The 225,537-nt window shown below is 39.8% G+C and overlaps 5 protein-coding genes and 1 long non-coding RNA gene across 24 annotated transcripts in view; 2 read left to right on the top strand and 4 right to left on the bottom strand.

Moving 5' to 3' along the window:
- Positions 1-4,032: 4,032 nt before the first annotated feature.
- LOC114560794 (uncharacterized) lies at positions 4,033-5,362 on the bottom strand. 2 transcript variants are annotated; one of them, XR_003693240.1, is made up of 5 exons: positions 5,117-5,362; positions 4,811-4,875; positions 4,607-4,701; positions 4,395-4,513; positions 4,033-4,278 (listed from the first exon to the last, which is right to left on the bottom strand). It is a non-coding gene; the product is annotated as an uncharacterized LOC114560794 (long non-coding RNA). The 2 variants fall into 2 exon arrangements; XR_003693239.1 differs by having other exon boundaries at positions 4,611-4,701.
- Positions 5,363-53,972: 48,610 nt separating this feature from the next.
- LOC114559881 (homeodomain-interacting protein kinase 3-like) lies at positions 53,973-105,687 on the bottom strand. 3 transcript variants are annotated; one of them, XM_028584875.1, is made up of 18 exons: positions 105,333-105,687; positions 100,597-101,612; positions 99,933-100,124; positions 99,660-99,841; positions 83,062-83,185; positions 71,750-71,869; positions 71,021-71,107; positions 70,575-70,759; positions 70,206-70,371; positions 68,183-68,306; positions 66,351-66,445; positions 66,032-66,186; positions 64,097-64,255; positions 63,649-64,017; positions 63,171-63,332; positions 62,786-63,060; positions 60,086-60,243; positions 53,973-58,578 (listed from the first exon to the last, which is right to left on the bottom strand). In XM_028584875.1, the coding sequence occupies exons 2-18, from the start codon at positions 101,608-101,610 to the stop codon at positions 58,021-58,023; spliced, it is 4,125 nt and encodes a 1,374-aa protein (XP_028440676.1). In that variant the 5' UTR covers positions 101,611-101,612; positions 105,333-105,687; the 3' UTR covers positions 53,973-58,020. The 3 variants fall into 3 exon arrangements, with proteins under 3 accessions (XP_028440676.1, XP_028440677.1, XP_028440678.1); XM_028584876.1 differs by having other exon boundaries at positions 64,097-64,237; XM_028584877.1 differs by having other exon boundaries at positions 64,097-64,234.
- A 4,685-nt stretch (positions 105,688-110,372) lies between these two features.
- On the bottom strand, positions 110,373-118,113 carry tcp11l1 (t-complex 11, testis-specific-like 1). Of its 3 annotated transcripts, none has more exons than XM_028585393.1 (10): positions 117,762-118,113; positions 117,234-117,380; positions 115,599-115,731; positions 115,377-115,497; positions 114,967-115,187; positions 114,526-114,662; positions 113,647-113,825; positions 113,319-113,500; positions 111,601-111,773; positions 110,373-111,470 (listed from the first exon to the last, which is right to left on the bottom strand). In XM_028585393.1, exons 2-10 carry the CDS (start codon positions 117,370-117,372, stop codon positions 111,247-111,249), a joined length of 1,509 nt encoding a protein of 502 aa, XP_028441194.1. In that variant the 5' UTR covers positions 117,373-117,380; positions 117,762-118,113; the 3' UTR covers positions 110,373-111,246. The 3 variants fall into 3 exon arrangements, with proteins under 3 accessions (XP_028441194.1, XP_028441195.1, XP_028441196.1); XM_028585394.1 differs by having other exon boundaries at positions 118,008-118,113; XM_028585395.1 differs by lacking the exons at positions 110,373-111,470; positions 111,601-111,773 and adding an exon at positions 112,573-112,895.
- Positions 118,114-120,573: 2,460 nt separating this feature from the next.
- Positions 120,574-135,509, bottom strand: LOC114559834 (DEP domain-containing protein 7-like). Of its 3 annotated transcripts, none has more exons than XM_028584796.1 (12): positions 135,349-135,509; positions 134,519-134,704; positions 134,184-134,325; positions 133,982-134,077; positions 132,578-132,762; positions 130,867-131,065; positions 130,361-130,512; positions 129,891-130,082; positions 128,667-128,809; positions 128,326-128,451; positions 126,961-127,036; positions 120,574-121,041 (listed from the first exon to the last, which is right to left on the bottom strand). In XM_028584796.1, the coding sequence occupies exons 2-12, from the start codon at positions 134,598-134,600 to the stop codon at positions 120,830-120,832; spliced, it is 1,605 nt and encodes a 534-aa protein (XP_028440597.1). In that variant the 5' UTR covers positions 134,601-134,704; positions 135,349-135,509; the 3' UTR covers positions 120,574-120,829. The 3 variants fall into 3 exon arrangements, with proteins under 3 accessions (XP_028440597.1, XP_028440595.1, XP_028440598.1); XM_028584794.1 differs by lacking the exon at positions 135,349-135,509 and adding an exon at positions 135,048-135,292; XM_028584797.1 differs by lacking the exon at positions 135,349-135,509 and adding an exon at positions 134,879-134,990.
- ccdc73 (coiled-coil domain containing 73) lies at positions 135,110-167,802 on the top strand. 9 transcript variants are annotated; one of them, XM_028584787.1, is made up of 23 exons: positions 135,110-135,231; positions 135,713-135,762; positions 138,326-138,408; positions 138,796-138,936; positions 141,977-142,048; positions 142,238-142,309; positions 142,413-142,448; positions 142,631-142,705; positions 145,474-145,512; positions 151,844-151,979; positions 153,339-153,418; positions 156,124-156,246; positions 156,351-156,410; positions 157,624-157,728; positions 159,072-159,185; positions 159,382-159,522; positions 160,336-160,555; positions 160,703-162,189; positions 163,216-163,356; positions 164,762-164,861; positions 165,047-165,183; positions 166,635-166,720; positions 167,258-167,802. In XM_028584787.1, the coding sequence occupies exons 3-23, from the start codon at positions 138,364-138,366 to the stop codon at positions 167,433-167,435; spliced, it is 3,588 nt and encodes a 1,195-aa protein (XP_028440588.1). In that variant the 5' UTR covers positions 135,110-135,231; positions 135,713-135,762; positions 138,326-138,363; the 3' UTR covers positions 167,436-167,802. The 9 variants fall into 9 exon arrangements, with proteins under 9 accessions (XP_028440588.1, XP_028440587.1, XP_028440590.1 ...); XM_028584786.1 differs by lacking the exons at positions 135,110-135,231; positions 135,713-135,762 and adding an exon at positions 135,942-136,107; XM_028584789.1 differs by lacking the exons at positions 135,110-135,231; positions 135,713-135,762 and adding an exon at positions 136,565-136,653 and having other exon boundaries at positions 142,631-142,642.
- A 36,494-nt stretch (positions 167,803-204,296) lies between these two features.
- Positions 204,297-225,537, top strand: part of wt1a (WT1 transcription factor a) — a 24,850-nt gene continuing 3,609 nt past the window's right edge. Inside the window, exons 1-5 of one of the 4 annotated variants that reach the window (XM_028585549.1) lie at positions 204,297-205,264; positions 209,881-210,003; positions 211,927-212,029; positions 217,856-217,939; positions 223,351-223,450. In XM_028585549.1, coding sequence (XP_028441350.1) covers positions 204,799-205,264; positions 209,881-210,003; positions 211,927-212,029; positions 217,856-217,939; positions 223,351-223,450 — 876 coding nt within the window. In that variant the 5' untranslated portion in view covers positions 204,297-204,798. The remainder of the gene's footprint in view (positions 205,265-209,880; positions 210,004-211,926; positions 212,030-217,855; positions 217,940-223,350; positions 223,451-225,537) is intronic. The other 3 variants (XM_028585548.1, XM_028585551.1, XM_028585550.1) reach the window with 3 other exon arrangements.

Raw genomic sequence — 225,537 nt, 5'->3', positions numbered from 1 at the left:
GCTGATCAGATGTCTTGTTTTAAAATGAACTAATACGGTAATTTAGTCAGTGTTCCTGATATCTGATATAGTTAATCTACCAGATAAGCATGTATATCAAGGCTGTGGATCTTATATTGCCAGAATGACACCTGTAAGCATAAGAATAGTAGGAAATTATATTACAAAAAGTTTATCAGAAAGATTAAAAGAGCAAAAAGAAATGGAAAAACCGACATGCTATTAACACATAAATGCACCCCAAGAGAAGCTCGACAAAATACAAACCTCAGTTCATATGATTTAGGTCTATTCAAGGTAACAGTATTGGTTGTCAAAATAAATACAGGTGTCAAACAGCTAGTGGTAGATTAGCATTACATTGCATTCCAGAAATGTCAGGAAGTTGGCAAGTAATAATAATATTGCCTTGTAGGCTGCTTGAAACTGCCAGGTGCCTAACAGGAAGCAAACTAATACAGGACAGTCTGTTGGGATATCTATTATTGCTTGGATCGTATCTAGCTGCCTGGCAGACTGCCCCTGTGCTGCTTTGCTTCTTATTAGGCATCTGGCATTATCTGGCATTATTTAGGCTGCCTGGCTACCTACTCGTGTTTGGCTCCCGGGGAGACTTAAACATGTCGTTCTGCTGCCTATTAGACTGATTATATTGTTCAGAAACCTGTAGTTAGTTACCTAGCTGAAGGGACCCACTGTCATGGTGCAGTGTATTTATCAGCAGTGGTTGGCTCACTGTAGAGAGAGATATGCCAGTGATCACTGACTGTGTTGGAGGTGGCTGTCTGACAGATAACACAGAGGGAACAACAACCTATTGGGTTATATTTGTTCTGTTCCTGCTTCTCCTAAAGGCTGATCTCACATTTAATTCCTTGTTCATATCTACAATGATTACCATGAATTGCAGTAATTTTGTCTTACCATGTTTTTCCAAGATATTACGTTGTATCAGATAATTATTCTTCCTTGTTATTTATAAATAGAAATAGAAACATATGGAAAACGTATGATTATGTTTGAAATTATCTAAAACAGAAATTAAGAAAAATCTACTATTGCCTTTAATGTAATTGGTCTGCTAAATTAACAATCTTTGTTACTTCTTAATGGATGGTAATTGTATGAGTTACTGATGTCATTTATACTACTTCATTTTAATTTAGTTGTAGCTCTACAGTCAGCAGAGGAGGCAGGTGTGCAAAACATCCTGAGTTTAAGGTCTTAAGCAACATCAGATTCTCTTCATACCACAAAGGTTGTATTAGTTTTTATTGTTTTACATCTGTATTACATTATGTAGTATTATTATTTCTATTAAAATTACTTTTTCACATGCTCTCATAAAATGCTGCTCCATCCCAAAGTCCAATGCTGAATTTTTGTCCCAGTACATTCCAGATACTATGTTTTGGCTAGGCATCAATGACTATGTTTACAAGCTGTCGGGTTATGGTCGGAAACATTCGGAATAACCCATTTACATGCGTGAGCAGAGAGAGTTACTCCTGTATACATGGAATTTGTAATCAATTGGCAATATCCCGATGTAAACGGCGACGCACGGTTAGCGTCTGGACGTACGGACAACCTTAAGACGCAATAACTTTTCAGTCACCTTCTTATAAATCTCACTATCTTGGTACTTTCTGCCGTCAAGAAAAGACGTTATATTCATGGTTTTCACCACACTAATAAAGAAATTGGTTTCCTCCTCACTCCAAAAGTGTGGTGCTGTGCTGCGTCTCGCCATGTTTACCTCTACTTCTTGTTTACTTCCGGTATACTGCGCGCAGGTTTTCTGCATTGACATATATATAACTATATTATTATAGTATATAATTATTATAATAACTACGTTTTCTGGCGCATACAAGAAGTTCCTCTACTCAAAAGACCAAGATTCCTTGCGAATAGAACATGCGCAGAACACAAATCTATGTTCCTTTTGATGGGGATATGCCGATACGCGTTTACATGACCAAAATTTCGGGTTAGAAAAGGGGTAACCCAGGGATAATTTTCAGGTTTTTAAAAACCGGAATATGAGTATATTCGTGTTTTTGCCGGTGTTTACATGGCCGTGCGCGACCAGGTTATTGCTAATATTCCGGTTTTGAACGGGTTATTGGCTGCATGTAAACGTAGTCAGTAGCTTGGGCGCAATGCACCCTGGCACATGTAGGCACTGCCGGTATGACTCCGCAAGCAGGATAACTCAGCTTTCTCGGTCAATATAGCATGCACTGAGGAATGTATTGCTTCAATTGACTACATTTACCATCAACACTGATTGGACATGATTGCGTAGGCACCCACACTCTGCAGAGCCTGACCTGAGAGCTTCTGTAAGTGGGAAACAACAAAGACACACACACAAGTAGGTGAAAAATCAGTAAGGCAATAAGTATGCAGTCATGCAATAATTAAGACAAATAATAAATGCAGGCAGAAGGCAGCATTGCGCCTCATCTGTGCTGCTCTGCCCCAGGGTCCCCTGTGACTGGCTGACACAGTCACGTGACATCTCTGGGGCACTTCGTAGGTCAGCCAGTCTAGCATAAACAGAACTACGGAGACATCCTGGGCTGCTGCGACGAGCACGTACAGAGACCTTAATTGACTCATGCACTCCCAACACAAACACAAGTCAGCAGACATTTATTCTGAGTTGTAGAAGAAAACTCAGTAACACTTTACAATAAGGTACACAAAAAAGTAGGTAGTTAATGAATGAGGAACAAATGAGAAATGAATGAGTAATGAATGGTTAGTTATGAGTAGTTACTGATTGACTGTGATTCAAGCACTATGATTAGTTGCTGTTAAACAGACTGGTAGTTACTATTAAATGAATGAGTAACGAATGGTTAGTTAATGAGTAGTTACTGATTGACTGTGATTCAAGCACTAATGATTAGTTACTATTAAACAGAGTGGTAGTTACTGTTAAATGAATGAGTAACGAATGGTTAGCTAATGAGTAGTTACTGATTGACTTTGATTCAAGCACTAATGATTAGTTACTGTTAACAGACTGGTAGTAAATGAATGAGTAACAAATGGTTAGTTAATGAGCATTTCTAAAACTCAAGTTCAGCAAAGCTGGCTGCTGTCTGAAATGAAATTGCAGAAGATCACCGCCATACTATGTCATGTACCCAGATGTTTAAAAAAAATAGCTTTTATGTATAGTAACTTACTTTAGCTTAGCTTGCTACATTTATTTGGGGGCTACGTTAGTATTTGACAGGTTCTACGCAAAATACTCACTGCATGAAAAGTGAGATTTCCGTCCCCGTAAACGCCTGTAAACGCCTGGAAATCCCCTGGAAATCCCCTTAATTTTCGGATGTGGGGACGGGGTAACGTTAAAGCGTAGTTAGCATGCTAACGTTAGCTAACTAACACCGGCTGCCTGGCTTGCTGGTTCCGCCGTGCTTCATGCTGTATCGCTTGCAGAGAATGAGCTGAACAGTGGGCTGGGTCTAACGTCAGTGGTCCGCTCACCCGCTGCTGCTGGGTCTAACGTCAGTTAATGTATTTGTTTCAAATCGGTAAAGTAAAATCTGTAACATAAACGGAATGAGTGGCACATAACGTATATAATGCTTCATTCACACATTGCTATCGCCACGAGTGACATCTGTTTTCAACTTGTTTTCTGTGAACGATGTGCTGCTTCGCTTACAGAGAATGAGCGGGCTGGGTCTAACGTTAGCGGCCCGCCGACCCGCTGCCCGGGATTGTGGGGTAAAATCTCTTCTCTTCTCTTAACACTCAATTCTGTAACATAGACGAAATGAGTGGCACATAACGTGAAGTAACATGGCATTTTGTTTTGTTTGAGTTTTAACTTGTCCAGTGGGGCAAGTAAATTTCTGTTCCTCTTGCCCTACAAAAAATCCACTTGTTCCGGACAAGCGGACAAGCCTTAATGTCGAGCCCTGGTTATCCTAATTAAAATTATTTGCCAGGAACATGCTGTTTATTCAAAGATAGAGCTTTATTGACACAAAACACAAACGCAATCAGAAAAAAACTGTGTACAAAGCATCGGAGACACACAGCACACACAACAAATATCCCACGCTCACGAGAAGCAGCACCGTCCACATCTAACCCGCTGCCGCCTCGGAGTTGTAGGTAACCGGCAGTGTTCTGTCTGAATTCAGTCCATTTTGCAGACGTCTATGGGTGCCTTGTCCTGTATGTCTATGGTGGTGCACTTCCAAATGCCCACCTCACCTGCAGGCAGCACTGTTTCGCTTCCAGCAGCTGTAAAATCAATCAATAAAGACAATCAGTACTGCGTGATATACTGCTTATGGACACAACACATCTATGAATGCACCTGAAAAATATTCACATTAACCAAACGGATCTAATCTTACCCTCTTTTCTTCTCGACCGACTCCGACTGAACTCTTCACAGCTTCTGCCCGCGATGCCACATCTGGTTGTTTCTACCTGTAGCTCCTGCGTGCTGTCTCGTAATATGTCTTACGGGCAGCTGGAAAACAATTAAATGAGAGTGGTATGAATAAAAAAACATAAGTCACAGTAAAATTAAACAAGGAAAGATGAAAAAGTAAAAATTATTTACACACAATGGCGTCATTATCAGCGTCAAGTAAATCTGGACTTGCAGACAGCTCTGGGCAAATATAGGTCACAGCCTCGTTATGAGGCGAGGTTAGTCTGAAAAAAAAAAAGTACGGTTAAGATCGGTATCTATTAACGTATCTATGTCCTTATACAGAATAATTAATGAAGTTCATTCAATGAAAGCATATTCTTTAAATCTTACCCTTGCTCCGGTTCATGGTGCCTGCTACAGTTTGTCTCAGAGTTGTGAAGATGGCGTACTGCTTCCTGTAAATTACAAGACCAAAAAATACACTTTTATAAAGCAACTCACCCGCTCAGCTCTGTAATGAATGGCGCTGAAAGCAGCCAGACACACAGCTCTGTGCTGCTCGCGTTTAAACTTGCAGGTTTAAAACATTACTGCCAAGTCTAAGTAGCCTGTTTAACATCCAAAGACAGTCATTGTACGATCAAGAGCTAAACAGTACAGACTAGCTCGCCGTTTCATTAATAATCATATACTTACGTTGTATTTTCCTTTTCTGTGAGCGCATCTTTGGAGCCCCGGAAGTGATATGGAGGAGAGAAAAAACCCACTCCCAACGTCTTGAACATCTCCTGTGTGTTTCCAAGTGAAGTTTGACAGAGTGTACAGACAACTCTTTTACCATTTGGCCTGAAATATGCCCATATTTCGGAAGTTTTTGCTCTAACTCTCGGACTCATAGCCCGAGTCCCGCCGCTATTTTTCAAATGGAAGCAGTGAAGGTAGTGGGCGGGGCAGAGTGATAGAGAAGACAAAGAGGGGCAGATTAACCAGCAGGGCGCGAACAGCGCACACACTGGTGTGGAGGTGAATTACAGTGAGATTTAATGGAATACTGGGAAAGCTTAATAACAATAGGACAATTGAAGTCTAGATTATGAAGCCATTTCAGCAGAGCCAACAGCTTCATATGCCATGGACATGTGAATATGGCGCTGAATTTGCCAGTATTTTAAGAAGACAAATGGTTGGGACCTTGTCATGCAATGACAAAGCTGATATGCTTTATGTGAAGCACAGTGTTTTGGTGTCAGCAGAAAGACAGTTATTAAAAAAAACTGTACAGTTGTGCCTCTGTCTCCATTCCACCAGACAATGTTGGATGAGCAAGACAAAAGAAAGGTCACTGTAGTTATGCCACCATGCTCAGTGGTTGAGCTATATGAGCATGGAATGCACATTTTACCTTTGTGGCAAAGCCTGATTAAAACTAATTGTTGCAATAAATTATTTTATACATCTTTTTTACATAACATTAGTCATTACTAATGACATACACAGTAATTAATCTAGCATACTTTCATTAAATAAATCAATTCAAGGTAAAATTAAAGAGTCTACAAGGCTATACTGAGTCTGATCTATTTTAAGAGATTTTCTTAAAATTAAGTTAATACCTTTTAGAAAAATGTCACCTGGGGTAAAACTCCCCCTGCTGCTACCCTGATTTGCATTTGTATAGCTCACAGCATTTTCATTTACACGTTAAAGCCTCCCCTAGAATTAGAGGGAGGGGGGGTCATGGGGGGACAACTGCCAAGCCAGTTTTCAGTGTTGCCTGTAAATTTCCGTATACAGCCATAAACCTGAAGTTCCACGACAATCTACAGTGCCGCATACTGACAAAAATCCCACTTTTCATGCAGTGACTGCTGAGCTCAGAGGAAGGAGTGGCGGTAACGGCGCCTATATGGCAACATTTTGGATTTTAAGCCGATGAAAGAGGTGAGCTGAAAAAGACAGGTAATATGTAAACACTGCAGGAAAAAGGTCATGGTTTTGAGGGGCATTACCGCCAGCAAGGGAACTTTTAATACAACTGAAGGTGGTTCACAGAGTGCTCCTGCGCAAAGTGAGACTGGCTGAAATATACCCAGATTCCAAATTGAATTGTGACTGCTGTGGTAAGGCAAGGCAAGGCAAGGCAGTTATATTTGTATAGGACATTTCAGCAACAGGGCAATTCAAAGTGCTTTACATATAACATTAAAGAGCAGTTAGAAATGATCAAAGAAAAAAAAAAAGTGACTTGGTGTTTTCGTTACCCATTACAAGATTGTTCTACGTTCTAAGTTCTACGTTTTACTATGATATAGCCGTCACTACAAAGCTTAGTTTAATCTCGGTAAACCTTGCTAAATCCGGGACAGTTCACAGTCTGTCTCTTGATAAGTTCACAGAAATATCTGACAAGTTCACAGACGTTGTCCTTCTTATTGATCTAGTTCACAGACTAAATCTGACCAGTTCACAGACGTGGTCCTTGTATGGATAATCTGTTGTCACACTCGCGTTGGAGAAATTCTCAGAAATATGACCGTTATCTATTCAAAAATACCACTAGATAAAAGACAAGAATAAAATTGACAGTACAGTATAAGAACTGATAGATAAAATATGTGAATAAAAGTTACAGTGCAGTGCTTCCACACACATACAAACTTTGAAAAAAATCCATCCATGCTGTTTTGAGTAAGATACGGTTTCTGAATGTGTCCTGCCTTCAGTCTCCTAGTGAGCTGTTCAAAATCGGCTCGGACTGTGACGTCACAGTCCGAAATGAGCTGGCTAACCACAACCGTTAGCTCGCAGCGTTAGCGTTAGCATGCTAACGCTAATGCTAACGCTAGCATCCTACGTCGTTCTCAATAGCAAAGCACTGCTGCAACACACACAAGTTCACCATAATCTACAAAAGAACTACTTACATGTGCGCCCTCATTTAGAAGTGTGCCAGCTAATCCTGCCTTGTAACTGACCAAAGTTGGAGAAACAGGCATTCTTTTACTGTCTCTAGAGTTAGCTAGCTGACATGATCTACATCTGAGCTACTGCGCTTGTGCGAGTGCAATCAAAGATAGTACAGAAGAAGAAGATGAAAAGAGGTCTCACTCTGTAGCTAAAACAGAAACCAGGTGAAAAGAGGATCTGCAGCAGTGAGAGAGAGAGCTGTGCAGTACAACAAAAATATGCTGTTTTTTGAAAATTAAACCATGTAAACCTATTCTGGTACAACCTTAAAATACAGTTATGAACCTGAAAATTAGCATAATATGGGCGCTTTAAAGAACTGAGAGATAAAATACGCAAATAAAAGTTACAGTGCAGTATAACAAATTAAACATTAAAGAGCAGTTATCAAGTGTCATACAGTCATCAATGCAACTTCAGTATAACAAATGAATAGTTATTTAAAGAAAGGCAACATCAAAAAGATAGGTCTTTAGCTTTGATTTAAAAGAACTGAGAGTTGCTGCAGTTATCTGGGAGTTTGTTCCAGATATGTGGAGCATAAAAACTGAATGCTATTTCCCCCTATTTAGTTCTGACTCTGGGGACAACAAGCAGTCCTGTCCCAGACGACCTGAGAGGTCTGGGTGGGTCATAGTGTAGTAGCAGATTAGAAATGTATTTTGGCCCTAAACCGTTTAGTGATTTATAAACCAGCAAAAGTATTTTGAAATCAATTCTTTTAGGCACTGGAAGCCAGTGTAAACACTTCAGTACTGGAGTGATGTGATCCACTTTCTTGGTCTTAGTGAGGACTCAGCTGCAGCATTCTGAATCAGCTGCAGCTGTCTGATTGATGTTTTAGGGAGACCTGTAAATACACCATTGCAGTAGTCAAATCTACTGAAGATAAAAGCATGGACAAGTTTTTCCAAATCCTGCTGAGACATAAGTCCTTTAACCCTTGATATATTTTGAAGGTAGTAATAGGCTGACTTTGTAATTGTCTTAATGTGGCTGTTAAAATTCAGATCTGAGTCCATGACTACACCAAGATTTCTGGCTTTGTCCATTGTTTTTAACATTGTCGTTTGAAGCTGAGTGCTGACTTTTAATCGTTCCTCTTTTGCTCCAAAAACAACCACCTCAGTTTTTTCGTCATTTAATTTAAGAAAATTCTGGCACATCCAGTCGTTAATTTGTTCAATGCACTTAGACACTTGTTGTATTGGACTATAGTCCCCTGGCGATAAGGTTATATAAATTTGTGTGTCATCCGCATAACTATGGTAAATTATTTTATTGTTTTCCATAATCTGACCCAGTGGAAGCATGTAGATGTTAAATTGGAGAGGCCCCAGAACTGAGCCTTGGGGAACTCCGCACGTCATATTTGTATGCTCAGATGTATAATTCCCTATAGACACAAAGTAGTCCCTATTCTTTAAATATGACTCAAACCACTTTAGTACTGAGCCAGAGATGCCAACCCAGTTTTCCAATCAGTCTAGTAATATGTCATGGTCGACCGTATCAAATGCAGCACTGAGATCAAGTAATACCAAGACTGAAATTTTGCCACTATCTGTGTTTAAGTGGATGTCATTAAAGACGTTAACAAGGGCTCAGTGCTGTGATGTGGTCAAAAACCCAACTGGAAGGCATCAAAACTGTTGTTTAATGACAAGAAAAGGTTGAGTTGTTGAGAAACCGTTTTTTCAATGATTTTACTTAAAAATGGAAGGCTTGATATTGGCCTATAGTTGCTCATTAGTGACATGTCTAGATTGTTCTTTTTTAAGAGTGGCTTGATGACTGCAGTTTTCAGGGCCTGTGGGAAGATACCTGAAAGAAGAGATGTGTTTACAATCTGTAGAAGATCTGTAGCCAAACAACAGGCCCATTGGTAGAATATCAAGGCAACAGGAGGAGGTTTTCAGATGTTGTATAATGTCCTCCAGGTTTTTACGGTTAATCATATGGAATTGGGTCATATTGGAATTTGTTTTGCCTGGACACTGTGACAACACATACTCTGTACTCGATATGGAAGTACTCACTGTTTGTCTAATTTTCTGAATTTTGTCTTTGAAGAAAGTGGCAAAATCATTGCAGGCCTTGGTGGATAAAAATTCAGATGCTACTGGTACTGGAGGGTTTGTTAACCTATCAACAGTAGCAAACAAAGCACGTGAATTATTATTGTTTTTGGCAATAATGTCCGAGAAGAAGGACCGCCTAGCATTCCTGAGGTCCGCCACCTGCGTTCCGCTTTTCGATACTCTCTCTTTTTTCTTTCTTATCTCTTTTTCTGTTCTTACCAGTATGACATTTCTCCATGGAGATCTTTTCTTACCAGAGACAGCTTTGACTTTAGTGGGAGCAATGGCATCAATAACATTTTACAATTGAAATTGTCTACAAGCTCAGTGACTGAGACCCCAGTGAGGGCGGGTGTGGAGGAGAAAAGCTGACTGAACGCACTTGTTTTTTCAGTGATATATCGATTTCTGATTACCTTTGTTTGGACACTTTTGTGCATAGAGATATTGCCATTAAAGAAAACACAGGAATGATCAGAGAGAGCAGCATCAGTCACCACAACCTTGGAAATGTTCAAACCCTTTGAGATAATCAAGTCCAGAGTGTGCCCCTTGTTGTGTGTGGGCTCTGTCACATGCTGAGTCAGTCCATAGTTCTCAAAAATACAAAACAGTTCTTTGGTCCCTCTATCCTGGGGGTTATCAACATGAATGTTAATATCAACAGCAATAACTACACAATCAAAGTTAATACAGATTATAGACAGCAGTTCAGTAAAGTCGCCAAAGAAGGATGCACAGTATTTAGGTGGTCTGTAGAGATTTAGAAATATAGGTCGAGGGGAGGACCTTAGCTGAAGAGCCACATATTCAAAAGAAGCAAAGTTTCCATAAGATATTTGGGTACATTGGAATGAATCATTAAACAAATGGAGACTCCTTTCTTATTCACTCTGTGGTCACTCATAAAACAGAAGTTAGGGGGAGTTGACTCTATAAGAACAGCAGCACTGTTATTATGGTCTAACCAGGTTTCAGTTAAAAACATAAAATCAAGATTGTGCTTAATAATAAAATCATGGATTAAAAATGATTTACTTGCCAAAGACCTGACATTTAGTAAGGCTAGTGTTATTGTGTTAAAATAATTTTGCGACATTTGCCACAGATGCGGACGTTTTCTGTCAGGAGTTGGATATGGAGGATGACGCAACATTCACACAGGCCGCTCCGCACCGGGGCCTGTTGCCAACGACGGAGCCAGAGGACAATTAAAGAGTAAAAGAGTAAGAGGGACTTCGCGTTTGGTGCTGGGGCCGGCGGTGGGGCCGAGGCTGGCGGACCCAACGGCTGTGGACTAGCGGTATCTGGGCTACCGTGCTAAATTTGTCTCAAGCTTTGGAGCCAAGCTTTAAAGGAACATTTAACCAGACTGAAAGAACATGTTAAATGCTGACTATTCAGCTTATAATCTATGTTTGTTACTCCAACCAGTTAGTGTGTTTTTCACATAGCTTATTTCAGGATTTGATTGCTGGTTGAGACCTAGTTCTAGGGTTTTTGTAACCCCGTTCATGTTTAACATAAAAGTTCACCAGACCTGTTTCAACGTAACTGTGACTTTAGACAGGAGGGGCAATTGTGGGCTAGAGTTTAGCGAGCTGCGTTTGATGTGGCCACATAGCTTACAGATAAGGAACGGGGTCTGTGGTTTCAGAGGGTTAGGGGATTTATTTTATTTTTTTATGTTTTTACCACACTTTGCTCAGATCTAATCCCTTTGCTACAAACTTATCAGCGAATTCCGGTAGGGTACACAAGACATTGTGTATGATATGCGCTGATAACCACATTCCATTGTGATATGTTAGCAGAAAGATCTAGGAGGTGGCAATTTAATAATTCCCTTCTCCAGAACGCAGTTTTTGATGCAGAATTTAGAACCAAACTGGCTGAGTTTATATCAATCAATATTGACTCAGTTTCTGACCCTGAATTTATTCGGCAGGCAACTAAAGGATTTATTAGAGATTTCAAATATTCCTTTGCGGTCAACTTGAAGAGGAAAAGAGAGGCAAGGACTGCGGAGTTGGAAAAACACTGTAAGTCTTTAGAACAGTCTCTTAAGACTTGCTTTTCTAAATCTACACATACTCTTTTAATCACAAGTCGAATAGAGCTAGATGATCTGCTAAGAAGGAGAGCTGAATTCATAATGCACAAAATTATTATTTTAATGGCTGAAAACTAAGCAAATTGCTTGCTCTAACAACAGCAGAGAGCAGAAGCCAGCAGGTTTATTTACATAAACTTCTGGTGTACTTACAAACTTTACAATCCATTGTTTTATGAGTGCATAACCTATTTGTACAACTGTAGACGTTTGGTATCATTTCGGGCATTATTAGTGGGGTAATGTTAAGAGATACTTCGGATCCATTAGCCCCTGCGCTAAGCTATTCAGCTGATAACGCTACTCTACGCTAACTCTCCCAATGTTCGACCCAGGTGAAAAAAAGCTTCTGGGGGGGTGTTTGGCTCGAGGTCATGGTGCAAAGGACCCTAGGGTAAATTACTCCGAACCATCACTTTAATTGTAAGTCGCTTTGGATAAAGGTGTCAGCTAAATGACATGTAATGATAGTGTGGTCCTTGCTAGTGAGTTCATACATTTTTGAACATTTGAACATATTTAAACTCAAATTGAATTGTAGAAAGGGAGACTATATATACATGACTGTATGACCTAGAAAACTGGTCAATTTAATTTTTGAAGAAAAAGATCTAATGTGAGAAAATTGGTGAATGCCACAAGTTCTCTTAAATCACTCGTTCATATGTGGCATGTAAGAAGAAATATGTTTGTCCAAGTAGTTCCTGCATGAAGCCCATTGTATTCACTGCAAAAAACAGGTCATCACTCAATGAAGAAAAATAATTTTCATAAACATCACTACTCTACACACTTAATTTGTCTTTCCAGCTCAAATTGTGGAAGATGTTCAACTACTGCAGCTCAGTGATTGCAGAGCAGTGGGCCAGTAAAATACTGAGAAGCCTGATTTAGATTCAGGATGAAAGATTTCACCTTTTTTCACCAAACCAATAAGTAATGTTAGCCTCAATAATGCTAAAAAATAAAAGAATTTTTTTTATTTATTGGCTGTAATGGTTTTAAACACAATAAAAAATCTTCAATGCCAGACACAGCTTTTCCTATGAGTTCATAAACTCTTTCTAAGAATACACCAAAAAAGAAACAGATGAAATCCTGCATTTTAATACTGCACTTTAAACAATTAAGGATTATGGCTTTGCTAACCTTCCTGTCTTTTTTTAACAAGATGCATCTAGTGAAATAGCCCGACACAGACATACATGCACGCACGCATGCACACATGCATGCACACGCACAGACACACAGACACACAGACACACACACACACACACACACACACACACACACACACACACACACAAAATTGTACATCAGTGGACTCCGGAGCCTTTAGCTCATGTGGAGCAATACACAAGGGGACAAAACTATTGCATCATCTGCCTAAATCCATTTTCTCTAGCAGACACACACACACACACAAACATACACACATGAAGATGAACCATGGACAAGCACGCACACACACAGAAACCCAGATATCCAATGCATGCAACCAAACTCACAAACAAGCATAGCCGAGATATGCAGGGACAAAAACATGGCAAATAGAGGACCACTCACACAGGAGCACAGACAGACTTACAGAAGAAAAGTCACAGAACAGGAAATGCATCCAAACCCTAAGAAACACATGCACACATACGCCAGCTCAGATCCCATCTCTCGCTTAATTTCTGAAAGCCAATCTGCTGCTGCTACTTCCGTGACAGCAACTCTTTGATGACAGATGACGATAGATTGCTGTGAAAGTGTTTGTGTGTGTGTGTATGTGTGTGTGTGTGTGTGTGTGTGTGTGTGTGTGTGTACAGATGATGTGTGGTTACTTTAAGGTAAATTGATGGATGTTGCTGAGGCCTTGTTTGTTTATCTGATGGTTTCAAAAAGTTTGTCCTTTTCAGCCTTCACCTTGTCTAAGCTACATTACAACTACAACACTGAAAGATTCGTAGATTTTTAAGGAGATCAAACCACCACAAGTCAACATGACAAATAACAGAACACATGTGTGAGAGAGGAGGTATTATTTGTTAAAGTGTTAATGAATCTGCAGCCCGGGAAGCCCGTATGAAAATACAGAGAAAGGTATGAGACACACATTTGGATCTAGCCAATGATTTCGCAGCGGAAATGTGGAATACGTGAAACCAATTCCTACTGTGTACCATTACATCTGTCAGGCAACCTGGCAATGCAGACATAATTAATCACAACCCCAGCAGGCATAGATTTGGATTTAAAAAATGTAAGCAACTATAACTTAAACAACCAAAGTAAACAGGGCATAATTAAAGCAGAACGCAGGAGCTGCGTGACAAAGGCTGAGAAATGTAAGTTGCTGCAGTGGGGAGATCTTTGATGAATAGGCTGTGAGGAAAGCAAAGCATTATTGACATAAAAAAAAGAAAATGGAGCAGTTTTTGAAGCATAACAGAAAAGTGGTTACCGCTGACTAAGGAGGAAAGTGGAGCACCTGGGAGCATCATGGGTTAAGGGCTGCTGTGCATCGTCAAAATTGAATTTTCCTGCACCAGGACCAATCCCTGAAGCTCAATAAAGAAACTGTAGGACTGTCAAACTGGACAAACGTCAGAAAACCTTAGGGGATTTATAACCCATGTGTCAACAACATAAACATGTACACAGTTTAATTTAAAATATAAGAAAAAATGTTTCTAAAGTTTCATCAGTGACTTAATATCTTTTTGCTGCACTAGTCACGCGAATGTCTCCAACAGAATGTGAACCTATCCAGGCTGCATTATTGATTGTCAGAGTATTGCTTGCTGCTGCACGCTTGCATTATGTATAGTGTTGTATTGAGGGAGAGGAGTTTGTAGATTTTTCATACTTTTTAGTTCCCAAAGGAAAAGAAGCCAAGTTTTGATGGGATTACAAGTTGGTGATGTCAAGTTTACTTCTTGTTTTGCGTCTTTTTTTTCAAGATATTGTAAACGAAATTGTGAAACTTTGTATCACATTTGCTGGTGGTTTGAAGCCATTAAAGGTCAACAATGAATAAAATGACAATGTTTAGTACTATGTTAAAGGGGTCACCCATAATCACAAACTCAACAGATAATTATCACCAGACTCTGCAGTTCCCATTAGCTCTACAGCGCATATAGGCATCTTTCAGCTCATTGTTTTGGTTTTTTGACCATCAACTTTATGTTTGTGATTGGTTTAGAGAACAACAACAAATAAGCCAGCCATTTTTTTCCCCCTATACCCAAATGTTACCTCATGCAGTCAGACCTTTCTCCAGCACTGTGGATGTATGTTTGGAAGACATACAGAAGACAGACTAACAGAAACATGAATCCAAATGAATGCTAATGTTACTCTGTACCTACTGGATGTGTAAATAGGCAACTGGTTCGGTTGCTGACAAATTTAAATCAAAAGTTGAGAATAAGTCAATGTTGTGTTTACAGCTCTTTTTCACTGCCCCGGAGTGGCCAAGGAAATCTGCAAATGCCGGTTTAACAAGACATTACTGGAAAGATTTTCAAAGTTGGGAACCATCCCTGCCTATGTGACAGCCCACAGTGTTGCCCTGTTTGCTGGGTATGGTCACTGGTGGGAAATCTTCTCCACTTACACAAAGTGACAAGTCCAATCTGTCTACTGAACAGCAGAGAAAACTACTTTATTCAGACAAAACTTTATCGTTCCCTTTGGTATACATTGTTTACATCCCATATGTAGACAGCTTTACAGCAGCATATGCACAGTTTTGTAAGTCAGAAAAGGATGAATAAAGTAATATTCATATGATGTGAATGTAGCAAAAGCATCACACACCCCTTATGTTGGTGAATGTGAACATACTCAATGCAATGCAACTGACTGACCTTACAGGATTTCTGGGTATTGGGAGTTACAATTTGTCAAAAGGTTATTGCAGTAGAAGCAGATGTTGTTGTTTCTTAAAGAGGATCTCAAGTCAAATTCTTGAATAGTGTAAGTCCGAATTGACAGTTGACAGTTCTGACATATTCAGTTCAGGGAAACAGCGGGCAATGATTCCTAATACCGCGTACAGGTCAGTGGACACCCCAAAATACCTCTTAGTGGCTTTTAGTGGTGTTCTGTATCGTCACAAAGTGCAGTTTGTTTTATTTTTAGATATCAATTTTCAACTCTGGTTAAATGGAGTATACTAAGTAGGTCTGGTTTTGGAGCTGGGATTTGCCACTAGGGGGAAATTCAATGTAGTTTTAGCAAATCCGTACAGCAATATCAGAGACACACAGTAATTAAATAGTTTTAGAGCCTCAGTTTAACATCACCAACGGAAGAGACTCAAGGTTGCATTAAAATGTTTTGCCTGTAAAATTTGCTGGTGATTTCAGACAGATACTGAATTCTGAAATCCATTGAAATGCATTGGTTTTTATGTGAAGTTTTTGCAAAGGTGTAAATAGAAAGTTACTCAATTTTAAAGCTCACGTTGCGCAATAGACCTTTCTGCTATCTCTGCCAACTATTTTGCAAGGGCACCATTGCTGCACCCAGGGCTTAGCGCCACCAAGGATTATTGTGATTGGTTCAAACAAACAAGCCTAAGCGTTTTTCCCCCAATCCTAGAATAGATAAGTGGTGTTACCAGAGCTTACTCCAACACTGACACAGTGTTGTGGAGATATGTCTAGCAATGCAAGACTACTTATTTACACATTCAACAGAGACACAGCAACATTTGCATTAATTAGGACTTGTGTTTCTGTCTGCCTGATGAATTTAAGCCACAATACCCACTCTCCTTTTATCTCTGTTTTGGTCTCCACCAACCCCTGAGTGAAATATCTGTCTTTCTAACTTCTAAATGCTGCACTTTCTTCACTTGCTAGTCATTAACTTTGACGATCAGAGTTTTGTTGCTGAGCAGGTAGTAAAATCAATCAATCAATCAATCAATCAATCAATCAATCAATCAATCAATCAATCAATCAATCAATTTTATTTGTCCCAATCATATGTTTTGTACAGTAGCATAAAATGGAACTTCTCAAGAACTTCAAAACTATATGTTCATGTAAATAAACTTAGTTACTTTCCAACTCTGAAAACTGAAGTCTGAAATAAGTAATACAACTATAATTGAATAAAATCAGTATGGTGTTACATACGCATTATGTATGCACCCGGCGCCACGAGGGGGCAAAAGGGGCTTTTGTACAGTTTGGACAGTTGTATTTTCTGCCCCCTTGTTTCAACATCATACATCCATAAAACGTACTAACACAACACAATTACTAAAAGGCTAAGTTCTACATCGCATGGGGGCCTTCAACTACTAACAACAATGTAATCCCATCTGCAACGATATCTGACACAGAGAGCGAGCGCTCCAGTCGTCCTCTCACTTCATTAATAAGTCTATGACTTTGCACCTTAAAAAAACGCTCAGACCACCGTCGGTGGCCTAGCAACGCGTATTGTTTACATGTCTTTTGACAAGGCCGCTGCATTATCAGAAACTTGAGCAAGCTAGATTTGGACATAAGTGATGGAGAATATGATCGGGGAGAGATAAATGACCCGTCATTTTCATCTGATGACGAGGAGCGTGCAGCTCTCCCATAGCATCACAGCGCAGCCGCCCTCAGACCCTGATGTGACAGGTGCCTCAGTTACAGTCAAGCGATAGCCTACACATCCTAGTTAGACGTAACTCGTGTAAAATTAGCAGTTTCTAACATTAGCTTAACGTTACTGCACTAGCTAAACTTATTAGAAATATTTTATTCTTACATGTCAGCTCAAAGCCTGGGTAAATTAATTAATTTCAGCCTACTTTAAGAAAAATAAATTGCCCACTCGCAACTTTTACCTGCCTCCTTAGTCATTTTACCCTGCGTTGGGCCTGATTATGTACATGGTGTTACTAACATTACAATACATGCAGTCAGATGATAGCAGATTGTATTCTTAATAGGGATGCACTGATTGTGAAATTCTGTGTTGACAATGATGTTTAAAATAACAATTTGGCCGATACCGATGTTTTGTTGTTTTTCCCACTTTTGTGACAGAGAAACAAAGAAATCTTCATAGCAAAAAAATAGGCTAACTGAACTGTTTTAAAGTAATTTATCCCTTCATTACACTTTCTTTCAATGAGCACAAATTAAATCATACAAATTAATGAAGCAAACTTTAATATATCCTTCTTTTACAAGAAAAATAACTGCTTCAAAAGCCCTTTAAGCCTGCTATACAACTATTTTTACCTACTTAATGACAATAATCTATCAGTACTTACGTAATGGTCGATATCTCTGCATTGCTTCAAGCTAGTGTTGTTCTGATTGTTTAGCATGAAGGCTAACATCTTGGCATTTCCAAAGAGGGCTGTGTGATCATAGGCCTTCCAGAAGCTTGGTAATCCAGCCTGGAACTGCAGTGTCTTTTCAGAGACTTTGCACAACACAGAACAAACTAGGCAATCTCAACAAAATTATTTCTGGAATTCCATTCCTACCGTGTGAGGGAAGTTCAAAGCTCTAATATGCACATGAATTCCTATTAACTCAAGTGCACTCTCAAAAAAAAACATCACACACTTGTGTCGTCACATAAGTGAACTCTCACTTGCACACTCAGACTCGCACACGCTTATGCAAAAGCATAATCATAGTAGATTGTTATGGCACTTTAACTGATGATTTTTTAACATTGTGAACCTGCGTGTGTGAAAATCTGTATACTGTAGTGTGTGTAGCAGTATTGATTTTCCAGTAAAACACATGCCAAAACTGCTGCAGGATGCACCATGTGACAATGCAAAAACCAATACGTGAGCTGAGTGAATTTGATTGGCCCTGAGGACATGATGTGTGCTTGCCCTTACTGTGTCCCCTGTGGTGGCACACTACTCTTAGTGAGTGTGTGTGTGTGTGTGTGTGTGTGTGTGCATTAGTGTGTGTTTTATAAGACACATATGGTGTGGGCACAGAGTGCCATTTCATTACTGACTGTAGAGATCACAGACATTAATCTGATTAAGCGTGGTCGTCGTTATCCTTAACCTGATTTATACAGTATCAGTAACTGCCTCTACCCAGTGATGATGTTAAGATGATAAAGATGGTAATGTTGATGAAACTTAAGTCTCTGCAGTTCTTTAAAATAGTAAAGAGAATAAAGTCTTAACTAATTAGTCTCTGCCCGTTATGTAAGCGTCTGAACTATAGAATCACGCTCATTTACGCACAGAGCAGAGTGAGTACAACATCTACACCGACAGTTTGTGCCAGTTAAGGAGACATCACAGACTTTTCTAAAAAATAAAGTGATTTTACGGCAGAAGTCACCAACAGCATTTTACTTCAATCTTAAAATATAAGAAATACAAACCACAGAGACTGTTCTCCACTGTTTTGACCTTTCATCTTAAGGTTCTGAGTGCTTACACTCAGGCCCCTGTTTTATAATGCTTCTGCAGCAAACTACCTTTGATGTTCACAGTGATTTTCATACAGCCATCTGAACCAACGGGTACAGTGGTTTTTCAACATTTCCTTCTCACAAACTCAGAATCTAATATGGGCTGTTGAGTGCAGAGGCAGTTTACAGCTTCCTAACACATAAACTAGGTCTTGAACAGCATGTCTGATTATGCACAGTTATGAATATTTTATGTAGATTTTTTTTCTTTGGGCTGGTAAGTAGACAGCGAGTGTGTGGGAAGGTCAGAACCACATGGGTTGACTTTGTTTTACCCAGGGGGAATAATTACCTTACTCATTGAAAGCAATTGTTCAGTTTACACAGCAATGCAACTTCGGTCAAGCAGACGGGCATAATGAGGAAAATACTGTCATGTGGAAATAGATTTACTTAATTGCTGCTGACTGTCAGACTGAATTTAACTGCAATTGAAATGTATGTAATTCAAGCACAATATCTTGTATGAATATTACTGTTTATCTGCCATCCAAATATGTTGTGGCCAGAATTTAGCTGTTATTTGCATGCACTGAGTGAGCAGGATAATAGCCAAAATCCTGGCTGAGGTCAAATTCAGGATAAGCTGTTTAAATGCATCTTCACATTCCTATCACAGATGAGCAAAGAGAATATTTCAAACATCACCATGGAAACAAAAGAGACACACTACAACATGAGCTTATCTAGTGAAAAAATTAAGGTCATTTTAGGCTTGTATCACCATGCAGCTGTTATATCATCATACTCAGATGGCTCTTATGAGCTTTTATTTCTTATTTGGTGATGAAATATAGCGTTGGCATTTACCAGTCAGCATAGGCAGTATTAAGCAAGCATGTTGTGGGGTATTTTGTCATTATGAATAATCATTTCGGGATTGGGAAGATTTGAGTAAGAGAAGAGAGAGGAATCTGTAGAGATGAAGCAGGTCTGGATAACTCTAGGAAAGGAGACCAGGTTTTAGTGGTTTATTGGTGTTAATTGGTTTAAATTGTGGTCACTGATAACTTTTTGTCATGATGGTCCACAGATACTACCTGCAAAGTTTCAAGAAGATTGAAATCACGGCCTAGGAGGAGTTCGAAAGAATATAAAACACATGAAAAATATATGAATTAAAAATGGCTACTTTCCGGTTGGGCGGAGCTAATGAAGGTAAATTGGAAATATGTCTGCAATGATTAGAGCAATATGTGTAGTAAATCTGGTGAATATCAGAGCAACTATGTCCAAGTTAAGGCCGTCCACGCATTAGGGAGCGCTATGGAGCCCGATTACAGGTATGGGCCAAATTGCTGTACAATCTCGCAAATCTCCCAGGTGTAGGTATATGGGCGCCAATTTTTGTGAGTTTTCGTATATACTGAGTCCGTCAAAAATGCGCCCAAGGGCTAAAACCAATTAGGGGCAATATAGAGCAACCATACCACTCCCAAGCCTAAATGTGATCTCAGAACAAAAAATTTACTATTCTTCACATGGCGGCCCACGTTTGAGAGTTTTCATGCATCCTAAAGTCCTCAAACAAGTCAAATTAAAATTTTCGCACAAAAACAAAGATTGCCGACTTCCTGTCGGAAGGAAACATTTTCAAAAAAAATGCTCCATGGACTTCAAGATGAGACCTATGTTCCCTCAAAATTTGGTATATTAACTTCTCATTTTTTTCCGAATCATGGAGATCATCAGGGGGCACTGTGGAGCCGCCTGGCAACGCCAGAGCCCAACCACTACTGAACTTTGTAGTTTTCGCCAGGTCTGACATGTGTGCAAATTTTTGTGAGTTTTCCATCGTGCTAAGCCCCTCAAAAATGTGAGTTATGCATCGGAATAATAATAATCTGTATAAAAACAATAGATTCCTCGCACTTCGTGCTAGGCACCATTGGGCCTTGCACTTTTGTGCTCAGGCCCTAATAATCTCTCCAAAAACAATAGGTTCTTTGCACTTTCAGCCCCAACGGGGCCTTGCACTTTCGTGCTTGGGTCCTAAAAATGGTGGTCGCCTAACAGAGAGATGGATGGGGAGAATATTGAGAATATTGAAAATAGTTGTAATAGTTTTTAAATATGTAATAGTAACTTTTTGGGTTGAAATTAGTTTAGTTTTAGTAGTAAGGGAGAAGTGAGATTTTTAATACTGTCAGTAAGCTTACACAGGTTGTTGATACCTCCCCCAGTTCTGTTTTCACTGCGGATAATTTTATGACGTTCTTTATATCAAAGATTAACCAGATCAAAGAAAAAATCGTCTGCCCATTGGCCGCATCTCATACAGAGGAAGAGGGTGCTATGTTCCCCCACTTTAGCATTCTCTCACAGTTCAATATCATCACCCCTGAAGCATTAATGAATATAGTCTCTGCTTTAAAGCCTACAATATGCCAACTGAACCCAATACAATCCAGTCTCCTTAAAGGTCCAGTGGCATGAAAATGTCACTTTATTAGGTTTTTTAACATTAATATGAGTTCCCCTAGCCTGCCTATGGTCCCCCAGTGGCTAGAAATGGGTTTTACTTTCATGTGATGATGGCCAAGCATCATTTCTACTACTCCTCGATCTGAGCACAGCTTTCGACACAATAGACCACACTTTACTTCTCGACCGGCTTGAGAAACATGTTGGGATAAAAGGGACAGTACTTTCTTGGTTTACTTCTTACTTATCCAGTACATCTCAGTGTGTCATTTTTAATAAATCCACTTCTGAACTGTGGGAAGTAGGCTGTGGTATACCACAAGTGTCAGCACTGGGCCCTATGTTGTTCTCCATCTATATGCTCCCTCTTGGTTCCATCAGCAGCAGCTTTGATGTTCAGTTTCATTGTTATGCAGATGACACACAATTATGTTCCTCTTCTACAAAATAACCATTCACAGATTCTTAAATTACAGACATGCCTGGCAGAAATTCAAAATTGGATGGGCAAGAATTTCCTGCTGCTTAATGCAGACAAAACAGAGCTGCTCATAGTGAGGCCAGCCAAAAGTAGCACCCCTGCGGAGAAACAAATTTAAAATTTTAACGAGTGTCACCTTTGACCAGAATCTAACTTTCCAACTACATATAAAGGCTATCACTAGGACCGCCTTTTACCATCTAGGCAACATTTCTAGAATAAGACCAATGCTATCAATGCATGATGCAGAAATACTAATTCATGCATTTGTCTCATTACTGCAACTCACTGTTCTCAGCTCTCCCTGCCTGTATGACCAAAAGTCTCCAGCTTGTACAAAATACGACAGCCCGAATTTTGACTAAGACAAAAAAATTTAGCCACATTACACCAGTTCTGGCTGCTCTACATTGGTTACCTGCGCAAGCCAGGGCTGATTTTAGAGTTCTTCTTTTGACTTACAAAGCCCTAAAAGGACTTGCACCTACCTACCTAAGTACTTACACCATATATCCCAGCACGCCCCCTTCGTTCTATGGATGCTGGTCTCCTGATCATCCCAAATATAAAAAAAGATCAGCTGGTCACCGGGCCTTTGCCTTTCATGCACCCTTCGTTCTATGGATGCTGGTCTCCTGATCATCCCAAATATAAAAAAAGATCAGCTGGTCACCGGACCTTTGCCTTTCATGCACCCTCCCTCAAGAATGGTCTTTTTTGTGGATTAAAATGTTATACGCCCAACCCACTTCTTCCATTATAACAAATCAAGAAAGGTCAACTCCATTTCCATTACAGGGCTGCCCCCTCAGCCCTCTCCTCTTTGCGATTGGGATTGAACCCCTTGCTATTAGTATCAAGCAACACAGCTCTCTCAAACCCATTTATCTAGGAGATGTGGACCACCACCTATCTTTATATTAAGTGATTTTAATATCCATGTGGACGTTGACAATGATAGCCTTAGTACTGCTTTCAACTCATTACTGGATTCAATCGGTTTCAGTCAGAGTGTGCACAAGGCGACGCACTGTTTTAACAACACCCTCGACCTTGTGCTGGTATATGGTATTGAAATTGAGGATTTAATAATATTTCCGCAGAATTCTGTATTATCAGATCATTCTTTAATTTCTTTCGAATTCTTACGACCTGACTATACGAAATTAGATAAAAGCTTCTACACTAGATGCCTATCTGACAGTGCTATAGCTAAATTTAAGGAAGATATTCCAACAGCATTTGACTCTATGTCATGCCATATGTCTTTATGTTAACCTCAGTCCCTCTCAAATTGATACATTTGTAGACGGTGCTACAACTTGCCTACGGAAGACCTTAGACTCTGTTGCTCCCCTTAAAAAGAAGATGATGAAGCAAAGGAAACTAGCACCTTGGTATAACTCCCAAACTCGCAAATTAAAACAAATCTTGCGAAACCTCGAAAGTAAGTGACGTTCCACCAAAGTGGAAGAATCCTGTTTGGATTGGCAAGAAAGTCTCAAAACCTATAGGAAGGCCCTAAGAAAGGCCAGATCAGACTATTACTCATCACTAATAGAAGAAAATAAGAACAACCCAAGGTTTCTTTTCAGCACGTAGCCAGGCTGACAGATCACAGATCACAGCTCTACTGAGCCATCTATTCCTCTAGTTCTGAGTAATGATGACTTCATGAGCTTCTTTAATGATAAAATTATAACAATTAGAGATAAAATTCATCACCTTTTGCCCTCAACTTCTAACAGTTCACCTTTAAATGCAGGACCGCTAGAAAGAACGACTAGTCCCGACATATACTTAGACTGCTTTTATCCTATGGACCTTCAACAATTAATGTTAAAGATATCCTCAGCTAAGCCATCTACCTGTCTCTTAGACCCGATCCCAACGAGACTACTCAAAGAAGTGTTACCTGTGGTTAACACTTCATTACTAGATATGATCAATATGTCCTTATTAACAGGTTATGTACCGCAGTCATTTAAAATAGCTGTGATAAAACCTCTTCTGAAAAAACCCACCCTCGATCCTGAGGTCTTAGCAAACTATAGACCTATATCTAACCTTCCCTTTCTATCCAAGATCCTTGAGAAGGTGGTTGCTAATCAGTTATGTGATTTTCTACATAGCAATAGTTTATTTGATGACTTTCAATCAGGATTTAGAAAGCATCATAGCACAGAGACGGCACTGGTGAAAATTACTAACGACCTTCTAACTGCTGCAGACAAAGGACTTGTCTCCATTCTTGTTTTACTAGATCTTAGCTGCATTTGACACTATTGACCATACAATCCTGTTGCAGAGATTGCAACACTTAGTTGGCATTAAAGGAATTGCTCTAAGCTGGTTTAAGTCCTATTTCTCTGACACATCTCAATTTGTTAATGTTAATGATAAATCCTCCAAGTACGCTAAAGTTAGCCACAGCGTTCCACAAGGCTCAGTGCTTGGACCAATTCTTTTCTCCTTATATATGCTTCCTCTTGGTAATATTATTAGGAAACACTCAATTAACTTTCACTGTTATGCGGATGACACCCAATTATACTTGTCAATCAAACCAGACGAAACTAGTCAGCTAGCTAAACTTCAAGAGTGCATTAAAGATATAAAATCCTGGATGACCTATAATTTTCTGATGTTAAACTCTAACAAAACTGAAGTTATTGTGCTGGGCCCTAAACACCTCTGAACCTCATTATCTAAAGCCATAGCTACTCTGGATGGTATTGCCCTGGCCTCCAGCACTACTGTCAGAAATCTAGGGGTTATTTTTGATCAGGATATATCCTTTAACGCCCATCTAAAACAAACCTCAAGAACAGCCTTTTTTCATCTTCGTAACATTGCCAAAATTAGGAATATCCTGTCTCAAAACAATGCTGAAAAACTAGTCCATGCATTTGTTACTTCCAGGCTGGACTATTGTAATTCCCTACTGTCAGGTTGCTCAAATAAGTCCCTTAAGACTCTCCAGCTGATCCAGAATGCTGCAGCGCGTGTTCTCACAAGAACTAAGAAAAGAGATCATATTTCTCTTGTATTAGCTTCTCTGCATTGGCTTCCTGTAAAATACAGAATTGAATTTAAAATCCTTCTCTTGACCTACAAAGCTCTAAATGGTCAAGCACCATCATATCTAGAAGAGCTCCTAATACCTTATTGTACCACTATAGCACTGCGCTCCCAGAATATAGAGTTACATGTGGTACCTAGAGTCTCTAAAAGTAGAATGGGAGCAATAGCCTTTAGTTATCAGGCTCCTCTCCTATGGAACCAGCTTCCAGTCTGGGTTCGGGGGGGCAGAAACTGTGAAACCTCATTCAAGAATTAACTTAAAACTCTCCTATTTGATAAAGCTTATAGTTAGGGAGTGAGGAGTTGCAGTGTCCACCTAACTGGCCCACCTGCTTTTCTTCATAATTGTTAGATTAATAATATATAACAAAAGTAGAGGGAGGCAGGCCAGCACAGCCCGATCCGGCAGGGGAGAGTTCAAAGCCTGAACAGGCTGCCTCTCCTTATGACCTGTCTCTCTTAGTTACGCTGTTATAGTTTTAGACTGCCGGGGGACTTCCTTCCTTCCTTTGACACACTGAGCTGCTCTCTCCTCTCCCTTTCTTTTACCATTTGCGTGCATCCCGTCCCAGAAATGCTTGTTACTAATCCTAGCATCTGGGGAGTTTACTCCCCGGAGTCCTTATGTTTTTTCACCCAGCGTATTTCCTTGGAGAACGTTGGCACCAAGATCCTGGTTCCTCCCTGCTGAGCTCAGCGGTGCCCTGCAATGTCATGCTGCGTCCTGCTGAACCCTGCTGCTTCCTGCTACGTCCATCCATGCACGCTACATCCTGTAATGCCCTGCAGCGCCCTGATATGACATGAACTACTACGACTACCATTTGAAGTCACTGTTCCATTATTAATTTGACTATTATCGCCACTGTTCATCATATCCCCAACCGGCCCGTCAGACACCGCCTACCAAGAGCCTGGGTCTGTCCGAGGTTTCTTCCCAAGAGGGAGTTTTTCCTCGCCACTGTCGCACTGCTTGCTCTTGAGGGAATTACTGTAATTGTTGGAATTGTAGGGGCTTTTAAATTATAGAGTGTGGTCTAGACCTACTCTATCTGTAAAGTGTCTTGAGATAACTCTTGTTATGATTTGATACTATAAATAAAATTGAATTGAATTGAATTGAATATGCAGATGATGTTGTAATCTTTATGTCACAGCCCAAAGAGTCTATCCCCATTCTGTTAGACCTCATGAAGTCATTTAGTGAAGTTTCTGGGTACACAATCAACTGGCAAAAAAGCGAATTCCTGCCTATTGGGGATAACCATGAAGCAGAATTCCTGCATTAACTCCCATTTAAAGTTGCAGACAAGCTGAAGTACCTTGGAGTAACTCTACCAAAAGATCCTAAATTAATTTTTAAACTGAATTTTCACAAACAGGTGGAAAGACTAAAGGGAGATATTGGCAAGTGGCACACGCTCCCTCTTTCTATGGTGGGTTGTATAAATCCTATTAAGATGGTCTCACGGGCAAGATTCGTATACCTTTTTCAAAACCCAGAGAGAAGGGAGGATTAGGGCTACCACGCTTTCAACATTATTACTGGGCAGCAAATCTCAGAGCTCTTGCCTATTGGCAGGAAGGCTACAGCCTAGAGGTTTTAACAAACACCCCTGCGTGGGTGGCCATTGAAAAGAAAGATGTCGTAGACAGTTCCCTTCCAGCTCTTCTTTTCTCAGCACATGGAACGTTTGTTAAGACAAAAGTGAATAATCAAATAGTTCTTAATTGTTTGAAAATATGGCAGCAAATTAAGAGATACTGCAAGCTGCCTAGAACCTCTATCTATGCTCCATTGTGTCATAATCACGCATTTCCCCCTTCACTCTCGGATGCAACTTTTAATAGTTGGAGGCTAAAAGGTATATTAGTTTTAAAAGATCTGTACATTGATAAACATTTTGCCTCATTTATTCAGCTAAAAGACAAGTTTTCCCTTCCATCAACACACTTCTTTAGATACCTGCAAGTTAGGAACTATGTCCACCAAAACCTGCCTGATTTTGAATCCCTCCCTGAGGTAAGCAGGATTTGTAGTCTTATGCTTGGCCCACCGGATTCAAAACACTTGAATCAGATTTTGTCACGATATTTTCGGAACAGGAGAACTATGCCACTCACTCTTTGAAGAAAGAGGAAAGAGGAAGAAAGAAGAGGAACTGGTCGATGATAATGTTTGGGAGGAGAGTCTCAGTAGAATCCAATATTGTTCAATCAATGTCAGACATCACTTAATCCAGTTTAAGGTCATGCATAGACTCCATTACTCAAAGATTAAACTACACAGAATATATCCCCTCTATGTGATTGATGTAAGTCTGCTGACGGTTCCTTAACCCACCTCTTCTGGACATGTCCAAAATTGTATGTCTTCTGGTGTGGAGTATTCCAGTGGTTTTCGGAAATGTACAACTGTGTGTTCAAGCCTGAGCCAGAGGTGGCACTGTTTGGCTACTCCCTGTCTCTATTGACTCATAGCTCCTCCGTACAGCACACCATTATGTATGGTATGTTAATTGCAAAGAGACTGATTTTAAGGCTCTGGAGGTCCGAAGCAGTGCCACTCTTCAAGACGTGGCTAACAGAACTCACCTCTGTATTACATATGGAGAAAGTCCAATATGGCACGACAGACAATCTTAAGAAATTCTACAAGATTTGGCAGCCATTCTTAGATCATCTTGCCCAATTTGATGGAGACCATGAACAGTTGTGAGATTCACAATATGCCACTCGCCTCTTCCTTGATAAACTCAGTTTTTATTTTTATTGCAGAGTATCGGTGATGTAACAGTACATTTCATTGTTTATACGCCCAAGGTTTTTTGTTTTTATTTACTTCCCTTTTATTTACTCCTTTTTTCTTTATATTGGCATGTTATTCTACTCATAATCTTTGCCGTTTTGTATTATACTACTTTGAAAACACTTAATAAACATATTGACCAAAAAAAAAAAAAGAATGGTCTTCAATCCAACGTTATGGAGGCAGGCTAGTGGACATTTTTAAATCCAGATTTAAAACATTTCTTTTTTCAAACCATTATTGACATGTTTTAAATCCATAACCTCTGAACCTTTGTTTTATTATTTATTTTGTTATGCATTATCCTTTGTTGTTTTATTTCATGTTTTAACAATCTTGCTCCAATTATATTCCTTTTTGTGTTGTTGATTTTATATTTAATAGTTAACTTTGTCTTTTATATGTGCTAAATTGTTGTTGTGAAGTGTTCTGAGACCATGGTCCATGGTGATATTTCACTATAAATAACAATAAATTTAATTGAATTTAAAGTTATGGAAATCGATTTGCTCTATTATGGTCTCTTTAAACTGTATGTATTGGTAGTGACAGCGGTGGGGTAAGTTTTATTTTGTTTAAAAAGTTCATAGGTCATGAAAGAGCTGCCACTGAAAAGGGGCCTCAGGCTAGTTACTCTTTTCTGTTTCCATTCAGGGAAGTTGATGGTTTCCTTATTGATTTTAAACATAGGGTTATGCCAGATAGTGTTGTATTTGAAGCAGCTGTGGTTTTGACTGATTTATCTATGAATGCAATATTTTGAATGGGAAGATCCTTACAGATGGTCTGTTCAATATCAAGCTAGGCAGAATTGGAGTTGTTTGTCCGGTGTCAGATGAACGAAAGCTGTTGAGAGAGGACGTAGTAGAAGAAATTTGGTGCATCGACCACGCCGTATTGTTTGGCTTTTGGGAGTGTAGTTATTTAGATTCTGGGCCTATTACCTTTCCAGTAGAATACATTGACTGTTGAATTTATCCAGGTATTCTTTGATGCTATATAGTAATGTAAAATTGAGTTTGAATATGTCAGTTGGGTTTGTTGAAACATGGATTCCAAGGTCTTTAATTCATTGATTGTTTGAAAATATTGTAGGTCCCCAACCTCAGCATCCCAGCTGGAATGGCTTAGATGCAGAATCTCTGACTTAGCCTAGTTAATAGAGTAGCCAGAAATCAGATTGCGGACTAATGGGAGGGAAGTTGAGGAATTTGTTAGATATAATAAGATGCCATCAGCATATAGACTGTTATGGTGAGAATTGGTTTTAATGTCTGAAATGCTGTCATTCTGTCGTATGGCTGAGGCGAGTGGTTCTATGTAAAGGGCAAAAAGTAATAGTGATAATGGGCATCCTTGTTTAGTACCTCTGTTTAGGTTGAATGATCTAGATATTTGTCCTTTGGTGACTACAGATGCTGAAGGTGGGATATAGAATCTTAATCTAATTGATGAAGTAGGAGCCAAAGCTGAAATAGTTTAATAATGAGAAAAATTAAGTCAATCAAAAGGCCAGTTTACCATGTCATGTCTTTTCAGCATCTAATGCTGAAAAGGAATGGTGGCAGGATGTTTAACCTCTGTATCGGTTTTGGTTTTATATAGATTAATTATGTTGAATAATCTTTGCATTTTTTCTGAGGAATGTCTCCCTTTGTTGAAGCCAGTTTGATCCGTTTGTATCTTTTGAGCCACACCCTTAACCCACAATTGTGCCACGGATCAGCAGATCAGACTGTGATTGGGCTGGGCAGCCTCCAGGTGTGAAAAGTGTAACTGTGTGAGTGTGATCAGGGCATTCCTGAAAAAAAAGGTTGACTTTCAGTGAAACCTCCCTGAGTAAAAACAAAAATAAAGTAAAGCTGCAAGCAGCGTTGGACGGGCCCTCGCACCTCTGCGATCATCGGGGTTACTGGTGGACGCCGCTCCTTGTGACCGTGCATTTGCGCGGCACTCAGACACTGCAAATCGTCACCAATGAAAAAGGAACTCCCTGCTAAGTTCAATGATACCTCACACAAGACTATACGTGATACAGTTCATTAGCTGTGAAAGGGGGCGTGGCTAAAGCATTGAGGGTGGGCCAAACCATGACCAATGAAAACGGAACTCTCTGTTGAGTTCAATGATACCTCACACAATAGTGTACAAGAAACGGGTCAATAGTTATTAAAGGGGGCGTGGCTTAAGCATATGGGGCAGGGCAAATCGTCACCAATGCAAAGGGAACTCCCTGCTGAGTTCAATGATACCTCACACAAGACTATACGTGATACAGTTCATTAGCTGTGAAAGGGGCCGTGGCTTAAACATAGGGGGCGGGCCAAACCATGACCAATGACAATCGAACTCTCTGCTATGACCAAAAGTCAATATTGGCCTGTATATGTCCTCAGGCCTGGACTCTTGTTGATTGTGGAAAATTTCAAGCAGATATGACAATGTACACTGTCTCGTTCATCGCTAAACACTCAAAATGGCCACCACGCCACGCCCACACCGTTGGACGAAAAGATTTTCTTTTAATAACTTTTCATCTAAGGTCTTTAGATGACACAGACCGAATTTGAAGTCCATCAGATGAAATCTCTAGGAGTTCGTTAAAGTATAGCACCTTGACTTTTAGGCCTACTTCCTGTTGCCACTAGGGGGCGCTAGGACTTTGAGTAAATATCGGTTAAGTTGTCAGGGTTGGACTCTTATGAATACTTTTTTCGAGACAAGTGGACAATGTACACTTGAGTTACACCCACTTCCTGTTTCGATGGCGAAACGCACAAAATGGCCGCCCCGCCACGACTATGACCAAAAGTTTTTCTTTTAATAACTTTTCATCTTTAACATCTTAAGATGGCACAGACCAAATTTGAAGTTGATCAGATGAAATCTCTAGGAGGAGTTAAAGTACGACATGTGGAAATTGCCAAAATCGCACTAATTTCAAACTTTCAATTCAAAATGGTGGACTTCCTGTTGGGTTTAGGGTATGGCTCCCAATTAGCTTTGTTGTACGTCTTGACATGCTACATATGTGTAGCAAGTTTCGTTAGTCTACATTAAACGTACTGCAGGGGCTACATTTTTTTAACATTGTAGGGGGCGCTAGCGAGCCATTTTTTTGTGCCTATTGCCGAAACCCTTAAAATACATACATTTTCACCAGACTTGATGCGACTGCCAATTTTGGTGAGTTTTTGAGTATGTTAAGCCCCTCAAAAAGGTGATTCATTTGCCGGATAAAGAATAATCATTTGTCGCTGTCAGCGCTCAGGCCCTAAATATTGAATGTAATCAGAGGTTTTGCAGAATAGTCCAATATCAACATTCTGTCTGTTTGTGTTAAACCAACAGTTTATCTAGTTTATCTAAACCACTTTATTTGGAGGTAAAACTGAAAGTGCAGCACACCCAAAATGTCAATAATAATCCCACAGGAAAAATGTGACAACTATGCAACAAGTCCTCCAACAGTTAAAAATGAACCAATACAAACTGACTTATTGTTAGCAATGTCTCCCTGTTCTTAGATCTTAGCCATAAACTTGGTGAGTGCTGAATATTTATTACTGATAGGAACGATGGCCAAACTACAAAAATAAGACCCATCTTTTTGTAAAGCCATTTTTCCACTGGGGCTTAGGCAACTGCTGCAGTGAATCAAGCTTACTGCTGAGTAGAATGCTTAGAGAGAAGAAAATGCAGCGGTTACACACACAACTGTGACTTCAAGGCCACATGATAGATCAAATACACAAATGGAAAGGTACACACACACAAACACACACAGCAGTGAGTGAATGATGGAGTGAAGGAGGGAAGTGAGCAGCTGCAGTGATACATGGTGAGTTGAAGGAGAGGAGGCCAAGCAGCTATAAATCCTCTCTCCCAGTCAACCCTTAAGAAGCAAGGGCTGATTACATTTTCTCTCCCCCTTCTATTTTTTAGATGCTACAGTAGATATGAGTCCCTGGTGCTTGCCTGTTGGCCTGTTTGGAGAATGAAACAACCTCCTGTGTGAGGAACTTATCATCTAGCTTCATAAAAAAAAATGCCTCAACCCTACAAGTTTCATCAACTTGATTTTTCTCACAAAATGCTCACAATGCTCACCCTTTGTGGATTACTGCACTACGGGGCTCCGCAGCCGGCTGCCGGCATAACTATAATATATTTACAGTTTGAATTTCGTCACGGCACTTATATCACAGCTACCCCAAGGTCTTACAAAGCTAACAAAAGCTAACAGTCCGATTTGAATTTAAGGCATTTTTATGAAGGTGAGGGGTCTTGTTAGAAAGAGCAGCTAGTTAGCTAGCTATATGTTCCATTGAATACAATGGGAAAATATTATGGCTAACTAGCTACACTTTCGGCATAACTATAGTATATTTAGGGGTCCAAGCCCGAGCGAGCATGGGAACCGCATGTTGCAAGGCAACGCGGTTCACATCTCCAGCGGAGCTGTGGAACCCAATTGTTTTTCTTGATTCTTCTTCTTCTTCTTCTTCTTCTTCTTCTTCTTCTTCTTCTTCTTCTTCTTCGCCTAAAACTCCGACTGCAGCCTAAACCGTACATGGTGGGGGGTTGCCATTTTCAGGACTGGTGCGAAACCCTGCAAGGACCTCAGGCACAAAAAGTTACCCATTTCCACCACTAGGTGGCGCTATAGCAGAAAAAACGTGTTTGGCCCTATAACTCCCACACTGTACTTCCGACAGTCAAAAACCATACATCTACGTGTTCACTGGATCCAACTGAATCACGTGATATAGGCCACGCCCATTTCCGCCTAGACTTTTATGCGTGAAAAATCGCGATTTATCAAAAACCTACTTTTTTGAACTCCTCCTAGACCGTGCGACCAATCTGCACGAAACTTGGACTGTAGCATCTCCAGACTGACCTGACTAAAAGCTATGGAAAGAACTGTTATACGATAAAAAATTGCGCATATAACGCACAAACTAATTTGTGTAGCTAACTGTGAAAACACCAACTTTGCCATATCTCGGCCAAAATGAAAGCAATCAATGCCAACCTTTAGATTCTTCTTTGCCATGACCCTCTGGAGGTCCCCCACGCGTTTTAGGAAAATTGGTCACTAGGGGGCGCTACAAGTACAAGTTTATATCTCATGAACGGCTTATCCAATTTATAAAAAATTTGATGGGTACCATCTCGGGCCAATCCTGAGGCCAACTCTAAAGTAGGGTACTGAGGCGTCAAAGTGGGCGTGGCCTATGGGACCCAAAGGGACCCAAGTCTAGATTCACCACTTACACTAATGTGAACAACTTTAAATTTACAGGGTAGATGGACAATGGGCCATGGATCACACCTACCAAGAATTACACATGTGGACCACTAGGTGGTGCTATAATGGTTTTTTGTCATTAACTCCCACAATACGCATCGCACATTAGAAATTCTTACATCCACGTGTTCCTTGAATCAAGCTGAATTACCTGATATAGGCCACGCCCATATCCGCGCAAACGTTTTTTCGCAATATCGCGCAATGTGCAAAACCAACTTTTTCGAACTCGTCCTAGGCCGTGCAACCGATCTGCACAAAACCTGGTAGTTAGCATCTCCAGATGGACCTGACAAAAAGTTATGGAAAGAATTTTGCTACATTAAAGTATGCCAATTTGACAACCAAACAAATTTTCTTAGCTAGCTACTACACGTATCATATCATATCTCGGTTAAATTTAATGTTATCAGCAAATAACTTGAGATCCTTGTTCAACATTCCACTACGATGCTCTGTACCAAATGTGGCGATGATCGGCCTTTAGGGGGCGCTATAAGCAACGTGCATTTGTTTCACCCAATAACTCAATGCATTTAAATGGGAAATTTGCAATTACAATATCTCTGCCACAGTAAGAGCAATCAACACAAAACTTGTGATGCTAGTTTGCCATGCCGCTCTGAGGCTCTGTACCAAATTTGGCGAAGATCGGCCATTAGAGGGCGCTATAGTAAACATATACCAGTTTGGGCCTTTTAATCCCTTCTGAGGTCGAACATGTTGTACGCAATGCCAAATGGCGCTTCTTAATAATAACTTTATAACTTCATAATTATAAATAGTCGATGCGTAGGGTCTTTTGGAGCTAAAAGTTAACAGTTGCCCCTTTCTGCTTGTGTTTTCTTTGTCTTCCTAGCCCTTACAGAAGGTTTTGCATCCAGCCTAGAAGTCCAGAGTTTTTCGGATCTTTGTGAAATTAATCCATACTGTTACATCCAAGATTGATACACTGTGTGTAAGAAATGTTAATAGTTTGTCCATTATGAGTTATAATGTTCAATATGTTTATTTTTGCACTGGATGACCAAATTTGGCAAAGATCGGCCATTAGTGGGCACTATAATCAACATATAAGTGTTTTGCCCTGTTAATCAACGTTAATGGAATATTTGCAATGGGAATGTATCACAGACCTTGCAGCTCACACTTCTCAATATTTACTGATGTTTACCTCCTACCGTTACGTTTTGTTACGCGCGCTCCCCTGGTTTTCTACAATAAACAAACTTCTTAACCCACCTGACAAAGTTTCTACAACCTTCAGAGTGGACAAATGTAACTCTTTTCTCCCACTTTTTCAATCCAAAATCAACTCCATTCATAGGTGCCGATACTGTGCAATTAAACATTGCAGTTGGTGCTAAGTGTAGAGTCTATCATAGTGTGATTGGTTATGTTGGTGTCATTTATTCTTAATTTCCACAAAGCTAAACGCGGTTACGTGCCAGTTAATATTTTCATCTCCAATCCTATCTGTATTTGTGAGAAATGGCGCTGTCCTGAGTTGAAAGCCTACTTTACAACTAAATTATTGAGTTAATAGGCATGTGTGTTCGTGGCGGCCGCTGTCCATTTTCTAAGGTTTTGAAATGCAAACAACTTTTGACTACTTAAACGACGTGCACCTGTGAGCACCCACGGAGGAAAACATCAATCGGCGCCTGTGACACAATTTACAACAACCTGACCACCTCCCCTGCTCTTCCAACCACCACACCTGCCTCCCCCCCTTCACCCTCTCAGTCACTGTCTCATTTCTCTCTGCTGTCCCCTGTGGTCATGGGGGTTAAGAGGTTTGTTTATAGTAGAGAATTGTTAAAGGTAGTCTGTATATGCATGGAGATGAACTGTTAACCATTACATTTGCCATGGCAGAGTACCGCAGACCTTGTGCATCAAACCTCTCGATATTCACCAACGTTTGCCCCCCCCTACGTAATGCTTCAGGTCGCACATTAGCTTCCCTGGTCATCAGGGGCGACTGGCGTCGGAGGCGACTGGCATCGGAGGCTTGGGCCCCGTCATAACTGCTTGCAGTTCTAGTTACAGTTTGAATTTCATGACGCCACTTATATAACATCTACCCCAATGTCTTATAAAGCTAACTGTTGTGTCCGATTTCAAATTAAGGCATTTTTGTGAACGCCGGGGGTCTTGTTAGGAGGAGCAGCTAGCTAGCTATGTGTCCCATTGAATACAGTGGGAAACGATTGCGGCTAGCTAGATACACTTTCGGCATAACTATAGTATATTTACAGTTTGAATTTCATCACGGTATGTATATTACAGGTTCCCCAAGGTCTTACAAAGCTTAGCTAACACTTGTCCGATTTCGGATTTAATGCATTTTTGTGAATTTCAGAGGTCTCGTTAGGAGGAGGCTAGCTAGCTCTCATTGATGGAGTCCAGCTCACCGCGGGCTCTATCAATGAGACTCGCGGACAAGAGGCGTTTATTTCCCCAATCATTTGTTTAAATAACTCAACACACATATCTATTATAAGATTGCAGTAAGAGATTGCGGGCGTAACAAGCTTGCTGACCGTGCTCTCAGTCACACACACCGGGCATTTAGCAGGAAGAGGGGAGGGAGAACAGCGAGCTGCAGGCCCTGGAGCTCTGTCAGGGCAGCGGCGTTTGGCGAGTCCAGTCAGCGATGTAGCAACCCAGGCAGCACCAGCCGCTGAACTCCGACACACAGTCGGACAGAATTTGCAATTAGCCATCCACTTTCGTAAAACAGCCCATATTTGAGCTTTACATAGTTGACAAAGTTTCAGAAGTGAATTTTGTAATGGAATAGCAGAGATCTGCGCGACCTAGATTCAGAAGACTACCTGATCTCAGGTCAGTTGTGTAGCCTATGTAAATGTTGGGGCATGACCGTTCTCTTAATACATCCATGGGCATGACAAAGGTACAGGTCTTGGTTACGTAAGCTTCCAGCTTTGTTGAGATTCGCCCGTTTTCAGCGGCAGTTTCAAAATATGAGATTTTCATAATAAAGGGGTGTTGATGGGATTTTGAGCTTCTATCGAAGTCCTATTTACCCACCGAACTGTCGTTATTCAACTATGACAAGGTAAAAATTGGTTTTGTATTCTATCACCCCTTTAATCAGAACAGGTGAAAGTGTTTGAAATGTAACAATTTTGTAACTTTGTGTGGGAATAGCAGGTGCAGAAAGACAACATTCCCACACACAGACAACTACCTATGTTGGGACCAAGCAGCTGGTTAAACCTGATTTAACCAAAAAGGCCTCAGATTGAGCTGACCGGAGAGACAAAGGAACACGTGGCCAAGACAAAGGAATCTTGGCCTGTATGTAAAACCCAAAGCCTGGTTAATTCACACCTCTATGCGAAAGTCCCAGCCAGAAGGGACAAGCCTCACAGCTGGCAGGAAGTCAAAGAACTACAAGATTGTAGTCTTCACACTTTCAAGAGTTTTGAGTCTTCCTATTGGTTCAGCGGGACCATAAACACAGCATGAGGTCTCAAACTATAAATAGTCTGTTAACCCCAAGATCCCGGCTTTTCCACGGTAATTCATTTTACTGACAGGAGGCGCAGTGGTCCGGACTAGCTTAACCAGCGTCACCTCGTTGGTCAAGATTGAGCTGGGACATTTTATATCTTTCTGATATACAAAGGGGATCCGAGGAATACTGACCCAGTATTTCCTCATATCTGCAGCGGGTTTAATCAGCCCGGATTCAAGGAAAAAGGACGAACGTTCCCGTTTCCTGGCTTGTCAACTTTGACCGCGTGTCGTCCACTGCTCTGGACGGAACCGGTCGTTAACCTCTGGCGAGAGATTAACTGACAAACAACACACACACAGTAAGGAGGCTTTTACACAGTTCTGGGCAGAACTAGTGTGTTTGGTTTGTTTCATTAATGATTGAAGGTTATCGCTACCATTGTTGCCATTAATGTGATCTGATTGTAATCATGTACTGGTCCATATGTGGTTATTAATCTGTTTCTGTGAATGTATCATTGATCACGATACTGTTGATATGTGTGTTGAGTAGCTTAAACTGTAATCGCTACCTGCTATTACTCTGGTCACAGAGTTTAAGTACTGTCTGCGAGATAATCGTGGAAAATCAGCTGTTAGCCACTGGAGTGGTTATAATGACCGAAGTTTCCCTCAGTAAGACAAAAGTCTCAGAGTCTGTCCTAACTACACGTGTGGTCCAGACCTGAGTGGCTGAGGGGGGCTGGTCATTATCGATAACTAAGATCAGAGTGTTTCTTTCTTTACCCTTTCTTCTTTTACTAACACACACACACACACACACACACACACACACACACACACACACACACACAAGCTAGCCACGTAGCTCCCAAGCTAACGCTGCTAGCTTAACCACGTGGAGGCGGCATGACGTTTGTACAGAGCTAATACATGACCTAGCATACGGTTTGAGCGTGCGCGTTGCCTAGCAACCCACTCGGCCTCTTCAACCCCTCCTCGTGCACCCAGCACCACTACAGCCCTCTTGAGGCTAAATAGTTTTGTGCAGCTCACAGGAGTAGCCATTTTGGTAGTTGTTTTTGTGTTAGAACTACATTTCGACACCGCCCCCTCCACTTTCACACACACACACACACACACACACACACACACACACACACACACACAGACACAGACATGTCCATGACACATGCTGCTTTGTTTTTGCTTTGTTTTGGTTGTGATATTGTAAAAGGTATAAGTTTATAATTGAAGGATTATTGATTAGCTACTGATAATTGTGACGTTAATAAATCTTATTATACTTAAATAGCAGTTGCTTGTGATTATTTGGGTACTTAATTTAATAATTGCTGGCTGAAGAGGTCCGTGCTCGAAATCACCCCTTCCTTTGTTTCCTTTTAAAGGATTACCACAGAAATGAGACTGTTCCACAGTTTGATTATTGGTCCCTGACTTGCAGGGTGGTGCCCCGTTTTGATTGTTTGTCGATTTGATAAAGTTATTAATAACCATATTCATAACTTTATTAATATTGATAAAACATCTTTGATAATTTGCCAATGATCAAATCTGTACCCTACGAGTATCCTACACCTACAATCAGACACGCCCACATACAGACGCACAGACACACACAGAGACGCACAGACACATAGACACACACACAATGTGTCTTGTTTGTGTTAATTTTGTGTTTAATTCCAAAAGCTTTAATTGAAGCACAAACAAAACTCACATGCAACAGTTTCCTTATCAACAGGCAAAGGGAAAGTCTAAAAACAGGCAATAATCAAACTCAATGGGAATTAGGAACACAAGAAACAAAGGTAACTAGGAAAACCGCTCAAAAGCTTTTCACGGAGGAAGCAGATGATCTTGCACTGAGGTGAGTGACAAATGGGCTTATATACAAAAAGACAGGGGTGACAACAAGAGACAGGTGCAAAACATTAGGACAGGGAAAGGTAATCACACAGGCGGGAAAGCAGACAAAGACCAGGAAGTGAACAGACCTGAAACGAGACAAGACGGTGAGTATCAAAATAAAACAGGAAATGGAAAACCAAACAGAAAAACATGAAATGAACTAAAAACATAAACTTGACATGGGTGCAGGACGTGGCAAAAATTGGAGTGTAATAGGTGAAAGGCCACATTGTATGAAAAACTAAATCCAGAAGAAGGATCAACTCTTTCCTTACCTTCTTTCTGTTGCATACGACTGGAGTATTAGTTTTTAGTTTATTTGAATAAATACAGCAATTGCAGATCTAATGATGATAATGCTAATGATGGTGATGATGACGATGGTGCAGTTATTGAGTGAGGAAGTTCAGTCAAGAAGTCAGCTTCTTTCACTCCCTCTTTCTCACGCTGTCAGTCAGGTGACATTTCCTGTGTCTTCACTTCATATTAAGCCAATCAGGAAATAGAACTTCTTCCGTGCTTGTCTGACTTCTTTCTTTCAGCACTGTCAATCAGTCTCTGCACGTTAACCCTGACCTCTCTAGAGGGAAATTTCCAATTCCAGGGTTGGGATCGGGGGAGATCATTTGTTGCCTGTATTTGCCACCTTATGAAAATCATTTCAATCGCCGAAAAACCGCTGATTGTAGCGCACCCCTCTCTCTCTTCACATGTTTGTTACTTCTGTATACCTTCTCTTTAGTACATAGCCTACCTAAAGGGATTGAATGAATTGACCCCTTAAAGCGCCCATATTATGCTCATTTTCAGGTTCATAACTGTATTTTAAGGTTGTACCAGAATAAGTTTACATGGTTTAATTTTCAAAAAACACCATCTTTTTGTTGTACTGCACAGCTCTCTCTCACTGCTGCAGATCCTCTTTTCACATGGTTTCTGTTTTAGCTACAGAGTGAGACCTCCTTTCTTCTTCTTCTTCTGTACTATCTTTGATTGCACTAGCACATGCGCAGTAGCCATTGACATATATATAATGGACCAATAGACCACGTTGCTCTGGACGGAGACCAGTGAAGGCTATTAGAAGCACTTTTCCGGTGATGTCTTGCTTTACTGCGCAGCCTCCAACTGACCGAGACAACGTAAATGTGACGTGAGCAACGTGTCTGAAAGTTGTAAGTCTTCTGGTAGCTGTGCCAAGAGAAATCTCAATCATTCCCAGTCTTACAGAGACGGAGAGTGTAGGTATATGTAAGGAGATAACATAAGCACAGGCTAATTATTGCTAACTAACATGCTAGTTAACATTAGTAATTAAAACTAAACAGCTAATGTAAGTCGAAACTGCCTGCGAGCTTCTCCTGTACTATACGGTAATTCCTCTACTGTGCGACAGTAAGTCACTTGGTTATGACACAATCGTTAGCCTATTTTTACAAAAACGTCTGCTACGGAGCCATAACGTGAGGTACAAGGTAATGGAGCCTTTTATACATTGTTGTGTTTCTTTAGAAATAAACAACGGACACACACAAGTTCACCATAGTGAACTTGTGTTTGTTGTAGCAGTGCTTTGCTATTGAGAACGACGTAGCATGCTAGCGTTAGCATGCTAGCGTTAGCGTTAACGCTAACGCTACGAGCAAACCGTTGTGGTTAGCCAGCTCGTTTCGGATTGTGACGTCATAATCCGGGCCGATTTTGAACAGCTCACCAGGAGACTGAAGGAAGGACACATTCAGAAACCGTATCTCACTCAAAACAGCATGGATGGATTTTTTTCTAAGTTTGGATGTGTGTGGAAGCACCAGAGACACAAAATAACACCCCAAATCCCAGAAAAAGTGTTTTTTTCATAATATGGGCACTTTAAGGAATATCAATTTTTTTCTTTTCCTTTGTTACACACAATGCAAATGTTCACTGGTCAACATACAGAGTAATTAAAATACGTTACTTTTCTTCCCTTACACAAACATCTGGGGGGGGGGGATGCACACAGATGTCTCTAGTTTACTGCAAGAAGCTAATTACCTGCACACTTCTGCATGTACAAATCCATGCTGTAATTGCCCTATAGACACATTAAGACGTACACACTGCATTGCATGATACTAAACAGACTCCATATTGTGTACCTTGTGCACACATGAATGCACTTTGAACATGAGGAGTGTTCTCATATACATCAAAGTGCTTCTTACATGAAAATAATTAACCTTCCTAAAACACACCACCAAAGAAACATACACCCTCTCATAGCCCCCACAGATTACAAGAAATACAAAGTGTGGCTAATTTGGATTATAAAAATCTATTTATTCAAGAGAGCTTCTGCCTTCCCGTATGATTTGTAACAGAGCCCTGCTATGCATAATGTATTTAATGTACAAGCTGAGGAAATATTTATGATCTGCATATGAAACCTCTCTCCCCCTCTCTGAGGTGTATAACAGCTCAGATAATGTGAGATATGTTTAGCCAGGTTAGTTTGGTCACAGTCACAAAAACAATGTGAGCCAGAGCTGTAACTAAAACAGAGTTGTGTCAATTGCATCATTAAAGTTTGTCTTCCTTGTATAATAAAGCTGCTTCCCTGTGTTTCTGACTGTCAACATTGAGAGGAACGACAATGCTACCAGTAGAGATGTTCAACATGACAGCAGTCGTCATTACACATTCTACCTGCAGTGCATAAGAGTCTCTGAGGTACAGATGCGTCATAAACGACCTAAAAAGAGGACGTACAACACTATGAGAAAAAGGAGGCATTTGGTAAAAGATTTGCATTTTGTTATGAAATGTTCCTTTCTTGCAGCACATTATTATTTAATAAAATCTCCACTGCCTTCCAGTGTCAGAATGTTCTCATGGTTCTGGTTTAAATCTGTGTGGGATGTGATAGCCAAACCTCCAACATCTTGTCAGGGTGAAATGCTCCAGCAGTGCATAATCAAAGAGGCACAAAGAAGTACAGAATGGAGTGCAACTGAGCAGATTGATGCAAAATGAGCCACTGCTGATTTAAAGGAACACGCCGATTTATTGGGAATTTAGCTTACTCACCGTAACCCCCAGAGTTAGACAAGTCGATACATACCCTTCTCATCTCCGTGTGTGCTGTAATGCTGTCTGACGGCTCCAGCGGCATCAGGCCAGCACAGAACATGCAGGTGAATGGTTCCAGTAATCCTACTGCTCCGAATAAGTGACAAAATAACATGTTTTTATTTACATGTTGTGATTTGTGGAGTGACAGCGTGTACAAAAAACAACGTAACATGAGACACAACCGTCTTCTAACCGTAAACAAACGGAACGGGAACTATATTCTCAGGTGGAAGAATATAGTACTTGGGCGGAGTGATATGCTTGCAGCAAGCCTGTTTGACAATATAGTTCCCAGTTTGTTTACTGTTAGAAGATGGCTGTGTCTTATGTTACGTTGTTTTTTGTACACGCTGTGACTCTACAAATCACAACATGTAAATAGGAACATGTTGGCGTTATTTTGTCACTTTTGTCACAATTCGGAGCAGTAGGCTAGTTGGAACCAGTTACCTGCAGGATCTGTGCTAGGCTAAGCTAATGCTGGAACCGTCAGACAGCGTTACAGCACGCACAGAGATGAGAAGGGTATGTATGGACTTGTCTTACTCTGGGGGTTACGGTGAATAAGCTAAAGTCCCAGTAAGTTGGCGTGTTCCTTTAACACTGACAATATGTGTGGGGATGATGCTGTGCTTGCCCCCCTTCTGCCCATGGGACCACATGCAGGATATTTTGCCTAGGATCAATTCCAGCTAGAATCCTTCTCTTAGATGGACTGCTACACCTCTGATCATCTGAGCTCCTCAGATTAAGGAAAAAAATAGGGCAGTATAGTGACGCAAGGACAGATGATGTCTGAGCATGAGCAGCTGGCATAAATTAAAGCAGCAACATGAAACGTTTATACTTCAGTGCATTTACATGCGGTTTAAAAAGTTGATTATATTTAGGTTAAGGCAATACCCCAATTTCTCAAACGCCATGTAAACACCTTACCCCGGTTAAAATCGGAGTTCTTATAACCCGGTTAACAGAGGTAGAGAACTCCTTCAGTAACAGGGTTATTCCGGTTATTCCTTAAGCATCTGCGCGTGCTTCAACTGCCCCTCCCCACTCTCCTAGAGTGGTTATTGAACCGGACATAATTTGAGTTGTAGTCATTGCTATGACACCATACAACAAAACAACGTTACCTGAATCAGTGCGCCATCGGTAGCAAAAAGCCTGCGGTCCGTATGTTTTTTAGCTAACGAAGTTAGCTTGCTAATTTCACCCGACACAGGTTACAGATAACATTATAATGAGCCGAACAAGTTGTCGGTCATCTGGCGGGAACACTATTGTCCTACGCTGTGAGGAAACAGTAAGTTGTTAAATTTTACTAATTTAGTGATCAGTCTGTGTAATTTTGACACGTTTTTATGGATCCCTACAAAGCAGGCCCATTAGTTGGGGTTAGGCATTCAACTTGAGTGGTTAAGGTTAGGATAGCCGATTGGTCTGGGGATAGGACCTGAACAAATCGGGTTACGTTACCTAGTATAAGCATGGACGCCTGGCCAATAAGCGAATGCTATTGAAGGGTGGGTCTTGCCTAGAAGTTGCGTGGGTTCCATAATAACACAATTTTGACATAGGTCAACTGGAAGAAAAAACCCTGTGCGTTGGCAGAGCGCCACCTATTGTACCGGAGATAGAGTTACTCCTGCCATTTGCCCCATTCTTCCCCGCTCATGTATACGGGGAGAACTGGCATGTCCCGGTTATTCACTTAACCAAACCCAGTTATTCACTTAACCGGGGTAAGACCATACCCCGGTTACTGCTGTGCATAAACGCACTGCTTGAGGCAGTCATAGTATTGATAGTGCTGTTCTCCTTACTCAGGTTTCTGCTCCAACTCTTGTCACTCATCTTGATGAAATGTCTACCAACATCTAGTGTGATGATGAGTTAACCATCAACTGTAAAGCCTCAATAGGTGCTGCAGCCAAAAGCAATCCTGACACTAATAGTGTTTTGAAACATTTCGCTTCTCTCTACTTCTTTCTTCTGTAGTTATTGCTATATGTTCACTGCTCTGTGGCCGAAGCCAGCCGGCCATATAGCTGCTTCTACAACAAATGGTTCATGCAACCAAACATCCCAGCCAAGCCAAGTCCATGCAAATATGTGAATTTATGTGATTATGGAATAACTATTAATGCATACTATACCAGCCCTGGAAAATACTTGCTTTTAATTGACTGTAATGTGTCTATTATGCAAGGTTCAAACTACACAATATACGTATATATACTTTTAAGATTTTTGGGGGGGCTTTTGTGGCCTTTATAAAACAGCTTGAAAAGAGGAAAGGGCAGAGAGAGGGGGGACAACATGCAGCAAAGGGCCTGAACCCGCAGCTGCTGCCAAGGACCCAGCCCACATGGGGCGCACACTCCACTGGGCGAGCTACACCATAATTTTGTCTGTTACAATGCTCACTCTATCAGATTAGGCGTTTATAGAGTCATAAATCCTTGAATCAACAATTCTTCTGTGCAGGTGCATTGGAAAATATCACAGACCCCCTAGGACCGAACCGTTTCCTTAAGAGATGGTGATACTGTAGCAAGAGCAGAGTGAAGGATTTTCCTTTTTTCAATTCTGTAAATATTAAACAGCGGACAGATATATTGTTTAATTTTTTAACAAAGCCAAGTCATTTCCTTAAACAGCTTTCATTTTTAGCAAACATCTGTCAAACAACACTATATAGTGCTTTTTTGGGGGACTATTTTCCACAACAGATTAATACACTTTTGATGCACTTGTGGCAGCAGGGCAATGTGTGTATGTAAATAAACTACAGTGGGGGCGCCTCTGACCTGCAGCCCTTTGCTGCATGTCATTCCTCCTTTCTCTCCCCTTTCACATCTTCAGCTGTCCTGCATTATCAAGGCCTAAAGTGCCCCAAAAAATCTTTAAATAAAAATAAAATACAGTGTGTGTGTGTGTGTGTGTGTGTGTGTGTGTGTGTGTGTGTGTGTGTGTGTGTTCATGTTAATAAAGGAACAGTGTGACTCAACACTTGAGCTATACATCAGGCTTTGACAACACAAATACTGCCCATGGGAGTAAGATCAGTTCATTGATGGTTTTTGTCTTGTCATGGAATTTGTTAATAGTAATACAAATACAGGCTATCACCAGCCTTATTCTCCAATCATAATCATAGACTGCCTTGAATTAAAAAAAAAAGATTACTTTTAGGTTGTCTTTGTTTTGTTTAATAGTTAAGTGACTGTTTTGTTGCATATTATTGCTTATACAATATATGGATCGTAAGTGTTGCCATGCCTGTACCATACTTGGGGAAGCACTGTGCTTTATTTTCCAATGTTAGGTGACATAACCTTCCTAATACATCTTAAGATACTGTACATGCTTTGACAAAAAATAAATTCAGCAGAAATAAACTGTGGCTTCAACAACCTTTCAAATTGAATTTTGGAAATGTTATTTACTTCAGCGCTGAAGAGGACACAGTGGAGCATGCTGCCATTCATTCAATATGTCTAGGTTTCTAAACCGTAGACGATCGTGTCTGAGTGAGAATCCTTATGAAGCCAAGTAGCTGACATCAAATGAAGCAGGTTGTAGCACAGCAAGTGTTCTCATCTGTCGACATCTGACAGTCTCTATGCATTAAACAGGAGTTTGGTGCTTTGTGCACCATGAACCTTGTGAAATTCGCTGCAATTATGAGTCAAATACTAAAAATTGACATATGCAGGAAAATACACAGTAAAGGCATTCTCCTTTCACATTTAGTAAATCTCTGCAAAGATAGATATTTATAGATGTTATCCTTTACATGATCTAATGCAAAAGCAGATTCGGAATGAGTCATTGTGACACAATGCTGTTTCCAAAGCAGCTTTAACAGCGTAAAAGCTCTGCATATCCAGATCTCATCAAGTTCACTGTGTGTGACTGTACTGATATGAAGCAGCAACATGCAATATAACACCCTCTTAATGCCAATCTTTACTTTGAGCTGAAATTGTATTGACCCTGTAATCACAATTTAATTCACCATCAGTAAGTCTGAATCTGACTGATTGCCCGCTTTCTTTCTTTATTGCTTTCTTTCTTACTTACTTTCTTTCTCTCTGTATAGGCAGGTAAGAAACTGTTTCTGGGCAGGCACTCAACTTTTAATCAGTTTCACAGAGCGCAGATTCTCAGAGTTCTGATCCTTAGCGCGCTCAGAAACCTCAGGAGACAGAAAGGAGCCAGGACATGCTGCAACTAATCAGCAAAATCGATCTCTTTAATTGATGGCAGCAGATAAATGATGATCAGCAAAGGATTTATCTGTGACTTTGTGGCCTGCCATTCAATTCCACACTGTTCCGGCCAGGTTATTTGACTCTGTGGGTGAGTCTGATTCCTTTTCAGCACCTTTTTGGCAACTAAAATGTTCACTTCCATTTATCAGGGTTGCGGCAGAAATCTCACATACCTCAAAAGGCAAATTAAACTCAAACTATTTGCATGGCAACATACCATTAGAAATAAGTGCATACATTTGCTTTTGATTAACATTTTGGTGAAATGACCCTTTGACATTGTTGCCCATGATTAAAAATAGTAGCTAGACTGGTTGCCAGTGTCTTTTGTGAAATATCATTCATAGAGGCGCTAAGATGAAATGCGAACCCCAAGTTGACAAATGGGTTTGGACATTTATTTTCATACTTATTTTTTTATCAGATAATTCTTGACTTAGATCAGAATTTTGTGCTTGTTTCACGTACAGTATTTCCTTATAATGTAAGTTCTTTAATTTGTATGCTGTTTTTAGTAATTATATCATTAGACTATCTAGATAGATATAAACACAAAAGCTGTGAGAGATGGCTCTCTTTATTACAGATTCATGGAAGGAAAGATATGAAAAGAAAAGACAATCTACCATCTTGCCACTTGCTCCTGTTCATTTTGAACAAATTAGTTACTGGCTGCCGCCCAATCATTTAATCTTCCTTTATTGCCCAGAGTCCTCTGGACACCTCTGGTACATCTAAATTATGTGTTTACCTCCAAATGTGTGTAATAAATGTCAAGTATAGAAAGTGGTGACAAATGATGTTTAATTCTAAGAAAACGACAGTCCGATGGGGTAAGTGACTCAGAGATGACCAGAAAGCCAGATATTTAGCAGCTGGGAGGATTTAAGGTCAGTTCAAACCCACAAATCAGTGCTTTAGAGAATGGTTTATCTGCACTGGTGTGTCATCTGACGCTGATTATTGGGCAACAGACTCTAACCTGGCACTTACTCAGATGTTATTTCAATCTCTGACTGACAAACACAGACACACAGTGAGAAAAGTACTAGCTGCAGATCTGTTCCCATGGTAACATGGACCAATAGATCTCAGCTATTGACTGAGGATGAAGATCCTTGTAGACCTATTTAAGAAAACACACACACACACACACACACACACACACACAGGCTAGGCATCAGCCTCCAAAACATCCTTTTTTGTTATAAATGGAGATGGAGAATACAAAAAAAGGTTTTCTCTCTGAAATACCTGAAACAGCTGAATGCTCGAGAAACCAGGTAAGAGAGAGAAAGTCAAATCTCCCCAAGCCATGCTATGGAAAAGCTCGCTCTGGCACAGCAGTATGATATAAAAGAGGATATGTTGTGTGTGAGTGGGCGATTTGCTTAGATTTAACTGGGGAGGCTGGGCAGATAAACTGTCTTTTTCCAAATCATTTGGCAATCTTCTCCATATTCTGTATTTCTGCTTTTATTCTCAAATCTGTGCTTAACAAGGGAGCATGCATTTAATACATTCATGCTTATCATAGGGGCACAGTCTTTCCTTATTACCCTCAAATAACACCCTGAATAGTGTTGGCATGTGTTATTAGGTTTAGCCAGTATTTCGTTGTTTTCCAATTTGAGAGTTAATGAGAAAGGTTGCTGAGGTGGCACTGAGGGAGTCTTCTTCAGACTTTCTAACTCTCAGTGTAAGTTAGCCAGTCAATCACTTATATAATTATCAAAATATAAAATAGCAGCAAGCCAACAAAGCAGCCAGTAAAACGTTCAACAATTTAATCAGAGCTGTGATTTGAATCAAAAACAGAAAAGGACCATTTGTTCTGCTTTCGTCCCAAATTACACAATTTAGGAAAATGAGAGTGATAAGTTTCTTATTTTATAAAGTATTGAGTATCCTGGGTGTTTGTACATGAGGTGTTTAGGCAGGATAGATTATTGTGAGGCACCAAAATATATTTGCCTAAGAAGGTATTATTTGTTGTCCATAAAATGTAAAAGAAATGTAATGTTGATTAGTGTACTTAAAAACAAAAGAAGAAAGCTTATATCCTATATTTTTCTTTACTTTTCAGTTTGGGTGGGGGTTGACATTGCTTTTTTGTATTTGTGGATAACTTGTATTGTGACATCTATGATACGTATATGTAATGTAATATTTTTGTGTTGTTGTGGTTTTATTGGATCATTATAATTGAGAAAAGCCAATAGATATATTTTTTTAACTTCTGCAGCACCATGTCTAACACTGAAAACCTTCCACAGTTGTCTGTGAAATGTGGCATGAGTGAAACACAGTCATTATTCCTGGAAAGAGACAAGACATTTGACATTTAAGTTTTTCAAATGTCATCTTCAGTGCTGCCAGCACCAACATTAAAATTCCATTTAGCTCCAATGTGAGTTGGCATTAGAAGTGTGAGAGGCCAACATCTCCAAACCTCTGCAAATAAAACTAAAAACTAAATCTAAACTTGCAAACTATCTACATTGCTAGTTACCAATAGCCTATGGTTAAGTGAAAAAATGTTGTTATTGTTATTTTTTTTGAATAAATCCTTTAATAGCCAGTTGCATCTTTGGACCTGGCTTAATTGGATTCCAAATGAATCTTGGACGCATTTACATCTCCATTTTGTGCAGGTCTACTTCTTGTAAAGGATGCTTTATTACTTTGAGTGTATACTTATGTCAGTTGTATATAGGCCTACTTGACTATCCTTGATGTTAAATTGTTTTCAAGAACGTGTCAAAAATCTAATCAATCTTTAAGAATTCTAAACTTGACTATGTGCAGTCATGTCATGGCCTCCAAAGTTTAACCAAGGCAAAATTAAACGCAAATGACAAACAGTGACGCCTCGAGGTTGGTTGTGGTTGAGGTTATGCAGCCAGAAAGCTCAGTTGAGCACCGTCCAGTGCTTCAAAAAACATAAAATATGTTCCTTTAATGATATATCTTAGGGAATCAAATACTACAAAAATAATAATCAAAAGAGGGTTGTCAAAAGAGGGATCAAAAGATAAATTGAATTTTGTAGTCAATATTATATAAAAATTATTATAAACCCCTGTCTGTTTACTGAAGTACAATAATGTCCTGTCCTCTGTAGGCCTACTCAAAGCAATATGACTGAAATATGTAAACGTCTTTGCTGCTATTTTTATGTTTTCCTCGGATGGCTGTGGAGACAGGAGATCATACATTATTAATCTGTGCCACTATGAAACGTCCCCTATGGATGGTGTTCGAGAGTGACGACCTCGGGCCTCAATGCTCCATGAATGAATTAAAAGTTCCCTCCTCGATGCAAAAAACGGCGGCGGCGGCGCAGCGCTGCGGTCCAGCTGTGTGCTCCGGTTGCGTGTTTGGAGACGTGACTTCGGTTAGGGCCTGTGTGCTACTACACTGATTATTTAAATACAACATATACATATATAAAGTGCAGTCAGAACAGCAATCCCCTCAGAGAACATCCCCAGACGCGTCAAAAAGGACAGCCATATGGCCTACAACACAGCTGTTGTTTTATCACGTATCAACAGAGGTGAAATCTTCCACACACTGATATTCTCCTAAACTGGCAAATCGAGAACTGCATAAGGCTAATAATATGGTAAATCAAGCGAGCTTGAGACTGGAATGGGAGTATGAACATCCAGCGCCATTCAGGCTGCTGGACTTGTGGTGTAAAAATGGATTATTTGTATGATTACAAGGAATAAAGGAACAATCTTACAGGTTGGATAATAAACACAGCATCAGTGGCTCACCGTCAGCGGCCAAGGAGCTCTGCAGCATCAGCATCAGCACCGCGCCGATGGTCACAAACCACCGAGCCAGCATCCCAAACAGCGCTCGCGTCTTCTTCCCGTTACTTGGCGAACAGACGGCCACCATCCCCGCATTCAGGATCCATGCCCTCGGAGAGGAAGATTGGAGGTCTCCTTTATTTTTTACCCCTCCAACCCCGGGGTCACTGCTGCCGCTGTTGGAGAGGAGCACATGTTTTGGAGCCATTGGTCAACCAATTAATCCTGAATGGAAAACAAACGGCGCTGCTGTGGCGAAAGGCATCCGATAAACCTGCCCCTGGTGCGGACAAGCAGGGCTCCGCTCTCCATGAGCCTGCTGGAGGCTGTGTGGATTAATAAAGGAAACAAAGAGATTTTTCTTTTTCGTTTGCGCGTCTCACTGTGTCTGTGTATACGCGCGCTGTGTGTGAGGTCGGTTGTCCCTACTGCGACCGCAAAAAGCGCTGTCCAAATCTCTGCTGGCAGCTGCATCAATACGAAGATACAATACCGGAAAACAGCCTATGCTGTCTTCAAAGTAAAAGCGTTCAATTTCTCTGGAAGTGCATTTGGCATAGGGGCACTTCAACTGTTCTGTTCAGTAGCCTAAATTATATCAGCTTAACAGTTGTAGGCTATATAGTCTTCCGTAGTTCTGGGCAGTTTTTAGTTTGAGAAGATCGTGATTAGGATTATATGGCTTTGAGACGCATTTCTTAAAATTACAAACTTGGGGCATGGAGTTTGAAAGAGGTAGGAGTTTTCTAGGCAGGTATGCTCAAGCACAAAACAACGCTATAAAGCTGCTGCCTGCATCAAGGGAAAATTATCTAATAGCTATCTGATTATTTGTTGTCCAAGACCCATGGTTCCTACTCAATGTTTTATAATGTTAATGAGCATGATTTTATGCCCCTATGCCAAAGACTTGGCTGAAGGCGAATCAACTATGTGATCATTGATCTTTTTATAACATGGAATGTATATTTGTATTTTGATCTATGTGTGAGTACTGCTTGTTACATGTTGTTTGTTGTTAGGTTTTTATCTGTTTTGATAGTATTGTTTATATTGTCTATATTGTCGTTTAAAAAAAAATACAAATACAAAAATGATCAGTTTACCTGCCTAAACATCCTGCCAATGTGTTCATCTTATAAACTAAAGCATACAATCCAGATTTGCTTGTAAAATACAATAAATAGAATATTGTCGTCCGTCCGTATAATAATTGTTGGCATGTTTTTATACATCATGTTTTAACATGTGGCACACTGAATCCTTATTGTAGCCTATCTGTGGATGGCTAACTTAGTGACTACCTTACCTATAGGCCACTTAGCATATCATTAATGTATTTTTTTCACTGGTAGGCTGATTTATATTTGCTAATAATATTTTGGATTCATGTTAAGATGTTTACATTATAAATAATAAAAATTTGGTAGCCCCGCTGCAATATCTCTGAGGAGACCCCCTGTTGAAGATCCCTGGGCTAGATTACTAACTTTGAACTGAAGAAATGTTTGTAGCCTACCTTAACTTAAAAAAAAAGTGTTAGTAAAAAGGCAATAGGCCTAATTCGTTTGTGGCAAGATAAAAAATAAATAAATTGTATGGTAAACTGCCTAACTTCCTGTCTTGTTTCTGCTAGTTTTGGCTAGCTTGACGCAGCTTCTAGTAGGTAGAAACAGACTGCGTGTTTGGTGTAATTATGGTTAAAATGACAGCAACTGACTGGTCATAACGGTCCGACTAAAACTCCACGTCTTAAACGCAGATGAGAGAAGAGACAACTACAGCCTGCCATTAAGCACGATGAATCATTAAAGCACCAAAAATCAAGACAGTGACGCCACCGCTGCTATGCTGTAAGATGTTTTGGCAGATGTGAGTTCAGCAGGAGGCAGGCGACCCCTGGTGGGAGCTGAGGGCACAATACTGCCTGTCACATAAGTACAGAAGGCAGCTACAACTGGGAAATACACTCATCAGTAGACCTGTTCCCATTGAGTCCAATTTACTGTCAAAGAAATAATGGTGAAATCATTATTTTGCCGCTGAAACACCCTAGAGCCCTAACCCTGTAACCACTGGTAATGTCATCATCAAAATGCATTAGCCTAACCGGTAACACTTTACAATATGGTACACAAAAATGTGAGTTGTTACTAAGGAATGAGTGAAGAATTAATTAAGCTGACAATTAATGAGTCGCTTAATGAGTCATTCCTGAATAACTGTGAGTCAAGGATTAGAAATAGTGCCCTACATAACTAGAGAACTAGTCTCACATTGCCAAACCTATCTCCACAGCGCTATGGAGTAAGGTCTGGCTACACCAAACATACATTCTGGGATAGGAAAAAAAAACATCATTAACATTCATCACTAGCAATAGTCTCTAATCGGTCCCAATACGTCATAGTTAGATAGTAAATGCCGTAAACAAATTCTTCGTAATTCTTTACAATCATTCACTGACGGAACCAAGCAGGCCTGCCTTACTGCACAATCCAAATTTTTGTCAAAACCATTTTCAGCATACTGCTTGCTTGGTAACTCAAAGTTTGTTGTTGTTTCCCATTGCAAAGGGACTTGAGAACGGCAACACAGAAAGCAGAAGGTGAGGGACAAAGCCTGACACGTGCCGAATGTCGGGCTTTATCCTGGAAATGTACTTCCGTTGATCCACTAGGTGAACTACGGGTGTGGAGGGTGCTGCAGCACCCTCTAGCGAAAGGACAAACTACTACAACCATAATTTAAAAAAAAAAATTTATCAAATTCAAAAAATTGATTATTAATATAAACCTAATCCCTGTCATTACAATTAAATGTTATACGAATTAATCTGAATCTGAATCTGCTGATTTTGCCAAGAGCGTGGCGCACCGCGCGTCTCTGACGCTCATTCATGAGTGAAGATAGTTGTGGAAACTTTACCGGCTGGTCAACAGTAGGCTACAGAAGTTAGCTAGCCATGGCACAAAAGTGCATTTTAGATTTCTTTATAAATCAACCACAGGCTAAAAAGCCTAAAAGACCGGAGGCAGACAACTCAGCAACTGTAACTGAAAGAAGTAGCAGCAGCACCTCTACACCTGTCGCTCCCAGAGTGACCCTGCTAGCAACAGACGACGAGGGAGCTAATCTTGTAAACCAAGCTAGCAGCACCAGCAGCAGATTGGCTTGCTTCACTTTGATTTGATTTAATATAATTCAGTGATGTGTTTTATACCCTTGTCTTTTGTGGCTCTGTTTTTGATCTTGTAGTAGGCATATTCTGTACCATTGTCGTAGTTTTGTTATATCCTGTATCACCCGTTCCTAGTTTGTTCTGTCTTGGATTTTGGACTTAATCTTATTTTGTTTTTTACGCTTGTGGAGCGTGTACCTGTGTTCCAGTTTTATTACCAAAGCTTTAGTACTGTTTTGACCCCACAAATAGCCTTTGTTTCAATAAATATAATAATATATTTTGTCTTCATCTTGACAGTATGGGTATGAAATAAATTTAACTTGGTTGAATAGTGATAACGGTCTATTGTTTTCCGGTGTTTCGGGATCAGTAGCCTATAGCAGGCTAATTATTGTCTTGGATAGGCTATTTATAATGAATTGAATCTCTATACAGTTCAATAAATTGTGATGATGCAGTTTGGTGTGTGGTGGTTGACTTGCTGTACTGCCCAGTCTCCCGGTAATGTCTCCATAGTTGGCTGACACACTTGAAGACGCATCAAACTGACGAGCTACCCCCCAAACCCCTTTACTCAGTTGAACTGCTGACAACCTGTCTGGTCCAAATGCCGTCTGACACCGCCAACGACCATCAGGAGACATCCAGCAATCACTATAGAGAAAACATCACCCTGCCCATAGACAGGATAATTAGCTAATGAAAGTAACACAAATTCCTCACATACTGAACACAGCCACTTCTATCGACATTGTTTTCACTTCAGATCATTCAAACATGAACTTTTCTGTAGCTAAAAGAAGCTAGCTTTTATGCTAGACCAGGTATGCCATTCTAAAAGTATGTTCCTTTAATTAATTATTTTTTTTAAGTGTATTACTGTATTTTACACAATTATCACTTCATAGTTCTTCTATTCTTTGGATACACTTAAAAATAAACATTGAAAGCTCACCTTACCAATACCTGTACATGACATGTATATCAATAAAGACAACAACGACTGAAGCAAAAGATCTTTTTTAATTCAAAGTGAATCTTGACATAGTACACCATCAATTCATAATTTGACACTCACCAATAAGAGTCACCAAGAAGGAACCCGCTTTTTGTGACAAGGTACATAAGGCTTCATCACATTGAAACTCACTGAGAACTAGAGGGGGGGAAAAGAAAACGACCGCAAACTGGTAAGACACACATTACATCCAAACAATAATCATTTCCCCAGTCCTCATATTGTTGTATATTGCACAGTGCAGGTGCTACATGTCAAAACTAGTGTAGCATATAAGAATACAATAAAATCAAAAAAATAAAAACCATAAAGCCACACAGATCTACAAACATATTTAGAACAGTAACAGTTTCAATCTAGCAATTATGTCTACATATTTGTGTCTAACTACAATTGTCAACCCGATAATTAGATAGTCGTGGTACAAAATCTACCTAAAACATTTCTTAGGAATCTGATTTTGCACAATTTATTTCTCAGCCCAGTACCCAAATGAGATGCTCAGACCCAGGTTTGTGGAGTTGGCGGTTTTGTCATGTGAGGGCCCAAAAAAAGCAGGCCTTAATTTCTGAAAACAGATTCCAACCTAAAATCTAGATGCACTGGACCGAATCCTTGTTTATTGCCATATCCCCAAAATGTCCCCAATGTTTTAGTATTTAAACAGTTCTAAGGCCTGCGTTGTTACTTAAGGCTGCTGGACTCTGTGTGCTTGTTGAGCTTTAGATCTGGGACTGTGTGACTGACCCTCTGCTGACTTTGATGATGCAACTGTCAAGGCTGCATGGTGGCGGGATTATCTATCATAAGCAATCAACCCAAAGTGGTGGGGGATTATGGCGTGGGACATCACTGAGGTGGGACATGTGTTCATCTCATCACAGGTGCTAAGCTGACAGAAATAATAAAGCCATATGGGAATCACCGAGAGGCTGTACACCACAGGGTTAAAAGAAAAAACGGAACATTTTCCTTGAAATAAAGATTACTGTGCAATGACACACACACATATTAATTATAATTCTAGGCTGTACTGCAAGTGCATCCTCTCATTTGTTTAAGCATCGTCAACACAGTAGCATATTAGACGAGCACACAAAATACACCCATTGCTTAAGCAACATAGCAAAAATATTACAATGTTACACATTGAGTAGCACCATGACAACATACATTTGCTCAGTTTCATGTCATAACAAACTTTTCTTGTTTTTACAAGATAATTTTCCAATATAACAAGATATTGTTTAGATTATATGACATTTTCTCATCTTTACTAGATACCAAATTACTCATTAACACTTTATCTTGTTATATCCCAAAACGTTCTATTTTAATAAAACCAACCATCTTGGTTCAACATTATAGGATCTTGTAAAAATTAGTTAAGTTTATGTTATAATAACAAGAAACTGAGCGTTTTTTTTTGTTATTGTGGCAACAATACACTGACGTAGGTGGAGATGAGACAACTTTGGACCTAAAATTTGATTTTGATTGATGGATAAAGCATTTTGAAAGAACCTCTGACTAAAACACATGGTGATATCAACCTATGGTATTAGCTGCATAAGAACTATCAACATCCCAACACAAGATAAGAGAATACGCTGTGCAGCCATTAGAAATGCAACAAATAACTCATTTGCAGATGTCTCGAGTTCCACAAATACATTCATGGTGTGATAATAAAGCTTTGCATTTGTGTATATTCAGGCCCTAGGTTTTTTCAGTACTGCAAGGTGTTCTTGGTGAGCTCAATGAAACATTCCCTGACTTGTACTTTCTTAGGATTATGTAAAAAAGAGATTGTTTCCAGACCTTTGTCAAACAAACAACTTTGGGGTTTTGTGATGTGAAAATAGGAGCTGATCCCCTTAGAAGGATCTAGTCTACAAATTTCTGACTGCTGTGATGTGTCATCTGTCAGCCACTTGTTTGAAGAAAGGCACTAGTTGTACAGTATGCAGAGTTGCAAATACAGTCCAAAAACGGAAATAAAAGCCATATCATCAGAAGAAAACAAGAAAAACTCTTAATACATCAACAACAAACCAGTTACAGAATCAAACAGTGAACCCAGCCTACGTTTGGAATACTGATGCTAAATGCACACGCACAAAAAAAAAAACACACCAAAAAGCAACAGAATAAAAAAAAAAGAAAACTCATAACTTCCATTACAGCAGTTTACAATCACTTCAAAACAACAAAGCCAATATACAGAGGCACTAGCATATAGGAATATCATTCAATATACTATATAAAAAAAAAAAAAAAAAACACTTCTAATGTATCTAGTCATCAGAACTACAATACAAAAGAACAAAAGAGAGAATGCAGGCTAGAATGAGATTATTCCTCTAAATTCACAGCTACGAAGTGGCAGATAATAGGTACATAGCAGCTTATTATCTATACATTCCAAATACAATTTGCCAAATATAGCTCAGAAAAATAAAACCTCAACCTCATCCTGATTTTTAAAATAGAGATCTCACAATATATTCCAATGATGATAACTGCAACAGTATGCTGGAGGTGAAAGGAGAAATAGTATTGACCATGCTTCAGAAATGATTGATGAACAGTCTTTGGTGCTGATTACAGGAACATACCAGTTGATATGACAGGTAAAGACGCAGCTCTACTACACACTGGAAATCAAAAACACAAAACCAAAAAAAAAAATAATAATCAAGGCTATGCATCCACCCTGAAGGAATGTATTAAAACTGACAACAGGCTTCAATACATGGACAAAAAGTTTTGTTTCACACTAATATTTAAAACAATTACCAATACACCGTTAACACTCAATAGCCCAGCAATGATACTGTAAGTTGATAGGTTATTTCAAACACTGAGAAGCATTTAAAAGTAAAAACATGAAACAATCTTTTTTTGTCTATACCACTCCCAAAAATTAAAACATAAATGCATTAATACAAGTCTAGCCTAAATGCTAAATAATAAAAACACAGCAACCCAGAGGCTATCTAGATTGTATTGCAGTTACAGTAAACAGTGACAATACTGTTGTGAATTAAGTACTATAGTGAATAGAAATCGATTATCAAATCACTCTGTATGTACATAAAAAGCTCATTCAGTCAAAGCCCTAAATGTGCAGCCTCTAGCTAAAGTAAATACATACTCTGAGTTAGAAAGCAAACTGAAGTCCAACATTTGCTAATATTAAAAACATAACCACAAGCATTATTTATCCAATAAGCCCATCATATTCAGAGTCTAAAAGGTTAAGTGCTGCAAGCCCATTTAAATTTCCAACCTATAATCTCCTGAAGTAATGTCATAGACTCTGGTTTTAAGGCACTAGGCGATGGCAGCAGTGAAGTCTGCCTCAAACAAAGACAGGAGCATTCAATCTAGGTTAATAAAGACTGGGATGGCTTAACAACCAGATCTGACCAGCTAGCACATGCTACAAGATAACAAAGATAAAGGGTAGGGAAGGCTGAGCGCATTGACAGCAACAACAATTGATTTCCACTCTCCAATTAGATCATACTCTCTGAAACAACTCTCTCAAAAAACAGGAGGTAATGTGCAAAGAACACATTCTTAATTAAAATATCCTTATCATCATACTTTGTGAATTCATTCCCTCCTGTGACACTATCTTATAAAGCTATGCAGATTTTATCAATCACCGTTTCCTCCGTTGACTGACATGATTTCTCAGGAGGTCTTTTCAGAGCTGAAGTTGCTCTGACAATCAAACACGACTTGACTTTTGACGATAACCTCCAGATTACAGAGGCTGTGAATTTCTTTATCCACGCAACACCATAAAACATTATCTTCAGCATTGTTAATTTTGTTTTTCTTTCTCAATCCCCTATGATACATTGTTATCCATTCTCCTCGTTAACCATATTTTCCTCTTCCTCATCATGACAAGTGTCCGTTTTGTGCTCTGCTGCTAGCTCTTCCTGCCCAGGTTGCAGCCCCAGTCCATTTCCCGAAGCCCTTCCTCACCAGAAGGTACTGCTGCGGCCATGTTCTGCTCCTCAGATATACGAGAACTGGGGGTGATGGCTGATCTTGGTGGGGCTCAGAGGGAAGCCTGTGTAGGTGGCCGGGGAGGTCATGTAAGGGTGAGGAGGAGGGAAGGGAGGCTTGTACTGGTGGGGGTGGTGGGCGTAGCCGGGCTGGTGATGCGGATGGATGGTCGGGGAAGGGAGGAGCCTGTGTGGTTGGGGAACGGGATGTCCAGGGTGGTGGGTGCTGATGCCTAGGGTCACCTGGTGAACTATAGCGCCACCTTGGGGGTGGGAGAGACTGTAGCTGTGCTGGAGGAGAGGGGGTGGAGGAGGGCGAGAGGGCAGGATGGGGTGGGGGTGATGTGCGGCGGTGAGGGGGGCACTGGGAGGGTAGGACAGCAGGGTGTGTGTGGGCAGGCCTTGGGTATGTGTGTGAGGGGCGGCCGAAGTGTGGGTGGGGCTGCTGTGCGACAGGTGTGTGAAGGTGTGTGTGTGGACAGTGGGGGGGATGTAGGCGTGCGGTCGCAGCGGCCCATAGTTGCCGTTCCACTCTTTGTTGCTGTGGTTTGAACCGTACGGCTGCACCTGAGAAAGAGAATAGACCAGCTCAATGAGAATCTGTTAACCATTTAGCGAGTTAGATGAGAGGCTTGATATCACTCTTGTCTATCCATTCAGTATGAAGCTGGAGCAAGCAGCTGGCAAGCTAAGCACAAAGACAGGACAGACAAGAGGAAAGAGCTAACCTGACTTATTTACACAAAAGTGTAAAAACAACACTTAGTTTTATGGAGTATATGCGCTGGACTACGTCTTTGCCAGGAACAGAAACTTCTTGGAGTTTTCCTGGCACATAACTGTTTTTAAAACAACAACTTGTTTAAACACTGGTTTTTATTCAGATGTGTGTCTAAGCTAATGCCAGTGAGATTTAAAGGGTGCAGCAGGTAGGTGGATTTTGTCACCTCTGGACAGAGCCGTTTTCCCCTTAACTGACTACTGGCTCTAGATTCATATTTAGTACAGTGGTATCAACTAAGGCATGGATACCCGACCCGAGGCCGACGGGTCCCGACGGTACCCGACGGGCCGGGCCGGGTTCAGACAGATATTTAGAAATTATTAAATTAATTATTATTCGGTCACATCAGCGCGATAAGGAATTTGTTGTGAAATGGTGCTGCGGAGGTAATGAGTCTCCCCTGGTTTTCTGATCTCGGTCGGAAACGAAGCGATCAGGAGAGGTTAACACATTGAACATTTTAACAGCTTATTAACGTGCGCTTGTTGCCCCGTATGCGCTGATGCACTCATCTGTTGACATTTCCGAATGCCTTCCTACAGTTGCTTAATAAAAAAGGGCTTTCCACACAAATAAACATAGCCTACATGTGTCATTAGTATGAGAGGAAAAAAGATGAGATTTTAACTGTGTCGGGCTCAGGTCGGGCTCGGACACAGCTCTGTCGGACTTGGGCTAGGCTCAGACAGAAAAATTCGGCCCGATCCGGACTCTAGTATCAACAGTGTTTCCTATATGTTGATTTTGTAGTGGCGGCCCGCAATGGCAAAATTTCTGCCGCCATGGTATCAGAAATATGGCAGACGCACAATGTAGTCACGGATGCCTTTTAAATTATCCTGCCGACATAATGTTGGCTGTCGCTCACATTGCAATTTAATTGGGGGGTTGTTCGGACAGACCTGCCCCCACTGCTAAAAAACACTGATCAATCTTCTCATCTCACTCTTGGCAGGAAAGTGAATATCCCAAAAATGATGAGCAGTTCCTTTACAGTCCCTGCCTGGTGTTTTTTTTAAATTTTTCATACAAGCAGAAAAGACAAACCACACAAGTCTACAACATATCAAGGCATTTTAATCAAGCCCTTGAAGGAGACTAGAACTAGTTGATTGTATCAGACCAGCTATAAAATTACCCAAATGTACTGCTGCTCTGACAAACAATGCCCTAGAGCTCTGCTGCAAAGCACACACAACCCCATTAATATTCACCAATCGATTTCAAAGTGTTTAGCTCCTTCATAATCCCCCATATATAAAAAAGTAAAAGGAAAAGAACTGAACTGACCTGTCCATAGCCCAGAGGGTGCTGGTGCTGGTGCTGCCCAGTCACTTTTTGCTGCCGGGACAGGAGGGGGGCGGATGGGAGGAGGGGGAAGGAGGAGGGAGTGCTCTGATGTCCTACGAAGCTGCAGCGGCCTTTGGAACGGGACCAGGACTCTGAGACTGGAGCAGAGAGAAGACATGAGTGAGTCAGGCAAGGACATATATACTGCAAAAATAAATGGCAAGTTTGCCTGCAAGACTAAAGACAGTGAAGAAGACCAAAAACTACAAAGACTTCAAACAACAAACAAGCATGCACACCAGAGAGAAAATAGATTCAGATACTTTTGTTCACTGTGTTCTTTCAAGCCATGCATACCAGTTTGGAACTTAAGTCCTACTTTTGTATGTGCAAATCATTATTGACTACTTAAAGTACCCATATTATGAAAGAAATCAATTTTTCTGGAATTTGGGGTGTTATTTTGTGTCTCTGGTGCTTCCACACGCATACAAAGCCGAAATGAGCTGGCTAACCGCAACTGTTAGCATGCCACAACACACACAAGTTCACCATAACCTACAAAAGAACTACTTCCATGTGCGCCCTCGTTTAGAAGAAGTCTCCCAGCTAATCCTGCCTTGTAACTGACTGAAGTTGGAGAAACAACCTTTCTTTTACGGTCTATGGAGCTAGCTAGCTGACATGATCTACATCTGAGCTACTACGCATGTGCGAGTGCAATCAAAGGTAGTGCAGAAGAAGAGCAGCATATAATGTGACTTGGCACACTACCAAAAACTACATATTTGTAGAAACTTGAGAAATGCAAATATGAATTTCAAAAAAAAATAAAATAAAAGAAAAAAATAATGAATACTAGAATTTAGCAAATTGTTCTCCTGAGTGCTGACAATCAATGTAGTGGCACCAATCTACAGCTAGATTAAACATTTCTGATGGGTCTGTGCAATACACAGTAAAAAGATTTTCACAAACTAAATCCAAATCATGAAGCCAACTGAACAAAAACAGCCTGTTTATTTCATGTACTGTCAAATGATAACCGGAAAAGCTCAGGCTTAGTTGTTGAGATAACACTTCCACAAATTCAACAACATCTGACACGAATCAGACATTACCTAAACTTTCCTCATGGAGTCCTGTTTAAGGATTTATCAATATTTAAACTCTACAGCTATAATCCGAGAAGATTTCTGTTGCTATTAAACAATCATCAGTGTCTTTCACTTTCTAACAGTTGGGCATCTTCCAATTCAACACAGCATCATAAAAGCCAAAAACAATACAATCCATAAAGTTGGGGAAAGAGAGTGAAACAGAGATTTTTGGCACTCAGAAAAGGCACCTGAGGAGCAAAGTTGCTTCTAGGACTCTGATCCTATCAGTTTTAAATTCACTCCACCATTTATAAAAGAAAATAACATCTGGCGAAAGAAAAGGTGAAGCTGATCTCAGATCAGTGTCTTAAGGGCAACTTTTGCAGCATGGCAAGAACCAGCAGAGAAAGCATAGGCTCTGACTCAACACCAAATTAAATGCATCCACCTTTCCCTTCGGTCCGAGGAACCAACAAACCTCGGACTGGACATGTGGACACGGACATGTTCACAAAGCATTTCTGCTGTACTCTGGTTGAAGTAAACTCTCCCTCTTCTTCTTCTATATAAAACTTCTGTATCACTGATGCAGGTGTTGTCAATTAAGGATGGATTTGTTTTAAATACTTAAACTGCAGTTAAAATATTCGTTTGGTGACAGTTACTTAAGGGATTAACAGGAAAGAAATCAAAATAATTTAATTCAACGCTCAAAATCAACCATCAGCCAAGGTTACCGCTCAGATGAGAAGAGCTTTCATCATTTTACTCTTTCTGGACAGCATCCAAACAAAACTTGGTTTGCCTTGGGACATCTGGTTCACTGAAGCTTAAACTAGATGTTGACAAATTTCAAACGATGCACACATGTACACACAGGGTTCAAAATTAACTTTTTCATCTACTATCCGCCAAATGAATAGTGAATGGTCACATTTTAGCAGCCACTCAATAGATTACCTTTGTTTTTTTTGGCTGGTGAGTGAAGCAAATCTACCAGCCAATTGTATCTTTTACCAGCATTTGGCTGGTAGGTGGTGCTAATTTTGAACCCTGTGTACACATATTTAAAAGACACTGTTTTTAACCCTTTCTAACTGCATGTTTAATAGGTGAGGCACAAACACACCAGCTCATTATTCTTGGAAACTTTCCTTAAAGAAAACTACTACTTTGATGGAGGGAAAGCCATAAAAGTAACTCTCGGGCAATGATAGCATTGCCTGCTTTGGATGCATCTTTGAGGTATTGGTACAATGTGGCCAGTTCTCTGTTGGTGTCTCTTGATCACCTGTTAAAGCCTCTATGACCCACTAGGGGGCGGTAAGCCCCTACTGCTTCCATATGACCTGCAAAGCACACACCGCCAAAGCACAGGTGACAGACTACATGACAGGTGGCAAGATGAGGACACATGTTGCTACACAAACAACATTTTCATGAGAGCATTCATTTCTTAGCTTGTAATGACAAAAATTGGTTAAAACCTAAAAATAGACAACACTCCTTTTCTTCTCACCTATAAAATCCATCATACAGTACATAAACATACAAACAGGAATATTTGTTTCCTGTTGTAAAGGTAAATATTTCCACTGACCTGTTCTCTGAACACGCTCCTCTGTCCCTTGACTGTTGTTGTTCTGCACTCTCATTGGTGGAACCACCATTGTCCTGACGCCACAGGGACTCCTGCCCTGCACTGCAGGGTAAGGCATTGGCGCTACGATGGCAGCCAAAGGTGAGCGCTTGTTGTGGTTACTGTTGTCGAGGTAACGGTAAGGACTGTTGCCACGTGGGGAGGTTGATGTGTCAGACGTGGGAGAGCCTTCCACTGTGTCACAGCCACTCTCGTGGCCATCATCTTCAGACATGCTGATCACAGAGGAAAATTAACATTAAGATGACTGGAAGTTAGGAGTGCATTTCTCTTTGTAGAACATTACGTTCTTAGTTATTTGGAGATGAGGACACACTTCCAATACCTGTTGGGTCTCTTGCATGGTGAAACCGAGGGGCTGGACTGAAGGGAGTTGGAGGCAAAAGAACTGGTGCTGAGGCTGCTGTCAGGGCTGCTGAGGGAACACACTCTCTCCATAGACACACTGGTGTTTCTGCATGCTTCACACACACACTCCTCTTTACACCTACGGAGATCAAAATTAAGGTTATCATTTCTAAAGCTCATGATAGTAGAATTAACTCCCTCATGGATCACTGACGTTTTAGATTTATAATTTGAATTCCAGATTTTTCTTAGAGCAGACACTGCCTGTTACAGAGGCTCATTTGGCTACTGAAAACAAATATGGGGGGGTTGGTGGGGGTCTGACTTTTTTACTACCACTCTGTGCTATATCCGGTGAAGACAAATGTTAAAGCCAATAGAAAGACATAGCGAAGATAAGTGTTAATGAGGTTGATTTTGTTAATCCCATTTTCATTGTCTGTGATGTTACTCACTCGCTCAGACGGCACCGCTGAGGGTCTTCATCCTCTTCGTCCTCTCCGTCAGTCAGTTCACTGCGGATGCTTATCACACTGGGGGCAGGGCTTGGCGTGTCACCCATCAGAACTGCCACATCCCGCTGTTGTTGACTGGACAGGTCCAGCTGGCTGTTACCATTTGGCACCACCTCTTTAAAGCAGCTCACTTCCTTCTCTGCATAATTTTCCTCTTCATCTGTGATTTGAACTCCCGGTTGCCTAGTTTCTACCAGAGGTACCCCCCTCTGAGGCTGCTCTCTTCGTGCCAGTGCCTGTCCAACAACATTGGCCATCTTGGGGGTCCGACATGCTGACATATGGATGTTGCTGGGGTGGGACAAGTTCCTTTAAACAAAGGAATTGATATATTAGATATCAATAAAATGGAAAAGCAGTTTAACTTTACTAGACAGCAGAATCTCACCTGTTATGACTGTATCTGTTCCTTTTATTGGCTGGCTGTGGCCACACAACATGAGCTATGCCAATGTTGATTGGCTGATGGGCAGAGAGGGCTGGCATCTGATTAGTCAGGAGAGGCTGTTGCATCATTGTGTAGTGGCTGCTGTGGGGACACAATTTCCTATTAAAAAGGTATGAAATGAAAAAACTAAAAAGAGGTGCAAGAGAAACACAACTTTATAAGATGTGCTACGTTGATGTCATTAGGGGTGCACTAATCTAACGATTAATTTTTCGATTAATCTAACGATACATTTTTCAATTAGCGATTATTTTCCCACTGCTCAATTATTAACAATTTACACAAAACTAATTTCAACAAGGTTCAAATATCTATTTATTAAAATTGTTAAACACTGCACTGTTCCAAGTAAAATTAATTTTTAGTGCAACCTGAAGCCAGATGTAGGCTATCAATTGGCACATCTGGGTGATGGCGTCGGATATGCGTTAGCTTGTTAGATGTATTTCCACTCACATACCCAACAACTGCTGAACAACGGCGACACACAGTCCTTATCTTATCCACCACTCTCTTGCCTGTAGCTTACTAATGGAACTGACCCGAAGACCAACGTTTTCGAGGCGGGGACGGCGTGAGACGAGAAGGCATGACACGGGACGGAGACTCCAGACTGCAGCCATAGAGTCTCGAAGTTTTGCCAAACTTGCGATCTTAAAGAGGCTGGCGGGGAACTCTTGTGGGTCACCACCACTGACCATACTCGTCCTTTCGTGCTGCTATCTCTGACTCACTCACTGGACCGTCGACCTGACAAAAAACTGCATGTATGCGGAGGAGCTCGGCTAGCTTCAGAGCTAAGGCGGGGCTACAGATAAGGTGTCCCTAGAACCCTGCGTATCTAACAGTAGTTCTGCATTACATTAGTTCCGCATTACATTCATTAATTTGCACGCAAGTTTTATTTATTTTATTTAGTGACGCGTCCCAGCCCTACACAATTCGATTCAATATCGATTTTTAGGCTCAAGATTTGATTAAAAATCAATTTTTGATTCAAAAATGATTCTCGATTCAAAAAACGATTCACAGTATAAAATAAAACTGTTAAATAAAAAGAGCTTTTCGTTCAGAGTTCAGCAGGAGTTTAGAGCATTGAAAGAGAGTGCGTTGGTTGACTGGCACGTTAGGTACTTTAGGTTGTTGTTTGTCCGCGTCTTTAATGTTAATCTCTGGGTGATGGTGTATCATGTGAGTTCCCAAGTTTGTGGTGTTTCCAAAATACTTAACTTTTGCTTTGCAAAGCCTGCATATAGCATGATTCCTATCAAGTTCCGTCTACCCCTCGAGGTTATAAAAGCCGAAATGAACTCTCGCCTTCAATGAGGATAGAGCAGGTTGAATAATTCTTTCTGTGTTTGCGCCGACTAAATTACTTCTGCTGCACTCGTTCTTCTTATTGATTAAGAGTGCCCAGGCGTCAGTGTGAATTCGACGCAGCGCCATCTATGGGAATGGTGAACTAAACTAATTTTAGGACTATAGTATACACGCCATTACAAAAATTTATAGATTTTTGGAATTCTATGAATCGATTTTGAATCAGTAGAGCTTGAATCGCGATACGAATGTGAATCAATTTTTTTGCACACCCCTAGTTGTCATGCACATTTGCAAATGGAAAAACCCTGTTAGAATCCTGGTTAAGCATATACACATGGACAAGGAATTGTGTTTCGTTACACAATTTTTTTTTCTAGCTGGGTTAACCATTTTTTGGTTTACATTACATTTAAGAAATCATTACAACACAAGCCAACAGTATTCCGGTTAATTTAGTGCATGCACAAACACTGAATGCAACATAAAAGATTTTGAAGATTTAGTGGAGGTCTGAAAACAAAGAATTCCCCAGACTAAGTTTGGGTGACTTACCCCCAGTCGCTGATTCTCTGTGGGCCGGCTGTGGTGTCATTGGTAAGGGAGGATGGGGGTGGTGGAGGGGGATGAGAGGGAGGAGGACCCACTGGTGTCATCTGCTGCCAGGCTGCTGGGACGAGGAGCTGCTGCCCCCGGCTGGACCAGGCTTGCTACAGGGGAGAATAGGAATATCAGGGGTATTATACAATCATCTGTGGATCCCCATAGCTGTGACCAGTATTAAGTCCCCCATACCTACGCTGATGTTGGGGGTCGGAGGTTGACTTGGAGACACAAGCTACACACCTATTTAGAATCCATGTTTGGGTCTTACCTGAGCAATTACACCAGGTCTCACTGGTAAGGGCTGTATGGGAGGAGCCTGAGTTACCATGGGAACAGAATACCCTGCCGGTTGGTTAAGGTTACCTTTAAAAAAAGAAAAGAAAAAAAAAGGAGCATAAAACAAACCATTTGTCATTCATGCAGTTCAAAAAGGCTGTGGCTAAATTTATTAGCAAAAGTCAATTTGAAAAGTCAATGTTCATAAATTTACGGATTATTTATTTTTGACAATATGCAAGTATTTGAGTGCCGTAAACGTATAATATGTAATTTTCTGCAGCTAGGGGTCTCTCAATCTAAACAATGTAGTTAAACACAGCCTTTTGATAACATCGTGAAGTTGCGTGGGATTATGGGAGTTGTAGTTTTCAGTGTTAAACACCATTGCCGATTAAAATGTATCTGTTCACTGATGAGGGAGAATATTCCTGGCACAACACCGGTAACCGAGACGTAGCTTTACGGATGGCCGGTGTTTGGATTGTTATAATGATAGTGGCTGGCTGCTAGCTGGCTTGGTGGTAATTGTGGATGCATCCCCAGGGCTGTTGTCAGCTCTCATCCTGACTGAAGTCTCTTAGCACCGGGAAGTGAAGCAGACAGACCAGGGTGTGCTAGCTGGCTAAATTAGCATTAGATTAGTCGGCAAACTTGATCGTGGGTTAGCCCAGTGCTGTAAACCGTGGTCAAAACAATCATATTCAAAGTAACTTTATGAGCGTGTTGAACGATGTTGTAACCTTATAACGTTACCCACCAAGCATTAGCTAATTTCAATGTAGCACATTGTAGTAACCCTAAACTGGATCTATCGATATTAAAATACATCAATAAATTAGGTCTCTGCTATATTACTGTGTGGCAAAGTGTCAGGTTATCAATTAAAAAAATGATGCTGTGTGGCAGAAAAAAGCAGTATTACGGCTACTGAGTAGAATTTGTTGTGACATTGTATGATTTACAATTACTCTTGAACGTATCTGATGTATCCCGTGTTTTGATGAAAGTTAGAGTAACTATAGGGGTCAAAGGATATATGATGCCATTGACAGACATCCCATGTCATTGAAATAAAATTACAGATTTCTCTGAATTAAACATTGTTGGAAACAATTGGGATAATGTAAGTACACAAGTCAACAAAATATTTAACATAGGTAGAGTCATTTTTAGACATTTTAATGCAGAAATATTAAATGTTGTACCTTTAACCTTGACAGTAAGTATTATGGCCAATGAGTCACCATTGAATGTTCAAAATGTTTGTAAATGTGAGTAGATGTTGATTGAAAAAACAATATATATAAATAAAAGAGACATAAAATATATATAATAAGAGACATAAAATATATTTAAAAATATATTGTTGCATGTACATCCCTAATGCAAGTTGTGTTGCGTCTACTACAAGATAATGGAAGTAAATTCATGTGTTTTATTTTTATGGCTTAGTACACATACGCTTTACAACATATGCTTTAAAAGAAGCAAGTTGTCACACAGTGAGAACAAATAAAATCATGTATCGAAATAAAAAATGTTAAGTCATTGATAATTGTTTTATCATCGCATCGTAGGCCTCGGAATCGGAAATGAATTATGAGGTGCCTAGAGATTCCCACACCTAATCTTGGTGAAGCTATGGCACCACCTCATTTACAGTTTGGCACTTTTTATTGGAAAAGATTGAGTAAATGTCTTTAAAACCCTTCTTATAACACTGGAACGCATTTTAAATATCCAATCTGTGAAGAAATAATTACTTAAATTACAAAAAAAAAGTGTTATGTAAAAATTATAAGCAGCATGCAGTCTGCATACCTTGCATGGTGGGAGGACAAAGAAGAAGGGCAGGTGGGAAGGGGTCAGTGCACCCAAACTGACCATTCCCAGTTGTTAGAGCTATTCCAGGATGCAACACCGAGGGAGCGGACTGGTTTATAGCCTGCATTAGAAAAGAGTACAAGGAGGCATTGGCAGATAAGACAGTGGAATTAATCAAACAGAGACCAAGTGGCAGGCAGAAGAGAATATAGCGAAGAAAGAGAAAATGTGAAAAGAATAGTCAGAATATAGATTTAGAGGAAATTAGGTGAATGAAACAAAATGAAAGTACAGACACGGTAAGAAGATTAGCGATAATTCTTGAGCACAACCATTAACCATGTCACATCAGTGAGAAATACGAAGACCGATATTCTGAGATTATATGTTACAGTACCTTCTTCCCTGAAGAGGGCAACATTAGGTCATCAGCACCTGAGCCGTATATTAGAGAGAGTTTGGCCAACTAGGGAATTGAATGTTCTGAGCTATCCCGTTATGCAAGTGGTTCCGAGGTGGTCACGTGTTTCATGGACTCCATGTTGTATACCAACATTCATCTGATTCCCATTGACATAGTGCAGGGAATAGTGGAATAATGTAATAAATTATTTTAAAAATGACATAAATCACTAAAAAAATGCCCTACTGTTGCGCGTTTGGCTGCAATGAAAGACAGGGAAGCGGCAAAAGATTTCACAAGTTCCCCCGTAAACCAAAAAGGCAAAAAGTAAGGGAGCTGAAGGTGAAAAGAGCAAACTGGAGGGCAAGTGACTACTCATTGTGTGAGGTAAATGTCAATTTCTCTCTTCAACTTATGATAATAAATTACATAGGACAAATATAGTAATACCATCGTTAATGTCTACCATGCTGTCAAAAAAGTTCTAACACTGCTTTAGAAATTAATGAAGTTTGAAGTTATCCAAGCCTTATGCTAGAGTTTTTCGCTAGCACTCCATTTACCTAAATGCTTAGAAATGCTTGTCATCTTGCCATAGTCATGACTTGAATTTAAGCTAGTGTGACTTCAATTGTCATCTGTAACTCAGATGTAATCTACTGTGACCACACAGGCATGTCATTTATGTTGATTTAGATCACCAAATATTATTAATACATAACTTTGCCTCGGTTACTACTAAGTTATTATTGCTAGCGTGATAACGTTATGGTCCTGTCCTACTGCGATTTACAGCTGACCAAAACACACTTTTTACCCGTATGCTGTCGGTTGCATTATCATTGTCTTATTGTGTATTTTATATTTTGTCAAAAGACAACTTTGTTAAGAGTTCAGTTGCTAGTCATGACGTTTTTGGATGTACAGGAATCGTGTTTGTAGCGCAAGTAAGTTACTGAATGCCCTTCTGTATTTGGCCTGTCTTGCTCCCCTGATGTGGTCACTCACTACAATGGACATTTTTTTAGAGGCCCATTTATGATATAGAAGATAAATATACACTGGAATATTTCCGTAAGGGCCTTTTACATATTGATAAAATATACATTGATAATAACATGTATATGCCTGTTTATGGTGAAAATTAGCAATTTATTTCAAGATAGCATAATCACTCTGTAGACTCATCTGACGATGGTATCCAATATGGCACCCTTGATTTGAGTTGGCCAAACTCTCTCTAATATATGGCTCTGATCAGCACAGAAATATTACCAAAGATTGGAAATACTTATAGGGGTTTCTATTTATTATTTATTTATGTTCTCTGTCCTGACAAAAATGGGGTGTGACAATGTGTAGTGGCATAATTTTCAAATGACATAATCTAGCCAATGCTATGCTGAATGATTTAAGGATTTTAGAAGCTAAATGGCATTGCTACTGTAGTAGTTTAAAAAGACCTTACTGTGGTGTCTGTAAATCAAGATCTGTGTCACACGGATATAAATGATTACTGTTGTAATTAAAAATACAATACAGGAGGTAAACATGCCCTGGTCCAGAAAGACAGAAAAAGTACTAGTAGCAAACATTCACACTGCTACAGTATCTCACCTGAGTGTGGACTGGTATGTTGCTGTAGCCTAGAGGGAGGCCAGAGGAGGCAGTGGGGGCTACAGGGGGTCTTGAGAAATGAATGGTGTTTTGATTTATAGCGTCAAAGACTGCATTGGTGGGCCGACTGTGGCACATGTCCATGATACGGAAAGATGACTGCACACTGGAGAGAACAAGAGGAGATGTAGTGGGGTGACGAGGAAAGTTTTATGACTGGAGTTCAAATTACGATCAGCAATAATGTATTGATGCCATCCCTTTGTACATGGCTAGTTCATACAGGAATGAAAAAAGAAACAATAAAACAAACAAGAGCATGCACGTGAACACATTTTGTATCAGTTGTGTCAGTTGCAGCAGCCTTACTGGTTACTGTGTGGGTAGTCCAGCAGATGAGTCATAGTGAGGAAGGGGTGATTGAGGACACTGGAGGGAACAGTCCTGTCCCCAGCATCGATCAGCAGCATGCTCTTGAGCAGAGATACAAACTCCCTCCGGTCAGCCTTCTCTGCTTGCATGTCACTGTTATCAGGACTCAGCACCAAGTTCACCTGATAGATGGAAGCAGTTAGGCACACAGAGAGAAAACACTGCATATGAGAACCACACAGGGCAACAGTTAAAGTCACAATTAATTTAAAACCCAGGAGTACCTTAACTAATAAGCTCATATATTGTTTTACTGCTGTGATCACACTGCTGCGTATCCAAATTTGAACCTGAAATTGTCCGTGATCTTGTCCCTCTTATGTTGGATTTGTTCAAAAGGGTTTAAATTTGATTTGAAAGTAATTTGGTCTGGTTAGACTCACGTGTGCTATGTCATCCAGACAGCTGAAAATGTACTTTCTGGCCTCTTTGGATTTAAGTCCCGTCTCTTTCTCATGCTCTTCTGTTGTCTGGAGGAGGAACAGAGTTATTAAGACAATGAAAAATCTCAAGAATGTAGGTGCAGTATTTAAAGATATTTGTATAGACATGTTTTTGCATATCTGTGTATTCAAAGCTACCACTTGATTTGTCATATTTAAATGATAAGGAACAAAAGGTCAACGTATTACATTAAATATACACGGGCAATGGGAGCAAACCATGTGTTTCCATGTAAATCTGTGTGGTCATTGGGTTTTGCTGGGAAGTACGCTGACAGATAAACATTAGGCCCACATTCATATAAAATGTATTTACAGTCAGCTCTGCAGGTAGTCTAAGCCGTTTCACATTTCCTAGAGCTTTCCTCAGGACCTGCTGGCTTTGTCTTGTTTCGAAAAGCTTATGCATTTGTTTTCATTGGTAATGTACTGTCACTTCATACTTTTTTCCCCTTGCTGCAAGGACTTTCACTTAAATTTCAAATGAATCTCCTGCCTTTTTAATTTCAAGTCTCACCTTCCCAGTTAATCTGTGTGTCTGTATGTCCCCACCACCACCAAAGGAATCACTGACTGTAAATGATGTGTGGTTGACAGGAGGATGTGTAGTGTGTGTGTGGTTACAGGTCTATAACATGTCTATAGCATGTGCGATTTGTGTGCAGGTACCTTAAGTCTCCAGGAGGCGTAGGGAGAGTTGGACTCTTTGGAGAAGAAACGAGAGGTCTTGGTCCCCTTGTTGAGCAGCTGCTCGGCAGGCAGGCCCTGAGTCTGAGAGATGTACCGGATCTGACAGAGAGAGAGAGAAAGAAAGAGAGAAAAGAAAAGAAAGAAACCAGAAGGAACAGGCAGAGAAAAAGAGAGAGATAAATTAATAGGAAAAGTAAAAGAAAAATTCAAGTATATTCAAAAATAGACAATGTTTACATCACACCAACTTGGCAAAATAAGATAATCAACTTGAATCAATTTTTATTTGTTTTACTCAGCTACTGGAAATACAGCCTTTACTTCAGCTGATGAATTCCAACCATATATGTACAAGTCTGAACCTTATGTCAACAGCTTATTACTGTGGAGGTAAAGTTAGGAGCCTTATTTACTATTTGACTTACTAATCAACTCATACCATAAAGGAGATAAAGAAAATAAATCAGGGCTCCAGACTAACTTTTTGCCTTGGTTGCACTGGTGCGCCTAACTTTTTTATTTAGGTGCACCCAAATTTTACCTTGCATCGCAGTTAACGCTGAATGGCAATACACGATATATAGCTCTGTATTTTTTTACAAAGTGGGCTAAATGTTCAATTTTAAGTCAAAGCCACTTGTCTCGGACTCGCCAAATATTCTAGTTGGTCTTGACCAAGTCCAGCACTATATGTAACAGGGATGCACCAAAATGAAAATTCTTGGCCGAAACCGAAAACCGAAAAAAGAGGAAACCAAGACCGAAAACCCAAACACCAAAAGAAATTATGCCAATTATTAGTACCATTGCATTTATGGCTATGACTGTGTACTAACTTTACTAAAATCAAGGCATTGCAATTGTATGAATTAATATTAAAGTTTAATTAAAAAAATATCTAGCAGAAATATGGCTACAATCTGATAGTCACATACAGTATATAGTAGCCTAAGAACAGAATAGCTTACCTATTGTTATTATTATTATTATTATTTGAGGCACTTTCTTGCAGGATTTCACTGAATATATCCAACAACGAGGGTGCATGCCCCTCATCTGGTGCAGAGAGACAAGTCTTTTTTTCTGCGCTCTGATCTCCTGCACTGGGCGCTGGCCCGTGCGCGCTCCATCTCCGTCTCCACGCGGGTTCAGAGGATCCGAATAGATCTCACTAAAACGTGTGCTGACAGACTCTAAGAGCGTACTTTTCATTGTTTTCACTCCGTGGTCCGTCTCAACCTCTTTGCTTAGGAGACACTTTGCAGGTGGAACGGGTACTGACACACGTGCAGGTCGCGGCTTCCGTTTGCATCATCACAACATTTTCGTCCGTATTGTTTCGATGATAAAAGTATTTCGGCCGAAAACCGAAAATGCCCTGTTGGGCCATTTTTGGCCGAAATTTCCGGTGGCCGAATATTCGGTGCATCCCTAATATGTAACTTTCTCGTTCAAAACAAAACCATTGATTTAGCGTGCTCGTTTAGAAAAATAGGTATTAGTTTAATTACAAATCTATCTAGAATAGGCATTGACATTGGTCGCAGTCAGTGTAACTCAGCTTATCAGTTAAATTTTCTAAAGCACAAACGGACATTTGGAAAAACAGAAAAATGGTTTCCAATATCCAATTTTTCATTTTTTTTTTCCACCTTGACAAATAAAAGTAAATTTGATCTTTAAACTGTTTTTCCAATTTTCAGTTTTTATTCAGAGGATCAGAAATTTTGAAAATTACAAAATTGCATGGTCATGGACTTGTCTTGGACTCGACAAAGGTGGACTTGACTACAGCCCTGCCTGCAGAGAAGCCGCCCCACACTAAACTCCAATATCAGCCTACATTAGTGTCATGTTTTACATGCAAAACATTTTAATGCCTTTGTTCATCATATGTGATGTAAAAAAGAAAAAACACATCAGATGTCCACACAGTCAGTAGCCTGGCTGACACCAGACACACTCTCAGTTGTAACTGAGAGTGGGTCTAGGAAAGTTTCATTGACAGTTCATTTCCAAAGGGGCATCACCAACGGACGGCGCTCAAATGCCTCTGAGCGCATTGGATAGTCCAACCACTCAGACCAACGTTCCGGGTGACGCTGCGCTTCGGTAGCCGTCATGTTGAATGTAAACAAAAAGCTGCTCGCCATCGCTGCGCTATCATCGTCGCGTAAAGCCCGCCTCAATGGTTGTGATTGGTGTAAAGCCCGCCTCAGCGGTTGTGATTGGTGCCTCAATTTTGGGGACATTGGAAATGGGTTTGAATGGGCTCTTCGCCAGACTGACTTGCAGAATAAATCTCAAATTTGCCGGAAGTTCGTCTGGGTTTACCCAGGCTACACAGTCAGAGAAATAAAGAGTGTGCATCCTGGTCATAGTTTAAATATAAAATCCTAGTGCAGCACGGAGCATCTCTCCTGCCGGACTGTTGACAGCGCTGTCAGCCAAACACTCAGTAACACTGAACAGCAATAGAGGAGGTTGTACCAGCATCTGGTTTGAAAGTAGTTTAGCCAACTCCATTGACAGTCCCAGTACTTTAGCTGAAAGCATCAGCAAACACACACGTCGTGCTGCCCTGCCTCGTCTGTTCAGCGTCGCACTGTACTCCGTTTTCCTCACCCTTGTCTACCTCCATCACAGTCATTTTGAGAGACAAGGTTTGTAAAGTTTACAGTCTGCCATGTCGTTATCCTGCATTGCTCTGTACAATGACGCAAAAAAAAAAAATATATTATTCAACTGAGTCGACTCCAGGCTTTTTCTTTTGGGGCAGTTACCCCTTCCCTCACACTCCCAATTAGGGATGTCACGATAGCATGAATTAAGTAGTCCATACCAATACCAGTGAAATTCCATGATTCTCAATACCCAATTCAATACCACGGTAAAAAACAAAAACAAGACAACAAATCCCATCTACTCCTTTATAACGTGTATTTCAGGATAAGGATAAAAAGTGTCAGTTTTTTTCAAACTTTTATTTATCAGTTTGAACTTTGAGGGGGAGGGGAAAGGAGTGTGATTTACATGTAATCTGGAGAGAACATCTGTCTTCTGAAGCCACAGCCTGGTTTCTCCAAAGCCTGGCATCACATCACAGCTAGCATACGCTGTCATGTCTTCCATGAGTTCACCTGGAACTCCCAAACAGCAAATATTTTAAGTCGGTTTTTCTCTGCCGTTTTTTCACATAGAACTGAGATTATGCAGAGGTCCGCTGTGACAACCACTAACATAAGATAATTTCAACTATCATAGCTAATGTTAGGCTCTATGTGAAAAACAACGGCAGAGGGAAACAGACTTACTTGCGGTTTGTGAGTTTCAGCTAAACTTGTGAAAGCAGTTACCGTAGACGAACATTACGGTAAAGCCTTTAGCGGCAGACTAGAGCACTTGTAGCGTATATGCTGCCCCTGTCAGGTTCGGGAAGAATTAAAAAAAACGGCATTTTGGCATCGACTTGGTACCAAAGTATTGGATCTAATGACATCCCTACTCATAACCTGACACAGACATTATATTCTATTGCAAAAAATAAATAAATAAAAGAGTTAGTTGTATTTAACTTAAATAAATAATAATAAATATGATACAACTGAATCATGCAAATTCCTTCCATGTTTTAACTGGTTTTTCAAACATGGCTCTGATGTAACTACATGACCTGTGCGTGACTAAGTTAGATTGCCCCACTGCCCATAAAAAATTAGTTGTTAATCGGTTTCTTTTGTTTTGCCATTTTGTTTGTTTTTCAGATCAAGAAAGATTTAAAATCCTTAAAAAATGTGTGGTTTCCAGCACTGTTTGATTTGCAAGTTATAGATTTATACTTTAAATGGTTCATTTTACAGGAGTTTATCAGATATCTGCGGTCTTGATTATGCCTCTCAAAATTCCATGATACTCCAGAAATACCATGGCCAATGGAAATCCCAGAGTGATACATTTTACAGCCTGTATGTGTGTGCATGAATGCACGTGCACGTGTCTACGGCCCAAAACAAACACACTGACCAGAACCTGCTGATGGTGCAATGAACACTCACCACAGTGTGTGTGTGTGTGTGTGTGTGTGTGTGTGTGTGTGTGTGTGTGTGTGTGTGTGTGTGTGTGTGTGTGTGTGTGCGCGCGCATGCATGTCTACCATCAGGCTTATGCTTATAAATACATTTTGCTGTGTAGAGTGGAACTGCAGTGAGCCTTGGCATAGCACAGCATACTTTCAGGACCTCAATATGCACGTGTGAGTGTGTGTCCTGGCATAGCCCAGTGGTACAACAGAGCTGTCAGTGCTCAGCGAAGCTCTATCAGCCACTATCTCCGACTAATGATTGTCCAAACTGCTAAATGCTGCTGAAGGCACAAGTGACAGTTCACCAAAAAAAACAATGTGGACCTGTCATGAAGTTTGATTTCATCATCAAATGCTTATATGACGGTGTCATGAATAATATCCTTGACCTCAAGTAAAGTGGAACCATTTGGACTTGTCATTAAGATGCCTCAAACGTTATCAGACCAGTTTGACGACAGTGAATGCAGTACCGAGGTGATTTCATGAATTTAGTAATTTCTAACTGTAGTTAGCTGCGGTTAGCTTGGTTAGCTGTAACGTTACAGCTGTCCAATTAGCTAGCTGACTGGGCCCTGCTAAGAGCTAAACCCGAAAAGAAAACCATCTCGGTAACGTTAGTGTAGTCCCTGTAGTAAACTGGCCTCCTCAGTAAGTCTCGGAGGCTGTTTTTAGTCCCGGTCTGGCGACACCGACTCAGTTTAATTGCTAGCATGGCGGAATGAATTGAATCTGTTTGAATCGGGCCGAAGCTGCCTATTGGCTATTGTATACGCTAATCAATATCTGTGACGCGACAAGTTCCTCCCTACTTGTTGCCTTCGTTGGTTTGATTGGTTAGGTTTAGGCATTAGGAGTGAGATTGGTTAGGATAAGAATACCAGGGTTGGCCAATCAGAGGCAGAGTAGGGAGGGGCACGTCTTCACTATTAAATTTGCTCGGCATTAGCCGTTAATGGAGCTTTTTGTGTCGGTGACCACGGCTAGATGGATGGGACCAAACACAGAAGAGACCAGTTTTACGACTGAGAATATACTACAGAGAGGGTTTTCTTTCCGGGTTTGGCTCTTAGCAGCCCTGGGCCGAGTCAGCTAATTTAACAGCTGTATAGCTAACTGAATTCACTAGGTAGCTAATGGCAGCTAACTACAGTTAGCGGTTACTTTAGTAAGCTGCTGTAAGTTTTACCAACAAGAAACGTTTATCGGTGTTTTAAGCCCCCAACGTCTCCTTCCAGGCAGTACTGCCTGGAAGCACTAGAATTAGGCAATGGTTATGGTTAGGTGCCCTGAAGTCAACGGTCGCAGCGTTGCCAGGAAGGAGACGTTGGGGGATTAAAGTGATGGTTCGGAGTAATTTCACCCTAGGGTCCTTTGCACATTGGGAGAGTTAGCCTAGAGTAGCGTTATCAGCTGAATAGCTGAGCGCAGGGGCTAATGGACCCACGTTTTTATCTCGTAAATGACCCCACTAATAATGCCCAAAATGATACCAAACGTCTACAGTAGTAAAAATAGGTTATGTACTCATAAAACTATGGATTGGAAAGTTTGTAAGTACACCAGAAGTTTATGTAAATAACACTTGCCTGCTGGCTTCTGCTCTCTGCTGTTGTTGTTGCTGCTGTAAGACGAGTGCTTAGGGCCGTCTACAAATTACAACACCGAAAAGAAATGCAACAAAAATATTTTTTAATTTAACTTTTTTTTTTAAAGTGCTGTAGTATAACTAGCAGGAGACAAGTAATAACTGAGGTAAGTTTGGAGACATTACCTTATTTAACCATTAAATTAATAAATATTTTTGTTGTATCTCTTTTCGGTGTAGTAATTTGTAGACGGCCCTAAGCACTCGTCTAACTGCAGGTAGCAGCAGCAGCAGCAACAGAGAGCAGAAGAGAGCTAATCTCAGTCGAATCTTTGCAGAGGCATTATGAAACGAGGATGCCTCCGACGCCCCGCTGCAGGATTGGAGACGTTGTATTCCCCCGACACGCTGTATTAACGTTACTGTTTAAAATGCTTTCCAGGTTAGTGGGGATGCATACCGCTCAAAACCATCATTAAAAACGTAGTAATCTTCCCTCAGCGTTTAGTTTTGTTGCTAAACTGTGTGTAAAATGAGCGGTGACATTAAAGCATCGGTTTCAGGTAACCGCACCCTAGGGTACTGTCTATTTGCTGGATTGTCTATTTGACAGAAATGGTATTGTTCATATTTATGCACAATGACAAAGCAAACTTGCTAAAAAAGGAACGTTACTGCTGATGTTCAAACAACCCTTGAATTGATGTACAAGTGATTGCAATAGGCCTGTGTGTGTGTTTTGAGAAATATCTTTATACTGCAAGCCTATATTTAATTTATTTTTATTTGTTATTTATATATTATTTTATTGCCATTACCTGTTTTCATACAGAAGTTTAGTTTGCTAAATATATTGGATGTGAAAAGAAGGAAATGGTTCTTCCATAAAACTGCACTTTAGATGTTTGTGAATTTCCCACACCAGGAGTAATTTATATAGTTCTATTATATAGAGATTGATTATCTGTGGAGCTGGGCAATATATCGATATTATATCGATATCGTGATAGGAGACTAGATATCGTCTTAGATTTTGGATATCGTAATATCGTGATAGGACGTGTTGTCTTTTCCTGGTTTTAAAGGCTGCATTACAGTAAAGTTATGTCATTTTATGAACTTACCAGACTGTTGTAACTGTGCTATTATTTGCCTTTACCCACTTAGTCATTATATCCACATTACTGATGATTATTTATCAAAAATCTCATTGTGTAAATATTTTGTGAAAGCACCAATAGTCAACACTACAATATCGTTGCGGTATCGATCGAGGTATTTGGTAAAAAATATCGTGATATTTGATTTTCTCCATTTCGCCCAGCCCTAATTATTTGTTCAAAAAATTTTTATATGTTCTATGCAAAATGTAAAATGTTCTATTAAAGAAAAGATAGAAAATAAATATTTGTGTGTGCTGTAAAGTGGCTAGAAAAAATTTAATCGGAATTAGCTAAAATCAGTTATCGGCAGGTCAAACTCAACGAAAAATCGGAATCGGCCTAGAAAATTGTAATCGGTGCATCTCTAAATTAAATGCATACAAAAACACATTTTAAGTGATACATTACCAAGACATGCATATAAATATATCCAAGACACATGAACATGTATGCACCTGCTGAATTAAGCACTGTTGTGTATTAATGTCAATGTCATTGATATATACGTATATTAGTCCCCGCCACATAATTCGACGATCAGTTGACGATAGGCAAGACATGACAATTCTGATTCAACTATGTAAATTCTTAGCCGTGGGGGAATGGCTAAACGGTGCACGCCGTTTGTTTAACGTAACTAGAAAGTTCATGTGTTTTTGTGGGTGACAAGATAATATATATCGCAGTTAGTCTCAAAGAAAACTAAAACTGCGCTGCCTAGATGGAAACAATTCGGATTTCAAGCCGGCGACACCGGTCCGGTGTTTGGCTGGATTTCAAACCGGTTTAAAAATTTCTACACCGGCCCAAGCCTATTCTGATGGTCTGAAACCGCAACATTCGTTCACTGACATGGATGTCACAGTACACCATCACAGCTCATCTCTGCATGCTGTAGTCTGTTTACATTTAACCGTCTGCTCATTTTTCATTCTCTGATTGGTTGTAGGTAGGGGTGGGCGATATATATTGTTTATGATAATATTGTCATTGCTGTGTTAATGATGTGCAAATTGATATTATCGAGTATTTAAATTACTTAGAAAAAAAACACTTCAAAACAGGCATTGGAATGCTACACATTCACTCATGTCAACAAAGATGGCGGCGCGCTATTGTGCAGCGGCTACTAGCTCTCCTGTTGGTGTATATTTATACAAGTACAGCCACACTGAACTAATCAATATAGGACTAAGATACAACACAGCCGTTACGAGAGCCTTCCAGGCGGCTCATAACATCATGGAGGACATAGCCAGACCGGGCGCTGCGTGAGTTACTGTCCGCATCTAGCACGCCGAGCTAGCTACCGGCAGGATGAGAACATAACTCCGGCAAGACCAGAGGCGGAGGACTGCATTTTTGTGCAGAATGAATGGAGTACCAACCGCAGGATCGTTGTCCAGCACGGCTCACCTGACCTGGAGCCCTGTCAGTAATATACAGGCCGTCGTCTACATAGCCCCCGATGCTAAGGTTAGCACAAGTTTGGCCCACTGCTTACCATAGTGAACAAACTACAGCGCGATCACCTGGAGGGGATACATATTATAGCAGGGGACTTTTACAAGGTGTCCTTAAAGTCTGTACTCCCCAGCTTTTTCCAGCATGCAGCTTGTGCTACTAGAGGGAAGAACACACTAGACCATGTATACTCTAACATAGCATACAGAACTGCGCCTCTACCTCACCTGGGCCAGTCAGGTCACATCCAACTATTTCTGATCCCAGCATAAATCCCAGTCAGAAGGACTATACAGCCAAGTAGAAGGACTATCAAAACGTGGCCTGACACTGCCCTATCTCATCTCCAGGACTGCTTCCAATAAGGACATGGTTGTGTGCAATATGTTACAGAACAGAGCTCTTTATTATTATGATTTACTCTTGCTTGTATGCTGCACAATTTACATTACAGCAGAGGTGTAGAACTGAATGTTTACTCAGAGTTCAATGTTCCTACACTAGTTCAATTAGTATTAGTATAGTATTCATATTTTGTCTTTAACTTGTTTTTACTTCAATACTTACATTTTAAAGAAAATAAATAAGAATTGTTTTAAGTCAACATTGTGCCCATTATTATAATCAGTAATTAAGTAACTCAGATTAAAGGATATCGTCTAATTATTGTTATTGTCAAAATCTGCAAAAATATCAATATTATTTTTTTGTCCATATCGCCCACCCCTAATTACAATAAATATTTAGTACAGTAACTTGGTTCATGTTTAAATCAATAATGTCTGATATCTTTATGTACTAGTAATTCTATACAATAATAGGTCAAATGCAGCAAGTCAAAAGACCAACTGGACCTTCTTTGCCAGTTTGCACACATTTCTTTGAAGGATTTCAAAAATATCGTCTGAATATCGATATCGAAAAAAAATATTGAGATATTCATTTTTGTCAATATCTCCCACCCCTAGTTGTAGGTCTATCCAATTGTGTCCAAAGGGATTTTGGCCGTTAATAAACCCTGAAACCGAAAATGAACTGAAAGGTTCTAACTTGCATTTGGATTTGGTCAGGCGATGTCAGGCTAAGGCACTATGCAAGTACATCTTCTTTCAAACATTTGGTTTAGCAAAGAAGCTGAAACAAGTTAGAGCTTGGGAGAACTTTGTAGATGTTCATAAAAGGCCACATATAATTTTCTCCCAACATAATAAATACCAAGACATGACAATACCAGGAAGTTCAAGTTTTTCTTTTTCCAATTTTCTAAACTCATACACTGTAAACATGATGGGTTTAATTCTAGTCTTCACAGAGTTGCAAACACAGGGTAATCCTGTACTGCTCTGTGAATGTGGTTTGGGCCTTTTCCCATGCTCCCTCTCCCTCACTGAGGGACTCCATTCAAAGTCCCAGTGGTGTAGTTGAGACCACATAACCCTGTGGGAAGATCATCACATATTGCCAAGAACAATTTTCAGATTTTCTTAGCTCAGATATGTATTAGGTGGATTTCATGATGGATTTGTTAGACTTTACTCATACAATGAAAGAGATCAAGGAGCAACAACAAACACAGGTATAACTAGATAATGAAAATAGATTTACGTTTACATTTTGACTACTGGGAAAGAATGATACACATTTACAGTTTTTTTCGATTGCTAAACGACAGTGGGCACAACTGGAGTCACATGTGCAAAACTAACTACAGTCTGCACAGCAGCAGTTCATGTGGACCAAACTCTAGTTCGTTTTTCATTGCTTGAACACAGTTTTCAAAACTCTACACACTTATCCCATGACTTTAACCACAACGTGCACAACACTGTGGATTTATAGCACTTTGTTCAAATGCTAACACACTGCTGTCAAAACGGTTAACCACACATTCAAAACAGAATAGATTTCAGTCTGGTGCCTATCAAACACTGCTGATTGCAGTTTTAGCCGAAAGCCTAAGCAGGTGTCTTGATTAAGACTAGTTAGTGAACATATATGGTATTTATATAGAGAAAGCTCAGAAAAACTTTTTTGTATACAAACACCAAATAAGAATGAAACAATTATACACTGTACTGTTTGAGAGAAACAGGTAAAAGAGCAAAGATACCAATATGTCCAGGTAGGATGTCTGAGGTTATATACACAGCTATAAAAAAAGTGAAAAACACTATATCTTTACTTTAGTAAAACTGCGTTCTTACCGTTTTTCAGAAAGTAATGGAGGTGAAAGCAATAGAAACACCACATTCATTTGTATTTAGAGATGATGCAGACATCCAATGTGATGAAGAAAACTTGCCACATGATGCTGGAGAGAGGCAGGATTAGTCACACTATTCTTAGGTACTGTTACGTATGTACTTTTAGTTTTTTCCCCCCAGTAATTCCATAAATTACTGGAGACAATTTTATTGAAGAAAACTGCTGATTTTCATTCCTTCTTGTTTACCTTATGTAAAAATTGGTATGCTATACAATCTATATTTTTTCCTTAAATAAACTGTTGAGTAGTGTCAAGTCACTCAAATTGTTCAAACTGTAAAGATGAAAAAGTTTGTAATTTCTGTATTGGTGTTTGATGCTAGTGTTTTTACCCTCAGTGTGTTCTGAGTGACAGTGTGCGTTATCTCAGTGAGGATTGTTCGTAGTGTTTGGCTGCACTGAGCCTGTTTTGAGACGTGTGTTAAGAGTTGTGTTGCTTGGAATGAGTTTTGCAGGTGATGTGAACTGTTTAGCTCAGGTGACTGTTGGTAGTGCAGACTTTAGTTAGAGTTTTGCACATGTGACTCCAGTTGTGCCCACTGTCGTTTAGCAATCGAAAAAAACTAATATATATTCCATAATTATATTTCATTCTGTTTATTTTGTCTACTTGACTCCCTCATCCTCGGTGGGAGAGAGGGATGTCTTTATTTCTCCTTACACCCTTTAAGTATGTGTGTTTATGCAATACAGTAGTTAGTAGTTCTTGCGAGTGTGTGAAAAATGTTACCTGGTCGTACTCCAGCGCTCCAGGGTAGAGGGGCCAGCCCAGAAAGAGCTCGGCTATCACACATCCCAGTGACCACATGTCAATGGCCTCGCAAAATGGTAGGCCCAAAATGATCTCTGGAGCCCTACAGAGAGAAAAGAGAGGCAGAATAAGTTACTCTGTCAGAGCCCGGAGGACAACATGTCCATGGATTTATAACCATGGCAAGTAGGGATGGGTATCGAGAACTGGTACTAAACTGGTACCGGTTCCAGACTGGTCAGTACCGTAGTATCAATAACCTCCTGAACAAACAATCCTGCCACCAGTTTTTGTAACTTCGCTGGGTGTCCGTCAGGTCTAAGTATCTGGGAATGATTTTTAAACTAAAATGTGTTGGGCTACACAAGTAGCAAACTTCTTTGAGGAATAACTCAGTTCATATGTGGTTATAATGTAAGCCAGTGAGAGAGAAAAAGAGAGACAGCGTGTGACGGTGATAGAACAGCTGGAACACACTGGGCGCGTATAGCAGCTATTTTTATTTTGGCGGCCATGTTATCCAATCTGTCCGGTCACACACATTACAATTACCACAGTTTTCCCCACTCATCCTGTTTCTTTCTATTGTGGGTGGGGAGAGAGAGAGATCGCTTTGTGACGGTATGAATGGTCAGGCGCACCATCAGGCATGTATTTACACTACGCAACACTTACATGCCCGGTGTGTTCCAGTTGTAAGGCCGCATTCAGACTGCCTGTGTGTGTGTGTGTGTGTGTGTGTGTGTGTGTGTGTGTGTGTGTGTGTGTGTGTGTGTGTGTGTGTGTGTGTGTGTGTGTGTGTGTGTGTGTGTGTGTGTGAGAGAGACGACAGTTAATCTTAAGCAGTGGTCTATAGCTGTGAACCTCTGCATATTTATTGCAGCAGCTGGACAAGGAGGTTACTCTTGTATCGACTTTTGACTACCGTAATTCCTCAAATAAAAACCGGGGCCTTTATTTACCTGAACTGCAGAAGGTACCAGGCTTTTATATGAAGCAGGCTTTTGTTAGAGGAGGGCCAATTCCATCTGTTTGATAAGTATAATTGTTTTAAATGAAAAGCCATAGCGTTCCAGTGGACAGAGATCATAATTTTTTTAAGAAACATTGGCAAAAATATCACCATAAACAACAACAGCCAGAAGGGCAACAAAGCAATTTGGGTCAGAATTAATGAAACACCACTATTGTGTCAGTTTGAACCCTGTAAATGTACCAGGTATTTATTTCAAATACAGGTACTACGGTATTGCTGGTAGATTACAATAAGAGCATACAGTAGTTTAGTAAAACACATTGCTGGTTTGCAGCACACCAGTATCTGATTAACGTTACAGACAGTAGCTATTTGTTTCTAGCTCCAGGCTAACTTTTTTCCTCCCACCTCCAGCTAGCCGTGCTCTGCTCTTGTCGGCTAATCTTGTCAACTCATCCTTCCGTTTCTTCCAGTATCGGATTCTCCTGGGGTCAATGTCAAAATGTCTCGCAGTTTTTTCACCTGAGTTTTCCTCCGCATACTTTAAAACTCTTTTCGTTTTGTTGTTGAAAATTCTGTCACTAGCACCAGAGCCCGTCATTCTCTGCTAGCACTAAATGAGACCCGTGTTACATTCAATGAGCTACACACGTTACTAAGAACTACACTTGGCTGAGTAACACATACAGCCTCATTGACTAAAATACCAGTAGTACAATAATACTTTACATGAGTACCATAATCCAAAAAAACAAAGTGTGGAAAAAAGCATGAATATATTGTTGAATCTGTTAAATTAAATTGGTAGAAATGCACATTATGACGAAGTTGAATTTTATTTTTACTTATTATATGAAAGGCACTTTCCACACTAATTTTTCTCCGGCCTTTATTTGTCCGTGTTGACCAAGCCCCCGGCCACTATCAGAGGCCTGGCTTTTAATTGCCTACTGGTTTGACTCGCAGTCAACTTTTGACAACAGGGCAGACTAGTGAACATCCGAACACTAAGCGTACTGTTTGGAAATGAACCGCTCTGCTTTGCTATTATTGAAGCTGCCTGCAAAAATCCTAGTTTCATACAATCTATGGTGTAAACCCAGCATAAAGCACAGCGAGACAAAATTTATGTTGTATTTTCAAAGTGTGCAGCGACCATAGGTGGCGACCTGTGACGACTGCCACGCAGTAATTTCCAACCAATCACATAATTCGTTATGCCCCGGCTGGTAGTGACCCGGTTCGTGCAGAATTCACATACAACCCTTGTCCTACCCTGATCCAAATTACCTCGCGACTAGGGTCGGGAAGCTGAGTAGACGGAGGAGGGTTAAAGTGATGGTTCGGCGTAATTTCACGCTAGGGTCCTTTGCACCATGACCTCGAGCCAAACAACCCCCCAGAAGCTTTTTTCACCTGGGTCGAACATTGGGAGAGTTAGCGTTATCAGCTGAATAGCTTAGCGCAGGGGCTAATGGATCCACGTTTGTGTCTCGTAAGTTACCCCACTAATAATGCCCAAAATGATACAAAATTTCTACACTAGTACAAATAGGTTATGCATAAAACAATGGATTGGAAAGTTTGTAAGTACACCAGAAGTTTATGTAAATAACACTTGCCTGTTGGCTTCTACGCTCTACTGTTGCTGCTGCTACCGAGCAGTAAGAGTGCTTAGGGACGTCTACAAATTACAACGTTAACTAAAGTTAACGTATTTCAGGAGTGTTTTTTTAAAGCTAATGCAGTGTTAACATTGTCGCATGTAGCTGTATACTAATGCCAGATATCTGTAACCTTGGCAGCCAATGTTGGTCATTTCTCCCCAATTTCAGGTCACATTACTGCTGGAACATGTCCGGTTGTGTAGTATTTGGTTTAGAAGCCTTTATTGGTGATTTTTCACAGTAGAAGGTCCTGCTATATACTCCGTTTCAGTCAGTCTCAGGCTCCGGAGTTAAACAACACAGCGCAGAATCAGACACTTGCGGAGATTCCAGAAAACACAATCAGAGCAGACTGGGATTTTTTGGAAGGAGGCCTTAAAGAGAAAGGTGCTCCAACAGAGCGCCTCATACAAAGGCTGAATACAGGTGCAGCAGCGATGGGCAGTATGAGAAAAATAAAGTGTTTTTTGAACATTAAAGCATGTAAACATAAAATACTAGTATAATAATAGGTCCACTTTAATTTGGGCTGCCCTTAAGGTGGACCAGTTTAGTGTTTCCACTAGATTTTTTTTTCAGCAGTGGCAACGTCAAAAAGTACGGGCTTATCTGCTAACGTTAGCTACCGACCGTTACCTTGAAACAATCCAGCAAGTAGACAGTACCGTAGGGTGATCTAACATCACCGCTCATTTTACACGCAGTTTAACAACAAAATGCTGAGTGAACATTACTAGCTACGTTTTTCATGTTGGTTTTGAGCTGTATGCACCCCCACTAACCTGGAAAACTGTAACATGAATACAGCGTGTCGGAGGAATACAGCGTCTCCTGCAGCAGAGAGTCAAAGGCAGAGGGGCCGTCACCGCAGCGATTGCTAACGTTAGCTTCTTGTGTCATCTGGGGTCTGATAAACCGTAAATTCATCAAATTCAGTGTCCACAATGCTATTTTCCAATAAACCGTAGCGGTCATATGTCACGGGACCTGCGTGAGTGCGGATTTCATGTTGCGGCTTTCATCGCTGTTTGTCACTTTGCAAGACTTTTACAAGATTGAGTGACAAGTGTACTCGCCCTATTGTTTATTTAGTTGCCATAAATTTGCGAGTGATGACATCCTGTCGCTGTTCCAGTTGCTCACCCTAAGGGGAGAGAGAGCGGATGATAGCTCACTTGAGTTCAGTAGAGCACACGGCTCTGCAGAGTCGTGTAATTACGACTTTATGACTTTTCATAAATAGCTGAAGGAGCGACGGCGCGCGGTGTACATAGCGGAAAACCTGTTGTGCGCCTGCCCTATTTCTGATACCGTGGCGGCAGACATTTTACCGTGGAGGGCCGCGGTACCCTATTCTACCTATTAAATTATATTTAAAGGCAACTGCGTTCAGTTAAGCTTAAGAATACCACAAAGCATGGCAAATAACTGTCTATGCAAGAAATGACAGACTCATCAACAATTATTCAGGGATCACAAAGTGAACGTTATACCAATGATGTACATGCAGTGTTACTGCAACAAAGAACTAAATCTCTTGCAACAAAAAGACTTTGGTACTTAAACAATTCAAATGGGACTAGTAATCTTGCAGCAGTAGTTGCAGTAGCTGGACACAACAGCTGAGCTCAGTGCTGCAAATAGTAACCACTTTTGTGACGACCACAGGGGAAATGACTGTTGCCAAGCAACAACCAGAAGCAAGATCATAATGTAACCGTATTACAGGCGAGCCCCCAGGAAGAGCACCATGTCTAAAAGCCACCATGGGCTTAGCGGATAGGGTTGGTACTGCACCCCATGGCCCAGAAAGACTTTTCACATAGACATTGCATGGCCAAAGAAACGTCTATTATTCAGCGGATAATTTGTTTCGGGGTATATCGACCTTCCAGTCCGAACACTGAAAGGGTCCTTGTTTAAAACGTCACGTTTTTAACATTCACTAGAAGCGAATCCAGAATTATTAAATTTGGCATGATGAACGTGCATAATGGACGCAAGCAGAGCCGCGGGACTGCGCCTGCCCGCTCACATGACTGTTCTCCCGAGCTCATGTAGCTAGCTGTAATAATGGATATAGCTAATGGTTGTAATTCACCATGTGTTCTATTAATCCGTCCATGGTATTATTTTATGAAGTTATGATACATCCAAGGGATTTATGTATGCTGTAAAGCCTGTTACGTGATTGTAACGTCATTAGCGTTTCCCAAACTTGCGGGGCTATCGGCTAGCTAGCTAGTTGCTAACAACGGGGGTAGCTAGCATGGCTGTATTAGGATCTATACATAGCTAGCTATATGCCTACATAACGTTACTACAGACATAGTGATTACATCGCCTTGGTTCTCTCTTATGATACAACCGAGGACTGTATGCTGTAAAGCTTGTAACGTGGATGAAGGATGAAGCCATGGATGAGCTTTGTTCACAAAACTGCAGGCTAATTGCTAGCGCTAGTTAGTAGCTAGCTAGCTAGTAGCACAACATAATTATTAAATCTCCTTGGTTGTCTAGCTAAATACATCTATTGTTTATTTAGCTAAGCATGTAAATGAACGGGAACAACGAAAACACAATGTTTAACGTTTGTGAATATTTTAGACAATGAAAACGACGAGTTCATGAGTTCGCCACTTGTAAGAGACACGAGAGAGATGCTCATGAACGAGCATGTTGCTACCGTTTGCTAAGACAATACAAATTGTTGCTAGTGCCCGTGTCCATCATGACGTCATGGGCCAACAATGCACAAGATCCAAGCTCCATGTTTGCTTTATGCGCTTTTGAGCACTCTCATTGGAACGTACAGGGCTTCCCGCCGAACACTGTATCCAGTTCTCTTACTACATCCATGATTACAGGGTGATAAATGGAGCCATTGTTCAACATTCTGTGTGAATGACTGTGAGTATGTGTGTGTTTCTATGGCCCCGTTTTCACCTGGTTTTAAAATCTGTGATCCGTGATCTGATTACAAGTGGACAGCTCAGGTGGGAATGCACCCAGGACGCATTGAGAACGGATTAAGATTCAATCACTCAGACCCCACTGGGAGTTGGTTTAGGCCACATGTGACCACATTCTTTTAGCACAGTGTAAGCGTATGTGACCTAGGCCAAATTAAGGACCGCCTAGTCAACTGAGTGGAACTACGTACTGAAACCACTGAGAATGAATTGTGTGTTTCGGATGTTATTCTCATACTGACGATGACACCTTGCAATGCTACTACTATTATTACTAGCCATACAGTACTTCTATAATTTTACGGTTACTATAATTGCCACTGCTCATCATGTAATTCATGTAATTTGGGGCAGTGGTGGCCTAAAGGTTAGAGACGCGAGCTTGTGAGCGGGAAGTCGTCGGTTCAATCCCCAGACCGACAGTATAAAATCTGGGTGGGGAAAGTTGAAGAACAGCGCTTGTCCCTCCCTCATTACCACCACTGAGGTGCCCTTGAGCAAGGCACCTAACCCCAACCGCTCCAGTGGAGCTGCTCAGTGGCAAGAAGATCAGACTGTGGTTGTACTGGGCAGCTTCCAGGTATGAATGTGGAACTGTGTGAATGTGATCAGGGCGCTCCTGCAAAAGAGAGGCTGAACCTTCCCTGAATAGGTAAAAAAATAAAATAAATTCCATTTTACCCACTGCTATAATTATTATGAGTCATATTTCTGTATATCTCCCACCCCAACCAGTCGAAGCAGAAGGCCACCCACCAAGACCCAGGGTCTGCCTGTTAAAGAAAGTTTTCCCTTGCCGCTGTCGCACCAAATGCTTGCCCTTGGGGAGGAATTGTTGGGTCTCTGTAAATTACTCTATAGTGTGGTCTAGACCTACTCTATTTGTAAAGTGTCTTGAGATAACTTCTGTTGTAATTTTATTATTTTAAGAGACTTTTATTATTTTATTATACATAAAATGTTACTGAATTTGGCTTGGAGACACATTCTACTGCCAGGTGGGAACATGCGTAGTGAGAGCTGTCCACTTGTGATCGGATCACAAGATAAGATTTTAATACTAGGTGGAAATGCGGCCTGTGTGTGCATGTATGCATGTGCAATGTTTCCTCTATGTTGATTTTGTAGTGACGGCCCACCATGGCAAAATTTCTACCACCACGGTATCAGAAATAGGGCTGTACAAAAAAAATTAGTCACGGTTGCCTTTTAAGTTATCCTGCCGTTCTACTTGATCCTTGAAAAGGTTAAAAGTTTATTGATTCTGAACGCGTCTGGCCTGTCTATCTATATTGCACCAAATACGACACTGCACTCCCTTGTGAAGTCCTTTGGATGAAAGGTTCTCAAAATAATCAAAATGCAAACAAACAGACAGACAGACACATAGAGATTCCTGTCTTTATTAGAGATAATAATATGTTCAGCACCCTCTCTACGAAGCTTCGAATATTCGATGCTCATTACTACCGAAGCTTCAAAGCTCAAAAAATGGTATTCGGACCAGCCCTAGGAAACACTGATGTGTGTAAATACATATATACATGCACACAGGTCATGTCCATCACATTTACAGCACAGCCCATGCTTTCTGCCTGTAATGGAGACTTGATAACTAGGACTGTAACTGTAGCTGGTTTGGGAATAGGTGACCACTGTGTTGCATCGGTAAGAATGCAGTTGAAGGCCCTGATGCTCTTCAATAGATTTATTGGCAGCCAATATATGATTGTCTGTGTCTTTGCGAGTGTGGTTCTACAATACACACAAACAAATAAAAAAGGGGAATATCAGCATTCAAGTAAAACAACTGTGCTGACAGGATGCAATTAGTAAGGCTAATAAATGGTAATTAGTATAACTTTCACTTTAAGTAGCTATAGCTACTTATATCAAAATAATATACCAAATAACACACATCAGCTCCTTATTAAACAGCATTCTTACTGCTGGGATCTCAGTAACAGCAACCCAAACATAGTTCTCTAATACGCAACCATTGTAAACACTGCGATAATAATTATACAGTGTCATGTGAGTACACACATGAGCACAATAGTAGTGTAACACTAATAATACCAAGCATTAGCATGCACTGCATTTCAACTGAGTATCCCAGAACAGACAACATTCATATAAACATAAGGCACCGAAATACACATATGTAAACATTTATACCAGTGTACTCACATGTCTCTGAATGCACGCATGCATGACACAGACAACTATACACTTCAGAAATATCTACGATGTGCTTCTCCCAGCCACTCTCACTACTAACTTAAAAACGAAACTTATCAGCCAGCGCATACAGGTGTCTTCTCTGTGACCCCAAAACAAAAGGTGCTGATTGGTTGATCCCCATTACCACCAACAAAAATAACAAGTCCTTCTTTACACTGCCCAGGAAGTCCAGTTATGTAACCAAAAAGAGCATTGAAGGACACTGCCTCAAACATTTACAGAACAGTCCTGCATAGTGGGGACTGAGAAACTGATTGTGGTGTTCCTAGTTTTAAGTGCTACGATAAACAAAGTGAAGACAAGAAGGTCAGACCACAAAAGAAATTTGCGTGGACACAAAGACTGGCCTTAAAAAGGACAAAGGGCAGTTTAAATACATTTAAACACTTTATCAAAAGGAAAATAATATAAAGAAAATGATAATATGAATTCACACTAGATTCACAATTCACAAAGTGCAAGAGAAAAAATAATAGAATAGCATAGGTGGACACACTGGCAATGCAAAATAATCATGAGCGTTGCAAGATGCAGATTCCTGTAATGGCAATCAGCTGAGAATCCCGCCTACACTGAAGATGTACGATCCGTAGTGCTAAACAAAACAGAGAAAAGCACCTGGTACCAAAAGTGAGTTGAGTGGAGGCAAACCATTTTGTGGAAATGAGGCTCAAGTGTGTTAAATCGCCTGATAAAGACACCAGGCTGCTACAGTATAACACAGACCTGTGCTGCACACTTCACTCTGTTTCTGCACACATTAGACTGCTCGGTTATAACTGGACTCAGCCAGACGTTTCTCTGTTCTTGGCTGAGATGGACAGCATAGCGCAGCAGTGTTTCAGTTAAAGTTTACACTCATTGTATACATTAGCGGACATTTTTGACAGAACAATAGGGTGAATTTCAGCTTGCATGCATGTCTTATTTTTCTGTTTAGCATTGTTGCAACAGAGTAGCTAATATTGGTAGTTGTAGCAACAAGTTAGTGGGCTGACAAGTCACGGTAAAGACTGTCACAGTAATCTGATTAGGGATTATATTATTTTACAATATTATTACACAGTATTGAAGAAGAAAAAAAAATGAATATCCAAATCACAAAATTTAAAAAATATTTTGTCCCTAAAAATCAAATAATCGTGGTGAATAACCGTGATCTCAATATTGCTCTAAATAAACGTGATTATTATTTTGGCAATAAATCGATCAGCCATATAACCCACAGTTAATCCACGGAAAAAACTAATCCATGATGATCACAAATGAAACACATCCCACTGCATTACTAATGGCGTGGGACAGCAGATCAAGTTACACATGAGTGAACACGCATGTGGAGCAAAACAGAGCAATACAGACTGGAAGCAAAGATTGCCTGAAATAAACCAATAGAATACTAAACACAAGTGGCATGCGATTACTTTCTATTACATTTTTTAAATAATAAAAAAAATGAATTGATCAATAAATTAATGAGTAAAGTAGAAGCCACAAGACCATTACCCTAAGAAAACTTCATCAGTTTATCTATGGCAATTTATGACAAACCTTATATTAAAAAGGGGGGAACAGACCCAATACAAAATGTTTACACTATCTCGCCAACATAAAATTCCCCTAAAACAAAAATATTTGTTTACAAAATTAAATGATTGTTAAAAAGGAAAGAACAGAGAGAAAAAGGGGTTGGAAAACAGTGTTTCCTCATGTGAAACTGTTGCTCTGGACAACATTAATTTCACTTTTTTATACCCACTGGTTTATACCACAGTAAGCTGACTGGATACGTGCACAAGCATCCACACACAAAGCAGGAAAGGTAGTGGTATTTAAAAAAGAAAAACTAAATGGACAAAACTACATGACGCATACCGTAGGAAAAAAAAAAAAAAAAAAAAAAAAGAACCTACAGGTAAGGAACAGGGAATTTAGAAACAAATCACCACTTACTGTGACTATATACTGTACGTGTCCCAGCAGGTATGGGGTCTACAGTCATGATACATGGCTTCCCTATTGACTATCAGAACACACTACGACAGACGACATTAATCCACAAACACTACTGCATGTGTTTTTCACTGTTTTACTTCCCCAAACCAGTTAAGAGTCCCCAGTTGTGTCAAACCCAGCTCTGTCCCTTCTTCTAGCCTTTTTTAAACTGTGGAGTGAAACTGACAGTGTGAGCCAGTCAGCAAAACTCATCTCAATGTATAGATACTTATTAGAGAGAAGGACCCGGGCTATGTGTATAACATGTACTTTTGCAATGTGACTAGGTGCTAGTGTAAAACAACACCTCTGCAACAAAGAAATCACAGCTAGATGAAGGAAGCCTAGCACAACCTGCCCAAATCTGTAAGCATGCTAAGATGATAGCATTCTTTCCTTCCACCTGATCTGCTTAGCTGAATTATTCACATAGCCCAATGCTCCATTTTCATTGTGGAAGCTGGTTTTACGTCACCAGCCCCCGCAGGACAGAACAGTCACCTCACCAGGCCCTGCTGTGTCATGCTACCATGGCAACGACACATTTGAGCATGACAAGCATTGAAGAGCTTCTGTGAGAGACTTATATCTACAGAGTTCTGCTTATATATATATATATATATATATATATATATATATATATATATATATATATATATATATATATATATATATATATATATATATATATATATATATATATATATATATATCACCTGTTTGCTGTAGGTGAATAAAAACATCCAGGTCCCATTATAGCAGAAGTCTAGTTTCTGATTGCATTGCTGTGGACTAACAAGGTCTATTCAGGGCCAAGGACAAGGTTGATGGAGAAAATGTGGAATGGATATTTATAAAAATCTATAGAAGAATACAATTTTTTACAGGACAAATCCCGACTGACTTGAATAAGCATTCACTGGAGCAACACTTTAAAAAAAAAAATGCAAACACTACAATTACTGGACATGCTACCACCACAGCTATAGGCTACATCCGTACACAACCACAAATCCAATGATGCAAAAAACATTTATAAAAAAAAAATTACAGCCTGAAATCTTGGCAGGAAAAGTGTAGCAATTAAAACGATGTCTCACATCTGTAAACCACCAACAAGATGAGGTGAGTTTTATTTGTAAGTAGGTTGATTGTTATTTAAAATTCCACATTTAGACTCTCTGATATAGAAACTATTGAAACATCTGAGTGTGACATATGTACACCCTTTATTAGTATTCATAATCAAAACAACGTAAGTGACATGTCATCAATGTAATATGCTAATGATTAAAAGGTCCAATCTGCTCATTTGTTTTTAGCTTTAGGCAATTTTGAGTCTCTCATTTGATTTTCATTTAAAATATGGACATGTTTTATGTTATGTTCAAGGTGCCAATGCGGTTAAACACACCTTTACCAGCATCAGAAAATACAACTTGAATTCTTATGTTGTCTAGTGTTGGTCTGTACATTTAGAACGTCCTCAATTTTACGGTCTCTTGGGGTTTTCTTTAAAAACTGACTTTGCATCAAAGCCACACTGCTGGCAATGATACTAACTATGGTTCTGGAAAGTCCAGGGAAAGCCCGAGAGCTGTAAAAAAACACCTCCTATCGACTGTGGTGAGGCCATCATTTCTAACAGCTTTACTATGGTAACAATACAGTACAGCCATTATGCAATATGAGCACTAGAGATGAGGAGACACTGTGTCCTGCAAACCACTCTCCTGATAACCTGATGTACAAACAAAACAAACACACACACACACACACACACACACACACACACACACACACACACACACACACACACACACACACACACACACACACACACACACACACACACACACACACACACACACACACACACACACACACACACACACACACACACACACACACACACACACACACACACACACCTCAAAGTAAACTGCATTACCAGCTGGCGTCATGGCTAAACCGACTCACACACACTCAAACAGAGTGGAAGGGAAGTAAGATGGGAAGCAAATAAAGAGAAAGGCAAAGTAATGGAAGTGCTGGTGTACTATTAAAACCAAAAAGTTACAGTGTCTGTATGTGCTCTTAAAACCTCTCAAGGATCACTGTCCCGTCAACGGGACACTTTGTGACTGGGATGTCACTGTAACCTCGATAAAACTTCCATTCATTAGCGTTTTTATAACTTTAAAGCATTAAATCTTCAAAATATACAGCCATGCGACACACAAATTGAAAGCTTAGCCTCTAATGATTAATCTAAGCCCACATACAAAGCATAAGATGATTTATAGCAGTTACACAACTGTTACAAAGTAACAGAAAATAAAACAATTCAGCCGTAATCTGCGCAGCTGCTCTTTAGAGCCGAGAGTGCATGCATACCTGTTTTCTTTGTCCTTTCAGCAACAAAGTGGTATTTTGACCAAAACTTGATTTTCATAAATCCTCAAGAGTCCAAGGAAATGTAATATCCAAGCTTTATATTCCAAAACAATGTGTTCGCCTCACAATGTTGAAGTTTCTAGGCTAATCACAACGGAAAAACACGAAACAGTTTTTCATTTCCGCACTTGTTATCACCGCTAGCTTCTCTCCCCAGCTTGTTAAATGCTCAAAGTCATCGTATTCCCTAGCTTCCAAGCTTTCCATTGGTAGCTCATATTAGCCAATCCGTTCAGGTTTGCCTCTGATATGGCCAATGAAACCGGACAAGTCGATGACACCATGTCAGGGACCACGTTGAGGCAATCGACATTTGCTCGGACCAGTTAGAATTAAATGCTACAAGACCCGTCTAGCTTTTTAGCGAATGAGCAGACAATTCGAATGATACCAAATATGGGCATGACATTTTAACCCTGTGTTGGAAGGAGCTCTGTCAAAGCAAAAACTGGGCCTATCACTAGAATATCACAGCCTATGGAATTTGTAATGACTTATTTCTATATATTTATGTATATAGTTATTTCAAGTATGTGTGTGTGATTGATGTGGGTGCGTTTGTGTATTTGAGAAGTGTTTTATTATGTGCTTTATTGGCTTTTTTGTTTGCACTTTTCAAATTGAAATAAGAAAAACAGACAGACATTTCTGTAGAAAGAAATTCATATAAAATCAATTTTTGAGTCTTTTGGCTTCTTTTTTCTATAGTAAGCTGAGACATGTGGCTATGGCATGGGTGTATCTGTATCTTACCAGATGTGTTTACAGTATTTTATTTTAATCATTTTACAGATTAAATGACTTGGACAGAAATAAAAAACCTCTATTCTAGCCTCTGTAACTCTGTGCCAGTAAGGCCTAGAACAGTGAACGTCAACTGGCGGCCCGCGGGCCACATCCGGCCCGCCAAAGCTTTTAGTCTGGCCCGCAGAATAATCATGAATTCACAAGATGTAAAGAGGAAAAAAATACGTTCTGTTATTTATCATTTCAAGCATTTAGAGCAAAAACCCAGCCCCCTGTATTTGCATCTCTATTCACCTGCCGGGATTCTGTACAGCGATGCCCGAGCTCCACACACACAGCTGAGCCGAGATGTGTGTGCGTTAAAACACACACGCAGCTGAGCCGAGATGTGTGTGCGTTAAAACACGCAGCACCTGATTGGGAACGATACAGAGAGTTACCAACGGCCGCTGGGGCAGATGAACTCACGCTAGTCTCTTTTCTGTAAATAGGCTACAATTAAACCTGTGTGAGTAAAAAGTCAATACTTATCAATGCACTCACCTGTGTAGACCGGCGTAAACATGTAGAAAACGATATTTAAATCTGTTCTGTCTGCTCAGTCCACCGCGCTGTTTTACGCAAATACATCTCTACTCTGCAAATAGTGAATTTTTACAATCAAGCTAAAACAAAAGCTGTCGGTTTTTAGTCTAACTGTTTAGCTTAGTTTTCCGGGAATCTGTACATTTGGACAAATTCTTGTGAACCTCACTGCTGGCTGAACAAAACAAACTCTCCGCTGGAGCGGTAAATCTATGGAGGTATTTTAAGTGGCTGCTTAATATGCACGTGAATGACTCAATCGTTATGTAGTTAAAGAGCCAGTCAGTTATCATTATGGAGTTTCCATGTTTTTTGGAGTTTGCTCACACTAATACATGTAAAAAAAAAATAGCATTAATTCAGTAAGAAAGTGAACATTTCGAACAAGAATAGGCGTATTAGGTATAAATTCATTTTATTTGAAAGTCCGGCCCCCGGAGTGTCTGCTTAGAAAAATTCTGGCCCTTGAAAAAATGTAGTTGATGACCCCTGGCCTAGAATCACCCTGACACTTGTAACAAAAAATGTAGTGTTTCCTTTCCAGTGATGTCAGACACACCCCAGAGTGTCAAAGTATATGGGAGCTGTACCACTTTTAATTTGGGTATGACGTTAAGACCAAAAAGCATGAAATTTCAGCCGTTTCTTAACAGGTTAAAATAATATCACATTGCCAGACCTATCCCCACAGCTCTGTGCAGTAAGGTCTGGCCACTTCACACATTCATTCTTGGCATTGTGTGCATTTCTTAAAACAAATCACAATCGTCTTGGGCGGCGCAAAGCTCTGTACGCAGTGACGGTGGCTCTGCAAAATAGCCTCAGGAAGGAACTTGTTTTGGTAGAACATTTGAACATTGGGAGGCACGCTCTGGAGTTAAAATGGCTAATTCCCTGCAACAGAAAATAAAGGCTAAAATATTTAATAAGGTATGTCGACTGTGTAATAAGAATTTTACTCAAAGAAAAGATAAACATAATTTAACAGTCGGTGCCCTAGAGGTGAAGCCTGCCTATAGTTTAGCTCTGGCGAAGCTCACTGGACTCCAACAGACGAGTTACTAGCGTGGCTATGGCTCTTGCAGATATTTATTAAACCAATATCAAACGGAATGTTTCTGGTAATCCATATACGATGGAGAACTGGCCAGCAGCAATTTTTTGTTTGTGTCTTTATCTTGCCCGCCGTAAGCTGCAGCTAACCCCCTTGTCTGGAGAGATTTTAAAAAGTCCTCCATTATGTCGATACCATTTCGCTGTGTAACGTTACCCTCGCTAGCTCACTCCAGACACTAGCCCATGCTTGGAAAATATAACTTTTTCCGTAACCAGTTGGCAAACATACTAGCATCTCCCTGTTAGATAGTTATTGCCGTAAACATATTCTTTGGAAATCTTTACAATAATTCCACAAAAGAACCAAGCAGGCCTGCCTTATTTTCTTTAAAACTTGCCATTTTCAGCATGTAGCTTGCTAGCTCAGAGGTTATGGTTGTTGTTTCCCAAAGCAAACAGAGTTTGAGAATGGCAACACAAAAAGAGCGGAAGGGGTAACAAAAAGTAATCAAAAGAATAAATTTAAACAGTTGCACACTGCTGGTGGCCAGAGAAAAATAAGGCCGGATGTTACACTACACAAGGTTCAGGTAAAGTTAACAATCTTGATTCGCCAATTTTTCATCCTCAGAGAACATTTTTGATCACATCTGAGTTTAGTTATTGTGTAGCATGTTAGGGTACATTGTGTAACCTACATACAAGTATCCAGCCTTGGCAGCTGTTGCATAGAGCACACATATGTGCACACCCAGACACACACAGGAATGTCGGAATGTTTTTTCCTGGATCTAAATCTATTTTTTTTTTTTTACATACCACATTCTTCCCTAGCCTTCTGTGTCCTGAGTGACCTCCCTAAAAGTCAGTGCCAGCCCATTTTAACTGCACTATAATCTAAGTGTTGCAGATGCCACTCAAAGACAAAACACACACAAGCACACATGAATGCACACTCATACACACTTAACCAGGTCAACTGCAGAGCCTTTGTTATGCAACAACTATAGCTCCACTCTCCTCCTCGTCTCTGAGAGGGGGGCCTAGAAAGTTGTTTGCTTTTGCTTAACACTGGCATTTTGGTGCTCTGAAGCTCTTCATTTTACATTTGGTCTAAAGGAGTTTGCTTCAGGACAAGAAGTCCACACTTTTGTGTCCTGATATACACCACTAGCAGAACTTACAGTTGAAACCACTGAGAAAATGTTGTGCTCCTTATAAAGCAATAAAATCAGGACTGCATAGAGTGTAATGATGGGTGTGTACAGTGCATTAGCTGCAGAAGTACCTAGTATCTTAACAGCATTTGTCATAAATTCTGTCAAACTTCAAGCTAGCAAGCCCCACGCTGAAAATGGAAATTTTTGAAGAAAATTTGGATCGTGCAATAAGGCAGGCCAGCTTGGTTCTTTTGGTAAAGGATTGTATAGATTTACAAATAATATGTTTCTGGCATTTACTATATGACTGGGACTTTTGGAACCGATTTGTGGGGGATGGCGATACACTGGTGGAAATTATGTTTAACCATGTATCCAGGTAATTTAAATAGCTCACGTTACTCTATTGTGTGAGCAGTTAATTTAATATAGTATGTGGCGTTTTCTTCTGTTGCGGGGTGCAAATGTTCCACCAAAACAAATTCCTATTAGCGGCAGGTTAACGCTACCTGCTGCCAAGTTAAGCGCTAACTAGCGTCACTTACAGTGATGCATGAAGTGGTATCGGGTGCGGTTGTATCGGAGGAGTTTTATGAGTACAAGAACGAGTACATGAGCACAGTTTTGGACCGGATACCCAATAGTCAATAACAATTAGTTCTTGAAATTAGTGAATGATGAATTATACAGAGATTTGACTGAATGTGGAATTCCGCACCTGTAGTATCTGGACTGCAGGTAAGTGGAGCAGACAGCCTTGGAGACATGGCTGGCTGAGCCAAAGTCAATGACTTTGACTCTGTATGGCTGCCTGGAGGGGTCCACCAGCATGATGTTCTCTGGCTTCAGGTCAGCATGGATCAAACCCAGACACTTCAGCTTCTTTAAGGCCTTTGCCACCTGCAAAGATTTACATAAAACACGTATTATGAGTAAGTTCGGCACTTATGGCGATTATATCTGTGGTTGTCTGCAACTGTTGTCACTTTACCTGCTGCAGAATGGGCCTGATGATTTTGAGTGGCAGGGGACTAAACTTGTTCTGTTTAAGGAAGTCATAGAGGTTTTGCTCCAGCATCTCAAACACCAAGCAGGTGTGGCTGCGGTGCTGAAAGCACTCCAGAGCACGCACCACATTGTGCTCATCTGCATTTTCGCTGCTCAACCTGGCTAGGATCTCCACCTGGGGGTTCAGGAAGTAGAAAGAAAATAACACAGGTTACACTACAGTCTGACTGAACAGTAAATGACAGTAAAGACTTACACAAAGCTGAAATTGAAACACTGCGCTGCAACATGTGTCTTTCAATTTAATTAAAGGCATTCATTTTTAAGGATTCTGTTACTCTACAGTATTGAAGAAAAAAAAGAATATCTGAATCCCAAAATTAAAATCAAATATCTACCAAATGAATGAATACCCGAATAGTCCAGACTTACTTATTTTGATGCAAAGATTTGTACATTATCAGGAACGTAGCACAACATGGAAGTGAAAGCAGTGTTCCGTTTTGTTTTGTGTGAAAGTGCAATAAAAAAAAAGAAAATGTGTCCGTAAAATCAATTAATAATTGTTGTCAATAATCCTAATCACAATATTGATGAAAATAATCGGGATTATCATTTTGGCCATAAGCAGCCCTACAGATTCTTACCTCAATCTGTCCCTGACGTGCATAGGATGGGTGGTTCTTCAGTATTTTGACAGCCACCACTTCATTCGTTCCCCTCTTCCAGCACTTCACCACCTGACCAAAGGTGCCACGACCCAGAAACTCCAAGACCTCATAGCTGTTCTTCAAGGAGCACAGAACCTCGTGCTGGACTAACTGATAGTCACCATCTGCTGATCCAGTTCTGGTCACCGTAGCTCCTGCCACTGCCTCAGTACTGCCATTAGGCCTGTTTTCGGTCCCATCCAACCTAATTCCCATGTCATTCACTGCCTCAACCTTGCTGTGTTGAGTGGGCAGTGTCCCTCCTCCCCCTACTCGGACAGTGTCTGCATTGTTCCCGGTGCTGATTTGCAACATGGCCACAGGGGGAGGAAGTGAAGGTAGAGCAGATACCTCCTCCACTATCTGCATGGTTCCAACGCAGTTGTTCTCCTGTGGCTGTTCTCCACCTTCACCTGCCTTCTGTTCACATCTCTGTGTGGAACCTGTGTTTGTAAGGCAGATGTATCGTCCTCTTGCTTGTACTCTTCGGTTTCTGCCCTCCTCCTCTGCTCTGATGCAGGCCCTGCTCAGTAGCCCGCAGTCCAAACCTCCTCTTGATGAAGTTCCACCACTGTCTCTACGAAGCCTTGCTTCCTGTGGGCCTCTGGTCTGGCAAAGAGACTCCTGGATCCTAGCTGATCCTTCTCCTTGTCTCTGTAATTCTGCAGTCTGCAATGTCAACTCCTCCCTCTCTCCAAGCTGTAGTCCCCTGTGCAGTTTTCCTGAATCAGCACCGGTTGAGGATGGGATAACGTTGTTGGGATAGGCGATGCCGTAGTTGACTCCAATCACATAGGTCTTGGACGTGGGTCGGTGCTGAAAGGCTCTGCTGGTGTTCTTACTGTGGTGAGCTTCGTCTTTATGTCTGCTGTTACCACTGCTGCTGGTTCCTAAGGCACTTGTTTGAGCTGAGTGCAGGTGTGATGGGTAGACCAAGACTTGTGAGGCCATACCTAAAGAACAAAGATGAATAAAACACAGGCTACATGTATCAATAGTCAAGGGTGAAGCAAAGTTGACACAATTTGGTTTTTAGGCCTTAATGCAACTCCAGTCTTTGTGTGCACTGCAGTCTCCACGTTGTAACACCCTTCACTTTACCGAGTATTAACAGATGAAGCCACTGTGTCTTAAGAAGCGTGTTGTTTAACTGTTCACTGTTAACTTACTTTACAAAGTCTTTGCTATCTCTTTTTCCTCACACAGCCGCTACGCTAAGTCCGACACCGCTCACCAGCGGTCACTCTCCTCTCCTGACTCATCAATCACACACTGACGTCACTCATCAGCACCTGCTGTTCTCGCTCTCACTAATGCCTGATTTATGGCTCCAAATTGCGCATCGTTTGTTTTTCTTTTTATGCTTGTTTGTTGAGAAGTTGAGAAATACACATTTCAAAATGTTAGTATTTTGTGCATTTTCCTTGATAATCAATCAAGTAGACTCATGATACCATTATATCGCAATTGCACTATTGTAAATCGCAATATGACTTTTTTTCAAATCGTAAAGCCCTAGTTGTATTCACCTGACACGCTGTGTTTACTTACTGTTTAAAACGTTTCCCAGGTTAGTGGTGATGCATATTGCTCAAAACCAAGATGAACAAACATTGTGTTCCCTCAGCATTTTGTTTTGTTGCTAAACTGTATGTAAAATTAGCAGTGACATTAAATTACCATTTTCATGTGTCATTATACTTAAGTACCGTCTATGTGCTTTTCCTTAGCAGTGGTTAGTCGGCAAATAAGCCCACTTACGAGAATGTTATTGTTCAGACTTTAGCACACTGTTTCAGCATAATCTGTTCACACACTGTTGTCACATCATAGGAAAACACATTGCTACTGCCAGATGAGTGACAACTTTGTTTGGCTCATTTTCTGTAACTAGTGTCGCATGAAAGCATGGCGGATAGAATTAGCAAGCTAGCTAACAAGCCAGTCGTTTGCAGCAGACTGCTTGATTCCTCCGCATCCCCATCGCAGGGAGATTTCTTTGCCGAGAAAACGGATGACATCCCGGGAGATGGACTATCGGATGTCCGCTGTCATCCCAAAAGGAAAACAAGATCTGTACTGCTGCTGGCTGATTCGGTCAAACGCTGTTTTGTTGTATGTGTCAGGGCAACGGTTTGTATATCCGGTTTCCTTTTTTGAAACACAAATAGATTTCCTCTCACGCAGGCACAAAACATACGTGGTAGTTCTCCGTTGGCTGTAGTCTTTGCAGTGTTTTCAAGTGCAACTTTTCGGCCAAGCCATGTGGAAACGTGAGCTGACGCCAGAGTCGGGCTTCGTCGCCACTAGTTCTTTGCTGTCTGCTTGGTGTGTCAGCACATTTCTGTATTAGGGTTTTGTTACATGATTATTAAACATGCTGAGATAGCCTACACCAACTTTTAAATATTTAAGTGAGACACTGTTCAAATTCACTGTACAAAAACTCCATTATCAAGTTAACTTGTTAAGTGCAATGTAGCACAATCGCTATTACCTTTTTCCTCAGCAGGATTACTCTAAATAAAGCAATCATAAAAGCAGCTAAAGTGAATACACATCTAAGCCATCATATCACCCTTACTGGAAAGAGGAACTGGCCTACTGTAAAGGGAGAAGGGGGAAGCCCGTTGCATCGCTGGCCTGTCCCTGCAATCTACACTGGAGGGTCAGTTTCACACAAAGTAGAACTGCAAAGTAAGCAGTACCCGAGGGGGAAATGATACATCACGAAGCATGATGGGTGTTCTGTAACTCAGTGACATTTTATAAATACACATATGAAATGAAATGACCCCTATCTGACATCCGGGTTTACACTGACTCTACAACAACCCACGTGCATACATCAATATCGTTCAGATGTCTTACAAACACAGTCAAATCATTATCTGCAATGGACAAATGAAAAGAGAATTACCCCTTTATTTAGCCATTGCAGTGGGGCACTGCAACTAAATAGTGACCAAAAAAGTCAGATCTGTGAATTTAAATAAAAATGGCTTTGGCAAATATTTGATGTATGATGCATTTAATGCCATATGTGCTATAAATGTTGCCTACTATTAGTACACTATCTTTCAATTTCAAGGAACATTCCTCTCCTTGCAGCAAGTCATAACACCATTATAATAGGCAGAAAACATGCAGAGGCCAAGCCTCTCAACCACACTTCCTGAATATTTCTGACTGGGCTTACATTCTCAGGTGATTCCAGTTTTAAGGCTACCACACGCAGGCACGCACACACACACTTAGTTTTACAAGACAGGCCTGCTGAGAGCCAGTGGCCTTCCTAACTACTAAAGGCGTCACACACAGGCTCAAACAGGCTGAGGGGTGTGCCTTAACGTTGGCATGAAAATACAACACACCTCTTTCTCATAACTTGTAGAGCTGTAGAGTTTTACCTAATATATTGTTGTGCTGTCAGAGATTAAAAACCACGGTTGTGACCAAACCTTTCTTTTAACAGGGAAAAACTCAGCATATGGACTTCACTCAAGTTAGAACAATATAACCAGTACTTTGAGTGCAAACCTTAGCTGACTACTATTGTACTTATTGGTGAATAAATATAAGGAGGTTTTCTATAAATTTGAGGTTGGAAATAAAATCCCTGCAACCAACAAAGTTTTCCAGAAAGATAGCAATGTCATTTGCCATTACTAAGTAGAGATCAATGTTTAATTGGTAGAAAAACACTTTCGTCATTCACCGCCCACAGCTGCAAAAATTGATAACTTGCATGCATCTGACAAAAGTTACAGGCAATAAAGCAACAGAACCACCACTATATAACTGGTGTGGTGCAAATATTTTACCCTGCCTATGCTTGACAAGGTGGCATACCCATCAGTCATTGAGGGATAGTGGCATCGACACAGCTGTGATACCTTCTGCTCTTTCCTCTCCCTGCCAACCTAGGTAGCCTGATATCCCACAGAGCGAAATGATCCAAGCCTGAAATGGAGAGCCATGACACAAGTGCGTTCCTGCGTGTGTGCGCGCCTGCGTGTGTGCGTGCTGTTTTTCACAGTTGAAAAATAATGCCAGCTGTGTACGAAATTTGTTACTGATCAATCTAGGAGACGGTTGACATATGGGAGGGGTGGTGTGTGTGTGTTTGGGGGAAGGGCAACACCAGCCAGCCTAGACACCTGTTGAAACTTATATTGTAAGTGGCAGGCAGCTAAATAATGTGTGTTATGCTATGTGGGATAGGTGATATAGCTAACTAACTTAAATGTAGCTTTAATAACCAAACAGACCTATTTATAACGTTACTGTAAGGCAAGTGTTGCGAATTATTTATAACATTAACGTTACCTAATACACCAAGTCTATTTCCGTATATTTTCAAGGTAACGTTAACAGTAATGTCTCGCAAAATACATCGCTAAAGTTACTCGAAATCAATACTAAAACAAGTGCATTCTCTTAACTGACCCCTGAATAACTAACTACTATTCTTCGTTAGCTCCAACTATTTAGCTTTCGCTGCTTGTATGCCAAGGGCAACAAACTGAAGTTGGCTAGCTTAACGTTACCAGTTAGCAAACACGCTAGCTATGAGCGAAGTGTTTTCAATGTTAAAATTATAAAACAGACAAACATAACCGTAAAACTGAAAACATATTTGGCAACCAGTTTAGTCAGATAAGTTGACATACCTTCAGTAAGACCTATACATCGTATCACCCAGAGCGTCAAGGGACATGCTAGCAACAAGGACCAGCACCACAGTCAAATGCTGCAACGATGCTGCTGCTGCCATCTTGTTCAACGACGAGGAGACCGAGCGACTTTTCACACATTTGAACCTTGTAATAACGCAAATAACTGGCTATTAAGGAAGCCAGCTATGACCCATGGTTTCGACAGCCGTATTAGGTTTTGCCAAGGGTTGCTCTTGTCTCTATTCAAGACAAGGAATGTGTGTTTTTAAACTTTTGCATGTTAATACACCGCGTCCCCGACAGAGACAGCTGCTGCCTGCTAGCTGTTGCTTCGGTTCGGTAGCAGCTTGTTGCTTCTCCGCATGTGTGGAATGCTGGGGGGTAGAGAGAGAGAGAGAGAGAGAGACACACACACACACACACACACACACACACACACACACACACACACACACACACACACACACACACACACACACACACACACACACACACACAATATACTGTATATATAATTCATATAAATCAATTATTTAGTGTATAAAAAATGTATGAATCAATCTTAATGTTGTGTTAATGTTCATGTTCATATTACCGTTTATTGTGTGCTTTCCGAATATTTGGACAAATTGTATGATGCTTTGGCAATTATTGAAACTTTCATGCCAAAAAAGCTATTTGAATTTGAGAGAGTCTATGTATAAATGACAACTGAGTAAAAACATTGTATTTCCTAGAATTAATAGTTGTGTTTATTTAATCACAAACTATATTTTATGATTCATATTATTTTACTGAGTTCTTTTAAAATCTGCCTACATATATCCAATTGACTTTATATCATCCTGTCATACACATGGCAGGATTTTCAACCAAGCAAAGTGGGCAGCTGACTTTGATTATTGCAAATTCATAAGGGAATTTGCATGAAAGACAATATCAACTGAGGGTCCTGCATTATTACCTAATGTTGTGGCTGTGTCTCTAAGAGGGGTAGTTTTTTAGGTTTATATTATGTGTGTTGTGTTGTTGACGTTACTTAATGGGAACTTAGGAGGTAACAGGGTACATAGAATGTTGGGTGAGAGTCAATAGGAGCCCATCAGCAATCTTATCTAGAAAGACACATTAGATAGATATAGTCCTGCCATTACCCTTGAAACAGGCACTGGTCTTAGAACTACAGTTAGTATCTGGGTCTTGCCATGCTGCCCACCTACTGGGTCAAATGCAGGGAATGCCTTTCCCCAATGATAGGTAAAGCACCGCTAAACAAAATTTAACAAATGTGCACAAATCCTATTGATTCAGAAAAACGTGCAAGAGCATTGTTTAGACTAGGACACCAGGGAATGCAAAGCTGAACAGGGCCAGTTTTGCATTTCAATGAGGTTTCACAAAAGATCATTAAAATGTCACAATGTTGTTGCACTTTTTATATTGTTCCAATTGTAATATGGTACTTGTTGCACAAATATTCAAACACATACAGGAAATCAGACACTTTACTGACAATGGTCGGTCATAGCAATTTAAAAATGTGAAGTTATGGAGTCAATGTAACAATTTACTTTTTGCTGCAGGGCTGCTATGCATTTATTGTATATTCTGCTCGGCTATACCAGAATATACTATAATCTAGTATATTTATGATAAAACAGTTAACTGGAGTTCTGGCTTCACCTAGTGTCTCATATGTAAACTACATCTCTGATGTCACACAAACAAAAACATAAACCAACATATAGGATTAAAGAAATGACTCAGCTATGTGGGACAAACAATGCTTTATTGGCATGTTGGATGACCATCAAAAGACAAATATCATTGTAATTGATGTGACCAGTCAATGAACATGTGTTATTCGTTTGGGGAATAGGCAATGTAATTCTGCCTGGAGGAGTGAAGAAACATTGAATGAATGTGTAAAATATTATGCAAAGCAAAGGTTTGTCAAACATAAATATTCTTAACATCTAATCAAGTTGATAAAGATGTTAAGAATATTTATTTGCATTTCTGATGGTTTATAATTTAAATTATAAACCATCAGAAAAGTTATAAATAAGTGAACATTTATACTACTATACTAAGTAACAGTTAAAGAGAGCAACTGTTCAAGTTGTCCATAACACCTGTCTGGTTCTCGAGTACACATCAATTTATCCTGGTCATTTTCCTTTCTTCTTACATACGGTAAATGTTAAACATATTTGTGCACATACAGTGGATACAAAAAGTCTACATACTCTTTATTTTTATATTACCATGCGGCCTGAGTTAAAAATATGTACTAAGTTATTCACAGATCCTTGTTATAAGAGGACCCCGTTTGTTGCCTGTTAATTTTAAGAATGGATTTTTTAAATGTTTTAATTAATTTTTGTATTTAGATACTGCATGGTCTAGCCCCCTGCTGCATATCAGAGCCAGTATGGAGATTCAAATTCTCAAGTAGGCTGTCAAACCACTTTGACATGAATAGAGTGTTCAAAAAAGGTTCTTATCCAGTTTTAATTTAGGCTGGTATAGACTGAAGATGCTTCCTTTGAGCATCTATTTACGCACAGTTACAATTACAAATCCAATGTACCTTATGTTTTCATTTTTAGTAGACTGCAAAAAATGCATACCCAAATTTTTACTGTTACTCTAACCAAGTTAATCTGATAAGCCTGCTTAAGAATTATTTGATATCAAGTCTTTGTATCCCCTGTATTTCATTACAATTGTAGTGTAAAAGACAGCATGCTACCACCTGTTGTCTTGTTCATTGTCCACGATCAATTAAACTGTGTCAGTAGCAGAGTTTGAAAAACTGCAATGTCCTGAAAGCTGTTACTGAATAATTGGCCAGGGTTTGTATTTATCAAATGTTTAAGTGTAGGGAATTAGTCACAGGCGAGTCTAACTTTGCCAGACTTTCCTCCACAGCGCTGCGGAGGAGGGTCTGGCTAGTCCAAACAGCATTCTGGGATGGCAGATAAACGTGCTGTGGTTTATTGGCATTTCTTTAAACCAATCACAATAGTCATGGGTGGTGCTAAGCACTGACCAGAGCCACGGTGCCGCTGCAAAATAGCCTCGGGAAGGAACTTGTTTTGGTGGAACGTGTACGTTCAAAAGTTGTTGTAGTCGTGCGAGAGAAAACTCAGATTGGACAGATAGTACAGCCAGCTAGCTTGATTTACCCTTCAGAGATCTGAGGAGCGGTTAACCATAGTCCTCATAAATCAACAGGAGTTCAAATTCCAACACAAAGACAGCGGAAAGGTACCGGACATCCGGCCGAAAAGAGTGAAATCCGGCGGAATTATTGTATTGTTTTAGTATTGGTTTTAAAACCAGGGTTCCCACACATTTTTATGGTCAAAATTTCAAAACTTTTCCATGACTTTACAAGCACAGATAATGAAATGTCCATGATAATTCACAACGTATTACCCAAACAGAACTGTATTGTATACTTTACTCCAAATGTCAATTACTGTATGAAAAGAAACAGCAGCCTTCATCAATCTAAACACTAACCTAACCTCTAACCCCAGTTAATTATGTTCATATTTTGAATGCATTTGTTTATAAACTCATTTATGGATGTTAGTCTGAAAAACTATGCAGAAAAAAGTATGTAGCCTACATACTACATTATATTTCATGGCTCTCTAATGACCGACACAAATTGTATCGTCATTAGAGAGCCGTGACATATCAAATGTACACTTGTTTGACGCTATTCAAACATATCCGATTCAAACTGTAGCCAAACATATTTTCAGCTAGTTGGCATACATGGAGGGAGAAACAGAATGCGGGAAAAAATGTAAGAAAGGTGATACGTGATGGTAAAAAAACCCATCAACAGCTAGAGAAAATAAATTTGCCGGTATTTTACGTTAAGTAAAAGGTTATCCACAGAACATTTTTAACAATAATTTAATTAAACACAATTGAATTCCATGACTTTTCTAAAATGTTCAAGGAATTTACTAGTTCCATGACTTTTCCTGGCCTGGAAAATTAGATTTTTAAATTCCATGACTTTTCCAGGTTTTCATGACCGTGGGAAGCCTGTCAAACACAGTTATTGTATTGTCTTGGATACCAAGCTATTTCAATGGATACCCAGCCCTGCTAGTAATACTGAACAAAACTTAAGCAAGACGGCTGGATGGTTATGAGGCCTAAGATTTTATCATATAAGCAATGAGGGGTGGGAAACAAAATGGAAAATCGTATGTATCGTGATTTTTTTGCAACGATTTTTTTAATCAATTATTTTCCCCAGAATCCATATTTTTCATAATTTTTTTCCCCAACGATTCCCCTAAATATTTTCTGTTTATACACCGACTAAATCATATCTGTTTCTAACAAAACAGCCGGAAGCAGAAAAGGCAAAAAATACATGTTAAGTACTTCTTTATAAATTAAACATCACATCACATGTCAGACTGACTGACATGTGATGTGCATTCTTTTTAGAAAACAAAAAAGGAGAAGAAAATTGCAATACTCAAAACTATCGAATCACACTACTTCTAGAATTGCAATACATTAAAATCGCAATACAAGTCGAACCAGCACCCCTGTATCATGACGTAGAGCTGTCAGTCTTCCTCTATAACACCATTCAAATTTCATTTGTTATTTTTTTTTTAAATATTCAAATAATATTTGAATATTTAATGCTGTTAGAAATATGTACTACACTCTACTACTCTACACTACTACTCAGGTTTATGCATTGTCAAAGCATGTGGTTGTTGTTACACGTTCTGTCCACTAGAGGGACAACCAACATCAGCCTGGACTTGAAGGGGATCTATGTCATGGCGCATTGCATTTTTGGCACGCCACTCTGTTTACATTATTTTCCACCACGCACACAGCAACAAACACAAATCAACAGAGAACTCTGTAATGAAACATTATCTAACAATTGTATTGAAGCTCTGTTGTAAAGGCTAACATTGCTCGGTTAGCACAATGACATCATGTTAGAATGCACAGCCTAAGCGATTTGTCATAAACTAAGTAACAATAGTGTTAGCCACAATGCTAACGGCATTGATAACTAAGCCAAACAGTGCTGCCACTACTATTTTAGTGATTTAAAAGCAACCTGTGTCTTGCAGATTTTCACGTTACTGAGAATACAGCTGTTAGAACGTAATATAAGTCAAAGCTAACTCTGACAGCTGTAGGGAAGCTAACAATAACTTTAGCTGTGTCCATGAACCTCCCAGCTAAGCTCCTATAACTTGCGACGCAGTTAGGAAACCAGAACGAGCTAATTATTGATAACGTAAGCATTTTGGCTTGATAGATGTCGATTTTAAAGTCAAGTTTAAACTATTTCCCACCCATCTTCCGATTTCCAGCCGCAGCCTGTCAATCCCCCCTGTACAAACGTTACTCGGTACGTAACGTTAGCTCACAATGCCTTGTGTTTCTCACTCCCGTAACTTATTGTTCATTAGACGTGACATGAGAAGAGGGAGATTAGCTAACGTTAGCCAACCGATTTATATATAAAAAAAATAAAATAAAAAATCACATTCGAATAGTAATTTCAGCATTCGAATAGTATTGATTTTTTTACTATTCGAATTATATTCGACTTTCGGAATTTGTTCCAACAGCCCTAATCATGACAGAATTGAATCTTGACAAAAGCATGTCGTCCCAGCCTTACAAGCAACACTGTGATTTAATGCAACTGATTTGGTAGCCAGCGTTTTCTGATTATGTTGGTTTAAAGGTGCATGCTCTTGGGAATTGGTTTTGCCCGCTGAATACAGATCAGCTTCCTCAACTCGTTGCTCTAAATCTTAACCGTTACTAGTGAGGGGAAATTGCAAAACTACAGACCACTCTCCACATCACTCTTACTTAATTTCAGTGTTTACGTTTCTGTGCTGGGACTTTCCTCTATGGTCAGTATTTTATGAAGAATCTTTTGGTAGAAAGGGGAGAAGACCAGCTTGTTGAAGTTGATGAGGCGACTGAAGCGAACAGCAAGCTCCTTCAGCTCCCTGCTCACTGGAGCCAGACCTCCTGGGAGAGGAGGAGGGGTCTTATGTTGACTGGACTCCAGCGAAGCCAGGAGATAGTTCTGAACCCGAGACTCTGAGAGGAGGGGAAAAAAGAGAAGAGTTCTCTCACTGCCAAATAAAGGTGTACATAAAAGACACAGTCGACCACACCTGTCAGCTGTGCTCCTACCCCTGAGGATCATCATACGTGTCACTCTTCTTACCCATCAGTTTGCGGATTGTGTTGTCTGGCTGGATGGTAGCAGAGATTTGTCCCCTCAGAGTGCTCTTTCGGTCGGCTGACAATGGAGAGTAGCCATGTTGGCTTAGACACTGACTCAGCTCAACACACAATTTCTCTCCTATGGTCGCTAATGCCTCCTGTTCACTAAAAGACCTTGGGACAGGCAATAGAGAAGCATTTAAGTAAAGCAACATAACTTGTAAAACTGGTGCTAGCATTAAAAAGATGCAGGTAAGGACAAAATACTTGCTGATCTTTGTAATAGAATGTATTCTACTATAAATCACTAAAAAAGATATACTAAAAACTATAAATCTAACCCTAAATCCCTTTTGAAGCCTTCTCCACAAAAGTGCTTGTTTTTCCACTTACAGGCTCAGATTAATATTCTAAGTGTCTGAAAACACTAATATTCTAAGGAGGTCAACCTTTCTGTTAAAGAGTAAGATCATTTTTTTAAAACATAAAAACATCCTGAAATCGCGTTTGCTAAACCCACCAGACTCCATGTAAATAAACAGGAATTTTAGCATCGTAAAATACACTTCATTCAAAGTCGACAGAAACAAAATAAAAATCTGAAAAGTCGTTTTGGGTTGTCTTTCCACTTTTCCGACCATCACAACTCTAGTTTTGGTTGAAATAAAACACATAGTTTACCAATTTACATGTGAATATATGTTGGCTCTATACTCGCTAAAAGTACTGCTTTTTTAAATTGAGTCTGGTAGGTTCAGCGCTAGTGACTTCAGAGCTGTTTCTGGTTAAACAAAAAAGGTCTCAAAGAGGTTTTAAAGGTCTATCTCTAAAGTGATCCTTTCGATGTTGTTAGACACATAGAATATTAATCTGAGCCTGTCAGTGGCAAAATAAGCACTTTTGTGAAGGTAAATACAAGCTGGACAACTGTGCTATTAACTTTCATTGTAGCTTGTTTCACCACTGCCGACTTCAACGACCTTGCTTAATACTGGACCAATGTCAAAGATTGTTGTTCCCATCAGTCAATTAGACACAAAAAGATAGGAAAATAGGTTGAGGTCCAGGTTGAAAAAACGGTAGTTACCCTTTAAGCAGCTAAATTCTCATTTTTACTGAAGTATGTTCACCAGCTAGTCACTTACTTTGTTTGTAAGTGGCTAGAAACAAGCATGATAAAAGCAGATTCGGCAGGCCACAAAACCAAAACCTCTGTAGAGTTGAAGGGTACTGGTGGGTGATAATTCAACACAACTGGACCCAACAGGATTATCCTGAGTTACCGGGTCGTGATTTCTGAAAAACAGACATTGCTGTTGAGTTTTTCAAATGTAGTTTTTTGGCAATTTCAGCACCATAAGCCCAGTGCCATCTAGTTCCATTATATTGGAGAGACGGCAGACATCGCTACGGCCAATATCTCTACGGCCGATATCTCCAACACTTGGCAACTTACTCCAAAACAATCTAGATTGACAAATAGCACGACAGGTAAGAGGAAAAATATGTATTTTTAATTTTAGGGTGAACTGTCCCTTTAATATAAAAATATTGATCACTGCGGCTTTAAAGAACATTAGATCTTAGGTGTAGACAACATCTGCTTCACCAAAATAAAGTGGTCTGAAACATAAAGATGGTGCTACCCCTCACCAACTAGAAAAGTTGTCCAGTGTAGCTTAATTAACTATGTGTGACAATTAAAGCACTGGCACTCACGGTGTGTGCATATCTGCAAGCAGGACATTAACAGTGCTTTTAAGAGTCTCCATCAGCCCTGGCAGGCCTGAGATAGCCTCCCCTGTTGTAGTGTAGATGATGAGGAGCACAGAGGAGAGCAGGACTAATTGCTCAGCCTCATGATGCATCTCCTGAAACCGAACTTGATCCATCAACACTGTCTAGAGAGACGAGATGAATACGGTTTATTGTGGCAGAAACACAAGAGATGAAACATAAAAAAAATCACAAGGGGCAGAATGTATTATAAAAGATTAACAACTTACAGAGAGAGACAATGGCAGGCTTCAGGATTGACTGTATTTACCTCTGGGAAGGGGTCTGAGGTGTGGTCCCACCTCAGCAGGCGTAGATAGGCATGATTATGGACATTAACGGGGAGGAGTAAGGGAGGGTCAGATGTGGCAGCACTAGATCCATCCGCCGCGGCCTCTCTCAGGCATCTCACTGTGTCCTCAAGCCACTTCTCAGTGTAGTCTAAGGCATCTAAAGATCAGATTATTTAATTTTTTCAGCTTTACTGGATACAGTGGATCCTTGTCTTCCCAATCACTTGGCATGCCAAAACAAAATATCCATTCACCTACCTGCTTTGTGAAGTAGGCCAAATTCATAACACTAATAGCAACTTCTTCAAGTAAGACGTTCATTTATTATTTCAGTAGTCAACTTAAGATATTTCAGTTTCTGCTTATTTTGCCATTTCATGTCCAAATATAAATAAATAAAATCTTACTGTACTTCCTTACATAAATCAAACATGTCAACACAGAAATGTGTGATGCTTAATTAGAGGAGAGAGTAGTCAGAGGAAGTGAATGACTTTGCTTTACCCTGTGCAGGTTTTGTGGCACATTAAAGCATTCAACTGTCACTAAATTTCACTTGAATTTCATGAACAACATCCCATTTTGTTTCAGGGTGGGCCATTGGCTAGCTGCATCACTGCAATGCTACAAAGAAAGAAAACATGGTGACATGGAGACATGGTTCTATTTTCCAGATGCAAGCTCCAACGCAAGTCAAAGCGGCTGAAGATGTACGAGACATGTGATCTGCAATGTGTTTCAGCTGCAAATGTCTTCTTGTAGGTTTGTATCTACCTATACACGGCAGTCCAATAAGTAATTGTTTTGCATTAAAAAACTTATAATATGACTCATTTAATGGAAGAGAGATTCCTTACTGGGGTGTTTCTCCAGAAACTCTTGGAACTTGCTCCTCTCAAACTCAACCGATTGTTGCATCAGATGAGGTCTGATGCTGGTCAGGGCAAAGTTAGCCATGTCCACCTTCATCAGGTCCAGCACAGAGAATATAGCCCTAGACAGAGGATGACAGTGGAAGACAGAGACATAAATGATATTTCATGTAATGATATCCTCTTATAATGTACCGTTTGAAAATCCAGGTCCAACTGGGCTGGGGTTGAACTTGTTATTCACTTTCATTAAGTCTGCATTAGGTTTAGGGACCTGCTAGCTCATCTCTTATCATCCTCGATAAGAAGAGCACTCCAGAACAAGCTCTGCACTGTTGACTGGAATGAAATTTCACAGTTTAAAAATAAACTAAGACATGGAACACACATAACTAATAATAGTCTCTCTCTTGTCCCTTGGCTTACTTGAGCAGAGGCACAATATCGGTGATCTGCTTCAGCTTATCGATGTCCTCATCTCTGCAGGGGGCGCACAACGAGCCCATCATCCCAACAATGAAGTGGGACAGCTGACTGATGTCAAGTGCTCCATTCTCAGCCTGTTGCTGGATTAGAGGCAGATCCAGAACCTCATCGATACGGGAGCGCAGACGACCATGGCCAGGCAGCAAGAAAGATAGCAGTGTCTGGGAGAGCAGGGAAATACATGATGATTTAAGGCAGGCAGGAAAAGATTTAGGTAATTAAGGGATAGATATTGTAGTTTGGTGTGGCATATTCACTGATGGTAAAGGCGTGCCGCCATGACATTCAAGTTTTGGAGTCATCCGGGCCGGTTTATTTCCTGAATAAAATTTTTTTTTAAAACCTCTCACCTCTTTGATCTCAGCCAGCAGTTTAATGGAATGTTCATACGTTGGCGGATTCTCCTTCAACTGAGCCTCCAAACAATCCCAGAATGCTTTGTGCACAATCTCCTTCACTTTGCGTTCCAAACTGTACAGGGCCACAGGACTGTTACTTCTACAGCAAGAAATAACACATCCAAAAACAGAAAGGCTCAAAATGACAGTTACTGTATCTGATTAAACTCTTACCTCCCTTCAGGAAGCTCTGCAGGTTTGACTTGAAAAGCATCGTTGACCATTATTTCATGAGCCAAAGCCATGTTGGTGACTCCTTTAGCTGTCTCCATCAACTCCTCCACAGAGACAAACCTGGAGGGGCTGGCTGTGAGGGAAATCCATCTTTATGTGACTTATTCCAACAAAATTACACATTAAAGTGTATTTTCCTCCAAAAGAAAGAAACCAGAACTTTTATATTGTTGTGGCAAAAACCTGAGCTATTGAACTGATTTGCAAACAGAATGCATTATCTCTTACTTTCAAGTGGATTTAGTCTGAATGTAGTAAAAGCAAGGCACACACCAACTACAAAATATGTTAATCCCTTCCATTGATCCTGCTGTCAGTGTATTCACAAAGCCCTCTGTTTGGCATACCCCTTATAGCAGAGTTTATAATCTTGCACCTCATGGATAATCAAATTTCCTATAATAATAATAATAATAATCACAAATTGTGAGCATGAACAAGAAGTCACAAATTCTAATCTGTCAAGTGTAGCACTAACCAAATGCAAAATTTGGAAAACATGATAAGAGCCACAGTGGGAACTATCAGATAATGTAGCATTTTTTTTAAATCAGAAAAACATGTATATGGCACTGCTACCAAACACTTTTGAGTTATATTTGTCTGGTTTCTGGCTTTTATATATAATAATAACTTTTGTATCGATATGCTGTTTTCCAGTGGTCAGCAACTTTTGGCAGATGTGCCACCATCTGACTGTAATGTCTGAACATACTAGACCTTGTGGACAGGAATGTACCTTTCAGAGGCCATGTATTGTGTTTGCTTTCTCTTCCAGACATATTACAGTAAATGCCAAACTTCCCGTCTAGTCCACTAAATGTGGTGTGTCTAGGTATAACAATAAAGGGACCACTCTAGAAACGATGCTATTGAAAGTAATAATCTCTCTTTGTAACAACCCAGTGACAGAGAATGTTGCGTGTCAGAAAAAAACAGCTCCACAGCACCGATGTGCAAGATGACAAAATCTGCATTTTCACCTGTGTAGTAAAATTTAGCAGCCTCACAATCATTGCAAACTGCTTTGCTAATAGCAATATGATAGTTGTACATATTGCTACACCACACCTGTCAGGTTAGAGTGGGACATGCTGAAGTGATGACAATAACATTGATTCCTCCCCTCTGTACAAAAGGAGGGTTGTTTTTCTTTCCCGTCTAAGTCCACATTTGTGCTATACTAATGTGTGTGGGTATTTCAGGGCTGTGTGTAGTGATTTCTAACAGTATACACTGTAATTTCCCCAATGGGGATCAATAAAAAGTATAAATTAAAGTAATTAATAAAAAACTGAGAAGAGACTGAAGAACTGAGCTGGGTAGTTACAGTATGTGATAGGGAGCAGATTGGATCCCAAATGTTTGCACCGCATGTCCATGTCTATATACACTGAGGCCACTTGCAACAGTAGCTTGGATGTCCTGGACTACAGCTGTTCAACATAAATTCTATTCTGTTTATCCATGATGCTGGTCTCTTTTCTAATGGCTTTATAAGCATACTCACACATGTACACAATACATTTCTTTATCTAACTTTCTCTTGGGAGTGTTTCTTCCCCTACTACTCACCTTGAGGAGTGTTTCCCCTGTGTGGGCTCGGAGTATTTGCTCGGACCCTCTTCCTCACGGTCTCCTCAGAAGCATCCTGTGTCCTCTCCTCCTTCGAGTCGTCTCCTCCACTCTCGAGGTGGTCTCCCTCTTTTGGCATGTTAAGGTCTACAAGATAACAGATAACGTGAAGTTGCAATCAGAAGTTATTTCAAATGCTGTAAAATGCTTAAAGTCAGTAAAATGATTGCAGTATTTGCGACAACAGTTGTGTTAGTGATTTTTCTAGCTAGCCATGCAGTGTTGCTACATCAATGAACGGCATTAGTAATTTGCTGGGATTTCATGTTAAAGTCCAAAAACAAAAAGATGAGATGCAGGTTTGTTGTGAACTATTGGATGATGACATCACCTCGACTGGAAAGGGGAGGGGGAGAGGATTCAGTGTGCCAGTGCGACGCTAAGCTGACTCAGGTAGTGAACACGACAGAGGTAAACAGAACACAGCCTCATGTGTATGTAAGCGTATGTGCGGTTAACGTTACTAACCTTGTAAGTTAGTCGGGAGTCCCGAGGAAAGAGATGGGTTAACGTTAGCTGTGATGCTAAATGTATCTACCGTTAGCTGTAACAACACCAATAATAACAACAAAGCCTTATGACGCAGCTAACGTTATTCCTTTATAACGCAAAAATGGTCACTGTCACAGATTTATTCACTACTTCACCACTGCCAGACACCGTTTTCAACAGAAGAAAGGCCTTGTTTCGTAATAAAAACGCTAGTTTACTGACATCACAGCCTTCCTCTAATGGGTCGCCGCCTCAGATGCTAGATTGCACCAGATACACGTGTCGACGTCAACACGGGCATACTGCGCACTACGCAGGCGCTAACACTTGGGCTGACCTGCGGTGGCCAATCATGTAACCGGTGATTTTGTCTACCGGCGATAATTTGTGTCAGTCTGTTTTGAGGCGGATTACAGTCATTGGACCGCATTTCATTGGACCCGTACAAAAAATAGTAGGCTACAATCCCTGCTTGCCTGAAAGTAAAAAACAAAACTACTATGAGAATAAATGAAGCACATAACTGCCCAGGAGTGTCTGTAACATCTGAAAGTTCCTGAAAATGTCAAGATCTGTAAACGATATGACGGAAAACAGAAATATAAAGTCTGCTTGTGCTACATTGAGGGGTTTAATAACATAACAGGATGTCACACAAATGGGCCATGTGACGCTCCCACCGCCGACCGCACAACCCAGCGGCGAATCGCCTGTCCGTCTGACTGATCTAGTGTGAGCCATGATTCAACGGTGTGAATTTATACATCCAGCGCCGGCCCGAGCCTTTTGAGGTGCCTAAGCAGAATTTGATTTGGGGGCCCCCTCCCACCACGCGAAGTCACCTGTGCTTGACAATTATTGACACAAATGTCACGTTATAATGTTACATTATAAATGAATACAGTGAGGTTATGTATTAATACAGTGCCGGATTATGAACTATTGTCCCCCTGGGCACAGATGTATAAGGACCCTCCCCCCCTACTCTATTTGTGCAAAAGTGGGTGAAAACCGTGAGGGGGGGGTCTGGTGGTGCTACCCTAGAAAATTTTAATTTGGTAGATGTGATTTCCTGTATTCTGGTGCATTTTTGGGATGGTCAGCTGGAGAAGGGCAATACCTACATTTGTTCAGATTCATAGCCTTTTGCTTTTTGACTTAATAAGGTAGTGACTTCACACAACTACTTGGGCTTCAGGGCCAAACAACACATTCTATCCCACAGGACTTTATGTTCGAGTAAAATATTACATCTATTTATCCTTATAGGGATGCATATTTAGATTTTTTTTTCCTGACCGAAAGCCCGCCCGCGTTAACCGCTTATTAACCATTAAAAATCAGCCGACTAAGTCCAAGTCCAGCCGTCTGAGAGTTAGCAGCCACAATGTTGCGTACATTGTTGTTGACACATGCAGCAACTTTCCCAGTCCCCAAGTCTCCACCACATCAATTAGTTTAGCTGCATGGTTGTCAGCTGTGGGTTTGCCAGACATACACTGTGTTAGTAGGAAGTAGGGCTGGGCAATATGGCCTCAAAAAAATCCCTGATTTTTTCACAAAAAATCTGATTCATGATTTAAATCAATTCTTCCCCCCTTACTTAAAATCAATCTGCAGATGACAAATAAATGACAAGACCACACACACACACACACACACACACACACACAGGGCATGTATACCATTATAATTATTCATGAGAGCAGAAGCCAAAAGGCAAGTGTTATTTAAATAAACTCCTGGTGTACTTAAAAAACTTTCCAATCCATCGTTTTATGAGTACATAACCTATTTGTACTATTGTAGAAGTTTGGTATCATTTTGGGCATTATTAGTGGGGTCATTTACGAGATACACAGTTGGATCCATTAGCGCCTGCACTAAGCTATTCAGCTGATCACGCTAACTCGTCCAATGTTCGACCTAGCTGAAAAAAACTTCTGGAGGGTTGTTTGGCTCGAGGTCAAGGTGCAAAGGACCCTAGGGTGAAATTACTCTGAACTATCACTTTAAAATTGTCTCACAATGCCAGACCATAACAATGTGAAAAGCTAGCGTACAGAGCAATGTTGATGTGGGATTTCAAAACGGTCAATTTACGTGGCAAGTCAACAACACATTAATGCAGGGTAAAGTTAGCCCATTTTATTATATTAGAACTAAACCCAATTTACTCTAAATATAGCTATGTAAGGACATGAAATGAATAACGAGTAATAAGTTAGATGTATTATCTACACTAATGATACACTGAAAATTGCCAGACCCAGAGATATAAAACAATAGATGTGACATGAAGTCATAACTAATGAGATAACTGTCCGCCATCTTACCTGAAATTGTGTTGAGAAGATCTAAATGTCCAATTCCCCAAATTAAATTTGGTTGTGAAGTGAGGTAGATTAATCAAATAACAATTTTCGCAACATATCTTGCAAGAAGACACTTTTTTCATCACCATTCAGTCCATCAAATCAATTCATATTTTTCAAAATTTGCTACACAAATTAATTAAATAAAATACACAAATATATCAGGAAACTGATAATTGAATTTACTTTTTTGTTGTAGCATATAGATTTAGTTGCTTTTGTTTGAAATTCTACAATTTTTTTTAAATTAGTTTTACAAATGATAGGATATCTCTTTTCTATTCTGTTCCATTTGTTTTGTTAACCCTCACACCCATAAAAGAAGAAAAAACATGTTCAAGCTTAACCACAGGAATATACTATTTATGTTCTAAACATTTTATTTTTTTAAAGAAACAAGGCCAAACACTAAACACATATCATCTGTTTATTTATGTTCTTCTTCAATAAAGCAAATACACACATACAAGCTCAATCATATGCTGGAGGTATCTTTAAAATCTCCACTAAGATTTATTGTCAGTCACAAATATGTCTTAAGTCAGTTACCTTGAGTCTGAAAGAAACAATTTACCAAAAATGTAAAAAGCAAAAAGTAGCTACTGTTGAAACTGACTGTAAAAGAGAGAGAAAAAGAGAGATATAGACTGTGTCATAGTCTTCACAAAACTACAGCACATTAACAGCAGATTCACCAAAGTACTGGATAAATATCTCTGGGTGGGCTTGATAAAACTGTCCAAGTAGGCGCTTTTTCTCCTTGGCAGATCTTTTGGTGTCCAGGTGGATGCTGTTTAACATAATCCACAGTTCCTGGTTGGTGGTCGTCTTTGTAGAGTCAGCGCAAGTCCTGCTGGAGACACGCTGACAGAACGTAAAGCCTGAAGGACAGAAAAAAAAAAAAACTACTTTTAAAAAGGTAGGGAACTCAGAGTTAAAATTAACTGTTTGCCACAATCATGAACATTGCATTAAGGCCCAAACGGAATCTGCTTTTGTTATTATTGTTTTACAGTTTTCAGCAGTGATCCAGAATTAAAAACTGTTTTTCTGCTTGTGGTGTAGATGTGTTAACATTCTGAGTTTAATTTTATTTATTTTTTAATCTGCAGAAAATTCTGCGTCTGCAGATTCAGTGTGGCCCTGGATATTAGTTGTGCCCACTCAGGGGTAACACAACATTGACACATGATTGCTAAGGGTGTTAAGTATGGCCACTTACAAATCCAGCAGAAATGGAGCAACACTAGCATTCAATTTAAGTTTCCACCCACTTAACAAATGTATGGTCAATATTCACTTTGCTTTCAGCTCTGTTTTGTGTCCACCATCCTCTGAGGGGAATATGTAGCTCTATACCTGCTAAATACTCCACTCTGTAAAGCAGCTAGTTGCTAACCTTGTCTGCAGTTTGGTGTTGGGCAGGTTTATCAAAACGTATTTGAGATTGATAAGAGGCCGTAAGAGTAAACAAAAACTAGCTTAAAAATTAAACAATCAGCTAAAAGAGACTAAGACACTCCACAGAGCTGAGGAGAACTGTAGGGTCCAGTGTTAATTCTCTGTGGGTTCATCACGTGACCCCTTTCACATTTTATCTGTTGTAATATGAAAACATTGGTTAGTGTAGGTTTTAAGCAAGGCTGTGTAACATTTAATATAACTAGTACAGAGCCTGTTGAAAATGTGCCTGTTTGGAACGGGCTGATTGCTTGGCCTGTGGTATTGCTGCTTGTAGAATTCATCAAAACCAAATTGTACCCCAAAATTACTTACAGAAGGATCCCAAACCAATTCATATGCAACTCCCCTGTATACCCTACTACTAACTTACTGATTTACCTGACAGAGAACGTTTCAGAATGCAGTCACAAAATATCACAATGACAATGTGGAGTAATCAAACATTAGCCTCATGGCAGTGTGCTACCCACCTGGCCCGTCATGAGAGCTAATCGGCACATATCTGTGTTCATCAACCACCAGAACCGGACTGTGTGTGTGTGTGTGTGTGTGTGTGTGTGTGTGTGTGTGTGTGTGTGTGTGTGTGTGTGTGTGTGTGAGTGTGTGTGTGTGTGTGTGTGTGTGTGTGAGAGAGAGAGAGAGAGAGAGAGAGAGAGAGGGTCTTCTGTCGTATGATTGTTAACGAATTTAACATTTCAGCAGAGGTGTTCATTTCCATACAGGTTTACCGGCTTGACGGTTAACAGTGAAGTAGGGGATTTGATTCGCGGGGGTATTTTGGCGACGGAAATGTTATTAGTTAGCAGTGTACTTAATTAACTCGGGGTGAGTCTGATGAAAAGTGCTGTGTCTGCCCAGTTCAGCTCTGAGTTTTTCTCGCATTGCACAGTGCTGTGAAGAAATAATCTCCAAGATTACTTTATATTCTGCCTCTGGTTAGAAGTGGTGAATGTAGGCTACAGCTCACAGCAACTTAATACGATATAGTGTCTGGCTTTTGTTTGATATTTAGTGTTGGCAAATAGCTTTTTGTTTCCTCTTAGTTAGGGTGACCAGATTTCCCGGAACTAAAACCGTGACACTTTGCGCTTTTTAACGTGAACACGTGCCAGCCCAGGTCAGACAAAGACACAGACAGTAACTTCATTATTTTGATTGTAGGCTCCTCATCTAATAAGTGTTTTTTCCTGTAAAATTAACAAAATTGCAGCAACTGCCTTTTTCAGTTTAGTGTGAGATTTATGTTGAGATTTTTTCAAAAAATTTTTTTGAAGTATTAGTTATTCCAATAACACCAAAACAATTAAAATTATTATTATTTTGAGCATTAAACACTTAATTTCCTGCATTCTGGTGAATTTTTATGCACCTATTTCTACCTTTTTCTGAATCAATTTATGCTGCAAATATCTTTTCGTGAAGAGAAACATAAAAACATAATGGAATATATTGCAGTAAGGCTCTCAGGCATTCTGTATTGCTTTCATCTATTTATTCTCCTGTAGATCGACTTTTCTAATTATATCTGAGTCTGCACACATGTAGCCTAAGCATAATTTACTTCTCCCTCCTGTTTTCTGTCTTTTGTTGGGGAAGTGACCTCCTTAAATGTGCATATGACAATTATTCACCTCAATGATACATTAATTCATTTAAATTTATTAATAAACCCCTGGACAGTAATATTTCAGATGTTTGAGCAAGATTTCTGCTCATGTTCAAAACTTTGTGCACATTCAAAATATATCTGTTTTCTCTGATCTCAGACCTTCTGACAGACACAGAGCCCCGTTTGGGTCTCTGGTCTCTGAATGTGACAAAGAATTTAGCTAGAGAAGTGGCTGTACGCTGCTACACATTAGGGGTGGGAATCACCAGAGGCCTCACAATACAATATCATCACGATACTTATGTCACAATACTATATTATTGCGATTTTAAACATATTTCAATATTCTACCATATATTGCAATGTATTACCTTTTTTCCAACTTCAAATTTTTCCCAATTTCAAATGATGTCTCAAAAAGGAAAATGTTGTCAACATCTGTTTTATCAAAAAATATACTTTTCTTGTTTGTTCATCTCACTTAAACTTTATTGCTGCAAAATGGGATTGTCAAGCAGACAGACTGACCAACACATATCATAAAAGATTGATACTTGGCGTCTGTGTATCGATACAGTATTGCCAAGAAAAATATTGCGATACTATACTGTATCGATTTTTTCCCCCCACCCCTACTACACATCGAAGGTGGAAAACAGAAACTACTGCTGTAGAAATACACACAAACGCGACACATCTGCCGCAGCATGCCCACAGCTGAGCGCATCCATAAACCTGAACCTGCCCAGCATTTTACAGAGAGTGGACACTAAGCGACGCACAGGTCTGCTTCAGAACTCTGTGCATTTGAGTTTGAACCGTATATAAACGTCACAGGAACTTCAACCTAAATCATTAGTATTGCACTTCTAAACTTTGTGTTGATGGCATCAATGAATTTGACTGATTTGGCTAAGATTCCTCCGAAAACTTCACCCGGCTTTCACGGCTTCACGACCTCACGTAGAGACGGTTGATTGATAGCAACAAATACAGCATGGTCGGACCCCACACGTAGCTGCCCGTTCTATTCGCCTCGGAAAAATAAACTGGACAAAGTTACATTCGGGGCTACACTCAAAACATTCAGGGCTGAAGCCCCGGCAAAATTGGCTGACGCCGCTCCTGGTGTTAACCGGGACATTTTAGCATCCCGACAGGCTTTTGTCGGGACTTGGGACAAGCAATTCAAAATCAGAACTTTCCCGGTCAAACCGGGACGGCTGGTCACCCTACTCTTAGTGAAAAAATAGACACGGAAAAGCATAGCGCCTTTTTTCGCCAACCTTATTCCACACAACAGCCGCGATGTTCCTTTCAAGCTATCCGCTCGTGCTCCAGGAAAGTTAAGAAAAGTTAGTTTGGTATATCCATGTAGCTAACGTGGGAAGCAGGAAAAGAGTCAAAGGCGGTAAATTGAATTTAATTAATAAGCAATACAATGCACCTTTCCTTAAGGTGATACTTCACCGATTAGCATTAAGTTTGTATCAGTATAAACCCGGTAGTATTTTCGAATGACCGTGCTTCCCTCCCTCATGTCCCCCTGAGAAGATAGATCTCTGTAGGCCTATTGTGGGTCGGGAAAAAAAAAAACTGACGCAAAAATCGTCATTTTACATTGGGGATACATTGGTACAGATTGGGGAATTTTTTTTACAGACGGAATACTCAACACACCACGCAAGTTTTGCCTGCTATGCAGCCTGTGGTGAAGCTTGATGCCGCTAGCCAGGGAAGGGGACATTGAAAGCAGTGTGCGAGAAAGCGGAAACGCGGAATGAGGGCAGGAGTTCGAGCTAGGTGGAAAGCTAACGCTAGCCAGCCACCTGTCCCATCCATCCTGCTTGCATATGTCCGCTCATTAGACAACAAACTGGACTACATCCAACTTCAATGGAACTCCCAACGCCAGTTCAGAGACTGCTATGTTTTTGTGAAAAAAATCATACATATATTTCTTGATGCTGCACTTTGATATGGCTCTTTGTAGCATTACATATTTAAAATGTACTTGCACTTACTACTTGCTGTCTGGAGTTTGCACCTTCAGGGTTGAATGCATTTAACTGTAAGTCACTTTGGATAAAAGCATCAGCTAAATGACATGTAATGTAATATAATGAAACATGGCTGAACAACAGTGACTCCGTTATTCAGCTACCAGGCCTGCTAGCCTTCGGAGCAGATAGAGATGCTGCTCTTTCGCCAGACTCGTAGTGGTGGGCTAACACGGTGTTAACACGGACTGGTGCAGAAATGCGGTGCTTGTATCCAACTACTGCTCACCGCTGGTGAATTTGTGACTGTTAAATGCTGACCATTCTACATTTCCACGCAAATTCACGGCTGTGTTTATACTCCGTGTATACATCCCACCAAGCGCTAATGCTACCAATGAGTTAGCTGAACTTTACGAAGCTATCAGTGAGCTCCAAAGCGCACATCCGGATGGACTATTTATTGTTGCTGGTGATTTTAACCATGCAAATCTCAAGAAAATTCTTATATTCTACCTTCACCTCACGGTGAACCTAACTTATAACAATCAGTGCTCTGTTACAAGTCTACTTATGCCCTGTCTTTTGTTGTCTGTCCTGTCTTAAATGCTCTACTTTAAGTAGTAATTGCACTTGGCTAGTGCACTTTATGTATAGTCTATAATGTGTGTGCACTAAATGTAACCTGTCTTGTATTTTGTTTTTATAAAATGTTGTTTTTATATATTTTAAATGTGTAACACCACTTGAGCCACGGTGAAACGTTGTTTTGTTTCACTTTATGCAGTGTATATGGTTGAAATGACAATAAAACCCACTTGACTTGACTGCACTCTGTTACCGGTTGGCTAGGGAAGCGAAGCAAGTGCATTCTGGGAGTTGCTGTCTTTCATCCACATACATTTTCTGGCTTTTCTCATTCTAGAAGGCACCAACTTCTAAAATTATTTCACATTTCTACTACATATATGACCCAATTTAAATACATATTCATCTTTCCAGCAGTGAAATATCCCTTTTATTCAGCATAGGGATGTTACTGTTATAACAGTACTGGGTCTGGTATGACAAGTAGCTCATGGTGGTTAATGATAGCTAAAGTTAGCAGACTTTAGATACGCTGCTGTGAAACCGAACACGTTGGCTGACTTGTTTTAAGTGTTACACTATATTTTACCATTTACTTTATCTTGTAATTGTGTTCAACAAGTCACATAAAAGCAGTTTGTTTTAGTCAGGACATGGGTTAAGGAAGCAATCTTAAATATCCTGTATTTAGGAAGTGGACACTTTATCAGTTAGCTGCTTAAAAATGTGTCATCAGATTGTGGTTGATTGGCAATATATGAAAGTGTAAAATATTGTGACATAATTTTGATATTCTTCCATTTTCTATGAATAATAGTCCAATAGTTTGATTTTTAAAAATGTGATAAATTAATAGTAACTTTTAACTTGAGGCAGCAGTGACAGTCTACAGCTTACAGCAGAGCCTTTTAAGGATCCACCTGACGTAGAAAAATATTAAAAATATTCAACAAACAATGTTATGCCAAGAAGAACATTGCTTGCAGAAGTAATATGTGCTCCTGTGCTTCAATGATTATAGACATTTGGAAATGTAAGAAAAAGTAAGAGGTCATGACAGATACAAATGAAACAGTGTCCCCCCCACCCTCCCGAGTGTTTTCTGTTACTAGATACATGGTGGTATTGCAGCCATTTACCAGTCACATCGGGCTGCTTCCCCTGTACAAGACTGGCCAGCTTGTCACTCACTCCTTTGTGCAGAGCCCCTGGTATCTGGAACAAAGAAAATAAAATCTTGGTGGCAAATTATTTACTGTCAAAAAATGGTTTGGGGATACAATTACACTTGAGAAATTTAAATTTAAGTTTCCACACAAATGTCTGAGAAAGCATTTTCTAGGGCTGTCCTGAATATCACTTTTTAGGCTTCAAAGCTAGTGGGATTACTATTTCTAATTTCATGGGCTATTTAAAATTTTTGGGGTAATGCATATATAATAATAATAATAATAATAATAATAATAATAATAATAATAATAATAAATCAAATACTGATTTGGTTGATTACCATGGCAATGATCAAAGCTTTGAAGCATTAGGGGCAGCCCAAGCATTTTCGAAACTATTTTGCAACTCAATTCGAGAAATGTGTTCACGCAACTCAACAATGAGTTACAGCAGCACTGAGTGTTAAGCTCCAACAAATACTTTAAAGTCAGCCTCAAACCAATAAAGCAAATCCTGGGTTGACATTTTGATAACAAATTGTCAGGGCCATACTCTGGTTTACAGTTTGAGTTCAAGATGTCAGATTTTCATTAGCCTATATTTAATGAGAAACAACACGTGAGGTTTGGTCTTTATTTTATGTGGTAGGCGTACATTACTCAGCCCGTGAAAACAGTTATATAATGTCATCTGTGCCTCTGGAGCTTTGTCAAGTCTGAGAAACCTCAGCTCAGCTTTAGGCTCGGGGCTACACATTTTTAACAGGCTTTGTTACACATTGTGGGCGTGGAGTTTAAAAAACATGCAAGGAGTGCCTAGGAAAACTTATATTGAGTTGCATTATGGGAGCTTGACCCATTTTAGGCATTAAAAAGTTAGGACATCACAACCTTTGCTGCTTAAATTTGGACTATTCTTTTTTTAGGCATGCTAGCGGTGTGACTCTAGGGATGGCAATGTTGGGGCTGCTGGTCGACTCGGCTTAATACTTGGTCCAGACTGAAATCTCAAAGCTATTGAATTACTATAACATTATACCTGCTGAACATCAGCGTGTTAGCATTGTCAGTGTGAGCATGTTAGCGTGCTGATGTTAACATTTAGCTCAAAGCACCACTGTACAGAGACGCTAGCATAGCTGTAGACTCTTAGGTGACCAAAACCACTTCCCTGTTCCCTCATTCATTAAAATCACTGACAGATGTAGAGTCACAACTGTAGTTTTTGTATCTAAATGTGATGCATTGCATTGTGGGATTGTTAGCAGAATGTAGTGTAAATGCAACGGACACTACTTTTTATTCCATTGTGGGAATATTCGGACATTCCCTTACCTTAAAAATGTCCTTTATGTTGCTGAGTATGAAGACCACCATCAGGTCCTCTTTCTCTTTTGAAAGAGCCCTGCTGTAGAGTATTGCCCTCGAGAAAGACCTCTTCACTGCCTGTCTGTTCTCCATCTACACAATGGGTACAACTTTAATGTCAAATTACAGAAAAAAACAGGTTGCACAGTTTTGGAAACAAGCCCTCTATTTTACATGCTTCTTACTTCTCTACCTAAAGACAGGTGAAAAAGTGGTGCCACGGTGATGACTTTCAACTTTCAGACATTATTTTCTTGGACATTTTAATAATGCATAATCCAACACATGATTTAGTCTCCAACTCTTACCCCCCTGTCCAGTTGTATCCCTTGCGGGTCAGCTGCCAGAGCCATGAATGTAAGCAGCTTGCGCAGCTCATCTCTGCAGCCAGAAGGCAGCAACTTCAGACACAACTGCAGAGCTTCAAGAGCTATGCCCATTTTAGCATTCCCTGGGAAGGCAAGAGACGCACACAAATTTAATATAAAAGGGTTAATGCCCGATACCAGAACCGTCCAACGCGCAGCCAGAGTTCCTTAATTCCTGATAATGGACACCTGGAAGGGCATTAACCAGCTCATACCATGGTCAATTACACACACAAAATTTAAGACCATTAATTTATATTTTCATGCGTTTATCAATCAAAATATAAAGTTATTTCAAATAAGTACTGTAATTTGTTTCCTTGGTAACACCTGAGGCTTTGACTAATATCGGGAAAATTCATTCCAATCCCATGAGCTTCTTATGCAATGTAAATTGTGTTCACTGCTCCAGTAAATAGGACAGATCTTAGATCTCACCTGGCAATGGATTTCTAGTCCGCTCAGCTCATAAACTCTTTGGCTCAGCTATGAGCCCCGACATTAGCCAACTAACAAGCTAGCAAGCTATCTTGCAAGCTAAGTCAATACGGTTGAAAATCAGTCAATATAATTTGACAATAAGATTTAACAACAAGACAAGCTAGCTATCCATGTTAATGTTGCCAAATCAATATCAAGACTTTTACAACAAATTATCAACATGTGTACTGTCAGCCAAAGCCTGAAGTAGCATGCTGAACAGCGACTGGGATGAAAGATGATCGCTGTGAAACAGTAAAAGTAAGTTCAGAGAGGCAGTGCAACTTATTTCTTGCAGCTTGTGTGTCAGCACCATTCTGTGGTGTTCAGAGGACGAGGCACTGTTATTTCCACACTCAGTGTTGGAAATAACATGTTTACATTTTTATTTTTCATTTAATGTAGCAAATTAATTTAGAATGGTAAACAGTCAGTTTCGCTGGAACTCCTTTACTAGGTGTCCAACATCACTTTTTTATGGACACCCTGCAGAATCAGAATCGAGTATTCACCCAGACCATGGTGTAATGAAGTTAAAATGGAATGGGGGCAACTTGGGTAGGGAAACAGGCTTGGTTGTGACCCCTAGTTTGTTTTTGCTAGGACAGTGTTAATCTAAATATGTGGCAAAATCAACTTTTCTGGTGAGAAAATAGTTTCTAAAGTCACAATCCTAGTTGTTACCCAGCAGGTCAGTGATGGCTGTGTAGATGTCAGTCATGTGCTGGGGCAGCAGTGGAAGTCTGTCTGCGTGGCTGTAATGTTTCACCAGGGTCACATACAGCAGCAGCTTACATTGGGCCAAACCCCTCTGGGAGAGAGGAGGCTGCTCATCACGGTTGTTGACTGGGGTGGACACATACCTCAGAGACTGCACTGAAGCCAGAAATACAGAAATTAAAATGTATATTGTAATATTATTAACATTGGCAGTTGCATGCTTCCAACACAAACCTGACACAGAGTATTAAACCTAACAAACATTTCTTTAGAGCTGACACGAATAGATTGTAGAAAAGCATATAGATATTGTATTTCTAAAATTGAGGACACCAAACACAATCAGGTAGTGGCACTAGCCTTTGTGAGACGCCAGTTTCTTGTCTTGCTCTTGAAGACCAACCCCCCATTGTGATACCCATCCAAGCACTTGCCTCGATCTTGTGAACTGCTACCAGCTGGCACTTGCTCACAGCTGTCCTGATCTTGCGGGAAACAGTGCGGCAGCTCCCTGCTCAACTCCACCACTGGCTGATCAGGAAGGAAGTCCAGACAGTCCAGAGCTGCACAGATCCACTCATCCTCCCTGAGGGATAATCAACAAAGATTTGTTCATTAAATTAAAAGATACCTTTATATTTATATACACTATATATTTGGAAAATATAGACTGGAAATGGTGAAACCACTAATGTGGATCTGTCTTATATTGTGTGAAAGAAGTGATAACATGGGATGCAGGCATACGTTTTTAATCCAATACTTTGGATAACAATAACATTTGCATTAATAGCAATCGCCTGAGGAACCAGTAACAGATGTATGGAAAATATAAATATGCAGCACAGTATTGCAGCTTAGATCGCTAGTGTTAAGTAAGCAGCAAATAATTACAGTATTACAATATATAATTACAATACAATAATTACAATATACATACTGAGAGTCCCTGAAGGCCCTGATGATCTGCCTGTCCAGGTGGTTGCTGCCGTAGATCAGGTCTGGGTTACTGTGAGCCAGCAGGTTAATTGTAGGAGGGGATGGGGTCTGGCTGCATTGAAGCACCCCTTCCAGCAGGGGGAGCTCCACCAGGTTTAACAGCCTGAGCAGAGTCTGCTCCTGCCATACCTTGTTTACCACTGGGGAGTGGAGCAAGACAACAAATACTATTAATCATACTGTACTGTTGTATGGTTTTCTATTCCAAGGGAAACAGGCCTTTTTAAAAATAAAACTAGAACCTGATGACCTGAAAACATAATGCCTTCGGCCATGGCTGTCTCTGGCACTGAGGCATAAAAATAAATCTCCCCTAGTATATTAATTTTCTGTCTTTCCTCTCCTCACTTTTTAGTCTTTGATTTAAAAGGTGCATAACACACTCACACAACTGTATCAGCTAAAAATGTAAATTAAGGAAAAGAGTAATGTCTGGAAAAGGATGACAACACCTAGTAATGGGATGTGGTCAGTACTTTTGAATTGATCCGAAGGGGAAAATAAAATATAAAATGTGGTAATAAGTTGGTGTCAAAAATGCTTTGTAGGCATTAAGATGACTATCAATCAATAGGGTTCCATTTTAAAGGTCCCATGACATGGTGCTCCTCGGATGCTTTTATATAGGCCTTAGTGGTCCCCTTAAAGAAGTCTCTTTCCCGTAATTCAGCCTTGGTGCAGAATTACAGCCACTAGAGCCAGTCCCACAATGAGCTTTCCTTAGGATGTGCCATTTCTGTGTCTGTAGCTATTGAGGAGGAGAGAGGGGGGGCAAGGTGGAGGTTGGGGGTGAGGCCTTGACCAACTGCCACTTTGCTCGTTTGAAAGCCATGATGTCTCGCTTTCTCATGGGCAGGCCAAATTCTCTGGGCGGGCAAAGCAGAGAAAGGGGCGGTAACCTTGCTCCTTATGACTTCATAAGGAGCAAGATTCCAGATCAGCCCATCTGAGATTTCATTTTCTCAAAGGCAGAGCAGGATACCCAGGGCTCGGTTTACACCTATCACCATTTCTAGCCACTGGGGGACCATAGGCAGGCTGGGGGAACTCATACTAATGTTAAAAAACCTCAAAGTGAAATGTTCATGCCATGGGACCTTTAAGGGGAACTGGCACTCACGACCAAAACTATATAATGACATGTACTTTGGTAAAACTCAGATCTGCTTCTTAAAATTCAATGGAACTCAACCCTGGTGGTAACCTAATATACCCTTAACACTGCAGGCATTTGGACTTGTCATAGTAGGAAAAACACAGGTGAAATTAACAATAATTCAGTTCCACTGTCCACTGAGTCCCAGTAAATTATTCCAGTAAGCCAGCATGCAATACCAGGGGCTCCATAAGTGGAATGCAACCATCATCAATGCTATTAAATGCACATGTGCTTTTCCTACTATGATTATGTCAAAACTTCTGCTGTGAAAAAGGTCTATTTGAAAGAGCTATTTCTTTCATTTTTTCTCTTTGGTGTCCTACTAAGGGGGGTTTCTTGCCTTTCAATCAGTGTATGCTGAGAGAGGCTCAAAGCCCTGTGACCATGAGTAAGTTTGTAACAGAAAAAAATTTAAAGTAATTAATTTATGCTTTAACAGAGGAAAAGATGCACAACAGGAAGAAATACACACATGCTGACATTAGTGTCTTACATGATTGTGGTAAAACAGTGTCAGTCTGCACTCTGCTGGGACTCACACTGTCCACCAGAGGCTCCAGTGACAGGCTGGCAGTGGCAGGAGTGTCCAGTTGGTTGGCTTTTATGGATGCCTGAGTACATTTGACAGGGTTTGACATCTGAACATGTGAGCCAGTGGGACATGTCTGCTCTTCCTGCCTGGAATGCAAAACAGAGACAGCTGAGAGCTTATGCTGGTGACATGACAAAAAATTGGGACTTCTTGTAGAGATTTTGCCATATATTTATACAGTGGCAGCTCTCCCTTTAATATATCTGCTTGTATTAGACATTGTGGACAATGTTCCAAATCAATGACTGTTTAATGGCAACATTAGATTTACAGGGTTTTGCATCAATGTGATGAAGTACTTGTATTGGTCAGGTATTCAATTTACTTGACAAAAAAGAACTGATAAATTGCCTTTTAAAAATCAAAACAAATCTGGAGGTGTGGAGTTAGAAAGAAGTGAGCTAATCAGACATCCGTACCCACTCCTCATCTCTTGCTTGAAGCTATTGGCTTGAGCTACATTAGCTGTTACTAGCATAACACACACACACACATCTCCAGCTAATCTGTTGGTGATTGTGTTGCACTGTGGGTAATGTGGGTGCCGGATTTTGACAAGGAAGAAGAATGCAAAGACTAAAAAAAATGATGTCTCAAGTTCTGCTGCACAGATTTTGTTCCCTTTGAAACTGTCCATCATTGAATCGGACAATATTATAGTGCAATGCTAAATCGGTGAAGTACACTTTTAAATGTTTTTTAATAGACTTTCCAGAAAATGTAAATCACGGTATATACTTTTGATATAAAATGCTGTATACCATGATCAAAGACTGTATTCATATTCCCCAAATAAAGTTCAATCTTCGGTGAGTGATGATGCTTAATTCATTCAATTCATTTTGCAAGTACATCCATCTTAACATGTCTACAGTAACAGATGAGCATAAGACTTCTGGCTTAAACCGGAGAGTTTACTCCTCTGTGGCGGTCAATCCTTTCTCACTATAAATGCATTTAAATAGGAGGAAATGCTCTTGGAAACTGACAAGATACAATAGTGTAATTTCACCACACACCATTTGGTGAATGATGTCATAAGACTTATTTAAAAAAAAAAAACCTGGACAGGTTTGGGTTCATGATCCTACATCAATATAGCCTACACCCTTGACATTATGCAGTTTACTGAGCAGTTTACGGAGTACACAGACAATTTATGTGTGACTTTGCAGAGACTGTATGAGATAGGTTTAACTATATGGTTATTGTGGAGGCTGTAGTTAGTGGTGGTGTTGTATTGAACTGCATTATATTATGTTTTTTTAATGTAAACTTTTGACTCATAAAATGATTTAGACGTACCTGTCTGAAGGAGCACTGCAGAAGAGTCTTTGGATCCCTTTCACAAGCGAACCTCTTTCCAACTCCTCGACCGAAGGAGAACACACACCTACAAACCTGTGTGTAAAAAAGGCACCATGTTAACACGTTCACAGCCATTGTGAATAGACATTTTAACTGCCGAAAAAACAGGTAGCTTGATGAGTATGTTTGTGTGTATAACCTGTAAAGAGCACTCTTGCTGTCCTGAAACACATCTTGCTTCTTGTCTTTGCCAAACACTTTGGTACCCACTGCCTCAAACACATTACAGTCCAACAGAGCCTGGCACACACACACCACTTTGTCCCGTGACACATTGGCACCTTACATTTTAACCAAGCAGAAAGGGGAAATGGCAATTTGTTGAATGTCTTTTCGTTCATAAATAAAAAGAAGAAATGATGAGATGGCTTGAGTCAAATGGAACCCTTAAATGGAAAATCCACGCAAATAGCTGATGTAAAACTTAAGAACAGAATGCTACCATATATAAAATCCACACACACGCGCACACACCCTCCAAGACTTTGACACAGCTGATGTGTTCTGCCACCACGTCAACAGCCTCTGAGCCAAAGAAACAGTCGTTGTGAGACATAAGGTGGACTCGTCGACGTTTCACTGTCACAGAAGACCTGAGGTGGGAGATGAGGCCACTCCAAATTAAGGGAGACTGGACTGGTTTACTGGCCACTCCATGAGCTAAAAGAAAGAAAAAAAATCAAGAGTCATATTTTACACATGACCTCTGCAGGGTTGGGTAGGCTAGAGACAAATAGGAGGGTGTATAAAACAATCTGAGAGATGACAAAGCATGGACAAGAGGAAAGTCTTGTGGATGAATATGAATGACAGACAGTCGAACTAACTACTTACTGGTGTTGCTTGTTAATAAGTGAGGATCAACCAACAACTTCAGTACATTTTAGTGCGTTTAGTTTATCGTAGTTGGCCAAGATAAAATAAACTAATCAGACACATGAACAGGCCTCCATGATCTGCAGAAGGCAAAACACCTCGTTGAAATGCGGTTTGATTAACTTACCTTGAAGAGGCACACACAGTTTTTCTGCAAGGTTTAACGCCGCGGCTCTTTCTTTTATTGAAGCCATGTATACAAATGACGAAAAGACGTTGAATAAGCACTTCGTTTCTTTAGTTGATAAAAGGCGGGTGGACACGCAAGAGAAAGCAACCAGTGGAACAAACCACGTCCAGAAGCTCCTTCAGTAGGCTATGTACAAGTTTAATATTTAACCGCTAGATGGCACAAATGGCTAAGTCACACTGTGAAAGCCATTTGTGCCACCTGACACAGGAGTTTAATGGATCTATTTGTAGCATACCTCCAAAGATTCTCCAGGTCCACTATGTTGACATTATGTGTTCATATTACACGTTGAAACAACAAATCCTAGGAATACAGATTATTAATGAATAGGAAATGGGCACAGATCTGACTCTACAATCCAAAGCCTATTTGTAGTGTCCATAGGCTTGCCAGCTCTGTGCTGTGGCTACAAAGAACGAGAAAAGGACAAACATTTAACATTAACATTTTTTTTACATAATTTAAATCAGTTAATTCATTTGTGAATTGTAACTATTAGTCGGCTACAATAATATATGGAGATATTTGAATGTGTATTCATATCTTTTGTGTGTTTGGACTATTTCAACCATTTAATTTGTGTTCTGAACAATTTTCAGTGTCCTCTATGCCAACAGCAAACCATCAAAGATAGTCTACTCAGTGGCAGGTGAGCTTTTTTTGATCGAATGGCCTCATTTCGCCGTCACTTGCTCCAATAGCATTCACACACTGCTATTGGCCAGGCGTCCATGCTTACGCAAGGTAACGTAACCCGATTTGTACAAGTCCTATCTATGGTCCTATCCATATGCTGCTGCTGCGTTCATGTCCCCCTCGGAATAACAGGCACCGCCCCCCTGGTTACGTTGTTTTTCAGACTGGCAGCGTACACATCGGTTCACACATGGTCGGGATCGTTGGGATGCGTGTTCTTCTTCTGTTATATTGGCGTTTGGCATAACAACTTTTTGCATTACTGCTACCAACGGTTGGCCGTAGCCTAGAGCATCAGGTGTGTGAAAACATGTAGGCCACAATAACAAAAGATTCTCTGCTGTTTTCTTATGCGAGCATCAAACAGCACATCGCCAGGTGTTTGTTTGTGTTATCTGCAGGACAACCAACGGGAAAAGACACGGATAATGTGTGTGTTTTTTTTTTATACATAGGCCTATTTATGAATAATTTTAAACATATTATGTCTGTGTATGTTTCTTGGTAGAGGCATTTGTCCACAATAAACAGTTTATTATCATTGAAATATGTCCAGTGAACCAAAGTCGCCTCCATCAAACGTCAGTTGTCAACAACGTGTCACCAACTGGGGAACTCGGTTAGCAAAATCCAGACCGAGTTTCCCACCCCTGATTCCCACAGGACGTTACGTGAATGGTGACGTTTTCACTCGGAAAAACGTTTTTCCGATGTCCATGAACGCACGGAATGGTCCTATCCCCTGACCAATCGGCTATCCTAACCTTAACCACTCGACCACTCGAGGTCGAGCTGCTTCGTAGGCGTGGCCATAGTAGAATTCATAAATACGCAACCACCAAAGGTAATGTAGCAGCATCATCAAACCACAATTTTACCTGACTAATTCACTTTAAACAACAAACGTTTTAATTCATAGTGACATTAACATATTTGTAACAATATTATCTTAAAATTGAATGGACACACTAATGTTAACTTATTTTTTTGGTTTACGTTAGCAATATGGAGGCTCATGCTAGCTAACATATTGTTATAGTTAGCAAGCATTAAGTTAGCTTTTGGTGTTATGTTAGGCTAACGTTTTGGCTAATTTTAAAGTCTGTGGTAATTCCAATAGAACGCTGCATTGTAATGAATTTTTCTTTAATTTCAGTCATAATTTGGTTGATATAAGTCAAAGTAAAAAAGCCTTACACTACCCAAATCTATTTGGAATATAATACATTCTGACTAAAAAGGGGGTTAGCTTAGGGGTTATCATTAGCGAAATTTGTTAATTGGCACTTGGAAACAATAAAGAGTAACTTTCACTGTCTCACTCCTTTTAAAAGAAAAAGTTAGCATTTTCACTGTCTCTCTTTAAATAAAAATATAGCATTTTTACTGTCTCGCTCATTTTAAAGAATATTTTGGCATAAATAGCTTGCTATTTTGCCTTTAGTTGCAATATAGCCAGGGAATGGAGCAGTATAATCTTTATTGATAAATTGTCAAAAACCTGGTAACATTACTGTCATTTAAACTCAAGCATGCTAGCTGTTAGCTGTAATGTGAATACTACAATCGCATGGGTGTGGTTTAACTTTCTTTTCTTCAGTGAATTACAGAGCAGTAGCTAACATAAGTCACCACAAGCTAATACAGACATCATGTTGCTTGATAGAAATGTTCCCATTTAATGGAGGCAGTTCTTTTAATTTGTCTTTTCATGGCTTAGAGATGGTGGTTAATACCTGCTCAACTGAATCACAGGAAAAGCAAATAAAGACATTGTTGTCTATTCCCCCACTCCCATTCACATACACATTCACAGTATGCACATAAGACACACAAACACTATCGCTTTGACACACTAACACACGTTTGCACATCCCCTCCCTCCTCAACCTGGGGTCACACTGTCATTTTATGATAGTAGCCAATTCTAGCAGGGATCATTTAATTCTCCAACATGATTGATACCAGTACAGGTTAAATGGGAGAAAAAGGTCTGTTCTATTAAGAGATCAGTGGCTAGTGGAGACCTCCCACTTAAATAGTAATATTTTCCCTTAAGTGTGTTTGCGTGTGTGTGTCACTCAGTTTCTTGGTTATGTTGAGGGGACAGAGACAGTTTCAGAGAACCATCCACCGGTCAAATTAAATAACCTAGATAATTTAAAAAGCATTGACAGTGCAATTGGTCCATTCAGTGTTATTGCCTTGACCCCTATTAGTGTCAATGGGCTGGTTCATTTGAACCTAGATGGCTTATCAAGGTGTTATCTTCTCACTGCAATGGAAGTGGTGTAAAACAAAGACAGAAAAAAACATAATGGTCCTTTCAAAGCCATTAGCTTAGATTGTAGTGATTGAGAAACATTACGAGGCTTTAATGTGCTAGCATGTTATTTCTAATAAAATCACTTAGCAGTAAAAATTGCAGATGAGGAAGTAATTATAAGCATAAGGGTGGAAAAGCGGAGTGTTACTGCTTATTAGACAGCCAATTCTTTTTTTTTTTTGATTAACAGGCAGTAGAGGGGACCTTGGCCTGCCCTGAAACAACTCGATGGATCTCAGTGCTGACTCCGGGACACTCCCCTCCCACACAACTGTAAGTTACTACTTCTGACAGTAGAGGACAAAGCAAAGCAAATTCATGAACTGATTTGTTTGTTTATTTATTTTGGTTATATTTCAACTAAAAACATTGGCTTTAAATAATTCCTGGGTATTGTATCCGTCTCAGTTTTATTCTCAGAAACAAATCATGGAATATTTTCTATATGTTTCCTGACATTAAGCTGCAGGACACCTGCAGTACTTATACTGCCAATGAATCATGAATCACTCATTCAAGTTGTTTAACTGTTAGCTCTTTGTTGAACATGCACTGTCTTTGTCCTATAGCCTCATCATATAGCCTAATTGTGTATCTTAGAATTGCCTATTAATAAGTATTTGAATAGGTAAATTATAAGCATACATTTTTCTTATGTAGGTAGGAGGACCTGTGTTGGAGCAGGAGCTGTCTCTGCCTAACGCTCGATGTCAAGCAGAAAGTGGAGGCACCATCTTACTACAGTTGTTGGAATTTAAAACCCATCTACTTGAGGCTGTAGAGGAGCTGCATATTCAGAGGGTATAGTAGCAATTGTAACATTTGTCATATGTATGTGGCTTTTCATGTTGATGCAGTATTGACAAAAGATCTCTTTTGGTTAAGATTTCCAGTACTATTACTATTGTAAGGGCACAGCGGTCAAAGCTTTTGATATTTGTAGAACCAGCAGGTGTTGGGCTTTTTTACGCATGGTCTTTTGATGTCACAATCTAAAGCAGTGATTGAACCCTTGTAGCTTTTAATCCCTTGAAACAATGCAGTGTATATGTGTGGCCCATTATCACAGGTTGCATATTTCCACTGGTTGTAGAGTTCAGCAAAAACAGATTTTTCCCTTGTTTTATTTTAAACCTCAGTAAATCTAAGAAAGTACAATTTACTCATATTTCACAAGAAAAAGTTAGGTTAGAGGAATGTATGTATAAATTAAACGTAATGATTTTGTAGCAGGAATATGTTTTCTTGTATCTTTTCTCTTCTTTAGCATTTTGTTAATCATCTTACAACCACTAAAATCTATCTTGCAACCCTTTGTCAGAGTTCCGACCCCAGGTTGGGATCCACTGATCTATAGAAAATACTGTATATATACTACCGTATATTTACTTATATTGTTCAAGCAGTTACTGAAACTGAGCTATGGTGTATATAAAAAGTACGCTGTAAAAAATCATATAGGAATTGAGTAAAATCCACTAATGTTTTCTCATCAACTTCAATGAAAATTATGTAAGTTTTATTAATTTAAAGTTAATCCAACTTAAATTTTCTTAAAGTCTTTTGACTTAAAATGATGAGTTGAATGTATAGAACAGATGGGTTATGTACATCTAATTCAGAGTGTACAGTCAACTCATTGAATTAAGTTTCTAAAGAAACATGATCAGCACGTGACCATTCTTTGTATAGCTTGAAGAACACATATGGAAACTTGCTGTGTGTCTTTAATACATGTCAAATTAAGTCATCAGTGTTTATTTCCTTAATAATGAAAAATGCGACATAAAGAAGGTTAGTATCAGATTCCGTCCCTACCCCCTTACGTACGTTTAATAAGGCCAGCAGCAGCCGTCTCGCTTATCGCCTTTGTGCTAACTGGTACAAAGTGGCTCCAACAGGAGCAGCTGCAGTTGTTCTTAGTGCCAAATGAAGAATTGACTTTTCACACTGAGAAAATGTCAATAGAAAGCAAATCATACTGTAACATTTTAACTTCATTACAGTAGTTGTCTTAAGTTAACTTAACTCAGTTGGTTTTACATTACCAAAACTCATAAGATGACTTCAAACCAATTATTCAACCTAAGTTCAGTTAACACATTTTTAAGGCAGCTTTAAATGATTTATAGTGTAGCTCTAAAAGAAATGTCAAATTATGTCTTCCTCTGCATCACATCACTATTTACTGAGTAGAACTTAGACACTAATGGCTCTGTGTTTGGTTAAAGAGCAGTGTGATTTCATAGTAGTAGGGGAGTTGGTATTAAAGTGTCCTAGAGAAAACCAGCTGCCCCTTTCAGCTATCTGGATAAGAGGCACATTGCGTCGAGATGGGGTCACATAAGCCGTTAGACCCCTGACCAATACGTGGAAAGTAAATTTGTTTGTAAAAGTAACACAAATAAATAATAATGCAATCTACCCTCCAGCAAGTGCTTTCAACCTGACAACACATTGTGAGTGTGCTTAAAGGTTAGGCCAGCAAAAATGGGATGTTGGTCATTTGTTGCCATTTAGTTTTTATTGTTATAGTCATGTTAACTGGGACACGAGCATAAGATGGTATATCAGTCTGATCCTCCTCAGGCACTGCTGTTATCAAAGTAGCACTTTGTAGTTGTGGCGTTTATGGGGTGGAGAGGTTAAGAAGCGAGAGGATGTCATGATGGTGCCGGACATTCCTGAGCAGGTCAAATTCCATGGGTTTGTTTTCTTTTCTTTTTTAAATACAGTACAACCCACTGCTTTAGTTGGAGAGAATGTGCTATACTTAACCCTAAATGGAAAAGGGCTACATGTATGAAACAATGTTGTCAAAGGGGAGTACATATGACATTTAGTGTGAGATAAGAAGCTTTTTACAAAAGTCATAATAAATACTAATCATTCTAATTGAAATATAAATGAAAACATTGCCTTACATTGACTTATCACAATAACACGTATAGGCTACTTGAAAACTTTAGGATAAGCTTTGTCCAACTTCTTCCAACTAGACTATTAAATAAACTATAACTTTTTCATGCCCAGATACTTGTTCTTTTTAATGCCCAGTAAAAAGCATCTATTCAGTAAAGAGACAGCAATAAAACAGTAAAGAGATGAACACAATAAGCTAAATCAAATATTATGAGATATTGTTTAGACAAATACAAATGAAAAGGTTTTATTGCCCTCAGCCCTAAGTTGATCTGCAGTTGCCTACTTTGATTTACATGGACTACTAGGCTTAAACACACACACACACACACACACACACACACACACACACACAAAAATAAGGATTCCTCAGTGGAAAAATAACAGCTTCATCTCCTTTTTTTAAGTGCAGTGCCACGCTGGTAGCATAGTTTAATTGGAACTTATAAAATAAACTCAGTGAGTTAACCAGCTCCCACATGCACATAAAAAGTCCCATGGATGTAGAGAGGAATTGACTTTTACCTGCCTTCTCCCAGGGAAGAGGGAGGATAAGGATGACTTTCCACAAATATCACCTCCCCTCTAATGTTCCTCTTTCTGCTATGTGTGCTTCTATAAAAGATACGGAGGAATGAACCAGGAAAACATACTGCAGTTTGCAGTTTGGGCTCAACTCCAGAGAGTTATCTGCACACAGAATTGAAGAGATAACAGATTTTTAGCCAATGCCCTGCCTTCTAAGATCGCATTGTACCAGCCATCACCCCATCTAAATGTACGGTCTTATTTCATTAAGCAGGTGTCACCAGGTTGTCTGTGTGTCTAATTGTGAATTACTTCTTACTCAGTATGTGTGATTGTTCCTTGGATGGTTGAGTATCAGCTCTTATGTAAATGATGCCTTTCCATGTTACAGGATGCAGAGACACGCTTTGAGGATCAGATCAGTAAACTGGCATTGGAGAAACAGGAGCTGGACTGGGAGAAGGTACAGCTGGGCCTAGCAGGCATTACATCAACATCTTTAATATCTTTATGTTGGTACTTAGAAAGGTGGACATTCACAAAAGATCATACACACCCATATTCTTATTTTAAAATAATTAATTTTGATATTTTATACTTCATTAATCATCATCAATTGTTTTGACTGATTAAATATTTTCCTGTTTGACAGGAATCCCTACAACATCAAATTGAAACAGTGGCAAACCAGCACACAGAGTCACTCATCAGTGTTAAAAAGCAGGTATGTTTTTACTGTTTGGTTAAAGTTTTTATATACTGTATCTAAAAAAAGACTTAACAATTCATTAAAACCTTCTGAAGATTTCCTTTTTTTTTTCCTCAAGCTTCAGGCAAAAATAAGAAACATTGAGGAGGAGAAGGTATGAAGGGCTTATTCCTAAAAACGCCAACAAGATACTCAGAGCATTTTATTCAATTAATGTTTTTAGTGCAGTAGTAAATTCACTCATCTCAGTTGCATAATCTTGGCCCTTGGAGTGAATTCTTTCGTGCTGTGATTTGGTGCTTTTTTGACACTCACAATAATAATTTTACATTTCAGGGGAAATACCAGGTCAGTGCTGAGTTAAAGGATAAGGAGATTAACAACCTGAAAGAAGAGCTGAAGATGCTTCAAGTACGGAGATGTGCAACATTCACAGCCTCTTCCCTCTGTCTCTATTTCTCACACACACACACACACACACACACACACACACACACACACACACACACACACACACACACACACACACACACACACACACACACCAGCACTCCCAGTCAATTGCCCCCTTTTTTCTTTCTGTCTTTTGATCTTTCTTTAAAATCAGAAAAATTTATTTATTTTTACCAATAAACTGTTTAGAGAGATAAGTAAATAACGAAAGCTCATGCCCAACCACAGTCAAAGGCTTAGGGCGTTAGGCATAGGCCTGACTCAGTCTGGCTCCCAGAGTGTTTGTCTTCAGGCTTGACACCACAGAGCTGATATACAGCCATCCCCACGGTCTACTGCACTTTAACAACCCAGCCATATTACAGAGACAATAGAGACTGTTTTTGATATTCTATCTGGGAGACCCTGAATGTGTTGTTTGGCTAAAGTGAGGCCCAGTTGTGTTAATTCTTGTGACATGGTCTGGTGGGTTCCTTTTAATTTAACACATTTTCACATCAGTGGCAGTTTGGATTGAAGTGATTTAATTGCCATACCTTGACAATCTGCTAAATTACAAATTTGAGCTCCAGTGGAACAGTATAGTTCAATTAACCCTTAATAAATCTAAATAATAACCCTCTACTGCTCAGTAAGCAAGCATCTCATTGCCTTTTCTTTGTAGGTAGTGTTCTCTGTTTGTTCTCCAGTTTACAGTACAATACACTTTTATAACACCTCACACAGTTAACTGTTTAAGGATGCTCAGGATTAGCAATGACAATAAAGCAAAGTGTACCATAACTACCGCCAGCAGATGGATGGGCTTACACTCTTTCAGCAGGTAGGCTAACTCAGCAGTGAGCACCAAGCAGTTTCTATATAAACAATAAAAAATAATGGAGCTTATACAAACAGGTCTTTCATAACTGCTCACAAAAAACTATTATTGGTAGCCACAGGCTGCTCTAAACAAACACCAGTCTCACTGTCATCAATGAGTCCAGTCATGACAGTAAAAAAGCTCAGCTATGGTGAGAAATTTTGAAACAGTGCGTCAGAGTTAAGTACAGTATCCCTGCTGATCACACAGTACAGTAGGGCGGGACAAGGCTGTTGTGTCACGCCTCAGCAGTCGGCATCCGGCCACATTTCTAAATAAAAGCATAGGGCCTCTACTAATAAATATCATATATATATATATATATATATATATATATATATATATATATATATATATATAAAAAAAAAATCTGATTTTATGCAAGCAAATCTATTAGAAACAATGCATCCAAAATTGTATCAGGTGCACACTTTTTTAATTGATGCACTTGCATCATGCACGCTTATCTTGTCACACCAATGCAAATTGGTGAATCTTACCATTCCTATAAGTCTCAAAATCAAACAAATGACAAAGGGAAAACTGCCCACAACTACAATAATAAAAAATGCAAATATAATCTTTATATAAAATGCAGGTATAGACCCTCTTGATTTACCATATTTCAGCATTTATTAATAATTAACCATATTTTTTGGAAGGTTATTGATTAATCCTTGTAGACATGAAGTGTGTTTTGGAACAGTCATATTACCCTCTAAAATTAGCATAAATTGCTGCTGTCTCAAATAATTGGTTGTCTTTGTAAGCAGGCTGGCAGATGTAGACAGTGTAGAATTGTAATAATAGTAGTAATAATAATGAGGGACAACCCTGATTTAATTGCATCCAGAGGCATTTTAGTCTACACCATTGATAACACCCCTTGGAGGTTCTAGACTAATACACATTTGCAAATTAGTGTGGGGATGCCACGCTGACAAAACAATTTTACCTTAAGGTTAGCTGTTTTAAAATATTTTATTACTATTAATCGCATGATTGTCCATAGTTAACTCGCGATTGATCATAAATGAATCGCACATTTTTGTTTTTAATGCTCTTATCAGCGTGGGTGCGGACAAATATACTTGCCTTATGCAAATGTTTAGTATTATTGCAACAATCCAAAACCTGACAAATACTGTTGAATATTCACCAGAATAACCTCAAAGTTACTGCTCAAAAAATATGCTGAAAGCATAATATGGCAACAACACATGGGCACATATGACATTTAGTGTGGCCTGCTTTTGGTGAGGGGGAGGAGGGTTTCCTGCATCAGCCGTATGCTTGGCCAGCAAATGGTATTTGAGACTCAACGTACTCCGGTGGTAACTCAATTCACATCGACAGTACATGCAAATAACTTAAGACTTGTCGGAGAACCATCTTGAAGGGCTTTGAAACTGAACACTGGAAGCTCAAAAGACCCTTTTCTTTATCCATTCTGCTCAAGGAGGTTTGTTTCTGCTAACCATGCACAATGTTACTGCTACTGCATCGCTTCCTGATTTCCCAAACTACGGAGCGGACATTCAAAGTTCATTCTTGACCTTGGAAACAGCAGTCAACAAATACATATTTATTAGAAGGATAACCCCATGAGATTAATCATTTCCTTTTTTGAGGGGGTCCTTGAATCAATCTTTCCTCAAGGTCTATTCTGTAGCACTGCTGTGTGTGTGTGTGTGTGTGTGTGTGTGTGTGTGTTATAAATATGTGGCATCTTTATTTATTGTGTACACAAATGTTGGGTAAATGTGTGTCTTGTAACCGATTTTTTGTTTTTTTAAGCTTCACTCAAATTAAGCCACAATGCTTTGCTCATCAGAGTTGATTTTATTTTACTTATGTTTCACAGTTACTGAAGTACAACTTAGAGAAGAAATCAAGTGAGCTGGTAAGTAAGGATTTTCTACTTTCTATACAAATTGTTGACAGAGGATGGGAGTGAGAAAAAATAAAAGAGGGAATGGTGCTAAGGAGGGATAGGTTTAGAGGGAAGAGCTTATCAGAAGTAACGGATAGGGAGTGTGTGACACTTTAAACTGCCAGCACAGCAGAGAAAATATCTCTATTAAAATGTTTTATAACTGGGCCTCGCTCGGTTTAACCTTCTTCACATAACAGTGGCTCAGTAGAGTGAGAGGGAGTCAAAGTGAGCTGGTGTATTGGAGAGAGGGATAGGAGGGAGTGAGAATGAGAGCAAAAGAAGGGATTGAGTGGGAAAACGAAAGTGAAGTAAAGAATCTGCTCCGCTTAATACAGACAATCAAACTATAATGGCAGTTTGAAGAGCGATAAAGCGCTCTGAGGCGTGTATTGAGTTGATTCCTTTATCCCACAAAAAACACAATCCCTTGACATCAGTTTCCCCTGTAACAGTATGCTATATCTATCAAAATGTGCCACTGCCATTAGCCTCCTCTTGTTTTGTGCCTGCCTTTTAAGCTGAGCAACCTACATGGAGCATGCTTCTTTTTTAAAGGCTAAGTCCTTTCCTTAAGGAAAACTTTCACATTTTGGGGAAAGCATCTATTTGCTTTTTTTTTTTTGCTGGGATTTAGATGAGAAGATCAATACTACTCTGATGTCTGTGCGCTGACTACAGACCAGCCAGCAGCCAATTAGTTTGCTTGACAGAAAGACTGAAAGCAGTGGGAAACAGCTAGCCTGACTCTGTCCAAAGTTACAACAAATCAGCCCACCAGAACCTTTTAAAGCTCACTAATTTCCATTTTATATCTCGTTTTTTAATTCATACAAAAACAAAAGTGTGAAAATGACAAGTTTGGATTTTACAGGATGTTTTTTGCCAGACAATTGCTTGGTGGTAATTTACTGGAGCCTTGACATCACTTTAGTAGGTGGATTCTTTTGGACCTTTGGGCAAAGCCAGGCTACAGGGTTTCCGTGGGGTCTTAAAAAGTCTTCAATTTCAAAATCAAAATTTAAGCCCTTAAAAAGTCATACATTTTCTGAAATATTGTGTCTAGGTCTTCAATTAATTTTAAACCGGTCTTAATTTCTCTAAGTCAATGTAACGCTACCTCTAATGCTCATTGGAATGCTCTCGCAGCGCTTAAGAATTTTTTTTTTTTCGCCCTAGCGAGATCGACAAGTGGCTGATGGTCAGCCACTCCGGTACATAGCTCATTACAGCGGCATGTGCCAGTGGCTGATGGCATATACCACTGTGACAGCGGCATAAACCGATCCACTGGTGGCACTGGCAAACTCAATTATTTTTAAAGATTTGGGTTATTCTCAGTCACTCACTAAACTGATCTAGGTTGTGCAAGTCACTTGAGTCAGTATTGCTAAATCGCCAAGAAAACTCCGTCCTACTCGCCACCTCATGCAGCTGCTCACTGTCACGATCGTCGGGGAAAGGTGGACCCAAACACAGAGAGTGCAGGTAAAGGTAGGTTGAGCAGAGGATTTATTTCTCAACAATGTCCAAAAAACAAAACAGGATATCCAAAAGCTAGGAATGCAGGCCGAAACAAAAACAACAATGACCTGACACAAGACAAGGGAAACACATGTTTCCCAATATGTGTTCTTCTATTGACTTGTGTTCTTGTGTCCCTGTGAAACGTCATCTCATGTTGCCAAAGTACTGTCCCAATACACAAGTTTGCATTTCGCCAAGAACAGTTAAAATTCCCGGATGTATTCTTGACACGCCCATCTACCGAGGATACATTGGTTGGTAACTTGTATGAACTTCGCAGCACCTGTATCCCAACATTCATTTCGGCATTCAATGATGGTTGGATTTCCAGTACATAGACAGCCCAAAAACGGGAAAATTTTAACAATTTTTGCCATCTTATTCATCACTAAATTCACTTCTGAGAACATTTTAGGCGAGAAATGAACGGTTTATATTTCGAATATAGGCAGTCTTGCGAAAATCTTTGCCGAATTGACAATTTGCTCCAAAGTTTTCGGAGCTCCATAAAATGACGCGGCCCCAGCTTGCGCCTGCCGGGGCCGCTTGCTCGGCGCTCGGACAGTCACACTCGGAGATCCCGCTGTAAGACGGAGGTCTTTTAGACCGGTCCCATAAATAAGAGGCTTTTATTTCGCCGTTTCGGATCGTTTGTGTAAATATCACAACACATGTGGTTAACTGTCTTTTCGGAGTTAAACTCAACAAACGCACACACACACACACACACACACACACACACACACACACACACACACACACACACACACACACACACACACACACACACACACACACAGAGACAGCGCAGCAGGCAGAGGAAAGATATACCATAGATAGACTGTATATTATTAGTCTATGAGATACACCCGTTTCTTTTCGGGAGACTTGTTTAAATTATGCCATATGCTATAGCCTACATTATATTTTGTAGTTAGTTCATATTTTTGGTGTATTTGTTTTCTGATTTATTAGAAGTTTAATTTCAGTCTTTATGATAAATGACATAAAGTACATAAAGTGGTAACTTGCTATGACATGTTATGTAGACTAAAGGGGAGACACCAACCTTTATAATTTGAATTTCTAATTTCCATCTCCCTGGGCAATAGAAATGATAATTCCACATAACACTAACAGGAATACATAGGACACACCAGTGCATATGCCTATTTATTTGTTTAATTTAAACTGACTTAAACTTTTATGCTAATAATAGTAGGGATCGCGTTCCACTCTTTTGAATAAGTAAAGGGTGTTTGAGCTAAACCATAAACAATAAAATTAAAGCTCAATTAGTTTTATTTTTCAATATTATTGCAATAGTTGTAGCATTATGAGGTTTTCTTGTCCGGAGATTGTTTTAATACAAAGTGGTTATATTGTTGTGGTTTTTATTTCTAGCTGGTATTTTGGAGCCTTGCAGGTAGCCTCAGCGCTGGGAGTGTTGAGCAATAACAGGAAGAACGCATCGTCTCAAACTGTTAACAGCGTTTTCTGTGCTTGTGAACTTGCGAGTTAATTCTTCCAAGAACAACCAGCAAGAACGTTCTCCCCAAGAACACAAGTCCGTAGTTTGCATTCTTGGTATTGAGAAACGCCCAGAGACTAAATACACAGGATAACGAGGACTAACAAGGGACAGTTGGCCACAAGGCTGGGAAACAGGTGAAACACATTAGAGTAATCACAAGGGAGGGAAAACACAGGAAGTAAAAGACAAGACAAGACAGAAACCCAGACCGTCAAACTAAAACAGGAAACAGAACATACAGAACGTACAACCCTGACACTCACAGGAGAGCACACACTTAGTGTGGCCTAAGCAATATATAGGCTTTCAATGTAGACGTAGAAACAGGAACAATTGTTTTTTAAATTGATCGACCTAATTTTGATGTGCTACATCTATACACCAAACCTATAAACATGTTATTTTAGAAGTGAAAGAATGGCTTTTGTTGTGGATTTGCTTTTCACCCTGACTCTAACTAAACTCACTCGTCTGCTATAGATCCACTCACGACAACGTAGCCGGCTGATTCGCGCGATTCATGAGGTCCATGGTCTACAGAGCTTGCAATTTTTTCTGCTCGACCTAATTGCATTTTAATATACTACATTTATACACTAAACCTACACTAGGCCTAGGCTACGTGCAGAACATTGTATGTTATTTCAGAAGGGAAAGATTGGCTTTTGTTGTGGATTTGCTTTTCACTCTGACTTGAGGAGAGACTTCATTTGCTCTACAGATCCACTCATGACAACGTAGCCGGCTGATTCGCGCGACTCGTGAGTCATGACTAGGGAGTCCCATGGTCTGCGAGCTTGCAATGTTTCCGGCTCTGAGTCTGCGGGTCGGGAAGTTCCTGTAACCTGTCTCGGACTGTCCCTGCTCACTCAGTCGCTTGAATTGACTTGTGGAGTTGTGGTTGCCTACAAAATTGTAAGTTATAAAGCTTTTGGCAGCTAAGATGGCTAGGACTAGTAGTAGCTAATATTGCAAGAGGTTTTTGTGTGGCGCTGTTATCATTTTAGATTGAATTGTAGTAGGACTCAACTGATCCGAGTTAATGATACTAGAGACTTGGGACTCATGAGTTAATTTAAAGACACGGGTAAAAGATCCGAGTGAGTCACGACTAAAACAGGTTTACTCACTACACTGACCTGTGCCGGTTGTGTTCCACCGGCACACCATTTGATGGCATGTAAACGTGGTAATGTTAGGCAACTGTCAGTGACAAACTGTTAAGTAATTTAATATATGCTTGCAGTTGTTCCCAAAGTATTAGAGCTAACATGAGCTAACATGGCTATACATGTTAGCCTCACTACCGTAGTGGCTAACTATTTATGTTACCGTTACTCACAAAAGTGGCCTTATGGTGAATAATAAATAATGTTATGTATACCTGGATAATGTTCCGTAATGTGGAGTTTTGTATGATGGAAATGTGTGATCACGTTCTACTATTTGACATACCAAAGGTAGGCATAGAGATACAAATATAAATATAATTATACAGTCTTATCTGGCGGTATAGGCACAAGCCAAACGACAGCCATCAGCCAGTTCTGTAGAGTATGTGGTGGCTCCAGTCCCAGCAGTACCTCCACACTGCCTAGGCGAGAAGGGCAGCTCCGCAACTCCAATAAGCGACCTCCATGTTGCTTTTGGATCAGAGCCAACAGAGCGGAGATGCTCTGGGTTGGGTACCGAAACCCGGTACTGATATGTATCTACCGGGCCGAACATCAATGCGGATTTCGGTGCCACTAAAATACCTGCACTGCTCCCTGGTGCTTTAAAACGGACATCTGAGGCAACAGAAGCATCACTGCATGTAATGCTAGTTAACATTACACTTCGCAGCAGGTAACGTTAGCCTAACGTTAGCCAGTAGCTACTTAAATACAGTTAAATACTAAGCTAAACATTAAAGTGTGGCAATTTTTCACTGGAAATGATTCCAACACTGGAACATCCAACAGCGTGCAGTTAAATACTCACATAACACATAACTTAATGGTATGTTCAGTTACAGTTGGTAAGTTAGTGGTGCATTCACTGTTATTGTAAAATACCCTTTTGTCATTGTTCTTTTTTTGTCATATAACTGCAATTGACTAGTAAAATAAGTTTAGTTATAAGTCATTGTTATTACATTCTTAATAAAAAAAAAGTTATTTGACCATATGGCCTTAGCAATACATAAGCCGTGCTCTTCTTTATCCTAGTATCAATTCAGGCACGTTAAGGCATCAACACCATTTTATAAGTTTAATTGTTTTAGAACCGGTATAAGAAAAAACCCAAACAATACCCAACCCTCCTCTGGGTCCTCCACGGGGTGACTAGTCTTATAATGCGAATGAGGAACTCAGAGAATTGTTTCCCGACTCTGACATCTGCCGTTTTTTTGTTTTTTTGTTTTGTTTTTAATGTTGTTATATAGGTCTTAATTCATAATTCATTCATAATTGTTGTAAAAATGTCTTAAAAAGTCTTAATTTGACTTGGTGAAACCTGTAGAAACCCATTAGCTAGCTTTTCTCCTCTGCTTTTAGTCTTTATAGGCCATGCTAACCAGCTGCTGGTCATAGCTTCAAATTTAAAGGAACACACCGACTTATTGGGACTTTAGCTTATTAACCGTATCCCCCAGAGTTAGATAAGTCCATACATACCCTTCTCATCTCCGTGCGTGTCGTAACTCTGTCTGACGCACCCACCGCTAGCCTAGCTTAGCACAGATCCTGGAGGTAATTGCTCCCAATAAGTGACAAAATAACGCCAACATTTTCCTATTTACATGTTGTGATTTGTATAGTCACAGCGTGTATAAATAACAAGGTCACATGAGACACAGCCATCTTTTAACCGTATACATACTGGGAACTATTCTCAGAAGGTGAAGCACTGCTAATGTTAATAGGACAATGTTGGCTTTATTTTGTCACTTATTGGGAGCAGTAGGCTAGATGGAGCTGGTTACCTCCAGGATCTGTGCTAAACTAGACTAGCGGTGGGTGCGTCAGACAGTTACGACACGTGCGGAGATGAGAAGGGTATGTATGGACTTATCTAACACTGGGGGATAAGGTGAATAAGCTAAAGTCCCAATAAGTCGGCGTTCCTTTTTAAAAGACAGATATGAGAGTGGCATTAAGCTTGACATTTTTGTGCTAAGCACTTTGCTATTGCTGTATTGCTATGATTTTTTCTGGCACTCATTTTTTGTCTGTTTTAACTATACCCCTTACACAGGAACAGAAATTAGCCTTGCAGAACCGGTCAAAGGATAGCCACTTGAACCAGTTGGGGGAGGTTGAGAAGCGTTTCAGTGCTCTATCCAGACAGTGTGCCATGGTCAAGCAGGCCCACGAGAAACTAGAGCAAAATGGTAATTAACGGATGTATGGATATATCATCAGAAAGGTGTGTGTGTGTGTATGTGTGTGTGTGTGTGTGTGTGTGTGTGTGTATATATATATATATATATATATATATATATATATATATATATATATATATATATATATATATATATTAGAGAGAGAGATGTGTTCTCCCTGTTGTAAGAGCTGTAGGTAAGCAAATTATACAATGCTGCAAAGACACAATTTTCCAGCCAGCCAGAACTGTACTAACAACATTCTACAGGATACTGTACAGTACATCAGTTCATGCTATTGAATGTTACTGAGGTAGCGTGCCTAAAAAAAGGAACTCAAAGTTGACTTTATTAGATCTTACCAGAAAAAACCCTATTTTGCTTCTAGAATACCCTGAATCTTTAGGGTCTGAATTTACAAGGTGCAGGAAGCAATTCACAGAGATTCTGGTTCGTGCTGACTTGATACAGTAGTATGAATCAGCTTCTGCGTGATTTTTTGCAGCACGTACATTTCTATGAATGTCCAGTTGCACTTCATCACAAAGATATTATTTTGTAGTTGAGATCTGGGTAATGAGCACTGAGGTCACTGTCATGTTCCTTTTTAAATGCTAAAGGAACTTAATGTGAGCCAATAAAACATTACCACAACATTAAAACCAGCAGCCTTTTCTGTTGACATGACTCTATGGATCCATACTGTTAAAAATAAATACAAATTATGCATCCTGCTGTTAGAGACATTTGCTGCCATCCACTTGACCACCTGTCCAATGTAGCTTACTCTACTTTTGGTCAGCTGATAGCAGAGTAACCAGGCATTATCTGCTACTGTAGCCCAGGTGCTTCAAGTTTCAATAAACTGTGTTCTAAGATTTCTTTTTGCCAACTATATTGTTTTGGGCCCTGACTATCCACTGAGTGGATGATTTTAGTTTTCATCACTCTTAATGGTGAGCTCTAGACAGTATAGTCTCAAATCCCAGGCAGAAGCTAAAGTTGCTTAAATCATGTCAGTAAAAGAGTAAATAAAAATGCACTCTATTTTTAAATGTATGTGTAACCTACTGTTTATACAGTTGGCACATTCTGCGTCGGTGGTCGCTTATTCAAAAAAGTATGACATCCCTGGAAAGTGTTACACTCATCATTTATTGTAAGGGACACAGAACAACCAGGGACACAGAACAACCAGGGCGAAAATATTAGTGCACTAGTTGTAACATAGTGTTGCTTATTTTGAGTTTTAGAGGATCCCTTCCTGTCTGCCCTCATGTGTGTCACTAATTACTAGTAATGTAAGACAATTGTAGTGATGTCATAGCATTATGTATGATGGTGTCTTGTCGTGTGTAATTCTTACAGTTGATGAGGCCATGAAAATAAATAAGAAACTGACTACTGCAAATGAAAAACAAGAAGCAACCATTGCGTCGCTAAAGAAGGTATGTGGACATTTGGAATTATTTGAGGCAAGATGTCAAATTTGTTATACTGTATCACAGCAAATAGAAATCCATGGTTGCCCAGGAAATAATAATAAAGGAGATCTATTATGCTTTTCTGTATTTTCTGTCACATCTCTAATGTTACAGTGTTGAATGTTCTTATTAATGTAGCCAAAGCTTACAGTAAAATAATTAAGTAAATGTATTTAAAAGAAATCCCTGTGAGTCAAAACCTCAGATTTGCCACTGTTCTGAATGCTCTGGTTTCAACAGTTTTTCTACTCTCTCTCTCGCTCTCTCTCTCTCGCTCGCTCTCTGTCATGTTACTTCGGGACGGTTTTCTGGATATGGTCATGTGCTACATGTAGCTATATGCTAACGTCAGCAAAATCTGTAATCTTGGTTGATATGTTGTTAATTTCTCCCAAAATTTCGGGCTATTTAAAACTTGCAACTTCCTACCATGTGCCGGTCTACAACTTTCTGAAACTGCCGACCTGATTTGAATAGCTGACTTTGCTATGAGTTGATAGGCTGTTGAAACAGGTGACGTCCTGCAGTGTTCTAAAATGGTTTTGTCTCAACGCATATCTTCGGTCTGAACTGGGCTCTACAGTCCCATTGCAAACTACAAGTAGCTACATGAAAACTCCAGAAAAAGCTGTAATCTTGGCTGCCTTAATTTCTCCCCAATTTCGAAACACATTCCTGCTAGAACATGTCCAGTTGTGTAGTGTTTGTTATAGAAGCCTTTATTGGTGATTTTTCCTGGTTATAAAGTCCCGCTGTATACTCTGTTGCAGTCAATTTGGCTGAAATTAGTTTTTTTTTTGGGAGGGTGGCTTAAAGAGACAGGCACTCTAAAGCTGCTTACACACATAGCCGACGGCCGACCGTCGACAGAAAAGCCAGTCGAAATGATCAGTCTCCCCGTGTTTGTCCAAAAAGTGCCACAGAACACACCAACGAGACGAGACGTAATACATCTCTATAACAGCATTAATCTGTATTGTTGCCCAAGAAATGACAACCGGCAGCTGATTGGATGTTCACATGGGTTTGTTTTCTCCGGAAAATTCAAAGCCAGACTGTCATGGCGGCCGTTGAGAATACGATCTCATATTGTACTAAAATAGTTCACTGAAACATGTTTCTGAGAACATTTTAAGCGAGAAATAGGCCATGCAGTTGCTGAATCTGTCTTCATTTCAGCTCAACAAAGATCAGTTTAAAAGATTTTTGTCAGATTTTGAGAGACTCTAGTCACCTCATTCCGCTCCCCATTTCCGGGTGAGTCCCGACTGCCCTGCCAGCGACTGAACATGTCAGGTCGGCCAAAATGAACGCCGACAGCCCCCCAGACTGACGACGGCACGGTACACACCGAACAGATTCGCATCACTGACCTTGCCAGACTGTCTAACGGCCGACAATCGGCTAAGTGTGTCCCGGCTATTAGGCTACGTTCAGACTGCAGGCAAAAGTGGCCCAAATCCGATTTTGGGGTCAAGTGACCAGGTCAGACTTCTTCAGAAGTAGTGTGAACGCTCAAATCTAGCCCAGATCTGATTTCTTTTCAAATCTGATTGAGGCCACTTCCATATGTGGTACTGAATCAGACCCAGATCTGATTTTTTTTCAATGCGTCCGCAGTGTGAACAATCAAGGCAGATTTGATGCGAATAACCCTCTCGCTGCGGCCTCTCTCTCTGCGGGGAGGGGCGGGGCCCCGGCTCCCGGTGCAGCTGTCAACCGGGGCGGACTGTCCTCAGTGTGCCCCAACCGTCTGGCGTCGCCAGGGCGGGGATTGGCTCACATAAAAAGGCGATGTCTGCAACCCACCTGACCCATCTTGAAACATGGACCAAGGAGTCTTAACGCTCGCGAGAGTCAGAGGGCCGCCCTGTGGCTCAATGAAAATGAGGGCCGGCGCGCGCCGGCTGAGGTGGGATCCCGGTCCCTCGTGGTCGGGCGCACCACCGGCCCGTCTCGCCCGCACCGTCGGGGAGGTGGAGCGTGAGCGCGTGTGATAGGACCCGAAAGATGGTGAACTATGCCTGGGCAGGGTGAAGCCAGAGGAAACTCTGGTGGAGGCCCATAGCGGTCCTGATGTGCAAATCGGTCGTCCGGTCACACAGACCTCCTGTAGTGAATTTGTAGCCATAACCAAAAGGCCAAAATAGCCAATTTGGCTCTCTTTCTCTTCATTCTCCTCCTCCTCAGCACCTGCTCATTAATGTTATGGCTGCTATTACACAAACATTTTAAAATAAAAGCAAAAATGCTTACTTTCTCCATAACCTCCCTAACTTTAGTGCAACAGCGTGCTGCATCTGATGTAATTGTTATTGTTCTTTTGCGCATGCGGGTCAGTTCAAAACCGCAAACAGTTCACACTGGAATCTGATATAGGCCACATTTTAAAGGTAAAGTGAACAACCAAAAAAAAAAGTGATCTGAGCAAAAAATCTGAAATAGGCATTAAGACTTGTGGTGTGAATGTATCTTAACAGCGTCTCAGACTGAGGTTGAATACAGGTGCAGCATTGGGCAGTATGAAAAAATACTTGTTTATTTGAACATTAAAGCATGTAACTATGTAATATGTCTCATTTAAAGAAATATTAGAAGTATTTAAACAAAGTAATCAACTTGGATAACTATGTTCTTTTGAAATGTTTGAATGTGTGGTGCTTTTTCAGGAGTTGGAGGAGGTCAGTAACAAGCTGATCAAGGCCAAGATGTCATCAGTTAGACATGACAAGGCCCATAGTCCTTCAGGCACAGAGCAGCATTTTCAGCAGCTGCAACAGAAACTGCACATGGTGATTTCTTTTACATTAAAATCAAACTCCAATTCTGACAAAGACAATTAGCCAGAAAGCTAATAATGCCTCTTTATTTTTCTGTATTTCTTTTGCATGTTTAGGAAACCGAAATGAACAAGAAACTCGGGGATGAAAATCTAGCTGTGAGAGCAGAAAAGCAGGTAAGAAACTAGAAAATAGGAAGGGAACCGTGTGTGACCACTACTGTAGTGTAGGGCATTAACAAGTAGTGTATTTTAGTAGTCTCTACTCTCCAAAAGCCTACGAATAGTTGAATATTTGCGAATATGTATATGCAATCTCGCCAATAAACATGAATGTTTCCAGATTTCATAAAGTTTATGAGTGTTATTTGTTTATTAAAAAAACATCAACAGTGGCTGGGTTGGTCAGTGGGTAGAGCTGGCGCACATATACTGAGAGGTTTATGCCTCGACGCGAGGTCCAGGGTTTGAATCCGACCTGTGACGATTTCCTGCATGTCTTCCCCCTCTCTCTCACCTTTCTCACCTAGCTGTCCAGTCAAAATTAAAGGCGGAAAAGCCCAAAAAAATAATCTTAAAAAAAAACTAAAACCTCAACAGTGGCTGACAAACAGCGGAATGAACTGTCATAAGGACACAAATTGTTAACACAAAACAGAAATTCAAAACGTACCCTACTTACCGGAAATGCCTTAATGAAATCAAATATAGAAAGAAAAATATCTTACTTCTGTGTGTGATGAATGGACAGTTACTTGCAGTCGCTACAGTCCTCATTATTACCCTCATTTGGTGCTCCTGGTTAGGGTTCAAGAAATTGTCTGCTGGGTTATGGCTAGAAAGGATCAGTCTTGTGTAAATATGATGCCATATTCTCATTTTAATCAGAGCAATTTACCGTTTAACAGACCACAAATTAGACAAGAATTAGCCAGTTTGTGCACCCCACTGGTGGCAGACTGCTTTGCTGGGAGGAGAGTGCGGAAGGTAGCTCTGCTCGCCTCCTGACAAAGTAGTCTTGTTGCTGCGGTGGGACCGTCAGAGCCAGTGCTGCTGCTGGCCACCAGCTCACTGTTCTGTAACCAGTGTAGTATCAAAGCATGGTGAAATTAGTAAGCTAGCTAGCTAACTAGCCAGCCGCTAAATGAGTAAAATTTAACAACTTAATTCTTAATTGTCACAGCGTCGAAAAGCACATTGCTGATGCCAGATCATAATTTGTTGTTTAGCAATGTTATTACAGTCATTGTAAGGCTGCTGGGACAGATATGTGGGGGGGTTTGGGTTTCAAGACTGATTTCTAGGGGCAAATAAGCTAAAATCAAGCTTGAACGGTCATCTAATGACTTCATTGTGGGTACTTATATTGTGTCTATGTGTATTTGTATAGGAAGTGATGAGGTCTCTGCAGCATACCCAGCAGCTGTTGTTGAGTCAGACACAGACAGTAAGCAGAGTAGAGCTGGAGCTCCAGACACAAAGAGAACAGTACCAGGTCAGACACTTTGATCCTCTGCTGGTTTATGGACATAACTGTACATCAGCACATATTTACTCTCATACTACTACATACTAAATTGCCTTATACCATGTTGTTATGCCTCCGCCATATATTTTTTTTGATGCGTTTGTTTAGAAATAATTTAAATTCATTGTTTAATTTTTTGAGCTGAAAAAAAAGCTCCAAAGCAGTTTATAGTGGAATCATAAAAAGTTGTGGACTGTTAAACCATGGCAGATCTTCATCACCTTATTTACTGTCAAAAGTTATTTTATGAAACAATATGTAGCAAAACTGTAACGTGTTGCAGATATGCATGACAAGTAGCCACAATTGGCTGTACTTTTGTTGAACTAATGAAGATAATCATGCAGAATAGGGAAGGAGTTAATCTCATAGACTGTCATGTTTAACAGAAAACAGAATGAAATTCCTCCTTCTGGGTCATCTGGAGACACTTTTATCTTTTAGGACAGATTTATGCTGGAAATTGTTTCATTCTTAGTAGGTTATAATTTAAGGACAAATCCATTTTTAAGTGAAATTGGAATTAAACAGGTTTTTGCTATCACATTTCTGAGATTACTTTTGTTCTTCTTGACTTCCCCCTTCTTTTTTTATTTTTTGGGTGCACATATCCATCAATGGTATGCTTTAACTCAGTGGTTCCCAACCTGGGGTCCGGGCACCCCCAGGGGGGGCAGCAAAGATCTTTATCTGGTTTGAGGTTGAGGTAAAAAAAAAATATTTGCACATGTTAAACAAATTATGATAATACACTAGAATATATAATGTATACAAAAGGTTGGGAACCACTGCTTTAACTGATTTAAGCAAATGTATGCCAAACTAAATTTGAATAATTGAGAAAGTGGTGTTTTTCTTCAGGTAAAACCCAGCACCACCTATTGGCCCCACACGGATCAGGAATTTTTCAGGGTCTATTTAAATGATTATGGAGTGAATTTATACAGGGACAGAAATAAATAACCGCCATAGTTTCTTCTCATAAAAGTGATGAATATGGTGTTATATATCACAACATATACATTAGTAAATATGGTCTCCTCCGCAACTGAATGATAGATAGTGTGTTTAGTCTCCATTTATGGCTTTACAGTTTATTATTCTCTTTTCTTCTATCTGTACCCCCTTCTCAATTTTAATTCACCTATGTATTCAAATCATTATTAAAATGACACAAGCCAACTGATTTGTATTAGCAAGAAATCCTCTCTCTCTCCCTGTCCTGTTTAAGACCTTCTGTACACGTTAAAAAAACACATAAAAATGTAGTATTGCATTAAAAATCCTATGGGTGATTAATTTTACTGCAGGCCCTTAAGCAGGAGCATCACAGGGTGATGCGAGAGAAAAGCAAGGCAATGGAAGACAAGGTGGCCCAACTGATGGAGAACTATGCTGCTTCCAAGAACAGATGGGACAAAGAGGTAGAAGAAAAATTGTAGTGCGACAGAAGGCAGTATGATAGTGCCATTTTTAGTCTACAAAAGAATTTGCCAGGTTAGATTGTACTGTCAAAAAAGAGAACCATGTAAGTAATTAATTGTTGTTTGTCATACTGAAACATCTGAAAGGAACGTAAAGTTTTTTTTAAATGTGTCTTTGTTGGTATGTATTAAACAGAAGTCAATGTTTCTGGATTGCATCAAGAGTGAGCAGCAGGACCTTCAAGCAGTGAAAGAGGCTTACAATGAGCTCCATCAGGGACACACTGAACTGTCCTCACAGGCCAAAGTTCAGGCTCAGCATATATATGAATTGGAGGTACAGACACAGACACAAACACATGCATTGTGGCCTATGTGTAACCAAAACACACAGGAGTTAGTAATGTTACCACAAATAGATGAGTCATTCATACAGAGAGAAAGCTATTTCAGGGCTGTCCTGACAACCATGACAACATGTTTTTTCTGGTTAAAATTAATTAATAATGGTACCTGGTGACCTACTGAACATTGATAAATTTTTCTTTCACATTAAGATAGATGTAATCATTCACTTGGTCCTAAGCAGATGTAAGTCACATCTGCCTACTATGCCTATAAAGAAGCATCTGCTTGACAATGTTATACTATCTAGAAGTGAAGTAAGATAGTCTAACAACAAAGATTGTATTTATTTATTGATTGAGGTATTGCTATGGTCAGTTTGGAGGCTGTGGTGTTGTGTTGGATTCCATTACACTTGTTTTGAAAAACAAAACTGAAAAAAGCTGTTGGAATGCACTGACACATCCATAATGAACTATTGAAAGTTCAGGGATTGAGTAGCCACAAGTTAATCTGACTACATTATTTTTCCTTTGACAGTTGAATATAGGACTGGTTAGGAAAGCCTAAAATGAGATGCAGTTTGTTAGTAAACTGCGCTCTTATATGTGGTGTCATATACCGTAACAAATGTGTGTGTAATTTTAGCTAAACATAGTAAACTCCAACATGTGTGGTCATCTGCTCAGCCCAGTGCTATTCACCATCCATGTATTGTGCCACAGGTGGTGGTGTTGTGGTAAAAAGGGGCAATAAAAGCAATTGTGCATCCTAAGCATGTGACTTTATATTTTTCTCTACACAGATGAGAGAGAGCAGTCAGAGCCTCAGTGTTTCTACAAAGGTCTTCCCCAATATAGTGGAGGAAATCAGAGAAGAGGAAACTCTTAATGAACCCATCTCCAGCTCTGAGCTGCCTGGCTTTGGCAATCTGCAGCCCTTGGCCTCCAGTCAGACCAAAAACCCAGACTGTCTGGAGGACACCGGAGCTGTGACTATGCTAGTTGCCACTAGAGCAACTGGAGGTCAGCCATCAAAATACAAACCTACAAGACACACAAGCAATTTACTGACAAACTACAAGATATACTTTTATTTAATAAGATATTGCATTTTTATGAACAGTACAATTTAAACATCTGTTCAAAAATGTTTTTTTTTTTCTTCAACAGAATCAACTGTATCAAGTCCTGGTTACAGGTCTATCGATGGATCAGTAGACTTACTAAGCAAAGAAAAGAGTGACGAAGGGAATGGAGAAATGAGTGAGAAAGAACAGGGATGGAAAGATGATGTGAAACAAGTAAAAAACAACAGAGAAGAAGGGGAAAGATTTGAGGAGCAGCAGTGGAATAGAGAAGAAGTCAAAGGAGAAGATGTGAAGGAAGGAGGAAGGGCTGGAGAAAAGAGAGGAACGCTCATGGCCCAAACAACAGATAGACAAGACTGTAGCCAGGGGTCAACAGAGGATGCAGGGGACCCCAAACAGCCTGAAACAGAAAAAAAAAATAGAGCAGAACGGGAAGGGACATATGGAGCACAGGAGAGAGGAAAGACAGGGCTGCACACAGCAGAAACCCAGATACCAGCCCAGACGACTACTGATACAACTACCAAGAAGAGCAACACACAGCAGTTCATTGACTTCATGGACACTGAGCCACCACTGGCTGCCTGTGAACCCTCAGACTGTTCACTAAGTCTCTTTCAGAAAATCAGTGAGGATGCTGACTCCAGCCATGTGAACAAAGGATATGAGATTAGGAGAGAAGTACATACCGTTTGCTCTGATGAGCACCAAAGTGTCGATCTTGGGCCAAACTTTGTCATTCAAGATGTGCAACCCCTCTGTCATGATGAGGACCAAACCTTTGCAAAGTCAGTTCCTCAGCTGCCAAGTCCAGTTCATCAAGTTTCTGAGAAGACTAAGGAAGAAAAACCATCCAACAAATCAGCAGCCAATATACCCACTGAACCTTCTGGACCTCTGAATCAGTCAAGTATTTGTAGCTCACAGACCAACAGTGCACCATTAACTGCTCAGTTGGATGGTATTGTCAGTATCCAAGAATTCGAGACAACTACAACACAAACACAACTTAATAATCCGTCTGACGTTACGAGCGACATGAAGCAAACAGATAAAATGTGTGATAATGAAGAATGTGTTTTAGTGACAACAATGGTTGAATCACAAGCATTACCTCAAAGTCAGGTAACTGCTAATGATGATAATGGATATTCTAGTGCATATAAGAAGGAGGAAAGTCAGTCAAATGTAGACACATGTGAAAACAATGCCTGGGAGACTGCCCAGGAACTTATGGAAAAATCTAATTTGAAGGATGCCTGTGCTGATATCACGATGGATTCTGTGAACCTTGAATCTTGGGTTGAGACTGGCAGCTATCAGGAGCACATGGAAAATGACCAAATAGAAGACGTAGGAGATGCAAAGACAACTAAAAGTGAAACAGTTTTGAAGCTGTCTGTCCATCCAAGTCACGAGAGTAATGCATCACCAGAGACTGGCAGCAAAAAATGCTATGAGCAGTCTCCAGCAAAAGAATTGCTGCTTGATGAAACTTTTGAGTTGTCTCTGCCCAGCAATAAGACTTACAGATCGTCATTTGACTTGGGTAGTGCTCAGAGAAAAACAGTAAGTCACAGAACTATGTCTCCATCCTACATCAGTTTGTTCAGGTATTACAATTAAAACATGCTAGCATTACTGTAGTGGCAGCATGTTAAAAACCTTCCTCGCCACTTCTTGCCGGATGTAAAGACTTCTGACTCATGTAGACCCCTCTGTCCAACGTTAACATGCAAGGCTATCCAATGATGACGAGACAGAGTGAAAAAACGGTTTATTCCACCGATATGATAAAAATAAATATCCATATGCAATGCTGGATTATTAAAACACTGACCCTGTGCTGAAATTGACATTCTTATAACCAAAAAGACAGTCTACAATCTGCAGTCAGAAAAATTGTTGGTCCACATCCTGCTCTGTAGCTTAACATACACTAGCTCAACTTAAAGAAACCAACCCAAAATTGTCCAATAACAGGACAGCCTAGTGGAGCACAAGTCTTAATAGGGCAAAACACATCACATTGTACAACATGACCAGTTACCTGAATTCTAATGTATATTACATATTTTAAATGGCCTAACACAATTTACTTTTGCAATGGGAATAAAATACAACATCTGTAAACAATACAACATAGCCCTTACAATTACCATTTAGTGGCCTTCAAGAGAGCCTTAAAGGTGAATTTGTATTGGTTGTGGTAAACTTTTACTCGCTAACTTTGCAGACATTTGGGCATGCAGCTTTTCACAGCTTTATTATAAAGTATAAAGAGCAAACTACAATTATATTTTTAAGCAAAAATAAAGGTTAAATGAACACTAACGTATCACGCAAAATGTCAGATGTAAACATCCTTGGAAGACAAGGTGGCCCAACTGATGGAGAACTACGCTGCTTCCAAGAACAGATGGGACAAAGGGGTAGAAGAAGAATTGTAGTGCGACAGAAGGCAGTATGATAGTGCCATTTTTATTCTACAAAAGAGAACCATGTTAGTAATTAATTGTTTTTTATCATACTGAAACATCTGAAAGGAACGATAAGTTCTTTTTAAATTTGTATTTGTTGGTTTGTATTAAACAGAAGTCAATGTTTCTGGATTGCATCAAGAGTGAGCAGCAGGACCTTCAAGCAGTGAAAGAGGCTTACAACGAGCTCCATCAGGGACACACTGAACTGTCCTCACAGGCCAAAGTTCAGGCTCAGCATATATATGAATTGGAGGTACACAGTGCTTAATTTGTAAAGTGGTAGGTCCCGGAGCACAGAGGGGGGGTGGATCCGGCGACTCAAAACGGGGGTTGGAGGTAACGAAACAAAAAAATAAAAATTACACTGCCTAGTAGCTTCTCTGACTAAAAATACCTAAACAACGCTGTGTGTACATCAGGGCAATGTTTATTTTTATTTCAGAACATGCACTGCATCGGTGCAAAATCTAAAAAAATAAAATAAAATACACTGCAACAATTGTTTTCACAAGCAGCGATTATCCATCGGACTATTAAATTAACCAAAAAACCCACCGTGGTCTCCACGTTCTTGATCGGCAGAAAAGTTTTTTGCTTGTTTGGGATCCGACTGCGTATTTGAACAAGTTAAGCAAACTTTGTTGTCTTTTTGACATTTTTCCCCTGAGTTAAGTGAGGCTATAACAGCAATCTCAACCAGCACAAGCGCTTGTCACTAAAAGTGCAGCGCCACGCTGTTGAAGTGTCTCCCCTCCCTCCGTCCCTCTCCCCCCTCTGTCTTACCCTGAAAATTCACCTCAAAACGCATCGAAAATGCAAACACAAGATTTTTGTGGACATTCAATGGGGAATAAAGACTAACAAAACAGATAACAACATTGAACGCCAGGCAAACAGCAGTTAATTTTTTTCATTTAGGCGATTCATTTTTCCTAAAAAAGGTTCCGGATCCAAAGTCGGAGGTGCCGGAACATGTTCCGGTGTGTTACGGCTCAAATTAAGCCTTGGAGGTACAGACAGACACAAACACATGCATAGTGACCTATTTGTAACCAAAACACACAGAAGTTAAGTAATGTTACCAAAATTCGATGAGTAATTCATACAAAGAGAAAGCTATTTCAGGGCTGTCCTGACAACCATACATGTTTTACATACATTTATTTATTGATTGAGGTATTGCTATGGTCAATTTGGAGGCTGTGGTGTCGTGTTGGATTCCATTACACTTGTTTTGAAAAACAAAACTGATAAAAGCTCACATCCATAATGAACTATTGAAAGTTCAGGGATTGAGTAGCCACAATAACTACATTATTTTTCCTTTGACAGTTGAATATATCACGCAAAATGTCAGATGTAAACATCCTTGACCTTTAATACTTTTACATTGCAGTTTGAATCATCAATTTCAATTGAGGTTTTCATTTTCAAATAAATGGTTTAGATAATTGAGGTAAAACCCACCTGATCATCTAATTGCTCATGTTGTATTCTAAACCTGTGTCTACAAGTATCATGGTAAATGTGTTTTAAGCACAAAACAATTTTATATTATTTATATATATATATATATATTATTATTATTAATGGATACAGTATGTGATCAGTATTTTTATGATGCTTGTTTGGTCTCTATAAAACCTTTGTTTTTTCAGGGATCCCCTATGTCTGAGCAAAATAAAAGTGGTTCTGGTGGACTCCTCAGACATCCTGCCAGCACAATACCCATGTTTCTAAAAAGCAAGCACAGCAAAGGTGATTGTTGCATTTTTATGATCCATTCCATTAAAAGGGCATTATGTCATTGTGGAACACAGTAGTACTGCTCCACTGCTGACCTCTTACATAGTGAACTTGGTGTACATCTGTATTTCATACCGTCGCTAATTATTCATTCTTACCCTCTTGCTGTTTCTGCCATCTCACCTCATTCTTCCTAGTCCCCTTGGTGATTAGCAGGGCGTCGGATCTGTTGAATGCCTCCAGTGTCTGTGGAGCTGCTGCTTCCACAAGGAGACAGCAGGGAGAGTGGAAGGCTCTGGGAGAGACCTTCAGAGAGACAGCAACAGCAGACATGGTCAGTTACAGAACCTATTATGAAGTTCGAAGCTGCTCTTTTGCGACTTTTTCACGAAATGATACTCAAAGTTTACGAAGCTCCACACACTATAAACCGCCAACTTGCATGGAAAGGACCTCAGCTTGAAACTGATCCCAATATTACAGGCATCAAGTAAAACAACACTTCTGATTTACATGCCCCTATATCGCCTATGATGATAGATGTATTAATGACTCACTGTATGATCTCAACTTGCAGCTATGGAGAAAATTTTATTTTAACTGTTGAAGCCTATGTCCAAGTATATTTCATCACAGGAAAGCCACAACATTGTACTGCATTACGACTTGATGCTGAACAGCAGGAAATGGCCACAGTATGATGTTCACATAGAAACATATGAGCTGCCTCAGAGGAAGTTACAATGACCCCTATACAATATTTTCTGACATTACCATCATCATCATATAAATTGGTTTGAGGTCATTTCTGTTCCACAGATTCTAAGCTTTATCATTTTATAAACTGTGTCTGAGTGGACCCCAGGGGAAATTTGTGCTAGAGCTTAATGAATAGGTCTGTCATATCAACCTGAAATGTGCTCACAAGAACTAGACAGTATAATGCTTTTTCAACATTTTTGTGGTCCAGAAAACCTAGAATGTAAGAGCAAGCAAACATTAGCTGAGGCTAACACATTTAACCGAATGTACAGAATATTTGACAGAGATTTAGGACGTATAAAACTTTGACAAATCTTAAGTCAAGTGTTGAGTGAAAGGATGTAGCTGATGTATGCTGAACTCATAGATGTCCTGTAGACAGCCAGACAGACAGAGAATGAATGACCTGTGGAAGAAAATCTACCTAATGACGCTTGGGTACCTCTCCTCTCTCACTTACTCAGTCTTTATCCATCTCCTCACTCTCTCTCTTCCTCTCTCACTTCATCATCCATCTCTCACTCACTCACTTTCTCCATCCTCTTGCTTGCTGTTTCATTTTTTTCACTCTCACACACTTTCATTCTCTCTTTTGTCACCATCACCGCAAACTGTCACTCTGTGTTTTATAAGATCCAGGTGCTGGCAATTGAGGGAGATAGAGTGCAACATGCCTAGGGTATGAGAAAAACTGGTTTGATAGTTTAACAAATTGTAGTGAGGGCCAAAGCCTTTATTATCTGCAGACTCTGAACACTGGGAACGTCACACAGAGTTCAGTCTGGGCCTGGCTACTTTCTCTGGGCTGGATACTGTTACATATCAATTGCCACTGGTTATTGTCTGCCCTGCATTTGTTTATCGGTTAAAGTTCCTTTTACTCAAAAATGTTGGCTTCCTCAAGGCACTGAAGTTTGAAAAAGAATTAATCCTTTCACAGCATTTTCTTTAAAGGCTAAATTGAAGTTTACAGTAAATGTTTGAGCTCTACTATTTGTACTTTTTGGTGTCATTTTTACGTAGGACAGCAGAGCTTCTGTGTCAGTTACTTCTTTTCCAGTCTCCACATCCATCACAGTCAGCAGCCTGTCATGGCCAACCACCCCAGGGTAGGTCCATTTACCATACACAAAGAGGACCCCCAACCTTTGAACCAGAATATATGTTGTACTTTGGAGTTTTTATTTTTAATTTTGAGGGGAAACCTTCCTTAAAGCTAAAAACATAACTTCACACATAGGAAGTCATTGAACTGATGTTCGAACTACAGCAGATCATTCACAATCACCCTAGTGATGTGTTTTCATTTTGTTGCTGTGAATACACAGCTATCTAGCTGAATGACAATGTCCTTGACCGACTAGGTAACTTCTGTGATAATTCATCATTCACCAAAGTGATGAATTAAACACAAAATTAACCTAGGATGATATAGATTTTGTAGAATTTCTCAAACCGTATTTATGCAAAGCAGAGTTGATTGGTATTGTCAGCCAAAAAGGTAGTGGTTACAAAATATATTTCATATCACATAACAAATTTCAGTTTTAACTCATTATTTAACAATGAGTGAAGGTGATTTCAAAATGCTTTATGTCAAATGTGTATCTCTCTAGTATAATTGCTGTTGTTTCTCCTTACACCAGGTGTAGCAGAGCTCCTACCTCAGCTGTAGGTCCTGGTTCAGAGTCAGATTGGGAACCCTCTTGCTCCCAGGAGAGGGAAAACCAACAGTCATCGTTCAGAGCCCATATCTCCAAAATCGAACAGTTCCTCAACACAGAGAGGCTCCGTCTGCCCAAAAGACGAAAAATTGAAAACTAAACCACAAAATGTACTGTTCTGTTGAGGGATGCTACTGTATCTAGTTACACTACTAAAGTCTTCTGTAGCACTTATTTGGTAAATTGAGCAGAGCCTTACCTGTGGAAAATTGTGCAAAGGTTTCTAGTTGTTGGCTTAAATCACTGCCTGTTCACATTACTGTTATGAAAACATTTCTTCAGTTTTTTTAATGGAAAACTGCTCTGTTCATTTGTTGTTTTATTGACATGGTGTATTTGTAGATAAGTAGGAAACGAGGGGATTGATTATTCCACTGGAGGTTTATACATTAATCTTGATATATTTTAAAGATTTTATTTGAACACAGTTGTGTGTGTATGAAGCAGTGTTGAAATGTATGCATTGGCATATAAACAAGAATAAAACATTTGGCTTACATTTGGATTTACTTTTGCTGTTGTCAGTTGTATCAGTTGTTTACAAATAATAGATGTAGAAAGTACTGTGTTATCACTTAGCAGTAGATCATTTTCTGATTCTGATTTGGTCTAACCCTGATATGTTCTTCTCTGCACAAGAACATTTTAATCGAAAAGTACAGTTCAGCCAGCTTTCTACTACTTCACTAGTCTGGCTCAATGGTTGTACATTGCTGGGATCAAGCTTGATATCAACCGGTTTTATCCTTCCCTCTCCCGCTATCGGTGCTTATCGCCGCCCAGGACAGTTGTGATTGGTTTAAAGAAATACAACAGCCAAAGCGTTTTTTTTTACCTATCCTAACCTTACTCCATTGCTGACACCGCTCTGTGGAGATGGATTTGGCTATGCAAGACTACTGAATCACTGACCAGAGCAACATAACTTGGCACAGCAAACCCTACAAACAACTGGCTGTCCTTTATAGGCAAATGTATTGAAACAACAAAACGGTTTGCGTTACATTTGGTTTGGTCATGCATTTCACAGCAAACGGCGAGATAAATAAACCGTAAAGGCCAAGCACTGCTGTCAGTTTAAAAGGCCTGTAACTGTTAACATGTTAATTAACATTAATTAGCGTCATGGCCAATCAGGGTTGCATGTCTCAGAGGAGCTTTAATTGTGGAGGCACCATTGGTTGGCACCATGTTCTGGTTACTGCTGCTGCTGCTGTTGTTAAGGAAATTACAACTTGGGACACAACTGGTCAGAATTTGTCATCTATTAACATAATAAGAGATGACAATTAGCACCCACTCCACCAACCCTAATTAACAAAAATCAATTAGCAAATTGAATTAACACATTATAACAAGCCTCTCGTTAACTTTATGTTCCTTGCTAGGATGATGGAGGAAAGAACATATGGCCCTATGTTAGCACGAACCCGCTGACCACAGATGTCTAGCTTGCTACACATGTACTGTAGTTCATATCTGATGTACTTTAATGAACTAACAAAGCTTTGGGAAGTGGGCTGGAAGAATCACACGGTATAATAGAGTTTTGGTTAAGTAAATATTTCTCTGAGCTGAGCAGTAGAGGCAGAAATTATCTTACTTCTCCTTGGATTAGCTCACAGGATGATGTAGCAGGTTGGATGAATAAAAAAAGTGACAGTACATTTATTCAGATACGGAAAACCCAATGGTAGACAAAAGCCAGCTCTTCGGCCATCGAAAACAAGAACATTTATGCTAAACTCTGGCTAATATATTAACATGTACATGCATTGCAGTCCTTTTGTCATTCATATCTTTTTTTTAAATCTCTTCTTAAAACTAATTTTTAATGTATTAACTGATGGTATTGTAATTGCTTTTCATTAATTTATCTAAATATATGTTTAATCCTTTTTCAGATTGTATTTATGTATATATATTGTAACTTTGTTTTTGTAAAGGTGCTATATTAATATTATTATTATTAATTTACAAGCTCAGCAAACTTTGATGGCTGTATGATATAGTGTATGCCTTGTCACAAGACTATGCAGGTGGATTTAGTATTTGACCAAACCCCTTTATGAAAGAATGTATCCCAGTATCCCAAAAAAATTGACTGTACTAATATAGCACTTTTAGCTCAGTTTCACCACTCATCTGTGGTGGTTGTCACTTGTTCTATAGCGACCAAAATTGTGGCAGAAAATGTATGGAAATTTACTAAGGTCTATGGCGGACTTTTGTTAGAAGGTCTTATTTTCAAATCTGCCAAATGAGCTACATAATACTGATGGTCTTTGGCTATGCACATTTCGGGTTTCAGTTAATTGGGGATGTGAACAGGGGAAAAAGGACTTGTGAAAAGTATGAAAGTAAATTAAAATACTTTTGTTTAAGAAATGTCAAACTACTTTCATGTTTTTCTAAAGCAGAAACACTAAAACAGAAACACAAAATCTTCTGTAACTGGCTGCAAAGGGGATCTACTGGTAAAAAGCCGTCCCTGTTGACTTGATAAAGAAAAAGAGACCTCCGCTCCCTTGAGCTCCCGCAAACATTCTGCTCACGTACTAAAATTAACAGTGCAAATTTTGATGGTGGCAGAAGGTCTCCGCTTGGTCCATCTTACTACACTTACTGATAATGAATACGCCTGAATGTTAATGCGCTCATAAAGAAATCTGGAGCGTTTGAGTGGCTCTGCCCACCACTGCTGACCCTTATCCTTATTGGGAGGAAGGGAGGAGAGGTGGGGGAGGTGTAGAATATAAAGAAGTTCATTTTAATACACTCACGCACACAAACACATACACGTTTGGTTTCTCTCTTACAGTTTCAGTCTCTTTCTCTCTCTTACACACACACACACACACACACACACACACACACACACACACACAGCCTGGGTTATGAAGTGTTGGAGCTTTGAAACAGTCAATTACCCTCCGGCTAGGGAGGATACCTGCTGTTAATTACTGCTCAGTGTTTTATATGGAGAGTAAATAAAGAGACCGCTGACATTCACATTCCATCAATGTGTTCCCCAGCACACACTGTATTGTGTGTGTGTGTGTGTGTGTGTGTTTTATTTGATGTTAAAATAACCCCTCAGAGGTGGGCAACATGGGAAAAAAAGACTTGTGTCTGTATGTCTATATTACCTGCTGTATCACTTGCTGTATTTCTGCAAAACAATAGAATAAGTATCTTTTACTGTGCTTAATGAAATATTTACAGTACATTTGTCCCACTTTATTTCATAGAAATGTAAACAGAGGTTTAACCCTTACATTGCTAAAATGCAAATGACAGCAGTTCAATGCAGTAATGGACAGTGCATGCACACACACAGACACCCCCCACCCCCACCCACCCCCCAGCTCAAATACAAAGGCCTATACAGTAAAAGAGCAGTCACAAGTTTGAATTCAAGCCTGATTTACTGCCCCATTTTATTGAAATTCTGTACATGAGAAGGGAGGAAAGCAATATATTTGCCAATCCTCCAGCTAAATGAGTTCCACCACTAAACATTGTTGAATATTCCAGGGTTATGGGGCCATGTTTTGTCATATTATACCTCTTTGCCTCAAAAGCCATCACAGTAAATCTGACCGAGAAGTCGTATTAAACGGTGCAGTACATGTCTTCTGAGACAGAGGCTGAGTGCAATCCTGGCACTCTGAGCGTACTCTGCAGTCTTAAAGTGAAGAAGTGCAGCTGCTCCCTTGGCCCTGTAAAAATACTTAAATGAGTAGATTATTAAGGAGGGAGCGGATTCTGCTCTTCTTACCTTACACTGTAGAATAGAGCCTACTTTTTTGTATTTTTCTGTACTTAGCAACTATTTTAACATGTATCAATTAAACATTTATAATGCATTTAAATGTAAGGTTAATTTCCTTTCTACCTGTGAAAACACCTCTTCTCCTTTTTATTTTAACTTTTTGGTTCCTAGGACATAAATATACTGAGTCTTAAAAGCCCATACCACTGTGTTTGCAAATTTCTAACTCTCAACTAGAAATGATGCATGTGTATAATATTTTACTATTGTTCTGGGCAACCTTCGGTTTCCATTTATTTCTGTCTGATATTAAAATCAATTAGGAGACTTTTAAAACTTGCTTGAATTGTTTAACCCGTTGCAGTTAAAATCCAGTTATGGTCAATGTTGCATTATCGTTGATAGTGGAGTTTCAATTTAAAAAACTGAAAAATCTGCACTGAAATATCTCACCAAACATAATTGAACTTTGACAAAAATCAAAGCAGACGTGATGGATTACACACCTCAAGCAAATTTCAAGACTATTTTAATTTATTTCATACTGTTAGGGAATAAATGGAAACCAATTGCTGCCTGGAATAGTAGAAAAAGGACATAAAACAGCAGAAGCAAGAGTTGCACAAGGGTTATGTGAAAAGGGTTATGTGACTTGTTGTAAATGGACTAAAACATACAAAACCATGATATGGGCCTTTAAAGGTGTAGTTTTCTTGTAAATAATGAAGAATATATTAAAGTTAACAATATGAAGTTATCCGAAATAGGAGAAAAATAAAAAGATAAAGACTTGTTTTAGGATGACCACCTAATTGAAGTCACATCTTTTATCACAACGCTGTTCTGTGGCCACATTCATTGTGCCATGTACAGTGAAACAACACACTAATAGAGACAGAGCGCCCACAACGGGATTTTAGTCCTTCTGCTGAACGTGTCTTTTCTTAGCAGTACCATGACTGACTGAAACATTTCGTAGGCGCTTCCTTGGGTTTTGAGCCATGCCTTTACCTGTTACAGCAGAGTTGTCCTCTTCATTCCACAACGCTGCTGTTGTCCTTTCCTCAGCGATGACGTTAAAACACATCACTTGAACTTCTGCGTGCGAAAGTCGCCGTAATACACCATTTTGTAAACATAGCCATACTGAGAAATAGGCTACAGAGAGAGTTTTGTGGAGCTGATAGGCTTAATCAGCTTTGTAACTCATTTGGCAATGGCTTGAATGTAACGGACATTCATTTATGTAAAATAGTTTATATAGCACTATAGCTTTAAAGCTGCATTGTGGTGCACTAACAACAGGGTCAAGAACCAATACGTTTTTATAAGCTGCTGAACCGAAAAATTTAGCACAAAAGTGGATACAAGCGACTAGCAGGAAAACTGGAAAAACTTTGGGCTCCTGACACTCAGTTTGCCTAACATTACATGTGTAGCAACCATTTTGTCCCTAAGTCAAATATCCAAATGTCCATTTAGGCTAACTATATTTCATTTTTTGACAGTATGCAACTTGTGTCGTAAATCAGAAAGTTATGCAGTATTGTTATGTTTGAAAGTGCCTTAGCTTGCTAACACATACAGTAGCTAACATTAACCTACTAACAGGTCACATGTCCTCTCCAGGCAGCGCTGCCTGGAAGGCACGGTTGGGGGCAAAAAACACCAATAAACCAATATATGGCACCGTCCTTGTTTTTTCCCTCTCATCATTTTACTAAGCTACATGGAATACCTGTCTAAATCCATTCATCCCAAGCCAAATCTTTGTTTCTCCCATCAGCTAGGGAATATGTGTGAGTTTATAAACACAGTAAATCAGTTAACTACCCCTTTAACAGTTAAACACATTAGTAGAATTAAAAGAAAAGTAAACAATAGACATCTAAACTAAAACCTCTCAGTGTTTTATGGTTCTCTTAGCATAGCATTTCTTATTCTCAGGTTTGAAATATAGTTGTGCCATTACTCTTCTGTGGTCTGTATCTCTGCACATTTTTACTGCGGTGAAACCTCACGACGCTGATAAATAACGGGCTTCACCTTTTCTTAGCGAGGCTCAGCATGACTGACTGCACTCCTAGTCTCTCTGAGAGTAAGTCCTCAGCTGTGAATCACTTGTGTTCAACACACACCTACGCTCACAAGCACACACACAGTTTGCTCGTCTTTCTCCCGGCGAGGAGAGAGCAGAGCAGATAATCTCTGAAACGTCGGCCTGCTGTCAAAGGTCAGCAGAGTTGAGAGGTCGCCCTCCACATCATTTATAGGCTCCTAAATAAGCCCAGGCCTCATTCTCCAGCCAACTCTCCTGTTTCAAGCAGCTATCAGACATCTGCAAATTATGAATTGCATTAATGTCTGTGCATTGAGAGATCAGAGAAACGGTGAAAGAGACACAGAGCATTGTGGAAAGAAGAGATATAAATGAGAGACGGAAAACAGCAACAGCGTGCTTCCTGGTCATTTATACTTACCTCTGCTCCTGCACACTGTTGCCAACTAGCAGCTGTTAACTATGGCAACAACCAAGGGGAAACGTGAAACTGAGTAATAAGATTATTCATTACAACTTCTTCCATTTTGTACTTCTTAGCACTGATCTTCCAACCTTTTTCCGTATTGTTTAACCCCACTTGTCAACATCTGTATGCCAGACTCTTGGACTTTGCTTGTTTTCACAACAATAGCAGTTATAAGCTTTACATTTTGTCAACCTCATTATATTGAAGATAAAACTATAGTTCATGCTGTAATGTGATGCTATAAATTAATCAATTACTGAATGGGATATGATAGACTTTCAAAGACATTTCATTATTATCCAATTTAAAAGGAATTCAACTGAACTATAAGTCAGCAGCTAAAAAATACTGTACTACTCCAATGGCTTCATACTTCCTACATGTGTGTAAAGCGATGGCCAATGTGTGTACAGTGCAACCAATAAAATCTTTTTAGAAAAGGTTGTATTGGTTATTGTCTTTGGTGCAATACCCTATTATAAATTGCTTGAATTTGATTCAGAACAACTGCTGTACCAATGTATTGTTTTAGAGCACAAAAGTGTAATGCATAACAGCAAATAAACTTAAAAGGGTGCTGATATTTTGACATAAAGCCAGGGTCAGACTGCAGGAGTTTGGGGCCGATTCATGCCCGATTAACCCCTCCCGAGAATACAAGGAGAAATCTAAACTAGGACCTTGGTCGGTACAGATGTTCGGCCCAGATTATCTGGTAATATGAGGGATTTACAGATCCAGTTTCATACCTCCCACACTGCTCACAGTGCTGATCATTTCAAACTTATTTGATATTTAGGCATTTAAATCGCGATGATTATGATTACATGAGTCCCGGATCTGCTACCGGTGTTGCTAAGCAAGGGTTAACATTCTAACTCTTGAGGCTAATGTTAGCTAGCATACTACTGTTGACAAATATTAAAACTGACAGTTAAACTTTTACCTCCATATCTCGCTGAAGAGTGGACAACGCCCAATGCCCAACAACCATTTTCTTATCCAGACTCGTAAAGCCTTCTGCTTTTCTTTTCATTGCTCTCTTTGGCATTATCATCCTAATAATATCCTGTAGTGTTTGATGGGCCATTATTTTCAAATTTTATAGTGTGTGCATGTTTGAGATTAGACAAAACATCTGTGACGTTTCTCCTTATGTGCATGATGCAACCAGATTTCAAAATTGGTTAGGATTTTAAAACTCCTGTAGTCTGAGCCCAGTATTAAAAGAAGGTTTTCATCATGGCAAAAGATAGAACAAGTTAAAGTCAGATGCTTAATATAGTTCCCAACATGTTTATCCTTAAAGACACCAAAGTAGGCAACATTACATCTGTGAAAGGGCACATAGATGTTTATGTAAAATGCTTTACTTTTAGTATTAGCATTTACGACATTGTCTGTCTTAAAGGTATAACATGCAATGCTTTCCTGGAAAAAAAAATGTATCGACAAAAGTAATCCCTCTCAATCATCACTTATGACCCACTAAAAGTGTGTGGTGGTGTCTATATTTTCTCTTTTGTTCTTATTTTGGTGTGTGCGGGACATTTGTGTGTAAACAAAGAGCCTTTGGGCCCCCTGTGGGTATGCGACCCCCAGCCGATAACAGCGTGCAGGTTGTGCAGCCCATTCTCATTCATTCTCAATCGCGCTTTGCCCCTCACGTCTCATATCGATGCACAAGTCTAACTGACAAAGACACAGAGAAACAGACAGGATGAAGCTCTGCATTCACTCATAATCCACCAATGCGGCAACCTCCGACGGAGGTGTGTGTGGAATTTTTTGGGCTTTATAACATAACCGCTGTGCAACATTAAAAAATTTTTTTAACAACATTGCTGCTCTCTGTCTGGCTCTGAGCCGAGGAGGAGGGGCTAACTTTGAACACTGTGTTTACAAAGAGTAATATGATACTCACTACATATTCTACTTTTAAGATAGTCACTACCAATTATCTCAACATGATATCAACACTTTTCAACAATGACTAGATGTAATCTGGCTCTGCAAGGCTACACCTTGAGGGAAAATGTTACCTTAAAGGGCTCTGTGACCTAATGCGAGTACAGTAGGGGTGTGCCATACATTTTTTTTTTATACTCCGTGGACTGTGGTGGTGACTGAATTATCCTCCACGGAGGACCACCGTGGCAGCAGACATACGTTTCTGATTTCCTGGGAAGGCTTTAACTTCTAATGGGTACATGGTCCTCCCACAGACCAAAACTGTCACTGATGCCTATATATCTACAGGAATGTGTGTGTGTGTGTGTGTGTGTGTGTGTGTGTGTGTGTGTGTGTGTGTGTGTGTGTGTGTGTGTGTGTGTGTGTGTGTGTGTGCGTGCTAGAGTAATTGTGTGTGGTTGTCTCTGCACATGCACTACGCTCCAGAAGATGAAACCATTTTGTTATTGATGGAGTAGTAGGGGCCTAAAGCTTGGGTCATACAGACACACAATTACGCACACATAGACTACAGGAGGTGTTGGTGTGTGAGTCCCTCCCTCAGCGGGTTGCTTGCGGTCAGTATGATGAAGAACTCTTTTTCACTGCAGGAGATCTTATAAACCTGTCACAACCATGGTCTATGTCTCTTTTTCTCTCTTTCTGTCTCTTTCTGTCTCTTTCTGTCTCTTTCTGTGCTTTTTTTGGTCTTGTCTAAAGATTGCCAATTATGTGTTTGTGAGTAAATGTTACATTTCAAATGTTAACAGTAAAAAGTCTCACATGAGACATGGTCTGTCTCTCTCTGTCTCCTACACACACACACGCACACGTGAACTCTAAATCACAGGCCCAGAACGACCTGACAAGCTCGATTATGCTACAAATGTATTTTGTTAGCAGCCTCGAAATGTCAGTGATTGGAGCCTCTCTGCTCGTAACAACACTGTTGACTCTTGTTTTGATGTTGAACCATAGCTTGAACTCATAGATAACGGCTGCTATGTTTGACCTTGTTTTCTTAGATTTTGTTTCAAATAGATGTGACCTGTGGGGCTGACACAATAAACAGAGGGTGTCATGTAAAGTGTGATTTATGTTTACTCCTGACTTGAAATTTTTTTCCTGAATTTTCCTGAAACAGTGGACATTGATCCTACCAGTAAAACCTGTTAATAACTTTAAAGTATTGAGAGGAGCGTGTGAAGACAAAAGCTAAACCCATTAAAACCTGAAGTCCGGAGCAGGAGTTTAAAGGCTTATACTGTAGATCTAATGTAGCTGGATTTAATTTACACATGGCATCATGTCTCTCCTTCTGTATATACACACAGTAAATGTACTATATTGAGACTACTTTGTCTTTACCCAGTTACATATTCTAAGGTATGAAAAGGGACTGACCTACAAGGACAAGTGACATGAATTATTACTTAAAGTCCTAGTGAAACAGAATATTTGAGCGGTTAATAAAATCCTTTTGCATTTGGACCACTAAATTGTGGGCAGGCTTACAGTTTAGAGCAGTATGGAGCAACTGTGGTATGTTTTGATCGATAAGTATATAAACATAAAATAAAAAAAATAAATAAAAAAGTAAATGTTTTTAAGCAAATTGTTGAATAAGTGCGCAGTATGACGTGCGCAGTAAGGGATGTGTCTATCTAAAGGGTTAAAATGGCATTTTTAATTTCATCTTGACTTTAAAGACAAACCACCTAAAGCTACATGCCAAATTAAAGCACCTGTGCACTAAACCCTCACTGAAAATATAGATTTTTCACTAAAGCAGCTTTTTTTTATGTGCATATCTGACAGGGCAGTTTTGACTTCTTCCCAACAATAAGAGAGAGCCCCAGGTTTGCCTGTTATAGGCTAGTGGCAAATCTTCTCATGGCGAGTTATCTAGTCTTGGTCTGCAGTGAAAGCTGTTTTATTCTGCATTTGATTTTTTGCCAGCTAAATAATTCTTTCCTTTTGCCAGACACTCAGACACGTCTCAGGTCTGTTTGTTTTGATAGTTAAGCAGTGCGGACACAGATGAATGTCTTTCTCTATTATGATTCCATTAGAAGAGCCAGTGTCGTTTACACGGCCTCTGTGGTTTTCCATTAACTGATCTGCCCAGAGACCAACTGATGTCAACCCATAAGGGTCTGGGGACACGTCTGGAGAACCCCCTGGTACGGTTGAGGGACAAGACCCGGGAGATAAAGAGCAAATAAAAGGACAAAATTACCAAAATGGAAATTTTATGATCTCACTAGTGGGTTGATGTATTTATATCTCACTTGCCACAGTTTCAGTTTGAACAAGGTTAAAGATATAAATAGAAATGAAGGAGATTTAGGCCCTATGAGACAATGTTTAAATCCCCTCTGTGTACGTGACAGTCTAAAACTGACCAAGTACTGGTCAGTTGATTGTAAACTTGTGTTGATTGCGATCTTGTGTTGTAAGTAGACTCCAAGAACTGTGGAATTAGTGTGGACAACTTCCTCCCACATTGGCATTACCATTGGTAAAGTGTTATTTAGCAAGTGATACTAAGTGGGATCCAAAATTATATTTAAAAAACATTAGTTAGCATTATTGTGAAGAACTATGTGATTTGTTTATGCATTTGTAAATTAAACAGATGTTAGGGTGGGACATAATACAGAGAGGGGCTGTCCAACAGTTGGCAGGCCGGACCATACATGTAGAAAGTGGCTTTTAGTATTGGGCATCGCAAGCACCATCATCTTAAAAGTGAACATGATCCAGCCAGCTGCATGGGGTTACACTTGTTATTTGTAAATTAATAGGGCAAAGTCGTCGTTTTGCAATTAACAAGTAAGTCTCAAATTTTGTCCAAAGTCAACACTAACAAGTCCAAAGTCAAGACTAACAAGTCACAAGTCAAGACAGACAAGTCCCAAGTGAAGTTCTTTGTCAAAACCAACATGTCACACGTAAAGGCCCCAGATCAAATGTCTTGTCGATGCCAAGAAGTCCAAAGTCAAGTCCAAAGTCAAAACCAACTAGTACCTAAGTCATGTCCCACAGTCCTACACTTTTTGGTCCAAGTCCTAATCAAGTCATTATGCGCCCTTAATGACATTTTACTGCCATTTTAATTTAAAAAGCTTAATGACCAGCTGTGTTTTGTTATTTTGCTATGTTCTTGTGACACAAATACAGCCATTTGTAACTTCTGAGCCAAAGGTTTTGCATAGTTGCTTTGTATTTGTTAACCACAGCACAGTTTTATTCGTCTATTGGTAAAATAAACTGCTGCGCATACTATGTTTGACACAATTGAGTGACATCTAAAATACACCAGCATGACATGTTACCTTCACTTGGAAAAATGTAAGAGTGCATGTTTTAAAATTACATTTGATACAGTAAGGTAAAGTTCTTCACATGTCAAAAGTTATCATGTTGATGCAAATGTTCTTTTTAATTTCATTGTCACTTTTGTTTGACCACAGACTCATAGTGTGGGTTGTTATGGTTGCATATTACCCACCACAACACTGCATATTTTGCAAAGGGGTGTCACAACAGTAGGTGAACCAAATAATGCAAACTTACTCAGCCTTAACAGATCCATGATTCCAACAAAATATAAGTTGGTCTCACGTGTTTTCCTGCATTAAAAATGTAACTTCCTCCTTCCTATTTCTAGATGGAATATACAGCTGTTGGGTCATTGTGTGGTGTGCATTGCTTTTGTTGTAGAAAGCTAAGTTATCTACGTGTTTTGTTGTGTTTTAGTGTTTAAAGCCAAGGTTAAATTTGTTTTTAGAAACCGCTCCAATGGCTGATTTACTGATACACAGAGGTCAGCACTTTGATTTACTCACTTCCTGTCATGCCTGTTCTCATGTTTTTTCCTCTATTAATGGTTTTTCATAACTGGTAAACTTTTTTCCATTGTAGATAAAAATTTTTCCTCTTTTAGCTGATTAATAACTATTCATTTATGTAACTTGAGAATTAAATGCAGACTTTGATTCTGTAAAACAAGCACTCCACAGGGGTAGACTTTTCATAACGAATTGAGAAAATGATGGATAAAGTGTTTTTGCTTTCAAATAAGTATTTAGAGGGAGGTAATAATGCGAGTTGATGGTAATCTGTTAGTTGTTGATTGATCGCGTTCAGTCCAGTGCCTAATGACCTGTCAGATGGCGGGAGAAATGAGGTCAAAGGTCATTGGATTCAGATCAGCGGAGCTCCTGCCCACTGCCACTGTGATCATCTCTCCCTGTGTGTCTCTGATAAAGAACAACAGTGTTTGTTTTTTCATGTAGTTCTTCATGTCGGAAGTGAAATTGGGCCGTTCTCCAAGAGCAACATGTTGATCTAGAAATAGAAGGTTGAGATTTGCAAGGGAGTCCTGATGCAAAGAAAACAGATAGAAGATAAAGATGCAAAAAAAAAAAACTAGAACAATCTTCTACTGGGCTGCATGATCTCTTGTTATTTTTCCTGGGCTCAATTAAAATCTATCAGGAACTATAGTCTGCAATGATTCTGCTGGGCTCACTTAATGCTCCAAATGTAAAGTAAAAAAGCTTCATCATCAAAGCTTTGCCACAGCAAGAGATACATGAGACTATAGCACCAAATCACAATGTTAAAATAATATAGTATTACACTTGATGACTGAGCCCATGCCCCACCATCATCATTCCTTGTCAGCCCATTTGTTATTAAAGTTCTGGAATGTCTGGTACTTCATCATGGTGGGTAGTGCTGAGCGGTCACTCTGCAGCAGGAGGCCGCATGACTGAGCTACGTCCTTACCCCCCCTTTAATATATACACACACACACACACACACACACACACACACACACACACATGCTATAACAAAAACACAGGTACACGCATGCTTCCATCCAGGGACCACAGGACACATTAAATATATTGAGTCCACACATATAATGTACTGTAAAGCGACGGACACACACACTCACTCACTCACACATACACGCACACACACACACACACACACACACACACACACACACACACACACACACACACACACACACACACACACACACACACACACAGAGCTGATGATGGTAAAATGGCAAAGCTGATGGATGGTCTAAATGCAGGGAGGTGTTTGTCTGGCAGGGCACCATGGGTGTCAAATCCAGTTCATTACATTCATTCCTCACACAAATATACCTTAAATGAATTAAAGAAATGGTATACAGGCAATATCAGAGTAAATTTAGTGCCACTCTATGTTTTTCTTTGTATTTATTTTTGTGGCTCAGCTGCTTATCTTGCACCTTCTTTAAGTGAACTATAAAGATACAAGATTTAGGGTTCTATTTTTCGTGTTGGTGCAGGGCACAGAATGCAGTGTTACACCACCGAATTGTATTTCCCAGTGGGAAGAGAGGCACTGTAAAGGATGTGGTGACTAGTGTTCACAGTGTGTACTGTATAATCTAACATCAGCGTGGGACAGTGACGTGTAGCGTGACTGTCTGCGGTCATGCACATTAATGAGTTAGTTGAAGTAAGCAGTACGATACCGCTGTATGAATATTATTGACCAGAGTATGTTCAGTAAACATCCTTGTTAATTCCACAGCAGTTGTCTGCATATTGTCTGTATATGAAAATGTCACATTGGCCCACGAGGATAAAGGACGGCGCGACTCCATTCGACACGCCACAAGAAAAAAGGAGAAAGAAAGAGAGAATTGCACCAAGCTAAGTGCTAACACGTGGCTAACGCATCAGGCTGCACTAATCATGTTGCTCGCAAACACCGTCGCTCTGGCAGCTTTTAACACAGGAACGGATCTGTGCTCCTTAGGACCACGCAGGACTAAATGGGTGCAGAGGTTCAAGAACTATACTACTGCCATGAACATTGAGGGATGCAAGGCTTAAAGTGTTGTTGCTGCACTTAGCAGGAGCTAGGGTTGGGTACTGAACCCTGTACTTTTACCAGTACCGACCAAATCACGTCGGTATTACCGAGTATTGGTTCACGTAAAATCAAACATTGCCAAATTTCGGTACTTTGCTTGTTTGTTTGTCTGCCAACACATGCTGCTCGGAGAGCTCAGTGTTGCCAACTTAGCGACTTTGTTGCTAGATTTAACGACTTTTCAGACCCCCTTAGCAACTTTTTTTCAAAAAAGCAACTAGAGTCAAATCTGGCAACTTTCTGTAGAAAAGTCACCAGTATTGTCCGGCGGGCACGCAAGGTATTTCTCTCCTGTGGCCGCCACAACAGTCTCATCCCTCTTCTGTTCTGTGACTGAGGAGCAGAGGAGCTGCCCCTCCCCTTTCTCCTCATGTGCAGCAGCACTGCGCACAATGCACAGGCAGGTAGTAAGGGGAGAAGGGACAGGGCGTGGTGGCCGGTGTAGGTACGAGAGACAGTGGGACGTGACGGGAGAAAGACACCCGATGAGCTGGCCTGGCCCTGGGCAAGCCAGCCTTCTTTGAGAGGGTGGCAGTTGCTCAGTCAGTAGGGAGTAGGGTTGGGAACCGGAGGGTTTAAGTCCCCATATGGGCCAAAGTATGGTGGTGGACTTGTCCATGGGCATCCCCCTCACTCTGACATCTCTCCATTAGTGCATGTATAGGTACTGAGCATGTGTGTGTATTTCAGGCCTGTGTGTAATAACAAAACATTGTAATTTCCCCTTGTGGGATTAATAAAGTATCCATTCATTATTTATCAATCTTTTTCCCTCCCTTTCTTTTTTTACTTCAAAGTAATAATTATAAGGTAAAATAAATTCTGTATTGAATTTGTGATTATTTGGCTAAAGATTTCTATTTCTTTCTATCTACCTTGCTAACACAACCACTAAGCTTTATGCTAATTATTGCGTAATAACATCACATATATTCAAATGAGCGTATGACATCATCTAGCTACTTTTAGCGATTTTGGAGCACGCACACACACACACACACACACACACACACACACACACACACACACACACCACTTTGAACAGCTGGTCTTGCAAGCTCCCATAGTCACATGAGAGCGTAACAGAGGGTCACCACTGCCACTTCGGCACCATAATCGCTCCATGGTGTGTCAATTGACTGTGTGTCCCCTTTGTCTGTAACACGTGTTCAAATCATGCGGTCCCCCGACCACCATTTTGGATCTTGTGGTGTTTCATCCGCCATCATGATCTCGCAGTGTTTCATCCGCCATCTTAATAACGTGGCTTAGCTATCCACCTGGTCTCGTCACCTCCCCCTCTTTCTCTCCCCCCACACACACACACACAAAAATATAATAATAATAATAAATTCTATTATACTTTAAAGAGCATTTGTTTGTGATTATTTGCGTATATGTTGTGGTAACAGCTGGTTGAACAGGTCAGCGCTCGATTTTCACCTTTCCCGTTCACTTTATAAATATGAGATAAATTAATCAAATTAATTAAGATCTGTATTTATCAAAGAGAACACCACCTATGAGACTGTTTGCACAGTTCGGTTATTGGTCCCTGATTCCAGTATGGTGCCCCGTTTTGATTGTTTGTCAATTTGGTAAAGTTATGAATACACATATTCATAACTTTATTAATATTGATAAAACATATTTGATAAATTGCCAATAATTGAATCTTTACCTTTACCAATTCCCAACAACTGTAAATCATGTGGTAAGCTGAATCACTGCGAGGCACAAAGCAGAAGCAGTCTGAAAAATAAAAAAGTACAGGGACAATAAACAACACAAAATGCACAAGAAAGTGTATCACGTAACCAGCACAACACATAATGACACACATGACACACAAGACTCATCCGGGGAAGTAGGGAAGATGCTTACAGTATGTATTGTATTTGTAGTCAATAGCAACAGCAGTAATATCGAGCCACAGCCATACCTTAGGCTTAATGATGTCAAGATCTCAGCATTGATTGATTCAGGAGCTACATTATTCTACAGTTTCTACTGCAGTGTAAATCAACAAGAGTGTTGGAGACACATTGAAAACAGTTTACACAGTCCCATGAAAAATCTTTTAATCTTTGTGTTGTCCTTGGGTCAAATTTGACCCGTTTTCAAAGTTTTTTTATATCAGAAATATAGGTTTCTTACAACTAAATTGCCCCAAAATAACATACACACAACCCATACAACATATACATCCATGCATCCATGTTCTGCGCAGGTAAAATTAATGATTACATCCACTGAATTTTGGTTGATTTATTTAATTTCATTGCATTTGAAAAAAATGTTTTAAATGGTTTCAAAACAGCATCCTGACCAAACTTTGACATAAACCAGTCTGTGATTCACTCAACATCCTCTGATCTTAACCATTCTATTAGTCAAAATAATTCAGAATATCTGCTTTTTTTCAAACTCAAAAATTAGGTATAATGTCATTTAAATTAGGTTTATTTACCATGAATAAAAAAAGTGTTGAAAAGAGGGACAATAACGTTAAAAAAAAGCGCCAAAAGCATAGAAAAAGCGACACAAATGTCAGAAAAAGTTAAATTATAAGCACATTTTTCAATTTTCTCAACAACTCCATAGCATCAGCAGCCAAGGCTTTTGAGTATTTATTTTGGGTTCCATTGCAATATGGTGGACAAGACAAGATTACACAGAAAAGAAGATTTATTTAAAACTTGGCCTTAACGTAAACCTATAGAATTGTTTAATTATCAGTGAGATAATCTTTTAAGTGAGCATATATTTAAAGATAAATTATTGAATGGGAATTTACAGTGAAATCACTTTCAGTACAAGCAGCAGATTTGACATTCTCTATTTAGAGACCATAATAAGGCATGCACCTTAAAAAATATGTAAATCAAAAATATATTGGTAAGTCTTGGGTATCTTAAAAACATACTGAAGTAAGCAACAACAAAAACTACGTTGGTTGATAATAAGTTAGAGGCATAAAACACAGCCGTGGTTTGAATTAACCAGAATAAAAGTAGAGAGCAAAAGAAAAGACAAGGTTTCATTGGTTTACAAAATTAAACAATTTCTTGTAGAGAAACTCCTCTTTTATGTGAAGACAAGCCAAGAATGTTGCTTTTTTCCCTTTTTTGTGAAACACTTTCACTTGACCAGCCGGTGAACCCAACACATGCACATACACATACAGCCTTCCTCTGCCTGATATCTGTTTCAGTGATTTTCTCAGTTTTCTTGCCAGCAGGGTCATCTACCCCACTCTGACTCCCTGTTAGCTACTTTATTGTGCTGTTTGGCTGACCGACTCTAGCTCATTATGAGCAGGTGACAAGGACAAGATGAAGGGCAGTGTTAGATCACTGGAGCCTGATAGTCAAGGAGTTAGACCACTAATCAGACCGTTTTTTTTGCTTTCTCCATGTTTGCTATGTGCTTTCACTATTATTATTTGCATTTATACTACATATAAGTGTGTATACGTATGTATATGTTTGCAGCAGATATACATTCTTTAGTGCATTTGTAGGGCAGTTTTTTTATCATATTATTATAGCTCAGAGATAAGGAACTACTCTCCTGCTGTGTCATCAATAAAGGTGTCGAACCCCACTACTAGGCAGGGTAGGGCACAGCCTATGGTATGCTCAGCTGAACGAACCACTCTTTGCAGGGCCTTGCGGTGTTGTTCGGTGCTGTTTCCGTACCAGGCAGTAATGTTCCCTGCCAGGATGCTGTCAATGATGCAGGAGTAGAAATGCATCAGTGTTTCAGAGGATATCCGGAATTTCCTCAGGTGTCTGAGGTGAAACTGTCTCTGCCTCGCCTTTCTCACCCCTGAGTCAGTATGCAGCGCCAGAGTCAGACCCTCTGGGATGTGGACACCAGGATACTTGAAGCTGTTCCTTCTCTGCTTCTTCTTTCGGCAGTAATAATAACATGGTACTAATAAACATCAATCAATTACATTTTTTACCTCCCAGATTCATACAGCACAACTTAGTAAATATTATGAGATTGATGTAAATTATAGAGAAGCATTATTGTTATTCTATAATTACAGTATTGTATTAATATTATCATTAAATATATTATTAGTATGTCTATTTTCACCTTTTTGTAATAACATAATTACTTTCTGTTTATATTGGTGGTTGTTGACGTCATAATAACCATTAACTGGAACTCGTGGCTTACTCACCTACTTATTTCACACTATATCATCATTCATTTATCATTGAGACTGTGCGTGTGTGTGTGTGTGTGTGTGTCTGTCTGTGTGTGTGTGTGTGTGTGTGTGTGTGTGTGTGTGTGTGTGTGCGTGCGTGCGTGCGTGTGTGTGTGTGTGTGTGTGTGTGTGTGTGTGTGTGTCAGAGGTTACTATGGCAGCATCTGCAGAGTTTTGCACAACATCAAAACAGCCTCAGCAGCAGCACTATCCATCACCACCCAGTCATCAGACTGTAGCCTTGACTGGGATACTTTCACTGTTCAGACTTTGTTGCATTTCACCTTTGTCTAGGTTATTTTATCTGTACTATTTCTGATTATCTGTGCCTGACCATTTGCCATGGCTTGGTTGGATTAGATTGCTGTTGCTTTTTTATGTGGTTTAGGACACAGACTAAGTTATCAGTGCCTGTTGAGTGTTGGCTGAAGGCAGAAATAGGTTGATCCCACACTGTTTATTCCTCCTATTTATAACCGTTGTTTTTACCAGTAGACTATCCTTATCAGACAAGAGTAAATTCTGGTTTTGTGTTTATATGAAGTCTCTTTTGTATTTCTCCATCCCAATGTCTGTACGTCCTCTGAACATGGCCAGTGTAAATACCCAACAGCACCTATACATGTTTCCCCACAATTTAATGTTGGAATAAATGTTCCCATGTAGATTTATAGTCTACATGGTACAAAACCTGATGTAAGTTACATGAGGATAAGGTCTCCGCAGGCTACATTCTTGTTTTAATTGATGGATGGTGATCAACACAAGGCTGTAGTTAACAAAACATTTTACAAGAGACTGATGAATCACCAGTTCTTTTCAGGGCGTTTTAGCATCAGACTGTGAGTTAAATCAAAGGCATCTCAAGTGGGTCAAACGTTTGGATCTATTTTGAGATGTATATTAACTCGTCTGCAGCTTCAGATTTTGTCAGTGGATTTGGCTGGATATTAAGGAGAGAGCTGTGATTTGTTGCTCCAGTATTCAGCTCTGAAAATATATGTACATACTGATTTAGAAGTTCTTCCTTCAGCCGTCCGCTCGGAGACAGAGATAGTATCTTTGAAGAATTGTCTGCAACAGCCAGAACATAACTTACTTCACACAGCCTGCTAAAGCTGATAGCAAGCCAACATCTGTGTGTGTGTGTGACTGTCTCCGTATATTTCTACCTCTCCCTCTGTCCTCTCTTTCACATCTGCCTTGACAAAAACATCGGTAAAGCCTTCTCACTTGTTCTTGGAAATCAACACTTCTACAAGAACACAGGACATTTCTCTCGTGTACAATAATACTGAGTTATTTTTGTCTTTTATGGGAGGATATTTATTATTACAGTACATTTGCTAAGATAATTTTTTGGGTATATTTACACATTTAATGATAGGAAAGCAATGAAAGGGGGAGAGAGAGGAAAGACATGCAGGAAATCGTCCCAGGTCGGATTCGAAACCTGGACCTTCTGCATCGAGGTATGAACCTCTGTATATGTGCGCCCATTCTACTGACTGAGCTACCCTGGCCGCTGCTGTGATCTTTTTCAAAAGAAAATGACATATCTTTGACCTGATGGTAAAAAGACAATTTACAAATTACTTATATAATTTTTTTTTGGGAATATGCTTATTTGCTTTCTTTCCAAGAGTGAGATGAGAAAATCTATTATTCTCGTCTGCGTTTTAAAACTGCCATAGTCAATATTTTTTTATAATATCGGTGGATCAAATGACCCACACTGAAAACTGTCACTCAACTCTGCAGTTTGCCTAGGCTTTAAGAAGTGTTTTAACGTCTTTGAAGTCATTGTTTTTGGTGTTCTAGCCTGCAATTCCTTTTTTCATTCAGTCTCACGGCTCTCACCAACCTTGTTCCCAGCAGCAGCAGGCAGCTGCTTTTAGCAAAAAAGCTCCAATAAACCCACTGAACATTACCCACCAAACACCAAAGATAATAAATTTAGCAACTAGCTAACTTAGCTAACTAACGGACATGTCTTAGCTAGAGATGTTTCGATACCGATACCAGAAAAGCCTCCGATATTGCCTAAAATGCTGGTATTGGCAAGTACTGGAGTTTATGCACCGGACCGATAACACATAATTTAGCCCAGAAGAAAATCTACTTTTTCATTTTTTAAATGACTCACTGTCAAACTAAATAAAAGAAAGTTCTATGGCATTCATTGTTTGTGTTCATTCATGTTTCACAAAAAGTTTGACCTGAGCCAGGCCATACAACAATGATAGCAATCCTATCACATCTATACATGGATAGTACAGCTGTTGTTACCTAGTTTTTACCTAGACACGCTTTTGCTATGTTTTTGTGTCTAAGTGACTGATGGGAACAACAATCTTTGATATTGGTCCAGTATTGAATTTCCTACTTGTGGATAATAAAGTTTACCTTGACCTATTAAAGGTGCTCTAAGTGATGTGACGCGTTTTTTAGGCTACAACATTTTTTGTAAAAAAAATCGGTCTCTGTGGACAGCCCAGGCTCCACAAATGGCAACAAAAACAAACTGCGCCAACCTGCCCCACAAACCATAACAAACAGTGTTCCAGCCAATAACCGACAAGAAGGATTTGGTTGAGTCATTAATACACATTGTGGAAGTAGCCTACGTGCTAACACTGCTGCAGTGATGGCTCAACCAGCTCCTTCTTGTCAGTTATTGGCTGGAACGATAACAGTTTGTTATGGTTCGTGGGGCAGGTTGGCGCAGTTTGTTTTTGTTGGCGTTTGTGGACCCTGGGCTGTCCACAGAGACCGCATTTTTTTACAGTGTGTTCAGGGGACAGGCAGCTACCGGAAAAATGTTGTAGCCTAAAAAAACGCATCACATCACTTAGAGCACCTTTAAGCAAAATCGCTGCAATCGTCAGCGGCGAAACAAGCTAAAATGTAAGTTAATAGGGCAATTGCTCCAGCTTGCGTTTACCTTCACAAAAGTGCTTGTTTTGCTGCTGACAGGCTCAGATTGTGGGTGTCTGACAACATTATGGAAAGGATCCCTTCAAAGATAGACCTTTAAAACCTCTTTGAGACCTTTCTGTTTAACCAGAAACAGCTCTGAAGTCGCTAGCGCTAAATTTACCAACTAATGTATTTCAATGGGAAGCATAGGTCGTGGTCACAGCACGTCTACGGTAGCAAGTGGTATTATCCGCGTAAGGATGTTGTTTGGGGTGGTGGACGGGTCAAACAATTACGGACTTTTCACGGCATGTGAGGCGTCCTTTCCCTGTTGTTTTGCGGCCGTCTCCCGGCGTGTGAGGCATCCTTTCCCCGCAGCCGTGTCCCGGCGTGTGAGGCGTCCTCCCCTGCGGCTGTTTCCCGGCGTGTGAGGCGTCCTTTCCCCGTTGTTTTTTTCCTAAACCCAACCTCCGCCATCCCGTTATTGTCGCGCGTCCCCCGCGGCCGTCTCCCTGGGTGTGAGGCATCCTGCCCAGGGGTGTGGCGTTTGCTTTCCCCGTTAATCTCCGTATAGACCATTTCATGCTGGCCACAACGAAAAAAAAAGACAAATGTCCCCGTGAAAACGTATCAATAGATTAAAAATAATGTGACCATTACACAAACTGCTGTGAGACCTTGTTGGTATAGAGCATACACAGTATAAGAGCCAACATAGTTTCACATGTAAATTGGTAAACCTTGTGTTTATTTCAATCAAAACTAGAGTTGTGATGGTTGGAAAAGTGGAAAGACAACCCAAAACGGCTCTTTAGAGTTTAATTTAGTTTCCGTTGACTTTGAATGAAGTGTATTTTACGATGCTAAAATTCCTGTTTATTTACATGGAGTCTGGTGGGTTTAGTGAACGCAATTTTGCAGATGTTTTTATGTTTAAAAAAAGGATTTTACTCTTTAACAGAAAGGTCGACCTCCTTAGAAATCCTTTCCATAATGTTGTCAGACACTTAGAATGTTAATCTGAGCCTGTCAGTGGCAAAACAAGCACCTTTGTGAAAGTAAATACAAGCTGGGCAATTGCCCTATTAACTTACATTGTAAGCTTGTTTCGCCGCTGCTGAATGCAGCAATCTTTCTTAACACTGGACCAATGTCAAAGATTGTCGTTCCCATCAGTCACTTAATGAAAAACTTATGAAAATAGGGTCCAGGTTGAAAAAACGGTAACATTAGTTATCCTTTAACACACTTGTATCGAATTGGTACTTGGTATTAGACACGGGACTCAATTGTCGCTCCCATCCCATCCTGAGCCCACAAAAATACTCCCGTCATATCCCGATCACGGAAAAAAAAAACCTGTCCTGCAAAATCCTGAGAGAGAGTGCTCCCAAATGCTGTCCCTCTCCCGTTTTGTTCCCTATGTTGTCTAAAGTTATCAGACTCTGTTGCCCCCCCTGTAGCATGTTTGGTTAATCGCGGTCAAATCACTGAGGTTGCCTCAGAAATTTAGGCTACACTATACACGCATTATCTGCAGGTCTAGGCGATTTCATATCATATCGTGCATTCTCGTTGTTTGCCCACCTTAGACACGTTTTATTCCACGTCATGAATGGACTCAACTCATCTGACTGCCCAAACTATTAAACTACACGCTTTTAAACAGTCGGATATCACACTACTTAGTTTCCCCAGGTGGCGTAGCTCCTGAAAATGGATTGAGGGGTCTTTCGATGACACTTTCAATTGCAACAGCTTCTTTCCAGAATCAATTTACTGTAGCTGACTCTCTGTGTAGTCGCTGATGCTGATTGATTGGCTTGTGATCAGGGCAGCTGCTTTGTCTTGCTCTGATAGGCTACTCTGCGGCTAGCAGTAGCCAATCAACAAACATATTGTGAGTTGTAAGTGGGTTTTTTTCTAAAACGAAATGCCTCGCAATCTTTGGGCACAATCACCGAATTCCAGCATAATTTTTTAATTTAATCTCCGTCTCCGTCCCGCTCCCGTTGATTTCTACGCTTTATTCCGTATTCAGTTTTGGGAAGCTGCTCTGAGCTGCACTTTATTAGAGGTGGTGAAGTTAACATTTGTATAGACAATAAGCCACACAACTGTCAGATGCATGCCTGATCTAGTCTATATCCAGGACTTTCCACTTCCAGGATTGCTCTGTTGCTGCCGGATATTCTGCCATATGCCCTCCTTGCCTGCCTTATGGTTTCTTTGTGTTGTAATTTTAGAACTCTGGTGGATTTATGAGGACTATGGTTAACTACTCCTCAGATCTCTGCAGGGTAAATCCAGACAGCTAGCTAGACTATCTGTCCAATCTGGACAGATAGTCTAGTTTTTCTCTCGCACGACTAAAACAACTTTTGAATGTGCACACACCAAAACAAGTTCCTTCCCCAGGCTATTTTGCAGCTGCACCAGGGCTTTGATTGTGATTGGTTTAAAGTAGGGCTGTCAAACGACAAAAAAAATTTTTTTATCGCGATTAATTGCTGAATTTCTATAGTTAATCGCGATTAATTGCGATTAATCGCATGTTTTATCACATGATTAAAATTCTATTATTTTGCATTTCAGAACAGTTTTTTAGTATATATTAACAATGGAAAGCAATTCTTACCAGGGTATCTTGATTGGGAATCAAATGAATGCAAAGAAAGTTACTTTTTAAACTTGACTTTAAGATTTGTATTTGTTTATTATTTATTTACTGTAAACAAAAGAAGAAAAAAGAAAAAAAAGAAGGGTACTAAACAACAGTCAGCAACTTGTTTATAGTTAAGGCCATGGTCAAAATTAAAGATTTAATAATAATGTAATAACTATAACAATAACTTATTTCACCAGGAAATTGCTGTTGAACGACAAAAACAACCACCAGATGGGAAAAGGGTATTTTACAATTACAGTGACTGCACCACGAGGCTACCTGTTTTGAGTGAACGCACCGTGTTTAATTCCGACAATGAAATACAGAAATACAGTCACACTTTACACTGTTAAATGTTGAAAGCTGTCAGCATTTTAACCGTGTCTAATCCAGCTGCTAGCTAAAGGTAGGCTAACGTTACATGCTGTTAGGTGTAGTGTAAAGTCAGGCACCAAAATGAGGCACCGAAATTTTCGTTCTTATTCGGTCTTGTTACTACCGATTAGGGCGGCACGTTTCGGTACCCAACTCTACTTACCAGTCAATATAGTGTGCAGTAACTTCTAAATAATTTTGATTACTCACTGACGTCCAGTGATCACCGGTTGATGAGACAGCGTTTGCACTTTGGTTTCAATAACAGGTCGGCGAGTAGCACTCTCCAAAATAGTGCTTTGCCTGAGCCCGCTAGCATCAACCTGAGAAATTAATCTGTTGGTATTAATGGCTCCCCCTACACTTCCACCTAATGTTAGACCTACCTGTTGCCTTCCCCTGTCTTTCCTGATCCACTATCCTCACACCTGAATGAAATGAACTCACTGTTAAATCTAGCAACTTAAATTCAATTTTTATCAGCCTAGTGATGGCATCTGATAAGACAACTATTATGCAGTAAGGTTGTGTTGCTGTTGAAATTAAATTCACATTTTGGATTTTAAAAAGTACAAATATGGAGAACCACTAGAGCACAGACCTTTAAAGAGAGAGATAGATGTGACCCTGTAATTACAGCTTCCATGTAACAGATGTAACTATAGCCTGTAGTCTGACTGGGGATTTTCGTGAATTCAGGTAGAATAGAACCACAAAACCAACAACAGTTTGTTTTCATCCAGAGGAGTAGAGTGGAAACAACTCTGTGCTGTGTTTTCAAGGTGTAGTGCAGGGAAATATGATCCGCCGTGAGCACGGTGTATTTTATTTTGAAAATTAACCGGATGTTTTATTTTGCTTCTGTGCTTGACTTCCTGTCCCGCACTATCTGCCCTGTGCTTAATTGCTGCGGAGCTCTCCGGCGTCCGGCAAAAACTCAAAACAACTCACTACTCGTACGCTCGTATCTGCTCGTATTGATGGACGACTTGACAGCTTCCCTTAATGAAAGTACACAATCAAATACATTTTTCCAAAGATGGGTTCGGCCATTTTAGGTAGTTCTGATCAGGCTGATGTATGTTCTAGTGTTAACTTGTAATATTTCGAGAAGTTTGCTTTTAATCAGTTATTTGATGCTATAAAAACGGGGTGAAACGTCATGATTTACAGCTGTGATTGACCCGGGATAGGTCGGGCAGTTGTATGGGCAGGACATTGATATCTCCCGATCACTATAATGCGTAGACTCTGGTTGCAGAATTATTAAAGATGGCCCAACCGTATTGGGTTTTTGGCATTGAAAAGGCTGCTTTTGTGTATCCTCGCCTATAGCACCTCGGCTTGCTCTCGGGGCCGAGACAGCCTTCACCGAGGAGGGACAGAACAACGTCCGGTTCAGCCGAGGACCGAGGAGTCTAGGAGCTATCAAATAAGGACCATGAGATGCAGCCCCTGTCTGTGTTACTGTGAGAAGCTGGGAGTGGCCAATCTGCTTCCACTCACCCGCCAGTTCAATCAACCACCTGCAAGCCCTTAGCACTGATTGCCATCTCCTCCTGCTGCAGTATTTAACCCGGTATTCACTCTTTGCTTGTTCGTTGTTGTACCTACAGTGCGCTGCCACGCTCCACCTGCCCGTTTGCCTCGCCCAGCGTCGTTCCTGGATATCTCAGCCTTCACTCAGAACCCAGACTGCTGGCTACCTGCTTCCATGCCCAGCTTCCCCGTTAATCCCCATTTTTTGCAGTTCCTTTGTTTGTTTGTTTGTTTGTTAATAAATCGTTTAAACCATGCCTTTGTCTGCATAGTGGGTTTAGTTCTGTTTTCAAGCTTAAGCTTAACAGTTTTGGGCACCTGGGTAGCTCACCTGGTAGAGCACACACCCTTATACAGGTTTACTCCTTGATGCAGCGGCCGCGGGCTCGACTGCGACCTGCGGCCCTTTGCTGCATGTCATTCCCCCTCTCTCTCCCCTTTCATGTCTTCATCTGTCCTATAAAAATAAAGGCCTAAAATGTCCCCCCAAAAAAGCCTAACAAATTCATCTAACTCAATTCCAGCAGATGAAAGTTATTTCAAGCTGTAATTTTTTGTCTTTTGTACAGTATATTTGTTTCTGCATGTGTGTGTTATTGTAGTAGTAGTAGTAGTCGTAATAAGAAGTACCACTCTCTCAATGTATTTCTCTCTTGGATGTAGTCCCATATCTGCTGACTAAGACCAAGCCGTAAGTGCTCCCTTTTAAATTATTTGCGAGGTGTCTGGTGTTTACTCAAACCTCTTCAGAAAGAGAGTGGAATCCAGTTCACCACCTGTGTTTAGAGGGAACGTCTCTCTCCTCTGCGGGTTGGGAATTTGAGACCATGATTTACCAAAGAAAACATTATTCAGGGGTTAAAGGTCATAGCAGCTGCACTTATTTGACTCATAACCATTAATTCCCATTGTCAGTGAAAAGGAAAATGTCTGAAAGCTTAAAAATTATTAAAACTAACTTTGGATTTTCACTCCATGTGTTTACAGAGAGTTACTTTTTCTTGTTTTTTACATTAGGATAAGAACAAGTTGACAAGGGTGCAGCCAAGAGCGTCTTTTGTTGCTATAACAACAGCTACTGCTACAGTATCCTAGCTAGAGCGCTATGTGGAGGGGTGCTAACGTTAGATAAAACAAAGCGGTGGAGCGAGCTGGAAAAAGAACAGAGAGAGAGAGAGAGAGAGAGAGAGAGGGGTGCTTAAGTTACATAAAACAAAGTGAGTCCCTTGTAAAGGTCATACCGTATAAGCTTATAACTCGCTGTGCTCCGACGCCATTTTTTCTTGTTGTTATGAAAACGACAGGTCTGGCTCATTGGTCTGGCTGCTCCCCTTGTCTTCGGCTGGCTGTTGTATGGTGTTTTTTTCAGAAAAGTTCAACTTCAAAAAGACACTCTGAGCTGCAAAAATAAAAGTCGGAGATGTTTAAAAAAGCGTCCAGGACTTTTTTGAAAACACGGTTTACTCCAAATTATTAGTAAAACAGACGCTGGCAGCTTTAAAAAAGGCGCCAAGTGTGAACATAGCCTAAATTCCAGTTTTCTGTCACTTGAAATGGTCATGATGCATCTGTTGTTAACCTGTGTTTTCTGTGGGTGACCAGTCCATAACCTTTCCTCATGCTCTCTCTCTCTCTCTCTCTCTCTCTCTCTCTCTCTCTGTGCCTCTTATCTGTGAGTCATCAAACCTAGGGAGTGTCTCAGCGGAAATGTTCACACACACTTTGAGACAACTACATTATGCAAAGTGTCTAACCATCTCCAAAAACTGTTGCAGATTCACCGGTAGCTGATCTTTTTTCAGATTCCTGCCTCCCTCTATACACCCTGTTTTGGAATGTTCCTTTCCTTTCTTTCTTCTGAGAATTAAAACATAAAACAAAATTTTAACCTTCTGTATTTTTGCTATAGCTTCTTCAAATGCACATTTTGTTATGGTACAATAGGGGATGGAAGAAGTTACTTTGGGTGTGTCTTTTTGAAACATGCAGTTTCTCTCCATTGTTCAGCCCAAGGTCTGCTGTACAGCATGGCCAAGACCAACAACATAGCACAAGGAAGACAGAAAAATTGACGAGAGTGTAGAACAAAGCACAGACCAAGAGGAACTGCTGTCTATTCCTTTTACCATCTCCTTTTGTCTCTTTTCAATTTTTTCAAAATCCAATGTGTCTCATTGGCATAATTGTCACATAATGACACTTGTAGATAGCTTATCCTTTCTTCTTCATGTGAATAAATAGCTATGACGGGAGGGTCCAGCAGGATGGACACACACACACACACACACACACACACACACACACACACACACACACACACACACACACACACACACACACACACACACACACACACACACACACACACACACTACAGCTTGTCTGTTAGGACCAATAATTACAGTGAACATTTACAGCAATAAACAACATAAATTAACATACCATGTTCGAAAAGGAGTAGGAAGAAGCAATAGGCTTGTCTAGTCCTGCCCCTACAGAGGCACAAAATATACCTGGGGTTACATGAACACACACGCGCACACACACACACACACACACACACACACACACACACACACACACACACACACACACACACACACACACACACACACACACACACACACACACACACACACAGATATATAAAGGGTAAAAGTTTGCACACAAAAACCAAAGCTCAGACATGTGCATCAAAACGAATCGGATCATTAGTTAATCCATGTTCTCACATTAGAACTCACTGCACTCTAACTGTAGAGTATATGATTTACAATATTAAAATATATATGTAAAATAATTTACAATATGCCAAACAATATTATAGCAATTTTATATTGTAATTTCAGAAATACATTATAAGACGTACAGTTTTTATAAAGTACACAGCATTTCTTTTGCATGTATGGTGTTTGTGAAACTTAATGCTACTGAAGGATTTTAAAAGCAGCTTTAAGCCTATTTATTTCTGTCAGTATGCATGGAATTAGAGAGAGAAAGGGAAAAAGCAGACAAGAAGAGGCCTAGTGACAGTCCTTAGTTTAAAGACGTTCAACATGAGTCCGCTGCGTATGGAAAAACAAAATATTTCACGGGTCACTGGGATCTCTGTGTTTCTAGAGAAAGCACTGGGGGTAAGGTAGTGGAGTTCTCATTTGAAGATAATTTGTTGTTCATTCAGCAGGAATGTGTTCCATTGGCCATGGGGGACATCAATCTTTAAACCAGATTGGTTGACTGGTCAGATGCCTTCGTGCTCCTCTGAGACAGAAAGCAGCCATGTCAACATGGAGACTGGAAGGGTGTGTGATTGTCTTTCTTTATGTATGTATCTGTGTTTATGTGTTCCTGAGGAAGAAATAAGAAAAGACAGATAAAAGAGGGAAAGAGGAGCAGCAGACTGACTTCAACAGGTCCCTGTGACTGTCCGTCTTGGCGCTGCTGGCTTATTTCTCAGCCTGAATCCCATCAGAGATCACAAGGCTTATCATGATGGATCAGTGTGCATTAATCAGCAAAACACAGGACAAAAGACAAACACGTCTTTGTGTTCTACAGTCAACCCAGCTGAAGCTGAAAGGAGATTGTGAGGACATTACTTGCTACACTAAGAGTACATGGACAAACAATACACACAGTAGCATCTTAGTTTTTGGATTTGGTTGAACTAACAGTCATCATTTTGTTTAAACAACTGAATACTTCTCATATTCATGCTGATATAGTAACATTAACCATGGCTTCATTCCATTTAAGTGCCCCAGTAAGCATGCCAATTAATAGTTATACCTGTGGTTTTCCTGCTATGACGTCAAAATTCCTGCTATGAAAAAGGTCCATTGTTGCTAATGTACCTTGTAAAGCGCTTTGTGATTTTTATCTGTGAAATGCGCTCTATAAATAAACTCTACTTACTTACTTACTTACTAATGTCAAAATCACTTTATGCTGCCTTTGGTTATGAGTCACAACTTGGGGTTTGTTTCTCACAAGAAGGAAAAATACATTTCAAGTCTGAGCTGCTAGCTAAGATGTTTTTCCCAAACCGATACTCATGATGTGACAACAAATCAACATGGCTGCCGAGTCAAAGAGTAAACAAATACTATACTTTTTTTTTAAAAACAGTTTAGCCCTCTGGGGAGGTGGTGTTTTGGTAATATTTAGGCCGGAAAACCAAAGCCATGAATTAACGTGCTATTAACACGCGTTCTGTGATTTCTCAGAGGCCACTCCGTAGTTTGGGAAATCAGGAAGCGATGCAGCAAGAACGTTTTGGATGCGATGGTTAGCAGAAACCAACCTCCTTGAGCAGAAATGGATAAAGGAAAAGGTCTTTTGAATGGCCAGTTCAGTTTCAAAGCTGGTTCTGACTTACCACTGGAGTATGTACGGAGTCTCAAGTACCACTTGCTGTAACGTAATGCACAAGGTCCATTGTTTTGTGTTGAGCTGCTTAGAAAAATGGGATGTCTGATTAACCTTTACAAGTGTAAAGTGGGACACTACAGTGTGTTAGTATTACGAACTAATGTTACATTCAGGTCAATATGCCCATCTGTTGTTGCTTAATGGGCTCGAGTTTGCCATATCAGCATATTTCTGGAGAAAATTCTAGACAGTATTTATCATTGTTGGATTTTTGCAACAATTATAAACATTTGCATAAAGCAAGCATATTTGTCCTTTCCCATGTTGATAAGAGCATTAAAAACTTGAAAAATATCCCTTTTAAAGTACTATTAGAACAGATACTTTGATTGATTAATTTGCGATTAATTGTTGCTATAAAAATATTGATTCGTACAGCTTTAAAGCAATTTTCATACTGACACAGAAACAGTGGTTATACCTCAACAATGAAAAGATTCAAAATCAACATGTCCCCATATCTAACGCAAACGCTCACAGTTTAACAAGACATGGTTAACATGAAACCGTCACAGTTTGGTTGGGTTAAGGCTACAAAAGTACTTAGGATAGGTCTAGGAAAAGATCATGGTTTGGGTTAAAAATAAGTATGTTATGTATGTTTTTACGAAACTTAACTTACTTACCTGAAGTAGTTACGTAGGCTACATGACGTAGAACTTGATGTAACTACATTAAGTACATAACAAATAAATAAGTCAACTTAGATTTTTGGTTTCACACGGGACCAGGCAGAGGTCCAACCTCCTCCCTACGCAGACTTTGGTGCTCTTTAAACTACTCCTGAATTCGTCCTTTGCTCCCATCTTATTTTTTGGGGCATTTTTAGGCCTTTATTGACAGGAGAGCTGAAGAAATGAAAGGGGAGAGAGAAGGGGAATGACGTGCAGCAAAGGGCCGCAGGTCGGAGTCGAACCCTGGCCCGATGCGTCGAGGTGTAACCTCTACATATGGGCGCCCACGCTACCAACTGACATATCCGGGGGGCCCTTTGCTCCCATCATAATTACTACCACCACAAGAGGTACATAGGTACATAGGTATAAACATAAATATGGGTCGTAATAAGCTGCTTCTACAATCAACCTATGGGCTCAATTTTGGGGGGAAGGACAGTCTCTGTCAGTCATTCAGTGTTAGTAACAAAATGGATAATCATGAGAATAAAAATTGTGCTTTATTAGTTTCAAGGAAATATCAGACAATGACCTTTTCTAGTGTTTTGTGGTTGGTAAGAATCTGCTGACAAGCATGAAGAAAGATGCAGTGAGTCATTACTCTTGTCATTAAGACAGGAGGGATTTTGTTTTTACTTAGTTGTGTCAGCATTTCCTCTCAAACTCAAAAAAAAAAAAGTTGTGCAACATATGCTGCATTTACCTATTACATGTACACATTTTACATCTATTTGCATGTTTTATAGAGTGTATTGTGGAGAGAGAATAGTATGTCAGTCATGTCAGCTCACACTATATTAAAACAACATAATCTATTTTATTCCCTACATGTCAGCCACTGTCTGGCTCTGAAGGAGACAACATAAGTCATGTACGCAAGTAAAAAAAGCAAGCAGATTGTGTGTGTACATGCGTGTGTGTGTGTGTGTGTGTGCGTCTGCGTGAATGTTGTTTATGCATATGTGCACATAGACTCTTATTTCCAGGATGCTTGTTGATGGCTGAACAAAGTAGTCTGACACACTGATTCTTCTCCTCATGACAAGCACTTTTAACACTGCGCTCCTCCTTCATTCTCTCTTCCTTACTCTTTCTCTCTCTCTCTCTCCCTCTCTCTCTCTCTCTCTCTCTCTCTCTCTCTCTCTCCCTGTTCCTTGCGGAGTTGAAGAGTTGAATCATGGGTCAGCAGTTTTTTGCACAGAGAGAGACAGACTAGATTTCCAGATGGTGAAGTCACCATCTATCTCTGCTAGATACACCCTAACTCACACTTATGTGCACACGCAAACACAGTATACACACACGCACACACACACACACACACACACACACACACACACACACACACACACACACACACACACACACACACATGCACAAACAAACAGACTGTAATTGCACAAACAGTAAACAACAACACTTATTGCTGCCATCTAACTGTACCTACCCTGCTTCCTCTGACGTACAGCCAGTGTGGAAATCTAATTGAGACATGTCAGTGCTGTAATTGGTTCCAAGGGAAGAGCATGATGGGATGAAAGCGCTGAGTGGACACTTCCGTTAAGAGGGGGAAAACCCACTTTAACTGTGATACTTTAATGCTTCAGGCAGTCTGTGTATGTATGTGTTTTTGTCGACCGGTGGCAGTTTGCCAGCGTCTTTGGCCTGTTGAATATCCATTTGTCTTGAATGGGAAGCACACAAGCTCAGGAAAAAAAACAAATGTGTCCCAAAGTCAAGACATCATGTTCAAGTTGAAGCACTTGTTAGAGAAAGTTTCAGTTAATAATGCTGAAGACTAAATGTGTGCAGCTGTTTGACACTGAAACATCTGTCCCAGTTGCTTTGTAGATTGTGTTTCCATCTTAGTCCAGTTCTTTTGCAATGTGTTTGTTTTCCAAATATGTTTAACAAGATGACAAGGACATATTTTAGGCTCTTTGCATGGTTGTTAAAATTAATTTTTCCAGCGAAGTGAAAGTTACAGAGAATAATGTCTAGTAGTGTGTTTGTGTGTGTGTGTGTGTGTGTGTGTGTGTGTGTGTGTGTGTGTGTGTGTGTCCGGTGGATGTGTTTGTTGGTTGCCATGGCCACAAGACAGCTGGCAAAACCAGGAGCATCAGTCAGAGCTCAAGGACAACACACACACACACACACACACACACACACACACACACAAAAAGTATGTATGAGAGCAAGATACTGACACAGGAACTGAGAGAAGGCAAAGGTCAGGAAACAATAATGTCATTCTTTTCAGTTTGGTTACAAACTTTCCCAGCTCATATGCTCTGTTACACCTGAGGGTTAGCCAGCTGATGAACTATTAATGTTAATAGGTTTGGATATAATATATACATAAGTCCACTTAGTGAAATAGACACGGTGTTGTTCGGCCCAGTATCCCAAGTAGAACATTTAAAGATTGACGATTTCTCAGTGCACAATTTATGTCCACTATCAACTTTCAGTGGCAGTACAGGGAGACATGCGCCCTGTATTTACTGTTGTGACGTGGAAAGTATGGGTTTGGGGGACAGAATTCATATTGTATAATGTAGAAAGACATTATTATTTGTAAACCTTTGCATTCAATGTAAATCTTTCATGTTCGATTCCCAGCATTAGAGTTAAACAGTTTGGTCTGCCTTCAGCTGCAGTTCATCTAATGGCCACTAGGTGATGACTTAAGAAAACCTAATCAAGTTTCCATCCATATGTAGCATTTTAACAAAACTTGGCACAGGAAATTGCAGATGAATTCTTCAGTCAGGTGCCATTAAACCATTGCAACCATTTTTCCTCCATCCAGCGGTGTGGAAGGTTCAGTGAATGTTACACTCACATGCTTTCATGATTTATTTGTTTCCATTCCACTTATGTTTATACTATAACGTTTCCACATCAGCTAATTGTAAAAACCTTTTGGGGAATATTCAAACCTTTTTGTCGAATTTAAAGCGGATTTAAGCATTTACACTTTTTTCCATGCAAATTAAAAATGTGCATTAAAAATAGGTGAATGGAAATGCACTTTCAGACTGTATTGAAGTCAGTGGGCTATTCCTCCAAAGACTTTCTTTGGTAAATTTTTTCACATGAGTTTTGGGCCTCAAAAGCTAATTTCACTCCTAATGTTTGTAATTATTTTAAAAATGGTTATTTAGCAGGGAGATAAAAAGGCTAAAAGTGAAGTATGTTTGGGGATGTGATTGCTTTGATTGACTAGTTTCTCAGCCTATCACAGACAGTTGTTACAGTTGCTCCAACTCAGCTCCACTCAGGCAGCTCCTCCTCTGCCCACATTTGGATTTTCTGACTGTACCAAGTGACAAAGATGCTAGAGAGCAGTAAACCAAAATCTTAGCTTCAATATGCCCCTTGAAAACAGAAATGTATTACCTCTTTGTTTTTCAATCTGAGGAGCTGACTCTCCTCAAGTTAACTACAGACTGCTGTGTCACAGTAACCTTCATTAAAAAACAAAAACAAATCTTAGCTTATCAGGCTTGTCAATTATACTCAAAACATTTCAAAATGTACACACACCAGTCCATCAGGCAGGCTGGTAATCTGCTCAAGTTCTTATTCATTTGGACATTATTTGTCTGGGAAAATAGATTTTAATTTATATTAATATGATGTGAATGAGCCAAGCCAAAGGGCTATTTTTCATGATGTCCCTGAGCAGGTTGCTGTTAAAACATCATTTATAATTATTGTATACAAAGAATTACAGGAAGAATAACAAGAACAGGAAGAATGTGGTGACTCATTAGTGTGATACTTGAAATGGGAATGAAATGAGAAATTACTTTTCAGTTACTTTTGGACATAAGAAAAAAACTAATAAAGGCATTGTGAATTTGCAGGAAAAATCAATTTAGGAAGTGTTGTATTTTGTTAGTGAGCTTTTCTGTTACAGTGTGAAGATGCTTCATCAGTTGTCCTCCTCTCTCATATTCTCCCCCTCTGTGCCTTTAGGCCATCTTAAATTATGGCAGCAGGGTCATAGACAGGTCTGCAGCCTGTTTCTTGTGGGTCAGCTGTTACATGATACAAGTACAGCAAGCAATGGTTAAGGAAAAAGGCAGTGCCTTAGACAAGACGGTAGAAAAGAAGAGTTGCTCAGTTGCTCTCTTTAATGACTGAACGTGACAGGTTGAAAAAGCAAAACAGACAGAAGTAAAATTGTATTATTATTGTTACTGATGTATTTACAGTAGGCCTAACGACAGAATTAAATAATGGTCAGTCACAGGCTACTATTATTTAAAAATGACTAAATTAGTTTGAAAATGAGCTTATGCAGCCACATTAATGAAGCTGACTTTTGGTCGTTATTTGCGCAAGATAGCTATAGTTTGGGCGCATAAATAGAAGGTAATTTATTGTTTCTTTTATTTTTTTCAGTTATTCAGCAACATCCACAGCTTGCGCACCTGAATTAATTAATTACAGTGTGTTATTATCGGTGGCTGTTATTTTTTAAGTAAAAGTCAGTTAAAGTCTGTCTGTAGGCTATTGGAGCGCTTCAACATGGTATATGGTATTTGCATTAAATGAGCCATAATGTTCCTGGCAGCCGCACGACCAACACGCACACGCACACACGCGCGCGCGCGAACACACACACACACACACACACACACACACACACACACACACACACACACACACACACACACACACACACACACACTTATCATCGCAAGTAACAATAAATAATGAATAGAGAACAGAGTGACAGCACGGGATTAAGGGGGCAACCGGCCGTTTCAAGAAGGTTTGCAGCTGTAAATAGGTTAATAATAATAATAATAATAATAATAATAATAATAATAATAATAATAATAATATTATTATTATTATTATTATTATTATTATTATTATTATTATTAGTAGTAGTAGTAGTAGTAGTAGTAGTAGTATTACAACGTATCGTTATTTCTTTAGTTTATAATAGTGTGTAAATAAATAAATGTATTATTTTTTACTGCGCGGGAGTGAACATAGGGCTATTTATTAAACACCAAATTATGTCGTTTACTTCAAAAATATGTCTTGGATTTTTACGGTAGTTTTCCGGCCACAATAAATAATATTTGTGAAGGAATAACGTTCCATGGTCACTGGCCTTTTGTAAAGGCAGATTAGATACCTCTACTATTGGCTACATTTTAGTCAGAAAAATTAAAACGTGTAACGTTAAAAAAAAAAAAAAAAAAAAAACGAATAAGAACCGTAGGCCTCAAAGCCTAAATCCGTAAGATTCATCGTCACGCGTCTGCGACCGAGAATTCATCTGCCAACAACTTAAATTAGACCGTTATCCTCTTTGTTCTAATATATATATACATATACATATATAATTATACAATCTAACCCGGGGAACAAGTTTAAGTAGTCGGAACGAACTACAGCAATTTTCAGAAGGAGTCTAGGTAGGCTATTTCATTTGACTTCTCTTTACTGTAATACTATATTCCTGCGCGGGCCGGGCCTCTTCTCACCTCTATTTGTGTCCAGGTGAATTTTACAGTTTAAATAGGTTATCACAGGGTGGTATCGAGACTGTCGGATTTTTTCGATTACAAATGTCTAAAAATGGCTTACTGTATGTGATAGGCCTAGTTCTTGATTAAAAAATAATGTGTAAAAAGTCCAGCCTCTCATGAATAAAGTAGATGTATAGCTCTCTACCTTTTGAAACAAAGTTCATGGGATATTTTTGGAGAAAATAATTCATGATGATGAGTTTTTTCTACACTACCCAAAATATAAGAAAGGATTTTTATTTTTGGAGTCACTGTGTGTGTGTGTGTGTGTGTGTGTGTGTGTATGCATACAGAAAATGAATGAAGTCAGAGGGCTTCTGTCCCTCATCACCTCCTGACTCCACCTCCCTCCTCAGACACACACACAGGCTGAGAGTGTGGAGGGAAAAGAGGGCTACTCCTCCTCACGCCTCCACTCCTCTTTCTCCATTCACTTTGAAAGCTCTGAGCAGAAGCCTCTCTCCTCCTTGAATGGACTCCATCTCTCCGAGCTGAACAATCTTTTACGGCTGCTGCGGGGGGAGAGCTGATCATCGTGTTTCATTTCTCTTCATTTCTCCTCCACTTGCTGCTGTTGCTGAGAAAAGTTGACTGCTTTGACTTTTCTGTCGGACTGAAGGAGTTACCAGATCAGCCGTGTGGTGCTGTTAACAATTGATGCACAAAAACTGAACCACAGAAGAATTGAAAGAGAAGAACCAGTTCTTACAGTGAGAGAAAGACAGACTTTCAAGGATTAAGAGGGTGGTGGCTGATTTGGGTTTGGGTCAGTGAGACACACAGGCAGGGAGGCAGACAGGTAGAAGCTACAGGGAGACCGATCAAATTTAAAAATAGCATACCTTTGTCCTAGTTTTGTCCCCTGGACCACAATGGGTTCAGACGTACGTGACCTGAACTCCTTGCTGCCCCCACTCTCTGCGGGCCCCAGCCCCGGCTGCCCTGCCCTGCCCGTCAGTACGGCCCCTCAGTGGGCTCCCGTCTTGGACTTTCACACCACTCCCTCGCCTTACTCCACCCTGGCCGCCCCCCACACCTCCCTGGGGCCACACTCCTTCATCAAGCAGGAGCCCAGCTGGGGGGCCACCGGCGACCCCCACCACCACGACACAGACCCCCACTGCGGCCTCAGTGCCTTCACCGTCCACTTCTCGGGGCAGTTTACTGGGACCGGGGCCTGCCGGTACGGGGCATTCGGGGCACCCCCACCACCACCATCCAGTCAACCGCCGTCTGTGGCCGCCCCACACCACCACCAGCCCCCCAGCCGGATGTTCAGCAACACACCGTACCTGACCAACTGTATGGACACACAGCAGGCAGCCCGCAACCAGACAGGTAGGGCTGGAGGAGCAGGGCGGTGTGTGTGTGTGTGTGTGTGTGTGTGTGTGTGTGTGTGTGTGTGTGTGTGTGTGTGTGTGTGTGTGTGTGTGTGTGTCTGTGAGTGTCATTTGCACTGTTTCTTCCCTTAGTTCTTCTCCACACATCATTTCTTTGCTGAAAGCTTCACTTTGTGTTGATAACAAAGTTCACTTTTCCATAACTTGCACAGATTAAATGTAGAGGCAGGATGTGCCACTCCTTAATTTAACTGAGTTTAATCTATCAGTAAGTGGCAGTGCGGAGATGCAGTATGTCCCCCATGTTTTGATTTGCAGAAGTCTACCAACCTGATGTAAATCTGAAACATGATAATTCAGATCACATTAGCCACATATAGATCTGTCAGTATTACACATGTATAAGCTATACATGAAACATTATTATTTGACATTGCCTTCACTGTTTGGAGGCCTTAGTTCACCATCATTTTGCGTCTCTGAATGTGTAATAAACAAGGAGACTATTAAAACTCATACAGGTTGTTATTCAACCACATTAAACTAGCAGAGAGACCATTGCATACCTATGTAGAGAGGTGATCCAGCTTAGACACTCTCAGAAAATTGATGGTTCTTGCTTCACTTAAAAAGAAATCAGTTTGGTATTCATTAATTTAACGTTTAAGCCAAAGACAGCCATGCTTGTAGTGTAGTGATGCGTGTGTAAATGGACCATTAAAAAGCAAGATCACAGTAGCGAGATATATAAAAAAAAAAACATAAACATTTGAAGTCATATTCACAAATTAGTTTGGACCCTAAACTGACTCACTTTGACTTAAAGTCACTGTGATGCTCCATGAGGTGTACAACTCTACTTTTATCTTGCTATTTTTTCATAAATGAAAATGTAATACTTGACATATTCATGATTATTCTTTTCCATTCAAAAATGTAATTATTTTTCACGTTAATGTTTAATGTTTATGTTTATTTAATATTCCAACAAGAGTTTTGTCAAAATATGGATTTGTAATATTTGACGCTCGGTATCCCAGAAGTGCATACCCACATAGGTCCTAATAATTCCAGGCTCAGGACTTCAGCCTTTATGAAAGTCTTCTTTAATGATAGAGGAGGGAAAAGCAACTTTACAACGTGTCCAATTATTTTTTTTTAGATCAAGTATTGCCTGTGTTGAAGCTGCTGAACACTAAACTAAAATAGGCCCCATCTGATTAAAGGATTAATGCTTCTAACTACTTTAACACTAATGTGACAAAACAACAGTATCTAAAATGTGTCTGCTTATGAAATTCTAAAGTTTTCGGGAAATAAGTTTTCTCTTCTTTAATTATTTTTACTATGTCTTATAAAAAAAGAATAAGAAAGATACAGCTGTTGAGGCATTGCTGAGTTCACTTGTCATTTTGGCTATTGGAGTCTGGTATTTCACACAGTTTTTCCGCTTTTGTATACCACAGTATAGTGATTTTAGTCTAAAACCTTGAAAATGTTGGTGTTATCTGTTTTCTCCTACTGAACAGATGCAATTGGTTAAGACAAGTAGACACAAACATTTTGTGTTGGAGTGGAAATAACACATGAAATCACACAAAAATATTTAGCATTTATTTCTTCTCTTTTCTGTTGAAAGGAATTGAGTATATTTTAATTGAACCTTTCTTTGCTGTATCTAAATCATTATTAGTGTCTGCAGCATCACGTAATTGGATTTAATTTTTTTTTTTGCTTGAAAAGTATTTTTATGCTTTGCCAAAGAATATGTGATACAGAGTCAAGGAAAACATAGTGAGCAAAGGTGTCAAAGGTCAATAATGGGATTTTTCTAAACATATGATACGTACTTAATGCATGGGGTTTTGAATACCGATCTCATCTAATCCCTTGTCTTCTCCATGTAGGATAATAAATCTGTTAGTAGTTTCCACACAGATTAATTAGTAATAACATGCTTATCAAGCAGATAATTTAGGAATAACAATATAATCAAAGAGCCGAGCCGACCTCTAACCTATTTTATCTGCTCCCCGCTGTGGCTGGACGAGCACAGACAAACAAACTAACAGCAGGACTCGGGTCACACAGCAGAGCTGATAGCAGAGCAGGGTCACACAGACTACCACTGTAAACGCCTTCATTTTTACATCAGAGCAGAGCATTTATTGTGCTTGAACTTTCCAAAACGTTTGCGCGTTCTTTTATCACTTAACTGTAACAAGACATGATAACCTGCTAACATCAGTAGTGCTCATGGGAATTACTGGAATTGTTGGGTCTTTGTAAATTATAGAGTGTGGTCTAGACCTGCTCTATCTGTAAAGTGTCTTGAGGTAACTCTTGTTATGATTTGATACTATAGATAAAATAGAATTGAATAGAATTGAATAGAATTGAATAGAATTGAATAGAATTGAAAGATAATGCTTGAAATAGACCTAAAAACAAAATCATCTTGTCTTTGACGCTGTGAAAGACTAAAGTGTATGAAAAGTATAGGGCTTGGATGAAAGCCTTTGTACCGATTCAGTTCTTTCACGATACATGGGTGCCGATTCAATTTGTATTGCAATTTGTATTGCAATTTTCATTTATTGCGATTCTAGAAGTGTTGAGTATTGCAATTTTCCTTCTTTAACAAAAAACAAAAGTTGAATAATACACTTCTAGCGACAATATATCATGATATATTATTTTTTGTTTTCTAAAAATAATGACCATGTCAGTCAGTCTGACTTTTATTTAATTTGTAAAGAAGTACATCACATGGATTTTCTGCATTTTGTGCTGTTTTTTTTTTGCTGGAAAAAACTGCGTACTGGAATCAGAAAATATTTAGGTCAATCACTGGTAAAATAAATAAATAAATGGGGCAACCTTTAGCTCAGTATATGTAGCTGAGTCCTGAAAATAAAATAAATATGAGGGATTCCACAATTTAAAGTTGGGGATTTTCACAAAATTGAAAAGTTTTAAAAATGGAATTTCAGTGTGTGAACAAAGAGTCTTGGGGTATTTCCAGACTTTGGGATTTCCAGTTTGAATACAAATTGACCTCATTGCTTGTCACATCAATGCTGGGCTACAAGGCAACAAAAGTATTACCCTACACCCACCCACCCACCCACCCACACACACACACACACACACACACACACACACACACACACACACCCACACCCACACCCACACCCACACACACACACGCGCGCACGCATGTGCGCGCACACACACACACACACACACACACACACACACACACACACACACACACACACACACACACACACACACACACACACACAGAAAAAGGAGTCAGACAGGGGTGAGTGGAAGATAAATGGAGATGTTTAATGAGTTTTTTCTTTTCTCCCTCCCTGTCTCCTCTCACCCAATGATCCACTGAGGAAAGTGAGTGAAAGTGCTGCATTTTAATTAATGAAACATGTAAAAGTGAGAGAGAGGTGTGTGTGTGTGTGTGAGGGAGGGGGGGGGGGGGGGGGGGGGGGTGGGGGGAGATTAATGGGAGTGTGTTGTGCCCTTTAGGTCAGTCTAAGTCATGAGTCATGTCTGGTCTGGGATGTCAGGCATAGATCTAGTCTCCTCCAAACAACAGTTTTTGAACATGTGTGTGTATGTGTATGTGTGTGTGTGTGTGTAGATACCGTTCGGTCCATATTTATGAGCCCTCGAATCATATTGTTTAATAAAACCAAATTAAAGAAATATTATTTTTCACCTAAGAAGAGACTGATGTCAGTATTTAAATAGGTTATCCGGTGTTTACACTTTCAAAGCAAAATATAGCCTAAAAGTATAAGTGTGTAAAACTGTACAACGTTGCTCAGAAGTTACATAACACCAGGAGCAAAGACAACATACATTTAATATTTGGTTGCAAAACTATTCACCAAAGAAATTAATGGGGGAAAGAAATAAACTGTTTTTAAATACTGTCAGAAAAATAAGATCCTTTATTCATATGATTGAATGAATCTTTCTAAATTGCTCCAAAATGTTTATGGAAACAATTTCCATTTTGTTTGACGAAAGTCCGAAATCATCAATAAGGATTTACTCCACAACCTGTAACTGTCAAAGGATTTTGTTTAGGTCTAAATTGATGCCAATTCCTCAGAGTTTCTGTGGAGGTGCACCAAACTGTATTATGACTTTTTGATCTGATCAAAATCTCACTTCTTCTTCTCTGCTCAGCAGCACTTACTTTACTGTAAATATAAACTTATAATTTTTTTGAATAATGTTTTTGTAGTAACTTGACTATTAAACATGTGTTCTCGTAAGCAGAAAACAAAATTTAAAGCAAGTAATTATATTTATTGTTTATTGTTTACAAGATTATAGACACAAATTCCATTTTTATTCATCTTGAACTATTTTAATGGTTGTGTTAATTGGTAATACCAGCTTTCAAATTAGGGGGAACAAATTAACCAAAACACCAGCCTCATGTCATTGTAGTTGATGAGAGAAAATGACAAAAGTATTGTTGTGTTCAGGATGTGTGGATTTAATTTAAAAGTTACCTTCCTACGCACTTGAATATGCCGTGACTCTTTGTATTTACTGCTTTGTGTTTCTGCGTCGCAGGTTACGGCACAGTTGCATTCGATGGAGCCGGTAATTACGGTCACACTCCTACACACCACAGCTCGCAGTTCTCCAACCATTCCTTCAAACATGAAGACGCTTTAAGTCAGCAAAGCACTATGGGTAAGTGTGTTTATGTGTTTGAGCACAGAACTTGTTGTGAGTTTCATTTTAGATACAACTTTTTACTCCTCTGCCCTACAAAGGCATGCTACAGGAGCAGTGAGTTTTAAAATGTCAAGCTGTCCACCAAACTGGGAAACCAATGAAAAGGTTGTAATTACTTAATTTTATCCGTTTTAGTTAGGGTAATTACTATATTCTACCCAAATAAATAATTCCCTTAGAACCTACATACAAACACAGTATCTACCAACAATTGGGATATTTTTTTTCAACTTTCTTGGTCATTTGACCCAACTTATTTACTGTAAGGAAACTAACTTTTCTGTCCTATTAAAAGTCAATATATTGAATAAATTTCAATAAATAAATTTATGTGATTTTAAATTAAGTTTAACTGCACAACTGCATGTGAATTCCACTAGAATGCTGATATGGTTCTTGCTACTCTGCTAAGATAGTTAGCTTTTGGGTAACGGTTTACTTATCTACATAAGAGTGGCATGACACTGTCATGAACATATGAACCCTAACCCTAACCCTAACCATAACCATAATTTGTCATGACAAAAACAAAATGACACTTAGTAAAAGTGTTATGTCATAAATGTTTATGACTTAATTATAATGTTTATGACACGTTCATGACAGTGTCATGTCACTCTTATGTAGATACCTTCAAGTAAATTGTAACTTCTTTTGATGTCAGTTCATTGAAATGATCATTTGTCAATTACAGATCATTTCTTGGGGGAAATAAACTAGTAATGATAAGCTTTTAGCTTGTGATTTTCTCACCAGCTAACTTTCACTTTGCTCTCTTTCTTTCTGCAGTTAAGTGTGAAGGCAGAAGTTAGCGTGTGTGTGTTTTGTAGTACTATGGTATAATCATTTTGAAATGGTAACACATCTCAGAAAGTCAGGTCCATTTTAATTAAATACAGTATGTTTTAGCCTTTGTAAGGCAGTTTGGTTGCGTTACAAGTTGCTTAATCTTCTCTCCCGAATCCAAACATACATTAAAAGTGGGCCTAAATGTAACACATTACTTTATACAAATGTCTGACAAAAGGTCCTGAATGTACCAGCCTCTAACTTCTCCTACATAGATCTGGACCCAAAGACTGTGACCCATTTCAGAGTAATCTGAGTATTTATTATCCTTCAAGTCACTTTTCTTTTAAAAAAAAACAGCAATGACCCAACAATTCAGTCTCATTCAATTAGATCAAAAATAGACCTTTATTTAAAGCCATTGTATGAGTTCACAGCTGTGTCTGTAGGGCAGCTCCCTGGCCCTCACCTGGGGAGTGTCTTGTCCCTTATTTTGACGTCTTCCCAGTGACCTCGCCTGTCGGAGGTATAAATCAGCCACATCCTGACTCACAAACTCCCTCGTCTCCTCCTCTCATCCCCTCTTTCATCCACTCACCTTTGCCTTTAATCCCTCCTCTGCACATGTAATTGGTAAATATTTAAATGTGTGTCTTTTCGAAGCCGCCGCTGTAAATTTCTTCCGATTTCTACGGCATAAGATAACTGGGAGAATTGGAGCTGAGAGGGATTTCGGAATGTGGAGAAATGTCGAGGGAGCCATTCACTACACTGCTGGGAAAGCACAGAGAGAGAATCATGAAGCGAACGGTCTTTATTTGTAGAAGAAACTGCCGAAAAATGGAAAAAATAAGAGAGGGCAAGAGAGGGCAGAGTTTAAAAGGAGATGAGAAATGGAGGAAGTTTAAACACAACATCTCCTCTGAGTGAGTCATTGATGCGTTTACCGTCATCTTCAGCCTTTATGGATGAATAAAGGGGTTCAAATGCATTTGCACATATTATATATTATGTGTGTGTGTGTGTGTGTGTGTGTGTGTGTGTGTGTGTGTGTGTGTGTGTGTGTGTGTGTGTGTCCATGCACTACAGCTGAGCAGCAGTATCCTGTACCTCCTCCTGTTTATGGATGTCACACACCTTCAGACAGCTGTACAGGCAGCCAGGCTCTACTGCTGAGGAACCCTTACAACAGGTAAAACACACACACACACACACACACACACACACACACACACACACACACACACACACACACACACACACACACACACACACACACACACACACACACACACACACACACACACACACACACACACACACACACACACACACACTCCTTGTAATGCATACTGTAGCACACATGCTCTCTTTGAAATCTATTTTTATAATAAACAAACATTAACAATTACAGTACAGCTGGAAATGTTTCAGAAACCATTGTTGATTGTAGTTCAGTGAAAGGTAGCAGGATGCAGTTGTGAACAGGATGTTCACCTTCAGGACAGGTCTGTCTGACATTCCTTTCTCTTTTTCTTCTTCCTCTGGGTGCTTTTCAACTGTTTCACTTGCTTTTATGCTAACTCTGCCATGCGAAGTGGGTGTTGTTTACATGCAGATGAGAAGCCTATTAATCCACAGATACCTACGAAAGTCACGGTGCCACTGAAAGAAGCAAACTAACAGTATCTGGAAGTTCTGAAGGAAAGTGGGTTGATTTACTGATTGGAAAATATAAAAAAATAAAATAAAATCATAAATCAAGTTATTCTGCTTGCCATTGACAGTATAGTAGAAGTATGCAGGCTAATCATCATTATTTTACTCTTTTCAATCAACACTGGTCTTTTATTTGACATGTGCGCTGATGTTTTCTCCCAGCACAAATTGGGCTAGCAAAAATGTGCCTTTTAAAAGTTTTGAGTTTTTTAGTGATGTTTTTTTCATACAGATACTCTGGCTTTAAGATCAGTATTTATTTTCAGCGACATTTAATCCAGGTTTTACCCAACATTACCCTACTATAGCTTTTAGTGAATAACAGAAGTGCTGTTATTTAACCCATACAATTTATAACACTATAGGCCAGATAATCTTTGTAGGGAGACCTGTAGTGTGCCACCAGAGCATTTACAATATGATGTGAATGAATTCAGATTGATACAGCTCTAAAAACCTCAAACCATTTCTAGTCTGATAAAGAATCAAGTTTTTCAAGCTGGTTTTCTAATTATGTTTTAAATATTCATTTTAATTTAACAGGGAAAAACAAAGTAAATGAGAAGAAAGTAGAGTAAAAGCCTGCTGTTGAGTCACATTAAGCCGTTTTTGCAAGTATAAATATCTATATCTCCATATCCAGTGTCGGCTCACATATACAATGTAGTACTACCTGTACATGCCTTTCAGAAGTGTGTGTGTGTGTGTGTGTGTGTGTGTGTGTGTGTGTGTGTGTGTGTGTGTGTGTGTGTGTGTGTTAGTGTGTGCGTGCTAAGCAGATATCTGTTCTGTTTATGAAAAAGAAAACCCCTCTCCTTTTGGGACTATCTGTGTCTATTTCCACCCCATATTGTCTGTCTCGTTCTCTGTATCTCTCACACAAACACTTACACACAAAGACATACACAGACACACAGACACACAGACACACACACACACACACACACACACACACACACACACACACACACACACACACACACACACACACACACATGTGGCTGTGAAGACTCATGAGTCGAGCCAGTTGTCTAATCTAGCAGACTGGTACCAACAGGACTGTATTTACTCTGCAGGCCATCAGCTTGGCCCGTTGGAACAACATGAAATGAAAACGGGCTGACGTCTTATTAATCCACACACACACACACATACAAACACACACACACACACACACACACACACACACACACACACACACAGGCTAACACCCTACACTACTACACTACGACAACTGCAACAGTTTGTAGCAAGCAAATACATATACGTGTGAAAAAGACTTAAAAGTATTAGTTTGCTCAAATCACAAAAACCCTTTGGTGTACCTAGTCATGCTAATAGTTTTGGTTGTATTTATACAGGTTTTGAGAAATCTGTATCTGAGATTTCTGTCTACAACACAGTACAATGGAGGTAAATTGAATACTGTGTTTCCTCTGTCCCCCATTATCCTGAAACAGTTTTCATTGGAACTACTGTATTCTATAGAAGAGGTTTCATATGAAAACTAATCAAAATAATTATCCAGAATAATGGGGGCATTGTTTTTGAGATATGAGAGATAGGACCTATGTTGCTTTTGGTGTTTGCAATGTATTTTTTAGCTATGCTAGCGGCATGGCTGTAGGGATGAAAATGTCTCTCTATTGGCCAGTTCATTTGGTTCAGACTGATTTCCGTAAGACCTTGTGCAGATATTCGTGGTTCCCAGACGATAAATCCTAATGACTTTGATGAACCTTTTCATTTAGCGCCACCATGAGGTTGGCATTTGTGGTTTTGAGCAGAGGTGTAGTGGTAAAAAAAGAGGTGGGTAAACTATAACTTCTGTGATCAGGTGGACCACGACGTGGTCACCCGGTAAGGTGGGCCACTGCCTACCGGTGTATGTGTATCCTGATGACATCGCTTGAGGCTATCATTTGATGATACTACCAAGGGTATCACTGGTTGTTCCCTCATAGGTCACACAATCACTATTCAATTCATACATTAATCTAAGCTCTTGTTAAAGAGACTCAAGAAGGAATAATATGGTTGAAATCTATAAAGTTTACTAAATGACAAAACAGAGAGAACAAAAATATTTAAGAGAGATATAGAGGGAGGCTCATACAGTATTCAGGGCTTCCAATGCATAATACGTAATGATTATGGGTTTAGGGATTTGGGATTATTTTCATAGTTGATAAATCTGGTATTTTCTCAATTAATCGATTAGTTGTTTGGTCTATATGTCAGAAAAATGTGGAAAATATGGATCAGTGTTTCCCAAAAGTCCAGGATGACATCCCTAAAATGTCTCATTTTGTCCACAACTCAAAGATATTCAGTCACAGAGAGAAGACACTAGAACATATTCACGTTTAACAAGCTGACATCAGAGAATTTTTTACTTTTGTCTTAAAAATGAGAATAATTGATTATCAAAATAGTTGTTGATTACAGTTTTTAACAATTGCTAATGTAGCAGGTGCAGATTGACGACAGAAGGATGAATCTGGTGCCACAAATTTTAATTTAAATATAACTCAGTTTCTGTAATTAACAGAAGAAAGACAATTTAAGTTGCACTGTACTTTCCACAAGCGTAATGGCTGCCGACATTAACAGACGCTTTTGCAAAACCTGTTACTTGTAACATGGGCTAATGGGAAAAGGTAGAGGTGACTTGTTGAGTCAGTGGCATGAATCTACGTGAACCAAATGTACCTCAAAAACATGAAGTTTAGTACGGTTTTCCGAGCTCACCCACTTTGGGCTTGTAGCCGAGGCCGTTTGCTGGCATCAGGAGGAGGGCTGTTGTCTTGACGGTGCTTAAACAATTGCTGGATATCCATATTTACAATTCATTCATCATTACATGAGACATGTAGACTAGTTTGGACTAGTGACCATAGCTAGTGACTGATGAATCTGTCATAGACAGTATATAATGGACCAATAGACCCCGTTGGCTATTATAAGCACTTTTCCGGTGATCTCTTGCTTTACTGCGCAGCCTCCAACTGACAGAGACTGTCATTATAAATGATGTCACATGTAAATGTGATGTGAGCAACGTGTCTGAAAGTTGTAAGTCTTCTGGAAGCTGTGACAAGAGAAATCTCAATCATTTCCAATCTTACAGAGACGGAGAGCGTAGGTATATGTAAGGAGATAACAAAAGCACATGCTAATTATTGCTAACTAACATGCTAGTTAACATTAGTAATTAAACCTAAACAGCTAATGTAAGTCGAAACTGCCTGCGAGCTTCTCCTGTACTATACGGTAATTCCTCTACTGTGCGACAGTAAGTCACTTGGTTATGACACAATCGTTAGCTTATTTTTACAAAAATGTCTGCTACGGAGCCATAACGTGAGATACAAGGTAATGGAGCCTTTTATACATTATCGTGTTTCTTTAGAAATAAACAATGGACAAATAGAGTCTTTAAACGCTTCAGATGTAAAGTTATTCGCAGTCAAGTGACGTAAAAAAAAAAATGCCGGTCAGTGTAATGCTAACAAGAGGTGATCGCTTTGTAGCAACAAAATGGTGCCATCGGACGTTCGCGTTCTGAAGCGAAGCTTACCCCCTTGGATGCAGTCTGCTGCTTCCTGCTGGATACGCTGGAGATGCTTGATGGTGGTATAAGCCCCCAACATTGACTTGAAGGCAGTGCTGCGACCATTGAATTCATGACTTCAAGGCACCTAACATTGCCTAATCCTAGTGACTTCCAGGCATACCTGCCTGGAAGTCAACGTTGGGGGCTTAAATCACCAAACACCGCAAGAGATTGGTCAACACAGACAGTAATGCAGCGCAATATGAAAGACTTTGTCTTAGGTTTAACAACCTATGAAACTAATAATGAACAATATGAAACTAAAACAACATAATAATAATATTTAAGCTTACTTAATTTAAAATGGCTTAGGAACTATTAGCAATTTAGAGTTGGATGAACTCAATTTAGAGGTGGATGAACGCTATTTAGAGGTGGATAAACGCTATTTCCGAATTTTGGGAGGTGCGTAAACAGCGTTTACGTGCGTTTAACCTCCACTACATCCCTGGTTTTGAGTAAAATGTTTTGACAACTAGATAGCTCACTATGACATTGAGACATTCATGTTGCCCTCAGTATACATTCTAATACCTTTGATTATCTGTATCCTTTCTACTAGCACCATCATCAGGTCAAAATGTTTATGTGTCCAATACAATACTGACCAAATACCTGCCAAAATAAAGACACCCCCATCCATCTCATCTGTACTTTCTAATAATTTGTAATTTTAAATTAGCAAATATTAGCATGACAATCAAAGATGGTAAACATTATACCTGCTAAACATGAGCATATTAGAATTGTACTGGGTGGAGACATTCTTTTCAAAGGATGATACCAGAAAAGTTAAGGTCTTTCTATTTGTTTTGTAATTTGGTGAATTGACCTTTTAAAGTGCTGTTCCTACAGTGCACTTCTCACTTGCTGCAGACCCAAGGCAATATCTGTTTTTCTTTGGATTGTCAGTTGATGTTTCCAATAGTTGCACTCTTTTTTGTTCATTCCTAAAGGTATATTACCAGTTTACTCTTGTGGTTTCCTTTTTTTTTTTTTTTTTTTTTTTACAAATTAATTCTACAAAAGAGAGCTTTCAATGAATTCATGTAGGCTGAATCGGTGATGGGCTCCATCAGTCAGCGATATAGAAGAAAAGCAGACACTTATTTATTTGAAAATGTCATGGATCATTAAAATCTTGTGCTCAGCCTCGATTCCAACAATACTTCAGCAGAAATACCATGTGTGCTCTGCTGGCTATGTGCCCTGCTGTACTGTAAAATAATAACTGCGTAATGAGAAGGGTACCAGGCACCACATCTACCCCGTCCAGACTGCTGTGAGTCTGCAGGTGGTGTGATAAAGGGGCTGTGGTGTTAGGGGGTGAGAGCTATAAATCCAGTGTGTGTGTGTGTGTGTGTGTGTGTGTGTGTTTGTGGCAGTGTGTTTAATCACATGGCAGGTCTGAATGATTGTGGAATCTGCTGTGTTTAATGAAAAGTGGCTATTGTGAAAAAATTTTGCTTTCTTGGTGTCAGTCTGAGGCCCATTTTTTAAATTGTGCGTGTGTGTGTGTGTGTGTGTGTGTGTGTCAGTGTGTGTGGCATTTTTCATTAGAGTGCTTCTATTGAGGACAACAAAAGGCAACACAGCCACAAATGGATACACACACTCAACCCTGCTAAATGACAGTCCAATGCACAGCTCATGAGCTTTTCTTCTACGTTTGTCCCTCCACAGCGGAGAAAATTTATATCAAATGACCTCTCAGTTGGAGTGTGTGGCATGGAACCCTGTCAATACACTGGCGTCCACGATAAAGAGGTAGGAACATTGCTCTCTTTAAATAGAAGCAGTCGTGAAGTTTATGTTAAATAAGACAGTGGGAAACATGAAGACTAGGATAGATACAAGTGAGACTGAACAGGTTAAATGTTTTGGACCAGCAATGGCAGCATCAGTTCATCTATTAGTTTGGTACATGAGATCATTCAGCACATATTAAAACCATGTTTTTTGTTGAATTTAGATAACCTGGTTTTGTGGAAATAATCCTACTAAATACCCCTGGCTTGTTCAACAGATGAGTGAAAAAAGACAATAAAGAAACAATAAAGAACTTAAAGGTATAATATGCAGTATTTTACTAAAAGACAATGTATAGACTAATACAAAATCAATACAAAAGTTCCTCTCAATCATCAGTTATGACCCACTAAAAGTGTGTGGTGGTGTCTGTATTACAGAGACCCTGCCCTCTGCCTGTATTTTCTCTTTTTTTCTTATTTTGCTGTGTGCGGGGCATTCATGGGCAACAGCAAAGAGCCTTTCAGCCCCACGAGGATGTGTAACCCCCTAGCCAATACCAGCGTGCTTTCATTTCCAGATACCGCCACTTTGTCACGCCCTTGAAGCGCCTCATTCCAACGCACAAGTTTAACCGACACACACACCACACACACACACACACACACACACACACACACACACACACACACACACACACACACACACACACACACAGGATGAAGCTCTGTAAAATCCAGAAATGTTGCACCTCTCCACAGAGGTGTTTGTGTGTTCATTTCTTCTTTAGAACAACATCGCTGTAAACAATCAGAAAATAACGTTTTATTTATCTGATTCACTGCTTTGTTTGGTGCTCCCTCTCTTCATTCACTCTCTAGTTCGCTCGACCTCCGCTGTGTTCTCTCTCTCTCGCTCATTGAGCTGGTGAGGAGGGGCCAACTGTGTATATACTTACTGTATAATATGTAAGACTTACTGCATATTATACCTTTAAAGCATAAGTTGTCTTTTTGAAAAACTGAGCAAAGTGCATAGTAGATGGTAAGGATGAAAAGGAGAATTTGTTTGATTAATTATGAATCTACATGATAAACAAGTCTAAAAGACCAAAGCCCTTCTTGCAATCCCTAGAGGCTTCAATGTTCATTATATCTCACAATACAAGTTAAAAGAGTACAGTGAGGTGAGTTAGTTATAAATATATCAACTTTTCTAAAAAGTTATTTCAATATTTCAACAATAAATTTGTGATTATATTGTGTTGTATTCATCTTAACCACTAGGCTAAACAGATGTCTTTCTACTGCCCCTAGATTTATGTAGATTTATGGTAAAAAAAAAAAAAAGAAGATTTTTAAAAAATCTTTTGCACTTACTTACATGTTGCACTTACATGTGGCTCTTTGTATTTTGGCTTATTTGAAGCGAATGTACTTGTACATGATTCTTGCTGTTCTGTGTTTGTCCCTTCATGGTTGAATGCATTTATTGGAAGTTGCTTTGGATAAAAACGTCAGCTAAATGAAATGTAATGTAATGCTACTAGGATACTTCAGCTAATTTGTTTTATTAAGGTAATCAGTCATGAACCAAGGTGCATCTTTTGGAGGAACATGCTTCCGATATGTAGAACTGACAGTGGTGCTTGACACAATATCACGTGGTTCCTTGGGCTGGTGTGTGGTTTGCAATACTCTGGACCAAAGTGTTGGATGTATTGACAGACAGATATTGGATTAAGTTAAAGCAGAAATTAGAAAACAAAAATTATCACTGTGGTATCAGCTTCCCCTGTTCACACAGAGTTAAAAACATTCAGTAGTATGCACTGTACTTTATGTCATTGTGACCTGCATAACTGTACGCCGGTCAGCATCTGTGTCGGCTCACAAATACCGCTCTACCCTCAGCCAACAGGCATTCATCATAGTTAACGGATGAATGTGTGTGTGTGTGTGTGTGTGTGTGTGTGTGTGTGTGTGTGTGTGTGTGTGTGTGTGTGTGTGTGTGTGTGTGTGTGTGTGTGTGTGTGTGCCTTATAGAGACATCCGCAAAGGGATGGTAGTGAGAGGGAATGTCTATGAGTATTTGGCAGGTGTTGCTGCATTGTGAAGAAGTAGTGTGAGTGTGCATATGTGTGTGCTTGTGTACAATTATCTGGGGTGGGGCTCATTATCAAATAGCAGAGGGCTGCTGATTATATTTAAATGTGTGACAGGAGAGACAAATGTCTTCTGGCCCACAGACCGTTGTGTTTCCTTTTTCAGAAAAGGTCTTAAGACAAAGTTGATACCATGGTGTTTCAGTGGCCTTGATCTGCTCTGACTGTGGTGGTGTTTCTCTCTGTGTCACTATTTGTACTCACTCTGTCAATGAGGGGGAGCAGGAGAAGGGAGGGGATGTGTGAGGGAGTAATCAGATGAGGGGGAAGAGAAAAAGGAGGGAGCTAGAAGAACACCGGGAGATAAAGAGCGACGGGGCGAGGAGCAGGAGATGAGGAAGAGGAAGTGTAGGGGAGTTCAGCTTAGAGAGGAAGAGCAGATAGGCCCGTTCCCAATGTTCATGCATCAACACTGAAACACTGAACCACACTTCACCTGCCAAAAGGTGTTTTAACATTGTTTGTTTTCAACAAGTACTTTTGTTCTTACTGACTTTGTCAAGTTATTTTTTTGCCATACCAATTTGTGAAGTTATACTGCTATGAATTGTGGGTAAGATACCTATTATATTATATTCTTTTTTGTTAGATTTATTAGTAGATTCCCTGGTATTATTTGTATTTACTGTGTTAGTTGTGTTGACCTTCCTGACCTTTCTTGTTGTGATGGTGTTGACATTGGGCATTCATGTTCATTTATAAATCTTGGCAGGTTATAAGTAATCTCATTGGTTCATAGCCATGACAAAATAATAATATACAATGGCTATGATGTCTAATTCCTTTTGCACAATAAGTCTGAGAAAAAAAACGAACTTATGTGCCACGAAGGGAAGCCGTTCATCCGCACACACACACACACACTGCCATGACGCAGAACTGGTTTAAAATCAGCCAAATGCCTTTAAAGGAACACGCCGACTTATTGGGACTTTAGCTTATTCACTGTAACCCCCAGAGTTAGATAAGTCGATACATACCCTTCTCATCTCCGTGCATGCTGTAATGCTGTCTGACGGCTCCACAACGAGGCATCAGGCCAGCACAGAACATGTAGGTGAATGGTTCCAGCAATCCTACTGCTCCGAATAAGTGACAAAATAACGCCAACATGTTCCTATTTACATGTTGTGATTTGTAGAGTCACAGCGTTTTCAAAAAACAACGTAACATGAGACACAGCCACCTTCTATCCCTAAACAAACCAGGAACTATATTCTTAGGCGGAAGAATGTAATACTTTGGCGGAGTGATATGCTTGCAGCAAGCCTGTCTGAGAATATAGTTCCCGGCTTGTTTACGGTTAGAAGATGGCTGTGTCTCATGTTACGTTGTTTTGTGTACACGCTGTGACTCTACAAATCACAACATGTAAATAGGAACATGTTGGCGTTATTTTGTCACTTTTGTCACAATTTGGAGCAGTAGGATTACTGGAACCATTCACCTGCAGGATCTGTGCCAGGCTAAGCTAATGCTGGAACCGTCAGGCATCGTTACAGCACGCAGGGAGATGAGAATGGTTTGTATGGACTTGTCTAACGCGTTTCAGACAAAGGATGAATACAGGTACTGTATTCAGACAGACAGTATGAGATCACCATGACATTTGGTTGAGTGTTTTTTGAACATTAAAGCATGTAAACGTGTTTTAGGTGAATCCCAAAATACAAGTATGAACCTGAAAATGAGCATAATATGGGACCTTTAACAAGATGAGGATTGATCCCTCAGATCCACCACCAGTTGCTATTTCAGTGGAAGGTCCATTTGTCCCAACCTGTACATTATCGCTACTTTATCACTATTACCAAAACGTATGAATCAATGAACATAAGAAAAGGAGCATTCAGTATGATTAACACCATGTCTACCGCTGACGTAGTCTCCTCCTGTCCTTGGAAATAGGCAGACAAAGAGCACCTTATAACCGCTTGGCCATATACTATACATTCCCACTGCAGCAGCACAGGATGCAAACTCCCATCCTCCTCGTTTGGTTAGACAGACTGAAATATAACACATTTCATAGACAAGAGCTTTCTGTTTCTCTGTGTGTTATCATAAGAAGATATGAGAGGCTACATTGGCAGCTGTGTCACACAGAGTGAAAATACTAAGCTGTTGCATCATACCCTACTGTAAGTGTTTCTGTAGTACAGGGGTCACCAACCTTTTCTAAACTGAGAGCTACTTCATGGATATTGAGTCATACGAAGGGCTACCAGTTTGATACACTCTTCTGAACTAACAAATGTGCTCAGTTTGCCTTTAGTTATATATGATTATTAATGATTAATGATGCTCATCTATCTGAAGACACTGATCTTGTTAATGATTTCTCACAATAATTATCAACAATGACTTAACAAGGTGGGAAACAGATAATATCAATATTAAATTTTCATTTTTAGAACAGGCCTGAGGGCTACTCATGTGGTCCTTGGGGGCTACCTGGTGCCCGCGGGCACCGTGTTGGTGACCCCTGCTGTAGTAGCTAATGATAAAATGATAAGTCTCTAATTGAGTCATTATCTGATCAACAGTTTATGTTAAAAACAAATTTTTGATAATATAACCATTTTTAAGTTTAGATTAATACTTTAATAGTCTCACATTGCCAGACCTATCTCCACAGCGCTGCGGAGTAAGGTCTGGCTCCTCCTATCCATTCATTTATTTATTTATATCTGTATTTATTTATTTATTCCTGTATTTATTTATATATTTATTTAATGATTTAATCTTTCCCAAAACAACAGCTTTGCAAGGCGAGGGACATCTGCCGATTATCCAGTAAATGAACTGTCTTCAATCCAGACTAATACTGTAAAGGTTCTATACAGTGTAAGACATATTTTATGTGACAATGTGAACAGGTTTGAATAATGATATTGTTTGCCAAATGTTTGGATTTATGGCATTAAATCATGTTCTTGCATCTTGTTATATGATGTTTCTCTGCTTTACATTCATCCTACTGTGTGTGGCAGCCGTCTGCTTGGAAACCTTTTTACCTGTGAGATTTTGTAATCGTTAGATTTAGTGGCACAGAATATTCGATTTTGATATTTTGGAGCAGAACCTTTTTGATTGAATAGTTGTCTACTCTTGGATAGCTAGATTTGTTGCTCAGCTGGCTTTGGACAGCTGTTCAAAACAGTGTGTAAAAGTGTTAAACTACAGTGTTGATTTTCTCACTTTTAGGTAAATTAAGTGTTTATTTTTCATTTTTCATCACTCCTCTCACTTTCTGTGTTGGCAGCCATGCAGCAGGCTATGACAGTGACCCCAGCACCCCCATGTTGTACAGCTGCAGCACACAGTACCGCATACACACACATGGAGTCTTCAGGGGAATACAGGTAGGACTCATACTACTGCTACTACATCGTCTCTGCATGTAACTTCTTTTTTTTATTTTTTATTGTCAAGAGGCAATCGTGAGGTCACAGAGACCTTCTGCCTGCCACCTTCTTCACTTACATGTTTAGTGCTTGTACTTTTACACACTCTGTAAAATGCATAAAAAGACATACTGAAAACTTACACTTTTGGAAGAAAAAAACGTATTTTTGAATGAATGGACTGAAGGAGATGAGTGGTGGAGAGCCTGATGCAATGACCAGGCTATGTGAAAAGATACTGATATGTAGCGTAGGAAAGATTTACACACACACACACACACACACACACACACACACACACACACACACACACACACACACACACACACACACACACACACACACACACACACACAAATGCCTACACATGCGCACACAAACACAAACACACACACACACACACACACACACACACACACACACACATGCACACATACTCAGAGATTTTTAAAGAACAGCTCTAAAGGCCAAGAGGAATCTTTTTCCACAAATCCATTAGCAGTGAAGAACACACACACACACACACACACACACACACACACACACACACACACACACACACACACACACACACACACACACACACACAGGGTAACACAGGTACAGATACAGTTTCCATACAAGGATCAGCATGTTAATAAATCATTAGATTTTAATTATTGTCTGTCAGCAGCTCCAAAGGACAGAGAGCAGAGATTCTCCAGACCTGCTATTAGTCCACAGCAGGACTTTTTGAGATCTTTCTTTCCTTTTGGGGCCTGTTTCATCATTCACCATGCTCCTTTTCTTCCTTGGCTCCTTTTTTTCTTCTGTTCATAGAAATGGATTGCGCAAAACACACATAGGAGATCTGGCTCAGTGCAAAGAATAAACAAGCTCTCACTTTCATGTCTTTTAAAGTATAATTTAAGAGCTGCTAAAACACGAGATAACAGATCGAGTAAGTGATGCTTTGCTCTGTAATTTTTATTACATGGATTACACTAATTCTCAGTCACTGCCAAAGGAAATACAGAAGACAGCCATGGAATTTCATTCTTCATTACTGTAATATTGGTATATGACCAGCGAAAAATATTACACAGCTAGCTTGTTGAAAACTGAATCCTATGATCAAGAATTACGTAACAAATGACTGAATCACAGCTAATTCTATCACTCTGCTGTCGGGAGCTCAATCAGTCAGCTGGATGTTACTTTTAATTACCTTCCAAAGTGTGCAATAATAAACAATTATGAAATAGATAATCCCATGAATTAATTTACACAATATATACACTACTGATCAAAAGTTTTAGAACACCCCAATTATTCCAGGTTTTTATTGAAATTCATGCAGTTCAATGTCTTATTGTACTCTGAAATGAAAGAATAGAACAAATGAACAATTTAAGTTAAAAAAGAGATCATGGAATCAATTTATAAATCAAAATTTATTCAACATTTTTGACTCATCAAAGTAGCCCCCTTTAGCAGATATAACAGCTGAACACACTCGTGGCATTCTTTCTACAATGGAAATCAAATATTCTTCAGAAAGTTCTTCCCAACTCTGCTGCAGAAGTTCCCATAAATGGCACTTGTAACCAGCTCAATGGGGTTTAAGTATGGTGACTGTGCTGTCCACTCCATGTTTTTAAGCTTACCATCTTGTTCTTTTTTGCTAAGGTAGTTCTGGCATAGCTTGGACTTATGTTTTGGGTCATTATCTTGCTGTAGGATGAATCCCTGACCAACTAGGCGAATATCAAAAGGTACTGCATGGCGCTGCAAAATGTTGCGGTAGCTGTTTTGGTTCAGGGTGCCTTTCACTCTGTACAAATCACCGCAAAACAGCCCCAGACTATCATGCTTCCTCCTCCATGTTTGACAGTTGATGTCACATACTGAGGAACCATCCTTTTGCCTACTCGACGGCGTACAAAAAACCTGCGTGATGAACCTAAGATTTCAAATTTTTATTCATCAGTCCATAGCACCTTCTTCCAGTCTTCAGTAGTCCATTGGCAGTGTTTCTTGGCCCAAGGCAAGCCTCTTTTTCTTAT

Source organism: Perca flavescens, chromosome 8, assembly GCF_004354835.1.
Source record: "Perca flavescens isolate YP-PL-M2 chromosome 8, PFLA_1.0, whole genome shotgun sequence".
Lineage (NCBI taxonomy): Eukaryota > Metazoa > Chordata > Actinopteri > Perciformes > Percidae > Perca > Perca flavescens.
This window is presented reverse-complemented; position numbering and strand designations above follow the sequence as displayed.

Coding starts and splice junctions, on each gene's coding strand:
- LOC114559834 (XM_028584794.1), bottom strand. CDS start 135,114: ATGGCTTCAATAAAAGAAAGAGCCGCGGCGTTAAACCTTGCAGAAAAA. Junction 134,705..135,047: donor ACTGTGTGTGCCTCTTCAAG/GTAAGTTAATCA, acceptor TCTTTCTTTTAG/CTCATGGAGTGGCCAGTAAA. Junction 121,042..126,960: donor GAAGCAGCCCGATGTGACTG/GTAAATGGCTGC, acceptor TCTGTCCTTCAG/GCTTTACGTTCTGTCAGCGT.
- LOC114559881 (XM_028584875.1), bottom strand. CDS start 101,610: ATGGCCTCACAAGTCTTGGTCTACCCATCACACCTGCACTCAGCTCAA. Junction 71,870..83,061: donor GAGCGCTGGAGTACGACCAG/GTAACATTTTTC, acceptor TCTCTCTGTCAG/ATCCGGTACATCTCTCAGAC. Junction 70,760..71,020: donor GTCTGGATGACATAGCACAC/GTGAGTCTAACC, acceptor TCCATCTATCAG/GTGAACTTGGTGCTGAGTCC.
- tcp11l1 (XM_028585393.1), bottom strand. CDS start 117,372: ATGCCAAAAGAGGGAGACCACCTCGAGAGTGGAGGAGACGACTCGAAG. Junction 115,732..117,233: donor CAGGGGAAACACTCCTCAAG/GTGAGTAGTAGG, acceptor TTTCCCTCACAG/CCAGCCCCTCCAGGTTTGTC. Junction 113,501..113,646: donor CCTCAGACCCCTTCCCAGAG/GTAAATACAGTC, acceptor TCGTCTCTCTAG/ACAGTGTTGATGGATCAAGT.
- ccdc73 (XM_028584787.1), top strand. CDS start 138,364: ATGGATCTCAGTGCTGACTCCGGGACACTCCCCTCCCACACAACT. Junction 159,186..159,381: donor AGAACAGATGGGACAAAGAG/GTAGAAGAAAAA, acceptor TGTATTAAACAG/AAGTCAATGTTTCTGGATTG. Junction 163,357..164,761: donor AGCATATATATGAATTGGAG/GTACACAGTGCT, acceptor TTGTTTTTTCAG/GGATCCCCTATGTCTGAGCA.